The sequence below is a fragment of the Anabrus simplex genome, chromosome 1 (genome assembly GCF_040414725.1).
Source record: "Anabrus simplex isolate iqAnaSimp1 chromosome 1, ASM4041472v1, whole genome shotgun sequence".
Lineage (NCBI taxonomy): Eukaryota > Metazoa > Arthropoda > Insecta > Orthoptera > Tettigoniidae > Anabrus > Anabrus simplex.
Window position 1 is genome coordinate 544,918,521 of NC_090265.1, and position 288,358 is coordinate 545,206,878.

General features: G+C 39.6%; 4 protein-coding genes across 4 annotated transcripts in view; 2 read left to right on the forward strand and 2 right to left on the reverse strand.

Annotated features, from left to right (window-relative positions):
• Window positions 1–1,567: 1,567 nt before the first annotated feature.
• On the reverse strand, window positions 1,568–121,621 carry Arp1 (Actin-related protein 1). Its single transcript, XM_067135512.2, has 9 exons — window positions 121,496–121,621; window positions 117,575–117,639; window positions 92,597–92,798; window positions 90,325–90,449; window positions 89,897–90,040; window positions 77,015–77,180; window positions 62,333–62,506; window positions 32,188–32,250; window positions 1,568–9,142 (listed from the first exon to the last, which is right to left on the reverse strand). Exons 1-9 carry the CDS (start codon window positions 121,541–121,543, stop codon window positions 8,999–9,001), a joined length of 1,131 nt encoding a protein of 376 aa, XP_066991613.1. The 5' UTR covers window positions 121,544–121,621; the 3' UTR covers window positions 1,568–8,998.
• A 221-nt stretch (window positions 121,622–121,842) lies between these two features.
• On the forward strand, window positions 121,843–220,737 carry Su(fu) (suppressor of fused). Its single transcript, XM_067135513.2, has 9 exons — window positions 121,843–122,006; window positions 165,106–165,198; window positions 172,242–172,420; window positions 176,045–176,273; window positions 186,463–186,635; window positions 203,474–203,669; window positions 218,113–218,268; window positions 218,624–218,831; window positions 219,954–220,737. The coding sequence occupies exons 1-9, from the start codon at window positions 121,858–121,860 to the stop codon at window positions 220,026–220,028; spliced, it is 1,458 nt and encodes a 485-aa protein (XP_066991614.1). The 5' UTR covers window positions 121,843–121,857; the 3' UTR covers window positions 220,029–220,737.
• Window positions 220,738–252,070: 31,333 nt separating this feature from the next.
• Window positions 252,071–288,358, reverse strand: part of LOC136857112 (probable E3 ubiquitin-protein ligase HECTD2) — a 236,724-nt gene continuing 200,436 nt past the window's right edge. The window contains exons 17-18 of the mRNA XM_068225060.1: window positions 254,448–254,563; window positions 252,071–253,503 (exon numbers count right to left, since the gene is read on the reverse strand). Coding sequence (XP_068081161.1) covers window positions 253,239–253,503; window positions 254,448–254,563 — 381 coding nt within the window. The 3' untranslated portion in view covers window positions 252,071–253,238. The remainder of the gene's footprint in view (window positions 253,504–254,447; window positions 254,564–288,358) is intronic.
• Window positions 282,364–288,358, forward strand: part of LOC136857113 (heat shock 70 kDa protein 12A) — a 560,524-nt gene continuing 554,529 nt past the window's right edge. The window contains exon 1 of the mRNA XM_067135515.2: window positions 282,364–282,518. Within this exon, the coding sequence (XP_066991616.2) occupies window positions 282,413–282,518 (106 nt within the window). The 5' untranslated portion in view covers window positions 282,364–282,412. The remainder of the gene's footprint in view (window positions 282,519–288,358) is intronic.

The window sequence follows — 288,358 nt, forward strand, 5'->3', positions numbered from 1 at the left end:
TGTAGTTACCTCTGCGTTAGAGCTGATTCCAACAAATTAGTTTCGTAAACATTAGTAAGCGATAATGAACTGACTATAATATATTTACAGTCATTCATTGTAGTTTTAATGTGCTTGGGTGTGCTGGAGTTGACAATATTTCGGTCAGTACATTTACTTCCGCGTTATCACTGGCTTTAGTCACTGATTCCACCTGTATGGTGTCAATCTATCCCAGCTGTTTCGGTTACAATCTCCTCATAGCATGACGCCTCTACTGTAGATATATCTTCCAATATGGGAAATGAATCGTCAAATAAAATAGAACTCTAATGAAACGGATTTTCATCAGGCTCAAACTGATCTGTCACTGCAGCTATAATGTTAAGATTTCTTTTGTCAGGCTTTGAATCATCCCACTAACAGTTAGTGAACACCCAATCTGAAATTATGGAGTATTTACCATTAATATTTACATTTATACTAAATAATAGGAGCTGCCTGGCCGAGGCAGTAAAGGCGTGCTTGGTTTGCCCGGAAGGACACGTGGGTTCGAATCCCCGTCAGGAAGTCGTAAAATTTAAGAAACAAGATTTCCCCTTCCGGAGGTGCACATGGCCCTGAGGTTCACTCAGCCTACACCAACAATGAGTACCAGGTTAATTTCTGGGGGGCAAAGGCAGCCGGGCGTAGAGCTAACCACTCTACTCCATCATGTGCCGAGGTTACGGATAATGGAAGCCTTTTACCTTCCACCCCTCCAAGGGCCTTCATGGCCTGTACGGAAATGACTTTGCACTGCTTTGCTTTTTATTAAATAATATCTTAGGTACCGGTATGCATTTAATAAACGCCTGCTGAATAATAAATACCGATTTTTCATCGTTTTTTTAAATGTTAGTATATCTTTTAACCGGTGACGTGAGGCCTCGGACTCCCAATAAACATAAAACATCTGGACTTATTTAATTAAAAATCTTGCAGGGAGCTGTAGTTTATGTTCCCTTCTTATCTGTGGATTTCACATCAGCAGTTACGAGAGTATTTTTGTCAATGCATGTTGTGTGGTCAGTGTAAGTAAAACATCTCAACGGATTAGTCCGTTGCAGTTATTAAAAAATACAAATCTTCAGTTCGAGGAGTACATTAAGGAACTACTAATGAAAAATGTAGTAGTATGGCTATTTTCTTTTGGCCACTGGAGATTGCAGTTTGTAACGCTTTCGTGTTGTTCAGTTTGTACCATGCACGTTTTTAATTTATATTAGTATTATTTTTGTTTACGCTTGTGCTCTGGATCAGTGAAAAGTGATCTGTTTGGTAATTGCGGTGTATTTGTATAATTTTACTGACGACAACGATCAAGGTTAAATTTAAGACGATGTCTGCGTACTGTGAACAAGAAAGAAGGGGAAATATAACTAATTTTTGCATTATTAGATCAGATATATTCATATTATGAGAGATTATTACATGCTGAATCAGACTGATTGAAATGACTGTGTACATGTTTGCCAACCAGTTCTCATTATAGAAAACTTCTGCTAGGGAAATAACGTGACTTTACTCCCGACATGCTCCTGATTAGTACGAATTTCCCACGCTGTTTACGACGTTGCCAAGTGAAATTCTATGATGATGGATCAATGTTGATCCAGATCACGAGACCCGAGATCAACTTTATACAACACAACGAGCACCTTGGAAAGGATCATTTTCTGATCACGAATCAAAATTGATCTCGGATCAGCTATGTTTATACAACGGGCCCAAAGTCAACTATTCTTTTGACCTCAGTTTCACTTGGATTTCCTCACACTCTGGCATGGTACAAAGCTATTCTTGCACCATTTCTAGCTTTGACAGCAGTTTTTACATCATGCTGTTTCCTTGGATTTTCTTATTTAGCTCTATCATCCGCACACTCTCTTAGCTGTCTTAATGACTATAAAAATTTAAAACTATTTGCTTCATTCTCTGACTTTTAAGTTTTCTTCGCAGGATTAACATGTTTGACTAAGCTAGGTAGTATTTCTTTGAAGTCTATAAATAATAATAATAATAATAATAATAATAATAATAATAATAATAATAATAATAATAATAATAAGTCCCGTAGAGAAACAGGAGAAGTATTGGACACTCACTCACTCCCTCCCTCCTCAGCAGTTGAGTGGTTTAGCTATCTGTTGGGTGTACTATTGGATTAAACCTCACCCAATGATTGGGATTTTCAAAATACAAAGACCTAGGATAATAAGCAGAGGAAAAGAACTCATTGGTTATCCTACTTCTCAGAAATTTGTTCAGGTGATTCTGTATGCTCCTCTGTATTGTGGAATAACTTGCTGAAGTTGCGTGTATACTAACTAGACTTAATTTACAGTGTAGTATAAAGACTTAATAAGGAAGGCCTCATTGAAAAATGCAGTTCTCAAATGACACCTAAGAAGGAGTAACTTTTTAACTACCTTTCCATACAATATAATTCAACAATTACAACTCAGGGGAAATTTTGGCCTTACAAAATGTTAAAAGTCACCAATTTATATTTGAACCATTTTCAATGAAAAGGTACCAAAAAGACCTGTACAATTACTATACATAATTGGTACATGAACATTAACACAAAAAAGTTTTAATATCAGAGGAGGAACAAAGAAAACGTTCACTTAATTGAATCACTTATTTCAAACGGGTAACGTGCACATTTTGTCATATTGTGTTTCTTTCAGCCACCGTTTTTCATTGGAAAGGTAACATATGACGTCTCCTGCATGTACAAACTGAAACTCACATCCAGTCTTTTGGTTTAAAACAGTCACATGTGCATTATATGTTACCTTTTAAAACCAAACTCGGCTTCCACCTGCACGCAACATGGCAGCACATTCAATGCGCATGCGCTAAATGCTGTTGAAGTAACAGGTGATGTTAGGTCTCCAGTATGGAAACTGCTGTTGCTTTGAAGCTAGGTTAAGATTATGTTCGTATGATTTGTAAAAATGGTTAATTTTGCTGGGATTGCCATTGCATAATCTCAGTGTGAAATGGCATCGAGTATGTATATTAGGTATTCAGGAAGAGGCATACTAGGGAAATGAGGCGTGAGATAGTTTCCCCGTTGCTTTCCTCATCGAGCCAGAAGTTGCTATTACATATCAGTCTGCCAAGCCCACTGAAATGCATGCACCAGCTGACACTATAAGTGATATTTTCACACCATTCATAACAGGGACTGGCTGCATAAGGAATGGTATTACTAGCATCGATCATACCTTTGCCACTTTCATATTTTCAAAGCCAAGGAAGAGACTGAGACAGGTCAATGAAAGTAACAAATTTATTCTAGCCTATATCAGAAGACATAGTGCACTGTAAACACTACTTCTCACCAGGAAAGGTTGCTTGATGATGCTTGTTGTTTATAGAGGCCTAACATCAAGGTCATCGGCCCCACCAGCAAAGACATTGAGTAGTGAGAAGAAATGTGAAACTGTGCCGCAAAGGAGTTGTTAAGAAAGATGAATACAAGCACAATATTATTCGGCAAGCAAAAGTGAAAGGGTTTTCCCACAAAAACCATGTAGGCAGAGACGTTTCTCCAAGAGCCAGTGGAACGAATTACAGGTGAGTTAATGCTTAAGATTTTGATAATATAATAAAATTATTATTAATAATTAATATAGACCTTATCAGAAATATTAATTAAGATTCATTTTAGCTATTCCGGATCTAAAAAGAAGTGTTGCCAAGAGATTTCACCTGAAACAAAAGCAAATATCATTGATTTTGTTAATCAGTTTGCTAACAAGAATGAGCAAGACTTGTACCTTCAGGGTCTTATTGATTCAAAACCTGTAGAGTATAAGGAACCGCAAAGCACCTGACAATTCAAGCAAGCCAAAATAGTTTTCCTACGCATACTATATAAATGTTGATGGTGAAAAAAAGAAAGTGTGCAAGATAGTGTTCATGAGCTTACATGTAACACTAAGATGAATCCGCCGTTTGTCAAGACTGAAGTCAGAAGATAAACTACATGATTTACGAAGAACGAATGTCATCAGTGGCGAACTGTTGCAGAGAATACATGCGTTTATTGAATCGCTCCCAGTGAAAGTGGTGTACTACTACTCAAATAGCAGTTAGAGAAAGTATTTGCCTGCTTCTCTTAATATTAAAACATTACATAAGATGTTTCTATAGAGGAATCCAGATATCAGTTGTGAAACACTGAAATATAATTTTTTCTAGTGTTACTTTAAGAAAAATTTCACTTTTTCACATGGGAGGTCTGAGGATGATGTTGTTCTCAATGTAAATGGTTGAAAATATGAAATAGTGATCCTAACTTGAGTGAAAATGCAAAACGTGCTTCTATAGCTAAACTCATGGTGCATAAAAAGATAGCAAAGAAATACTTTTTAAAAACAAACGAAAGAACAAAAATGTGTCAAAAGGAGGAAAATGTACTTGCTATAACATTTGACTATGTGCAGAATCTGCCTCTGCCAGACATTCCTGTACAGGACATTTTCTATTGTCAGCGGTTATAGATTGATGAATTCTGTATCCATATGATGAATAATAAAGCTTTCTTCTATTCCTATCAAGAAGGAGAAGCTTTGAAAGAACCAAATGAAGTGTACGCCTTCTTAATAATAATGTTATTGGCTTTTGCATCCCACTAACTTCTGTTACGATTTTTGGAGGCGCCGAGGTGCCAGAATTTAGTCCCGCAGGAGTTCTTTTACGTGCCAGTAATCTACTGACACGAGGCTGACGTATTTGAGCACCTTCAAATACCACTGAACTGAGCCAGGTTCAAACCTGCCAAGTTGGGGTCAGAAGGCCAGCGCCTCAACCTTCTGAGCCACCCAGTCCGGCGCACCTTCTTAAAACACTTCACTGATACATATGTGCCTTTAACAATTATCAAATGTTCCCCTTCTCAAGATGGCTGCCCTGGACAAAACAAAAACCACACTGTTGTTCGGTTTCCTGTTGTCATTGGTATCCAGTGTATATTTCCAAAATGTCATTCACTAATTTCCTTTATGACGTCTTCCTTTGATGATTGTGACAGGGACTTCGGTACAGTGAAGCGACAATTTCACAGAGAAAATAGAATGTACACTCAAGATGACTATGTGCACCTAATAAAGGATTCTTCCAAAACTGGAAAATTCACAGTTCACAAAGTTCATGGTTAAGGACAATATTGACTTCAAAAAATGGTGGCCACAGTACTACAAGGAGCATGTCTTGTCAAACAGGAGCATTGGGAAGAAGGTACCAAAGGATGAGAAAGTAACATTCCAAGTGAGCACCTACAATGAATTCAGATGTACTGCAGAGTGTCCTTGTCAAATTACAACACTTATTGCCAAATGCTGTTTCTTTTCCTGTCTACTTTAACAAAATACCTATAATCATAAAAAGTTAGATGACCTCAGGAAACTGATAGACTACATACCAGAAGAGGCAAAAGAATATTCATCTGAAATCCTAAACTGGCCATCCACACAACAAGTTGAATCACCAGAAGAAGACTTTTAGCTATGATTACTGTTTAAAAGGGACACCAGGTGAACAAACCAAGTAAACAGCGTATTCTCATTTCTTCTTTGTCATATGTTTAACCTTTAAAGCTTACTTGTAAAAGAAATTTATCAGTTTAATTTGAAAACATAACATGTACAGTGTGTCAATACTGATTTTGTAAAAACATATAGATATATTATGCAGTGCAAAACCATCAGACCCCCTTCATTCACATCTCACACTTTCACATTATAAAAAGTCAAAAAATGAAGAGCGATGTATTTACTGGAATAAATAGCTTTATTTTAATGTCCTGCAAAATTTGTATTTATGCATACCTTTTCGAAATAAGTGATTCAATTTTTATCTTAAAAAATTAGAAAATTTGCCAATATACATTTTCTTTTAACGTCTGCTACCTTTATAGGGAAGTATGTCTCTTATTTTGTAGTGAGGATAAAAACTGGATGGTAAAAAAGTCAACACACTATAGTCAAGAAACAATAATTTACAGAGCTGCTCAAAAATGTTAACTAATTCATTATATGTAAAACATCACAGAAGTACATAACATTCTTAAAAAGTCTTAATAATAAATAATGTTAAACGTTCCAAAATATACATACAACCTTCTTTACTGGTATGAAACAGTATACCAACAGAAAATATGTATGACATACAATACATAAACTCAAATTTCATGATGAAATTTCTAGACAAAGAATGTCTTTTGGTCCAACTGCTACCTGTTCACAGCATATTCAATATTACAATCACAATTGAGGGAGAATTGATGAGGCACATTTTAACTGTACATTTAATTTAAGGTTTAAGAGGAATATACAAGCAAATTAATAGAGAAGAGAGGATCGACTTACCATAGCCGTTATATACGTATAAACATTAGAAGGACATACAGAAAGTTTTCGAATTGCTTCTTGTTTGTGTTGTTTATTTTTCTTTCTTTACAAAGATCACCAATATTCATTAGAAAATGTGTAGCGCAGACAAGATTACAGTTTACTAAAGTCCTAACTCAAACACTGGGGAAAAGAGAACAGTTAGAGGTAATGTGCGTGAAAAGTTCAATAAATATTTCTGATCAAAATTGTTTTACACAGATCAAAATTGTGAGTATGATGACGGCTAAGTCTGCTTATGATTATAACTTTGGAAGACACTGGTTATGGCCAAAACTATTGTCAAAGCAAACAGATGAAACCATACTTTTCATAACAATGACATCCTTTAAACAATCATGAATATCAGATCTTGGACGAGTCTCCACTGACAAAACACAGACAACCAAATAACTAATCAATCAGACCAGGGATGGGTAACATTTAAATTATTTTGGAATGGATGAAATCTCATCAGCTGAAGATGTAAACATTGTACAACCTAATCATAGAGCTCAGTATTTCATAGGCAGTGACATGCTGGTTGTAGTGGGATCATAATAGGGGCATAGGATATGCTGCTAACTACTTGTAAGTAGCAACTTTTACTAAAGAAAATAATACACTGCAGTTTTGAAAAGATTAGAAGCTATCAATCATCAAGAAGTTTACCAAACTTGAAAGGCTGTACAATTTCTGTGTCCTGTTAAATTACCTGATAGGTAACCTGAGAACTAGAAATTTCCCAACATATTGCAGTAGATTATTTGGATATCTAAACTGCAATATTCAAAGCATACTAACTTAATAATAACTACAAATTTTTGTAAAAGTATGTGAAGAAAAGAAACAAGAACAAGAAAAGAGCATTTGGATACTATCAATCTTGATTTGCATAAAACGTACTGACCGTGTACTTTATTTCCTTATAATTACTGTTTTTGCTGAGGCATTAATAAAACTTTCATTCAGTACTCCAGTAGCTGCAGTTGTTCAATTATTACAATGTCTCTTTAAATCACTCATATCATATTAATATATTTTGCCTTTGATGATCAATAATCATCTGTTGACATTCATTCAAATGAAACAAGTAGCAATTAACATAAGTCAGGTTTGCTAATTTATTTAGTCTCCAGTTATTCAACAGAAGCTAAGGAATAGGTTTCTTTTAAGTCATGCTCACAGAAACCATAAAGCTAAACCACTCAGTTACTGAGTCAGCATTTATGATGCATCATTATTATACAGTCTGTAACAATGTGCATCTTATAAGAGGATTCATCAACAAAAAAATGCTGATTTCCTCTAATTACTGGATTGTGTTTTCAATTAAAAAACATTATTTCTTCGAAGATAATATAGCAATCATTTCAAAATAAAATATTCACAACTAATATTTCTTTGATAAGAGATTCTCAAATCGATTAGTACTCCTAGTTCAATTCAAACTTGCAAAATTTCTAATACCAGAAAAGTATTCTACCTCTGACAACAGAGAATATCTTTAGATTGTTTGGCAACATTATTGGGAAAATTTTATGGTAAGAGAAATCTTTTCTTCAGAGGAAGCAAAAAAGACATGCTTAAAGAAACAGCCATAATAACCTGCAATCTTGGGGATAAACTTTCTAACCCACATGTTAGCACTGCAAGATCTATCCCCTTCAGCCGTTAGATTAGATGCCCACGATTCCAAATAAAATATCTCTATGATCTGCAGTTCAATATGACCCAAACAGCCTTTGTTCCTGAGAACATAAGAAAGAAGTAACACTAATTTAATTACATACATCCTGAAATAAGGCTTTCTGCATAATATGAGGAAACATAGAAGTGTTCTCACATTTAATCACCAAAGTGGTTGAATTATGATTTTCAAAAACACTCAAATAATTATATGTGTTCATATTATTTTCCCCCCAATAAATATGACCTTTAAAATCACTGGTCCTCTAATCCCTCTATTTCACCTGCAAGTTACTGAGCTCTGCTTTACGCTACTCAGTCTATTTCTCATTCACTGAAAAGTTGTTATATCAGAGTGAAAGAAAGGGAAATGTGTGAAATATGCAGTACTTCTGCACATTTTCAGAGTCAAAGCAAGGGAAATTTAAGTGAAATATTCTGCACATATGCAGTAAAAGAATCAGGAGATCTTATAATCTTTAATATTTAGTCCCTCAATCATAAATATTAAACAATTCACATTAAAAACAATAATACTGCACCGTAAGTCAGCATAGCACTGTTACAATCTATTATGAATGCTCTGTAATATGAAAAGTATTAATGTACCTAGTTTCTCTTGCTATGGTAAGTTGATATTGCAAACAAATATAAATTTCTATCATACTGATTTATTTAGTTGTGTTACCGAAGGAAGAAGTGCAATATACCACATATAAGGCCAAATGCTGTTTGTAGGTTTGTGCAGTCTTTCTTTTCCTTTTTCTTTTCTTTTTTACACAACAGGGAGGCCACTCATTCCGACCTATATTCACACTCACTAAACTCACAAAACGTGTGAGACAGTACTCCAACTGTGATCCTGTTGATATACAGAAACCACTTCAGAATGTCTTCCTATGGATTGCTCGCTTTCCTTCTTCATCATATTCTCTTTTCGATACCCACATTTTCTTAAATGTGTCCAGAGAAGCAAGGATTGATCCACCAATCCAGGTTGAATACAAGCGCTCCTGTGGAGCAGATATCTGAAAGAAGAAATAATGATATTAATCTTCCTAACTTTACTTACAGAATTAACAAGTAAATCATATAAAAAGATTAACAAAATTTTCTTCTTCAACAACACAAGACTAATTTTAATGACACAATTAACTCCATTTTTATTAGTCTGAAATACTGTGTTTACTCCCGTAACTTGTAATAAAAAAATTATCAGCAAAGAAAGAAAAATAATCATTAGAAAATACACACACTGATTGCCATCTGGAGTAAAATTATTGCATCAGTTTTCTTCTGAACAGTCAACAACATAAGCCTACATCCTAAGTTGAATATGCGAGTACTAGAAATATATTTTTCCTGTTGCCGGCTGATAATAGCACCTGAAGCAAAATAAATATGAGTTGGATGAAGTACCAATAACATCTGTATATAACAGCATACGGCAAGAGAAGAATATCCTTTCCTTTGTAATACAAGACGGCACGACAAATCCCAGGTGCCAGTTCACCATTGCCCTTTCTTTGACGCATTTTTTATTTTAGAGCTGGGTATAATCTCCCCCTTTATATATTTAATTCCCGGTTCGCTGTCAGTGAGCTGTTACAAAGTGCATGTAATAATACCCCCTTGACACTCCACATGATTTATCCAACTCGGCTGAACAAGAGAATGAGGTTAGGTAACAGCCAGGATCTTAGTAAGTACGGGTGATTTCCGCTTTGACATCAGTGTTATTACTATTTTAAATAATAATCAAGGCTGCATTATATAAGCAATAGAAGAAAAATTAATGTTAAGTACTAATGTCTGGGTGTCGAAGAAACCTCTCGTAAAGAAAGTACTACCATCATAGAGATAACTCAGATACATTTCTCACGCAAATGACACAAATAATATCCAGCAATGCTCCTTTACTATCAAAATAGAATCTCTTTTGCTATTAAACTGATTATTTTAACAGAGCTGTTATTGTAAAGTGAAATAGAATGTACTCGGGCAGAATTTATTTCCGTATGTTGACAGCATACGAAGCTCCTTGGCATGTACATGGAGATAAAAGGGACAATAAGGATGTCTTGTAAAGTATCGATTGTCCCTTGTATCATATGTTTTTAGATAGCAAGGTAGATAATGTTTGAGATTTAAGTTTTTATTCGTTTAACATGTCAGACTAATATATACAAAAGAATTGTACAATATGTGATGTTGACAATAATATTGACTTTGCTATTTCCATTTTACAATTTACAAGTTTCTTAGAACAGTATCAAAATATAAGTATGCAACAACTGGCTAGTTTCATAAATTTGTATACAGAGCGGCAAGTCTTATTTAGTTCGGTGTCCTGCTGTCTTTACATTTTGTGGTAATCTATTGTAGTGTATAAAACTATACCTAGGGCTATTACTTACTACAGATTCTTATTGTATTTTTTATTTTTCAGAAGGCTACACACCAGTGTGTTAACGATGTGGGTTCTAGAAACATTACCTGTCTCCTAGGTTTGAGAGCTGGCTCCTAGATTTAAAAACATTTGTCATGGCCTGTAATAAACTCACCATTGCTACTGCAGAGAGAACTGCTACTACCATTACCACTTGTATCTTTCCAAAGCAAATCATCTTCGCTTCTGTCCAATGTGTTCAGGATTTCTGTTTAGTATTAATGAACTTGGCAGTATTCGGTTCCTATTAGATCTGTACTGACTAGTAACATTCGTCAAACCTGTGAAACAGGGTTAAGGTAAGGTCCGCCTGTTAATACAATTAATATAAAATAGTACATGTTTATTTCTGGTATAGGGAGCCAAGAATAAATACAGAGAGGATTAGTCGTGCTGATCACATGACACCTCATAATCTGCAGGTCTTCAGGGTAAGTTACGGTCGCTTGGTAGGCCATGGCCTTTCGGGGATGTTGTGCCACGAGTGTTGGTATATTATTTATTTACCACAGGATGTGGAAAGAGCCTATCTATTTGAAGATAAGAGTGTAGGAAGATGTGAAGAATGTCCTTGTCCTTTATGCTGCTTCCACTTGTGTTAGGCTCCTCACGTTTATCTTTCCTGTTTGACCTCCCATTGTCAACTCCTCTTCTTTTCTGACCCTCATGGTTTTTGAGGCCTAGAGAGTGACTTACTTTTTAACAAATTTTTATTTATTCTTCCACCTAATCAATACATAGTTTATATCATCGAATAGTACTACTATAGTTATTCATTGCAGTCATCCTCAGCTATTCACCATAAATCATTAGGACACAGTAACATTAAAATCAAATGGGGTTGAATCCCATAAGTGAAAATCACACAATACAAAAAAATACAGTACAAAAACACATACATACACACATTTAAAAAGTTCAAACACTTAAACACTTGGAGTCTTATGGATTTGAGTTTCAATGAGACTATAGTTGATAAATAGATAGATAATGCCTTTATTGGTGGCGAAGTTAGGGCTCAAGGCCCTCTCTTACACTTAACCACTAGAAGAGTATACATGTATATAACTTACACAGTACTTACAAACACAAATAACACAAATAATATTAATAGCAAAAACAATAGTAAGAATATTAAAAATGTCAATAAAAGTATCCTTAATTTTAAAATACACAAAGTACGATACACTTAAGTGAAGTAACTGCAATAATCCGTTCATTCATCCCATTCATTCTTTCATTCACTCAATAATTATCCAGCAAGTCAGCAGGATCTACTCACTCGCGGCACGCCACTTTAAACTTGCGACGAGAGGGATTGTCCCTAATGTTCGCAGGTAGCAAATTCCATGCCCTGGACGCAGAGATTATGAAGGAGCGGTTGTAAGCAGCAGTGCGGTTTACAGGTATGGTAAGAGAGGAGCCAGATCTCGTATTGTGGTCATGATATGACGAGAGGTAAAAAAAGAAAAAAAAGTGAAGAGAGATAGTTGGGAGTATTAGTGGAAAGTAGTTTGTGCAGAAGTGATAACATGTGAAATTCACGGCGCTGGTGCACTCAAAGCCACAATAATTCCTTATAATAAGGTGATATATGAGCATCATATCGCAGATTAAATATAGATCTTACGCAGCTATTCAGGCTCCGGTCCAGTTTCTTGTTACTGTCGCAGGTAATTTCAGTCAACACAGTCTCATAATAGTCAAGTATAGGTAGTATAAGAGAGTGAGTTAGTTGTACTTTAAGTCAAACCGAGAATGCATTACAGAATCGCTTCAGAGTATATAAGCATTTGTGTACTTTATTACATGTCAGAGGTGCCAACCTCTGAAGTTGGTTATCAGTAATCCCCCCCCCATCCAACCCTCGAAATGTTTTGAGTCAAATCCAAAGCATACTCCTCGCTTTTTGATAGGGACACTTCCTTTGCCCTTCCTGACAGCAATCGAATCTAATTTAAAGTATGTCATATTACACAATGAAATGTGCACATTACAGTTCTGTGATAAAACATTCTTTGTAGGCTAGCTTGATTTGCACCCATCAGCTACTTTTCAGTGTACGTTTTCTTGAAGCATCCTTCCCCCTGTGATGGTATTTTTGTCTTCTGAACCATAAGCAATTTCTATGTAGCTGTGCTTAATGTAGCCCTGAATTGCCTGATATTTTCTATCAACACTGAAAACACTTCCTGTGGGAGCGTTACTATCAGGTAACGAATACAAAAATTACGTAAGGTTTTACAGTGTAGAAGAACAATGAATTTCACAACGCTCACGGGTAGCAAAAGTCTGATGATGATGCTTGTAGTAAAGCTGCCTAATATCCAGTAACTATTGAACAAGGAACGTTGCCAACTGACAAGCAGTGAAACGAGGAGGGTTGAGCAGTAATACTCGAAAGAATTGGACATATTTCCTTCTATTCTTTTTTCGTAGATTTTTTTATGATGTCGCTTTTCCGTAGTAATTTCACCTTTGACTTTAATGCCGTAATCATGAGGTGAAATCCGTAATAATTACGGACAATTCGTAATAGTTGGCACCTCTGACATGTGCTTATCACCTGTTGAGTCCAATTTAGGGTCTCCGTCATAATAATTCCTAAGTTAGTCACTGAAGTAGAGTAGTGCACCATTTCATTGCCCTGAACATTTCGAATCGAGGTGTTAAAATAGCGATATAGTGTCAGAAATCATGCGGCAGAAAATACGAATCCTAACATACAGACATGTGGAAGCATACAGGCTGTAAATCTGAAGTAAGAAAGTACAGACCAACGGAATCCAAGTGGCCGTGATTTAGACGAATGCAGTGACTTTTAATTGGAAAAACCAACAATAGGAACAAAAAACATCGCATGAAGTTACCAGAAAAAGATTTATGAGTAGATTCACATGCTAGAAAAACAGCAGATTTAAAAGGGATATTTCCTAAATTATTGTGAAAACAAATTGTATTATAAAGTTATAACGATACATTTCTCGTAATCGTAATAAAAATCCCGTGCGGAGTATCAAAGAAAAGGACGTAGTGAATAATTGAGCGCAGAGTGGGAGTGAACTAGAGTATATCAAAGATTTATTATTGGAGACGTTGAAAATTGATCAATTAATGTATCTAATCAAAAAACAAGGCAACATGTAAGAGATTTCTTATATCATTGAGATTACAAGATTGACATTTGTCACATCATAATCTACTTTGCTCAACATAAGCATAGTTCAAGGAAGGTCCATAAGTAGCATGATTATCAAACTAATGATGTTTTCAAATGTTTTTCATGCATGTCTTCAAGAGCTACATGATGGCCAACTAAAATGAAGATGGGATTGACATCTGATGGTAACCTACCAACCATTCCTACGGACCCGAGACTTGAGACCACAGCTCGGTCGTGATGCAGTGATAACCCGGAGATGAACGTCCTTTAGGAGAACCAGGAAGCAGCCATCCCAGTCCAGAAACGCAGGCACAATAAGTTACGTTTCACAAAGTTTCTCCTTTTAAAATTTTGTTATATGTATTTTATTTAATAAGAAGTTGTTAACGGTGTTGTATAAGAGCTAGGTCGATATATCTTCGAGAGGGGATCTCAATATCTAGTTTCAGCGCGAATGAAATAATAGTGACGTTTAACTGATGGATTTAGGTAATCTTCCAAAACTAATAAACACTCCCATGCGTAGGAAAGATAATACTCGCCAATGAAGTGCTTTGCTAGCACTGTTCAGCTTTCTTTCAAAGAATTATACCGTGCATAATGTGATCTGAGATATTTGAAATGAGAATATGTAGCATGTTGAATTGTAGGTTATCGAGATCGGATATGTCAACTTATTGCCAAATGTAAGTAGATATAGGCTTAATATGTTCGTACTTTGATAAGAGAAGTGTGCGTCGATATGAATGATTGTTGATTCATATACATAAATTGTGATAAGATACAGAATCTATTGAATTGAGCGATAATTTGAGTCAATGATGTTTATATTTGCGGTGAGGTCATATACGTCGGAAATATTGAGGTAAGAATGGTGAATGTTATAAACAGTATACCTGCATTGATATATTAGGTGTGGAATTATGACATATACGACGACGAATAAGGAAGGAATTCAACGTAAGGCTAATTGATGTCTGTTTTTAAGCAGTTTTCAATCAGGATATATTTGATGCTTATAGCAACATGTAATATGGCTTGTCATGTAATATGAGTTATTGACATTTGGTTAGTGAACTTGCAGGTTAATAATAAAGTTCGATCATCAAAAATAACTCCAGATAACCTATAGTAAAGAATAATGATGGCATTTTCGAAGAGAATTTTACATGTTACTCAATATTTAAACTGATTTAAGTTGGAACAGCAAATCATTGATGGTAGTGTCTTCATACTGTTATGTTATTGCTATTTGCAAGTGTAGAAGTTTCATCTATGGTATTCTTTGACTACTAGCAATCAGTTGATTGGATTTATAAAGCATTACGACCTTAATATAACCTTTTCACACATTTGTTGAGATTTTATTGAAGAATTCTTACATATTTCTTAGGGAATATTTTGAATATGTCCCAGTATGATCATATATATATATAATTAATGTTTATTGGTATATTAGCTTAGGTAGCAATGGAAAGCTATGCATGTGAAACATTGCTTACTCCGTCTACGTTATAAATGATAGGGTCATCAGCAGCATAAAACGTTAGACACTGAATAAGAAGAAGCATTCTTTAAATACTATATAATCCTTCATGATTAAACAAACCTTTCATGATTGTACAGTTTTGTAATGGACATAAATATTCTTAATGTTTGTCCATATTACCAATGTTTATACATTATTAACATGTATTCATATGAAACATAATATTATGTAAACATTTAAATATTTTGATAGAACTTAGCAAGAAGTTAGGATTTGATGTTTAATGAGAATTTGACAGTTCTTAGGTATTATTCCCAGAGAATTTCATTTTAGTTTATTTTTAATGTAACAGTTCTTTAATTTTGAGTTAGCCAGGAGGAATGATGGAATTATTTATGTTAGTTTAGAGGATTAAACATTTTAATTTTTGTTGTGTGTGTCCTCCACCACCTGCAAGCTCCGCAGCCCGCCCAGCATCGATGTTTCGAGAGACCACGAGGTGGACTGCAGTGCACTGACGTGTAATCGTCTGTGACGTTAGCCAGCGATATAAATGGAGCAACGTTTCCACCTCTCCAGGCACTCCCACAGTGTCCAGCGATCAGACTATACCGTATATCAGACACGGAGGTACCCTCTTAAATAAGTGTTCTGAACAGGTGGACTAATTCTGGTCAGGAGGTGTCACCTCAGGACATTGCCTCATGTATCCTGCCTCCCGTATCACCGTCTTGCATCCTGTCCTAGCATTCTGCTACTCATGAACTTTAACACAAGTTCCCTGCAAGTTCTCCGACTTCAATCCCAGCATTCTGCTATTCATGAACTTTACCGCAAGTTCCTTGTAAGTTCTACAACTCCTAACTAGCATTCTGCTACTATGGACTTTCTACAAGTTCTACTGGTCATTCTACCAACTACAGATAGTTGTCAACTATCACAGACATTCATTCATCCGAGTAGCCTATCTTATCAAGATAGAACTCAATGTACATAGAAATATTAATGTGTATTACTGTAAATAATTGTCAGACCCTCAGTCTACTAATTTATCTTATCACTGAACGTGTGCAGCACATTAAACATCAAGACAAGTTTCGTTCTTTTTGTGTACATGCTGTATGAAAATTTCCGAGTAATAAACTTTTATGCTGTGCCTTGTATATCAAGCTCCTTGTATACAACACAACAATATGGCGACGAGGTAAAGTGAGTACCACCATATCAACAATATGGCGATGAGGAAAAGTCCAAGTTAGTCCTGCCATATCAACAACATAGCAACGAGGAAAAGTTAGGCCCGCCATATCAACAATATAGAGATGAGAAAAAGTCAAAGTTGGTTACGCCATATCAACAATATTGGCGACGAGAAACAAGTTAGGCACGCCAACAATCTGGCAACAGGAACAGTTAGTATGCCATACAACAGACCTTCATTCTTCCTCAGCTCACTAGGACGATATTCTATCACCAACATTTCGTATTTGTGCAGTCTCTTTCTTCCCAGTGGTACGCCCCATTTGAACTGCGGACATAAGGCCAGCATTTCACGTCACGAACCAGCACCTGTTTCCCCAGGGCATACTCTCTCTGCGCTCGCTCCTTCTCTCTCAGTCCCAGGCGCTCGCTGAAGGTCACGCTCAGTGTTGCCAACTTGGCGGATTTTCCACTAAATTTGACGGAATTAGAACTGTCGGCAGAGAAATATATCATACAGCAGACAGCGGATTTTTTGGCGGAATTCTAGATTTATTATAGCGGAATTTAGTGTTTTATCCATTTTACGTTTTTTAATTTGTAGTCGGTCTGTCTCCGAGCTATTCCGTCTTTGTTATCAGGAGCTAGCAATCACATAAGGAAAACGTGTTATTTGGATTTGATGTTATGAGATCAGGGTATCATAAATTTGTAATGCGTGGGGAAAGGGTAGGTTACTTATCTCTTAGCTGACGAATGACAACAGATAATGAAACTGTGAGAGAGTAGCATTTATATATATGCTATGAAGGAAGACCGTTTAATGAGGTAGGGGATTCACCTAGTTTGCAACCAGCACTAAAACGCCTACAAGTTTCAGCTTGCTGGCTTGCAGGCAAGTGGGTTAATCCCAGTGAAACTCACAGATCGGGTGAGTGCAGGCATTTACTTTTATCATTATCGTTATTATTATTATTATTATTGCTCATTATTTGAAATCGGATTTCTTGGCGGAATTTTAGTAGTATTTAGCGGATCTTGAAAATATAAGTTGGCAACACTGGTCACGCTTCCAGCTGGTTCCACTACACCCTGTTTCAAACGTTGTGCTCACTGTATCATCTGTAAACATGGCTAGTACGGAACAATTAGCAGCTATATTGCAGGCTTTGCAGCAGCAACAACAGCAATTCATGCATCAGCAGCAGTCAGCATAGCTTACAGCCATTCAGGCTCTCTCTTCCTCAGCACAGAACACTACCGTTCCTGCCTTTTCTGCCTTTGACCCAGAGAAAGAAGACTGGTGAGGATATTTAGCTCGCCTTCAACAGCACTTCATCTGTCACTCCATTACGGACGAGAAGCAGCACCAACGAGCCCTTTTTCTCAGTTCTGTAGGAAATACAACCTGCGAATTACTGCAGAAATTATTATTATTTTTTTTTTGCTAGTTGTTTTACGTCGCACCGACACAGATAGGTCTTACGGCGACAATGGGACAGGAAAAGGCTAGGAGTTGGAAGGAAGCGGCCGTGGCCTTAATTAAGGTAGAGCCCCAGCATTTGCCTGGTGTGAAAATGGGAAACCGTGGAAAACCATTTTCAGGGCTGCTGACAGTGGGGTTCGAACCTACTATCTCCCGAATACTGGATACTGGCCTCACTTAAGCGACTGCAGCTATCGAGCTCGGTGCTGCAGAAATTAAGCCCCGAAGAACAGATCTCGGAAGTTCCTTTCGCACAGCTCCTAGCTCGCATAAATGAACATTATGCTAAGGATCCCCACATTGTAGCAGCTCGCTATAAATTTTTTCAATGTAGAATGAAGCTGCAACAGACTCGCACAGAACGGATTGCGGAATTACGTGGCCTCGCCAAGAGTTGCAAGTTTATCTGTTCTAAGGATGGTTGTAGCACGCCCTACACTGATTCACTCATTCGGGACATGGTTATTCTCCATACTCCCCAAGACAAAGTTCGTTTCGACGCTGTCAAGAATAGTAACCCTTCTTTAGAAGATGTACAGCGTATTGCCACAATCTATGAAATGACTACTAAGACTGTGGCTGAAATAGCTACCAAACATGAAGTCGCTCACGTATCTCATACGGCCAGCAAGCATTCTGCTCCTTCGAACCGCCAGGTCAGCTCGCTCACTTCGAAGCGTTCCTGACAGGTTCATTCTCGCTCTTCTATGAAGACACGCATTCCTAAGAAAACTCCTCAGCTCCTGCCTTCCTGCAGAGGATGTTTTAAGCATCACAAATGCCGTAACTGCCGCTTCGTCAAGTCCACCTGTGATCGCTGTCATAAAGTAGGGCACATCAAGACTGTCTGTCAAAGTACGTCCCACCCTGCCCATACTCATCCTGCGAAGAAATCTATTCAGAAGACACGATAGGACATGGAAGTTGATCAAATCAACCTCATTCTTCCTACAAGAAATTCTAGTAAGATCATCATTCCGATCGCTTTCCCAGATCACTCTACTGATTTTCAATTAGATACTGGATCGCCTGTCTCCATCATCAATCTTGCTACATATCACAGCTTAGGATCGTCATCTTTCTCTCCTGCTGATGCCCAACTTGTTACTTTTAACAAGAAGAAAATTGATATTAAAGGCAAAATCACTGTTCCAGCAAGATATACAGATATTCATAAGGTACCTTACTGGTTGTCAATAACTACACTGCATCCAATATTCTAGGCATGGATCTCTTCAATTTATTCGGATTTCAAGTACATAACAACGTCAATGTAGTCTCCGCCTTACAAGCTACCTCTGATGTCACTGATCTCCTAGAGCAATTTCCAGAAGTTTTCGACTCTACCTTAGGCACAGCCAAAGACTACACAGCTCATATCCAGCTTAAATCAGGATCAAGTTATGCAAGAATTCACAGAGATGGCTAGCTCCAGTCAATTCCAGTAAATGGGCTACTCTGCTTGTTGTATTTGAAAAAGCTAATGGCAATATCCGCATTTGTGGTGATTTTCGCTCTACAATCAACTCTCAAATTGAAACCGACGTTTTTCTGATTCCCCGTCCTGAAGACTTATTTCGCAGTTTAGCCGGTGGACAATTCTTCTCTAAAGTGGATCTCAAAGAAGCTTATTTACAGCTACTTTTAGACGAAGAATCCAAGCAGTGCCTCACACTCAATACCCTTCTTGGACTTCTACAGCTCCAGCACCTGCCTTTCGGTGTCTCTTCCTCCGCTGCGATTTTCCAGCAATATTTAACACAGCTTACTGCCTCCATTCCCGGTTGTGCTAATTACCGCGATGACATTCTTGTGACCGGCAAAGATCATCAAGAGCACCTGAATAATCCGCGCCTGCTCCTCACCAAATTGAAAGAAAATGGCCTACGTGCTCTCACTAAGTGCACATTCTTTCAACCTCAAGTTCAATACCGAGGTCATATCATTGATAAGAATGGCATTTGACCTAGCGAACAGAACGTCTCTGCCATTGTCAACATGCCCGCACCGCAGAACATCAAACAGCTACAATCCTTCATCGGAAAAGCAAACTACTACAACAAGTTCATTCCACGCTTTGCTTCAGTAACAGCTCCTCTGAACACCTTACGCAAGAAAGGTGCTAAATTTCATTGGTCTCAGCAATGTCAGCATACCTGGCAGACCATCAACAAGGCCCTTGTACACGCTGTCAAGCTTACTCATTTTCAGCCCGGTAAGCTACTCACTCTCACCACGGACGCATCTGATTATGGACTCGGCGCCGTTCTCTCCCAGAAGGATCGCCACGGACAAGAACGTCCTATCGCCTTCACTTCCAAGACACTCAACGAACACCAACATCACTACTCTCAGATCGAGAAAGAAGCCTTGGCTATTATTTTTGGCATTCGCCGATTCAATGAGTATCTCTATGGCAACCATTTCCTCATAATCACTGATCACAAGCCTCTTCTTCACTTATTCCATCCTGGTAATAAGATCCCTGAACATTCTCTACGGAAACTTCAGAGACGGTAAATATTTCTTTCTGACTACTCCTATCAGATTGCATATCGTAGCACATCCCAGCATTGTAATGCTGATGCTCTCTCTCGCTTACCTGCAGGTCCTGATACTACTTTCGACTCTCAAGAATCTGAATGTCTTCAGTTAGACAATGAACTTGAAGACACAGTCCCCAGTTTTCCTATTGAAGCTATTTGCATCGCCAAAGCGACTGATAAGGTTAGTATACTAGCTACAGTTCGTACTTCTATCCGCAATGGTTTGCCTCTTCAACACAAGCTTCCTACCAGCCTTGCACCTTATCATCATCTTCAACATCGTCTCACAGTTCGTGCCGGAGTAATCCTATTAGAAACAGGCACCCTATTCCGAGTGGTTATCCAACTTAGTCTGCGCAAACAAGTTCTCGACTTGTTACATGAAGGTCACTGGAGAATATCACGCACCAAGCAACTCGCCCGTCAACATTGTTATTGACCCGGTATTGACGCAGACATCGAGAAACTCATCCGCCACTGTGACCCGTGTCAGGTACATCAGAACACACCGTCGCCTGACCTCGCTCCATGGCCTCCTGCTACTTCTCCTTGGGAAAGAGTACACATAGACTTCGCTGGACCTTTTCTCAACTCTGTGGCTCATAGTGATAGATTCTCTATCCAACTTTCCTTACATCGTAGAAATGCATTCTACTACTACAGAAGCTACAATTCGTGCACTTCAGAAGATTTTCACTACTGAAGGTTTACCTCAAGTGCTCATTTCAGACAATGGACCTCAATTTACTGCCACTAACTTCCAGAACTTCTGTACTCATAATGGCATTCGGCATATTCTGGCACCGCCTTTTCACCCACAATCTAATGGTGAAGCTGAACGTTTTGTCCAGACTTTCAAGAAAAACATGAAGAAAGCTGTATCTTCAGGTTTAACAAAGGATCAGGCATTGTTACAACTCCTAGGAAGATCTAGGAAGATATAGGACTGCCTGGTACCGACAACCTCACTCCAGCTCACAAGCTCCATGGACGCCCTCATCGGACTTCGCTTTCTTTGTTGCATGTTGCAGCCTCTTCCTGCCCAGCCACAGAGCTCGCAACCAAAGTTCAACGCCACCGACAAAGTATATGTCCACACTTTCAAGTCCAATCCTCCGTGGATACCTGGTATCATCTGCTATACCTTGGGCCATCGTCTCTACGGCATCCAGAGCGCCAAGAAACGCATCTGCCGCCACCAGGACCAGATCCGCCTCCGCTATCGTCCATCTCCTTCTGTTGATTCCCTTGTCACACCTCAGAAATCCATTGCAGAACGAGCTCTGGACCATTTAATCAACATGGGTTCTTTTCAGGACGATTCTACACTCCTTCGCCCAAACCAGGCTCCGGACAACACAACAAACACGGCCGACTCTCCAGCCCAGCATCGCTGCCACTGCCAGCGCCGCTTCGCGCCGTACCGGCGTAATTAGGAGGGGAGGGTGTTGTGTGTGTCCATCCACCGCCTGCAAGCTCCGCAGCCCAGCATCGACGTTTCGAGAGACCACAAGGTGGACTGCAGTGCACTGACGTAATCGTCTGTGACGTCAGCCAGCGCTATAAATGGAGCGATGTTTCCGCCTCTCCAGGCACTCCCACAGTGTCCAGCGATCAGACTACACCGTATGTCAGACATGAAGGTACCCTCTTAAACAAGTGTTCTGAACAGGTGGACTAACTCTGGTCGGGAGGTGTCACCTCAGGACATTGCCTCATGTATCCTGCCTCCCGTATCGCTGTCGTGCATCCTGTCCTAGCATTCTGCTACTCATGAACTTTAAAACAAGTTCCCTGCAAGTTCTCCGACTTCAATCCCAGCATTCTGCTATTCATGAACTTTACCGCAAGTTCCTTGCAAGTTCTACAACTCCTAACCAGCATTCTGCTACTATGGACTTTCTACAAATTCTACTTGTCATTCTACCAACTACAGATAGTCGTCAACTATCACAGACATTCATTCATCCGAGCAGCCTGTCTTATCAAGATAGAACTCAATGTACATTGAAATATTACTGTGTATAACTGTAAATAATTGTGTCCAGACCCTCAGTCTACTAATTTATGTTATCATTAAACGTGTGCAGCACATTAAACATCAAGACAAGTTTCGTTCTTTTCGTGTACATACTGTATGAAAATTTCCGAGTAATACACTTTCATGTTGTGCCTTGTATATCAAGCTCCTTGTATACAACAATTTTCTTTTTATATGAGACTGAGGAGATGTAGAAGGTAATCCACGTCAGGTCAGGAGAGCTTCCAGAAATAATATAATTCAGCAGAAAAACTGAGGAAAGAAATTGTTTATGGGAGAAGATGAGACCGTGGATGTTGATAAAAAAAAATTGATAATGAAAAATTGAAACTAATGAGTAGCATGATAACTTCAAGACAATCAAATTTTCTTATTTTTAATGAGATACCTACATGTACGTATGAATCATTAGAATGTCAACTTATCCTACGTCCAAATATAATTTTGAATAAAGTTAGTATTTAAGAATTTAACTTATTAATACTGTATTATTATTTATAGGTTATAAGATTAATTTAAGGTAATTTCATTATGGGAATAAGTGAATTTAAGATCGGTCGTATTTCGATTTAATGACCTGATATTCATGCAGATGTGCTGAATATTAGAGGCGCATCTCTCAGTCGGATTCACGTAAAAAAAAAATTTAGTTTGATATAGAATAATCCCTGAGTTGTATAACATAGCTAGCTGGAGATTTTCTTGAACGCCGGCGTGTAGTTAAATGAAAGAGAGAATGACTCCCATACATGGGACAAGAAAATAAGAAAGACGCCGTGGGACTCGAAACGAACGGCACAAGAAAGATTGGTCGCCCTAATGCGGTTCAAGAAAGAGCGTCACCCAACAGTGGGGCTCGAAAAAGAGATAGAGGACACCCAATAACGAGGTCGGTTCAGTAGGGTATGATTTTATTATTTAAAATTATTGGAGAGATGTCCCGTTACTTGAGGGAATATAGGTTTTTATTGGTACCAATAATAATAACTCGAGTTTTATTCGGGTTTATTAGTAAACTGTTTTTATTTACATAGTCACTAAGATGTTCTAGGTCGGAATTTATTTCAGTAATTGCAGTATCAATATCACTCGGTTTTGAATGACAGTGAATTTGTACATCATCTGCGGATACTTGCACTTTGCTGAATTTAAGAGCTTTTGATATATCATTAATTTGGATGATAAATAACAGTGATCCCAGGACTGACCCCTGAGGGACACCAAGGGACTTACTTTGCCACCCCGAAGTCACATTTCCCACGGTCACACGTTGCCGGCGATTTTCATGGTAAGAGGAAAAGAACTGAAGCGACATACTATTCAAATTTAGTTCTCGAAGTTTGTGCAGCAGTAACTGAGGGTTGACAGTGTCAAAGGCACTACTGAGATCTAGTAAAGACAGTATAGTCACGTCCTGTTGGTCCATTGCACGTCTAATATCATCTGTCACTCGTAGTAAAGCTATTTCGGTGCTATGTCCTTTCCTGAAGCCGGATTGGAAGGGATTGAGGAGGGAATGCTTGGTAAGGTATTCAGTAACTTGTGTGTGAACTAGGTGTTCAAGTACCTGGGATAGGGGTGGTAGGATGGATACTGGACGGTAATCTGAAGGAGAATCTAATATGGAGCTCTTCGGGATGGGTCTAATTAGTGCATCTTTCCAAACATCTGGGAACACTCCGTTCGTCAGGCAGTAGTTAAATATATGAGTTAGCACTGGCAGAACAGCTCCCAAGACATCTTTAATCAGCGATATAGGAATGTCATCATTATCAGTGGCATTTGATGTAATAGAGTATATCACACCTTTAACTTCATTCGAAGTAATATTTATAAAAGAGAATTGCTCATGCACAGAATGCTGTTGAAACAAGGGTAGTGAACTTTTAGCTAAGGAGGTAGAGGCTATTCTTGGCCATGCGAAATAATCATTTAAAGCCTCTAGCGAAATGCTTGGTACATGTTGTTCTATGGTTTTACCTATACCTAACGTACGTAATTTTTGTCTCGGGCTGTTAGTGTTCATCAGTTCCCGAAAATATTTATATTTAGAATTCCTAATTAGCTGCTTGGCTCTGTTTCTCAGAATCCTGTACCGCTCAAAATCATCTTTGTCATGCGTCAGTTTGTATTGTCTGTACAGTTTGTCATGACTGGCCATAGCAGATCTTATCTCAGCCGTTAGCCACGCGGATGAATGGCAAGCGATTCTTACCAGTTTCTTTGGTGCGTGCTTGTCAAATATTTCCAGTACCAATGAATTGAATTTGTTTACTTTAGAATTTATGTTCTGAAAATTACGTATACTGTCTCAAGGCAAGTTATATGCATCGTGGCGCAGGTTATTCCGGTCCATACGTCGTAAGTCTCGTATTGTAATGTAGCGTGGTTTGTACTTGGGTTTTTGCGTAGAGTAACACATGTACAATAGGTCATGTGAACAGATGCCAGGAGCAGGGATCTGTCCGTGCTTAATTACTTTCTGAGGTTTATTTGTCACAAGAAGATCAATTAAGGTATGACTTGTGTGGTCAGAGTAATGAAGGTGATTAGTAGCATTGAGGGGTAAAATAGTCATGTTTGTGGCGAAAAATAAATTCAGTAGGTTATTCGCTTCACTAGTCTGCTTTAAACAGTCAGTGTTAAAATCACCCATGATTATAATGTCATCATATGCCGAGATAAGATTTGCTAATGCCTCTTCAAAATCATCAATCTGTCTTATTTTAGGTGGCTTGTATACAATCCTTATTAATATCTTTTTATGGCAGTCTAATTCAACAAACATAAATTATGGTCGCAGTGTAAGTCTTGGGTCAGAAGTGGAAATTATCTTACATTTCAGGTCATTTCTGTAATAAAGTAGAAGCCCACCACCTATTTTGTCAGTGCGGTCATGGCATAATATTGAGTATCTGTCAAGGTTAGCTGCCGATGACGGCATGTCTGTACGCACCCAGCTTTCACTGATTCCAATAATATGCACATTGTTCACTTCAAAAATAGCCTGTACCTCTTCCATATGAGCTAATAATGACTGGCCATTTAGGTGGCAACAATGTAACGATCGTAAGTGGCTACTGAGCTGCTCTTGAAGGTGGTAGGGACAAAAGAGAAGGGGTGGGTGAGGGCTGTGGAGAGGAATGCAGGTCAATGGTATTACCGTTGTACTGGTCAACAAACATTCAAAATTAAGCAGTAGGACATAAAATTAAGCAAGAAGCAAAATGAGCTTACCCGAGCAGCCTAGCGAGTAGATGCACTGACTTTCACAAGCGTGCGCGGGCGCACGCACGCACACAATAAAACTAATTAGTAAACACATCATTTCTTTCACTAAGTTCACATGTTGAACCTACTCCCTGCAATGTTTTTTAATTGAGCCATCGTGCATATTTGAATTTTACTTCCATCTTCCCGTAAAACACAAATGCGCCCATCTTGAGTCCAGCATTTCTGCATTCCCCAAAAATCCCTTGCCTGATTAAGGATATTTTTTCTCACACTTGTGAGGGACTCAGTAGTTTGAGTACACTGCCCTTCAAAGCTCGCTTTGCGCACCACACTCGATCACGATATCGAAGGAACTTGATAATGATCGGTCGATTTCCATGTGAGACCACCTCGGCAGACGTTCGATTACGGCGGCCCAGCCTGTGGCAGCGATCCACATCCAGAACTGAAAGTTCTATTGAGAGTTTATTTTTTAGTGTTTCCAGCATTTTGATGTAAACGTCCTCGGACGGCTGTTCTGGGACACCATGCCATAAAAGGCAGTTCTGGCGACTGTACTGTTCAGCCTCATCCAAAACGTCGTCTTGTTTCTGAAGCCGATTTTCCAGAGCCTTCAACTCCTGTTCAAGCTTAGAGATGTCTTCGTTGGCCTGTATCTTGAATGCCTGGAATTCGCTGCCAAGCGCTTGGAGCACGTTCGGTGGGTTGGCGGCACTGACTGCCGAGTCTACGCGATCTTGAAAGTCTTTCATGAAATCTTCTAAACTACTTCCTTCAGAGACATGGTGTTTACTTTTTAAGGAAGAAGGCACTTGAAAATATACCTTAGTCCACACGGATCAGCACTTCTTGCAACTTGGTCAAAGACTTCATGTAACTTGATATTTAAAGATAATTCTGTGTAGCTGCATTCAATTCGACACCCAATCAAATGAAAGCAACATAAAATGTTGTTGTCTGATAATCCCGCAAGAGAATCCTTATACAAGTACGGTATGTATATTAAAAGGACTATACCATTTTAAAAATGAAATTATCACAGCATTGGTACAGGTAAAATCTATTGACTGTTAAGGTACATGCTGACTACTGTATAAGAGATTCAATCTTCCTTAAGCCACAATTAATGAAAGATATCCCGATGTTTTAAAAAGCAAGTTGTATCCGTCCACAAGGGCGTTAATGGGGGATATCTAAAGGAAAGAAAAAAAAGAAATGTTAACACAAACTGATATAAAAGTTATGAGAATAGCAGTCGCACATAAAAGATATTCGGCAATGGGAGAGCATATGGTTGAAAAGAATCATAAATTTCGAGACATTTCTAATAACATGGAATTAATTAATACATTCAGCCAAAAAGGAAAAATTCATGAATGTTTTAGAAAGTTTAGAAATTTATCTTGCTCAAAAGAATGACTCTGAATCAACTTTAAATGAAAGAAGTACAGATGAGAACCCATTGTATAACTAGCGTTTAATCATATAAGGAAGAAAAAGAAAAAAAAGAAGAAAACTTGAAGATCTTAAATTTATTTATGTATTCTCATTCAAAGTCATCAAAATATTAAAAATTTATGTAATGATAATTTTCATATTATTTCACTAATGTTGTTTATTCATTGATATGGTAAATTAGGATATACAGTAATCCTCCTTTAAATTGTGGGCTAAACAAAATAGTGTTATATTGTTTTCGTTCTTTGATTTAACTTCACCAATGAAGGTAGTGCATATTGTTCCTGAAACATGTATGAATGAATAAAATAACTTTCAATTATTAAAAGTGTACTGACAAACTGGACCCAACACAAACTACTTTAAATAGTTTCCTTAATAGATTTTTGCAACACTTGTTCTAAAGTCATCCATAAATGTTGATTTATCACGGAGAAGTGCTGACGCAAATGGGTAATTGTTTTTCTTCTGCATTGCTATCACATGGCGATGAAAATTGATTATTTTTTTCGCTGAAATCGCTTGGCACTCTGACAGATATATGTTAGCCTTCGCAGACACAATCTCTTTCATGACATGAATCTACTGATCCAACCCCAGATCACATTCAGATCCAAACAGCTGATTCCTACTTCAATCGCTAGTTTGCGCACTTTGAAATGTAGCATCTCATGCGAGATACTGAAGCCATCATTTTGCAACTCTGTAATGTAATGAAGCAACTCGTCTTCCAGCTCAGGAAACCAGTTTTCGGCCCTCTGAATGCCTTACGTGTTCGGTTGGTGGTTTCTAGTGCAGATAACTGTTTACACCAGTAATGAACATTCAACTCAGGCACACTCAATTCTCGACCAGCAGCTCTCCTTTACCATGCTCTTCAGCATATTTAATCACTTTGAGTTAAAACCCAGCTCTATAACTCCCACATTTCTCCATAACAAAGATCAACCTACACAAGAAAACTTAGGCCTAACTGAGAAACAACAATGAAACGTGAAGACAGAATACTGGTACTTGTCCACAATACAATAGATGGACGATACCTAAAACCATGATCACTTGACTACCTGGACAGGGAAAAACTCCTAGTTAGCGTGATCAGCTCTGCCGAACGGGTAGCGATAAGCATATTGACTCGACAGAAGAGTGAGAGGGATGGCTGAGTGTGACTGACTGGCTAGGAATGCAGCCTTGGAGCGGGGTTTTGCGAGTTAAGTAATTTTGTTACAACAGCTAGCCTCAACCATTCTGCAGGTACAGTAGAAAGAAATGCAGTTTCTTCCTGTAATGTCACGTGCAAAGTACCGTAACAGCGATTGGTACAGTCCCAATATTTAATGTAGGCACGTCCACAGAATACCCAAACTTTATTTAGTGTACGTACCGTATGTCTTTATGACGACAGAAATTAATGCGAGTTATGTGTGGGGGTTTCTTTTCCTGCAATTTCAAATGTTAAAAATGTGGTGTGAGATATACGCGGTGGCCAGTTTCACGTGAGCAAATATGGTAAAACTAAGCAAACCCATTAATATACATATATTCTGAAAACACACAAAAAATGCTACAGAATTAACTACTTTTATTCAAAACAATCGGTATGTGCGACAACGTAGAAGTGAAGATGTTGAGGTCGCATGTCCAGCTGATGCGATTGATATTTTTGACATCTCAATATTGCAGTGCCATTTTTGACATGCTGTTGTCTTGAGCTTCTGTCACAGAGAATAATCCAATGGATTGAGGTCTGGACTTCTAGGCCAGTCAGCAGCAGCGATGAACTGTGGGATATCGGTTGCCAACTACTGCTACGTCATTTTTACTTTGTGTGCAGGAACGCAATTCTGCTGAAAAATTCACAATTTCCCTTCAAACAGCTTTGAATTGATATGCTGTCGTAGGTACGACATCGTAATTGGTGTAAAACCTTCAATTGGTATGTTTAATATATTTTAATTATAGTTTATTTAATGCTAAATTATCTTTTATTAAGGGGTGGTGTTAGCCTAATAGGGTGAATTTTTTTTTTTTTTAAATGCATGTTATGTGTCCATTATAACCTCACTTACGTGTCCAAAGCAAAATTTTACGTCTAACGACCCTCCTGGTTGTTTAAATGGACGTTTACTAAGCATGCTGCATTAGGTGCCAAACCCCCTTTTTCTTTCGCTCCACAGTTATATAATTCTGAAATGCTTCATGTTTTCGAGTTGAGACATTTTATTTTCGGTGTAATACACGTTGGCTACACTGTAAGTTATCTAGTAGACATGCGGACATCGCTATTTTTTTGTTCCTTGGTTTAACTGTGACAATTTTTTTGGCGGTATCGTTGTTTCATATTCTTACTTTTTCACATCGTGTGTTTCGTGTTTACTTCAAATGACAAAACCAAAGGATATTTTCAAGAAGAGGAAAGGTGTTGGAGGGAAAATAAAAGTTGTCTTGTGCAATAATAGAGGTCCACTTGAAAATGTGAGGTTAGAGCATACATCTGATCATGATATTAGAAACACAACTCCCAAATCCATTGGAAGTGCTTATAGACGTAAACTATTATCATTTGAGAACTCGTATGAAGATGAAGATGATTTACACAATGTATAACTTATATTGTTGTATCAATGGACTTGTTGAATAATGCAATCAGCTCTTGCTGATCCAAATTTGCTGAAAAAATGTTTACACGGCAAGACGTAAAACCCCAGCGAGTCTTTCAACAATGTTGTGTGGACTCGAATCCCTAAGAATGTGTTTATTGGCGTGGAAACCCTGTGCACAGGTGTATCTGTTGCTGTATTGACCTTTAATGATGGTAATTTTGGAAGGATATGTGTTTTGAAACATTTAAACGTTGAACCCAGTAAAAACACTGTGAGAGCGCTTAAAGATATTGATAGTTTTAGAGTTAAAAGAGCTGATAAGGATATCAAAGACTTTATTAAGGAAGCTAGGAAGCACAAGAGGCAATTTATAAAGAATGAGAATGAGGATGGTGATGATGACAATCTGGAATATGCTGCAGAGATGCACTGATATATGTTGAAACTTTAAGTTCATTTTTCTGAAAACTATTTTTTTTGTATAAATGACCCATTTTTTCAGAAACTTCTCATCATAGAAAAATGAATTTTTGCTAATACATAGTGATACTAATGATAAATCTACTGAGTTACTCCTAACTCCCATCTTGCAGTTGTACAAATTTTACAGATACATTGATGATGAAAAATGTACTAAAATTGCGTACTAGAGAAAAATATCCCTTAAAATTTCATATTCAGTAATTACTTCTTGAAACAAACTCAGTGTACATAAAAGGTATCACCATAACAGCATACCAAATTTGATATTTGTGGGGCTAACGGTTCCAGAGAAAACGGGTCACAAAGTATGGCAATTCAACATTGTTAGTATAGGGGCTAACACCTCCCCTTAAGTGTTAAATATGATTAATATATCATTTCCCTGTAAATATGCAGTATAAAATTGTATAACCTCAAATACGTATTGTTTAACCTCAAAATCTAGAGAGTCGAAAGCAGTAGAAAATTCCATAATGTTCGTATGTTAGACTTATTGTAGTATAATTGGGTATATATGAAGGGTTCTGGAAACTTACTGTAAGGTTTTATTATCCAGATACACGTAGAGACATTATGAATGTTGTAGATATTTCCATGTACATTTTTAAATATTGAAGGAAAGTTCGAGTACCCATTCGACTAGCTGGTCGTTTATGTTTCGAGTGTGTTTCATTAGAGTGTTGTAAGAACTCTTCCAGAAGTCGATCATTCTAGATGGTTGATCGAATAGTATAAATATCGAGCTGTCAAGTCAGTGAGACAGTCAGAGTTTTGGACTTGAGTGAGTGAGGCGGGGAATTCAAGAGAGTGCGCGCGTATCACAAATCATTCATTGATACCGTGAGGTTTCAGCGTAGAAAAAATTTCCTTAGCTTGCTTTCAGCAACCAAACACCAATACAGCAATATGATTCTCATACATTCCCCAGTCCATCTTTCACTGCTGCCTGCTGTTGGGACGCTGCAAGTCGGTTACTGGAGGAGTGGTTAAGGTGACCTTGTGGATGATGACATACAGTGTTGCCATGCTTCTTCATTCAAAATTACCATACTATAGCATGTTTAGATTTTATTGACAGAACTTATGGCAATGCTGTGTATAGACATGGGGCTATCGTATGCCTTTGTTACATCTATGAATGTCATGACCAGATCCATATTCCAGAAGGCACTAGAACTGAACCCACCACCTTGGAGTCAGAAAACCACTGAGCCACTCAGAGCTGCTGAGAAGTGTAAATGTCTCCGACAATTGTCTACCAAACTGTCTTCAAATTGTACCAGCCAGGACTACTATTGCAGGCATTCGTTCCTTGAGATGAAAGGTGAATTTCATTTTCCAGTCTTTAACTGCACTACATTATTCACTCCTCAGTACTATTTTTTGTCATTTTGAGAAAGAATTGATGATGACAACATTAGTTTGTTAAACCGAATTATTGATTTATCTGTTGTTGTTGTTTGAGTCATCAGTCCATAGATTGGTTTGATGCAACCCTCCATGCCACCCTATCCTGTGCTAACCTTTTCATTTCTACGTAACTATTGCATCCTACATCTGCTCTAATCTGTTTGTCATATTCATACCTTGGTCTACCCCTACCGTTCTTACCACCTACACTTCCTTCAAAAACCAACTGAACAAGTCCTGGGTGTCTTAAGATGTGTCCTATCATTCTATCTCTTCTTCTCGTCAAATTTAGCCAAATCGATCTCCTCTATTTATCTATCAACCAATATTGGAGACAATTTCAATATTTTGGCAATGGTGCAGTCCATTTTACCATTAACTTGTGCAAGTTACAGATTTTGGATCAAGTGCACCTACAAAGTATTACATAGATTTTGCAGATTTCCATTATATTCTTCCAAACTTTGGAGTCAATTTTAATATCTGTTGCTGGCAATTGTTAGTTTCTTACCTTAATTTTAATGTCTTTTGGTGCTAGCTTCCTAATTTCTGATAGCAGCCTATCTCCAAAGCCCTGGAACATACAAAATATAGTATTATTTTCATAAATTCAAAATTCTTCTGATATGTAAAATCTATTTTCAACAACTTAAAAGTACATAAGAAGAGTGTAACAACCTATACACTGTAACTTATAGAAGCAATCAGCTGTGCAATCACAAATTTCCTACACTGTCAAGAAAAAATAATTTACTACAGTATGTATTGCAACCTTTCACTATAAGAAACCAAACATGGCTAATGGTATATTGATATATTTAGGTAACACAAAGAGGAAAAGAGCAATATTGATCAAGTAATTGTTATATTAAGACCATAGCTTGCATCTTGCAGAGTTAACACTCAAGTACTGGTTAAAATTTAAGAAATTTGAACAGCGTATTTATTTATGTGATGGACAGAATAATGACATGTCACATATTTAAATATATGAATTTTAAGGACTTCAAAATGTTATAAGCATTATTTAAGAAGATAATTTCATGCATAAAGCTAGAAATTGATGCCTGTTGTACATACCAAGGCTGGAAGGAAATTTTACATGTTTACATACTAAGAAGAGGGACAAATGTATTTTCAAATTTTCTTGTGGAAGGATCCTATTGCTGTGGTGACACCACTATTATCATGGAGTTATTTGAATAATTGTGTACAGCATAAGTGAAGTGTGTGGCAAATTATACTGTTGTTTCTTTTCTACTGTGGAATATTGACCGAAATTGTATAAGTCCGAGCATTACGTAAATGCGTATGAGCAAGGTCGTTCGAGCAAATAAAGGTGAGTGTAAATTGATAACAGAACTATTGTGATGCGTAATATGTGTGAACTATCTCTAATTCAGTGTTTTAAGTTACATTCACACAATGGAAATGGAGGATGATATCAAACCTGAAATGAAATTTTATAACACGAAAGAATGAGGATTCTGACAGGGAAGATATGTAATTCCTACCCATCGGCTAACCTGTAAGAAGACAAAACTAACTCCAACAAACAATGAGTAGACTTACTTTCTCTTAATTATTTTTTAATTTGCATGTGTGTTCAACCTCATAATTCCTCTTTCTTTTCTTTACTTTGTTGATCACTTAACGTTTTACAGGTTAAACTATGACAGGTAGTGTTTATGATTACTGAATGTAGCTTGAAGGAAACTGATAAAGAGTATTCAGACTTTACCGATGAGACCGTGATGATTTGCTATATGGATCTCAAGTCTTCGCAATGGATAAAGAAATAATATAACCTGAAGCTATATTTTCTAATTTAACCAAGTACAAAGAATAATGACTAGCCCGATCAATTCTGTGCGAAATATGACAGTGATTTCTTACCATGTCAGAGGATGTCACATGTGTTATTACATTTGTTCATTGGTGTAACTGAGTGTGAGAGTCATCTAAATAAATGAAAGGAAGGAAATAACATAGGATAGGATGTTTCCATGATAATACCATTTTATAATGAGATCACTAGTTCAAAGCTAGATAAAAGCTATGTTTCTGGGACAATGATCTTTGAATACATATAATTCAAGAGTGGTATGATACTTTGGAATGCCATGACTATAAGATATAAGCTTATGTTCAGCATAGAGTAAGTAATGCCTTTGAGAATGAGTTCATGAATATATATAATCTAGGGAATCGAATCATATTTAATGGATACGGAATACATGCAAATAAGATGGTAATGAAATATAGAAATTTTGGGAAAGCGAAGACGAGTTAATTTTATGTTGTTTATTCGTATGGGCAGGTAGTACTGAATTGTCTCTCATAGTGTTTATGGATAGAAAGAAGGATTATCTATGTTATGCAAGTCTTTATTTTAACTAACCTACCCAGTTTTTATTATAATTTATTTGTTATGATGATAACATCCTCGTACAGCAGAATTCATCCGTGTAATTCATCTGTAGGCGATTATAATGTAAACATGTGTGAATGCTGACTGGATACGAATCATCCAGTAACAATCTGCTTACATCTATGAATGTGAGAGATGATCTATCTACTGTTATCTTTAATTCCACATATTTGATGATGATTATGATTGTTGTTTAAAGGGGCCTAACATGAGGTTACCGGCCCCTAATGGCACAAAATGAGACGAAATGAAATGACAACTTAAAATTCCAAATTCCTCCACTGACCAGAATTCAAAGCATGAGGACAAAGAATGAATGGATGGACGGATATGAATTAAAAACGATCAGTGGAGCCGACCCACAGTGCCTCACATGCACAGAAGCTGGCACAAAACAATAGTATTACTGACCAAGGGACTGCTTCTGTATCATGATGCGGAATCGATTATTTGTATAGTCGAAACGGGTCCAAAAATCCAGGTCATCAGCCCCTCATAATGGTATTTAATGCTAGGAAAGTAGAACCATGCTATGTACACTGTTGCGGTACTAATCAAAAGTAGCGGAGAATCGCAGTATTCCACACATTATGGTACTATTCACAGGTAATGTAATGCGCGCATATAACACAGACCTATATTGTTTCGCACACTGCGGCGCCACATACAGGCAACGCAAACCTAAGGCGTTCCTCACATAAGTGGACTATCGACAGGGACTCATACTATCCCGTGGAAATACTCAGATAGTGGGAACGGAGCATAGGTAAGGCAGAATCATGGTGTCGCTCATAAAGGGGTACGAATCACAGGTACTGTAGGGCCCTCCTCCTGATTCACACACTGTCGCTACTTATCACAAACCTATTGCGTACCTAACATAGTGGTACTACGCGCAAGTTAATGCGACCCAAGGTGCTCCCTCCGTGATGGTACTAATTACAAGTAGTCTTATGGTTCTAAATGGATCATTCCTTGGTCGCCCCTTTTAGTCACCTCTTACAACAGGCAGGGGACACCGTGGGTGTATTCTTCGTCTGCGTCCCCCAACCACAGGGGGTTGTATGTTTGGTCCGCGAGAGGTATTTTATTTCCCTCAAGTCTGCCAGCAAGCCAGTTAGGACTCCCCTAACCGCCACCTGGGACGCGCCACGTGGGAGCATCACCTCTCCCCCTGCTACGCCAGCGTAGTAGGTTCGTGGAATTCCACATATTTAAGGTGATTATGATATGTATAATTTAGCCCAACCAATCTTCAGTGTTGGAGCACAACAATGGAAAAGAAGGCATGCTAAATCTCATTGTAGTTCTCCAGATCCTACATTCATTATTATTTTCCTTATATTTTTGTTACCTCTTACAACAGTGGTAACACAAACAAGGCACAAACACAGATAAAAGGGGAAGGTAAGAGTACAATACACAATATAAGAAAACACTACACCCTTGGAAAAACAGTAACTAGCCTTTACGCGGATCTCCAACAAAACAAGTACGTAACTATCAGTACGGGGTTTCAACCTCAGCTGTACATACCTACTTTTGAACATACACGCATTTATTATTGACAACTGAAGATTGTAATCATTCAAGTGGTTGAACCTAATATAGAGCAGAATATTATGGAAGCACCCCATATGAACACAAACACGGACATTTCCTTTTATGTTGGATAATTAAGTAAACAAACAAACGCAAGATGTCAAATTCACTTCAAGAATGTGTTCCTATTCATCACACTGGACTTTAGCATGAAATATGCATTTTAATGTGTAATTTTAATATGTACTGTGAATATTTTAATGTGTTTATGTATCTACATCTTTTAAAATAAGTTGATCAACACGATTTTTAGGCCCTCAGACACACTTAATATTAAATGTATACACAGCCGGCTTTTACTTTGAAATATGACTAATTTTAACCCTTGTTACATCCCTCTTTTTACTTAGCAAGGCACAATACCAACTTTGACTAATGTAAAGGTAATGTACAGCTGAAGATGACTTTATAAAAAGAGTCGAAACCAGTACTGTAATATAAGAACTTACAATCTTGTATTGATTAGGTGGATCCTTTCTCTTCTATGATCTATCTATATATATAAAATAAGAGTTTTGTCTGTACACTGCTCAGAATTTGAAAAGAATGGTATTTCTGTTTCGATCATGTCCACAGTAACAAGAAAATGCAGTTTTTACTTTTCCGTAATTTCTGTATGTCTGTCTGTATGTATGTACACACATCACGAGGAAACGGCTGAAGAGAATTTAATAAAAATCGGCATGTAAAGTCGGGGGGTGAGCCGCCACAATCTAGGCTATAAATCATTTTATTCATGCAGAGTGAAATGGTAGTTTAGGGGAAGGTCTAAAATTCAATTCTCAAATATTTATATTATTAGTGGTCATATCGATAAATACTACATAACTAAAGTGATATAGAATTAAATTTCTGATCATTTACGTCTTATGCATTTTTACCGTACCGGCTATGATAACACAGGTATTCATGAATTTGGATTTTTGTTGCTAAGTCCATATCAACGCCGAGCCCCGACAAAATGTGTAAACAGAATTTAATGAAAATCAGTATATAGAGTCGGGGAATAAGAAACTACAGTTTAAGCTATAAACAATGTTATTCACCCTGGGTGAAATGGTAGTTTAGGGGAAGGCACCTAAAATTTAATTTTTAAATACCTATGTTCTTCGTCCTATGGAAAAGTACTAGGGCCTACATAACAAAAGTTATAGGGAATACGATTTCTGATCATTTATGTTTTATTCAGTTTTACCGTACAGACTATGATAAGAGTGGTATTTCAGAACCCGAAGACAATTAATAATGTGAAGGCCTACAATATCAAAAGCGCGTAACATTGATAAACAATAACATTACACTAGCCGTTGTTTGTTGTAATGTTCTTTGCCTCTTATTCTGACATTCAACTCCGATAGATGGGATTACTGCTGCGTACCGAGTATAAATAGCCTAACTGAATACTGGCGGGAAATAGCTGAGGAGTTAGATAACTTTCTTCGTTAGCATGCTATTCCTCTGATTCATACATTTTCTGATACTGCTGGTACGTAACACACTGGTTCATCATAGTACGCCAGCTATTCGATACCTACTCTGACGCGCTGTTTTGAATGAGCAGTGTGCGCACTTAAGTCAGAGGCTCAGTTAGTAGCCCCATGGCACTAAAGCCCTTGAAGAGCCTTGGCGTACCAAGCGACCGCTGCTCAGCCCGAAGGCCTGCAGATGACGAGGTGTCATGTGGCCAGCACAACGAATCCTCTCGACCGTTATTCTTGGCTTTCTTGATCGGGGCCGCTATCTCACTGTCAGATAGCTCCTCAGTTCTAATCACGTAGGCTGAGTGGACCTCAAACCAGCCCTCACGTCCAGGCAGAGGTGCCAACCTTTGAAGTGGGTTATCAGTAATCCAATTTTTAACTCGCGCACCCCCCCGGACAAAACGTTTACGTGTTAAATATAAAGCACCCCGTTTGCCCTTTCCTACAGCAATCTATTCTAAAGCATATTACACAATAAAATTTGCTCATTACCTGTTAGTTCTGCGATAAATTCTTTGTAGCTTGTTTCGCACCCAGCAGCTGCTTTTCGGTGTAGGTTTTCTTGAAACATACTTCCCCCCCGAGATGACATTTTCGTCTTCAGAACCATAAGCGATTCCAGTGTAGATGTACTTAACTTAGGCCTGAATTCTGTCTGATTTTTCCTAATAACACTAAAAACTCTTTATGTGGGAGAGTTACTATGAGGTACCCTTTACTGCAAATACAACATTACATAAGGTTTTGTACTTAATTTGTCCACTTTTGTTTTTAAGCTCTGCAATGCTGCCCCCAATTCACATCAATGTTAGGTCCATGTACAATGTATTCAGGGAAAGTATCACATTGGTAAGCTGCAAATTCCTCTTCAAGTTCATGTTCACTTTCCTTGACCAAAATTGAGAATCTTTCAACAAAATATTCAGAGATGAATAGGAAACCTTCAATCTGAGAGAGATGTCTACAAGTAGAAATTCATCATCCAGGGGAAATTTCCTGGTAATGTAACTGCAAGCTGCCACATAAAACTCTCAGACAGAATTATAAAACATCTCTTCATCACAGTCATTATCTTTCAAGTATGCCCTAGCTTTTGCTCCAATTACCAAGTCCTCATTGGCTTTCTGGTATTTCCTCCTCTTGAATTCAACACTCAAAAGGGAGGTAGATTCTGACTGAAGAGAATATGGCTGAACAAATCTGACCAATAGTTCAGTTAAAAGACCAGTAAGTTTCCTCCTAAGAAGATGTATGGCTGGAGCATCTTGTTGGAGAAATATATTCACAGATTAAAAACAGGAAGTGAACTCTGAAGAAAGTAGCAAAACAGTTTTGTGTGTGGTCTTGATGTTGTTAGTTGTTTTACGTCGCACCGACACAGATAGGTCTCATGTAATTAATCTCATAATAGAACCGTATTGAGGATAATATATTAAAATTATAAAATCCTTTTATTAACAACCACCTACTTAATACAATACAATACACTCATTGAATTATAAAATAATCATGAGGTGTCTTAAATAATGGAATATGTTTCGTTCGGCATAGTGAACATCATCAGCCGTTAATGTACAAAGACTAGGTCAGGACCCTGAGTTTAAATGATCAAAATTGTTAAAAGAATAACAATGTCGTAATAAAAAGTAATATGATAACATTAGTCTTAATTTGTAACAATATGTACAGATCAACAGCGAGAATTTGTGGTGAAATACATTGAACGATGGCAGTCTGTGAAGTTAAAAACAATCATGGGGTTGTTAAAGTAAAAAATAGATATTATGGACATTAAAATATACGTCAATGTGTGAAGCGTTGATTAATTATTGAAGATGGAGTTCTTTCAATTGTGCAAATACAAAAGTTGAAATAGAGTTCATTGTATAATACGAGTCAAATTGAACCAGTCAAAAGGCGCATGACGACGTAACTTAGGTTGATATGACGTGATTTCCGGTAGTTGCGAATTCTGTAGGAGACATAATCACAATCCCGGAAGGAAATACAAGTTGAACTAGTCCACATTCACGCGCTGCCAGTAAAATTAAAATCGTATACAACGTAGAACATCAATGATGGACTCGCTAAAGAGTAACTGCGATCTTGAATAAAGGGGGAGTTCTGGCAATCCGTAGATGAATGAAGCAGATTATGGCACAATTGGAGTTTGAAATCTGGAATGACAGAAAAAGGGAGGAAAATGAAGTTATGTTATAACGGAAAATGAAGAAGGAGAAAGAAAAAATTGAAAGAGGTGGCTTACCCTTGGGAGTAGTGTGAGGTGTCCGCTAGCGTTGGCTGCATGAAGCAAACTGGCGAGTAGCTTTATTGCTGTTTCTAGTGTTGTATACGTATGTATGTATACATAAAGGCGGGGAGTGAGTCATGTGAGGAGGAGGGGCGACTGATTCCTTGGGTGGGTCGGATGTTCGTGGAGGGGGTGTCGCATGAAAGGGCGGTAGAGCAGTAGCTGTTGTTACAGAGGAAATATTATTAGCGGTTGTATAATTAAGAATTCTCATAAAGTTATTATTATTTATATTGAAAAGAGAGAGAGTAGTTCTGGAATTTTTTCGATTATTGGACTTTTAATTTCTGAAGTATCATTTAAATTTTGATTTTCATTAAAATACTGGTTTAAGAATATGTAAATGTTCTCAAACTCTGCCATAAGTTTACTTTTATTGACGTATTTCAAGATTTGAAGGTCTTTTTCAATTGTCGTAAAACTGTGACCAGTTTCTTCCATATGGGTGCTCATGGCGGAATACTTTTTATGAACGACGATGGGACAGGAAAGGGCTAGGGGTGGGAAGGAAGCGGCCGTGGCCTTAATTAAGGTACAGACCCAGCATTTGCCTGGTGTGAAAATGGGAAACCATAAAAACATGAGTGCCAAAGCTTCCCACTGCTCAAGAACTCTTACCAATAGACTGAAGAAGCGAGAGCCAACGGGTACTAACATATTTCAAAATTTTGTGACCTTCTGTGCCACAAACAGCCTGATAAACTTTCAACGTGTTTTGCCTTTTAGAACTCTTATCAAGACAGTAATATAACTGAACCAAAAAGTTCTCTACATTGACTGGCAATTGGGCTGCTGCTTTTCGTGCATAGATGTGTATGAGATGACATGAACAATCCGGGACATAAACAGAAGAATGCCTGTCCTTCACAAATTTGGTAACACCTTTATTTGCCTCTATCACTGTGTATGCATTGTCAGATGAAAAAGAAATGTAATTTTCCCATGGAATGGCTAAAGAAGACAATTCAATATCAACAACAGAGAAAATTCCCTCACCTGTATTGTCGGTACTCTGTAACGATGAGAGTTGATATTTGGCCTCTCTGAGCATTAAAGAAAGATACAACTATAGGATAAAGTTTAACTGCATTTGAATCCGTACAACCATCAGTAGCCAAAGAAAAGGGCGTTATTTGAAAAAGTTAACTTATTTCTTTTTTTGCCTCAGATGCCGTGTATTGAACCAAAGCAGAGTTTTTTTGTTGTTGCTAAGGGCTTTACGTCGCACCGACACAGATAGGTCTTATGGCGACGATGGGATAGGAAAGGCCTGGGATTTGGAAGGAAGCGGCCGTGGCCTTAATTAAGGTACAGCCCCAGCATTTGCCTGGTGTGAAAATGGGAAACCACGGAAAACCATTTTCAGGGCTGCCGATAGTGGGATTCGAACCTACTATCTCCCGGATGCAAGCTCACAGCCGCGCGCCTCTACGCGCACGGCCAACTCGCCCGGTAGCAGAGGTTTTAGTTCTAGCACAACCATATTTCTGAGATATCTTAGAGTCGGGGAACATAGATCTAAACAAACTTCCAGCATGGTCTGAAACTGATAACGGAATATTACGCTCCAAAGAAATGATGTGAACAGCAATTCGGCATTCGTCACCGCAGTTTCATTACTTTTTACGAAGAACGATGAAACAGACTGGTTTCGTAATTTTGATTCACCGTATGTGTGATGTTTCTTGGACTCTATGTGTCTTCTGTAAACATCTCGTCCACCGTGAGCCACAGAGAAATCACACAAACACACACTGCAGAACACGTGGTTTTCACTAACACGTGAGGCAAGTAAGCACGGCCATTCCTTTGTGTAACCGTCTCGATATTTCTGTAAAGGTAATTGCCCACTACGCTGCGCAGTGCAGCCGAGAAGAAATTTCCATGGTCTGCTTCTTGTGAAATGAAATGGCTTAACGCCCACTACAGGGAGCCGCGCCGCGCGGAACAAGCTTGTGGAATTTCCGCGCCAGAAGCCTCCAGGTTTCTGAAACGGAACTTTTTCCTTTCGGCGCGCTTGTGTGGGCAAGGGTAGAAGGAAGGAATAACGGAAAGAGAGTGGTTTCGTACCGTTTCGGCAGTCCTCGTGAGTCCTCGACTAGTGCCAGCACGCTCGTACCTTCACGCGGTTAGTGGTATAGTGCACTGTACGCCTTTCTCGGCGAAAGGTCGTATTTTCTCGCTCTACACATGGCTTAACTTGGTTCAATAGTTCATAGAATTTTTCTTGGGACATACGAAAGTAGTGGGAAAATTTACTTCGGTCCTTTAGTAGATCCGAAAATAAATGGTGAAACTCTCCGTACGTTTCCCTTTTCTCATAAATGTTGTGGACCCAAACTTTTCTTTCGCGTTTTTCTTCTTCCTCATTTGCAAGTAGCGCAACCGCAAATAATAAGTCCTCCTTGAAAATGGAAACCATCTTTCTGTGTAAGCTGCACTTCCCCAAGTGGAGGGACGCGGTGCGGCGAGGTGTGCTGTATGGGCGAAGTCTCGGAAAATGGCCCGTGGAATGTTCCACAAGCTAGTTCCGCCCGGCGCGGCGCGGTACCTTGCAGTGGGCGATTACCTTTACACTGCTGCCTTTTTAGAAGAAGATGCGATTTGACAATTGCTCCGCTTCATTTCACAAAACCTATCACTACTTTTCGAATCAACGCCTAGGATAATTAGAATTGAAATGCGCTAAATATACCACTCGTTCTACGCACACAACAAACCGCGCACTCGAGAACAGCAGAGCAAGGAGTAGAGCCTACATCACGGCCGACTTGATACGTCATTCCCGCGACATTCTAGCTAAGAGAGCAGCGTATATGTAACTGGCCGTGATTTCACAACGCTCGCGGGACACAAAACGAAGTGACGACCAAATAACTGCCAAATATGTTTAGTTGCCAATTTACAAACATTAAAACGAGGAGCGTTGACCAGTAATGCTCTAAGGGATTGAACATTTTTTACTTCTTTCCTTTTCTTCGCAGAAATTAATTTTTTATCGTGACAATGTTGCTTTTCCGTCATAATTTCCCCTTCGACCGTAATGCCGTAATCACGAAGTGAAATCCGTAATCATTACGGACAATCCGTAATAGTTGGTACCTCTGTCCAGGTAAAGATCCCTGAGCTGGCCGGGAATCAAACCCGGGGCCTCCGGGCAAGAGGTAGGCACGCTACCCCTACACCACGGGTCGGCCAGTAGTAGTATGAACTGGTCTAGAATTGCAATTTAGGCCTATTCCAAATTATAGTACCACAATTCACTAAATAACTCCAAATTCAACCCTGAAATGAGCCGTTTCTTGAGAAAAGCTTCTTCCTCTTCACTTTTATTAAATCTACATTAATTTTGTTCCAAATTAGCAGCGAAGATGTGGTTTCATCTCTGTCTTGGAGGAAAAATTGCCTCCACGTCAGATAGTTCTTTCCCCCGCCAGTGTAGTGAATTGAGATTTTCTGACTCATCGCGTACTCCCTAGAAACAGATAAGTAAACGGGCATAGTTTTTGCCCTGGGACTATCCACTATTCGAATCCCCCCACCGAAAAAAAAGACTAAGATTGTTCACGGATCATGGATGTCTGCGTTTTGATCATTCCAGCTCTGTAGCTTTGGACTGTTAGTTCAGCAGCATAGTACTGTTCGTTAAAAGTAGAGCCCTATATCAAGCAAGAATACCGGGAGATCATCATGTAATAGAGGAGAAGCTGTCAGTTTACAGAGATAAAAAATTACATCTTAAACAGTTAGTTACAGCTGAAAAGTAGAAATCCAAGGAAGATCTGGCTACCAGAATAAAATAGGATGGGAATAAGAAACTGTTACACAGAATCGTTAAGAGTAGAAGAACTGGAACAGAATCTATCTAATCTGCAGAACTTCCTCATGGTGAGTTGACTAGGGATAAGAACAAAATATTACAGGAGTTCCAATGGCACTTTGAAACGTTACTAAACTGTGATGGAAATGTCACTCCTTTAGACAACGAAACTTATGATTTTCGCAGCACAAATACCAATAGTGTGACATGGTTGGAAGCGGAGACAGCAGTATCTAAACTGACAAAACAACAAGTCAACTGGATCAGATTAATTTGGTGTTGAGATGATCAAAGCACTCTGCGAGATTGGACAACAGTGGATGTACAGAGTACTGAACAAAATTTGGAAAGAGAATGCAATACCCAATGACTGGAAGCAGGGAGCCATCATACTACTGCTGAAAAAAAGGTGACAGAAAGAAATGCACCAACTACAGAGGTGTAACTGTACTGTCACATGGCCTTAAAATCTACAAATCCTTCCTTGAGAGCAGGATTAGAAAATATGTTGAACCTACAGTTGAGGAGGAACAGCATGGATTCAGACTTCATAGATCGTCTATAGACCTCATTTTTGCCACCAGAATGTTCTATGAGAAGTAGTATTGGGAGAAAGGTAAAACACTTGTAATTGTTTTGCTGAACATCGAGAAAGCTTACGATCACTTGTCTGTGCTTTTCTAGGTATAGAAGATAGCTATGGAAGAGAGAAGAAAAATAATCAGCTATGAGTAACAGGAAGTAAAGAATACAGAAATAGGAACTACAGTATACAAGAGCTATAGCAAAGTCTGGTAGAACAACCATGGCATTTTGACTGAGCAAGTGCCTGCAGTTTGGGTCATGCAGCAATCGCCTTGCATTTGGAGATAGTGGGTTCAAAACCAACTGTCGGCAGCTCTGAAAATGGTTTTCCCGTGGTTTCCCATTTGCACACCAAGCAAATGCTGGGGCTGTACCTTAAGGCCAAGGTTGCTTCCTTCCCACTTCTATCTCACTGTCGCCGTAAGACCTACATGTGTCGGTGAAACATCAAGCAAAAAAAAAAAAAAAGGGAAAGATAGCATTGTGACCACAAGGGGACAACTGATAGTGAGCACCATGAACTTCTCTCACAGAATATCTTCTTCCTGTAAACTTTCTGAACGTCTTATGCAATCTTCCCAAGAAGAAGTTGTAATGCTAATTGCGTCGATCGCGAGTCTGTCAGCAAGCGCTCTCGAGCACTTTTGACTGTAGAGCGGTGCAGTGTGGTGCCAATATCTCAAAAACGATTGGTTTTTGGGCCAAGAGGGACATACCGAAATCAGTTGTGTGCTAAGATTTAAAATGAGCCTCGACTCATCCTTGTATGACAAATTCAATTTTTGTCTATGGTAACCTATGCTATTGTGGCAAAGTCTAGGAGAGAAACTGAATTTTGAAACATCCTTTCTTAGTGCACCTTTAGCGAAAAAGATGAACTTATGTTCCTAATTTCAGCTTTCTAGGTCTTTTGGATTTGGAGATATAGTGATCAGTGAGTGGTATTTCACTTTTATATACATATAAATACAATAGTAAGTTTTATTGTTTAACACGTTCTCTTTCCTTGTCAATTTCAAGAACAATGGAAACAAATTTATAGGATGAAAGACAGGTTTTTAAGAAAAAGTCCAAATGGCTAGCAAAGGGTTTACATATTTCTGAAGAAGTGCATAAAGCTGCACTATCTTCTCTTCAAACAAATAGCTCAGCTCCATTCATCTTCAGAGTTGCAAGGCCTATAAAACTATTTGAAGATAGCGAATTGGAAACTAAACAGAGGTCAAATACTTTAATAATTCATAATTAATGACCAAGGTAGATGGCAAAATATGTAATGCTTTGGCAGGTGATGTTTTGCAGGTCTGCAGCATATTATGCAGAAGTACTCCAAAAACAACGAATGCCATTAATGTAGTGGACTGCAGTAGCATTGATGCTATGAATTATTCTTTTGAACTTTCTCCTTTGTATGCATGGATCCAATTGTTTGAGTGCATTTTACACATTGCATACAGCAGTGATATTCTAAAGTGGCAAGCAAGGAAAAGTGAAGAAAAAGCAACGGTTGGAGAGAAAAGACGCATAATTCAACAGAGATTTTGATCCAGAATTGGACTGGTAACTGATGAACCAAGAGCAGGAGGCAGCGGCGCTTCAAACGATGAAGATACAGCTTGCCTGTTGAGGCGAAAATACACGTATAGTGAAGAACTTATCAAACGTTTTTTCACAATATTACAGACCAGACCAAGTGGCTATGAAGTATAATCTGGAAACTGAAAAATTCTACATGGTACAAACTTAATACAGGCCGCTATCTTGTCGATTGGAGTGCTATCACAAGAAGAGGTAGAAGCAAAAAATAAGTGCAAACAAAGGTACAAGTTAGAGCCTTGCAAGAAAGTTCTCGCGAAAGTCTACTATACAAGATGTTTTTAATCTCACAGTAGTTAATTCTGACCCCATAATTTCATAGCAACTGACGTATCAAGGAGCAAGAAGAAGAGATTATTACCACTGAACGTCCATTGTTTGCTGAAGGAACGAAGAGTAACCTGTGCTGCATCTGAACAGGAAGGTGACATGCACAGTGATAGTGATAGTGATGATGATGATGATTAAGATGATGAAAGTGACCAGGACACTGTTGGGGAACATGGTCTTCTTACAAATGACTAGTGTAACATATCTACCACAGCTCCAAATAGGTAAGTTCGGTTGCGACTTGACATTTGTGCACTGCCTTTTGGCGGAGACTAAGGGAATTAATAAACAGCCAATCGTGCCATTAACTTGCGTTCAAGACTCCAGTTCCAGTTACAAATGTTGTTGATCTGTTGTTTATTGTAACCACATGCTATCAGCTATGTTTTTTTAACTTAAAAACTTCATGATTGTTCCGTATTGAATAGAGAAATATACAATATTAAATAGAAGAAAGGATCCACCCTTTCAATACTCTGTTATTAAGTTGAACCAAACAGAAGTTACAACCTGTTCATTTGGGACCGGTTTCAACACATTTGAAGTGTCATCAACAGCCAATTACCAAAGCAGAGCAAAAATTAAATCATAAAGTTCTTAAAACACATACCACAATGATCACAATCAAAAAGTGTATGTACAATAATTAACACTATTTCGTGTCGAAGCAATTCCAGTTCATGTTTATAACACAGGGATCACAGTCAAAAGAGTAAAAACCGAGCTCGATAGCTGCAGTCGCTAAAGTGCGGCCAGTATCCAGTATTCGGGAGATAGTGGGTTCGAACCCCACTGTCGGCAGCCCTGAAGATGGTTTTCCGTGGTTTCCTATTTTCACACCAGGCAAATGCTGTGGCTGTACCTTAATTAAGGCCACGGCCGCTTCCTTCCCACTCCTAGCCCTTCCCTGTCCCATCGTCGCCATAAGACCTATCTGTGTCGGTGCGATGTAAAGCAAAGAAAAAAAAAGTAAAAAGAACAACACTATTTCGTGCCGAAACAATTCCAATTGAAGTTCATAAGCAGGTCTTGCACAATCTTGAGCTGCATTCACATATGCAGACACATGAAGATGTATTAAAGGTCAATAACGAGTTAAAGGACTTGTTCTAAGATGAAAACTTGAAAGACAACTCGTTATGAAATTGAACTTGTTATATGCAGTTATGTATAGTTGTTGCTAGGTACGGTCTTGTAGGCATTTGTTTTTTTGGCCGAAGAGTGGAAAGTGATGTAATTGGAGTTTAAGGAATACAGTGTAGGATTTAATTTCAACAATTCAAAGCAGATGTATAAATCTTAAAAAGAATTTGAATCATTAAAAAAGAATAAAACCAAATTTAAAAGATTTAAAAAATAGGAAGAAATTTTAAAAGATTTACAATATGAGGCTCAACTCGAACAGCTTGCCATGGTGATTGATAAATGTATGGGAGACGATAAATAGGCAAAAGGGTGGGGAATAAGGAGCACTTATTAGAGGGTGGGAGGGAAAGGAAAAAAAGTGGGGAGGGGGGGATATCTAAGGAGGATCATGGGGGTATTGTGGAAGGGACAAGTAACATGAGATGTGTTGTGTAAACTGTGAAAGATTGATCGCTTATTCATTGACTTCAGGCAAGTGAAAATGGAGATGAGAAAATCAAAAAGGGCGTTAAGCTTCTCAGAAATATCATTCAGGTTAAGATTTGTATTGAAAAACTGGTCGAGGTGTATAAAACAGTTTTCCGTGATGTCTAGGAGAAGGTCTTTATTTAGAGTGCTAAGAATTTCAATATCGTGGTCTATTGTAGTGATAATATGTTTTGTGTCATGCATATGTTGCCCTACTGCCAAAAATCTCTTGTACTTTAATGCATCAATGTGTTCAAAGTATCTACTTTTGAAGTTACGACCAGTTTGACCTATGTAAGAAGAGTTGTAATTGTTGCATTTAAAACTGTATATGACTGACTTGGAAAAGATACTAGTTTTATTTAAGGAGTTGGAGTTATGTAATAATTCAAGGTTTCTATTATTAGTTCGAAAATAAATCATGGTGTATTTTTTGAAGACATTAGCAATACTGTAGGCATTTATGTTGAATGTGAAGTAAGCAGCTGGTTTAGGATTATCTTTTAAGAGTGTTGTTTTAGGATGGTGTTTAAATTTGTTAATAATTAGTTCAATGAAATATAACCATTAAATTTGGCGATGGAGCAGATGATATTTAGTTCTTTAGTTAAGTTATCCTTTCGTAGCGGAATTTTGAAAGCATGGTTAACCATACTGTTGTACGAGGTGTGTTTATGTGTCTGTGGATTAAAAGAGTCTTGTTTTATGGTATTAGCTGTATGTGTGGGTTTTCTATAAATCATATATGATAATGAGGAAAGTAATCTGCTTATTGTTATATCTAGAAAATGAATTGACTTGTTTGATTCTGTTTCACGAGTGAATTTAATATGCGGATCAATTTTATTGAGGTTATTTAGAGTAGATGAGGCATTAAAAACTCTTATCATCTAGGATTACAAATGTGTCGTCTACATACCTGGCCCAAAATAATACGTGTTTAAAGTCGTCGTTATCAATGAAATTGTGTTCTAAAAAATCTAGGTATATTTCTGCCCTGGTGAACCCATTGCCAAACCATCTTGTTGATAAATTATATTCCTGAAGATGAAGAAGTTGTTATTTACTAATTTTAAGATGGTCATGAAATCATTAATTTCTTGTTTGCTTAAGCAACTATATGTGTTTAAATTCTTCTCAATAACAGGAAATAAATTTTTGATATTAATGCTGGGGTACATGTTGACAATATCGAAAGAGTGTAGAGAATGGTGTGGTTGAATTTTAACACACTGGAGATGCCGCTCGTAGAAACTACGGGCGTGCTAATTCATTGCTGCTGACGAAGCTCGGAGAAACTACGGGCACGATTTCACTGTAGCTAAAAACTGTAGCTGCCGTTTCAGCGAGCTGTGACTTCACTAGGATACTGTTGAATGCTTCTATAACCATAAAATATACTAGTTATGAGCATAAGTCGAGAGCTCTTCTTTCAAGGCATTGATAACACAGCCACGTTCCTACATAACCTAAGGCTGAGTCATCGTTGACTCTCAGCTGTGAAATGGGCGGGAAAGTACGTATGGTACATGCGGACAGGAAGAGTGTGTGTTCGAAAGGCAGGCTTCTTTGTGTAATTCTGGTGAATATTTAGCATGTCTAATTCAAGTGTACGAAATTTCGACTACGAATCCATAATGTATGTGCTTATGGAAGACACAACTTCTGAAAATGAGGATGAGGATAACAATTACACACTAAGTAAACATGATGATTCTGGCGCTTCAGGGTAGTAAATGCAGAAAATGAGCTAATTTCAAATTGGTGTGAAGTGTAATGTAGTTTTATATCGCTTCCGTGAAGTGGGTTCTGTAATACTGTTTTATACTGCTTCCTAAAAATGTGGGTGTTTCCCGTGTGCTGCAGCAACTCGATGCAACCCCGTCGCCAAACAAAGAACAGTGGGAAGGCAAATTCCTGGTTATAAACAAGGATATCGATGCAAATTGACCAATTAGGTTGGAATCTGTATTAGTGTGTTTCAGTAGATGTGCCCACAAAGTCAAATTTCAAAATATTAACCGAATTGGCATCCATAGCTGCGTCAGATTTTTTTCTTGTTTATAAAACATATTATATTCATAAATTTATATTTACAAATTGCTGCACTACTATGAACATTAAAACTCATTTTTGTGTAGAGTAAAGTGTGATCATTCTATTCTATTCCAAAAGTTGTTATAATCATGGTTCACCCTAGCACTGAAAAATTTTCTAAAAACCATTAAAAAACCTGCGATTTCTGGAGGGTAGCACATTTAAATATGGCTGTCTCCCATGTGTTAAAGTTATTTAATATCTCAATTAGTTCTATAGTGTTTTGTACAGACTTATTCGATACAATTTTTTAATTATTCTTAAGAAATTTCTGAATGAACTGTGCTAATTTGTAAAGTGGGTTGGGTCCGTAATTAATAACTGGTCGAACAGGGACATCAGTCTTATGAATCTTAGGGAGAGATTTTGCGGTTGGCAGGCCTGGATTCATACTCAATAATCTTGTTTTTTCATGCTCAGTAAATAAGAATGAAGAGTTCTTTAGGGTTTGTTTAAGGAGACGAATCTGTTGAGTAGGATCCTTCTTTCTTCTTTTTGCATCTGAATTTGGCCAACTGTGGACCGCAAGAAACTTAATGCTTTCTGGCCGGTCTTCTTCTTTTCCCAGAACTTCTTCAATCGTTCACTCTTTATTTTTCTCTGCTCCTCAGATGTTACAAATTTGGGCCTGTTCTTCTGCTGTGTTCTGGTCTAAGAAAACTGGAGATTATAATATGGAAACAACCAGTGCCACATGCCAGAAATGGTTTGAGGAAAGGCTGCTGAGCAACTTGCTTGAGAAAAGAGCATAATAATAATAATAATAATGGACAATGTCCCCTACCACTGTCATTCTTGACAAGCACCAAGAATGGCAGCTAGAAAAATTGAATTGATTCAGTGGTTGAAGAAGCACATTTCGGTTTGCGACAACACGAGGAAGGGGGATCTCACGCATCCTGTAAAAAAGAAAACAAGCCACAGTTCACAGGTTACGTGGTGGATGAAATAACCAGGAGGCATGGGCATAAAGTAGTTCACCTTCCACTATACCATTGCCATTTTAATGCCATAGAACTGATTTGGGTCCAAGTGAAGGATTATGTAGATGCAAATAACCAACTCTTTCATAGTTTTGGAAACTGAAAGACTTTTTGGAAGCCGAAGAACTTGTAGGTGCAGAAGACTGGAATGAGGTTCTGATACAGAAAATCCATGATAAGTAAAGCTTAGAAGAAGAAAAGTATCGTAGAAGATTATATGGAAGATTTTATTATCTCGTTAGAGTCACGTGAGAGTGAAACTTCAACAGATGATGACAATGACGATAGTATCAGAATCGAGTGGTGTACTCTCTTTGTAGGATTTTTTTCTTCCTTTTGAGAAAATGAATTATCACCAACAAGAGTTCTTCTAAATGGTGAGTAGAAATGCCATTTTGTCACGTTTTTTCTGTTCGAGCACTGATCTATTTTTATCTTATAGCCTTATTCTAAATGTGTTGTGTGTTATTGTTCATCTTATGAGTTATGCATGCTGCTACAAAGAATAACTGATTCTGAACATAAATTTGAATACCAAATAATCCTGGGGACCACCCACACTTTTTTTTACATAAATATTGCTCCTTAAATTTGGGTGCAGGTCATATTTAAGCCTTACATATAGTGATCTCATAATTGAAGATGCATCAACATGGCAACAGCAGTTTCACGTCACGCGACTTGGCAATGGCTGAAATTTCACTCCGTCACTCACTTCTGCATTACAGGAACCACATGGTATGGCAGTTGATTAGTACTTTTGTGTTCTGAGTGAAGAAGCATCAGTGGTAGCAAGTGATGAATTCGAAAATGCATCAGCAGTCATTTACTGTGAATGAGAAACGTAAAAGTTGTAACAGAAGCTGAAAATATCAGAAGTCATGCCAATGGCAGAAAATACACTGAGTGGCCAAAAGTCACGGGAAGGGACGTCACATTAGAAAACATGCCATGTATGACCCCTGAGCATTGCAGCTAGCTGAGCAATCTGTCACAGACACCAGTGTCATGAAGATGGCAACAAGTCGTGAATTAATCGACTTTGAACGTGGGATGATCACCAGCGCATGAGTCATAGCAATGCAGAAATTACACACAAATTCAGGTTTCCAAGGTCAACAGTGTCAATGGTGGATCTTCAATATTGCAGAGAGAAAGTTACCTCCCGCGTAAACCGCCGCACGGTAAGACAACAGGTGTACAGACATAACGTCGCCTTCGCAGAACCATACTGGGCATTCGACGGGCTACTATGAGTCTGATCACCGCCCACTTGAATGTTGGGAGTCAGAAACCCATTTCTACAAGTACAGTAAGGAGGCAACTGCACTGCATAGGCTACACCAGCCGACGACCAACTAATCTGCCTTTGCTGACATCTTGACACAGAGCTCAATGATGTGCATGGGCCTGCGAACATTGGCAATGGAACAGTGGCGACATCTGATATGGTCCGATGAATCCCGATTCCAGTTGCGTAGCTGCCAACTTTTAGAAATTAAAAATAGGAAGATTTTTAATTCTTGGATTTCATCGCATATATTGCACCACGGCCTAAGTGAAAAAAGGACAGGATAAAAAGCATACATATCTACAGATACAATGTGAATTGACCATTAAATTTAAAATCTTAAACTAATAAAACATTTAAATGGTTACCGTACAAGAAAATGTACCTAATCACTCTCATTTATGACACACACATACGAATAATAATACAGTCGAACCTTGATATCTCTAACCTCCATTACTCGAATTTTCAGTATCTCGAACTAACTTAGATTTTCCGGCCTCCTATTCTTGACAGGTATTTGTTTCTCTATTCTCGAAATTCGATTATACGAATTTCTCTATTTCTTGAAGCGAACATTTCCTCCCTTGAAGCAAAAAATATTCTGTAACTCGAATTTTGTGCAACATTAACTGTGCAATATGGCATTCGCGGTTTGTGAGGAAAAGTTAACAAGTAAAGAAAGGGTTCTAGTGAAGCTGGAAACTAATATGACGGCAACAGAAAAGCTCGAACTTCGCCGTTTCTCGAGTGTCAATTAATAACCGGTCACATAAGAAAGCAAGCCCAGAGGTCGCAGATGACAAGCTCCATTTACGAAACTCGGCTGCGTGTATTGACAAGAAGTTTCAACGTGAAGGGAGGAAAGCTTAACCGCAGCAAACAGAAGAGACTAACGGATTTTTTTCCAAACGTGTTAATGGAGCTATGTTTCTTGTTTCACTACTGTAATGTACTGTGTCCTGTCTAAAAAGTTATTTATTTAGTGCATGATGCTTACAAGACAATAAGAATTACATTAAATTATATTGTTACATATATATACAATTTACAGCATTAGGACCACTTTTCAAATATGGACAAAAAGGTCTGCAATCCATCTAATTCCTTCTGGAGATGTTGAGTTGTGTTCATCCAAGGAACCGGGATATGCACGTAGAGGGTACTCCTGCACAATATGCTTGATAGTTTGTAATTCAAAACCGCAATCACATTGGGGAGAATTTATCCAACCCCGATGATATAGGGCTGCACCAGTTCGACCAGTACCACATTGAATCCTGTTTAATCTTGACCAGACTGTCCGAGGTAGATTAAAGCCAGCAAGTCTTGTAGTGGGATCACCGACTGAAAGTAGACCATGAGGTGTCGAGTTTAACCATTCATCTCTCCAGGCATTTCGGAGATTGAACCTGGTTGACGTAAGATCTACAGCCGTCTTGCAAGCTGGCTTTCTTGATTTCAATCTCGGTTTAGTAAGGCGTTTGACATCGTGATAAATTGGAAGAGCATGATTTTCCAAGATCCTACACCATAGGCGAACAAGAGCTTGCTGTCTCCTAAGATGGGGTGGAGCGATGTTACATAGTACAGGCAACCACTGGGAGGGAGTACAAAGCAGAGTACCAGAGATGATACGCATTGTTTGGCAAAGTTGAATATCAACTAGATGGCAGCGAGAGCTATTTAACCAAATGCCTGCACAATATTCAGCTGGGGAATATACAACAGCCAAAGCAGTAGTCCTGAGTGTACTGGTGTCAGCACCCCAAGGTTCCAGATAACCTACTATGTTATTACGACTTTTCAGCTTTGCAGCCGTTTTTCCAATATGATTTTGGTAGGTCAGTGTCCTGTCCAATGTCACACTTAAGTACTTAGGACAGCTATTGTACTTTAGGTATTGATTCCTAAACTTCACTCTAGGATGATAGTTTGCTTGTAGGTGACTAAGGTGAAATGTGGCAACCTCAGATTTCCAGGCACTTGGCTGGAACCACCAGTTTCTGAAGTACTCATCCATCTTCCCAAGATCTGCATTTAATATATCCTCAGCTTCATCAAAGGTGGTAGCTTGAACTGTAAGATTTATGATGCCATAAAACAGAGTTTGTACGAGGTCGGTTTGAAAAGTTCTCGGAATCACCCCTAGATGTCGATGCTAGAGCAACGAGGTTCCCGCGCAATTAATCACACATCCTTTGTGAGTGAACACGTGGCGCGTCAGTGCTCTGGCTGCAGGAGTGTGGTAGTGACGACTCTTTGTTGTTGTTCCCGCGTAGTGATTTGTGACAATGGAAAAACTGAGATTAGAGCAGTGATTAAATACTTTGTAAAGAAAGGTATGAAAGTAAAGGAAATTCATGCCGACTTTCAGAACACACTGGGGGATTCTGCTCCTTCATTTTCAACTGTTGCCAAGTGGACCAGCGAGTATAAATTTGGTCGGGAGAGCTTGGATGATGATCCGCGTAGTGGACGGACAAAAAGTGTTACGACCCCAGAATTTATCGCAAAAGTGCATAAAATGGTCATGGAGGATCGTCGACTGAAAGTGCGGGAGATTGCTGAAGCTGTAGGAATGTCTTCTGAATGGGTATATTATATTTTAACCGAAGAATTGGGTATGAAAAAATTATCCGCAAGATGGGTGCCGCAGCTCTTGACAAGGGACAATAAACGCACCAGATTGGAAATGTCCGAACAAAGTCTGGCCCGTTTTCAGTGCAACCAACAAGATTTTTTGCGCCGGTTTGTGACTACAGATGAAACTTGGGTCCACTACTATACCCCAGAGACAAAACAGCAGTCAAAGCAGTGGAAACATGCTGATTCACCAAAACCAAAGAAAGCAAAGGCAGTGCGTTCGGCCGGAAAGGTCATGGCCTAACTTTTCTGGGATGCAAAAGGCATTCTGCTGATAGATTATCTTCCTACTGGCCAAAAAATTACGGGGGAATACTACGCAAACCTCTAGACCAACTACAGGAAAAGATATGCGAAACAAGGCCTGGTTTGGCAAGGAAAAAGGTCATCTTTCAACAGGACAACGCTCCGCTGCACACAAGTGTTATTGCCATGGCAAAACTTCATGAACTGGGATACGAACTGTTGCCACATCCACCTTATTCACCTGATTTGGCACCATCAGACTTTCATCTATTCCCCAAGCTGAAAATTTTCCTCGGTGGACGGAGATTTTCTACAAGGGAAGAACTGACAGCCGAATTGGAGAGGTATTTTGCAGGCCTGGAGGAATCTCATTTTCGAGATGGGATCAAGGCATTGGAACATCGCTGGACCAAATGCATTAGTCTACAGGGAGAAAAAAAAAATAAAAGCAGTTCCACCGAGGTAAGATACTTAATTCTAGTACATTCCGAGAACTTTTCAAACCACCTACGTATATTTTTAAGTACCATTAAACATAATTCATTCAGTAAAAGCCCGTAGATACATATGATTCAATTATGTGCTATACATGCTCAAAAACGAAATTATCTATACCTCGAAATTTCGATAACTCGCAATAAAATTTATCTCCCGAGGTGATTCACATAATAGTTTCCTTTATTAGACAGTAAAATGAATGGAAATTTATAGATATCTCTGAAACCTTGAAGATAACGTTTGCTATGTTTTTTTGGGCAGAACGTGAAGAGAAAATACCAGAAACTGTCATCGACACAACTCCCTGAAATACATTCAACTCATTAAAATTATGAAGTAAGAATAAACAAAAATGCACTGAAATACGCAAAACTACCACATACGAAACAGATCGGTATGTGTCATACATTATTAACATATGACTTTGACACGGGGAAAAGCACAGAACCGCTAGAAAAAACACGTGGCATACAATTCCAAAGAAATTACGCACAGAAACGATGTTAATAATGCACAATCCACACAACATGAAACTGATTCCTTCATCCCGATTAACTGAGTTGCTAGCTTCTCTTTCTTGTAGGATGATTGCCGTCCCGAATCCCCAGCCATAAAGCACACATGCTGATGTAGCGAGCAGGAAACACGATACACGAAGGCGACGGACGATACACTCGTGAAATAAAGCATCAAATAAAAATGCTTGAAAATGAAGTTGGGTAAATTACATAAGCACATAAAAATTTTTCCTTTATCCCAGGGGAAGTGTACTGACTGTACTGGAGGTTATATTGGTAAAAAATAGAAAGAATTAAAATCGGAAGAAGAGTTAATGGTTCATGTTTGTGGGTTACTGTAGTCACGTCCTAGTTCATGAACCATGGGCAATGGCTGAGTGGCCTAGTAAGTGGTCCTGAGAGTCGGGATACCAGTTGCTATGGAATGGGAGTGGGCATCTCGGACATATTCTGAGTCCTGGCCCTCCTTGTGCTCAGGTGGCTAGGACTATACAATTCACCGGTGGTCCATAACCCGTTAGAGGAGAGATCCTCACTTGGACTATGTGCAAGTAGGGTAGCATCCTGCTTCATGAATTTACCGAGCTCAGAACATTTTAAGCAAGCCTCGGACCTATGGGAGTAACGGAGTCCCACTCCCATTTGACAGGCCAGGGACTCCTTGGAAACAACTTGGCGAACGAAATGGGATTCGATGGGGAGCTATCAATATTAATGGGGCTTATGGAAGAAAGAAAGTAGAACTGGCTGAATCAGCAAAGAGGATGCATCTGGATGTGCTAGGAGTAAGTGATGTTCGGGTAAGGGGAGATAACGAGGAAGAGATAGGAGATTATAAAGTGTACTTGGCGGGTGTTAGAAAGGGAAGGGCAGAGTCTGGGGTAGGGCTCTTTATCAGGAATACCATTGCACGCAACATAGTTTCTGTTAGGCACGTAAATGAGCAAATGATGTGGGTAGATTTGTCTGTTGGAGGAATTAGGACTAGAATTGTGTCCATGTATTCACCATGTGAGGGTGCAGATGAGGATGAAGTTGACAAGTTTTACGAAGCATTGAGTGACATCGTGGTCAGGGTCAACAGCAAGGATAGAATAGTGCTAATGGGCGATTTCAATGCAAGAGTTGGAAATAGAACTGAAGGATACGAAAGGGTGATTGGTAAATGTGGGGAAGATACGGAAGTTAATGGGATTGGGAAGCGTTTGCTGGACTTCTGTGCTAGTATGGGTTTAGCAGTTACCAATACATTCTTCAAGCATAAGGCTATTCACCGCTACACATGGGAGGCTAGGGGTACCAGATCCATAATAGACTTCGAATTCGCGAAATCTGTTAGGAATGTACGAGTGTTCTGGGGATTTTTTGATGATACAGACCACTGTCTGATCTGTAGTGAACTAAGTATCTCTAGGCCTAGGGTAGAGAAAGTTAAATCTGTCTGCAAACGAATAAGGGTAGAAAATCTCCAGGACGAGGAAATTAGACAGAAATACAAGGATATGATTAGTGAGAAGTTTCGAACAGTAGACAGTACGCAGGTTCAGGATATAGAAAGTGAATGGGTGGCATACACGGATGCTGTAGTAGAAACAGCAAGGGAATGCCTATGAACAACTGTGTGTAAAGATGGGAAAAGACGAACATCTTGGTGGAATGATGAAGTGAGAGCAGCTTGTAAACGTAAAAAAAGGCTTATCAGAAATGGCCCCAAACAAGGGCCGAGGCAGACAGGGATTTGTACGTAGATGAAAAAAACAGAGCGAAACAAATAGTTGTTGAATCCAAAAAGAAGTCGTGGGAAGATTTTGGTTATAACCTGGAAAGGCTAGGTCACGCAGCAGGAAAACCTTTCTGGACAGTAATAAAGAATCTTAGGAAGGGAGGGGAAAAAGGAAATGAACAGTCTTTTGAGCAATTCAGGTGAACTCATAATAGATCCCAGGGAATCACTGGAGAGGTGGAGGGAATATTTTGAACATCTTCTCAATGTAAAAGGAAATCATCCTGGTGGTGATGCGAACAGCCAAGCTCTCGGGGAGGAGGAAAATGATGTTGGTGAAATTATGCTTGAGGAAGTGAAAAGGGTGGTAAATAAACTCCACTGTCATAAAGCAGCAGGAATAGATGAAATTAGACCTGAAATGGTGAAGTATAGTGGGAAGGCTGGGATGAAATGGCTTTACAGAGTAGTAAAATTAGCATGGAGTGTTGGTAAGGTACCTTCAGATTGGGCAAAAGCAGTAATTGCACCTATCTATAAGCAAGGGAAAAGGAAGGATTGCAACAACTATCGAGGTATCTCATTGATTAGTATACCAGGCAAAGTATTCACTGGCATCTTGGAAGGGAGGGTGCGATCAGTCGTTGAGAGGAAGTTGGATGAAAACCAGTGTGGTTTCAGACCACAGAGAGGCTGTCAGGATCAGATTTTCAGTATGCGCCAGGTAATTGAAAAATGCTACGAGAGGAATAGGCAGTTGTGTTTATGTTTCGTAGATCTAGAGAAAGCATATGACAGGGTACTGAGGGAAAAGATGGTCGCCATACTGGGGGACTATGGAATTAAAGGTAGATTATTAAAATCAATCAAAGGCATTTATGTTGACAATTGGGCTTAAGTGAGAATTGATGGTAGAATGAGTTCTTGGTTCAGGGTACTTACAGGAGTTAGACAAGGCTGTAATCTTTCACCTTTGCTGTTCGTAGTTTACATGGATCATCTGCTGAAAGGTATAAAATGACAGGGAGGGATTCAGTTAGGTGGAAATGCAGTAAGCAGTTTGGGCTATGCTGACGACTTGGTCTTAATGGCAGACTGTGCCGAAAGCCTGCAGTCTAATATCTTGGAACTTGAAAATAGGTGCAATGAGTATGGTATGAAAATTAGCCTCTCGAAGACTAAATTGATGTCAGTAGGTAAGAAATTCAACAGAATTGAGTGTCAGATTGATGATACAAAGCTAGAACAGGCAGATAATTTCAAGTATTTAGGTTGTGTGTTCTCCCAGGATGGTAATATAGTAAGTGAGATCGAATCAAGGTGTCGTAAGGCTAATGCAGTGAGCTCACAGTTGTGATCAACAGTATTCTGTAAGAAGGAAGTCAGCTCCCAGACTAAACTATCTTTACATCGGTCTGTTTTCAGACCAACTTTGCTTTACGGGAGTGAAAGCTGGGTGGACTCAGGATATCTTATTCGTAAGTTAGAAGTAACAGACATGAAAGTAGCAAGAATGATTGCTGGTGCAAACAGGTGGGAACAATGGCAGGAGGGTACTCGGAATGAGGAGATAAAGGCTAATTTAGGAATGAACTCGATGAATAAAGCTGTACGCATAAACCAGCTTCGGTGGTGGGGTCATGTGAGGCGAATGGAGGAGGATAGGTTACCTAGGAGAATAATGGACTCTGCTATGGAGGGTAAGAGAAGTAGAGGTAGACCAAGACGACAATGATTAGACTCTGTTTATAAGGATTTAAAGATAAGAGGTATAGAACTAAATGAGGCCACAACACTAGTTGCAAATCGAGCAAATCGAGGATTGTGGCGATGTTTAGTAAATTCACAGAGGCTTGCAGACTGAATGCTGAAAAGCATAACAGTCTATAATGATAATGTATGTACGAGTTAAAAAACGGAAAGTTTCCGGGTAAATCGGAAGGGTTGGCTGGTATGCAGTTCTATCGAGCTGATGGGTGTGCGAGTGTGACGTATGCCCCATGAAGCTATGGATCCTGCATGTCAACAAGATTGTGTCCAGACAGGAGGTGGCTCAGTTCTGTCCTGGGCGGCATTCTCATGGTCGCAATTAGGCCCCACTGTCTGGCTGCAGAGAGCGCCAACAAGTGTACGTCACGTGGACATTCTTTCAGACCATCTGCATCCATTTCTGGCCCTAGAGTACCCTGATGGAGATGCCATGTTTCAACAGGACAATGCGCCATGTCGCTCTCTGTGGTAGCAAACAGATGGTTAGAGGGCCAGTCCACTTCACTGGAATGGCCCTCCAGATCCCCTGATCTTAATCCAATCAAGCATTTATGGGATGCTGTCAATGCTGGTGTACACTCCATAAACCCTGCACCAACTACACAAGACCAATTGTGGGTAGCAGTGGAAGATGTGTGGGGCCCATGTCTCTCCAGAATGATTCCAACTTGCAGAGTCGATGTCTCATCGTATTGCTGCCTTTTTGAGGGCTCGCGGAGAAGCAAATCGTTATTAACGTCATATTCAGTGTCTTCACATGACTTTTGGGTATTCAGTGTATGATATTGATGAATCATGTATTCACTATTGGAGAAAGAAGAAGGAAATAATATTAAAATGTAACGGTGACCATCGAGCTTTCTGAGGACAGAGTGCACAATTTTCCTGAAATTGAAGAACATCATTATAAATACATGACTGAAAGATGTGAACTAGGTTATGGTATAAGACTGAAATGCGTCAACGAAAATCATTAAGAGATCGCAAAGGAACTTCAAAAGAAGGGTTTTCCTGGATGTCGTGGGTGGAGAAAGAACTTTTATCGAAGAAATGGATTGCATATACAAAGACGTACATCTATTTCACGTCGTCTCCCTGTTGATGGGCTTTCATCACCACATTATTCATTTGCAGGAAGCAAAATTCCTATTTACTTTCTCAAATTGAGAATGCCGATCAGATGCCTGTTTATTTTGAAATATGACTATACAATACATTAAAGTCTCTAAAAGCGTTACTATCAGGACAGGTGGTAATGAAAAGCAATGCTGCATGATAATGTTATGCATGTTAGCTGACGGAATCGAACTTCCTCCGTATGTGGTTCGGAAAAAAACATCCATTCGCCACTCCTCCTGAAATCATATATTTCCTGTTTGAGTACACCTCAGGGGCTGAGCTGAATGGTTCTTTTAATGTAGTTCTATATATTTCCTGTCTCAGTGCATTTAATTCTGTTATTTTTCTTTTCATGTGGTACTTCGATATTGATGTGATACCCCATTCTCTTGCATATGGTTGCATATGGTGTGCTCTGCGGTCTTGCTTTTGAAGGGATTTCTTATTTGTTATAATATCAGCTTTGTGTTAATGTGTCAATCATTCATTTGAAGTTAAAGCTGCTTTGAGGTGTGAGGTTATGTTCTCAGTAACATAGTATGCCATATGAACTAGGGGTACCAGATCATTATTTACAACATAGTAAGTACTTGGAAATAAAAATATATGAATTACAATGTATTGGGCATGGAAGTAGTAGAACTGCATTATAATTGACACAGAGAGAGGGGGGGGGGAGGAAAGGAGGGGAGGGGAGCTGTAAGCATAACCGGATGTGCGTCACTGTGCCGGTGGAGGGGAGGGGGAGCTGAAAGCATAACTGGATGTGCGTCACTGCGGGGGGGGGGGGGGGGGGGCGAGGGGCAGGGGAAAGGAGGGGGGGAGCTGTAAGCATAACCGGATGTGCGTCACTGTGCCGGTGGAGGGGAGGGGGAGCTGTAAGCATAACTGGATGTGTGTCACTGCGCTGGATCATTGGATCATGACTGATTTGTACATTGAACTAGTTTTATTTCCCAATATGGTGTTCTTAATATTTTTATTGCTTGTAAAGGGTTTTAAATGAGAATGTTTTTGCCATTTGCAGAAATTAAAAAAAACTGGTTAGTTAAAATATGATTTATTTTTTCCTAATATTGTCATTACTTAGAACTTCAGGTATGTAGGTCTTATTCGGTGGTGGGTGGTATTTAGGATTATACGGTATATACATTTCTGTTTGTGTTGTTTGTCGTGAATCAGCTGTTTGTACTCGTAACAATTTGGCACCTCATAAAAATGGAACTACTGTATAACAATAATGTGTCTTTCTGGTTATGCCAATAACGAATCATACGCAACTGCACTTCATATTTATGACTCCCAGCTCTCACTTCATTTTCTGCAGCATGTTCTAACACTTTCAACTTGAAGGATGCCATAAAATTTGTTCCCTTGCTCATTTGCTCTCACGTTTGTGAACTGGATGCTTCAAACTACACATTACAGTACATGCAGCTGTGTAGGATGTGGATCTCTGAAGCTGGAGGGCAACGAGAAATCTACGGTGATGACAGAGGATAGCCAAGGTCTAGGCCAATCCACAAGTAAAAACTCCTACCAGATACTGGACAGAAGGCTGCAATGTAGGACAAGTCCGGGAAAGGAGGATGTCTGATCACCACTAAGTTGGTTATAACCTTTGCTGCCTTGGCAGTCATATTTGGTGTCCATTGGACTACTGCTGTGCGAATATTTTTTACTGCTCTCGGAGTAAGTTACTGCACTTGACAAATGATCACAGGTAACACTAACATTATATAACATGTTATCCGGCGTTTCGTAGGAAGCGTGGATTTTACTATTAACTTTAAAGATTTTTTGCATTATCCCTGCTCCCCCACCTCCAGATTCCTTTCTTCCAATATTTTTCTCCCAATGCAATGGAGAAAAATCAAGTCATAATTTAAAAATGCAGGAAAATGGAAGACAAAAGGAATGCAAGGAATATAAGGGAAGTCAGACCAAGATAAAGTTCTTCATTTTAAGGAAAGGGAAATGATGGCATGCACATACCTTAAATAACGTTGATCCTCCAGATAGTACAATGTTCTGGAACAATACTTTGCGAAGGTCCAAATCTGATTTCTGAATGGAGTATAGTAGTACTTCATGTAGTCCTTCATATTCCTCTCCAATGAGATCAGGTCGAAATAAAACTTCTGGAGCTCGGAATCTTGCTGGGCCAATCTGTTGCACAGTAATTTCAATTGAAGTCATGTGTATCCGAAATCTTGAACAGTTTTAATATTGAACTACCAGAATAATTGCTATCACTCAATAAAACCTCATTGATCTAGTAATATATACTGTATATATAAAATCATGAATGCTGCCATGCCCCTTTCTTTCAATTTTAACTGATAAGATACAATAAAGAAAAAATAGTACAACATTGATAACAAGAAAGAAGACATAAGCAGAATGCTCAGGTAGGTAAAGAAATGATGATCAAATAAACTCTTACAGTTTGGAGGATGGTTAATGGTAAAATGTTGATGCTGCTACTGAAAATAAGGAAATAATGATAGATAGTGGCCTGCAGCAGCAATAGTTGTTTGCCTTTTGAGAATATTTAAAAATTTTAATAAATTCATTACACCAAGAAAAACAAAGAAGTAGTATGGAACAGAATATCTTTCTTCTATTCAATGAAGGCAGTAATACATACTCAGAAGCTGTTAGAAAGACTAAACATGATTAGAATAACACCTAATGCAATTAGCTTCAAAACACTGTACTCTTTCGGTCTCTACAATCCTCACTCTTTCTGTCAACATCATACGTAACATACACAACTGGCAGAGTGAAAAAGAGAGAGAGAAAAAATTAATTTATCTGAACTTAAAATTGCCTGCTCAAACATTATAGTTATTTGCAACACGTCTCTTCTCAAAATGTTGTTGGTCTCTTACATTTTGAAATACTCAGCCTCACTAGCTAGTCTTCCTTTAACTCCACTCATTATGCAGCAGGGAGAATTACATACACAACAAACTCACCCATTATGCAATGCAGTACAGTGAAACCTCGATTCTCCGTTTTTGACGGGAAAACGGTAAATCCGGGAATGAATGAACCATGAACAATTTGGCTAAACATCACAAAAAGGAAATATGTATACAGTACTTAAAATCTTACAGACACTCCTAAACCAAACCAAACTACAGCCCCAATGGTCTTTCCACCTACCGAGCGACCGCTGCTCGGTCCAAACGCCTGCAGATTACGAGGTGACGGATGGTCAGTGTGACGAATCCTCTCGGCCGTTATTCCTGGCTCTCTAGACCGGGGTCGCCATCTCACCATTAAATAGTGCCTCAATTAAAGGTAATCGTAGAATGAGTGAACCTGGAACCAGCCCTCATATCGAGATAAAAATGCCTGACCTGGCCGGGAATCGAATCTGGGTCCTCCGGGTGAGAGGCAGGCAAGTTCGACCGCGGGGCCGACTTCAAACATTAATTACCGGTACGCGACTTAAAAGTCTTGATACTTTAATTCAGTTTTACCGGGGAAACTTTGCCGGTTTCCTCTGTAAACTTCTTTCAGTTCAGCAACTTTGATCGGTCAAACTGTTCGAAAAACCTCAAAACATCAAGCCAAACAATCGACCACAAGTATTTTTTAATTCCCTAATCTAATAAAATAAAGCACATTGGATACAAAAGCGCCCAACATGATAGCGAAATCCCTTTTTCTTTAAATCTTCCATTGTAATTTGGTCACCGGTATACTGTTTGTAGTCAGTTTGTGGAAATCTTGTACCGCGCAAATTAGGCCTACAGCCTAAATCGACTTATGAAGGTTATGTTGAACTCGAGAATATTGTTTCGAATGTAAGTATCGATTCTCAAGTTTTCGAATGCATTATATTCAATTATGTCCGTCACTAATCACGATTAAATTGGAAAGAGAAAAAGTATCATCAAAACTTCCGAATTTACGGTTATTCGCGACCTTGACCTCAGCTGGAAAATGCGCTCGCTGTCCAAGTCGGTACGAGTGCAAAATGATGCAAAGGTTTTTACATGTAACGTGCGCAAATAAAATGACTGCGGTTTTAACATTTTAACACAATAACGTGAAATTCCTAGTCTTACATTTAGGACCAAAACAGTAATAGGCAATCCCAAAACCTCCCATGGCTTTATGTATGTAAGAACATCTGTTCTGGTCTCGATAACGTAATCATATGCGATAATATTAAAATACTAAATTTGCGTTACTTAAGAAGGAGCTGTTTAGATTCCTGCCTGAAAGCTCAGTGACTATACAGTGCCCTGAGGGAAATGCCGAAAACCTGTTCGGCGATACACTCGGAGGGGTAAAAAAAAAAAAAAAATCTAACCCTGGACATAATGTAGACGCTTTGCAAGTACGAGCATTTGACGAAACTCGTTCCGTATTCAAGTAGGCCTAGAGCTGTCGAAATGCGCTCTGTCTCCTTCCAATTGTTGTGGACACTCTCTGCTTTGTGATTTCGATTCCCTAAACAATACCACCCGAATGCGATGCTAAAATGGTCCCTAATGCAAGTTCACCGCCGATCGCTTTTCCGCTTCCTCAAATTACCGCAATGACTGGACGTTAACACCAAGATCCGCAAGTATGCGTTGACGTCCTTTCGTGAGATACAGTTTCTTGAAAAACGCGTGATCGAGGATTTAGCGTTGATGGGACTGAAATTTCTGGATGGTTGATACGGGAAATCGTTTCTTCGAGGAACGGATAATGCGGAATTTTTACAACGTGATTTAATTAGGATGCTCGCGGGACCACGTAATTTGAACGGATAATACAGGAAAACGTAGCTTCCGGGAACGTATAATCGAGGTTCTACTGTACTCTATTACGGAGAAATCTATCGCTATCGGCAGTGAGATTCACATAAACAAACAACAATTTTTACTTTATTTAATTAATTCACATTGCATATTGGGTTGTTTCGATTCACTGTCTGAATAAACTCGTTTGAACAAACCACATTAATTAAGAAAGGACGAACAAAACATTTCATATCTGTGTAATCACAACTGCCAAAGCTTTTTTTTAAAAACAAAGAACACTTTTGCATATTTCTTGAGAATAACAAACAGAATGAGACATTTTGCTTCATCATAGGCTGTAGCTTTTAAAATTTTGCATAAGCAACATCATCATTATTATTATTATTATTATTATGATGATGAAAAGTGAAGACATAAAGGCCCTCGCAGAAGTGGAAAGTACACCACCTCTTTACACTTCCTACCATACCAGATTTCTCACACTCTGGTTGAATATTTCAAGTGATCTCCATGTCCAGTACTCCATCCCGCATCAGTTCACTTTCCAAGTACTTGAAGCTCTCTGAAAGTTTGAAGTTCTGTCCCTTTATTTTTTTATAATTCCTTTCCCTCCCCCCTCCTCTAGTCAACACTATTGTCTTACTCTTTTCCACCTTGATTTTCATTCCACAATTCTTCAATAATCCTGCTCAAAACGTCGAGTTGCCCTTGTACTTCCTCTCTGTTTGCTCCCTACACTAAAATATCATCTGTAAACAGCATTATGTAACAAGTTATATGATAGTAGGAAGGAAGAGGGTGAAACCCGGTGCCGAAACATAGCCTACTCCTGTCGAATAGCACCAAGGGGTCTGCTCAAGGCTTAACGCCTCCATCCGACAGACGAATCACCATCAATGACGGTCCTGCTGACATGGAGTCTATGACACTCATCCACTACTGCGGATGTTGTCATCTCAGGTTCACATGGTGAAATTATTTCGACCAACGGGACACGAACCAGCTAACCATGGTGTTACTGTTTAGACTTCAATGCCTTAACGATCATGGCCACCATTATTATTATAATCAAAATATAATTCACCTCTCATGATGAAAACCCTGGGCAAACCCACAACAAGCATTGTAACTGTACTTGTTATTGTACGGAATGGGTCAAAAATAATTCTTAATTATAAGATGTTAAAACACACAACACTGATAAATTTCCAAATTCTTTGGAATTATTTAACTCTAGAAGTGACAACTGTCGAATATTTGACACGTTGATCCCTGCTGTAGTGGCACTGTTGAATATTCAACATGCTTTTATTTCTTCACGTAATTTCCTTAATTCGTTAACAGATGTCATGACAGTCTTTTTGTCGTTCTTGATGTCCACAACTGTGAGTTCAGTTTCATCCATTCATGGGCACAATTTCACGGATATAAATGATTGCAGTTTTCTGTTCGCCTGTTTGAGCGTCATTGCCTGTAGTGTTTGGAAGCAAACATTCATGTGCTCTGCTTTGCTATTCTTTCATTTTATTTCATAGTTTTCTGTTCTGTGCAAGTTATTTACTTTTGTATAAACTATATATTGTTATTTCATTGATTATAATGTACCTTCCCCTGCCTTCCATTTTGCCTAGCTCAGCGGAGACGCTCCGTGGTATGTTCAGACACAAAAGTATGGGTCGAAACGTCTATCTACAATTAAGTTGAAAATCATAGGATTGGTTCTAGAATACATTATTCATAAATGAGAACTTGATGAAATAAATGGGTGGAAAGATTTATTAACAATAAGCATGAGCAAACAATGATAATCTTCTCAAATTAAAAAAAAATTAAATTACAAAAATATTACAATAACATTTGCCTTCACAATTTTGAGTAGAAACATGGGTCTCGAACCCAAATTAAATATATTATTATGGAATATGGTAGTATTATTGTGTTTTTGACGTAGGATTCAAATAAATTAAACTGCGCATGGCACATAGCCTCGACCTGAATCGTCTCTTTACACGAAATATAATTATCGATTCGCACATCTCAGCCTGATTAAACAAATCCAAACTTGTCGGTAAACAAACATAATAAACACTTGCTTGGGACTGGCATATACCCCCAAAAGGACACTGAATTTACAATCACGAGATCCGCCCGGAACAAATTGGAGAGGGAAAAGAACCTCACAACCTCAAAATCAGCACATGCTGTAAATCCCTTGATCAATGATGAATACAATAACAATGGTAAAAATACGCATCAGACAAACACACACAAGGTCAAAATAAACACATCCTGAAAAAGAAAACAGATATATACATTGGACGTCATCGCCTGGGGTCCTTGGTCTCGAACGCAAGACCTCTAGGATTCTGGATGTCAACTGCCATTTCTTACGCACGGCGGGTAATTGCCGGCTAACTTAGCAACCCCTGGTCAGCTGTGGAGAGAAAGTGAACAGCGAAATATTTTTACATGCAAACAGAACTAACCTGCCTTGGTCTAGATAACTGGTTTCTGCGTACACCCAATTAATTCATTGCGGCTCAGTCGGCCAACATCAAAAGTCTTTACCTGCGTTGGGGACAACAGACCTTTCTCCTCTCGGCTTTGAAAAGCATTCTCGTCTTCCAACACAATGTCAGAGAGGTGGGTCTCTGAGCTAAACTTTCATCTCATTTTGACACATCAAACTGTGCCCAAATATTATGCCGCAATCAGGCCTCACATCAGCCTGTACTCAAATACATCATTCGCATCTCTCATGAGGAAAGCCTGTTCTCATAACAGTTTTTCATGCCCCAAATCTAGAATACACTGGTTCGAATCTAGGCTCTTTCTTGGCCTACTCTTGCATCTAAGCCTCCTCGGGCTACTTTCACACGTATCTCCCTGCGGTATCACACACACATATCTCGGCTCTTTCTGGCCATGCATCTACCCTCTCTAGGTTCTCATCCCACACACAGGTACAGATTAGTCTGTTGCGGTATCATATAAAAGACCCTCTCTGAATCACAATTGTGTAAATATCTCTCTGGTGATAAGTAAAATAAAAATTCACCTTTTTAATACTAATATTAAACTAAACAAGTTATAACATTTACTTGGAACTAGTTTTGGCACTGGTGAGCATCATCTTCAGCCAAATACGAGAACAGACAATCGTAAATAAGCATATCATTATATCAATGCACATATAAACACTCTTAATATGTGACTTATGATGCCCCTAAAAGTATCTGGAGAAAACTTCAAATAATCACAATTTCAAAATCTTGAAGTCACGATTAGAACAACACTTTACACAACATTATTCTTTTCACTCAAGTTAGAACTTTAAAAGTACTGAGTTCGACTTAGAACCATAAGATTCTCAAATAAATAAGAAGTCTTGTCATAAATGAAATGTTATACAAAGGTCGAACCACATATAGAGTTTCTCTGTAAATATGACAGCTCCAATTAGACCGACACTTCAACATAACATAATTATTTAACTCAAGATGGAGTCTTGAAAGTCCTGAGCTCTACATAGAGTAGGAAGATTCACAATTTAAATAAAAGGTCTTGTCACAATTGATCAGAAGTAAAAAGGATGAAACATGTATAAAATTCCTTTATAAACATTAAAATTATTCTTGAAAAACAAACTGTGAACAGTCGCCTCTTTTAAATGTTGCAAATTGTTTCTATGGAAACTGTACTACAGCTGTGGATAGTTACTTTTAATAAAATATTGAAATCTAATTAAAAAAGTGGAAGTTGTAATATTAATAAGAATCTCAAGCAAATTTTTCTCAGTTCAATGCAGGCTCAAAGCAATAAAAAGAAGAACAAAGAAAAGTAAATAATGGAAAAAGAAACAAGGGGGAGTAAAAGTTGAAAATAAAATTAAATTGTCAGGTTGAAAAGGAAAGACATACCTGCCAACATTTAGAAACCAAAAATAGGAAGATTTTTAATTCTTGGATTTCATCACATAGGCCTATATTCCACCACAGTCTAGGTGAAAAACGTCAGGATAAAAGGCGTGTATATCTAGAGTTACAATGCAAATTGACGATTAAATTTAAAATTTTAAAATAAGAAAATATAAAAATGGTTACGTGAAAATGTACTTATCAGTCTCATTTACGACGCATACGAATAATAATATTTATATCACACCAACACGCGCAATAAAATGCACAATACCGTATTTTCTCATGTAATGAACGCATTTTTTTGACGAAAAATACAGGCAAAAACTTTGGATGCGTAAATTATTCAAGGAATTCAAATATTTACAAATTATTTACGTGGTTAAACTCATTTGCCGTTATCGTCATTTGACGTAAAATTCTGGTATGAGATTTTTTCTGAAAAGTCAAATAAGGCAAGTTGGACACGTGGGTTTGACGTACCGAAGCTGGGAAACATTCTTCCCGTTACGAGCTGACAATACGACCTGAAGTGAAATAAACATGAACTAATAAAAGTACAATTCATGTAATGTCATAACAATGACATACCGGCAAAAAAAGAGAACTGTCCAACACGAGAAGGGCCGGGCATCGAAAGAGGGACCCTGCTACATTACCCCAAACAGTTTGTATTCAATCTTGTACGAGTGACGTGTCTTTCCACCCTTTTTCTTGAATACAAACGTGCATCACTCGCGGAAATTTTGCTTTAGGCTTTATTTTTCGTTTTAGAGCAATGTAAGGTGCAAGCTTTCTGCCATCAGCTCTTACAGCAAGCACTGCAGTACATCGTTGATTTTTGCTTCGGGTAGAACATACGATAACACTCCATGTCCCTTTCTTATTGACTGTTCGACTTTGTGGCATATGGAAACTTATAGGCGTGTGACCTGAGGTTCCTTTAAGGGAGATCAAATATTCTTTCACTTCACGCCTCTCAATCACAAAGCAATGAAAATGGTTGAAATCATTCATTTTTTGACATAATAATGTTCTTCATCAAAGAGAAAGTACATTTTTCTTCATAAAATTAATCACGCCTCGGCTAACCTTCAAATCCAAGACACTGATTTCATGTGCAGCGGCTATTTCTCATTCTTTAAAATACAGCATTTCGTGAGAAACGGCTTATCCAACGTTGCATAACAAAATCATATATTTAAGCAGATCCTCCTCTGCTTGCGGAACCTTGCTGCTTTTTGGTCCGCGAAATGCTCTGCGAGACCAGTTGGCCGCTTGAAGTGCACTTCTGTTACCGCGGTAGCGCAAGTTGCATTCGGACACTGTATACTTGCGGCCCGCTGCTCTTTTCCCGTATGTTTCGGTGTAACTGATCACCGCGAGTTTGTATGATGCAGTATGTGGAATGACAAACAATTTTGAGATCACAGAATGTCCTGTACCCGAAACACTTGTAATACTAGTGCAGTGGGATTTCCTGCCGGCTAATAACAACACATTGCCATCTATTTGGAATGCTCGCTTTCACAATAGGAACCCTGGTACTTGAGTAGTTGACACCCGGAGCTGCGTGATGGATGTTCGAAGTTTTAGGTGCGACGTGTGTGTTTGCCTGGCATAAAAAGTTCAAGGAAGGACGAGAACGTGTGGAAAATCAGCAACATGATTGCAGTTCTTGGGCCAGCAATACAGACAAAATATTAATGCTGTTAAAGACATTATTGACAACGATCGACAGTAACAGAAATTGTAGAACAAGTCGGAATCAGTTAAGTGAGCTGTCAAGCAATCATCACAAACGACCTATAGTTCCGTAAAGTTTGTTCCAGATGGGTCCCTCGCCTTTTGACCGAAAATCTGAACTTGAGACTTTGGAGGTCTGTCAGAAGCTTACAGCAAGGTCTGATCATCCTCCTTACAGCCCGGACTTATCGCCCTGCGATTTCCATTTGTTCGGACCAGTTAAAGAAGCTCTAGGAGGGTAACGATTTGAAGATGAGAGTGTGGAAGACTTCGTCACAACTGGCTGGTGACAAGACCCTGTTCTTTTTACGATTAGGGCATCAAAAAGCTGCCCATACGCTGGGACAAATGCATTTCCAAAGCAGGAAACTATGTGTAAAAATAAATTGTAATTGCCTTGTGTTTTTGAATAAATGAATTTAAGTAAAAAATAAAATGCTGTTTATATTTGATCCCCCCTCGTATAATTAAGGGATGTGTAGAAATAACAGCTCCTCAGTTAGTCTTCATTTTCAACCTTTCAATAAAGATTTTTGCTTTCCTGAAAAGTGGAAGATATATAAAATCACACCAGTTCCAATGGCAGGCAGTTATGAAAATATATGTAACTACCGCCCCGTTTCAATTATTGATGCCATTGCAAAAGTATACGGGCATATACTGTATTGTATTTTAAGATCCATACACAAAAACCTTGTTTATCCAGATTAAGTGGGACTGAAACTGATCCGGATTACCGAAAATCTGATTAATAAAAAAAAACAAAAAACAAATACAGTACATGTTATATAATCTACTAACATAAGTTGTAGAGTACTTCACCCAAATCTAATCAAATTGATTGAACTTACTCTAACTAATACAATTTCTAAAATTAGGTTCAGAGGAGAACTTAATGAATCATTCTTGGTAACAACTGGTTTAAGACGGGTGATGGATTGTCACCTCTTTTTTCTAACTGTGCACTAGAGTACGTTATGAGGGAATGGTACAAGAACAGCTCTAAAAAAATAAAATTGGAACCCAGAAGGATAACATACATTTGAAGTGTCTAGGATTTGCTGATGATCTAGTTCTTCTGGCCAATGATATTCAAGAAACAAAACAACAAATAAAATCTTTACACAAAATAGCTCAAAATAATGGTTTGAAAATTTCATTTGAAAAAAAGAAAACAAAAAAAAACAACCGCTAACTCAACTTCCGCTTGCAAAAAAAAAATTAAGCTGGGAGACCAAGAAATAAAAACTGAAGAAAAATTTAAATATTTAGGTGAAATAATCACATATAATCTGAACGAGAACCCAGCGTGGCAAAATAGAATAGATAAACTGGTTACAGCACAGCATGTTACCAAGAATACATATAATAAAAAGTGTCTCGCAATAGCAACCAAATTGAAACACTACAAAACAGTTACCCAGCCACAAATTACATATGCAAGTAAAACATTATTTAAAACAACAAACATAGTTGCAATAGATAGAGTACTCCAGTTAGAAAGGAGAATAGTGAGGACCTGTTTAAATAAAAATTATCAAGTAAACAGAGTCTGGAGACTAGCTTCCAATGAGTCAGTTTATAAAGAAATAGAACCTGCGACTAGCACAACGAAAAAGAAACGAATCTCATTCTTAGGCCATCTAATACAGTCACCACAAAATAGAATCAGTAGAAAAATAATAGGAAAAAAATGGAAGAGTAAGAGTAAGAATAATATTACATGGATCACAGAACTCAAAGAAGATGTGAGAGAGTTGCATATTAGAAGATTTAAAATACAAAACCAATACACTCAAAATATTGAAAGATAAACACACTAGACTACAGACAAAAATCAACACACAGAGAATAACAAGAGTGATTCCAGAAGCAGAAAGAAAATTACGTTCAGAAAGAATGACACAGTAGACTATTGGGCTGACAAAAAGAAGAAAAACCTCCATAAATCTAAGTAGTCCTATGTTGGCTAAAAAATTAAAATAAATAAATAAATAAATAAATAAATAAATAAATAAATAAATAAATAAATAAATAAATAAATAAATAAATAAATACATACTTTTTTCCAATTGTACAGAAAAATATAAGAACACTTTTCTTACATTTATGACTCTGTTTTATGCATTAAAATAATGTGGGAGGGGAGTTTTTCTGTTTTACATTTTTATAGCGTTTGCGCGCAGCAGGATCACAAAGATGTTTACAGCCCAGATTAATCGGCATTATATATCTGATCTGGCGTTAAGTCATCGGAGCAAATAATGTCCTAAAATTCCTTTATGAAACTGTCAGCAGAGACTTTATCCCCTGAAAATCTTTAACCAGTCAATGAAACCTGGCGTATGCCATGACGAGCTTTCCACCTTTCCAACCAACCCTGGCTAGCTGTGAAGTTAGGATCTCCATTTTCCAGCTTGCTGTTTAAACCAAGCGGCTTTTCTTGTAAAATCGGTCCTGAAATCGGAGCACTATGTTCACATTTTTCACTAAACCACACGAATAATGCATCATTTAGAGATTCATTTCTAGTCTTCCTTACTGCGGCACGATTCTCTAAATCTTTCGTCATCATTTTAAAGCAGAAGTCCTCAATTTCTTTTTGGTTTTTATTCCAATCAGACACAGTTGGAAGTCCCTACGCCATAGTCTACAGCAATATTTTTCCAAAGTTCTCCTTTGTCCAACCTGTTTAATGCTTTTAATTTTTTGTCCATGGAAACAACTACTTTCTTCCGTTTTGAAGCCATTTCACGCTCACTCAAACAATACAACACTGCACAGAAAAATACTGTAGTGTACAACATGGTGTTAACCTTCAGCTACTGATATGGTCTCACATAGATTACTGGATATGTTGATTCATTCCTTTCCACTTTCATCATCTTAAGCAATCACACAGCAGGTCATTATTGAGCAACGATGTGAACCTGAGATAACAACATCCGCAGTGGTGAATGAGTGTCATAGACTCTATGTCAGCAGGACCGTCATTTAAAAAGTGACTGATGAAGTGACTATGTTCACCGAGCGGCGTGGCTCAGCGCGCTGAGGCACGTTACTAGTGTGTTGCATTCAGAAGAGTGTGGGTTCGAATCCCACCTCGGCCGTTCTGGGAATGGTTTCCCACAGTTTCCCATTCTCAATTCCAGGTGAATGCAGGGACAGTACCTTTGATAGACCATGGCCGAATTACTTCCAATTTCTGTCCTTAACAATCCTTGGTGGAAAAGACATTCAAGAAGACTCAACCCCATAAAAGAAATACTGTACAAGTAAAAATAAACTTTTATTATTTTTGATCCAGATAAACCGGAGATCCGGATTAATGAGGGCCGGATAAACGAGGTTCTTGTGTAATTACAATAAGGCAGATATTTCAGAATTTCAGCATGGATTTTTACCTCAGATTTTTTATTACAAATTGTATGGGATTTACTCAGACACTCTATGACGTATTGGATAACAATGGGTAACAATGGAAGAACCGATGCTGTCTATACAGACTTTGAAAAAGCATGTGACAAAGTAGATCATAAAGTTCCTATTTCAAAAAATGCACCAGTTTGGGTTCTTGAAACCATTACTCCAAATGTTATGCACATACCTGGAAGATCAATGCCAGTTTGTGTCTTTTAAAGGCGAAAATTCAGACCACTTCATTAGTTATTCCGGTGCCCCACAAGGATCCAAATTGGGTCCCCCTTCACTTTTTTTTTTTTTAAAAGGTTAAACAAAACTGTGAACAAATTTGATTCCATAGGACTGTTGAATTTTATCTCCTTTCATGTTCCACAACTTAGAGCTTGCAAGAACACAGTATTTCACGTTCAAAGTTCAAGAACATCTCATCACTTGAACTCACCATTTATTAAAATAGTACATTTTTACAACATATTTGCTACAGGAATAGATTTTCAGAATTACACACTGTCATTAATAAACATTTAAAGGCCTTTGTTTCTAATTTATAAATTCAAACTTGTTTTTTAAATAATCAGTGCTCCTTAAGGTATTTATTATTGTAGACATTTATCTGTTTGTTTAATTTATTTTCATAGTATAGAAATATCCTTGATGTATTTTAGATTGTTCATTTTCCTGTATATGTATTTTCTTCTTCCTTGTCTTTATTTTAATGATATTTTTGTATTTATTTTTACTTACATATGTACTGTAAGTATTATTGTGTTGGGCCTAATGCCTGTGCACTTTCAAATAAATAAATAAATAAATAAATAAATAAATAAATAAATAAATAAATAAATAAATTGCCTACTCTACCTGTGAAGTTTCTGGAGAGCACTTGCATAAAACTGACACCAAAACAACAATTACTTAAATAAATCTTCACACACACTTTCTTAACAAAACCACACTGGAAACTGGTGTGAGAAATTACAATCTGCAACATCTAATACACATGAATAGGCCAGCCATGCTGCAAAGGATGGAGTTCAAACACAACCTTATGGGTGACTCGTAACTACAGCTTTCTCCTATAGGTGGCTACAAGTGTGCTCCCATACTTTCTTCTCACTGAGCTGGTGTTCACAGTTCCACAAACAAAGTTGGTCCACTGTCTAAATAAGGATCCGTAAGTTCTACCAACAGCTATTGCATGGTAGCCCTGAGTCAGCAGTTGTACCATTGCCACAGAACACTTTTTTTAACATTATTATTATTTTTTTTGCTATTTGTTTTACGTTGCACCGACACAGATATATCTTATTGCGATGATGGGATAGAAAAGGTCTAGGAATTGGAAGGAAGTGGCCGTGGCCTTAATTAAGATACAGCCCCGGCATTTGCCTGGTGTGAAAATGGGAAACCACCGAAAACCATCTTCAGGGCTGCCGACAGTGAGGCTCGAACCCACTATGGATACTGGCCGCACTTAAGCGACTGCAGCTATCGAGCTCGGTACAGAACACTTTTGTGATGTATGTGTACACATCTGTACCACACAGTTTGAATACCTATACCCCATATCCATGTAGGGGATCACAGATTCGTCAATAACCAATGTTTCTTGTGGCTCATGTAGGAGCATATTGAGCTTCAGAACAAGAGGGGCGATTTTATACAACCTGTCTTGACCTTGGTTCTCTTCACTGTTGAAATACCAGAAATGCAAAATCTGTAAGAACTTGTCCCACTTCATTAAATGGCTCCAAACTTAGTTTTTATACAATCTATTCTTTCTTGACCAACTATCCAATTCCAATTCCTAAGAACTTTTTCATGTTAGCACAATTGATATTATCAATCCACTGACTGAATTTTGATAATATTGTCAGTTAACTATCGCATGATAGAAATGAACTGGTTGAGATTTAGCATCCAGAGAAATTTTACGCTGAAATTACCTGTGAATACAAAGCTTTTCTGCAAACCTGAGAATGTTCCCCAATAAATGTCACTGCCTAGTGAAATGGTTGAGTCATTATATCATGCAGCACCAAATTCTTGGCTAGTATCCTTACTGCACAAACTACTGTCTGACTGTGAAAAAGTGGCCTGACACTGCAAGTCTGCAAGTTCAACATCACTTGATTCAGCACTTGATACCTTTCCAAGTTCTTAAGGGTAATGCACGCTTTCTCAATTGCACTGCCAGCCTAATAACTGCATAACTGTACGTCAACCCAGTAGGGTAACACATGAATGGTAAATCTAAAGATAAACTATATCTTTGGTTAGCATCTCAGAATACAATTATGCACTTATGCACTTTCCTAGCCCATTACAACCTGAAATACGTGTAATGCATTTCTGCAGCTTTTCAGTACAAAGCAACCATACATCTCGATTTTACATACAATTCACTTCTAACGTGCTACTGATGCACATAGATCAAGGCTAAACAATGCTATAGTATAATAGGATGCACTGTTCGAGACAAAGTGGTCCCCACCTTATTTTAAATTTCCTTTGCTGAATTCTGAAAGAAAAAAAAAAGAAAATGTGTGCAGAATATTCACGTATATAGGGTATTTATCCCTCCCAACACCAATCCAGAGAAACTGTCCGATTTCACTTATTATATACATGACAACCTCTTGATTTTCAAACATTTACCACAAAATGTGATTGAAATTTCATATGCAGATCTCCTGTGCATTTCCTGAATGCAAGTATAAAGTAACTTAGAGAAAACCATGGGAAAATATTTAATGAAGTTCTCTCAATATGACAAAAATAAAAAAATAAATGCATGAACCCCTTTGCTGCGAATGACTTACTTCTAGTGTGCTGCCATCTGGAAGAACATACTGGTATTTTTCTGTCTCTACTGTCTCTTCTTTTTGAGGGTTGTTAGCCAGGTAGCAAGCTTTCTCTTTAATGGTTCGGACTATTTCAAACTCTGCAGTTGTGCGGAAATTAACACCTTCTTTACGAAGCAATAATCTGCAAAACATTATGATGTTTACAATTACACAATGAAACATATCTTCAGGCAACTTAACAGACCATCACAAACAAATATTTAAGACAAAACATGATACAGTTCACCTGCATGGACAATTTTTTGTATGAGATAATTTTAAGAGACCAATTTTTTCAATGTGATACGGTGATTATTATTATTATTCCATCTACACCAGCTTCTTTCAATCCTTCAATGCTGCTTTTATAACATTTTCACAGCCAATGGTTGGGATACCACAAAGTGGTATTGAGACATGGAAGCTGCTACTTATAATGTGAAGTCAGTAAAGAAATACTGATATTTTCCTCGAAACTTGTTGCAAAGAAAGCAGTTGTCACAAGTAACAATTGCTCAGTAGTACTCTTACAAAGTAACGTTTAAAACACTGATGGCTATGTACTCTTTCTAAGAAGGAATTTGATTACAATGTAAGATAAAAATACATACCTTTATAGGGAATCAGGATTTCGGATACACATTGATATAACAAGGATATATAAACAATGTAAAAGAACAAACACGGATAGACAAGTCATGTACTGAAAGACAAAAACGAGAAAAATAACACATAACAGGATAATAGGAGAATAAGGATATACAGTGGAACCTCGATCGATCATTCCCAGAACTAATGTTTTCCCATATACATCGTTCGTAATTTTCAGTCCTGAGAACACATCCAATCTGGGTTTAAAAAAAAAAAAAAACCCAACTTGATTTATCGTTCTTCAATGTATCGTTTTCCCCAGATCTCACCATCATCATCATTTCCCTTTATCCAGCTGTAGCCGGGTAGGGGCAAATATGGTTCCTCTCCACTTTCTTCGGTCTTTCCACCACTCCTCCTCCAACACTGTGTCCCAGTCCAGGTTTCTTTCTATAATGCTGCGTTGGATGGTATCCTTCCATCTTAATCGTGGTCGTCCACGGCCTCTCCTTCCTCGGATTTGCATTTCCATCACCTTTTTTGGCATTCTTTCGTCGCTCATTCGCTTTATGTGCCCAAACCATCTTAGTCGGCTCTTCTCTATTCTATCGTTCGTTAATTTCAGTCCCGACGAATTCTAAACCCCACTCTCTCTCTCTCTCACACACATACACACACCCACCCACACCCCCTATCTCACTCCCAGGCTACATGATGTAATTTCGAGGTGCGCTGTGACATCATCCGAGCCACGTCACATTGCATGACAAACTGCTGTGACATAGTCTGAGCCACTCCATTACTTTTACCAGAGTTTCGGGCTGCAATATTGAAGGCAATCGAGTCAGCCTACATTTTTACAATACAGTATTTCACTTTAATGGCATATTTGCCAATGTATAGTTGTTACTGAATAGTTGTATTTTGGGGATTTTTTGAGTAGTTAAAAATGACATGACATTTTAAGCAAGTCTGAACCTTAGAAGAAAGCCTTTGAATCATCGAAGAAGTTGAGAAAATTCCTTCCAAAAGAAGATCAACAACATTAAATTCCATTATGAGTAAGAAATTTTGAAATACATGACCAAAAAGAAAAACATGAAACTAACGCAAAGAAAAGTTAGATTTGGAGAGATTCTACATGCAGCGAGTTGGAGGTTGTACTCTCTGCCTGGGATCAATAAACCTGAGCATCAGGCATTCCTGTAAACGGCGTCTTATGAGAGGAAGCCCTCACAGTCGTGGAAAGGATGAACCTCACAAATTTCTCAGCTTCTAATGAATGGACCTGCTGCTTCAAAGAGTGGCAAGGGCTAGTGCATAAGAAGCTAGCTGGCGAAAATGCTGCTCTAGCTACATCAGGTATGGAACTGTGGTTGGAAAATCTGCCGGCACTGCTCAAGGGATACGAATCCTGAGACATTTACAACACAGATGGAACAGGCCTCTTTTACAAATGTCTTCCTGACTGTACACTAGCAGGCAGAGGAGAATCATGCCATGGTGGGAAAAGAGTGAACGACCGCATTTCTCTTCTTTTGTTCTGGAACAGTGATGGATTTGATAAGCATATGTCTATTGTTATAGGGCAGTTTCAGAAACCCAGGTGATTTTATTTGTTTCCAACATCAAGGCTTGGGTGACTACCAACATTTTTGTAGGATTTCTTTGTGTGCTGGACACTTCCATGGGCACACAGGGGAGGAAGATAATTCTGGTTATAGCTAACTGTGCTGCCCATCCAAAAGACCTTGCATTCCTTTGTAACAAAAATTGTGTTCCATGCCCCAAATACCACTACCATCCTGCAACCGTTAGATGCAGTCTTACAGAAAGCGGCTAGTGCAATGAGCCGTATGTCTCATGGACAATGGAAAGAGAGCAGAAACGCAAAATCAATATTGTGCAGGCAATTCATTTTGTAACGTTGGATTGGCACCAGATCTAGCCAGTCACAATTCATAACTGTTTCCAGAAGTGTGGCTACAATGAAAGCGTTGAATAAATGGGCAACATCATTGATGAGGGACCTATGTGTGATTATTGGGAAAAGCTGGACGTGAACGACGTGGAATTTTATAAGTATGTGTCAATAAACAGTGAACTCCTCACGTCTTCTGTTCTCAGTGTAGAGGAGTTGTGTGGCAATTTCACATTATCAACTAACGAATGTGGACTACAGGACAGCGAGAGTGAAGATGAGGTCAAACCAGCGCCCAAACCTTTCTAAAGCTCTGAGCTCATTTGAAATGCTTTGATCCTACATTTATGCTCATGATATCGATGGCAGCGAGCAGTAAACTATTTTGAATATTAAAGTGGATTGTTTCACATGAAACAAAATCAGGCAAAAAAAAAAACATCTATTAAGGACTTCTTCCATATCTATCAAAAGTTATCAACCTTAAGTGGAGCAAGCTCCGATTTACAAGTACGGTTGTTAGCCGCAGAGGATATTTATTCAGCCGCCACTAACATGTGAAACAGACGCTGTTGGGGTACCACCACTAACATGTGGAACTGTTGTGCCCTTTATTGCCTCGAGATGTTCATTTTCTGGCTGTAATTTTATGGCTTTAAGCCAATGATATTCGAGAAACAAAACAATAAATAAAATCTTTACAGGAAATAGCTCAAAATATTGGTTTGAAAATTTCATTTGAAAAAACAGAAATTATGCTAACCCAACTTCTGCTTGCAAACAAAATTAAGCTGGGACACCAAGAAATACAAACTGTAGAAAAATTTAAATATTTCGGTGAAACAATCACACATAACCTGAATGAGAAACCAGCATGACAAAATAGAATAGGCAAACTGGTTACAGCACACCATATTACCAAGAATATAATAAAAAGTGTCTGTCAATAGCAACCAGACTGAAAGACTACAAAACAGTCACCCAGCCACAAATTAAATATGCAAGTGAGACATTATTCAAAACAACAAACACAGTTTCAATAGATAGAGTACTCCAGTTAGAAAGGAGAATAGTGAGGACCTGTATAAATAAAAATTATCAAGTAAATGGAGTCTGGAGACTAGCTTCCAATGAGACAGTTTATAAAGAAATAGAACCTGTGACTAGCATAACGAAAAAGAAACAAATATCTAATTCGGTCACCAGAAAATAGAATCAGTAGAAAAATTATGGAAGAGCAAGAATAATATTATGGAGAAATGTGGGAGTTATACGGCTGGGTTTAAACTATGATAAAATATCTTGAAGAACATAGTAACAGAGCTGCCGGTCAAAAATTCAGTGTGACTGAGTTGAATGTTCGCTACTGGCATCAACAGAAACCTGCGCTAGGAACCACCTACCGAACATGTAAGGCATTCAGAGGGCCGGAAACCGGTAAGTTTTCTGAGCTGGAAGACGAGTTGCTTCATTACGTTACACACTTGCAAAATGATGGCTTTAGTATCTTGCACAAGATGATACAATTCAAAGCACGTGAACTAGCGATTAAAGGAGGAATCAGCTGTTCAGATCTAAAAGTGAACCGAGGTTGGATCCGTAGATTTATGACACCAAAATCGTAGATTTTCATCATCATGTGATAGCAATGCAGAAGAAAAACAATTACCTCTTATCTCAATTTGGCAATGCAGATCAAACCCCGATAAACTTTGACATGCCATGCAACACCACCACCAACAAGAAGGGAGAATCTATCATGCTTGTACGTACAACTGGGTGTGAAAAACAGCGTTGTACTGTCATGCTAGCAATAACCGCAGACAGAAGAAAATTGCCACTGTACGTTATTTTCAAAAGAAAAACAGTGCCTAAAGCAAAGTTTCCCAAAGGCATTCATGTATGGGTTCAAGAGAAAGGACGGATGGATACAGATCTTGTTCAGGACTGGGTCCGTATGGTGTGGGGAGCACGGCCAGGGGCACTGCTTTGACGCCCAGCAATGCTAGCGTGGTACAGTTTCCACGGATGGTGATGGTGGTGATTATTGTTTTAAGAGGAAGTACAACTAGGCAACCATCCTCTATGATTTCCACGGACACCTGGTGAAAGACACGAAGAAACGTCTTCAGGAAATGAAAACTGATCTAGTCGTAATTCCTGGTGGACTCTCACATTGTCTACAGCCCTTAGATGTTCCCGCCAACAAGCCCTTCAAGGACAACATACGTAAATTGTACACCAAATGGATTGCAGGAAGGGAGCATGAGCTGACACCAGCACGCAAAATAAAAGAGGCCATCAGTTGAATTCATGTGTGATTGGGTTATGTGGGCATGGGTTATGGTGTTGACAGACATTATTGTGAAGAGTTTCTTGAAGACGGGCATCATACGCGAGAATAGCTCGGAGACTGTAGGCAGTGACAATGAATAGGGTAAGTATACCAGTTGTCTTGTTTCAATAGCGTAATGCAAATTTTACGGGTTTTTTTTTTCCGGGAATATGATATTTTGCTCCTAAATCCCCGCATATATCACACAGCGAAAATGTTCACACTTATTTTTTGTCAAAAAAGTGTGAGTTATATGCAAGCAAATACGGTACTACAAATCTCAACATTTGAAGTCGATGTTCATTAAAAGTTGCTGCGTCTTTTCTTTCTGGAAACTCACTTTATAAGATTTTATAAAATGGCACCATTATTATAAAAATTAAGTCAAATGTGGAAATTTTATTAAAATCTATCGTCTTGATTGCTTGCAATTTTTAAAAAACTTGGAGCCCAGCTATGATGATAAAATAATCTTCTTCTACAAATTTTTTGCAATTTGTGTTTTAGAAATTAAAAAAAAAGTACTGTTCCTTTTTGTATGCTTCAGTAGACAACTTCATGCTATGACAAATTCTAACTCAATCTACATGCCTTCAGGGTTAGCAGCGGTCACTTAGTAGGCAAAGGCCCATTAGAGCTGTAGTTTGGTTTGGTTTAGGAGTGTTTGTAAGATTATAATTATATATACAGTAGAAGTCCGCTATAGTGAGGACGGCATATAACGAGAACCCCGTTATAATGACAGTTTTTGATTGTCCCTTCAAAATTCTCATATTAAACTGTGTATTATCCTTCGGTTACAGCAAGACCCCTATCACTGCACATCCGTTATTATGCGTGATTAAGCGTTATTAATATTTATGCACCCAGCGATTATGTTGCATGTGATCGATAATCTTCAGTATCGTTTCCTCGCTATGTCCACTAGCAAGTTCTCTCATCGACATTCAAAAGCGATGTTGGTGTTGATTAGTAATACCCATCAACTGCTGTCCTGTAAAGAAAATGAGAAATGAAAGAGAACATGTTTTCGTAATAAATATTTAAATAATGTGATCGATAGCAGTTGTTAACTTGTTAATAATGAAGGCTAAGTAAACAATCGCTTAATTTTACTACTCTACAGTGAACTTAACTAATAATGCGATACACCTGAAGATATGGCAAAGCGGATCATGATTTCAGAGGTTAGCTTATATTTTCTTGCGTCTGGTTAAATTTTGGTAAGGCTATTCCCATGTAAATTTATAGCGAGAATGTTATCATTTCTTTACTGGTGCTTGGAATATGTTTTCATGGTACATATACAGTTAGGTTAGGTGACATTGTTTGAATAGGAAAACTGAAACATTTGCCACAAAATGCAATCAATCATCTTTGGTACCGTATAATTTTCTCGCTATGTACACTTGCAAGCTCTCTTGTCGACACTCAAAGGCAATGTTGGAGTCTATTACTAATACTCGTCGACTGCTGCTCACTAAAAGAAAATGAAAGAGGATAACGTTTTCATAATAAATGTATAAATAATATGGCCGATAGCAGTTGTTAACTTGTTAGAAATAACGGCTGAAGTAAACTTTCACTTAATTTTAATATTATATACTGAAGTTAAGGAAGAATGTGATACACCTCTAGATATGGCAGAGTACGTCACTGATTTCATAGGATAGTTTATATTTTTTCGCTTCTAGTTAAATTATGGAAAAGCTATTCCCATGTAAATTTGGAACAAGGAGGTTATCATTTCTCTACGTGCGCTTGAAATATGTTTTCATGGTACATATAGGGAGCGTGCACGGTACTAGTAACAGAGCGCTCTGGCGGAGTTCTGAGAATGAATACGGTGAGAGTGCATTCCGCTGAAGTGAAGACTTGCGTCACAGTTACGGCAAAATATATCGTTGCATCTTGTCATCAAAATACGTAGTAGTGCTATGGAAGTTGTAATACAATATGGGTTTGAGAACATACACTTCCAAAATAGTCGCAAGTCAAGCTGAAGAAAGACGAACTGTTTCCAGTTGTACACTTACCGGCTTCGTCATAAGACAGACGAGTGTTAGCAGAAGCCCATATAAGGTTACAATTAGGTAATTACGTTAGCTCATTATTGTTAAACATACAGTATTATATTTTACATTTTAATTTTATGTGATTCAGTGAAGTCTGTAATTCTTAGAATTTCTATTACAGCTTGACAATCAACGAAACTGTGTTGAATTAAACTGTGACTGTGTGGCTGATGCCGGAGGGCACTGTAAACACATATGTGCCATTATACAGTACTGCAATTCTTATTCAGGATTTAATAAGACAAATTTGCCACAAGAATAGCAGAAACCAAATTTGAAAACAGTTGGTTATGTAATATTATCACTGTTAATTATGTAATAAATTAAAGTGCTCACAATATGATTAATACAATGTAGATTTTTATATCTTCTAGGGTCCGTAAAATATGCAAAAGGGAAGAAGGCTGAAGATCTATTTCCCAAGAAAAGGGCAAGAACTGACAAAGGTGCTGTTATTACCATCGATGAACTAGGAAAAACAGATATAGATAATTTACCTTGGACTGAAATGATTAGAGCGGAGCTGAAAACAGAGTCTGAATCGGTAGCTAAAAGTTTGTGTGCAGAGTTGTGCAACAATAGCGTCAGTATTGGCATAAGAACAAATTTTAATAAACTCATGAAAGAGTTGCTTCAACTTCAAGAAGATTCCACAGTGTTCACTTCTGGAGAGTTTGTTTTAAGTGACGATTTTTATACTTCTCATAGATGAATGGTTGAAGGTATAATTTAAATGTATAACATGACTTGTACGATGAATACGGTAACATCTCTCATCTATTCTTGCTGGAGTTTCTGATTTAATTTCTGTGCAAACTCGTGCGTCAGGATAAAATGTTTTAAAAGCCGAAGCAAAGTATTTTGCACGGATAGTTTGCTAGGCCAGAAAATAAAATTAGAAGTGCGTTTCTTCATTACTCCGAGAGCAGTAAAAAATATTCGCGCAGCAATAGTCCGATGGACACCAAATATGCCTGCTAAGGCAGCAAAGGTTATACCCAAATTCATTTTCATTAAAAAGAATAAACAACATCATTATTACTTATATTTATAGACGCTTTAGAAACAAATAAAGAAAGGAAGTACAAAATTGAATGTTTTAAATGAAACACTTGTTAAATCCTTCAACTGTGCTTCACTTTTTATGCTCTGGTATCCATGAAATCCTCTGCATATGTTCAGGGGAGTGTTGGGACCACAAATTTTATCCACCTTCTCCAAAATACTTGGAATTACTGTGCTTGAGTTGCACTGTCCGCCTACATCATCCCCACTAAAAACACAAGTCAATTCGAAAGTCGTTGCTTCAATCTGAAATGCTGCTTGCACCAACTTATAAGTTTTCACACTCATTTTTCACAATAAATGCACAAGTTTCCTGATTAGAAGACGTATGTGTATTTAAGCATTTCATTCATTTACTCGCTCTTTCAAACCAGGATACACCACATTCTCTTTTCGGTTTCTTCTTATAGCTCTCATGAAACACACATGGTATATATGATGGATGATTTTCAATATTACTTGACTTTCCTACAACAAATGTTCACTGCAAATGACAGAGCATTTGGTGGGTTCCCATGGCGTTCCATCTGCACTGAAATGCAGGAAAACGTTATTTATTATTATTATTATTATTATTATTATTATTATAAATATTCGGTGTAGTCAAGAGACGTGCACATGGAAGGACATGAATGTAAACATACGAACCTGCTGCAATGCATTCTTGAAACGAAATGTACTATTTCAAAGTGTACTTAAATGAACGTGTTCTTGACTTGACATACCTGGTATGTTTGAATTGTGTGATTTACGTCACAAATGAAATAAGGTACTGTACTTATACTTACTTTATTTCTTCCTACAGCCAAAATCCACTTTCTGCCTCTGTCCGATTCCCATGCACGACCAGGAAATGTGTGAAATGTAATGCCTTTTCCATGCGTGTTTCTTTGTGTGTTGTGGCAGTTCACTGCACAACAGTTACACAGCCTGGATTGACCGCTCAAGACAAGATCACCTAAACATTATGGCCTGTTTACACGCGGACAGTAATTTAGTGGTAACTAAATTTTTAACTTAATTTTAAGTGACTTGCAGCGTGTGAACTGTGAGATTACGTAACAATTTAGTCAAGTGGAATAGAATCCAGTCTATTTTTCCTTTCAAGAAGACTTCTCACCAGCTGCGCGTGCACCCATCAGAGTGGTGGGGGAGCACTGTACTTGCAACTTACCACGTGCGAACAGGCGCAATTTAGTCAAGTTCATAAGTTGTGGGTAAAGCTACGTAGCTGATCATCGTTGTGAGTTCTTTTTTTCTTTTGATCGTTCATTCTAATTGCTGAGAACAATGGCTAGATGGACAGAAGCTTTTAAGTCAATGCAGAATTGAAACAATACTAATTATTGTGATAGGTTTTTGATGTGTATTCACTGAAATTTAAAATCAATAAACCTTTGATAATAGTCGGTTTGCTAAACAATTGCTTATATATAATATTGTAAGCAATATGTATTTGTATTTTCCCTTACATGTATGAAATCTTTCAGAGCAGTATATATATATATATATATATATATAGCTTCATATACTTCCGGAATCATTAAAGATATACTGGCTTTGGAAACTCTGAAGAAATGATGAAGGCTTCGGACATTATTTCCCGTTGCGAGTATGTACAGCACGATATGCAGTTTCAGCTTTGCTGATAATGCACTACGCATGATATCTCTCTTCTGTATCATTGGTTCAACTTTATGCAGTAACTCATTAAATGTTACTTCTGACATTCGCAAGGATAACATATATTCCTGTCGATCCTCCTCGGATAATTCTTTAAAGAGAATTGTACTTGCCCCGAGATTATTCCTTCTGGTAATCCATTTTCGCTCCCATTCTCTTTTTCTACTAACGTTGGTCACCTCATCCTCAAGTTCCTCTAAAATATTATCTAACACGCAGCGAATAACGTCATTAACAAGTTTTACACGTTGTTGATGGCCGTCCATCTTATCTCTGATCTAGTTGGCACAGGAATGACTGAATCACGTGCCTTGAGTGACAAACTGCCATGTACCACTGTACTAAACGCTGTCTTACGTTTAAACAAGCCTACGTGAGTTAAGTAGTAACTTACCACTTACTACTGTACTAAACACTGTCCACGTGTAAACCAGCCATTACAGATTTCTTCCGCTAGAGGCGCTATACGGTTAGGTGACTCTGTTTGAAGAAGAAAACTGAAAAGTTTGCCACAGAGGCCTCTAGAATGATACTATCATTTTTTTAGAATGAAATTAAACATACACTTTTACGTAGTATCGGATTTCGAAAAAATAACAAACAAGTAAGCCGTAGTGTGGATATCATCCGTGAAAACGCAAGTTTTGAACAAACTGATTGCTGTTTCATACCAATTTTAATGTGTACGGGTTTTTTTCCTGACTTTTACGATAAATTGGATACAACGACAATTCGCTATAGAGAAGAAATTTTTCGCCCTTATGAATTCTTATTATAACGGACTTCTACTTCATTTTTGTGATGTTTAGCCCAATTGTTAATGGTTTTAATTTGTTCCCACATTTTCCCTTTTCCTGTGTTGTAGTTCTTTCCGGGGTCCCTCCAAAAGCACAGAATCAAGGTTCCACTGTATTATTAGCAGAGAAGAAAATTATTTGGGTGTTAGATAATTCTATAGCCATTCTAAGAAAGATAACCACATTAAAATAATATACTGTATTACACAATATTTTAACTACCTACTGGTATCCTTCTCGTGGTCAGTGGACGAGCAGAATTAATTACAAAGGCAGTGTGATGTCAACAGTTAATTTACACTGGACTTTTATTTGAGGTAAGTACTGTACTACAGTAGGAGTAAGATAAAAATACTCTATAAATGAATAATATGCATTTGTGTAACATTTACGTCTTTTTGCAGAGTGTTTTTACATTAAGCATTTCCCATGATTTACACTTCCTACCCCCGTTTACACCGGTATTCTTTGGGTCCCTTGAAAAGTGTAAAAGAGGGGTAATACTGCAGTTCGATAAGAACAACGGAAGGGATCAGAGAGATGAAATGAAGAAGTAGCCTCTTCCAGCATGTTGTTAAATGAAGATGGAGACAAGTCCACCACAGATGACTGTAGAATAAACCAAATCTAGAATAGACAAAATCCAGAAAAAACAACCCCTTTTAACATGGTCTGAAGTCGAAGCAGCACTAAAGAGCACGTGAAATGAAAGTCTTCAGATTTAAATTGTCTGTATAGTATGCTCTCAGAGATCTGGGAAGAAAACAAAATCCCAGAAGATTAGGGAAGATTCATCATCTCACTGTTTAAAACAGGGCAAAAGATGGAAATATGGAAACTATAGAGGCATAATGCTGTTGTCACACATCCTGAAGCTACTGGAAAAGATCACAGAGATGAGAGATTTGGGAAGATAGTGGAACCCTTAAGGAAGAACAACACAGTTTCAGGAAACACAAATCTCATATTTGCCATGAGAATGTTTACAGAAAAGTACTGGGAACATGGAAAGAATATTGTGATAACATTTTTGGACACTGAAAAGGCCTACGACAATGTCCATCAAAACAAGATCTGGGAATATCTGGAAGTCCTCAAGGTGGCAAAGTATCTGATTGACGAAATAAAGATACTATGCCAGAATTGTTACAGCTGTGTTCAGGTAGGCAGTGCACGATCAAAATGGTTTGAAACAAAGATAGATGTCCAACAAGGAAGTGCCCTATCACCACTCTTGTTCACAATAGTATGGACAGGATCATAAAGTCCATCAAGAAAACTGACAACAGAATAATGAATGCCCCAGTATTTGCTGATGATATGCTGTTATGGGGAGAAACAGAAGCTGAAATACAGAAAAAACTGGCTGAATGAAACAATATGTCAATAATTTTGAGCTGAGTAAACCAAAGACCATAGAAATGACCATAAACAGGGAAGGAACAAAATAAAATCTCTTTTTGGAAAGAACCAAATTAGAAAAAAAGTTTCTCACTTCAAGCACATCAGAATCACAATCTCAAAAGATAACGCTGTGAAGGAGGAAATATTTGGCAGGACACACAAAGCATAAAACTTTTACCCATCAAGTCAGAAACCTACTCTGGGACTGCTAAACACCACAGAAAGCAAACAAAACAACCATGTACCATACCTAATTTGTACCCATTCTCACATATGATTTATAGGCATGTATTCTACTAAACAATGACTACAGCCGAATGCAGGCGATGGAAATGAGATTCATTACAACTAAGCAAGCTACTCGAAAGGACAAAATCGGGAATAAAGTAAATAGGAAGATAGCTGGCAGTGTAATAAAGAAGCATAGACTTCAGTGGTATGGGCACATTATGAGAATGAGCAGCAAAAGATCTGCGAGAAAATACTTCGACTCTACTATCCAAGAAAAAGACCAAGGGGAAGGCGAAGGAAATGCTGGATGGAGACAGTAAAATCAGATTTAGAGTCTAGAGGTCCGAGATAGGAAGATGTCCTAGAACAGAAGATGTAAGGAGACAGGAGGAGATGGCAAGCACTTGTACACCATAACCATGAAAATGGAGTTGAAAAATGATGATGATTTCTGTAAACATACTGTCACAATTTGGGCAACATATCAACATTAAAACCACTCTGCAAATTCTGTACACAGAAAGTCAGATCCATGGGCATCAATAAAAGGGAAAAAAAAGGAAAAAAAATCTTTTAAAAAATAATACAAATCATAAAATCAGAGCAATACGCCATGAGTAGCAGTACAAGATTCGAAACAAATACAAGCAGATACAAATGCTGTTTTGCTGTCAAATTTCTCATCCAAACAATGTAAATACACCTTAGTCTGCATTTTCTTTGATTGCTTTTTCGAACTGCCTAGATCTGACTCACCTTAGATATCTCGTAACATCCCTTCCGGCAATGTCCACCCTCATTATACTGTGTGGCATGGCAAAACCTTCATAGATAGGAACAGCATGAGTAACACCATCTCCAGAGTCCAAAACAACACCTGTAGTCCTGCCTGTAGCATACCTGAATTACAAGTTTAAAAAAAGTACAGGTGTGCAATTAAGGAAGGAAATGATATTACATAGATCTATCTAACAGTAAAGTAATGCTTTATTAACTTAGAATTTCTTCATGTATCAATAGCTAAAATTTATATCACCACCTCATTTCAATCAAATACATGTATTAGTGAAAGCTTTCTTATGAGGAAGAACTCCAGCAAGGAAAGGGAATTATAAAATACGACTTCTTATGAACAATCTATTAAAACATGTCAACAGCAACAGCGAGTAATATTTAGAACTTACAAGCTAAGTACGGCCTGCATTGATACGAACAATGCTGGAACACTGAATGTTTCGAAGAAAATTTCTGCTGCTTTTTCCCTATTTCGTCGGGGGTTCAAGGGTGCTTCTGTCAGCAGAACAGGATGCTGAAAGAAAATTACCAGTCCAAAAGTTAGAAAAGATAGTATTTTGCAGTTATTGATAATGAACCTGTCTACTAGGGTCCATTTCATGTTAAGAAAAGAAAAATACTAATTGTACTTGAAATACAATTAATGGCATGTCTTATTTAGTGCTGGAGTACAAAATCCAAGAAGAAAAGAAAACGGTCTGAAGAGTTACTATGAGTAAACTAGGCACGAGACTGTGGCCGGTTTCTGGTACACCACAGTTACCTGTGAGTTACCTAAATGCGCTTGTAACTTTAACTGCGCTGTTAACTTTAATGAGTTTTTGGAAACTTAAATCCAGATTTATAATATAATAATATAGCAATAAACAGTACAGTTATCGTCATGTTCAGTATCTCACGTCCTCCAATAAATGTCTCTACACAAATGTTTTTAGGGTTATTTTGGTATTATCTAGTTACTTTTACTAGCAGGAGTTTTCTGCAATGAAAACTGGGTAGCAAATATGTATACAGTCATCTCAATCAATCTGAATCAGCATGTCATAATCTCTCATAATATGAATATATGTACGATCTAATAACACACAAAATAGATATATTTTCCCTTCTTTCTTATACACAATATGCGGACATCGTCTTAAATTTCACCTTGATCATAGTCGTCGGTAAAATTATAAAAATACACTGCAGTTACCAAACAGATCACTTTTCACTGATCCAGAACACAATCAAGCGTAAACAAAAATAATACCCCAAATGAAAACATGCAACACACTTTGGAACGTATCATTCCGGCACTGAAGTACTGCACTTATGGTGCGATATCCATTTGTTCTTGCTGCAACTGTTGCAAATTTAATTTGACATGTAATTTTACCTGATCAGATACCTGATTTCAAGAATTCCATTTTTTTCCGGGCTTTCATGGCACAATTTGAACAACACGAAAACATTACAAACTGCGATTGCCACTAGCCAAAAGAAAATAGCCATATCACTAAATTTGTCATTAGTAGTGCCCTAATGCACTCCTCGAACTGAGAATTTGTAGTTCTTAATAACTGAAACGGACTAGTAATTTGAGATGTTTTACTTACACTGACCACGCAACATGCATTGACAAAAATACTCTCGTAACTGCTGACATAAAGTCCACTTGAGAATTTCAATTGAACATAGCGAGCTAACCCCGACCTAAGGTGTGAAGTGTGTTGACACAGATAAGAAGGTAACATAAATTACAGCTCCCTGTAAGAATTTTAATTAAAGAAGTCCAGATGTTTTATGTTTATTGGGAGTCTATAAGACCTCACGTCACCGGTTAAAGGATATAATATTAAAAAATACAATGAAAAATTGGTATTTATTATTCAGCAGGCTTATATTAAATGCATACGACCTAAAATATTTATTATTTAGTACAAATATAAATATTAATGGTAAATACTCCATAATTTCAGATTGGGTGTTCACTAACTGTTGGTGGGACTCCTGAAGAGAGGGAACCAAACATTATAGCTGCACTGAAAGATCAATTTGAGCATGATGAAAATCCATTTGATTAGAGTTATATTTTATTTGACGACTCATTTGCCGTACTGGAAGATATATCTACAGTAAAGGCACCATGCTCTGAGGAGATTGTAACCGAAACAGCTGGGACAGATGACACCATACAAGTGGACTCAGTGATATAAGCCGGTGATAACGTGGAAGTAAACGTACTGACCGAAATATTGTCGATTCCAGCACACCCAGGCACATTAAAACTACAATGAATGACTGTAAATATATTATAACCAGTTCATTATCACGTATTAATGTTTACAAAACTAATATAAGACACTGTAGGAGTGGCGCCTCATATCGGTATTTGTTGGAATCAGTTCTAACATAGAGGTAACTACAGCATTAGCTGCAGCTACCAGTCGTTGCGCAGATACCTGTGAAGAAGCCGATAACTGTTATTTCGGAAACTCATTTTAAACATATCACCATGTTAAGTCGCTGATAACTACGCATCTACAGATACCTGTCATTCCAGAAACCGGCCATGAAACATGTAACTATGGCTTCCCAATCCTCTCGTGGCATGTGTCATAGTATGTTTGTCAATGAAAATGAATTTTTAATGTAAAGAATAAAAAAATTATACTGCACCTCTTCAGAGAAAGTCTGCAGCTGATCCTTGCTGTATATATACTGCCAAATTCGTTCCATATCATTCCAGTCTGTGACAATACCATGTTCCATAGGATACCTTATGCTGAGAAGTCCTCTGTGTTCTTCAGCCTTTGGTCCCACAAACAAGTCTCCTTCCAGAGCCCCAGCCATTACTCGAATGTGCTTTGGTCTTCCAATACTAGTGACATGAAGATAAAAGAAGTTCTTGAAATTAATTTCAAAAAGTAGCTTGAATATGCTAAAAACAAGTTCACCTGAAAATATTCTGTCCCTCTTAAGACTCGATTTATCACCTAGGCTAACAGTAAGGATCACCACACAAATATTTCATAAAGTTATAAGAAAGTTATAACAAGTCATAAGACGAAAGTTCACATATAAATTGGATGTAAAAATATATAGCATTGACTACATACATACATACATACATACATACATACATACATACATTATCATTATAGACTATTATGCCTTTCAGCGTTCAGTCTGCAAGCCTCTGAGAATTTACTAAACGTCGCCACAATACTCGATTTGCAACTAGTGTTGTGGCCTCATTTAGTTCTATACCTCTTATCTTTAAATCGCTAGAAACCGAGTCTAACCATCGTCATCTTGGTCTCCCTCTACTTCTCTTACCCTCCATAACAGAGTACATTATTCTCCTAGGTGACCTATTCTCCTCCATTCGCCTCACATGACCCCACCACCAAAGCTGGTTTATATGTACAGCTTCATCCATCGAGTTCATTCCTAAATTAGCCTTTATCTCCTCATTCCGAGTACCCTCCTGTCATTGTTCCCACCTGTTTGTACCAGCAATAATTCTTGCTACTTTCATGTCTGTTACTTCTAACTTCCTAGCTCACTTCCTTCTTACAGAATACTGTTGATCGCAACTGCGAGCTCACTGCATTAGCTTTACTACACCTTGATTCAATCTCACTTACTATATTACCATCCTGGGAGAACACACAACCTAAATACTTGAAATTATCGACCTGTTCTAGCTTTGTATCACCAATCAGACATTCAATTCTGTTGAATTTCTTACCTACCGACATCAATTTAGTCTTCGAGAGGCTAATTTTCATACCATACTCATTGCACCTATTTTCAAGTTCCAAGATATTAGACTGCAGGCTTTCGGCACAGTCTGCCATTAAGACCAAGTCGTCAGCATAGCCCAAACTGCTTACTGCATTTCCACCTAACTGAATCCCTCTCTGTCATTTTATACCTTTCAGCAGATGATCCATGTAAACTACGAACAGCAAAGGTGAAAGATTACAGCCTTGTCTAACTCCTGTAAGTACCCTGAACCAAGAACTCATTCTACCATCAATTCTCACTTAAGCCCAATTGTCAACATAAATGCCTTTGATTGATTTTAATAATCTACATTTAATTCCATAGTCCCCCAGTGTGGCGTACATCTTTTCCCTCGGTAACCTGTCATATGCTTTCTCTAGATCTACGAAACATAAACACAACTGCCTATTCCTCTCGCAGCATTTTTCAATTACCTGGCGCATACTGAAAATCTGATCCTGACAGCCTCTCTGTGGTCTGAAACCACACTGGTTTTCATCCAACTTCCTCTCAACGACTGATCGCACCCTCCCTTCTAAGATGCCAGTGAATACTTTGCCTGGTATACTAATCAATGAGATACCTCGATAGTTGTTGCAATCCTTCCTGTTCCCTTGCTTATAGATAGGTGCAATTACTGCTTTTGCCCAATCTGAAGGTACCTTACCAACACTCCACACTAATTTTACTACTCTATGAAGAAATTTCATCCCTGCCTTCCCACTATACTTCACCATTTCAGGTCTAATTTCATCTATTCCTGCTGTCTTATGACAATGGAGTTTATTTACCATCCTTTCCACTTCCTCAAGCATAATTTCACCAACATCATTTTCCTCCTCCCCATGAGCTTGGCTGTTTGCAACACCACTATGATGATTTCCTTTTACATTGAGAAGATGTTCAAAATATTCCCTCCACCTCTCCAGTGATTCCCTGGGATCTATTATGAGTTCGCCTGAATTGCTCAAAAGACTGTTCATTTCCTTTTTCCCCTCCCTTCCTAAGATTCTTTATTACTGTCCAGAAAGGTTTTCCTGCTGCGTGACCTAGCCTTTCCAGGTTATAACCAAAATCTTCCCACGACTTCTTTTTGGATTCAACAACAATTTGTTTCGCGCTGTTTTTTTCATCTACGTACAAATCCCTGTCTGCCTCGGCCCTTGTTTGGGGCCATTTCTGATAAGCCTTTTTTTACGTTTACAAGCTGCTCTCACTTCATCATTCCACCAAGATGTTCGCCTTTTCCCATCTTTACACACAGTTGTTCATAGGCATTCCCTTGCTGTTTCTACTACAGCATCCGTGTATGCCACCCATTCACTTTCTATATCCTGAACCTGCTTACTGTCTACTGTTCGAAACTTCTCACTAATCATATCCTTGTATTTCTGTCTCATTTCCTCGTCCTGGAGATTTTCTACCCTTATTCGTTTGCAGACAGATTTAACTTTCTCTACCCTAGGCCTAGAGATACTTAGTTCACTACAGATCAGATAGTGGTCTGTATCATAAAAAAATCTGTGTAAAACTCGTACATTCCTAACAGATTTCCTGAATTCAAAGTCTGTTAAGATATAGTCTATTATGGATCTGGTACCCCTAGCCTCCCATGCGTAGCGGTGAATAGCCTTATGCTTGAAGAATGTATTCGTAACAGCTTAACCCATACTAGCACAGAAGTCCAGCAAACGCTTCCCATTCCCATTAGCTTCCATATCTTCCCCACATTTACCAATCTCCCTTTCGTATCATTCAGTTCTATTCCCAACTCTCGCATTGAAATCGCCCATTAGCACTATTCTATCCTTGCTGTTGACCCTGACCACGATGTCACTCAATGCTTCATAAAACTTGTCAACTTCACCCGCATCTGCACCCTCACATGGTGAATACACGGACACAATTCTTGTCCTAATTCCTCCCACTGACAAATCTACCCACATCATTCGCTCATTTACGTACGTAACAGAAACTATGTTGCGTGCAATGGTATTCCTGATAAAGAACCCTACCCTAGACTATGCCCTTCCCTTTCTAACACCCGTCAAGTACACTTTATAATCTCCTATCTCTTCCTCATTATCTCCCCTTACCCGAATATCACTTACTCCTAGCACATCCAGATGCATCCTCTTTGCTGATTCAGCCAGTTCTACTTTCTTTCTTTCATAAGCCCCATTAATATATAGCTCCCCATCGATTTCCATTTCGTTCGCCAAGTTGTTTCCAAGTAGTCCCTCGCCTGTCAAATGGGAGTGGGACTCCCTTACTCCCATAGGTCCGAGGCTTGCTTAAAGTGTTCTGAGCTCGGTAAATTCATGAAGCAGGATGCTGCTCTACTTGCACATAGTCCAAGTGAGGATCTCTCCTCTAACGGGTTATGGATCACCGGTGAATTGTATAGTCCTAGCCGCCTGAGCACAAGGAGGGCCAGGACTCAGAATATGTCCAAGATGCCCACTCCCATTCCATAGCAACTGGTATCCCGACTCTCAGGACCACTTACTAGGCCACTCAGCCGTTGCCCATGGTTCACGAACTATTGACTATTAGGATTTAAACAGTTTTGTACAATTTTGTAAAAGAAATAATAGGGTACACCAGGGTAATTGTAAACAGGGGGTAAATGTAAACAAAAGCAATGGGAAATGTAAGGCTTTTGACAGAAAAACTTGGATTGTGGGAATATTAGGATGACCATGCTGGCTAACATCTCCGAGCATTTTGGTGCCAAATTTCAGCAACTGTTGGTTTGTGAACAGCTGCTTTGTGAATTTGCTTTGTCTTCTTTTGTTCTCAGTAAGTAGACATGTATCACACATTTAGAAAAGAAAATAGTTTCTATGAGTTATGTACTGTAGTTATGATATGTTTCTAAGTTTTAAGAGATTTGGCATATCCTCACTTCATAGGTTATGGTTTGTTTAAAATTGCCCCATACTTTTTGTTGATGGGGGTAATTATAAACATGAAAATAGGGTCACTGTAAACATGTTTTATGTGGCTCCAGTGTTACCTTTTGTACTTTTCAGTAGTCAAGATGCCAAGGAACTATATTAGAAAGAAACCCCCACCCAGTTATACAGTGGAGGATTTGCAGAATGCTGTCAGGAATGTCAAAAACCGTAACTGCAGTTATCGTGAAGCTGAGGAAAAGTATGCTGTTCCGATATCTGTCATATATCACAGGATTAAAGGTCGGAAAGTACCAACAACCAAAATTGGAGCTGGAAGAAGCACAGTTCTTTCTCCAGAGACACAAGAAAAAATTGCACAGCATCTGATAGCTCGTGCAAAAATGGATTATCTATGCCATAAAGAGGAACTGAAGAAGTTAGTAGCAGATTATGTTAGAGCTAATAATATTCGTACTCCTTTTAAAAATTGTATACCAGGCGTTGACTGGTACTGTGGTTTCATGACTCTGAATCCAAAGGTTTCCTTAAAAGAGCCTGAACATCTTCAGAAAGCGCGAATGGTGGCAAGAGATCCTCATGTTGTGTACTCTTTTTATGATGATTTAGATACCTTATATGAAAGTATCAGTATTAAAGGGGATCTCAGCAAGGCTGCATTTATTTTTAATGCAGACTAGCTGATGTACCTGTCCTTCGCTACGGAATTCTACATTGTATGTAGAATTGTAGGTTAGGTAGAGTACACGTGAGCAAGACTGTATTAAATTGCATAGTTCTTAACGTTACCCTGGAAACGCGATGGAGAACTCATCAAACATCTTTTCTCATATGAAGACTGCGTTAGGGAATTTTCATTGTAATGTCAGGCCCGCCTGCCTACCATCACTCACAATCAGGTTGGGGAATTGCATTATAATGGCAAACACTCATTCTCCACCTGCCTTCTTACATCCTCAGAAAGACAGTCTTAGTGGTTTTCCCAATTGAAATGAACAAAGTTCCTTACAATGACGTCAGTAGGAATGGCGCGAGTAAAAGCAATGATTTTACATGAAATACTCGATCAAATGAAAAACTAGATATTTTCTCACGTTTAACAAACAGTACTACGCTGCCGATTTAAGAGCTGGAATGAAGAGGCCGCAGGCAGAAAAAATCTATCTGACTTGGAGGCAATTTTTTCCTCCAAGCCAGAGGAGAAACCCCCTCTTCACTGCTAATTTTGAATAAAATGAATGTAGAATTTAATAAAAGTGAAGAGGAAGAGGCTTTTCTCAAAGAAACGGCTCTTTTCAGTGTTGAATTTTGAGTTATTTAGTGAATTGTGGTGCTATAATTTGGAATTTGCCTGAATTATAATTCTAGACCAGGTCATACTACTTACTTCTACTACTAAGCGAGCACACTTCTCATTCAAAACGACCGAGCAAGTTGGCCGTGCCGTTAGGAGCGCGCAGCTGTGAGCTCGCATCCGGGAGATAGTGGGTTCGAACCCCACCGTCGGCAGCCCTGAAGATGGTTTTCCGTGGTTTTCCATTTTCACACCAGGCAAATGCTGGGGCTGTACCTTAATGAAGGCCACGACCGCTCCCTTCCCACTCCTAGGCCTTTCCTGTCCCATCGTCGCCATAAGACCTATCTGTGTCGGTGCGACGTAAAGCGAACTGCATTCAAAACAGCGTGTGAGGGTAGGGATCGAATAGCCGGAATACTATAATGAACCAGTGAGTTACGTGCCAGCAGTACGGTATCAGATAATGTATGAACCAGAGGAATGACATGCTAAAGAACGCTTTCTAACTCCCCAGCTATTTTCCGCCAATATTCAGTCAGGCTGTTATACTCGGTACGAAGCAGTAATCCTATCTACCGGAGTTGAGTGGCAGCATAAGAGACAAAGAACATCACCACAAAACAGTGGTCAAAGTAATGTTATTGTTGATCAATGTTATGCGCTTTCAATATTGTAGGCCTTCACATTTCGTTTTCTTCCAACTCTGAAATACCACTCTTATCTTAGCCGGTACGGTAAAATTGAATAAAACATAAATGGTTGGAAATTGTATTCCCTATAACTTTTGTTATGTAGTACTTTTCGATAGGAACTATAACATAGGTATTTAAAAATTAAATTCTAGGCGCCTTCCTCTAAACTACAATTTCATACAGGGCGAATAAAATTGTTTATAACTTGGACTGTAGTTTCTTATTCCCCGGCTCTATATACCGATTTTCATTAAATTCTGTTAACCCATTTTCTCGTGGCTCGACGTTGATATGGACTTGGCAACAAAAATAAAAATTCATGAATATCTGCATCAAAGCCGATACGGTAACAATGTATGACATAAATGATCGGAAATTTAATTCTATATAACTTTAGTTATGTGGTATTTATCGATAGGACACCTAATAATATAAATATATGAGAATTCAATTTTAGGCCTTCCCCTAAACTACCATTTCACTCGGCGTGAGTAGATTTATAGCCTAGATTGTAGTGGCTCATCCTCTGACTTCACATACCCATTTTTATTAAATTCTCTTCAACCGTTTTCTCGTGATGCGTGTACATACAGACAGACAGACAGACAGACAGACAGACAGACAGACAGACAGACAGACAGACAGACAGACAGACAGACATTATGGAAAAGTAAAACTTGCATTTCCTTGTTACTATGTACATGACCGATACAGAAATACCATTCTTTTCAAATTCTGAGCAATGTACAGACAAAACTCTTATTTTATATATATAGATGAATCTGGCTTCGGAAGTGATTCAACAAAACTGAGGGAAACTGAGGAAAGCCTTTGAATCGAGTGTCAGGCGGTTCCAGGTGGGAGAGCAGTACAGTTTTGGCTTGTGTTTCTGCAGATGGCACAACTTTGCCACCGTTGATAGTTTTTAAGGGAGCAGCAGTTCAAGGACATTGGATACCTGAGGATGCATTTCCCGTTACTACGTACGGAACCTCAAGAAATGGGTGGATGGAAGACTCTGTGTTTTTTAATTGGTTTGTGGGTGTATTTATTCCACGTGTTCAACAGTTATGTGAACAGAAGAACCTGCCAGACCAGTAGTGTTGGCTACTGAATGCATGATTCGAAGCAGTGTATCGATTCATTCAAGTGTCCAAGTGAATCGATTCACAAGAACGGCGAGCTCACGGCACACGATTCAGTTTACTCCCAGCGGACAGTGCTGAGTGGCGCACTCACTGGATGCTGACGGGGAGCCAAGCTTCCGCTGCAGCGAGACAGTGAATCGTGGCATATCGAAAGAATTGTGAACGAGCGTGGCTCAGTGAGACACAAGATACACACGGCTCCGTGGACACTGGCGGAGAGCCGAGCTTCCGCTGCAGCGAGACATACAGTGAGCCATGGCACAGGGAAAGAATCGTGAACAAACACAGCTCAGTGAGACACAAGATACACACGGCTTCTTATCGGCTCACTGGACATTGGCGGAGAGCCGTGCTTCCGCTGCAGCGAGACATACAGTGAGACATGGTACACTGAAAGAATCATATGCTATAAAGGACTCTCAAGCTCAGCTCATTTGAAAATAATACCCATTTGCATTCACTGTCCTCTTCTTACAGGGAGGTTTAAATAATAGAAGGATTTATTTGCAGTGTTAAAAAGGTAGTCAAAACATAATTCTGAAGTAGCTAGTAAGTAGGTAGGCTATTAGGTTATACTATTTATTAGTTTAATGAATCTTAGCATTATAACTTGGTTGACATTTGACAATTAAACTCGAGTCTAGCCTGCCCTATGACTATGAGTCATGCTCATGACCACACAAAAGTACCCGTTTTATATTGGGAAGAACGGCTCATTATTCTCCCAGTTCATATGTCACATCGTTGCACAAGATTTCAATCATATGTGGACAGACGCAGTAACTTAACCAACAGTATGTTGAATCAGAAAACCAGCGGGCTACTGTACATCTCAGGTAGCCTACACGAAATATGAAGATTTAAAAACTCCTCAGCTAATAGAAAAATACATATTTTCAAAAATGAATGAGCGAGTTGTCGTGCGGTTAGTATCGTGCAGCTATGCGTTTGTATTCGGGGGATGGTGGGTTTGAATCCCACCGTCGGCAGCCGTTAAGATGGTTTTCCATAGTTTCCCCATTTTTACACCAAGTAATGCTGGGAGTGTACCTTAATCCAGGCCATGGCTGCTACCTTCCTAATCCTGACCTTTCCCACCCTGCGTCGCCGGAAACCTTCAATGTATTAGAGTGACTAGCATTTTTTCCTAAGAAAGGAGTTCATAGTATGAAGACCAGATGGCAGCTGCGAGCACTGAATGCTGTTGCTGCTGTCTTACCAGCACATACTACACAGATGCAGTAGGAGCGGTGACTAATGTGCCGTGAATCGGATCACTGTATTGATTCAGTAACGTGAACAGAATCAAATGAACAGATTCAGTAAAATGAATCAAATGTCACATCACTACAGACCAGGAAGCAGTGCTTATATTTGACGGACATGCCAGCCACATTAGCCTTCGTATAATTGAAGAAGCAGCTTCATCAAAAATTCATCTCATAAAGTTGCCCAATCACTTAACTGACCGCTTGCAACTTCTGGATAAATGTGTATTTGGACCTTTAAAAACTATGTGGGATAAAGAACTGGTGAAGTTTGGAAAGGAACAAATGGGTGTTGGACCTGGACAAGTGAGTAAGCAAAGGTTCTCAGAAATATTAGGCATAGTGTGGAGGCTGAAATGAAACAGGAAAATATAAAGAAAGGTTTTGAATCTACTGGTCTCTTTCCTCTAGACCCATACAAACTTGACAGAGAACTTTTCTCTCCACATGATTTAAGGCGATATGAACAAAGTAAAAATGCCCAAGCTCAAAGGTCTGCAAAGGAATGCAATTCATGTGTTTCTGATTTAGGCCTACATGAGGAATCTACTAATGTGACTACAGATGAGAACTTGCATCCATCTGACAGAATAATTACAGATCAGGCAGTAAACACAACAGTTCTAGACTTGAGAACCAGAGTAAGACAGGAATCTCCCATTAAACCTACGAAAATTATTGATATTTTTGCTAGTAAAATACGAGGAAAGTATTTAGGTTGGTGTGAAGTTGAGAGAAAAATTAGTGAAAAGAAAGCTCCCACACCACGATTAAAACAGGCAAAATATGGTGAAGTTCTCACTGTACAGAAGATAATGGAGAGACTAAATGAAGCTGAAGCTGCAAGATCTTCACTGAAAAAAAGAAAATCAAATGTGGAACAATATGTAAATGGTACATACGAGGGGATCAAAACATAGGCCTAATCATGAAAGGAAAAGTTGTAAAAGAAAGAAGAAACCTCAGAATCAGAAAATGAGGGGGGGGGGGGATGTTTTTGGCAGATGATAGAGAGAGTCCTATTGAATTGAGCGAAGAAGACTCAGATGCAGAAGAAGGATTTGCTCCAAAGTTAGAAGACAGGGTTCTAGTCAAATTCCAAAAGAAAAAAGAATACTGTTTTTACGCAGGTCAGGTTGTTGAACTGGGTGAAACAGATGTGGTCAATTTTCTTCGGAAAGGGACATCACACTTTTTCTTGCCATCAGTCCCAGATAAATTGTCAGTTGACCTTTCTGACATAAAGAAATTGTTACCACAACCAGAAGTTTGGAAGGGTCATTACAATTTCAAAATAAAATTTCCCAGTACAACTGAAATTTTGTAAAATCCTTTATAAGGCTTAAATCTACATATTTTTTTATATTTCATGAAGCAAATGAATTTTTTTTATTTTTATCGGCCCATGTCCTGATACAATTGATTTTTCTCTCACAGTGTTGAACAATCAAAGACTTAATGGTGCTTCTGTATTCCCCTCATACAGTTCCAATTTTGTTAGTGTTTCATATATATTCGTTTACGGCCATTAGAGACCACGTTAGATAACAATTACATGTTTCTGGAAGCCTTCCTCACAGCCCAGAACTTCAGCATCCTCTCTCTGGCAGCCTGTCTTCTTTCGTCCGTCCACCCATGGTTAAGTTTTGGTTCGTCATGGAATCCCTGAAATCTGTCGATCACTGACCTAAACTTTGTTCGGTTTGAGATGTCTTCCGAATTTAGTCCCACCTGTCTGAGATCCTTTCTCACCTCCCTGAACCATTTGTCCGACACTTTAGGTCTGCTGTCTAGTATTGTGAAAATCCTTTTCGTTAGTCTCTTCTCATCCATTCTAAATAAATGCCCATAGAATTTAAGTCTCCGTTTTCTCATGGACTCAGTTAGCCTTTCATTGTCTCGGTAAAGTACTTTCCTTCCTCGCAGCCTATACTGTCCATCCACAATCTTTGGACCCATTATTTTGCGAAGGATCTTTCTTAAGTAAAAGGTTAACCATATTCTTCAATTTTCTTTGTCTTCTTGTCCAACAAAAATGAACATGGGGTAATTGTAAACATGTATCATAATTAATGAAAAAAATAATTTAAATAACTATAGACCTGTAGTGTTTCATAATATATGTTTAATTTCTACAGCCCCTCTGAGTGGGGGTAAATGTAAACACCCAATTAAATTACAAAATAGTTAAGATGTGAACCATAAACTCCATTTATAAATAAAAGAAAGGTGTAGAAATAAGAGGATCTTTTACAATTGATGCTAATTAGTACTGGTGACTATGTGGAGTAAAATACACTGACTGACAGAGCAAATGCAACACCAAGAAGGAGTGGTTCGAAAGGGATGAAAGTTGGGGAAAAAACAGAGACGGCACGGATGAATAATTGATGTTTATTTCAAACCGATATGCAGGTTACACAATGCGCATGGCATCGACTCAGTAGGATGTAGGACCACCGCGAGTGGCGATGCACGCAGAAACACGTCGAGGTACAGAGTCAATAAGAGTGCGGATGGTGTCCTGAGGGATGGTTCTCCATTCTCTGTCAACCATTTGCCACAGTTGGTCGTCCGTACGAGGCTGGGGCAGAGTTTGCAAACGGCGTCCAATGAGATCCCACACGTGTTCGATTGGTGAGAGATCCGGAGAGTACGTTGGCCACGGAAGCATCTGTACACCTCGTAGAGCCTGTTGGGAGATGCGAGCAGTGTGTGGGCGGGCATTATCCTGCTGAAACAGAGCATTGGGCAGCCCCTGAAGGTACGGGAGTGCCACCGGCCGCAGCACATGCTGCACGTAGCGGTGGGCATTTAACGTGCCTTGAATACGCACTAGAGGTGACGTGGAATCATACGCAATAGCGCCCCAAACCATGATGCCGCATTGTCTAGCGGTAGGGCGCTCCACAGTTACTGCTGGATTTGACCTTTCTCCACGCCGACGCCACACTCGTCTGCGGTGACTATCACTGACAGAACAGAAGCGTGACTCATCGGAGAACACGACGTTCCGCCATTCCCTCATCCAAGTCGCTCTAGCCCGGCACCATGCCAGGCGTGCACGTCTATGCTGTGGAGTCAATGGTAGTCTTCTGAGCGGGCGCCGGGAGTGCAGGCCTCCTTCAACCAATCGACGGGAAATTGTTCTGGTTGATATTGGAACAGCCAGGGTGTCTTGCACATGCTGAAGAATGGCGGTTGACGTGGCGTGCGGGGCTGCCACCGCTTGGCGGCGGATGCGCCGATCCTCGCGTGCTGACGTCACTCGGGCCGCGCCTGGACCCCTCGCACGTGCCACATGTCCCTGCGCCAACCATCTTCGCCACAGGCGCTGCACCGTGGACACATCCCTATGGGTATCGGCTGCGATTTGACGAAGCGACCAACCTGCCCTTCTCAGCCCGATCACCATACCCCTCGTAAAGTCGTCTCTCTGCTGGAAATGCCTCCGTTGACGGCGGCCTGGCATTCTTAGCTATACACGTGTCCTGTGGCACACGACAACAAGTTCTACAATGACTGTCGGCTGAGAAATCACGGTACGAAGTGGGCCATTCGCCAACGCCGTGTCCCATTTATCGTTCGCTACGTGCGCAGCACAGCGGCGCATTTCACATCATGAGCATACCTCAGTGACGTCAGTCTACCCTGTAATTGGCATAAAGTTCTGACCACTCCTTGGTGTTGCATTTGCTCTGTCAGTCAGTGTATATCCAAGATAATTAGAAAGTGTTTACAATTACAATTTATCAAACTACTGTATTTATTTTTTGTAGATAAATTATATTCGTAAAATTTCTGTTCTTTTGTCCAAGGCTGATAATCCTGATGTTTTGACACTCGAAACAATAATCAAAACCATCAATCATTTGTCCATAAAAGAATAATTGAGAGAAATATTTATGAACTAACTTTTAAACATGGCATTACTATTACTACTATTACTTATTTCCTTTCATTTCAAGATGCAACAAAGGGTCTTGACAAAATTTCTCCAGCTTGTTCTATCTACCACCAATGCTTTCACATCTCTCCATGTCTTGTTAATTCCAGCTATCTCCCTGTCTATGATTCTCTTCCAGGTAATTCTTGGTCTACCTTGCCTGCAGCTACCTTGCAGATTCCAGCTCCATGTCTGCCTTGCGATTCTTTCTTGTGGTCTTCTCGGGGTGTGGCCAATCCACCTCCATTTTCTTCTCCTTACCTGATGATATAGATGTTGATTCCCATAGGGAACTTAAAATATTTGTCCTGAATGTCCAATGATGGACCAACTATATTGGTATTCTCCTTACCGGCTGTTGTACGGAACTTTGACTTGTTACATCTCGAGGGTTTTTGTCCACCATATTCTCATAATGTATCTCAAGCAACAATTTATTAAAGTCTGTAAACTTGTGGTAATGTCTCTGGTCACTTTCCAGGTCTCAGGCAGCTTCACTTTATGTTCTACACGACAAGTATATCCATCGTACACTGCCTGTGTAAGATGGACTATCTTTCGTGGGATTCCGAACTTTTCTTCTGGTTCACAGAATCAAAGGCCTTTTCAAAAATATATGGAAAGTATATATGAAGACATCTGATACTCAGCAAATTACACATGGCATGATACCAAAAATTTGCATGCTTTCAGTATATTATATTGATCAAATAGTAATTTTCTTCTCTAGTGTAGTAAATTACTGTGGTTACAAACACATTAAATCACCATGATTCCACTGAAACAGGTCAACTCTGCTTTGTGTATGTCAATATTGACACTTCTGTGGTGTAGGGACAGGATCTTTGTCCCTTACCTGGAGGCTTCTGTCCATAGATTCTAATCCTGGTCTGAGGCGTAGAAAAGGGTTTACTAAAGCCTTGTGTGATCAGGTGAAGAACTGTCTGATATGACAGGAAGCAAACTTGATCAATAGAGCAAAACAATACAGCTGATGAAGTCACACTTTCATACAGCACTCCTTATATCTGCAGGCCATCTCACTGGGTACCAGTTATCATTGGCAAGCCAAAACCTCTTGGCTATATGGGCCATAAGTTTAGTTTGGGATAGTAACTTTTTTTTTTTTTGCTAGGGGCTTTATGTCGCACCGACACAGATAGGTCTTATGGCGACGGTGGGATAGTAAAGGCCTAGGAGTTGGAAGGAAGCGGCCGTGGCCTTAATTAAGGTACAGCCCTAGCATTTGCCTGGTGTGAAAATGGGAAACCACGGAAAACCATCTTCAGGGCTGCCGATAGTGGGATTCGAACCTACTATCTCCCGGATGCAAGCTCACAGCCGCGCGCCTCTAAGCGAAGGCGGGATATTAACTAAAGGATATTTTCTGTTTTGATTGAATCATGTCTTACAAGTAGGCTTGTCTACTTCTCCAGTTTAGTCTGAAGATAATGCACATACAATGTTACTTCCTGAAGGAAAAATGGAGACAACAGATTGGTCAAGAGAATGTTAAAAACATCATAAACAAATAGAAAGAATGAATACTGGATATGCTGTAAGATGGTCTTTTAAAGTTTTATTTTAAACCCCACTTGGAGTGATCAAAAATACTTTTCTTCGTCATTATTCTAAAGATTAATCTGTTTAAGCTCTAAATTTATTATTACGCCCTCAACCTTTACAGAGCGCCTTTTAACAAAGTTCAAATCAACGCACAATTAACTGTGTTCTTATAGAACTTTATAATTATGGCTACTTACTATCAAGCATTTTTCCTCGCTCCTACAATGTAATTTAAGAAGGCAGTAGACTTATCACAAAAGATTAACAACAAACTTGCAACTTTAAAATTAATTTAATGTAAACTCCACTTGGAGTAATCCATAACACTTTTCTTCGTTATTATTCTAAAGATTAAATTGTTTAAGCTCCAACTTATTTCTTACAGTTCTTATAGAACTACTAATATGCAACTTGTTACCACATTTTTTGACAAGGACATTCAGAAAAGTATATAAATTAGGACTGTTTGTAAGGCTTTATAAAGGCTTTATAATAAGAATATTTTAACTACTGTCATCCCTCTCGCTCATTTCTTGATGCAAGTAGCAATCAGGATCCTGATTTATTATCTTTCAGGTTTGAGATTAAGGCTGAAGATGCCCTTAAAAAAAAAAAAAAAGTGAAACATGTCCTTGACTTACTTCATAAATTTTAATTCTTTTGACAGACTCACATTTAACAGAATAAGCAGTGCCATTTTACACTACATTCCCATGGATTAGACAGGCTTCAGACCAGATCGCAGCTGTTGTGATCAAGTTTTGGCACTTACAGCATTCATAGATATGGGGTTCCAAAGAAAATTGAAAACATCTGTTGCTTTTGTCGATCTCGATGATGATGCTTGTTGCTTAAAGGGGCCTAACATCGAGGTCATCGGCCCCGAATGGTATGAAATGAAATAACTAAAAGTTCAAATTCATCCACTGACCAAAATAAAATTTAAAAATGTCATGGAGAATGAATGGACAGACATGAACCCAACAAAAAAGCAACAAAAAACAACAACAAAAAACAAACAAAAACAGTGGATCAGACTCAAAAAAATATCGTAAATAACAGTGGATACTGACCAAGGGACCACTTTTAAAGCACAATGATGCTTGATGTCTAAAGGGGCGCAAAATCCACGTCTAAGGCCCCACAGAATGGTACATGTCGCGAGTAAAGTAGAACCATGGTATTTGTCATGTTGGGGTACTAATCAAAAGTAGCGAAGACTCACAGTGTTCACACAAGATGGTACTTCTCACAAGTATTGCACTTCGTACAGGTAACGCAGACCTATGGTGTTTCTCACACAATGGCGCCACTCATAGCCAACGCAAACCGATAAGGTTCCTCACCTAGGTGTACTAACCACACATCCCGTGGTGTTCCTCACATAGCGGGTACCAATCACAGGGAAGGCAGACCCACGGTGTCGCTCATATAGTGGTACAACTCACAGGCTACGCCCAGGCCCGCGGTGTTGCTCACATGGGTACAACGCACAAGTACTGGAAACCCGCAGGCCAGGCTCTTGACTGCTACTAATCACAAACCTATTTCGTACCAAATTTAGTGGTACTACTTGCAAGTACAGGCAACCCATGGTGTTCCCCGCATGATGGTACGAATCAAAAGTAGTGTCATGGTTCTAATTCAATCATCTCTTGGTCACCCCTTTTAGTCGCCTATCACGACAGGCAGGGGATACCGTGGGTGTAGTATTCATCTGCATCTCCCACCCACAGGGGGTAAAGAGAGAGGAAAAAGAAGAAAGAAGGGATCCATCACTTCGAAAAATGAAGTAACGGACGAAGAAATGCAAGGGCCACGAAGGGCGTGAAAATGAAAGACTCCCTAGGCCTCGAATGCTCTAATACCGTCGGGGTCGGAAAAGAACAAGAGTTGGCCAAGGGAGGTCGGATAGGATAAACGAAAGTGAGGAGACTGGCACAAGTAAGTGGAACCAATGCCAAGATTCAGCTAAGGGCCCCGTGGTCGCCAATCCACACTCCCAAGTTGAGAGCCCCTTGGGCCCCTTTTAGTCACCTCTTACGACAGGCAGGGGATACCGCGGGTGTATTCTACATGTGCGTCCCCCACCCGCAGGGGTTTTTGTCTATCTCACTGCTGCATTTGATACCATGTGGAGGGAAAGTATGGTCTATAAACTTCTCCGGGTCATACCATGCTGAAAGATAGCAAGACTTATTAACAATATGCTGAGCGATAGGAGGCTTCAGGTTATCATCGGGAACAATGTGAGCAAGAAGAGGAAGCTTAAAAATGGTTTGCCTCAAGGTTCAGTCCTATCACCTCTCTTGTTCAGCTTATATATATATCTGATCTTCCTGAAGTTACATCATGGAAATTCTGCTATGCTGATGATATAGCATTAGCTGTGCAACACAAAGAACTGGAGAAAACTGAAGAGATGTTAACAAGGGATTTGTCCATTTTGGAAACTTACGTCAGGGACTGGAGACTCAAGCCCAGCATCAAGAAAACGGAGGTGTCTTGTTTCTACGTAAACAATCACTTAGCGAATACTAAACTGAATGCGAGTTTCTGTGGCAGGATACTTCACCACAACTGGAACCCTAAATAACTTGAAGTAACCTTGGATCGAACACTAACCTACAAGCAACATCTGCTGAACACAGCACAGAAACTGAAAACACGTAACATCATCATTCATAAGCTTTGTGGAACTACCTGGGGTTCTTCGGCAAGCGTTTTACGGTCTTCATCTTTAGGCTTGGTGTATTCAAGTGCTGAGTACTGTACTGCAGTATGGATGAACAGTCATCACACAAGACTTATTGATACTGAATCGAATTCCACCATGCACATAATAACTGGCACAATTTGATCTACACCAACTCACTGGCTCCCGCTTTTATCTGGAATAATGCCATCTGATTTACGCAGATCCACCGCTCTCATCAAAGAATTTAATAAAATCTTAAGGAACCCCGATCTACCTGTACATGAAGATCTACGAACTATAAACCAAAACAGATTACGTTCACGCCATCCAACTTTACGTAACGCCTTACACATGGTTGCTAGAGGCTACAGCCCAACTACAGAGTGGAAAAGACGGTGGGAAGCAGCAACGGAGATCCACCTGCGCAGTATGTTCTCGAATGCCAAACTTCCAAATGGATTCCAGCTACCACGTAAAACATGGTCTGCTCTGAACAGAATAAGAACAGGTCATGGCAGATGCAGAGACATGTTGTTTAATTGGAACAAGTTGCCGAGACCCTTGTGTGACCACGGAGCTGCACAATAAACCATACACCATATTGTCAGAGAGTGTGAAACGCGGGCATACACACACAGCAAAGTGGATTTTCTGATGGCAACTCCAAAAGCAATACAGTGGATCAATGATCTTGACATTCAGTAATAAGGAGTCTTTTCTTGTTCATTGCTTTCTTGTATGTAAATATGTATATAATTTATTTCTGTACTCAACTTTATTGTATGGGCCATACGCTAAATAAATAATAATTCTTAATTAAAATTACTCTTTATGTATTGAATAGGTGGAAATTAATAAACATTAATATTTCTTTGACTTTAATGTACAATTCAATGCAGACCAAAATATGAGAATTATGAAGTGTAAAGCTTGCAAATAATACAAATATAAATGGTTCATTATTGAACATTATAAATTTTCCAGCTAACTCATCCTGGCTGCCAGCGTTTCGCCCCTGTGTGCTAGGCTGGGCTCATCAGTTGGTACCTAGCACACCTACCAAGACGCATGGCTAGTGCATACCGTGGAGGCCACTGCGTAGGCTGATTGGAGCTGATTGATTTATTTATAATGTCCAATAACGGACCATTTGTATTGGTATTATAAATTTACTGTTTTGGAACAAATATTTCAGATTCCCTATGGGAATCAACACCTATCTCAAGCTTGCAAATCTCGAAGCAGAAATGCACTGTCCAAATTTTGGCCCTCAATGAAGTTAGGAACACATAAGACTGAACACAGGGTCCTCTATTTCTCTGCTGGTGAAGATCCTGAACATCAATATGGAGTAGCTGTGCTCCTTTCTTCTAATCTAGTGAAGTCTGTCATTGATTTAATTCCCTTGGATATAGAGCCATTCTTCTTAAACTGCAAACATCACATCGTACCATGAACATTGTCCAAGTTTATACTCCAACAGGAGATAAAGACAAAGAATTGGTTGAGAAATTTTATTCCACTCTGGAGAAGGCAATGGCCCTTACAAAGAAAGAGGAGATAACAGTGGTCCTCAGTGACTTCAACACAAAGATAGGTCTTTGTGTGGAGGATGATGCTGGACAATTGGTGAGAGAAATACCAGAGGAGATTGTCTGGTAGAGTTTTGTTCAGAACAATAGCTATCTGTCATCAATACCTCCTTCAAACTACATCCCTGGCACTTGTATACATGGATGTCTCCTGCAGACTGTGAAGGTCATATTGTCAGGAGCCAGATAACCTTCATCCTCATTAAAAGTCATCTGGAAAGGTTTGTGAAATCGGCTAAAACCTACCCTGGTGCGGATGTTAAGTGACCAGAATTCGTCATAATGGATTTCAAACCCCATTGCTTTATCAAGATCAGATGCTCCGAAAAACCTAAGCGCATTGATATAAAGAAACTCGACAACCTCGAGGCACAGACTCAAACAATGTTGAAGCTTGAAGAATGGACAAGTACAGTTAACAACTTGGGAACAATCAATATTGAATCACAATGGAGTGTCCTAAAGAACGTGCTCATTGATAATCAAGAAACAGCCAGTGGATATTCAAGCAGCCCAGAGAAGCAGCCATGGATGATGGATGAAATATTACAACTTATGGAAGAAAGATGGTATATGAAGCACAGGGATAAAGATCAGTATGCAGAGTTGAACAGGGCAGTACAGAGAAAATGCAGGGAGGCAAAAGAACTTTGACTGGTGGAAATATGCAGAGAAATAGAATATCTCCAGGAGAAACATGACGTCTTCAATCTCCATAAGAAAATCAACGAACTTAATGGAAAATATCGCAAGCCATATAAAGCTATACTGAGGGATGCCAACAGCATTATCTTGGTGAGAGTTGAAAAACAGCTGAAGTGCTGGAGAGAGTCTGTTGAGAATCTGTTTAATTTTATTTTTATTTATTTGGCGTATGATGAATAATGACAACCCATAAACTATTTACACAACCAGTGAAAGATGAGTACAAAGTAAATACAAATTATCATATCTATACAGTCAAAGAAAGCAATTTACAAAGTTTGAAAGTACAAGAAGAAAACACAATATATTTACATCGCTATCCACCTATCAACTCTGACAGTTCATATATACACACTGAGTGCGAGTGATGTACATGTCACTAAATGTGAATGTCCAAACCCGCCACCCACTTCACTGCTTCGGGTGTTGCTGTGTTGAGGTCTTCCATGGTGCCAGTGAAAGCACGGAGTGGACATTCCTGCACTACATGTCTCATTGTTTGTCGAACCTCCCCACAATCACAGTATGGAGAAACTGACCAGCCCCAGGTGTGTAAAGTAGATGCTGTTCTACCTACTCCACATCTCATGCGGTTTAGTCTACTCCAGGTGCAACGTGGCAGATCAAAGCCTGCCAGCTTTGTGGATGGGTTATTAATATCCACTATTGCCCGAGCTGGGGATAAAGACCACTCTGTTAACCATTTAGAGGTGGGGTTGAATTCACTAGATGTTATCTTCACGGCTGTCTTCCAAGCAGGCTGGCGAGACTTCAGGCGTGTGCATTTCTGTCTGATATCCTCATGAACAGGTAGACGTTCATTCTTTAGCATTCTGGTCCATAGCTGAAAAAGGGCCTTCTGTCTCCTGATATGTGGAGGTAGTATATTGCTGAGAACCGGTAACCATTGGGTCGGTGTAGCACGAAGTGTACCAGTTATGATTCGCATGGTTTGACGAAGTTGTGAATCTACTAGCTGTGTGTGAGCACTGTTAAGCCAAACACCAGAGCAGTATTCTGCTGCAGAATAGACTAAGGCCAGAGATGTTGTCCTTAATGTGTTTCCATCCGCTCCCCAGGAGGTTCCAGCCAATCGTTGGAGAATGTTATTACGACTTTTTAGTTTGTTGGCGGTTTTCTGCAGATGATTTTTGTACGTAAGAGACCTGTCCAATGTTACTCCTAAGTAACTGGGATTGGCACAATATTGTAGTTCATGGCCCTTGAAGAATACCCTTGGATGGTGGTTTGCTTCTGCGTTGTTCAGATGGAATGTAGATGTCACTGTTTTCTGTGGATTGGGATGAAGGTACCATCTTTGAAAGTAGTCATCCAACAGTTCAAGGTCTCGGTTAAGAACTATTTCAGCTTCTGCGAAGTTGGGTCGTTGAATTGTAAGGCAAATATCGTCCGCATATATGAACTTTCGGGACACTGTTTCAGGCAGGTCGTGGATGTATAAGTTGAAGAGAGTAGGAGATAGAACCGACCCTTGAGGCAGACCATTGTTGACTTTGTGAAATTTGCTTCTGTTGTGTTCTGAGTGAACTTGAAATAGTCGGTTGCTTAACATTCTGTCAATTAGTGTAGTAATTTTTAAGCAAGGAACAGCTTTAATCAGTTTAAGCATAAGACCTTCCCTCCAGACTGTGTCATATGCAGCTGTAAGATCTAAGAAGACAGAGACGCTTTTCAATTTCTTCTCAAAACCAACCTCCAGATATGTGGTCAAGGACAGTACTTGGTCACTGCAGTCACGGCTGGGTCGAAATCCTGCTTGTTCAACTGGAAGGAATGCTTCGATAGCAGGTGCTATTCGGTTTAGTATCAGTCTTTCTAATAACTTGTAGGTGACGCAGAGTAGAGCTATAGGTCGATAGCTTTGTGGGAGAGTTGGATCCTTTCCTGGTTTCAGAAGGGCAATAATTTTTGACTTCTTGAAGATTGGGGGAAGTCTTCCTGACTGAAGTATGGAGCTGAAGAATGCAGCAAGCCATCTTCTTGTAGCTGGACCACAGTTTTTTAGTAGTTCTGGGTAGATTCCATCTAGTCCTGCAGCTTTGCCATTTCGGAGTGATTTTAATCCCTCATCGACCTCTTGTGATGTGAAAGGTTGTGAATAGGTTGCGTTCGGTTGTGTTTCTCGTTTTGCCCGTTTAAGCTCAGTTTTAACCCATTTCGTGGTCAGTTTATTCCTTGTTGTTTTAGAGGTGGAAACGAGGTGATTTGCTATTGCTTCTACCTTGATTGGGGAATGTTGCTTTGGTGGTATGGATGTGGAATCTAATTTCCGAATAAGTGACCATGCTTTTCTGCTGGAATGGGTGAAATTCATGTCTTTTACAGTCTTCACCCACTTCTCTTTTCTAGCAAGATCAAGTGATTGTAGTAAATCTGTTGCTTTCTCGTGACTGCTATTTTCTTCGAATTCCTTACTCAGTCTGCTGGACTCTTCACTCCATCCCGGTATATAGTCTTTACGGAATCCTCTAGGAATATAGGTTTTTGCTGCTGATTTTATTAAGCCAACAAACCTCATGTAGTTCTCTGGGACAGGTTTAATCCATCTGATGTTGGCATCAGTAGACTTGGCATAAGCAACCCATTCTGCTTTCTGAAAGTTCCAGCGAGGTCTGGGTGTAGATTGTATAACTGGGATCTGAATTCCTATTTGGTAGATTATGGGTCTGTGCTGGCTGTGCGGGAAGTTATTGAGCACTTGTCTCCTAACACGGCAAGATGGTAACATAAAACTGTGCGAGACAAAGCAAAGGTCTGGTGTGTAGTCACATTTCCAACGGCCAGAGTGAAACGTTCCCTTATCTTTGGGGTCATATATCAGTGCAAGGTTGTTTACTTCTGCCCATTCTGAGACCTTAGTTCCATTTTCATCATCTCGCTTATAGCCCCAAGATGTATGGTGGCTGTTGAAATCTCCAAGGATGATGTTATTATGAGAAGGTATTATGGGAATGGGATCAGGCCATATTTCATTGGGTGGCTTGTAAATATTCGTTACCATGATGTCTTCTATTTGTACTGAGGTGGAGAAATAGGTTGGATGATCGCTTACTGGTAGGGTACTGTAGTTGCAAATGTTATTTCTAATGTAAGTAGCAATTCCGTATTGAGCATGGTCGTGAGCTGCTATCATTTTAAATCCTGGTATCTTTCCCCTTGCCAATAACTGTTCAGTGTTCTCTGTATGTGTTTCCTGTAGTACAACAATGTCAACTGCGTGCTTCTGTAAAATGCTTGATAAATACTCACTCTTGGCTCTACTAATGCCTTCGATGTTAAACTGGCAGATGTTGATCTGTGGGCCGATCTTCCGTGTTTGAAATTCATAGTCCTTAGAAGGACTGTTCGACGAATATAGGTTATCATGACCGAGAGGTCGTTTATGACAGTTCGGTCTCATCTTGATCGTAGTTGCTCGCTTAGCACCACCCGGGGGACACGTGCAGGGTAATGGTAGGTAATACCTGCGGACGTGAGCAACAGTGTTTAATGATGTGCAGCCAGAAAAACCACCCTGTATTGAAAAATGCAGCAAAGCAAGCACTGACATAACAAAAGAGGAAGTTTTGTATCCAATCAAGCTTCAGAAAAAAGGTAAAGCTGTGGGTACAGACAAGATACATTCAGAAACTCTCAAACTCATTTCTCAAGGTGATGGTAGAGGCCTAAACCTGCTAACTGCACTATTCAACACATTATATAAGGTTGGGAGAATTCCATCTGACTGGTTAAGATCAACTTTTGTTACCATACCTAAAAAAGCTAGTGCATCACATTGTGATTATTATCTCATGATCATCCTAATGTTCCACGTCTTCAAAATATTCCTACATATCATCCACACTCGTTTCTACGCAAAATGCGAGTGCCAAATTGGTGCTGCTCAGGTTGGTTTTAGAAATGGACTGGGAACTCACAAGACTCTTTTCTGACAGACATGCCTGGGTATGAATGTCAAGATGTACACATGCTTCATCGACTACCGAATAGCGTTCGATTGCATATCTGATGCAAAACTTGCTGAGGGTTTTAAAACTACCGGTGTTGATGCTGGTGATCTATGTATCATCAAACGAAACAGCAGAGGTCAAAGTAAAGGGAGACACGACTGAGGACATAACTTTACATAGAGGCATGCGACATGGCTGTGTCTTGTCCCCTCAACTTTTTAATATCTATTTTGAGGCTGTGTTCAGACTGTAGTGACTGAGCATTGTTGCAATCCCAAGAATGAAATAATATCCAGGATTGGCAAAGCCAAAAAAATGTGTTAAATCATAATGAAGGAAAGAATGAAAAACAAGAGAGACATGACAGAATTAAAACAATTCAATATATACAAATTTCCATCATTAGGTGGAGTAATAATCAACTTGTTTGAGACATCTTCAGTGAAAAAAAGGTTAAAGTTTTTTACATAAATGATGCTAAAAAATGTGTTAAAACCTAATGAAGAAAAGAATGAAAACAAATGAGGCATGATGGAAACAAACAATAAGTGATTTGGCGAGGTTGTGGACCTCTTAGTCCAAAACTTGCAGTGCGTTACAATTTAAAAACAGGACAAAATCACTGCGTCAAAAATTCAAAATGACAGCTTGTCTCCGTTGAGTTACCATCACAAATAGTTAAGAGGAGAGCAAAAAACTAGAGAAACTAAGATTGAGAGGAAACACGTGCCGGGTAAACTGTATGTGACACATAGTGGAAAACCGCCAATGAAGTTAAAATTTTTTGAACAGTTGCACTCTCCATAGGCCTGGCCTTCTCAGTGAATGTGTCCAATGTTGGATAGGTGTGTTTGCCTTATTTTTAAATACGAGGTTTGTCCGGAAAATACGTATAAATCCATCGGGGTGACGTATCACGTATCGTGGAGGTGCCACCAGGTGGCACTGCTGTTGTCACCAATCTTCTAAACGCTCAGTTCGAGTCGGAGAGCTCTGCGTGTCAGTAGCAGTGTGCGGCTGCTTGTTGAAAGTTACCCGTTTTCACCTGCCGTTGGTATGGAGCTCTCTCTGATTGAGGAACAGTGCATCAACATCAAGTCTCAGAGCTCGTGTGGCCCCGAGTTCGACCGGATTTGGCACAAGGGGGCAGGTGGATCCTTCATCACGACAATGCGCCCGCTCACACGTCGCTCGTTGTGCGTGAGTTTTTGGCCTGAAGCTCAATCACCGTGACAGACCACCCGCCTTATTCACCCGATTTAGCCCCTTGTGACTTCTTCCTGTTCCCGAAATGCAAAATGGTGCTTCGGGGGCGGCACTTGGGTGATGTGGAAGCCATCAAGGGAGAAACAACACGGCAACTGAACAGCATCACAACTGAAGACTTTCAACAATGTTATCAACAGTGGAAACGGCGTTGGCAGAAGTGCATCTTGTCTCAGGGAGAGTACTTTGAAGGAGACCATATTGTAATACCTGAATAATTGTCAAATAAAGTTATTATTCAACTTTTATACGTATTTTCCGGACAAACCTCGTAGTCAGGAGGGCAGCAAAAAACTAAGAGGCCATGTAAGAGAAGATAACAGATGCCAGGTAAAATGTATGTGATATATACGTCAATGAAATTCAAATCTGTAATGGAAAAATGAGGTTGTATGAGAACCCTGGGCTAATAAGCAAAGAAACAAGTGTGAAGAAAACTTACTTAAACTTACTTATTAAGTAGTTGTCCACTCGATAACGGCCTGACCTCAAATTTAACAGTCCTGTTCTTACTGATCGTGTCTATTGTTGGCTCAGCTGTGTTTGCGAGTATGGGAGGAGTAAAGGGGTAAGGGGAAGGGGGTGCAGGGCTTGTGGGGGAGAGAGGGAAAGAGGGGAATGGTGGTGAGTTAGAGAGATGGAGGTGGGATTTGTTTTTATTATAGAAGTTCTGACAAATATATAGAATGAATGTTTCAAGCAGAATGTTCTTTCTTTCACTGATTTCATTTACATTATGAGAGGGGTTCATAAACTGATCTATATCTAATATCTTGTAATGGAATGTACTGAACTTACTAATTTGGAAACCTGCATTTTGGTATTTGATCTCCAGCAAATCCAGCCTTAATTATACCAGATCCCTGGAAGAAAGCAAACCATTGGTTTAATAACATTTAAAAAATATGCCAAGTGTAAATAACAAAATGAACACAACTGTTGCAGCAAGTTCTGTGGCTTAACAGGTTCTCTCTCTTTTTTTATTTTTTGGTTGGCTAAAAAAACCTGAAGTCCACACTTTATTTAATTCATCCCAGTAAAGTAAAGCAAAACACAAAGAATACTGCTGGAGCCCTTCTGAAGGACCTGTTGGCTTCCATAGAAACATACACTGAGGAGTTTTCATACAAAAATGTCTGGAAACATAAGTTACTAGTTACATTTGATGATCAGTCACTAATCTTGTTCGATACTGAATTATGCAGGACACCCATATTACAAGAGGATGGTTAACTAGTTGTACTTCCTCACCACCACAAATACACTGACTGAGCAAATGTCATGGGATAGTGGAGCACTGATGCGCAGGTGTGTTGTCTGCGCACCACACGCCCCCTGTGCCAGCGGCAGTTGTATAGGAGACCTTGTGAGCAGTGGCTGTGCATGTGACAGATGTAACATGGAACGTCGTCGTGAGCTGACACCGTTCGAACGGGGTATGGTGGTCGGTGCCTGACGGATGGGAACTGCGATTTCGGAAGTGGTGCAGGAATTCGGCTTCACACGATCAACCGTGTCCAGGGTGTATCGTGTATGGTTGAATGCGGGTGTCACCGTCAACAACAGACGAACAACCGGCCGTCCAGCCACCCTCGATGACCGTGACATCTGAGACGGATTGTCAATAGTGACAGACAGGCAACCGTGCAACAAATCAAGGCTCAATTCAACACAGGCCGTGCTAGACACATGTCCCAGTGGACAATCCGTAGGAACATGGGTTCTATGGGGTATGGGAGCCGGTGCCGCTGTTAACTCAACGTCATCGGGCACAACGACACATATTTGTCGCCAGTCACCAGGGATGGACACTGGAACAATGGAGTAACATGATATGGTCGGACAAATCACGATTTCAACTGCACCATGCCGATGGGAGGCACCGTGTATGGTACAGACCACATGAAGCGAAGGATCACGCCTGCCTCGAAGGTGTGGTCCAAGGCGCTGGTGTCTCTGTTATGGTCTGGGGTGCATTTTCCTGGTATGGAATGGGCCCCCTAGTTGTTCTGGAAGAGACTTTGAATGGTACGCGGTATGTTGAGCTGCTTGGAGACCATCTCCACCCATTTTTGACCTTCCAGCGCCCAGACAGTTCGGCGGTGTTTTAAGATGATAACGCGCCGCCACATTGCCCCCACGTCACCCGGGAATGGTTCGAGGAACATGCAGCAGAGGTCCAACGACTGCCATGGCCACCCAGGAGCCCCGATATGAACCCTATCGAGCATATCTGGGATGTCCTGGAACGCAGGCTCCGTGCCATGGATCCTGCACCCACGAACAGACCAGCATTGGCGGCTGCTCTGCAAACGATTTGGTGTCAGCTGCGTCCAGAGGACTACCAGGGACTTGTCGACTCACTTCCACAGCGTCTAACTGCAGTTCGCAGGGCCAGAGGAGGCCCCACACGCTATTAGTTGACTATCCCATGACATTTGCTATGTCAGTGTATTACAGTTCTTAAATGAGTTCACGTGTAGGGCTTAATGTGTAAAATATAGATTATCTGTCATGGGCTCATGTAAGAAGTTAAAGCAGACATTTCATGATTTAATGGGGATAAACATGCTACAAGTCACAGCCAGAGGTAACTTATTAAAGACACCAGTAGTTTCACCAAGTTTAACTTCACTTCACTTCACTTCAGAGTAACCACAAAAGAGGTCAAAATGAACAGGATGATATCCCACTTGACAAGTAGTCATTTTCTGGGTAATCAGTCCATAGACTGTTTTGATGCAACCCTCCATGCCAACCTAACCTGAGCTGTTTCATTTCTATGCAACTACTACATTCTACATATACTCTAATCTGTTTGCCACATTCATACCTTGGTCTACCACTGCTGTGATTACTCACTACACTTCCTTCAAAAACTAACTGAACAAGTCCTGGGTGTCTTAAAATGTGTCCTAACATTCTGTCTCTTCACCTGGTCAAATTTTGCCAAATCGTTCTCTCACCAATTCGATTCAGTATCTCTACATTTGTGATTCGATCCACCCAACTTGCCTTCAGCATTCTTCTGTAACACCACATTTCAAAAGCTTCTATTCTCTTTCTCTCTGAGCTACTTATCGTCCATGTTTCAGTGCCATGCTCCAGACAAAAGTCTTCAAAAATGCCTTTTTAATTCCTATATTAATGTTTGAAGTGAGAAAATTTCCTTTCTTGAGAAAGGCCTTTCTTGCTTGTGCTAGTCTGCATTATATGTCCTCCTCACTTCTGCCATCATTAGCAAATCTCAGAGCTTTGATTTCCTCTCCTTGGATTGTGATTCCTTTTCCAAATTCCTTGATTTTCTTTACCGCCTGTTCTAAATAACACTGAAATGGAGAGGGGACAAACTGCAGCCTTCCCTCACTCCTTTCTGGATTGTTGTTTCCTTTTCATAGCCTTACATTATTATATTGCAGACTGATTGTAGATAATTCTGCGTTTGTGGTATCTGATCTCGATCACCTTCAGAATCTGAAATAGCTTGGTCTAATCAACATTACTGAATGCCTTTTCTACATCTATGAATGCCATGTATGTAGGCTTCACATTCTTAATTCAATCCTCTAAGATCAGGCCTACCAAGCTCAATAGATGCGGTCACTTAAGTGCGGCCAGTATCAAGTAATCGGGAGATAGTGGGTTCGAACCCCACTGTCGGCAGCCCTGAAGAGGGTTTTCTGTGGTTTCCCATTTTCACACCAGGCAAATGCTGGGGCTGTACCTTAATTAAGGCCACGGCCGCTTCCTTCCCACTCCTAGGCCTTTCCTATGCCATTGCTGCCATAAGACCTATCTGTGTCGGTGCGAAATAAAGAAAAAAAAAATAACGAACTTGGTTCTACCTACAGTACTTCTGACTCATTTCAAGCCTTGGTTTTTCCGGTCATGAAAATCATAAGATACAGAGCTCTATAACTCTGCAAGAATGTGATTAGCCTAACTGAAGATCATGAAAGTTAAGGATGTATGCATTGAGGCAAGATGTAAATCAACCCAAAAATGGAATAAAACAATCAGAGCATCAGATAGAGGGGTATGAAAATGATCTGTCATAGAATTGGATATTAGGGACTTAATTGTGTCATTTCACAATCATCAGTTCCTTATTCGTTAACAATGCATATGCAATCTTCCCTAATGGATGCCCTACAAGGTGGTTGAACGTAAATAACTTTAACTTGTTCTTTCACCTCTCCTTCCTGTGGTACCATAACCTTAGAATATGTTCCTTCCTCTGGTACCATAACCTTAGAACCTATAAGTTGCCCAAGAACCTGATTATGAATACGACCTGGTATACGACGACGATATTCCCATCATTACAAATTCATTCAATATTCAGTTAAATCTGCCACAGCGAACAAAACTAGTACTCGTCAAGCTATCGGTAAGATTGTTTTTAGCAGGAATATTAAATGAAAGCAAGTCTATTTGGTCAGGTTATGGTGGAGTCCATAGTGACATATCAAGATTATGGCAAGCCGGTAAACATCACATACGAAATAATATAGAACGTTATTTGGGCTATTAAATAAATCTAGCAGCTAGTCTGGCATATACAGAGCAGTATTATGTTTAAACGAAGGAGTGTCAGTGGCTAACATGGCGATGCCATATGAGACAAAACTTTTTTTGACAGCTGAATATTATTACGGTACTAGCAAAAACAACAACGTGCACCTCGAGTCATATGGAATATCTCATTTAGATACTTACATTATCGATAACAACGGGCTGATTTACTATAACATCGTACGGTTCCATTTTTACTAAAATATTTACTTCACTAAAGTCCTCAAAATCCAAAGAGATCTAATACAGCCCCGGTTTGCCCATCCTTTATGACTCACTTGAATGATCAGGTAATACATTTGAGCGAATTAACTTCAATATTAACTTTATGAAACATATAAACAAATTATATTTTAAATATCTGCAACTTTATTTTATATTCTAGATCAAATTTTCATTATGTTCTTTTCTGCCTTGTGACTAGTGTAGTAGATCTTTAGTGCCATCTCACATCGAAAATATGAACTATGGCACAATCATGAATTACAATCACAAAAGAGAAAAAAATGAACGAAGAAGGAAGTGTGCGAACTCGGCCTCCAATGAATATATTTCCGCCAACTCCTTTAGGACTAGAAGCTCTATATTCACAATGCCGAAGAATATATCCCGATCAACCAAATCCTCTGCAAGTGACAGCGCTGGTGAAATATTGGTGAGTGTGTAAAACAATTGTAACAAAGTTGAAGACAGTTTTATTGTGATGCTACCATGTAACGTCAAATGGCAAACACTTGTTTCTATCTGTCAGTCCCCTTTCGTCGGTCTTCCAAATCTGAAATTGACTATAATCTTCCCATAGTTTTCCATATTTATTTTAAAATTAGTCATAACCTGATTTCATTTTTCTTTTGGGAATTCGTTACTTTACATGTTGTTTAATTTATGTGGATAGGACCTAGCTTTGTTCAGTCTGCTTGGATTCTGATGTAGGTATATTTTAGAACATCTTACTTTATTGGAAGGTAAATACGTATTGGTTGCCCGATTAGAAAATGTACCTGAAATTAGGTTTTACGCGACCAATCACTCTTAGGAGGCAATGCAGGGGATTCTTAATTTTTTTCTTTTGCTGTCTGAAATGTGAACTTATTCTGCTGCAGGCTATTGTTCATTTTTAGTATTTTTTAAATCTTATATTCGTTCGCAATTCCTGAATTTTCTTCGTATTGTTTTTAAACTACTACTTTTAGTTTGTAAAATCTGCTTTTGATGGCAGTGCATCTGATGATTTAAAGAATCTGTTATTTTACCAGTAGGTCTATTACGAGCACTCATGATTCGCATTTGAAGTGAAGAATTACTTCTGTAATATTTAGTCTTATTGTGTGATTCACTGTATCAGGAAATAGTTGTACCGGTAATTTTTTTCATACTCATTGTTCTGCCTTTATACTTCGTCACCAGTATATGACTACTATTTTCTGTTTTGGAGATGACAGCGACATAGATGATGATGATGATGATAGAAATCAATCTGTAATAACATTGGTACGGTATACAATATAAGTGAGCTCTTCGTTGCAAACTGTAGTATTCTGCCAGGAGATTACTTACGATATCAAACTTTGTCACCAGTATCTTGAATAAAGTTTTACTTGTTAGAGGAGAATGCTGCGTGGACAGACTGACGGATTAATAGTGCTATTCGTGTAAAGTTCCGTTTGCTTTAGCTTGCTGTGTTGTATATTAGAAGCCCGTGTTTTCGACATTGTATGTCTGTGACTTCCTGCTTGTTTGTCTCTCATTGTCGCATATGATTTGCTGTTGTTCGTCGCCTGCCTCTATTGAAACCGGTCCCGTAATTCTGGAGGCAGTGAGCATTAAAAAAAAAAAAAAAAAAAAAAAAAAAACATCTGAAGCACATATTATTTTGTGACCGAAAATTATTGCTATGAGTATTGTATTACTACTTTGTTCTTCCTGGCTTTTTTCCCATTTTCTTGGGGATCGACAATTCATGTGGATTTTGGCCCAGTTTTTTCGGCCGGATGAGTAACAGAAATACCTAGTCCCCGAGCCAAATTAATTAACCTTACGCAGCACTTTTGCATCTTTCTCTTGGCACAGACCAGAGGAAAATATAGTCCCAGTCCCATGTATGGCTGTGACAGCTGCTGAGGCAGGGTAGTGCTGAGTATTGAAATTCGAAGTACGACTACTGTGCCTGAATGTTATGAAAGGTGCTACTGGTTGTCTTGGAATAGCACTTTTTGGCCCATTGAGGAAGGCAATGACGAACTAACGCACTCATCTTGCTTAATATGCCTCATATTGGTGCCGCCATTGGTTTTTTGTGGTTTCCCTATAACAGCATTACCTCTGGTGGTGCTCTTCGAGGATCCAACCAGCCTCCGGGCTGATATACATAATCTCGGCCCGGTCGGGAATCGATCCTGGAGACCTGTGAACCGAACGCTGACCATTCAGCCAAGGAGCCAGACAACGTAGTATTAATACCGTATGTGGAAACTGTATTAGGACAGTCGTATCGAAGAAATACTGTATGTATCATAGACAACACTGTGCTCTATGGAGTGGTCCTCTACTGTAGTGGCTGCAAAAAAGGCATTAAGAGGCAGAGGGACACTAAAGATAATTTAGCGATTGTGGAGTGAGAGAGTCATGGTTTAGGTTAAGTTGTTGTGTTAATCATGAGTAGAAGATTTAAAATATATTTGGTTGTTCATGCGATTTGGCGGGTTGAACATGGAATAGGCGAAACGTCATTAAGAATTTATCATTTAGGTACTTGTTCAGAAATAAAATAACATTTTATTTAGCAGATTTTTCCGACTACAGTAATCAGGCTTACCGTTCCCATACAGTCGATTTCTATTCGAAATGGAACCCTTGTATCGCAACATATGTAGTGGTCTGTACTTGGCTGTCTGGCTATCCCGAAATAGCCCCCCCAGCGGGGCGATGTGGGTTGGGGTGATAGCGAGGCGAGACATGGGTGCGCTGGTTATCTTACTAGATCCGAATTTTGAAGCTGTTTGTTGCATCCTTTTATGCTTGGAACGAACGAAAATTATTTTCGATGCTCTTGATTGATAGAGAGGTGGTCTGGTGCAAATCGGGCATTAATTGACAGAAATTGTTAATATAGTCGATGACATTATACGATAGTACTATTAACTGAGTTTAATACTAAGCTTATCTCTCTATCGAAAGGTATTAAGTCTTCAGTTTGCATATTTACACAATAACAATGCCAATTGTTTCGAATTCATAGACTCGAGATTTTATGTAAATTCCAGACTATGTAGACCCAATGTAGGGCAGTCTATATATTTCACCTTTCCAAAGGTCACGCATTATTCCAGTGAGAAAAGCAACGGAAAACTACAGTACCTTATATCCCCTAGTATGCCTCTTCAGCGATGCTTAGGCTATCTCTGATAGCTGATGGTGGATCTTTTGAGGATCCAGCCAGCATTCGAGATGAGTACTGTACTAAATATTCCATGTGGAGCTGAATTTCCGAATTTCAGGATTGTATTTCTATGGAATACATTAACTCGGGCATGCTTGACATGAAGTATTTTACCATAATGTGATATTTTACCACTGTAATCATATATAAGCCACTTACTGTACGTTAGCGCGCACGCCGAGCAGTAGTTGGCGTAGCGGTACGAGCTCGGATTAGTAATTCGATGGGCGTGGGGAGATCTTTCGTTTTCTCAATATTTATATTATTCCTTTTTTAATTTGTTTTATTTATTTATATGCAAAAGGCATATAGGACGTCATTTTGTAATGAGGCATAATTGTAGAAAATGTGGAGTTGCGAACTTTCCCGGCGTGTTCAAACAGAAATTCTTTTCTTTTTCCTTTATTGGCTATCCCCCGTTCTTGGGGAATGTGCCATAAACGTGAATAGTCGTTTCACTGTAAGATTAGTTTTCACCTGAAGGTTGCTCCTGGCGGCTGTACACGAACAACAGATTCTTGGCGCAGGTAGAAAAAGGGTTTCCCTGACGCTTTTCTGTGCCTTTTCTATGCCTCTTGCGTATAAATAAATAAATAAAATGAATTATTCAACTCTGCTTAATTGGAAAATGAATAACATAAAAGTTGAGAGGAAAAAAGCCTCCACACGGGGAGTCGAACTCACGACCGTCGAATTACCAGTCGCTCTTACCGCTACGACAACTACTGCTCGGCGTCAGCACTACCGTAAGTGGCTTATACGGTGCGAGAGCCGCGTCAACATTTTTATTTTTATTTTCTATACGCTTGGCCATCTGGAGTTCCCACTTCGCGTCCTTTCATTTCTAGCTAGGCCCTGCATGTTCTATAAATTTGAGCGAAATCGGTGGTGACGAGTAGGGAATACCCCCTTGTAAGACTCATCTAAGGGAACCGTGGTCGCCAACCCACGCTCCTTAGTTGAGAACCCCTGGACCCCCTTTTAGTGGCCTCATGCGACAGGCAGGGGATACCATGGATGTATTCTATCGCCTTCACCACAGGGCGTGTTTACTGCCTTCCATCACGAAGGCAGTGGCGTGCTGCAACGTCAATACCGTTTCACGCCCACATGTTGAAGATCTGTGCAAGTATAGACGTAGCTGAAGTCCGATGATAATAGGTAGAGCCCTGCACGGATGCGGATATCCGCGGTTATCCTTGAAGTTAGTGTCTTGGCGAATACAAAATGTATGGCAGTGCGGATAGTTTTGCTGGTAATTTCTAAGTAATGATGTTTACTTATTTTCACTCAGGTATACTGTTGTTTTTGCTTGTGGTTAACGACCCTTGACATTGGTATGGAAGAATACTGATATATAAAGAGCGTTGAGACCGTAAAGCCGTAAATCTGACCTAAGCCTAACTGCCTCCTGTCCTCAATTAATGGAAGGAAGGAACAAAGGTCAATACGTCGGTAGTTGTCTCAAGAGAAAATTCCTCACAGGCTCACAACCTGTGACTGTAGGGGTTCTGGTGTCAGGTGCCAGGCCTATTGTATTATGTTAACAGATCTACCCGTTTCAATACTTTGGGTGTAATATACTATAGTTAAATATGTACAATATCCGCGGATAACCATTCGCGGATGCGGATATTATTTTGTATATCCGCGCAGGGCTCTAATAATAATGGCGTATGGCCTCCGAAGAGGCCTGGTGCAGGTCTTTTTCTAGTAGACGGCCTGTTAGGCGACCTGCATGTCTGTGAAGATGAGGGCCCTACCTAGGATGATTTCTAATGTTGAATACGCCACACACACCCAGCCCCCGAGCCATTGGAATTAACCAATTAAGGTTAAAATCCCCGACCCGGCCGGGAATCGAACTCGGGACCCTCTGAACCGAAGGCGAGTACGCTTCGAGTCGGACAGGGCTCTAATAATAAGCCGCTTAAGTTTGAAGTTCTGGCGGGTCTAAATAGGAATAATGTAGATTCTAAAAGAAAACATAGGCAATTTCTGGAATGTAAAGCATATAACAAAAATAGAAAGGTCAAGGAGCCTGCACACTTTCTGCCTGACGTTTTGTGTTAGTTTGATCCAGCCAGCCTGACTACATAGCTAGTTAGCTCCACTGCTTTGAGAACGGATGGAACCATAAAATGCATATGGCTGAATAAAATCTAAACAACCCTGAACATTAAACGCTGTGTAACTTAGGGTGTCACCCCCAGGGAGGGGGTTATGTTTAATACTTTCACCACCAGCAGAAGCAGACATCTGGAATCGTTGTTAGCAATGGTTTATTTATTCATTAGAATGTGTTCCAGCTACTGGAATGAGTGTGCAACGGCAACGTAATTGCATCAGAATTAAATAAAAGTTTTCAATTCTTAATCAGGAATAAAACGGCTTGTACTCTCCTTCACATTTCTATTTAGAGTCGGACATCGCTTATTTAATGTTTATGGCAGTTCAGTCTAGGACTTGAAGTATTATTAAAAACTTTGTTTAACCCAGTTCCACCTTAATTTCAGAATACTTACAAAACTAAGCTCTGATACAGATACTACGATCATTTCACAAGTGATAATCCCAGTAGTTTCTACCAGTGCTTCTTATGTTCGGCAAAAATCATTAATGGCACCGAGGCATAGTAAAGTTGGGCCAATGAGGGGTTCTAAACCCCTCCTCACAATTCGTTCGTACGACACTGAACAGCAATGTATACTTCTAACATTTTACACTCCTACTCCCAGAATATCCCTTTTCATTGTGTTGTCTCCTACCAGGTTTGCAAATGGATGGCTAAAACCTCTGGAATATTTGATATGGCATCTGAGATGAAGTTCCTGAGTGACAGAAATAAAAATAATTTAAAAAATAAAAGAATAACATAGTGAGAAAGGAAGCTGGGATTGAGAAATCCTTGTTAGATCGGGTCAGCATACCCAAATTGAGGTGGTGAGCAGAGCCCGAATTTTGAGGACATGTCATCTTTTAACTGTGCATTCTACGCATTGCTAACTTATTCATAAATTCCGATCGTGATCCTCTGATTGTATAAATGCATGTTTATTAAGCCATTTTTTTGGTCATGTTTTTGCCATTTTTAAAAAAATTAGGGATTTTTTTAAAATTTTGCCTAATTAGTTCATTTACAGTAATTCGTTACTTTTTGTTTTTAAGTATGTTCTCATCTTTCTGCAATTTTATTTAGCCTGTTTTATTTATTTTTGGACCGAGTAAGTAGCCGTGCGGTTAGGGTTGTGCAGCTGTGAGCTTGCATTCGAGAGATAGTGGGTTCGAACCCCACTATCGGTAGACCAGAAGATGGTTTTCGTGGTTTCCCTTTTTCACACCAGGCAAATGCTGGGGATGTACCTTAAGGACACGGCCGCTTCCTTCCCACTCCTAGCTCTTTCCTATTCCACCGTCGCCATAAAACCTGTGTCGGTGTGACGTAAAGCAAATTATAATTACTTTATTAACTTTGGTTAATCAACATACCTGAATAATCATCCGAGATTTCAATAAATAAACATACTCGGAACATCTAAAGGTTCAGTACTCACCTCGAAAAAACTGTCGAATAAAGAAACCTTCTACAACTCTTATCCGCACTCTTTGAAAATCCACATTCCTAGAATGCGATGAAACAGTGCTTCTGATCTGGATGGGCTTGCGATTCGAGGGGAGGTATTATCTTTGTAGTAGGTTGAAATGCACGTTTGTCTAGTTGTTGAAGTACTAGAGTAATTATCTATAAATGCGTGCTTGTTAGTTTTATTTTACACAGTTCCAATTTTATTATTCGTTTGTAATTCGGTTCAAGTGTTAAAATGCCAAAGATCAAAGCTGTCGATTGAAGAAAAAACACACATTTTTTCTGCATATGGTCAGATACTTTTCTGAGAAATATGCGAAGTGAAACTGGCAGTCGATGAAAGTTTTACCATTTAACAACTTGTACGTCTTGACAAACTAGTAGTATCCAGAATATAATATACTTATAATGGCGATATATATAGATGCTCACTTATTTGATGACGTTTATTAATTGTATACACTCTTTTACGAGTTAAAGGTAATGTGGACAATACTCATTGGGTAAATATGTTTTCCTTCATATGTTTGGGTAATTTTCGTGCTCATTTGCTATTTTTGGGGATTTTTAGGTCATTTTTCGACATTTATTAGGTCATCAGAATGCGGTCCTTGGTGATGAAAATGGAGCCAACAACGACAGCTTATGTTAATCTGCAGAGATATGTGGCAGGAAGACGGATGACGTGAAGACCAAAAACCCACGGGTTGGACGTTGTAAGGATGGACCTTGCAGCTATGGAAAGGGCACTATAGAGGACGTCTTGAACCACACAACGTAACTCAGTATGAGAGCGTGGAAGAATCTCGCCAACAGTACGCGGGAAACTGGAACTGTAAACTGATCGTCTTTTAGATAATCAGCTCAGAGACTGGTTGGATACTCAAACAGCGAATTGTTTGTCCCTCCGTCTATTCTGTGTCAGAGTTGAGAGGGCATATTCGCAATACCACGTTCAAGAAAATGGAGTCCCACAGGGATCGGTTCTTAGTGTCACTCTGTTCGCGATTGTCATAAATGGTATTGTCGCTGCTGCTGGTTAGCAGTAATACCGTCGCTATACTGTATGTGGATGATTTTGCTCTGCATTATAGCTCGCACAATATGGCAGTCGCAGAGCGGCAATGACAGCAAGCTATTAGGAAGTGGAACAGTGAAATTTAAAACATGGCTTTCGGTTTTTCAAACGCAAAGACCTCTGTTGTACACCTTTGCCGGAAGCACCATCTTTACTCGCATGCTGAGCTTTATTTAGGAAATGTCATCTTTCCGTAGTTAACACTCACCGATTTCTTGGGCTCCTTTTCGATAGCAAATTATCGTGGGAGCTACATGTGTGGCAGTTAAAAGTGCGATGCACTAAGAAGTTGTATATTTTGAAGTTTCTTAGCAGTACTAATAATGGGGAGTGACCGCATGGGGCTCCTACTATTTTACAGGGAACATATTTTATCCAGGTTAGACTACGGTAGTGCGGCATATGGATCAACAAGGTAAAGCGTCCTTCCGAAACTGAATAGCATCCACCACAGCGGGGTTAGGTTGGCGACGGGAGCTTTTCGTACAAGCCCCATTGCTAGCCTGCTCGCTGAATCTGGTGTACCGCCTTTACACCTGAGGCGCCAGCTGATGCTTCTGTCCTATGCTGCAAATTTGCGACAGATGCCACTTCACCCAAGCTATCCTTGCGTATTCCGCAATGGAAACCGTCGGCTGTACGCTGCTTGTCCTCGAGCAACGCGGCCGGTTGGAATACTCTTGGGTAGCAGTCACAGATTGTTTCACGTACCTTCGGTTCCTTCCCTCGTCAGACAACCAAGTGGGGTACCTCCGTGGGTAGTACGACGACCTGAAATAATCCTACATCTGCACACTGGGCCGAAGGAAAACACGGACCCTTCGATTTATCGGAGGCTCTTCCTGTCCGTTGTTGGCTGGTATCCAGGTTCAGTCGCAGTTTACACGGATGGTTCGAGGGCAGAAACGAAAGTGGGATGTGCGTTCGTTGTCGACAATGATAGGTTTCTTTCTGCTCTCCCGGAAACCTGTAGTGTGTACACAGCAGAGCTCTATACTATCTGAGAAGCTCTGCGGTACGCACTGTCCGATGAGCGCCGACACTTTCTGCTGTGTACTGACTCCTAAAGCTCGTTACAGTCTATTGATACCTGTTTTCCTCGGCACCCTCTGGTGCAGCGGATCCAGGACCTGCTGGCTAGGTGTTCGGATGGCGGCACCAGAATCGCGTTTATGTGGCTCCCAAGCTACATGGGTGTAGAGGGAAACGAGTTACCTGATAAGGCTCCCAAAGAGGCAGTTACATTGTCCCCGTTGCCTTACAAGGTTCCAGCAAGTAATATTCGCTCTCAGCTGAGACATTTGGCTATGTCCCATTGGGAGATGGAGTGGCAGGCCACTCAGCTTCCAAATAAGCTGAGAGCTATAAAAGGTACAACGAAAGTATGGAGGAATTCCCTTCGGGGTTCTCGGAGGGAACCTGTGGTATATCATCTTCGGATCGGCTGCGGTATACTAACGCACTCTCCTTTATTGAAAGGAAAACCCCCTCGGGTGTGTACTTGCGTCTATCATCTTACCGTGGTACACATCCTTACGGAGTGTGTGGAGCTGGTCGATCTGCGCCGAAGTCTAAAACTCCCGAGTACCATCTCCCTCATCCTGCGTGATGACGAGCAGTCAGCAGACTATGTTTTATTAATTTGACTCTGTTTTAGTTTGTGTTTGTATATTTTAATGTTTTAAATTTGTAATTTGCGTGATTTATTATTGAATAATAAGGCAATGTCTTATTGTACCATAACGTGACATCTTTCATTTTACCGAAAATTAGGCATTGCGAATTAGATCCACAGATTATTTTAAATTCACCATCGTTATTCATCTTCATTTGTTTTAAATTCCAGTCAGTCGATACATTTTAAAATTGTATTTATTATATATCGTATCGTCCATCTCGTACCATTACGGGACGATGGCCTTAGATGTTAAGCCCCTTTAAACGAGCATCATCATAACCATCCCAGCCTATACACCAGGTGCTCTCAAACGCCCAAAATCTTACAAGTGCAGATTGAGGCGCGGAGTTCCTGTGCACAGTGCATCGGTCCCATTCGGCTCGGCTCGGACCAACGCTTCGTCTCTGGGCTACTCGGTTCAACTTGGCTCGGATTTGGAGTGCTACAGAGCAAGTGATGAAGAGGGAGGCAGGCGGAGCAGCGAGACAGGCGTGGGAAAAGAGAGAGACAGCCCTATTGCTCCAAATCGAGGAGTGGGGGTCTGCACTCTAGTCAACCAAGCGAAGTCTTCTTTTGCACCGTGCACAGTGCATGCACCGGTGCATGCACTCTGAGAGGCCCTGCTATACACTACTTGCTTCTGGTCTGCGTGTGCGCTTCATGTCGTAAGGTACATGTTCTTCGTATCTGTGCCCGTTTTACGGGTTCATTCGAGGTACCCGTAATGAGGTACGTACCTTGGTGTTTCAGGTGAAGGTCTGCTGAGATCAGATCACTGTATCCGACTACCCACTATTTTACAAATCTCACTCCCAGTTTCCCACATTGAAATCTTCGATCACCCTCCAGTCAGTCTCTCTCCTACACAGTATCCCAGTGATAATACTTTCCGCTCTCTTGAAACTCCTCCCGCTCTGTTATGACCAGAACCCACACATCCTGCTCGACCTACGTTGTTGGTACCAACGTGTAAAATCTACCATCTTCTCCTGACCTACTTCCCTCAACATGTGCTGTTACGTAATTCCTGGATAACACTCTTACCACGGTTCCCTTTCTTCCAAACACTTCCCACATGCCTAACAATGGAGTCCCGCATGACCAGAGCCTCAACCCCACCCAGGTTTGTCTTCCTCCTCCCTTCTTTCTTTCTCGTGACCCTGTTCCACCTCCCTTTCCTTTCCTCTACTGTACATACGCTTTTCCTAGCTCTCCCTTTCGTTTTAATCTCTCACCGAGCTCGATAGCTGCAGTCGCTTAAGTGCGGTCAGTATCCAGTATTCGGGAGATAGTAGGTTCGAACCCCACTGTCGGCAGCCCTGAAAATGGTTTTCCGTGGTTTCCCATTTTCACACCAGGCAAATGCTGGGGCTGTACCTTAAGGCCACGGCCGCTTCCTTCCCACCCCTAGTCCTTTCCTGTCCCGTCGTCGCCATAAGACCTATCTGTATCGGTGCGACGTAAAGCAACTAGCAAAAAAAAAAAAAAAAAAAGTGTAATTTCCCCACTCCTCTGTAACATAGTGTCGTGCGATGTCCGCGTGTGAAGGATATCTGGTGACACATTTGGTGTTAACGTGACAAAATTAATTAGAACTCAGCAATAGGTCGCTTAACAGAGTTCAAGTTCGCTTGCAGTGTGGTAGAGTAAAACGGTACCTTGAAATTAACAGGTAGACCAAACGGCGCCAAATTAAAATGCCCGCTCACGGTCGCTGAAGCCATTTTATTATAATAATTAATATTATTAGTAGTAGCAGTAGTAGTATTATAGGGGCAGAGTTCACACAAAAATAATTTTGATATGTTTTATAAGTTTTATATTCTGGGTAACTTGCATTTAGCAGGGAGTTCCCCGCAGGTTGGCTTCATTACTCCACTTTGATTGGTCTGGCGTATTTTTCTATTTACTGATTTTTACAATGGTTTCTTCATGAATTTACCCATCCCAGTAATGTTCGTTGTACAAACTATGTTGTAGAACATTTTCGAATCGGGCTACGAGTAACTATGAAATCGCTTCGCAAAGTAAATCTTACGGTATCTTGCTGACGGACAGAAAATGATTTGTCGTTAAGTATAAAATTTTAAAACACGTTTGTAAGATCGGTGCCATAAAATTTATTTTTAAATTTTTTACACGTCCAGCCTGTCCCCAAGTTTCTTACGTATGTTGAGTATTCAGCCCAAAGGCTGGTCGGATCTTCAGCATCCCCAGCAGCTAGGTATTACTGAAGAGATAAAGAAGGTAAAGAAGAATATAAAATTTATTTCTTCTTCATGTGCATGTCCTCGCAGAACGTTGGCGATCAGTAGCATGATCTGTTGTTTGTTCATAGCTGTTCTGAGCAGAGTAAGCTTTGTCACCCCAAACCACTGGCTCAGGTTGCCGTGCCATGATGCCCCACTTCTCCCTGGACCACGTTTTCCATTAAGTTTCTCTTGGAGTATTACTTGCTGAAGGTGGTATTTACTGTTCCGCATCATATGACCAAAGAATTCTAGCTTCCTTCTCTTTATGGTATTGAGAATTTCTGGTTCTTTGTTCATACGGTGCAAAATTCTATATTGGTCATTTAAAATTTGACATATCAAAATTATTTTTGTGAGAAGTTCGTCCCTAATTATAATAATAATAATAATAATAATAATATAATAATAATAATAATAATAATATGGCTCCAGGGACCGTGAGCGGGCATTTTAATTTGACCTCACCGAACCAAAACTTGTTACTTAATTAGTCTGCGAAGCTTACTGTAACGCACGCAAATCGACTTTGAATGGTATTTTCACACCATTCATACCGGGGACTGGCTGCATTACTTGCATCGCTCATACCTCAGTCACTTTCATATTGTCAAAGTCAAGGATGAGACTGAGACAGGTCAGTGAAAGTAACCATTTTGTTCTACCCCATACCAGAAGACATAGTGCACTGTAAACACTAGGTCTCGCCAGCAGTAAAATACGATAATTGAAAGGAAGACGACACTACCGGAACATACCTATAGTAAAATAAAGTCGTTGAATATATCTGTGTATACGCAATGTTTACCTGGTAGTTCTAACCTGACATATCAACTAATGCTAACGTAGGCGTGGGTAACTGGCAGCTAAAATTCAGGGTCCGGGAAAAGAAAATCCAGGTAAGTCAACTTCCTTCAGAACTCAGAAAAACGAAATTTGAATCACAAAACGTTGCTAGATAAAGAGGAGTCTCCATGGCTCAGGCGGCAGCGCGCGGGCCTCTCACCAGTGGGTTTCCTGGTTCAAATGGTTCAAATCCCGGTCACTCCGTGTGAGATTTGTGCTGGACAAAGCGGAGGTGGGACAGGATTTTCTCTGGTTACTGCGGTTTTCCCTGTTTTCTTTCATTCCAGCAACACACTCCAGTATCATTTCATTTCGTCTGTCCGTCAAGAATCATTGCTCAGAGCGAGTGCGACAGACTTAGGCAGCCGGCACAATTCCTATCCTCGCCGCTAGATGGGGGCTTCATTCATCTCCTTCCTGACCCGGTCAGATGACTGGAGAATGGGTGTGGATTTTCATTCATTTTCACTAGATAAATAAAGTTACAAAATCATATGCTTTGAATAACTGACGTTCGAAATGTAGTAAACTGAATTAAGCTTGGCCCGATGCCCGGCATATCACCGCTAACTCGATTACGATAAAAAGTTGACTTACCTGCTTTTGTTTTCCGCTGATCCTTCAAATAGACAGTTGGGGCAAAGTTATATTTACTTCATGGTTTTACTAGCTGTATATTTGAAGGTGAACGCATTCGAACATTCCCGCACTCCTGTTAGGTAGTGCATGAGTCATGTGGCAGCGCTCTAAAAGCAGGAAGTAGCGTGTCCCGCTTCCTCAAAGGGGATAGTCAGAAGCGAAGCTCCGCCAGATGTTGATGACATCACATCACGATCCTACAGTCCCACGACGACCCCCAGCAGCGCGTGCGACATGTCAACTGCCGCACACATGTTACCACAAAAAGTGAACGCTATGCGGTAGAGCTAACCACATTCACTCGGCCTTTAAACTAATAGAAGGAAATTCAGGAAGCACCTCTTCTGAAAGTATAAAAATAAGCACACAATGTACGTTAACATGTTTAGAGTGATCCTACACTTCAAATTTCTACGAACCATACACAAAAGATTGCATAATCACATACGTTAATACTCGAGAACGTTTTACATGCAGCTCCAGCTCCGTTTGAGTGTAATTACTCCTGTGTGTAATTAGATTGTCGGTAGATTGCCGGTGAAAAATCGAAATCGAAAATACAAGCTTTTACGGGTCTTCGTGCATATAAGAAGTTAATTGACTGGTATAGCATTTTGATTTGACGCCATCTAGGCTGCTTGCGTGCCAATTTCGACGTGTTACTTTACCAGAAGGCAGAATATACCGAAATCATTGTGAGGATGTCATTACGTTGGAGTGGTGTTGGAGTACGGAATGGAGTTGTGTGTTGTACTGCTGTGGAGTACTGATTTCCGTGTGTCCCGACGTGGTCAGTGCGTGGAACAGTTGGTGTGAGTAGAATTGAAGTAGTGTTAATTTTCGTTGTGAAGAGTATTACAGTGCTCGTTAGCCACTGTTGAGTTGTTGCTTTTATGTGACTGCAGTTAAATTGTCAGTGTTGAGTAGTTGACTGTGTGGAGCAGTCACGTTGGCTGTGTTAATTGAGCTGACTGTGTTAATTCTGAGTTACCGGCCTCATCCCGAGTCGAGCCATGGAAAAGTCGTGCGTCGTAACTGCTGACATATTCTGTGCTCGAACCTGTGTGCGTGCATATGTTACGTGAAGCGACTGAGCGTTCGAAGCGAAGCGAGTCCTATCAAGTAAGATAATCGCCCGTCCACGTGTAATACTCGACTACTTGTCACGTAAGGCTATACACTAAAACGCAAATATCGCTGCCCTATTCTCTTTTCTTTCATGGCTTCTCACTGTTGCCAACTTGATACATATTGAATCACGAGACATAACCATCAACAAACTAACCTCATTGTATCAATAATGGAGGTTCCCTTGCCGAAGTAAATGATAATAAATGATCAGTCAAGATATTCATAATTAAGTCGGTTTTCAAGCTTAATGAGGAATTAAGGAAATTCTCTCTCTCTCTAACCCTCAGCCCCACTCAGTTTAATGTTGTATATTTCTGCCTTTATTTTGATGTATGCATTATTATAACCGTATTCTTGGGTGTTTGCCTTTTGTAAATAATTCAGCCCCGTTCTTGAAATTTCCTATTATTTGTCGGACTGAAGAGAAACCACGCTGTAATAATACATACAAGCACAGAGCTCGATAGCTGCAGTCGCTTAAATGTGGCCAGTATCCAGTTGTTCGGGAGAAAGTGGGTTCGAACCTCACTGTCGACAGCCCTGAAGATGGTTTTCCGTGGTTTTCAATTTTCACACCAGGGAAATGCTGGGGCTGTACCTTAAGGCCACGGCCACTTCCTTCCCACTCCTAGCCTTTTCCTGCCCTATCGTCGTCATAAGACCTCTCTGTGTCGATGCGACGTAAAGCAACTTGAAAAGCAAAATACAAGCAAATATATTACATGTAGATATGCCGTAAGTAAACACGCATACATTCTTTACATTTGAACTGAACCGATCTTTATAGAGTAGGTCATGTTGCTTTACTTTTCGGAGGAGTTCTTGCAGATTTTTCTTGCTTCTTAGACATCCTAATCGAATTCTATACGTAAGTATTGGACGAAATAAGACAGCAATTTTTAAAAAATGCTGCGTTCGTCATTTCACACAAACTACGTTATTAAATGCATTATTCGAACATGCAACAATTCTGCTTACCTTGTATTACCCAAACAGATTTGTAATCCCACAGAAAAATAAAATATGCTTTAAATATACCCGCGAATGTAACACTAGTGATTTTAACAATACGGCATTGGCAATACGTACTTATCGAAAACCACGAAATAAACCATGACTGTATAGTGTCAAATTGCCAGATTAACAGTAACTGGAAGACGTATTGGCAAGGAGGGTCCCTAAACTGTATTCTTAGTGACACTGAATCGAACCCAACAGTTAGAAAATAACAAAAAAATCACCACCTTCAGTATTAACAGGGGAGAAAGAGTAAGGTTTGAACTCAATCCCCCGCACATAAATGGAGGTAACAAAGGGTCGCAGAGGGACAATAAAAGTAGATCGTGATCGAAACTGACAGGAAACTTGGCTTCCGATACCAATAGACAAAGTATAGAGGAAGCAACACTAAAATTGATACATGTGTATTAAGACAGGGATGATCTTAAAGGGAGTTTATTCAAATGAAAAGGAAACGCACAATAAAAATTGCCTTACCCTCATAATAGAGAAGAAAAGAATACAAAGGGGTACGTTACTTACTATAACATACAGGATTTATGGTTTAGCCACGTCAGGCTCGCTCTCTCTCGCTTCTCTCATGCAGAAAAAGGCTATTACAACAGGGTATTAGAGTATTCACCTTTTATATTGGGTCAGTGAAGCGAATCGAATCAAAGTGTCTTCCTCCTTTTCACCACATTACCTCTTTTCCTTTTTGTGTCGACAGCAATTCCCAAAGAGAAAATCTATTATCTTTCAGGCACCTTCGAGCATACAAATAGATCGAGAGGACGCTGCCGGCAGAACACGACGCCAGGATAAAAATCAGCTGGTGTTGGGCACCTATGGTGAATATGCTCGGACTGTCGGCTAAAACGGGAAATTTCAAGCAATCATTATCGACATACGAGGCTTTTTCTATATAATTGTAATGTATTACAAACATATAAGAGCACATATTTTCGTAAATGTGATAGGTGAAGTACGCCAATTTGAACGAATATGAGAAAAATGGTCATTTCTTGCGTTGCTTACAATGCAGTCAGAGATTTGAAAAGGGGAGTAAGATATCTTTTCACAAGTAAAGATTAAAATCTGTACCTGAAAAGACACTGACATGATTACATACCGTATTTAGGCTGCCAGAGAAACAGAGTATGTCACAAAATGAATTGTAATCTTCTCCCTTACATAGATATTGACATGTTTACTTGTACCGTTAGGACGGAATGAAATATTGTACTTGTAGACTAATTCTGACTTATATTACTTAAGCCAAAGACCGAAATCCCTCCCAATACTCTCATCGTGGACTTATGTTACTTTGAACATTTTCTAAATATATTTCTGGACCTCACAGCATATTCATAAGTGGTGCACCATTACCGTGCGGCTGAGCCGCATGTTCTTAGATAGAAGGTTCGAATCCTTGTCCTGACAGTGACCATCCTATCTATTTGTATGCTCGAAGTCAGGCACAAAGAAAAAAATTATCAAAAAAGAAATAAGGTGAGGGTAGGTGGGCGAGGCAAGGAAGTATGCATAGATTGCATACATGGAGAAAACAACAAATACGAAATTTCCATTGTTACCTTCAAAATACACAAACGAAGTTAAAAGATGGCAGAGCCAAAAATAAAACTAGAGAATGGCTGGGGAAGCCAGAAACAAGAATGAAATAGCAAAAGATACCGGAAATTAGACGCCCAAGAAGCAATGTAGATCCAGATACGAAACTCATTCACACGAACATAGAGACCAACACATAGAAATGTAGGGCGGAGAGACAAGCCGGTAAAGCATGTCGTAATAGTACACAACAAATATCAAAACAACCAATTTGCTCGTGAATCTGGTCTAGTAAAACAAACACAGAACCAGGCCAATAGGAAAAACGCACCACACCAACAACAACGTATCACGCAGTCAAAACCCTCGTTATCAGTACCGGTACACATCCATACCACACACACCAAGAGTTGACATGCATAGTGCAGAGTGGACGAGCAAGAAAACACCAAAGAGTGTCTGAATCGAGCAAAATATAGAATGTCAATGCGTAGACAAAATAGGGAGCAAAATATAGAATGCCGATGCGAACGCAAAATAGGTCTCAGTGCATGTGTACGTACACACGAATCAATCAAACCTAGCAGAAAACATAACGGGATCTACACTGCATTGGGTTTCAGAACAGAACATAAAAATTGGCAAAATATTATATCAATGAGAAACAAATCTGCAATAAAATTAAAGTAGAACAAATACATACCTCAGAAAACACTTAAAAGCAACCATGGCAAGTCTAGGGAGAACCAAAAATAGCAAGATAATAAGTAAAGGAAAATAATTTACCTCATGGGTAATAAGAACAAGAAGTCTCTCGAAAGAACCGAGAGTTTCGCAATACCACATTTAAAACGGTTAAAGTATCTTCTATAGGATAGAAAAGCCGTGTCAGAAACCTCAATCGCCATTTTCTTTTTCAAAACTCAACAAGAATAAACAAGAGCCCAGATAAAATTGAGAAGACTAGGCAGAAATAATGACGAATCTGAGAGCGAGAATAGTCATCTGTCTACATAGAGATGAGTTGTTCGATAATATAATAGATCGCAAGGCGCGATACATGTCAAAGAAGGGAAATAGTACAATGAACAGTAAGGTGTGGTTGAGGTTGTACGGTTCGTGTGCAGGCTTAGGTGCCAGGGAGTGTAATACCAGCAAGACGAACTACCTGTGTGGAGAAGGTCAGAGACTGTGTAAATAGCCACTAACTAGGGAACTGTTGTTCATTTTCAGATATAATTGTGTTGTTCATTCTCAGATTTAATTGTTTGTATATATGCATGTGTTGTACTAATTGTGTTACCCTGAATTACATTAGATTGAAAAGACTGACAGTGTGTTATTCGTAACAATGCCATTTCGTGCTCTGAGGTCCAATAATACATGGGTTTGGGCATAAGTCTTTGCAGTTATTGTTTTCCTTATATTTACATGGTGCTGCCATAAAATTGCCGTATGTCCTGGAAAGCATTACACTTGTAGTGCATGGGCACATCACTAGATGGGTGTGCGTCGGACAGGTACCACGGACATGGCGATGGAACTGCAGTAGGGAGTCAGGCTCCGTGCAGAATGGTTGCTATGAGGCAAGAATAGCGTGGGTACGTCAAACTGGCCGTTCGCAATGCAGTATCAAAGAATGTCATAAGAGAGCTAGTGGGAGCTGTGGGGAATAATGGCCTTCCGTACCGAACCGTTGCGAGATAGGCAGCAGCATTTCAACACGGACGTGAAAATGAGCTGCGACGTACAATGGTCCGGAAGACCTGTTAATGTCCGCACTGTTGTCACGTGCAGTACATGGATGTAGGCAGAAGATGCACACTATTTTAGTCACTAGCCAATACGGGCATTGAAGAGCGAACTATCCACAGAAATTTACGGGAAGATCTTTATCTGTGTGAAATTGCATCGCGGTGGGTGCACTCACTGACGTGCAGAGGTGGACACGGTATACGATGTGCTCTGACTACTTGGTACACTACCTGCAGGAAGACGAGCAAATATTGGTGAAAATAGTGACCGTGGATGAATGTTGGGCCAGGGCGTATGAACCAGAGCTCAAACGCCAGTCTGCAGATTGGCGACATGCAGTATCATCACGAAGACAGAAGTTCTGGTGAAACCCTTTCCCCGTGAAGCTGATGGTCATTGTGGCTTACGACATCAGAGGCGTGATTGCGGATCACTTCTTTCCACATGATGTAACGGTGACAGCAACATACTACAGATTATTCCTGCAGATACAGTTACATCGTTATGTTAGAGACAAACGCCCGGATCTTCTCAACAGGGCCATTCTTCTCCATGACAACGCCAGACTGCATACAGTAGAGGCTGTACAGAGGAAATTTCAGCGTCGGGTGGGAAGTACTGGAACACCAGCCATACTCACCAGACCTGTCTCCTTGTGAGTTTGACCTCATCCCCAAAGTGAAAGAACCATTGCATGGGAAACCGTTTCGAATGCGGCAGTACATTGCCAACGCAGTGAAGCATGAGATTGCAAAATTCACACATTGTGAGGCGACTGGTATTAGATATCTACCGCATCATTGGCATCGTGTTATTGACAATCTAGGGGACTACTTTGAAGGTTTACCTTCAGAGTTACTCTACTCTCTCAAAATAAACCTCATGTAGCACAAGGATTTAATGGCTGATAGCTTCCTCTCGTTATATCCCACACCTGATAAACCTACTCGGCATTATTCATACATTCCACAGCACCTTGCTTTCCCGACTCCCATCTTCGAATTTCTACGTGTCTGGCAGATCCCACATTCGTGCGAAAAAGAAAAACAAACTTGTGACGCCCGAACTCTTGGTTCATGAATTCTCTTATGGAAAACTGACAGAAAACATGATATTTCATTTGTGGATAAGACCTTTGATTTATCAGCTCCATGTATGTTTTATATATCAAAACTGTCCAATAAGCTCTAGCCCATGATATCAGTAGTACTGGTACACAGCGACAGGGCTGAGTAGCTCAGACGGTTGGGGCGCTGACCTTTGACCCCAACTTGGCAGGTTCGATCCTGGCTCAGTCCGGTGGTATTTGAAGGTGCTCAAATACGTCAGCCTCGTGTCGGTAGATTTACTGGCACGTAAAAGAACTGCGGGACTAAATTCAGACATCTCGGCATCTCCGAAAACCATAAAAAGTAGTTAGTGGGACGTAAAGCAAATAACATTATTGGTACACAGCGCTTGAAAACTTGAAGTAAGGTACACTGTCATCGTGTTATATGCGCACCATCTTTGTTCACGCCCGACAGGTCTTTTGCAGCAACTAGTAGTGACAACGTCCGGCTCCCTAGTTGAATAGTCAGCATACTCTACTGGCCTTGCTAATGATTGCTGCACAGCGCTCGACTTTTTCGGGGGGCCTCCCGAAGTCCGCTTCCCTCTCGCCCCGCGTGGCAATCGACACTAATCTACATTGCCTGCGACATGCTATTAATTTCTAAGGAGAAAAGAGATGGCAGGGAGGAGTGGGAAGTGATACAAGGAGTATCTGCCTGTTTCCATGTAAAGCATGCTACCAAGGCGAGAGTTTGTTGGGTATTTGCTGTTGAGGCGTGGTATTATGGGTCAGGGAGAACCACATAGGCGGAAAAATAAGGCGCCTAGATGTAAAACCTGATGAATTTTATGCAAAGATGTGGTTTCTGGATAGGTCAATGTTTTTGTGTTGGTAGAGAAAAGGTATCATGAACAGCCATGATCCGTATTATCGCCAGTCCAGTTATCAAGGAATCAGTCCGTCTGGGCACTGCCGTGACTAGCGCGGGCCTTGCCGGTTGCGGAGCCATGCGTCGATAGCCACTAGGGCCCGCTGCAACGCTGCGCCTCCTTGGGGTCCCGCGTACCCAGTCTTCGATCCCGGAGAATGAGATCAAGCCCGCCAAGACGGGGACCTCCTGGATGGGGGTGGGACATGACGCCGGGCCTCCTTCCTCTCCTGATTGGCTCCTCGGTCGACTGCTATCCTGGGAGCAGTCCTGAGTTGCGGCTGGGCGGACCTTTCCTGATGGGCCGGGGAAGTCTTCTTTTTCCTTGTCCGGGGGTGGCATCTGCTTCCTGGCTGAGGCGGTCTTTTCTCGGCTAGGGAAGAGGCCTGGTCCTGGTGGCCCTCATCCCGGCCTGGTGACCCTTGGTTAGCAGATGGCCCCGCTGCAGCGCCGGCTTCTCCTTCGTCCTGGTTGGCGGTGGCGGCTTTGCCGGTCGTTGCTGACACCTTCCTGCGTTTCCTGTCCTGTGGGGCGCACATCGATGTCTGCATCGTGAACGAGGCACTAGCAGGCCGAGCCTGCGCAACAACCTCTGAACGCCCCGGGGTGTCCGTCTCCGTGCCGCCTTCCTGGTCTGCGTCCGGGTGGTGGGCCTTGCCTGAGTGGCCCAGGCAGGTGGTTGACGTTCCTGGTTGGCGGCCTTCTCGGTCTGCGTGTACTTCGTGAAGTTCAGCAATTCGACTTGGGTTGCGCCGTCGTCCTTGGTCCTCACCTCCGGGGGAGCCAAGAAGCGTGGGTCCGTGCCCACCTGCTTGTGCCTCTGCTTCTTGGCAGTCTGCGTCTCGACTGTAGACGTCTCCTGTAAAGTCTGGGTGGCTGCCTCCTGGCTGCCTGTGTCGTCCAGCTGTTCTCCGAGTCCTGGTAGTCGGACATCCTGGAAATGTTGAGACACCAGTCTCTCGTAGGCGTGGATGTGGCTTGGGTTCTTAGGCCGGATGATGATCACGCAACCAGCGACCACGTCGTGGATGAGCTCGGTGATCGTCTCCTCTCCGACGTGCTCCGCTGTCGCTGTAAGGAGATCGATCATAACAATCGTCTCCCTGTAGGTGTGCTTCCCCCCACCGGTTGTACACCATCGCCGGGAGGCTAAGGTCTGGGACGGGCTCCGAGTTCAGCCTCACTTGGAATTCCTCCACTGCAGCCTTGAAGTCGTAGTCGGCCGGTCTCGCTGGGATGAGTAGCGACTCCATCCTTCTCCTCCTGAAATTAAAACCCGAAAAAGTGCTGAAAAGTGCTTCCTGACAAAGCTCGTACTGCGTACTTAAAAGTACACACAGTAGACAATGCTATTTGGAAGATGTACTATCAAGTACAGTTGCCTGACTAGTACTTGTGAAGTATGGCGAGGAGATTGAGTCAGCGGGAAGTACGTACATTCTCTCGCGGTGACTGCCAACCTCGTCCTCCCACAGCGCTCGATTTTTTTCGTGGGGCGAGGGGACAAGTCCGCTCCCCCCGCTTGGCAGTCGATACTAATCTACATTGCCTACGACATGCTGTTAATTTCTAAGGAAAAAAAGAGATGGCAGGGAGGAGTGGGAAAGGTACTGCAGGAGTACCTGCCTGTTTGCACGTTAGACGTGTTACCAGGTAAGGTGGTGTTGAAGCATGGTTTTAAGGGTACCGGTAAGGGAAAACCGAATAGGCGGAGAAAGAAATAGCCTACATGTAAAGCCTAACATATTTTGATAGTACAGCGCTCGAGCATGATTAGTCTCTTCATATCCTTCGTAAATCATTGTGCTGCGCTATGTCTGATGTTCCTATCCGTACGTTGAACCGTCGTAAGATTAAATCTACGTTGAATTATCCGTATCAGACCAAAATTTATTTTACGGCGAAAAACAACGTAGCTGACAATCTGAGGCATTGCACTTCATCATCTGGTCATTTCATTATATACACCGGGTGAATACGTATTTCTAGCAGCCGTTCCTTCTGAGACATGCGTGTTGTTGTGGCTGCCTCCCTTGCCTTTCAGTAGGCTACTTGTACCTTCTGCCCCAGCCATGCCCCTGTGTTCTTAGTAGAAAGCAAATTCTTCGTACGTGCTGAAGTTGGAAGTTTTGTTCGCTTTATAAACCTTTATTTTTTTTCATGTTTTAAAAATGCCGCCTACCGCGCCTTCAAGTTGGTTACTGCCTAGTTATGCATTAACTGCCTGCTGTTGATCAGCTTCCTTGTGCACATGCTGTGTGCACTTTCTATATTGCTTTCCTTCTAAAAACGGATAATTCAGTTCCTACTTTACATCATGTGTTTGTTCTCAACTCATGAGCGTCTAACAGATTCTACATTGCTTCCACTTGCATCAGGCTCCTCACTTTCATCTTTCCTATTCAACCTCCCATGGTTAATGCGTATTATCTTCCTTCCTTAACGGTATTGTAATTGCGAGGTCTTGCCTTTAATTTTCACGCCCTTCATGGCCTGCCCGTATCTTTTACCGATATCTTTATTCTGTGAAGATCGGACATTTTCCTCTGCCTTACGATTTGAATTAAGAAGGGATGATTATTGCACTTTCCCTTAAAGCAATACTCATTACTACCACCTCCAATCCCACTTGAGATTAAGCTTCAAGGCTCGCAGCTCCTAACAATGTGTCTACAGAAAATTGTCGTCAGATCTCGACTAATATGTTCTTACCGAACGTAATGAAATAGACGTAAACTTATTTTGGGACATACTGAATTTGTGATGCATTTGCTATTACGTAATCACATTTTCAATTCGGGAGCGTAGTTTGACGACCATGGGGAACTCGTAGCTGAGTCAAGCATTGCTTCCGCTGAATTGTTCCATCAGGCGAGTTGGCCGCGCAGCTGTGAGGTTGCATCCGGGAGATAGTGGGTTCGAACCCCGCTGTCGGCAGCCCTAAAGTTGGTTTTATGTGGTTTCCCATTTCCACACCAGGCAGATGCTAGGACTGTATCTTAAGGCCACGGCCGCTTCCTTCCCACTCCTAGCCCTTTCCTATCCCATCGTCGCCATAAGACCTATCTGTGTCGGTGCGACGTAAAACAAATTGTAACAAAAAAGAGATTGTTTCTTGTTTTTCGCTGTTTTCATATCCGACCTCCCTTAGGCAACTCTTGTTCTCGCCCAACCCTGACGGTATTGTGTTTGCGAAGTCCTTTCACACTCTTCATGGTCCTTTTTTGCTGACACTTTCATTCCTCGAAATGTAGGATCTGTTCCTACTTTATTTCTGATTAGAATTAAGAGGGGATGCTTATCTAATTGTAGTTCCGCTTAAAACAGTAGTCTCCGCCATCACTTTGCATAATGATTCGATGTTTTAAAACATACTGTATCTCTGGTAATTAAAAATGTTAGAACAGTAAGGGATGGAATGAAAAAAAACTCCCTTCGTTTTAGTTGGTTAATAGGCAAATTGATGTACAGAAATAATTTTACAGATCTTGAATGTTCATTAAAGCCAGGAGGTGTGGCAGTCCTGTCGACGTTGACCTGTTCCTTGAGGTCTGTTCCTGGAGTAGTGAAAGTACCTTTTTGGTTTACTGTGCTGAAATAATGATAGAGGGTGTGTTGCACATCTGTGGAGGTGGAGTCCAGAAGTGTTCCTCCCCAGCTGGAGTGCAGGTGGCGAAATATCGAGGTCCCACTGGACGAACACCTGTGTTTTTTGTTTTATTCCATTAATGGAATAGTTGCAGCCAGTGGTACGTTGGATATTATTATAACATGCCGTTAAACAGAACTACGAGTCTAAAATTTCGCAGAACATAAATCAGTCTAAGAATCAATTATCATTGATCAGGGCTTATCGTCCAGGTGGCAGATTCCCTATAGATTGTTTACCTTGCCATTTCTTAAAAGTTTTCAAAGAACTCTGAAATTTATCGAACATTTCCCTTGATAAATTATTCCAATCGCTTACTCCTCGCCCTGTCAACGAATATTTGTCCCAATTTGTCCTCTTGAATTCCTACTTTATTTTCATATTAGGATATTTCCTCCTTTTAAAAACTCCCCTCAAGTTTATTCGTCAACTAATGTCATTCCACGCCATCTCTCCACTGACAGCTGACATACCGCATAGTCGAACAGCTCGTCGTCTCCTTACTGCCAAGTCTCCCCAAGCCCGAAGTTGGGAACATTTTAGTAACGCTACTCTTTTGTCGGAAATCACCCAGATCTGGATCACCTGGACGTTTTCCCCCCTTCCCGAATCAGGTAGTCGTGGTGAGTCCCACAGTGTACACTGGAACCGTACTTCAGTTGGATTCTTACCAGAGACTTGTACGCCCTCGCCTTTACGTCCTGACTACAACCCTAAATACCCTCGTAACCACGTGAACAACCTCGTGGTGCTGTTCAGTGAAAACTGGACCGATTGGGGAGGGTTAAGAGATGGCGGCACAGCCCTGCCAGAGTAAAATGTCACAAACCGCCGCTGGGTTCTTGGTTGCTACCAGAACCGATGGGAATGACTTTAACCTGGCGAAGACAATTTTGTTTAATAGACACACAGAATGTAGCATATCTACGGCGAACTGGAAGACCTTAAGAAATTGCGTAACATTAGTTCGTTGTTAAATGTGTGCACTGCCGTGCAAGCTGATCTGTTGCTCAATTGCGACCCTTTTGGATAAATCCCCGTCAAAGTGGAAGAGCACAAAACCTTGAATCTGGTTCGTGGAGTCGTCTTTCACCGCGACCTGATCTTGAACACTGACGATGAACTGATGGAAGATATGAAGAACTGTAACGCGACACGTCCGTTGCATTACGCCCAAAGTCAGTGGTGAATTGCTAGTGGCTTTACGTCGCACCGACACAGTTAGGTCTTATGGCGACGATGAGATAGGAAAGGGCTAGGAGGTGGAAAGAAGCGGCCGTTGCCTTAAGTAAGGTACATCCCTAGCATCTGCCTGGTATGAAAATGGGAAACAAAGGAAAACCATCTTCAGGGCTGCCGACAGTGGGATTCGAACCCACTATCTTCCGGATGCAAGCTCACAGCTGCGCGCTCCTGACCGCACGCCCAACTCGACCGGTAAGTCAGTGGTGAAGACGTTACAACCGGTGCTTTCATTGTCTTCAAGTTGTCACTGTCACCAAAGAAAATCGGGATAACTACATGTCGTTGGGATGTCAGGCCGTACATTCTGCCTCCCATGCGGTGCTGTTAATGCTAAAGGTTCGGACACATGCTATCTCGTTATTCGAATCATTATACGATGTGTGTGGTACATGTGGAAAAGCTCATGACGCGGAACAGTGCACACATTCCAACAAGTGCACTAACTGACCTGGTCTCCATTTTCCTGGTTATAGAAACTGTCCTGTCTATTTCATTGAGACGAAGATTGAGATAAAGGCACTGGATGGTCTTTTGTACTAGGAAGCTCGCTGTAAGTTTAATTCCGTGAATGCCCTTGCCCATATACTAAATTTCAGCGTTAGAGCACGTAGGTTACCAGGTTCGTCGTTCCTTGCAGCAGCACTTTCTGTCAAGATCGCTGCGCTCAAGGCAGTAGTTGCTCCTGTGAGCAGAGCCGCAGAGTAAAACCTCGAAGGCTGAGACTTCTCGACTTCGACCACAAATAAGCCTGTGCCGGCTGGGAAACCTAAGCCGTCACAGCAGAGGAAGACAAAGGTTTCCTTTCCCAAGAGGTCGGCGAAAGCCGTACCCAAGCCGGTGGAGGTGGCATCGTTGACCGGGGCTGGAAAATTCTCTTCCAGCCCGTCTAGAAATTAACGGAAGGTGGGAAGAATGAAGCCCATACCAGGTGCTCCCCCCATCCCTCCTGCAAAGGGGACACTGTCAGCGCCAGAAGATACATCTGTTGGAAAACCTGCGCATTGCCCTCATAGAGGAAATCCCGCACCCGAAAATAGTCAAGAAAGATCAAGGCGTACATCACCTCGCTGCCCTTGTGGATGGGAGACGCAGACGAAGAATACACCCACGGTATCCCCTGCCTGTCGTAAGAGGCGACTTAAAGGGGCGACCAAGGGATGATAAAATTAGAACCATGAGGCTACTTGTAATTAGTACCATCACGCAGGGAACACCATGGATCGCATTTACTTGCGCGTAGTACCACTATGTTAGGTACGCACTAGGTTTGTAATTAGTAGCGACAGTATTTGAATCAGGATAAGGGTCTTACAGTACCTGTGAAACGCACCCCTATATGAGCGACACCATGGTTCTGTCTTGCCTATGCTTAGTTCCCACTATGTGAGGAATACCACGGGATAGTTCGGGTCCCTGTAGTTAGTCCACTTATGTGAGGAACGCCATAGGTTTGCGTAGCCTGTAAATAGCGCTGCAATATGCGATTCACCGTAGGTCTGTGTTACATGTGCGCATTACACTACCTGTGCATAGTACCATAATGTGTGGAATGCAACGAGTCCACGCTACTTTTGATTAGTACCGCAACATGACAAATAGCATGGTTCTACTTTCCTAGCGATAAGTACCATTATGAGGGGCCGATGACCTGGATTTTTGACCCGTTTTGACTACAAGCATAATCGATTCAGCATCGTGCTATAGAAGCAGTCCCTTGGTCAGTAATATTATTTTGTGCCAGCTTCTGTGCATGTGAGACACTGTGGGTCGGTTCCACTGATCGTTTTCAATCAATCAATCAATCCATCCATCCATCGTCCTCACGCTTTGAATTTTGGTCAGTGGAGTATTTTGGACTTCTAATTTGTCATTTCATTTCGTCTCATTTCGTACCATTAGGGGCCAATGACCTCAATGACCTCGATGTTAGGCCCCTTTAAACAACCAGCATCATTATCATCAGTATCCCCCTGACAACGCAAGCCCCCGCACAGCCCAATGGCATAGGAAATACGGCAAGTTAGTCGATTTCAATCGCGTGCCCGGAAGTAACAAAGTAACTTTTTTTCTCGAAAATAAATATATTCTCTGCCAGTCCGATCGCACCTTCGTTTTTAACATAACACGAATAGCATCCCTGAATTTTTTTTTTTTTTTTGTCGGTGTAGTTCTGATAGAACCCATATCTTTCGCTTTAAGGTGACATTTAATTGTATTACATGCTAATCCAATTTTGAATCCTTTTATGAAGAAAATAAGGCATTGCAAATTACAGTGTTGCCAAAAAGTTTAGGGACACCCGTATATTTCATACTTGAACGGAATGTCCCTATACTTTTAAACTTATGATTTATTTTAAGTACAACATATAAAGTACTCTAATATCATGTTTGGTTGAAAATTTGAAGACTGTAACTCAACCCGAGCCTTGATACGCCCTCATCTCGATTGTGGAAGTGTTCGTTTAGACTCGGCTTCTGCTAGAGTACTAGATAATCTAGACAAATGTCAATATTAATATTAGCTCTTCGAACGTGTATTGGAGCGATGAACTCCGCCCTAACCAGCGCACTACAGGTTGAAACTTGGGAACCGCCACTGCACTTGCGTAGGCATTACCTGACGTCAGAATATCTGCTTGAACCGTATCAAGGTAGTAATGGCGTCCTAATAAAGAAAATTGTGCAAATCGCCAACGCTGTACAGACATCAAGATACTGGCAGAGAAAGCGTCCCGCAATCCTTGTTCAAGAATTACTGACGGCTAGTGGATTCAGGAAAGTCATATCTACTTCGTCAACCCAGCCAACTTTTAATACAATGTACGATAACACTGTCAAGCAACTTGATGTTCGACTGGATGTACCATTTCAACCAGAGATTCCTGTAAATACTATCGTATTACAACAGTACCTGTCACAGTAGAATGACATTTGCCAAATACGTACTGACGGTTCAAAATCTTCGTTGAGAGTGCATTCGTAGACTTATCATATGATAAAAGTGTAGAGTTTAAACTTACCATCATGGCTTCCATATATACTTAACTAGCCGCATTGCAAAAATTACAACATTCTCCTGTTCTTAAAAAATCCTCTCTTCTAGTCTACGAAATAATCGATACAGCTCGACGTCTTCAGCTTATAGGGAAGTGTGTGACACTGGTTTGGATAAAATCACATATTGGTATTCTTGGAAATGAGTGGGCTGATAGACTAGCCAAATCTGCTTCCAACAATGGGAGGCAGGATTAATACCACCGTCCCATCATCTGATTACGTACCTCTTCTGAAGGAAAAGCTGTTGACCTGTTAGAATGAAGAATGGGAGGTTACATCACAAAGGCGAGGGCGACATTTTCTAGTGCATCCCACAATTCCCTATGAACATTGGTACCAGAAGAATCCGTGTTCAGGAAAGTGTATTACAACAATTTCACGGCTTAAATTTAATCATGGACGATGCCCACATCATTTGCACCGAATATGGGTTGTTCATTCACCCATTTGCTTCTACTGCAATAACGCTGAAGGGGATATGAACCACATTATCTTGAACTGTAGTCACAATTTTGTGCAGTTTACGGCTCTGTTGCAGAAACTTGTATTCCTGGATCATGCGTTACCGACTGCTCTACCTACTCTGCTAAATGGATTTAGATATGCTACTTAAGACCTCCTGTATAACTTTTTGATTAGTGTACAAATTGCAGTTTGAGTGATCTATCACAATGCACAGCAAGCGATAGTGACAGTGTGAGTGACCTGTTATAATTTGCTTCTCAATCGTTCTTTTCTTACAGCCTTTTCTTTTAGGTATGGATGTAAACAAACGAAGTGACAGTGTGAGCGGACTATTATTATTAGCTTTTTTATTGTTGTAGTTCGCTTTTTTTCAGGTATGGACATAAACAAAGGAACTATGTGTGTGATTATTTAGGTTACCTCGTATGTTACATAAATCAAGCCGTGTACAACAATGTTCTTGGCTGAATGGGCAAGACCTCGGTAGTCATACTCTTTACTTTAAAAAGAGCCCCTTGTGTCCAGATAGAATATTCTGTTACCACCTGTCCATTTGAAACTTGAACTTGTTAAGCAATTCATCAAAGGCTTGGATAACAGTGAGGCTCTGATCTACATCAGATAAACGTTCCCCAATTTCTTTCAAGTAATGCTTGGGATGTTTTTAGAATGGTAGTGCAGTGGTCTTTGGGCAACAGTAGAAGTGAGAATTATAATATGCAACTGATAGAGAATTTGAAACATAGCTACCATGTTCTTTGATATAGAATGTCAGTGAAAATGCATTATTTGTTTTCTTATATTGATTTCTTTAGGCCAAATTTAGGAGCTGTAAGCGAGGAACACTGTGAACGCTTTCATCAAGACATTCACTGTATGGAAAGAAGGTAAAATATCAGGGACGATGGGGCTGTGCTATGAAGGTAGACAATGTATGGGGTATAGTACGTGCAGAGGGGTCAGAAGAACATAAGAGGAAAAGCCATTGTAATGTACATTTTTGAATAACACCATTGTATGAAGATCCAGTGTTATTAAGTATATTTGCTTATTCGTACCAATTCTTGACTACCGAGCGTGTTGGCCGTGCGGTTAGGGGTGCGCAGCTGTGAGCTTGCATTCGAGTGATAATGGGTTCGATTCCCACTATCGTCAGCTCTGAAGATGGTTTCCCGTGGCTTCCCATTTTCACATCAGGCAAATGGTGGGGCTGTACCATGAGACCACGGCCCTTCCTTCCCACTCCAGACCCTTCCCTATCCCAAAGTCGTCATAAGACTTATCTGTGCGACGTAAAGCCAGTTGTAAAAAGAAATAATAAATCTTGAAGTGCTGTATGTTAGATGTCTTCTGTAGGACTTAAGTTGTATTAAATAAGCATATAATATTAGTAGCTTTTAAAATCCACACATCCAAAATATTGACACTTTAGGAAAACTACTTCTGCATTCATAATCATTACTAAATTAAGCAATAAACACACACAAAAAAGATAGACAAAAAGCTTTCTCAAATTTTGTTACGTAGTGTAATATCATCTCGCAGTTGCTGGTCACCCGCGATATGGGGGGAGAAGAGTTATTCTATTCTATTCACTAAAGTCACATATTTTTCTCGTTTTTACACACACAATATATTCTTTCACACATTTTATTATAGGACGGTTTCCTTTTCAACTTTTATATATTTCGGCAGAGCCTCCGTGGCTCAGGTCTCTCACCGCTGGGTTCCGTGGTTCAAATTTCGGTCACCTCATGTGAGATTTTTCTGGACAAAGTGGAGGCGGGACAGGTTTTTCTCCGGGTACTCCGGTTTTGTCATCTTTCATTCCAGCAACACTGTCCAGTATCATTTCATTTCATCTGTCAGTCATTTGCCCCAGAGGAGTGCGACAGGCTTCGGCAGCCGGCACAATTCCTATCCTTGCCGCTAGATGAGGCCTTCATTCATTCCATTCCTGACCCAGTCAAATGACTGGCCACGAACCTACTGCGCTGGCGTGGCAGGGGGCGAGGTGATACTTCCACGTGGCGCGTCCCAGGTGGCGCATAGGGGGGTCCTAACCGGCTTGCCAGCGGACTTGAGGGAAATAAAATACCTCTCGCGGACCAAACACACAACCCCCTGTGGGTGGGGGACGCAGACGAAGAATACACCCACAGTATCCCCTGCCTGTCGTAAGAGGCGACTAAAAGGGGCGACCAAGGAATGATTGGATTAGAACCATGAAACTACTTGTGATTAGTACCACCACGCGGAGAACACCATGGGTCGCTATTACTTGCGCGTAGTACCACTATGTTAGGTACCAAATAGGTTTTTGATTAGTAGCAATCAGGAGCACCGTGCGGTCAGGCTTTTACGGTACCTGTGATTAGTAGCACTATATGAGCGATACCAGGGTTCTGGCTTTCCCATGATTAGTACCCACTATATAAGGAACACCACGGGACAGTACGAGTCCCTGTGGTTAGTACACTTATGTGATGAAAACCATAGGTTTGCGTTGCCTGTAAATGGCGCCGCTATGTGTGAAACACCATAGGTCTGTATTACATGTGCAAATTTCATTACCTGTGAGTAGTACCATAATGTGTGGAATACCGCGAGTCTACGATATTGATTAGTACCGCACCATGTCAAATACCATGGTTCTATTTTCCAAGCGATAAGTACCATTATGAGAGCCCGATAACCTGTGTTTTGGACCCCTTTAGCTTGCAAACATCATCGATTCAGTATTGAGCTACAGAAGCAGTCCCTTCATCAGTATTACTATTGTTTTCCGTCAGTTTCTGAGACTGAGGCATTGCGGGTCGTCTCCACTGATTGTTTTAACTTCATATCCATCCGTTCATTTTTCGTCCTCACGCTTTGAATTCTGGTCAGTGGAGGATTTTGGATTTCGTCTCATTTCGTACCACCAGGGGCCGATGACCTAGATGGTAGGCCCCTTAAAACAACAAGCATCATCATCAAATGACTGGAAACATGTTGTAGATTTTCATTTTTCATTTATTTCGGTAAACTTGAAGGGAGGTTGTGCATAAACATTTGTTGTAAATCACAAGATTTCGAATTGCAGGTCATTCAAAGCAGACGTGCAGACGGACTGAAAGTATGACAATTACAGGTGATTAAACTGAATAACTGGAAAGTTGTGTGCATTTGTATTTCTTGCTCCTTAAATGAGACATGTGACAGGATGTTGCGATGATATCATGTAGCAATATGTCCTTACTTCAATCCAGAAATATCTATAATGAAAGTATTGTTTATAAATCAATAGAGAGGCAAGAAAATAACGGGTTGGCTTTCCATCAGAATACATTTGTATGCAGAACCGACCTCACTGTTGGAATCAAGCTTGTTTGTTTGAAACAGTATACGTACAGTAGACAAATAAAATGAGATGCCTTATGTCTCGTGTCTAGGCAAATTAAGGTATTTTTTATTTCATTTTACGTTTGTTCCTTATGTTGTTTGAAAGTATAACCTTTATTAATTATATAAGACTGTGTCGGCAATATATTTCAACAAATGTATGTGAAACTTCACTTACAGTTAGGCTAATATCCTAGAAATAAATAGGCGAGCATTTTTATTTTTGTACGTGGAAATCTGAAAATCCATTGATCAGTTTTCATCCGTGGGCTAGGTAGTGAATATAGCACGTTCTTGCCGGGGAATAATTGAGTACAGAAATTATTGCTGCAAGATTTGTTTTTTACTGCAGCTGCGGTAGTTTATTTGTTCTCGACCATCTGGGCAAGGCAGTTTCCCACTTAGCGAGACAGTGCAACTGTCTGTATTTACACTTCCCTACATATTTTTTTCTCCTCCGTGCCCTTGAGGTGGTTTGTAACTCTACGTTCTTTATTTGTCGATTAATGTTTGCATCCAGTGAGGTTCCCATGCTGTTTTTGTTACTTAGCACAGGCTGGTTGGCATGTTTGTTGTTAAAGTGGATGGGATGAGATATTTTCTAGTTTCCGGAGATGTGCTGCACAAAATGCGGATCTTTTCTTTCCAATTTGCGATCCTAAATCTGATGAAATATAAGAACAATTTTTTTCGCAATAAGTGTACTTCAATGCGTGTTAGGAAAAAATATATATAGAAAGGTGAAAAGTGGTATCGAGAATATGCTCAAATGCATTTTACAGAGTCTGGAACATTTAAGTCAGAAATGGTATATTATTATTTCAGATTATAACTAAGCTGCTGCTGACCACGTTATAAACCTTTGCTTTAGCGTGTGAAAAATGAAAGCTGCAGATACTCCCATAAATATTCGGCCACTCTGATTTTTGACACACTTTTATTGGGTAATTATTCTTACAATATAACGATAATGTATAATACAACGAAACATGTAGGAAAACATAATACCACGTTCTAGAAACTTGGTGATGTAAGTCAAACTCTTCTGACAGTCATTAGTACGCCATCTGTCGTACATTAAGTAAAAGCAATAATTCCAGTGCCGCCTCAAAAATATTCGGCCACTACACAAAAAAGCAACATAAACTCGCATAATTCACACCCCTGTTACACATTTAGTACTTTGTAGGTCCACTTTGATGTTTTATGACCTCTTCCAGTCTATTCGGTATACTGGCGATAACTTTCTTGATACAATCAGGGTCTAATGCCTCCCATTCTTGTAGCTGTCTCCTCTTCAAGTCTGTGAGAGAACTTCGGCTGCAATTGCAGAGCTGCCTTTTTTGACTCCTTGATTCCACACATTCTCGATGGGGTTCAGGTCGGGTGATTGTGGTGGAGTCTCCAACCCCTACGGGCAGTTGTATAGCAGCCACTCCATGACAAGTTACGACTTGTGCTTGGGGTCGTTATATTGGTAGAACTTGAAAGTACGCTGTATACCAAGTTGTTCCGCAGATTGTCGCAATTGTTTTTGAGGATAGCCGAATAGCCCTATTTTCTCAAAATGTGTTCAGTGAAAGTCAGTGCACCAATCCCGTTCGATGCAACACATCCTCATACCACTGCACTTCCTCCACCATATTTTACAGTTACTTTTCTTCAGTTCCTTGTGACGTTCCCGCCACACCAATTGCTTTCCATCGGAGCCAAAGACGTTGAACTTTGATTCATCAACAAATAACACATCCTCTCACCAAGCACTGGGTTTGCTTACGTAGGTTTTTGCGAACTCTAGCTGCTTCTTTTTATTTACCGCTCTAATGAATGGTTTTCTCCTAGCCCTTCTCCCAAAGAACTCATTCCTTCGCAGTGCTCTTCGCACGGTTTCAATACCCACTTTCTTTCCACACTCCTCTAAAACAGCTGCTGGTAGTTTCGGAGCACTAATTTTCGGATTTCGTTTCACATTGCGAAGCACAAACCGGTCCTCTCGTTCTGTCAGTCTTCTTGGTGTGCCTGTCTGGGGAACTGAATTAATTCTGTCTTCATTTTTGAGTCGTCTGATTATATCTCCAACTATTATTCTGCTGTGTTAAGCATCTGCGATATCCTTCTATGCGTTTTACATCGAGCATGATGTAATATCACGAGCTGGTTTTCTTCATACGTGGTATTGTGTTGTCTTTTGTACCCCATTTGATACCAGTCCGCAACACTGCAGCAAATGACATCGGCACGACGTGTCTTGCGGCACCACACTACTGAACTGAACGTTTTGCAGCGCTATCTGCCCTGTTTCTGTCAATGAACACAACGGCAATCCCGGCCTTTCCGGGTGACCGAATATATTTGAGACGTATCATTTCATCCACGTGAGCAATGTCCTTTCTTTTACAGCATACTATAAATCAATGCTCCTTGATTCGTCTTCGGCATAAGCAACCACATGTAGTTCCATTACTTAGACACATTTCATTTCACATTCTGCTCATGGTTGCGTTATTGTCATAACTTATTCGCGGATTTTGTCAGTGGCCGAATATTTATGGGAGTGACTGTATATGCTGGCAGTGGAAGCCCTCGAGGGTCGGTGAAATAAGAATGAGACTTTTTGTTGTTGAATACTCACAATTTAGATTAGTGTACTGTATATCAGTTCAGATATATTTCTACATCCACTAATGTCTACACAGCTTTTCCATCGCACTGGCAGTTTTTGATTACTGTTGTGTAGCCAGTTGCACACGATGTCTTTTACCTCTCCATTTCTGGGAAACACTTTCACCTTTTTTTGTTTTTGCTTTTTGTTTTTTTAGGGTCCGAACAGGTGGTAGTCGCATTGGAACAAATCTGGACTATAGATGGTGTGACCCAGAGCTATCCAGTGTATTTCTTCCAGTTTGACTTCTGTTTGCAGGAGCATCTGCAGTGTAGGGCCCAGCGTTATAGTGAAGGAGCAGGACACTGCGGAGCGGAATTTTGCGTCTTTTGCACACTTAGGCCTCTCTATTCTTGCCCAAGAACTCACATTAGTATGAAGCATTGATAGTTCGCTGTTCAGGTAGAAAATCGACGCACAGACTATCTGTAATATCCTAGAAGATTGTCATGAGAACCTTGTCGGCATGCCACTCCATACTTGACTTCTTCGTTTGAGGGGTATCTTGGTGAAGCCATATTTCATCACAGGTCTTAATGCTCAAGAAAATGATTCTCTTTCGGCTTCAAAGAGATTTAAAAGCTTCTAAAACATTTCAGCTTAGTGATTAGCATTCATAGTTTTTGGCATCCATCTTGAGGTGTTTTTTGCATATACCCATCTCCTTAATAGTTGTGTGCACACTCCTCCCATTTATACCTCAAGCTCCACTACTTTCACGAACACTTGCTTGTGCGTCGTCGTGAAGAAAGTCTTGAACTCTCAAATTCTTCTGCGGCGAAATGCTGGTCCTTGGACGATGTGGGTTAAGGCTGTAGTTGAAAGAACTTTCCTCTGATTCGTAATCTGCGCTATCTATGCGACTTGGCCCAAACATCCTTGTGTTTTTGTTTTGTTTACCTGTCCCAAACACGTGCTCTTTCTTATGACAGCTGTAAAAAATTGTATAATTTTTCCTTTCTAAAACACCTTTATCCATCTAACTTCTTTATCGCAGTGGTATCCAGTCTGTAACTGTTAATCTGATCAAAATGCTTTCTTAAGGCTCCAGGCTGATAAAAAGATCTCTGATCAAATTCTGAAGTCCTTTGAACGTTTGCCATATCGTCCTAAATAAGCCAGTCTGACTAATTCTCTAGTGGATTTCGCAACGAGATGTTTTCCTAGTTGAATAGTCCCAACGCCAACCTCCAGTAATCCTGGAGGACCGGTGTTGTTCGTTTCCGTTAACTGGTGGGTCATCATTTTAAAGCGTTAGAATTTGATTTTCTGCCCATGCATGAATTAACCGTCTGTGTAGACATTGCCCAGGGGCCATGGTGTGGACATGTATGCATCGGACTTGGTAGGAAAATATTGTGTTTCTTGTGGTTTGATAGCACACTTCCACTAACAGCAATTGCACCCACAAGAGTCTATATACTACTCCTTTGACCCCCACCCCTTTCCACGGGTAGTTTTCACCTAGGTGAAAGATACGGCGATGCCGAGTTGTTTTTTTAGTGGAACTAATCCATTTCTGTCAAATGCACGTTTGACCGCCGACAGCCACATTCAGTGATGCAATTATTTCCAGAGTCATTTCGCACTGACGAAAAGGAGTTGTGAAGTGTGTTGGCACTGTGGGTCAGTAAGATAAGGGCAAGGTATGACTTATACCTCGTAGCGATGTCTCCGGGAAGGGTTGAACACACAAACAGTCTGGCGTATAACCCTCCCCATGTCTTCAACGTTTATAATGTTGACATCTGACGTGAAAGTCGCATGGCTCATTGAACTTCACACGCCTCCGAGAACATTTTAAGGTAACAGGTAGACATTTACATAGCATTCTCAACATGAGCTACATGGAGGTTAACATCTTTCTTTTGTGACGTGGTGAATGCATTGGAGTATGTTCGCATGGTTCATAATGATTGTTTTAGAGTATGTTCAAAGAGAGGACCACATGTTAGTACAACACGCCTCTGCATGCACCATCGTCTACAGGGTCTCTCATATAAACTCAGACCGAACGCACGGGGTTTGTACTCTGCGCTACGGCATGCGGCAGCTGCCTCAGCCGAACTTATGTCGCGCGCGGCCGCCCTGCTTTAAGCGTGTATACAGTCTTCTACGAAATCTTACGTTATAAAAGATGCTGAAAGTGTCGTCCTTCCTGGGTTGTACAGGCATTATATCTGGTAACCACAGTCTGGCTGACGTGAGTGAGTTCCACCATTGTAATGTTTCTGATTTCATTCGTAATGTTTTCTTTCAGTTCTTCCAATGTGTGAGGATTTGTTCGATACATTTCGTCTTTCAGTTCACCCCAAAAAATCACACACCGTTAGATCTGGAGAACGAGGGGGAAATAGACCAGCATTGATCACTCTGTCTGCAAACACTTCCGAGATTGTAAGAAGGGAATCTTCTGCTGCATGAGCGGGGGCTGAATCTTGCTGAAACCACCCACGCAATTTTTCGTCTTCCGTTAATTGATGGAAGAATGGCGTCAAAATGTTATCTTGGTACCTCTCTGTATTTACTGTCTCCAGAAAAATAGCCACAGTTATGCACAATTATGCACACCAAACACCAATCTTCCTATCATAATGAGAGACTTCATAAACATCATTAGGATTTTGTGCACACCAATAGTGAGAGTTAAGAGCTTATGACTGTTCACACGACCATTAAGATAAAACCAGAACTTTTGTATACGAAAATACGGTGTTGTCTATCTTGTGATGATAATGATTCTTGTTGTTTAAAGGGGCCTGTAAATGACTGTCTCACCAAGTTAACAGTTGATATTGACTGGCGACTCATGCTTGCCAGTGACGTGCTAGCTGCTTGCAAGGTCAAGAACTATGCACACCCCTCCCATACTGCAGCTGCCGTAGCTCAGATTATAAACACCGTGCTTTCGATCTGGGTTTATATGAGAAACCTTATACTCGCTTCTGTCAATGGCCGTGGAACTATCTCAGCACGGTCTTGCAGAACTGATTAATTAAAGGGTGTATACACTGTATATACTAAAAATGAGCGCATGGTATTGAATGTTCCTCGCATTTGATATTTTATCTGACTTAATTTTAATTATACAAATATTCACCTCCCAAGAATATAAAAACCCTGTGGATACCCACAACAAACATTATACCTATAGGTTCATTTGTTTCTGAGAAAAGTGAGCCGACTTTGCATTCGACTTCCAAGATATGAGGGGCGTGTTCACGCGTAAGACTGTAACTTCACTCTTCTCGGAGTCATCAACTGAGATATGAGGTCTTAATGACCTTCGGTTGCCAACTTCCACAGGCGACCTTTGTAAATGTACAGGCTAAGAATATTTATTGTCAGCTACGTCCAACCATCTTGGCGTCGTAGGGATAGGAATGGCTAGCTATCGGAACAACCTGAGAGAATTTAAGAAGGCAACTACCGTGTGGCGGTCCTCTTTCCGGCCTTCACGGAGAGAGGCCTAGTTTTGTGTAGGCTGAGGATAGGTCTGGAAGATATACGCACCCTTACCTCCTAAAAAGGGAAGGCCCTACATTGTTTTCTCTCGGTACCGACTTCACCTTGACCCATATCCTCAGAGTGCGCAGATTTCTCTGGCCTGAGACGGAGCTTCGGCCTGCAGGAGACACTCGAACTCATAGTAGCTGATGACGCGAATACCATTGATTCCGTAATTCGCTTTGTGTGAGAGTGGAGTGGTCAAGGGCATATAAATTTCAAGTGTTCTGTTACTCTGCCCTTTTGATGCCTTTAAGACATTTTCGGCTTAATGAAATAATATTTGTCTTTTTTTAATTCGTTTTCAAATTCCTGCGTTGGATAAATATTTTTTAAATTTTTTTTATCTCCATTGAATTTGTTCAGAGAGGATGATTACCTAGTTGTACTTCCTCTGAAAACAAATCACCACAACCAAATCGGAAAACGTGCACACTTTAACACCTTTACTCCAGGAGTGCTGCATGTCTGACTAGAATTAATTGCATTGCTGAATGTGGCTGACTACGACCAACTGTGTGACTGGAATGGATATAAATCCATTAAAAAAACTTGGTACTGCTGCCTCATTGCTTGTTAAAGCACGGGACATACATTGCACGTTCATTCGCGTGCCCCTTATTGTTATTCTCTTAAATAAAAACCATCTGTCATCTTCAACTAGTCAGAAGATATTTGAGGTAAAAACTTTAGTGGGCGCCTCTTCACATATTCCAGTGATGAGTTTCGTGGATATATGAATATCGGGTGACAAGCTGGGAAATGTTTCACGTCTTAGGCACGAAATGAATCACGCGTAGGAACGGGGTAGCTCGACTACTTTGTGCTGACATTGAACATAGCTCCAGCATGGTTCGAATTCTTTTACTACAGCACACTCTCTCATCGGCGTATTTTGGGAGGAGGCAGCGGAAACCAGGACTCTCGACGAATATAAACTTATGGGAACAGGGCAATGATAGCCGAGTGACTTTGTCTCTGGCTTTTCACCAAGACATGTGGGATTTTTGAATTGAAAAGTCACGTCCCTGTGTTTCGGAATCCACATAAAACTGAAGGTCCGTAGTCATGATCATGATGCAAAGTCACGTTGAACTCTATGCTTGCTTTGATTTTGGAAGTACACATGCGTCGCCTTAATACACTTGATTGGGATATATTTGTAGAATTAATTCGTTCCTATGTCAGAATGAGTCTTACTGTAACTATAGAACTACTACAGTTAATGATTGGTATTTCTCGGTACCGGTAATGTATACAGTGCTACAGTGTCTGACAGATGTTAAGGAACAAGGGTGGATGTTAAATCAATAAGGAAATTAGTGACTACACGTAAGAGAAACGGTCGATTATTTTATTGTGTTGTACAAATACGTAGATATATTTGTTATTGCCCATTTATTTTATTTTCCTTCTGCTGTCTCTGCAGCATTTGTAATGCCATTTTTCAACATTATCATTATTACTGAAATTATAATTTTCGACCCTTTGTTGTCTCGTTCTTCAGCCTTTGAATGGATATTTCGGACTTTCGGATGTGAAGACAATTGGGTGACGGGAGTTAAAAAAATGAATCCAATTGAGCACTACTGGGCCAGTTGAAGGCTGTTTCATGTTGATTGAAACTTAAACCTTCAGCAATGGTCGTCGGTGAACTCAGTAACTCCAGGTTTCTTGCCCAACCTAGTAGTTAAGTGCCGAGTAGAATACGGTTCTCTTGTCGCCTTGCGGATATCTGTCCTATTGTCATATTGACAATGAAATGTTTTAGATTGAAAATCTTTCCACAAACAAGAGACTATATGGCGAACAGCACTTCGCCTGAAGTAACGCAACCATGATAACGTACACGTTCCTCGGGAGGGTATCATGGCCTAATTAAAAAAGCTTCACTAAGGTAGTACAAGAGTTCTCCTTTGTGGATGGTTCAAACATTTTCTTTTGGTAATTTTTTCAGCATTTACTTGATAACATTGTTAGTTCTGCATCTTAGTGATATATGAAAGCAAATCATTGAAATAAGTTTTTCTTTGTCGTAATAAGTTCTTGACGAACCTGTCTTTGCAGCAGAGGCACTGAATGATGGTGGTGGTGGTAATAGCCCCCGCTCGTTTTCCAATATTATTTGTTAACACTTTCTTATGCATTTGAGTGTCAAAAAAATTGCATATCGCTTGAAGTTTATAAAGCAAGATTATCAACTATTTATAGGTATCAAATATGTGTGTGCTTTATTTTATTTAACTAAGAGGTTAATTTGATAAATTGAAAGGTTAAATAAAGGTTAGATGCTCTCCTTATTTATGGGAGTATATTACTGAAGAGTATTGTGTTACTTCAGATATACACTGCTCAAAAAGGGAATTTGGTCTTTGGGTGTTCCTAACTACATTGTACGAATGTATAGTGAGATGGGAACTGGACTCGTATGGAAATATGTCCTGTTTACATAACAGAGAGCTCCACTATCCAGATGTTGGAGAGCTGTTAATGTCAATTGAAAGGTATGAGTGCCTTAATTCAAAGTGTGTGTGAATTTTGGTTTGTGCGGAGTGTAGTGTTTAGAAGTCAGTACAGAACGAGATAGGCAATGGGAGAAGCAGTTGAAGTTGAATGATTCTACTTCCACTTCCACTTCCACTGCTTTAAGAAGGCTACTCACTAGGTACGTTGTCAGATTGCTTGAGTTTACTCAGAATAAGATTTGGTACCTGCTGAAACATTTCCAGCAGACAGAAAGTGTTGCTAGTTGCTCTTGGCATGGGCTGCCAAAGGAAAACAAATTCAGGGCAGGATCGTTTTGTGCATCTAAAAGCTCTCTGAAACTGCCAGGTTACAGCATGAGCACTACAGGTAGTCCTACAGCAAGCTTTTGGAGTATGAATTAATGAACAAATGGTCATGGGGAGCGATTTCATCAAACAGCTGTATAGTCTACTGTTGTGTATGGAGGTGGATATGTTATGGTGTAGGCAGGCATAAGTCTTGACATGTAAACCGATCTGATCATAACTGTTCGAGAGTACATCAAACAAGTCTGATACCAACTGGGAGCAATATATCTGAGCAAGAAATCCCCCCCCCCCAAACACTACAAGCCGTTGAAGACACCCTTTTGGTAGAATGGGGACGTTTGCCTCGACTTAACGTGTGGGCCTTGTCAGAAGCATGAGAATGTGTTGTGAAGCTGTTATCCACAAGAGGCTTTGAAAGGCCAATTTAAGATCCTGATGACCTGCTCAAGTATCTGGACTGGACAGGCAACATTGTGACAGGCGACTGCAGATTGCTAGAGATCATCTACACTAGCAGCTAAGACACTGGCATCCTGGATTGTTCTCCAATGAATCCCATTTCATGTTATATTGTTTGGATGGTCAATTATGAGTCTGGGAAAGACCTGGGAGTGATTTCATCCAAGAGCTGTACAATTTACTGTTTATGGCTGTGGATGTGTTGTGGTGTGGGTAGGCATAATTCTTGACATAGAAACCAATTTTATCATTCACAAGGGGATCTGTAAATTTATAATTATTTTAATCAGTATTGGACTATAACCATCTAGGTAGAACATAGTGGTCATCACTCCCTCTTTGTCCTCATTTGTGAATTTCATCAAGAGTGAAAAACAATGCATGGTGTAAAATCTTTTAATTTGTCACACTGAATTTTTCCGTATATAATTTTTTGTTCACATTTCTCACTTTGGATATTTTAAGATGACTTGTTTCCATGTATACTAGTTGAAGATGACCCATATGGGATTGAAAGTTTCACTAGTTTTTATGAGTACAGACCATTTAGTTTTATTGGTTTACATTAGAATTGTATTGAACAGGTGGACCAATATAAATATGTTCTTCTAAGAATTGGATTAAAATATTGATAATGCTGGAGTGCATGATGCAAACATCGTTTGGAAATTCCTGCAAGAGCATCACATGCAACTAATGGAGTGACCATCCAGAAGTTCCAACTTGAATCTGATCAAAAATATTAAGACAAACTTAGAGTTATCCAAGCTAGAAATCTACCATCCCAAATGCTACAAAGCCCTTGACGACGCTCTTTTGGTAGAGTGGGAACGTCTGCTTCAATTTAACGTGTGGTGCCTTGTCAGAAGCATAAGAAGGCATTGTGAAGTTGTTATCCATGAGAGGGGTGGTAATACTCCGTATTAAGACAATTACCATGTAATCATTTTGATGTGTGACCAGGGACTACTTCGTTTTTGACACACTGAGTGTCCAAAGAATGCTTTCCATTTCGGTTCTTAATGGTTACAAAGGAGGAGGTTTATTATCATTGTATGTATGTGTTTGTGCATGCATGTGTGTGTGAATGAATGAAAATCTACAGCCTGTTTCCAGTCATTCGACTGGGTGAGGAATGGAATGAATGAAGCCCCCATCTAGCGGCGAGGATAGGAAGTGTGCCGGCTGCTGAAACCTGTCGCACTCCTCTGGGGCAATGATTAATGACTGACAGATGAAATAAATGATATTGGAAAGTGTCACTGGAATGAAAGATGACAGGGAAAACCGGAGTATGCGGAGAAAAACCTGTCCCACCTCCGCTTTGTCCAGCACAAATCTCACTTGAGTGGCCGGGATTTGAACCACAGAACACAGCGGTGAGAGGCTGACGCCTGAGCCATGCAGGCTTCATGTGTGTGAATATACTTAAATGACAAATTTTATTTTCTGTGCATTGTATTTACAACAGTTATGATCTTGATTATTCTCTGTAATCTTTAAAATATACCACTTTAGGAACATTGTGGTTTTGCATTTAAGTTATTATCTTAAAATACTTTTGTTTGTTTTTAGGCTAGGTGGTCCAGATCCACTGGATTACATTAGCATGTATGCCAATCCTGGAATACCAGAACAGAACATTCCACCTCATTGGCATTATATCAGGTACGTAATACAAGTAAATTTATATTTCTTTGTTGTAATCTAGAACAGATGTAAATTTGTCATTTGGTGCTGAAGTTGAAAGGAATATGGTACTCTTTCTTCATTTTAATAGAAGATTTTTTGAGAAAAATAATATTTTGATTTTGCAGGCAAACATCTTGCATGCCGTATGATATAACAAGTTAGATGAAAATAAGTAGAACTCCCTTTTGTTTAACATTGGTGTCACACTGAAAAACTGGGTCTGACAAGTATACACAGTTGCTGATCTACCTAAAGCAGACATGCATTATGTCTGGAAAAAAATACACAACTCTCCCATCAACAGGTTAGATATATAAGAACTATAAAGGGAAAGTTGTATAGAGGAAGAAGCAGCAAAACTTAATGATACGTGTCCCAGTATAAATCGCACTATGTGGAAAAGTGAAGCTTATAAATCTTAACCTCGTTATCACTTCTGGGAGATTGTGTGTTCATTGCCAAGGCCAGTGACCCACCAACCTTCCCCCAAAAATATATTTATTTATATACCTAGTATTGTAAATCTTGCGACATTTTCCCCATCACTGGTGTTAATTGCCTGAAATTGGTTGAAATTTATACAATATGGCATCACTCCCCATTACAAACTATGGCACAGTAAAAACTGCTAAAAAAACCATTCATGATAAATTAATACACACATGCCTAAATGTTGATGGTTTGGCTCAAGGCAAGACACATGATAAAAAACTGTTAATCCAAATAGGTATCTTGTGTACATCTAGTTATTATCAATCACTTTTTCAGTACTACATGCCTGTTGACACCAGTGCATTCAGTTAAGTGTTGTAACTGTCTTGTTTTGACATTACTTTCAATTATGGATTATGAGCTTTGAAATTATTGTCTGTTAAATGTTTCATTTATGAGTATGTGAATTTGGGAGCTTTGCTTGAGTTCTATAATAGGGCAATGCTTCTCAAACTTCCTTCAGTTCACGGCACCTTTTAAATAGCACACTAAGTCAAAATACAGTTTCAGTTTATTAATTCACTTAGGTAAAGTTAAGATTGCGTGCCCAAGCCTAGATCAAATTCAAAACCTCTCCACAGTGCTCGTATGGTCAGTCCATCGGATGGGGATATTAAGCCTTGAACAGCCCCGTTGGCGCTATTCGACAGGAGTAGACTCTGTGCTGGCACCAGGTTTCACCCACTCCCTTTCTACTACCATATATCACGTCATTCATTTCATCTCGGTTAACTCCTCTGATGAGGTTGACGTCAGGGAGGGCATACGTTCATAACTCCCTTCCTATCCAATCTCGTAGAGAAACGGGACAAGGGTTATACATACGTAAAGTTAGATCAGTTGCACATGTAATGAGAGCTGTCAGAAAGAAACAAATCTCAATCTTTGGACATCCACTCAGGACACCATAAATCAGGATCATTAGGAGAATTATAGAAAATTTATGGCTCAGTATGAGCAACATTAGATGGATTACAGAAATCAAGAGACTACATGGTGTTTTAACCTCTTCAGGATTCACCCTTTTAAATTACATTTTATTCGGTGATCAGTTGTGTCAGACAACTATAAAGTTAGGGCAGGAAATAATAGAACAGGTGGATGCTTTCAAATACTTGGGAAGTGTAATAACAGAGGACATGAGATGCAGTCAAGAGGTGAAAACTCGTATTGCGATTGCGAAGGAAGCATTTAATAAGAAGAGCAGACTTTTTTGTGGGGGCATGGATAGAGACTTGAGGAAGCGATTCGTGAAATGCTTTGTATGGAGCGTGGCACTGTATGGAGCTGAGACTTGGACATTGAAAAAAGAAGACGAAAGAAGACTGGAAGCATTTGAGATGTGGATTTGGAGGAGAATGGAAAGTATACAATGGATAGAAAAAGTAAAGAATGAAGAAGTCTTGAGAAGAGTTGGGGAAGAGAGAAATACAGTGGAACCTCGGATTGCGAGTAACTTGCTCTAAGAGTGTTTTGCAAGACGAGCAAACATTTTAAATAAATTGTAACTTGATAAGCAAGTGAGGTTTCGCAATACGAGCGTCACGTGTACGTATGTTTCCACCTCCCCTGTGCCTTTGTTTTCCCCTCCCCCTGCCACTCTCTTTCCTGGGAAAGTGTGTGTAATCATTTCCCGCGCTGGACTTCAGTTGGCGTGCCTCGCTCGCATAGTCAACACCGTACGAGTGTACATGTTTTGTTTCTATCATTAGTGATATAACTGTTCTGCAACGATGGGCCCTGTGAACGAAAAAAAGGCTAAAAAGGAATTCGGTTGGATGAAGGAGATGATTACAATGGAATTTAAGAAGGAAATGATTGAAAAACACAAATGAGGTATGCGAGTGGCTGATATCACAAGATTTTATAACAAGTCTACGTCTACAAAAGGAGGAGGTTATGGAGATCTCGTCTGAGGATGAGGAGGAGGAGGAAAAGTCAATGGAATCTCTCACTTCAACTGAGATTCCCTCACACCAACAATGATTCTATTGTAAGGTAAAGTGCAGTTTAATTGTTTTACATTATATTTTGTTTTAGAAATGTTATGCGAATAAATGTTTTTGTGGACTTGTGTTGTGGACGAATCATCCGAGTTTCAATAGTTTCTTATGGGAAAATTTGCTTTGATATACGAGCGATTTGGATTATGAGCATGTTGCCGGAACGAATTATGCTCGCAATCCAAGGTTCCACTGTATATTAAAAGTAATCAAGAAGAGAAAGCACAATTGGATTGGTCATTGGATGAGGAGAGATGGCTTGCTTATAGATGCTCTAGAAGGAACGGTAAATGGAAAAAGACAAAGAGGACGGGGAAGATACCAGACGCTGGACAGTATCAGGATAAAATACAAGTATGAGGAAACGAAGAGGGTGGCAAGAGACAGGATTGCGTGGAGAGCTGCCATGTGAAGACCTGCCGTATGGCAGAACATTGATGATGATGATGATGATGATGATGATGATGATGATGATGATGATGATGAGTTTTGTCAACTTAATTTTCAATAGGAGAATTTCAAGATTTGAAATGTGAACATTGTATTGTCATTCACATTGTTAGTGTTTTATTCATTTTGTTTCATGATGTCGTTCAGTGCTGATAGCTGAAGAAGGTCCAGTAAAGGACCAAAACATGTACTAATAAATTGTTGTGTAATGTATTTAAAAGTGGATTTTATCATTATAATTTCTTATTTGAGGAAATTTATATTATGTTTTAATTGTAAGTCAATATGGAATGCAGTATGAAATTCATTACATGTAATTGTTAAGATACTAAGTAAGTATTGCTTGGTAGACATACCTACTTAATTAAAGAAGTAACCTTTTGTCGTTCAAATTCTTTTATTTTACAATGTAGCCATGAAAATAACTAACATGTTATGATGTTTAGTAGGGGATGGATTTTTATGTAAATAAATATTTTTTTAATGCAAATTCTTATTTTCAATAATTCTGCCATAAGTACATCATCCTCCTCCTTTCCCCTTATCCAGCTCTTACCAGTTACAGGTATTTATGGCACTTCTTCACCTTCCTTTCTCCTTCCACCATTCCTCTTCCATCATTTTCAAGGCCTTTGTGACCCTTTCCTTTCTTTTGCCGATAACTTCATTTTTCGAAGTGTCAGACTTTTCAATTTTACCTTTGGATTAGTATTAATAGAGAATGGTTGGCTAGTTGTACTTCCTCTTAAAACAATAATCACCACCACCATTACCACCTCAAATACTGTACATATTAATGAAAATACAATGTGAATGAATTTTGTTCTTAAATTGTATTGCATTGTGACCTTGACTGCACATGCTGGCTTGTTCACTTTCCCTTCGAAAGGGAATCCTCTATCTATGAAATGATGACTGACCAACCGTCTGTTCACCTTCTGGCAAAACAAAGAGGTTCGTACCACGTGGTTGACAGAAACCGAGAAAGATATTAAAGAGCTGGGAATAACAGATCTCCAAAACGGACAGTCTGTGAGATGCACCCTGAAGGAAGTCCGTGGATTTCAGGAACAACCCCAAAGGAAAGGTACCCCCTGGACAGAAGAGAGAAAGGTGTTACACCAGCAGAAGATGCGACAATATTGGGCAAAGATCAAAGCCCAACAGTTGAACAAGTGTAGTCCAAAGTAGGTCCATTCGAAAGAAGAAAAAAAAGAAATTATGCAGCGCATTCATCTTCACTGTTCTTCAACCCTTAGCATTGCCTCGATTAAGTCGTCAATTATATAATACTGGTACATAAGTGAAATTATTGGTGATATAATGCCAAAAGTGAAGTCAAGTGTTCATTCCCGTTTACAGCAATATGTTGTTGTATTTAGCAGAATTTTTTACGAGTGATATTTTGTCAAAAATATGGGAAATATGTAAATGTGGATCATCAATTTCAAGTTTGCAGCATTTAGCTGACAATAGATATAAAATGGCCACTTTACGTGCAACCTCTCTACAAGTTCTCTTAGGCGAAGCAACTTCCACTTCAGATTCCTTGTTTTCAGGAAGCTCTGAATATTATGCAGATTTATGCAAAGCTTTTCTTACATCTGATATTCCTTTATATACTGTAAATTGAAAAGTTCAAATCTTAGAAAGTTTCTTACAAAATACATGTTTCGAAGAAACACTAGTAAGGATCAGACTGGAATGTGAAAAAAAAAAGATAAAAATGGGTAACCGTGGATGAATCACTGGACTCTACCAGTAGAAAAGTAGGAAACATTGTGTTGATTTGCTAGAAAATATTTTCCTAGCAGTGCTTTCTATCAGCATGTAAAGTATTGTCAGCATAAAATCATGTAATGATGGCTTGCTTGTTCAGTGAATCTCTTCAGTTGTTATGGCCAAATGGGGTGGCATTTGATCATGTTTACCTCTTGCATATGCATACTACTCCATGCACAATGAAGGCAGTAGAGAGGCTTTCTGTAAGCTTCTCAAACATGATTTACATAACTTGTATAGTACATGGATTACACAGAGTATGTGGCAGGTATGTACCTTATATCCTGAAAAGGAAAAATGGCAAAAGGGTGTTTGTGAAAAGCCTAACAAAATTAGATTTGTTCAAAGCAAAATATCCAGATTGTAGTCTTCCACCAAGACACATTTGTTGGGAGACGTGGTTATAAGCAGTAGTGAACTATGTAAATAATTTTGAAAATTGAAAATCAGTGATAGATGAGCCAAATAAGGATGATGCTTCATTCGTTGAAATTCTTCAGAACTTATCTAAGGACACATGTTGTTCTGTAAAGAAATTAGAAACATCAACCAACTTGTTGACTGAGATGGTTACTGAGGTTCGTGGCACTGAGAAAAGAATTCATTCACTCAAAGGCTCCAAAGTAGATGTAATTAATTAGAAATTTAAAAGTGCATTTAAAAAATGTATGGTTTTCACACTATGTGTGAAATTGCCAAAGCTTTGGAAGAGCAAGAAAACGTTGTTGAAACTGTGAATTCATGCATCAGCGGCATTCATTCAATGAATTTGCCAAGCTAACTAGTGATGTTGAGTGTTTCTCCTCCCGTTATCATACAGTATTCTGAGGCAACTGACATCTGTTTGTGATGGAAAACTTTGAGAAAATATTAATTCACTACAACAGCAACCTATTTTAACCCACCACTGTCTCATTATGACTGGTGAGCGATTTTGTTTTTTTACAGTACATACTCAAAAAGTTTGTAATATTGAAACAAAATATTTTTGTAATTTTTATGCATATTTTTCACCCTTTTCTTAGTTGTCTTTCAATTTTATGTCTGCATAGGATCACTTTAGTCAGTCCATTATCCAAGTCTCTTTGAAGGGACTGTTCGGGCCTTGTGGTCCTCCCAGTACTCTTTCATGTGTCCCAATCTTCATGCCCTTTCTGGAGTTGAAAATATTCATGTTGTGAGTTTTTTCTTGCAAGTGTGGAGCAGATATTTTTATATTTTTTTTAGTACATAAAAGCCTTTTCCCTAGTGATTAGCTTGTAAGTGGCATTTTAATGTAACTAAGGCATACATTCTGGTGTCAAAACTTTCATACAGTACATACTGTGGCCTATCATCACTATTGACTTCTTCTGGTCATGTAAAATCAAAGTTGACATAAGTCATTGTATTACACTTCTTCACACTGTTGTCGCTGGTTGACAGTGTGGCTTCTTTATATTCACTCTCATGATGATTACCATTGTTCTGTAAATATCAGTCCATTTTTTTTTATAAACACCTCGAGAAGATTCACGTGTCTTGGTAACATACTTCATCTCGACGCTATTGAGCAGATACAATGTTCGATCATTAACTCCATGCTGCTTGAAATCGATGGGTATTGATATTAAATTACTTCGCACTGGGAATGTCCATCAGGCTTCTAGATCAATCCAGAAGCATAAATAATTGATGTAAAATGCTGTCTAATAATAATTTGTACTGTAAAGAGTTAGTAACTAACTGCATAATTGCCCAGCGATGTAGAGAACCTCGATATTGATATCTGCAAATTGTACTGCAGTGACAGAAGCAAATTTGTAAAATTCCCCTTTTAGTGATAGGACATTTGCACTTGTTGAGAGGATTTCATCATTTTATTTCGCTGCTTATCCAAACTGTTTTGTTTCCTAACACTTCTAGAAAAATTTTACCTTTTAAAAATTTCATTCCTTATGGGTAACATGGAATCGATTCACTGAACACTGTAAAAGAGTGGAAATAGACTTCTGGGGCAAACTTTTGTTACAGCTTTTATTCTTTATTCATGAATAAAAGAACATTCTCTCTCTTTCTCTTCATTTTATTTCCAGACATTATCCAAAATGATTGAATGATCTATTTCTATTTTTTAATGGTTTCTTTTTGCCATATGTTCTGTGAGGGAATTATTACCTGTTGACATTATAATTGAAGTTGCTAGTGTAGCTCCTCTATTGTTCTTCTACTAAGGTTCTCTTGTTTCTCACCTTTCATGTATTAACCTTCAAATTTACCATAAGTAATTCATTTGTTAATGTCTTTGAATAGCTTTGGGCTGTCTGATCTGCATGGAGATGGTAGAGTGCACGATGTCACTGGCCCACATACTCCTAGTGGGTTTGGATTTGAACTCACTTTCCGATTAAAGAGAGAACCTGAAGAGACTGCTCCTCCTACGTGGCCAGCAGCCTTAATGCAAGCATTAGCCAAATATGTGTTCCAGTCAGGTAAGTTCTTCTGTTATACTTTACTCACTTTATAGACATATTCTGGACTTGGAGTACTAATCCCTCAGCACTGTGCCTATGTTCACCACCAACAATGCTGTTAAATTGTGGAGTGTTTACTAAACTTCCTTGTAAAATAGCCAACTTCTGGTATATTTTAACGAAGTTTGCTGTAGAATACTTTGTACTTTTTTGAAGAGTTGTTAAGAGAATGTAATCAAAATAAAAATCAACTGGCTTAATTTTCTCATGTTTCCTTTATATTAATTTGTGAACCTATTCTGATATTTCAGGTGCCTCATGTTCTAAAAAGTGAGAGATTAACCATTATAGCTCTAAACTAGGACTTCACAGACTGCATTACACTGTGCAGTGCACTTTGTATAAGAAGACAAATACCAAGGCAACACCCCTTACACTCTGGTGCGCTACCGGTTTATCGTAATGTTTTATAAGAGTAGGTTACGTGTTTATACACGGGAGCTGTTGCGGGGTCCATTTGTTTCCGCCCTGGCAAATTAAATATCATTAATTAATTTCTCATTTCTCTTTGATGAATGGCTTACCAGCTTGTTCTAAACACAGGGCCACTTTGTAACTTGTTCTGAGGGCAATGATCCGTACGTTCTTAATTTTCAGCCTCAGTGGTAAAAGAGGAATCTTTTGGAAGACACGCCAGTTTTTCTTCTAATTTTACATTCCAGTCTCCGATAAGCACATCATAGCGATCCTTGTGAAAGGTATTGCAATGTCTTTCGATGGAAGACTTTCTTATGCGCTTAATTATTACTCCCATATAAATGGTCCGTTATTGGACATTATAAATTTTCGAGCTAACTCATTCCTGGTTGCCAGCGTTTTACCCCCGTGTGCTAGGTGGGCTCACCCACCAAGCGCTGGCTAATGCATACCGTGGAGGCCACTGCGTAGGCTACTTGGAGCCACCGGCAGTGCCAATACACTCTGAGAGACCGTCTCTTTACCAAAAAATTGATGCCTGTTTGGCCATCAGATGATATAGATGTTGATTCCCATAGGCAGCCTGAAATATTTGTCCCGAATGAGTAAATTTATAATACCAATTGGTATTTACTCATTCGGGACAAATATTTCAGGTTCTCTATGGGAATCAACATCTACATCATAATTATTACTGTGCAAAAGTACCAGAGTTCCCAATCAATTTTAAAGACATTGTCACGGGTTGTTGCTTTTTTTTTCTTAGTTAATGTTTTGGAAGGACAGTAAGACATTTGTAAAATTGAGAATTTGTGTCGTGGTGACACATGAAATATGCAAGATCATCTTCATGTGACATTGAATGGTCTCCATTTGTATGAGTGCAAGCATGTGAGTGTTCGAGAAAGTCCCATCGGGATGAAGTGGAGAAGTGAGAACATTGGCAGGGATGCGGATGGCAGCCCGTTTGTTTTTTGTTTTTTATCTGAAAATTTATCATTTATAAATATTGTCTCGTCAAACAAAAATTTCTGCTAAATTTTGTTCAGATAGAATATTTGATTTTCCCTTTGATCACAGTGAAAATGCATTAACATTGGTCCTTTATCGGCTGCCTGAATGATTTCTAGATCTCGGTTTAGAGAAGTCAATTTGTGGTTGACTTCTGTCGTGTGTTCCCCCTTTGCTGAGAACTATATTTACTGGCATGATTGGATTTACAGTGTTGAGTTAAACTTCTTTTGCATCTGCTGTACTACATTTGACAATTTGAACGTACGATGTTAATACCTTGAGCTGCTGATAGCCTATGTTCCATCTGGTGAAAGAATATTGTCAGCAGTTGTTAACTCACTATGTTCAGATATTCTTATTCCATTAGGGGCCAGTTAGCGAACTCCTCCACAGCATTGTGCAAGAGCTAATGATGCCAAACATAATAACAACGCTGAACACACACAAAAGTAGAGACTGGGATTCAAACCTCAACTTACAACTACGGTATCCATTTTACAGGCTGAGCTATTATGCCTCTCACTGGTCAGCCCATTGATGAATTAACATACTTCTACTAAATACAGCAATCCTCATTATCTATTCCTTCTGATTATTCTTAATGTAAGAAGGAACCAACATGTTTTATGCTTTAAATCATAAATTAATGTGTAAGTAGTAGGTAATAATTGTTTTGTAAACAATGCGCCTTCTGCCTGTACTTAACTTCTTACCTCCCAGGCTGAGTGGCTGAGACGGTTGAGACGCTGGCCTTCTGACCCCAACTTGGCAGGTTCGACCCTGGCTCAGTCCGGTTATATTTGAAGGTGCTCAAATACAACCGCCTCACGTCGTTTGATTTACTGGCACATAAAAGAACTCCTGCGGGACTAAATTCCAGCTCCTTGGCGGCTCCGAAAACTGTGAAGAGTTGTTAGTGGCATGTAAAGCAAATAACATTATCTTCTTAACAAGCCAAATACTCTCGCATGTACTGTTGTTGAGAGATATGAAGCAAAGTAAGGGAATTACGATAACTGTTTTCTGTTAATATTTTTAGTGTATTCCAAAAAGCAATTGTGCTTACAAGTTGTTCTAGTTAGCAATTTTAAAAAATGATAGCGAGCACTGGGTAGATTCGAACTACTGCAGTTCATACCCTTATTGCCCATATACAGCACCTCTACCAACTAAGTTACTACATCCCAATGCCGAAACATGTTGCATAACCTCCACTTAATGATGAGGTATGGTATTGAAGGATTTATCGGAAAGAACAGCTGCTCTATACCTTCGAGAAATAATTTTCTGTGCTACTTATTCTTTAAATGTTATGCTATGATGTAGAAATTAGATCTCAATGATGTCTACAAGCCACATACTATGTATACTTCCGTTTCATGGCTAGTACTGTACAGGTTTATCCTGTTTGGTGGTTCTCTGATGTGGTGGTTTCTTTGATTCCAGCTACCGTTTGAGTGTACAGTTGGAGGTCAGATCAGGTTCTGTTGCATAAGGTTACAAAATGCACCACTTAATGCCACTCACATAATTAAAGTGTTCATATGTTGTGCATATCATAGTGAGCATTTTTATGCTTACAAAGGAGGACTCGCATGTGTAATAGCTACTATAGGCAGCTAAAATGTATACGGTAAACTCTATTTACTGTTGAACTTTTTGTCTTGCTCAGTATTATAGCATTTTGTCAGTCACCACAAAATTTCCTTGTGAGTGAAGACCACCCTGGAGACACTGACTATATGTTTAATTAATTAATTAATTCATTCATTCATTCATTCATTCATTCATTCATTCATTCATTCATTCTGCTTTATTTTATCAAATTGCAGACAATAAAAATGGAAAATAGTAATTTGATCACCCTGAATGTACTGTAGATGTAAAGAGTGATAATTTTCTTTTCCACGTCATATTAACAGGCCAGTGAAATATTTGTGTCCTTAAGATAAATTATTTTGAAAACTTAAAGGAAATATCAAAGGGCTGTGTTGGATATCTTGCAATGGCGATCATAGATATTCTTGTTACTGCTCATCAAGTGTTATTGGTTTCTTTATTGACATTTCACTGTAAATTCTGGACGTTTCCTTACTCTTGATTACAACCTTGTGCTTAAGAGTTTCATTTATCAGACAATATTTGTTCCAGCTAACACATTATGTGCTGGAGACCATGTATCCTGGCACTGTGCTCTTGATAACAGTGAGTCTCGTATCCAGCACATGCTGATGACCGCAGACCCTCAACTTGGCTCTGTACAGACCCCGTTCGGTTCCGTCCACTTTGTGCAGATTGTTGGACTATGTACAGAGGAATTGCAGGCAGCTCAGCATTGGAATGGTATGGGGGTATTGGAGATTCTCAAAAGATTGCCAGGGTAAGTATAAAAAGGAGTTGGAAACTTTACAAGACTTGATTATCTACTTTGGCAGACATATATGTACATTTGGAGGTCAGATCATATTCTGTTCAATAAGGGAACGAGATGCACCACTTGCTATTTCTCACTATGGTGCTCCATGGTGCTCATAGCTTTGGGCATTTATGCTTCTAAAAAGACCTAGGCCTCATTTTCTAGTCTATTGGTTGATAGGTGATGGTTATGTTGTTCTTATTTGGCCCAGCATTACTTGTTTTATAAGTTGTTACTATTGGTATTTGCTTTAAGAAGTTTATTTCATTGATGATAATCACTTACCTGTGATTTCTCTCATTTTCCACCATGAGTATTGCCTACAGTTCCTCTTTCTGATCACTGAAGCACTAGAGATCCATAGTATGTTCCTGGGATTCATCCATGTGTCTGTCTGGGCATTGATTATTGACAGTACTAAAGTAAATATTGACGGACATGTAATTCTTTACTAAAATTGCTCTGTATCCTTAATATATCCATTTGTTTATCAATATAGTACAACCCCAATTATCTGAGGTAATGTGGACAGAGTGCACCTTGGGTAAGTGAAAACTTGGATAATACAGACGGCCATGCGCAAATGAAATTTTTGTCAGGTATATCGTACAGTAGTACTAAATTTCTCATATCTGAGTGAATTTGGTATAATTTAACAACAAAGAAAAATTAATTTGTGTTTAATTTGCAGTAAATAATTTAGGCCTTCTACAGTATCTACGTAATGTGAACTGTAGATATGAACGCTGTAATAATCATCATCATCATTGTATAGTTCTAGCCTCCCGGGTACTGCCAACAAGCTTCTTCCACTTCTTCCTGCCCGTATACAACTTGTCATGGAGAACATCATCCACTGTCTTTGCTCTGGTAACTAGACAAACCTTGGTCATGTCCATCCATCAGGTTTTATGTCTTCCTGCAGGTCTTTTCCTCTCCACCTGTCTTTCCAAATTTATTCTGGCTGTTCTTGTAGGCTCCATCCTCATCACATGCCCGTACCATCGTAGTCGGGATGTGCCGATTTGGTCTAATAGGGATGTCTTTATTCCGGTTTCTTTCCTCACCTCCTCATTTCTTAACTTGTCCATCTTGGTCTTCTGGATGGTGGATCTAGGAAATTTCACCTCTGATGCTTGCAGTCTTGATGAATCTCTTTTTGTGAGGTTACACGCTTCAATCCCATAGGCCAATATTGGTATGAAGTAGCTGTTAAACATCATCAGTTTGGCCTCTTTTGGAATCATATCATCCCATAAAAGTGTTCTTACTTGTTGGTAGAATTCTGATCCCTTTTGCACTCTGTTTTAATTTCCTTTTTGACCAAATTATCACTGGAGATTACACTTCCAAGGTAAGGAAGACTATCCACACACTCTAGCTGGTGGTCTCCTAGTTTTACACTTGCTGGATGCCCTTTTCTGTTGACTGCCATCACCAGTGTCTTAGTCTCGCTGATGTTGAGGTTATATTCCTGGAACTGGGATTTCCATACATTGAGTCTGGTCTGTACTTTCTCTTCTGTTTCACCCCAAATCATGATATCATCGTCAAAGGCCACTACATTCAGTTCACCTGACTTTTCCTTGATGTTCTTTATTATATTGTCCATAACAGTGATGAACAGTAATGGGGACAGTGCACTTCCTTGTTGAACTCCACTCTTGGTCTCAAACCATGATGATCGACCTTCCCCAATTTGTACACAACTAGTACAGTCTTTGTACATCATCTGAATTTTTCCTTACCAGTCCTTCAGGTACATTTCATTTCCTGAGGCACTCCCAGATCTTATCTCTTATCAATCACACTATTATACACCTTTTCTATATCCAGGAATACAATGACTAGGTTCTTGCTTTTCTCCCAATACTATTCCATCAGCATGTGGGTGCTAAAAATTACATCCATTGTTGATCCGTTACTTCTGGATCCATATTGCTCCTCCTCTGTGGTTCAGTGATGGTTCTCAATCTCCTTTCTGTGATCTTCTCTAGAATTTTTAGCCCATTAGACAGCAGTGTTATTCCTCTATAGTTGGTGAGTTTCCGTCTGCTGCCTTTTTTAAACAGGGGAATAATGCCCTTGCTCCACTCTGCAGGTATTTTGTTGTCTGGCCATATAGCATTTAGTACTCTGTGCAACCATTGTGTGCCCTGGATGCCTGCTGCCTTTATCATGTTTGCATTCACTTCTACTGCACCTGAAGATTTTCCTTCAGGCATAGATTTTAAGACTGTCTCAGTCTCTGTCCAGGTGATTGGGGGGGGGGTTCTCATTGTAGGCTTGGATTTTCGGTTCTGTATTTTGTTCTTGAACTCGTCTATTCAGTAGGTGGTTGAAATTGTTCTTCAGGACTTCTCATGTCACTTTCTGTCCTAACAGATTTCCATTTTCATCTTCAAGTGCTTTTATGGTATTCATTGGTTTCCTGTACCTTTGATAACACTCTATAGTAGTTTCTTATTGCCTCTGCTGTCTTCCACCTGTTTCTGAGTGAATATATTCCATGCCTTGGTCTTTTCATATGTAACTTTTCTTTTAATGTCCAGTTTCTTGTTTCGGTATAATTGTTCGAGGTTTCTGATCTTTGCCTCATCTCTGGTAAGATCTGGTTTATTTTTCTCCCTATCCCTTTCTTTCCACAAGAGATTTCTTTCCCTGTTTGCTGCTCTCACTCTTTCATTCCACCATGGTGTTTCCTTCTCACTTGTTTTCATACTTGTCTTTCCACAAACTTCAGTTGCTTCCTTAACCACTGTGTCCCATAGTCTGGTCCATTCTGCCTCTCCATTTTTCTTTTCATTTTTTGGTAACAGGGTTTTTATCCAGTTCTGATACTCAGTTTCTGTTGTCTGGAGTTCCCATACTTTGATTTTTGGCATTTTCCTGTTCTGTACTTTTGGCACATGGAAGTTTCTCAGGTCTGCTACTAATAGATGGTGGTCACTGTCAAGGCTCTCGCCGGCTATTAATCTGACATCTGTTACCATTCTGCTCCTTTCTTCATCTGAAATGACATGACAGTATTTTGTAGTCCATTCCAACTGTATCGTGTTATCTTATGGCTGTGTCTCTTCTTGAACAAACTATTTTTCACCACCAACTTATTCCTCATACAGAAGTCAAGGAGACATTCATCTTCTGTATTTCTTCCACCATATCCATGAGGTCCCATTAAGTTCTCATATCCTGTTCTATCTGTCCCAGTCTGTGCATTCAGTTCTCCTATAATGATTACTCTCTTTTTACTAATAACTTTTTCCAAATCGTCAAGGAATTAGTTCTTAACCCTCTTGACAACATCCAGTTTGAGGTGCATACACCTGTACCAAAGTTAGTTTTTCCTTCCCTAAATGCACAGTCACCTTTATTATTCTCTCTCTAACATACTGAATGTCAGCGACTCCTTCTAGATCTTCACTCATGATGAAACCAACACCATTTCTCATCTCTTTGTCATTTCCATGCCAATACAGTGTATACCGTTTTCTTAATTTCTTCATTCCTTTCCCCCTCCATTTAGTTTCACTCAGCGAGAGTACATTAATTTCCCCCTTTCCATGAGGTCCACTAGTTCTTCACATTTTCCTGCGAGACTAAGTTGTTGGTCCCAATCCGTGTTAGTCTCCTCCAGAATTTTTGCATCTTTGCAAGACCCTGTCTATCATTAGGCCATAAATATCATCCCTAACACGAGTTTGCTCATGCTGGTGTCTTAATTTAGTTGATAAATGTATTCCAAGGCTCTTATGTGTTTTGAAACCAACTACAAATAAGCTCTTTTACTGGCTTGCTAAGCCTAACGTAATTGAGGATTTTCTTTCGGGGTTTACTCCCTTAGCCTTTGAGGATCCCTCCTCATCCCACAAGGCAGTGGGTTCCATCTGTACTACCCCCAGAGGAATGGGTTGCCTCCTCCGCCAGCTTCACCGTACCGAATCATATTCTCCGCTTTTACTGCCCTTGAGGTCTTCACTTGTTACCTTGAGCTGCGACCCTTTACCAGATGTTATACACCGGGTCAGTGTGCTCTGGGACTCGCATGGGCAGGGGCGCCACTCCTTGGGCAGGGCTGCCTCTAAGAGGGTTCCTACCTATTACAAATGCTGTAATATAATTTGTAATACAGTATATTGTTATACAGTAGAAGTCCGTTACAGGGAGAATTCATAATGGTGAAAAACTTATTCTCTATAGGGGATTGCTGTTATACTTGATTTTTCATAAAAGTCGGGGAAAACCCCATACACATTAAAATCGGTATGAAATGGCAATCGGTTTGTTCAAAACTTGCGCTTTTGCAGATGGTATCCACACTATGATTTACTCGTGTATTTTTCAAAATCTGACACCACGTAAAAGTGTGTGGTTAATTTCATTGTGAAAAGGTTATAGTATCACTCCATGGGCCTCTGTGACAAACGTTTTAGTTTTCTTCTTCAAACAGCGCCACCTAACCTAACCGTATATGGATCATGAAAACATATTTCAAGCGCAAATAAAGAAATGATAACCTCCTTGCTATAAATTTACGTGGGAATAGCCTTTCCAAAATGTAACTAGAAGCAAGAAAATATAAATTAAACCTCTGAAATCAGTGATATTCTCTGCCATATCTTGGTGTATCATATTCTTATTTAATTCCAGTATATAAAATTAAAATTAAGTGATTGTTTACTTCAGCCTTTATTTCTAACGAGTTAACAACTGCTATCGGCGGATCAACCAAGTCATTTATGGTACGCATTTATTACAAAAACGTGTTATCCTCTTTCACTTTGAAATTTTTTAGAGAACAGGAATTGACAGGTATTACTAATCGACTTCTACATCGCCGTTGAATGTCAACGAGAGAGCTTGCCAGTGAACATACCGAGGAAACGATACTGATGATGATTGATCACATGTAATATAATGGCTGGGTGCATAAATATCGGTAACGGAAAAAATCGTGCACGCTTAATCACTTGTAATAACGGACGTGTCAGTGATAGGGCTCTCGCTGTAACTGAAGGATAGTACACAGTTTAATATAGGAATTTCGATTTTTTTTTTTTTTTTTTTTCCCTTTTTTCTTCTTTTTTAGTAGCATTGAAAACCTGACGTTATAACAGGGTTCTCATTATATGCCGTACTTGCTATAGCAGACTTCTACTGTATTTAATACTGTACGAATTGTTTCTGTTACAGTAGGCATAAGTACGTTGAAGATAAAATACAATCAAAGGATTCAGCGTAAAACTAATTCATTTGTAACATTTTACACTAATTTAAAACATGTCAAATTCTTTTGATTATTTTGTTTCAGAGTGATACATTTCTTCTTCACTGCAAAAATACAATGCACGACACACAGTTCTTGGCAAAACTTTAATGAATTACTGCATTAAAACTGTAATGTTTTACACTTGCTCTTTTTTTTTTTGTGGTTTAACATTGCACTAACATATCAAAGGTTTTTGGCTATCCAAGGATGGGAAATAGCTAGGATATGAAAGGTAGCAGCTGTGGCTCTAATTAAGGTTCAGTCCTACCATTTCCCTCATGTGAAAGTGAGAAACCATGGAAAACAATCAATCCCCGACTCGGGTGGGAATTGATCCGAAGTCCACTACACTGGCCATTCAGCTGTCCACCTCCGTAGCATAGCGCCGTTAGCTGTCATCCTTGGAGGCCTGGGTTTGATTCCAGGTACTGCCAGAAATTAAAGATTTCCAGGAGGACTGATAGGTGGTGAAAATGATACACACAGCTTATGAAAAATGATACAGCTCACCTCCTTTGGGTGTGTGCCTGAATAGAGCTGCACCACTTCGGGACAAGGATACAAATTTAATTCACAATTCAGTCAAGGAGCCGGACAATGAAGATAATGACATACTTAGTGTCTCTAAATACCAGAGGGATTCCATGTCCAACAATGCAAATTTTGACCTTATATTTTCAAAATTGATTGATTTTTAAAATTGTTCTGTTAATTTTGAATATACAAATCATTAAAATTAACAAAGAAACATCTGCTCAGGAATGCATGACACCACCAGATCAGATGCTTTTTTTCCGAAGATTGGAGAAAGAAGAGATTCAGTGTACGTGAGGAGGTACACGGTCTAGCGATAAATGGCAGTTCGCAGGGAATTGATATCATAGCCTTTAAAGACAACAGTTCTCAGGGATTCATTTTAGATATGACTGTTAGGTTTGAGCACCATAGTTTTCGGCCAGAGGAGGTCAATCTAGAAAAGATCAAAAAACACAATCCCACTATTCCTTACTACAAATCTAAATACCACCTTTGGGAAATCGAAACAATAGTGATAATGGCCAGGGCCCTGTTTCATAAAAATAATTATTAGTTAACCAAATTTTGTTTCATAAAGATTTCCACATTACTAACATTAGTTCATTAGTCATCTGATACAAATGGAGGTTAGAATCGGTCTGTTGCCTATGTTCTTGGTTTGCAAGTTATAAACTTGTGTTTGTTCCTAGCAGTAGGTTAGTGCTGGGCTGCAACTGGCTATTAATCCATATGTTCTATAGACTCACTTGATATTTTCGTTGTTGTGACATTGATACAAATGAGGATTGATAAAAGAAATGAAAATAATGCAAGAAAGTGATTGAGTTAAAGCGTCCACTATTCCGCAGTCTTTTGCACTCTATAACCCTTCTTGTTCTTTTTACTTTTTAATTTTTTTGTGCTCTTTAAAATCTCTGAGATGGACTAACAAACTCTTGGTTTACTACCCGCTGTGGATGGGGGCGGTAGAATAACACCCACGGTATCCCTGCCTGTTGTAAGAGACAACTAAAAGGGTCCATATGGGCGCTCAACTTGGGAGCGAGGGTCGGCGACCATGGGGCCCTAATCTGATTACTGTGCCTGGCTTCTCACTTTCATCTATCCTATCCGACCTCCCTTGTTCAACTCTTGTTCCTTCCAATCTTGATGATATTAGTTTGCGAAGCCTAGAGAGTCTTTCATTTTCACGCCTTTCGTGGCCCTTCTCTTTATTTGGGCGATACCTTCATTTTTCGAAGTATTGGATCCCTTCCATTTTTCTATCTAATTAGTGTTATAAAGAGGATGGTTGCCTAATTGTTCTTTCTCTTAAAACAACAATTATCATGACCACCACTGTCCTGGTTTACAGGTGGTATAAGCCAAGATTTTAAAGGGTAGGTGGAGTCTCCGAGCAGAACTGCGCTGGTGAAACACAATGATACCTTGTATTACTACCAACCCATTAAGTGCAATGTAAAGCTGCTGTTTTGAGGTTATGCTTCATTCCTTGCAGTGGAACGTTCTATTACCAATCCTATCAAGCAAATACTCAAAATGGGGCCGTGCAGTTAGGAGCGCGCAGCTGTGAGCTCGCATCCGGGAGATAATGGGTTCAAACCCCACTGTTGACAGCCCTGAAGATGGTTTTACGTGGTTTCCCATTTTCACACCAGGGTGTACCTTTATTAAGGCCACGGCCGCTTCCTTCCCAATCCTAGGCCTTTCCTGTCCCATCGTCGCCATAAGACCTATCTGTGTTGGTGCAACGTAAAGCAACTAGCAAAAAAAAAGAAATACTCAAAAGTTCTGTAATCTAAGCTAAACCTCTCATTGTTTTCATTATGTTTGTTTCATACCAGTATAGGCTGCTTTTGGCCTAACATTTATTGAACAGTGAATACCTATACTCATTTCTCATCACTGTTTGAATCAGAGTCAACCATTTCACTGATCTTCACGATTTTATGGCAAAATATTAAATTACTGCTCACTTTGATTTCACTAATAATTTGGATTGAGTCAAAATACACTTGTGGAAATAATCCCAATAATATGAGCAACTTTTATTAGCCATGTTGTCTGTTAAACAATTTTCTGAAATCATCCTTGATCTGCATACTAGCCAAAAACTGAACACGGACTCCTCCATTTATCGGAGACTCTTCCTTTCTGTAGTTAGCCAGTATCCAACTTCATTAGTTACGTACAAAGATGTTTTGAGGGCAGATGTGAAAGTAGGCTGTGCATTCATTGTCGATAATAAGAGGTTCTTTTTTCCTGTACCGGAGACCTGTAGCACGTACACAGCAGAGTTCTATGCTATCCTTGAAGCTCTGCGGTACTCACTGACCAGTGAACATTGGTACTTTCTGCTGTGTACTGACTCATTGAGTTCGTTACAGTCTGTAAATGCATGTTTCCCATGACACCCTCTGGTGCAGTGGATCTAGAATCTGCAGGCCAGGTGTTGGAGGGTTAGCACCAGAATCATGTTTCTGTGGTTCCCAAGCCACATAAGTGAAGCAGGAAATGAGTTAGCTGATGGGGCTGCTTTCACAGGTTATATGCAATTCTTCATTCCCTGAATGTTATTTCAGAAAGTGAAATTGTCCATTAACAGCAGATTTAAAGAACTGTCATCAGAAAATGTTACAAACAGGAATGACATGTTGTCCATTATCCTCCTGTGCATGGTGGCAGTAGAATAACACTCACGTTATCCCCTGCGTATCATAAGAGGTGACTAAAGGGGGCCCCAGGGGAGAGTGGTTTGGCAACCATGGGGTCCTCAGCTGAGTCCTAACATTGCTTCCACTTACTTGTGCCAGGCTCGTCACTTTCATCTAGCCTATCTGACCTCCCTTGGTCAACTGTTGTTGTTTTCCAACTTTGGTGGTATTACAGCATTCAAGGCCTAGAGGGAGTCTTTTATTTTCACGCCCTACGTGGTCCTTGTCTTTGGCAGATACCTTCATTTTTTGAAGTGTCTGGCTTCCTTCCATTTTCTCTCTGATTAGTATTAAGAGGATGGTTGTCCAGTTGTACTTCCTCTTAAAACAGTAATCACCACCACCACTACCACCACCATTACAGGCAATAGATAATTGTTGACAGAAAGAATTTAGAAACCTTGAAATCTTCAATTATAAAATATACATACTGTTCTTCCCATTTCCTTGTCTTTATCTAATGGATTGAGATTTTATACAATCCCTCTCTGTAACCACCTCATTGGTGAAAAAAATTCCACCCACCCCCACCCCACCAAATATTATGCATGGAGATTAAGTGCACGTAACTCTCTCACTGAGCGAGTAGCTTCATGGTTAAGGTCATGCAGTTGTGAGTTTGCATTGGACTGTGAAGGTTTTGAATCCCAACATTGGCAGCGCTGAAGATGGTTTTCTGTGGTTTGCCATTTTTCACACCAGGCAGATGTTTGGGCTTTACCTTAATCAAGGCTTTGGACATGACATTCCAATTCTAGCCCTTTCTCATTCTTGCATTGCCAAAAACCTTTGATGTGTTGGTGTAACATTATAATCATTAGCGAAAAAAAAATCGCAACTACTACCCCTTTCATTGTTCATGTAGGTAAATCTAAACTTTTTTTTGGGACATATTTGTGTTTCTTGAACATTTTTTGGTCCAATGGTAGGTATAAATCTCTGTTTAGAGGTGCTAGGATGAGCAGGTTTAACCTGTTGCACACTTGTTGATACTAACCTTTAATGTAATCATCTTCTGCTGCATTACCTGTTCTTTGTCTTATAACCATTTATCCATTTTTCAAGACAACTTTGCCATTTACGCATTTGTGAAAGTAGGAAATAACAAAGAACTGACAGACAAAATGGGAGGGAAGTTTGCTTGAAGCCTACGGTAGGAGAGTTGAGAAACCAGTCAAATGCTGTGGGATTTTGTAATTCCAATTAGAATTCCAAGATCTTCTAGTTGGCACAGCTGCTGTAAGATACACTTGTGTGAAAGGTCTGAAGTTTTTAAGTTTGAAGTTTGTAGTGTATATGATTTCAGGTTCTATTCATCCTACTTAACCCCACTTACTACATACCACCAAACATCTTGTTTTCTGCCACTGATGGTATGGGTACTATTGGTTGAATAACAGTGGTTTATTCAGCCCTTATCAAGATTAATATCATGCCAGTCCAAAAAAAAAAAAAAAAACCAGATATTTTTGCATGTGTTTATCAATCTGTCATATCTCCTTATTTTAGATAGGTACTCCATTAATTTCTACCTTAATTATACACTAGCAGTCATACTGTCTGTGTTATGTAGTATATAAATAAATACCATGATTCATTGTTCATTCATTAATTGAAAATTCATTGTGTTTAGTGCGGGTGGCCCATGGTTGATAACGGACATGCGTCGTGGGGAAAGCATGCTGGAACTAGACCTCGCAGCTCAGGAGGAGGTAGAGCAAGGCATCGAGAATGAAGGATCCAACCTAAGTGGCGTGAGTGCTCGCTGTTCTTGGTCTGACATCAATATGCAGCACCTGAGTGGAGGTACAATTTCTCTGCATTAATGGAGTGGTACTTAAAGTACAGCATGTGCTACAAATTTCTGATCTATAACATGGGGTGATTCAAGTGATTCTATGTTTAGTGACTTAGTGAATGGAAAGATTGTTTGTTTGCTCAGTGTTCACTGCAGCAGATTATCTGATGTTGCGTTTTATAGGAGTTCTGAGTTTGGCAGAACATTTTGAATCGTTTGATATAATTTGGGACACTCTGCATCATCATCATCATCATCATCATCATCATCATCATCATCATCATCATCAGTTTCCTTATCCAGTTCTTACTAGATTGGGATGTTTATGACACCTTTCCATCTTCCTCTGTCCAATCACCATTGTTCCTCCTTAACTGTGTTCCAATCTATGTTTCTTCTAATTTTACTATTCTTGACAGTTTTCAATCACCTTAGTCTGGGTCTCCCTCTTGCCCTCCTTCCTTCCATCTGGGTCTCCATCATCCATTTGGGTATCCTTTTTTCTTCCATCCTTGCAACATGTTCAAACAATATAAGTTTATTCTTCTCCATTCTGTCATAAAGTTTTTCTACCCCAATTTCCCTCCTGACATCTTCATTTCTTACTCTATCCTTTCTTTCTTTCCTATACTACTCTTAAACATTCAGTTTCACTGCTCAATATTTTATTCTCCTCTCTCTCTCTCTCTCTCTCTCTCTCTCTCTCTCTCTCTCTCTCTCTCTCTCTCTCTCTGTCAGTGTCCAGATCTCTGCTTCATATGTTAGTAATGAGCAGTGGTACAACTTAGACAGCACCTCTTTACACTTCATTGGTACTTTCTTCCTCCACACCAGATTTCTCACACTGCGGTGGAAAGAATTTCCCTGTTGAATCCTTCTACTGATTTCAATGTCCATCTGTGATAATGTATCAGTTCGCTTGCCAAGTAGGCTACTTGAAGCTCTCCGCAATTTTGAAGTTTTTGTTACCGAATTTTTATCATTCCTTTCCCTTTCTCCTCTAGTCACCATCATTGTCTTACTCCTTTCCGTGTTGATTTTCATTTCATAATTTTAAATAATCTCACTCAGCATGTTGAGTTGCTCGTGTACTTCCTCTCTGTTTCCTCCCCACACCACAGTATCATCTGCAGACAATATTACCTTCAGCTCTCTGCCCCTGTTCTGAAACATAATGAAACAAAATAAATTTCCTGTCCCATTATCTGTTCAAAGGTTATCAGTGTTGCCATGAAAGACTTTCAGCACACCAGAAAGGAAGAAAAGTCTTATCCGAGTTTTATTTCCATGGATTCAGTATCTTTCGCATAATGTTCACATTGTATTCATATGTTTGTGTACTGTATTTTTTTACCACATTGAACACTAATAAATAATCGCTTGCTGGAAATACATCCATGTCTCTTCCCGTAAACATGAATGACAGCAGTACAGTACTGCGTACTGCTGCTAGATAGGAGCATTGACATTTACTGGATAGAATACGAACGCTTGTTTTGAAGAGTAGAGAGAATGTCTCCTGCGCTCTTTGCTTTCCCGCTCATTGTTTTCCCACTCATTGCTACAATGGCATCACAATGTGTTGACTTGCTCAGTGATAGTGCTACAGAAACCCTAATAAACTGTAATTCAGGATCCAGACTGGATGACGGTGATGATGATGAAGGATCCGTCAGTTATTCAGGTAAAGACACATACACAATTATAACAGCGATAGCAAAATATAAACAGAAATCCACCAGTAGCATATATTCTGTACTTCAGCTAGCTTGTTACTGAATTCAGACTCACGGTTTCAATATATTTTGGTCTACAGTACTTATTTTTCAGGTAATGAATACGAGGTTCGGAATTTTGCTGAGCAGTTCATCAGGCCATTTCGCCCTCCGAGGCGACAGTCTCCACCTGCTTACAACTGGACAGAGAAAGAAAGCAAACAATCTCGTCCCAATTTTCAAGGACGTAGTGGTGTGAACGCTAATATAAATAGTGAGAGTTCTGTGTTTGCTTGCTTTTCTGTGTTTTTATTTGAACTGTGGTATTTTTTCGGCATAGCGATTCATGTGTGTTGTGAAATTGCCAAAACTAAGCGATTACTGGAGTAATCATCCCATAATCCAAACCTCATTCGCTAGGAAGTCACTGAGCAGGGATCAGTTTTTTCAAATTCTAAATATGCTGCACGTAAATAATAATGACACTTTTATACCCAGAAATAAGCCTGGTTATGATCCATTGCATGCAATGCGCCATTTTACAATGTTTTAGTTGCAAAATGACGTACTTCATTCTACCCAGAACATTACTTGACAATTGATGAAGGCCTGTGTCCATTTCGAGGCAGAATTTCATTTTGCGTGTATATGAAAAACAAACCACATAAACACAGGATCAAATTTTACATGGTTGCTGACGCCAAATCCGGTTATGTAGCAAACTTTAAAATGTACTCAGGAAGGGCTGGAACCTAGGATAATTCCATCACAACATTGGTTCGTGAACTTTGCGGCAACCTATTAGGGCAAGGTCATATCATTGATGAGCTATGGAAGGAAAAAACCCCCGTACTGAAAAATAGAAGGGGGCTTCCAAATGTCCTAATGAATTTCCCACTGAAGAAAGGAGAATTTTCATTCCGCAGAAGTAAGTGATCACTTATTTTGTTTGAAGTGGAGGGATAGAAGATAGGAAACTTAAAAGGGTCCACCTTTTCAATACAAATAAATGTTACAGTTTATTTACAACATATATTTACACTTGGAACTAGTTTCGACGCTGTTTGGCGTCATCTTCAGCCAAAATGTGGGAAATAGGCTAGCATGTAGACATTTATATTACACAAGGTGTTACATCAGTGTGAATAAATAAGGGAACATGATGTAACACTGATGTAACACCTTGTGTAATATAAATGTCTACATGCTAGCCTATTTCCCACATTTTGGCTGAAGATGACGCCAAACAGCGTCGAAACTAGTTCCAAGTGTAAATAAACTATAACATTTATTTGTATTGAAAAGGTGGACCCTTTTAAGTTTTCTATCTTCCATTCTCAGTTCAATACGGACAAAAATGAAATTCTTAGATTTAAATTAAGTGGAGGGATATGCGTGATGTGCACATGTTATCGACAGCAGTGTTTCGGTCTCAACAGTCAAGGTAAAATCTAGATTTGGTGCAACAGAAAAAGTGAAGCAGACGTTGTTTTACATTACAGTGAAAACAAACTTGATGTGGACCAAAATGACCAGCTACTAGCTTGCTATCCATTTGGTAGAAAAATTTTGAAGTGGTGGAAGAAAGTATTTTTTTCATTTCTTAACCTGGCAGTGGTCAGTTCCTTCATTCTGTACAAGAAATCGGGAGATAACAATAAGATTGTCATCTGGATGAGTACATGAAGGCTCTTTCAGCTGCATTTGTGGAGAAAGGAGGAGAGGAATTTCAGAAAGATCTGCCGTCGCTACTATCTTCTATTAACCGTCTCGCAGCTTGCCATTTACCAATGAAAATACCATCAACAGAAAATAAGGCAAGACCTACAAGAGTGTACAAAGTGTGCTAAGTGTGCTCAGAAAGATCACTAAAAGAGACTGGAAAACGATCTAGGAAAGAGATGCGATGGTATTGTGAAAGCTGCAATATGCCTCTCTGTTGACCTAAATGTTTTGAAGTTTATCACACAGTCAAAATTTTGTTAACTGGGATTTTTAAAAATGATTATATTGACAAATCACATCCTTTTTTCTCTCATATAAGCATAGTGAAAATGTTAGATGTAAAAATGAAAAAATATTACAAACCTGATTTGAAATTTTTTAAAAAAGTTTCAAAAACGTTACAAATATATTGGCCCCCTTTGAATATTCCAGTGAAAAAAAATCCAAAAACTAAATTAGATCAGTGTTGAGAGAGTTAATTATAGTTTTAGATACAAGAATAATCAATTTATCTCAAGTGTTGAAATTATAAAGTCTCAAATTATGGCTAAAATGCTCAGTATACAGCAGTTAACAGGTTACAAATATGCCAGTATTCAATGTGTTAATTCTCATTTTTGCCTATGAAAAGCAATGCTCTTGCTTAATAGTGTGTTCTGCAATTTCTTTCATAACAAGTAAGTGGGTTATTATGTTGTAGCTACAAGTTTGAACCTCTTGGTTCTTTTATACTCCATTCAGACAAACCATCCATCCATAATCACTTCTCGATATTGTTGTCCCCTTTCCTAACTTGAATTTCATTTTCATCTTCTGAATCACTCCTAGTACTTCCTAGCTCTTCATCATCCTCTTTAACTCCTACTCCAGTATCTGACAAATTCATACAGCTTGTGAGTTCCAAAAGACTATTGTGTATTGTATTTGCTGAATGTCTTAGTCAAACTGGCTGGAACACTAAAATGACTTTCTACAAGCTACCAAGAGATAACAAGCTGTTTGCTTTTTATCATAAAAAATACTATTAAGTATGTCTTTTGGACCCTGCCAGCAGTGGCGACGCGTGACGTTTTGAAAAGTGTTACCACACTCCTGAGTCTACCATTGTCATTCCAAGCCATCTCTCCACTGACAGCTCGGAACATACCACTTACTACAAGTTGTAAATTTCATTGTTATGATCCGTATTGAAAATTACTATATATGAGTGAGTCCTCCTCTGCGAACCATGTGACCTTGCCGCGGTGGGGAGGCTTGCGTGTCCCAATGATGCAGATAGCCGAGCCGCAGGTGCAACCATATTGGATGGGTAGCTGTTTAGAGACCAGACTAACGAATGGTTCATCGAAAGGGGGGTAGCAGCCTTTCGATAGTTGCAAGGGCGGCAGTCTAGATGATTGACTGATACGGCCTTGTAATAATACTCAACATGGCTTAGCTGTGTTGATACTGCAACACGGCTGAAAGCAACGGGAAACTACAGCCGTAACTAACTCCCGAGGACATGCAGCTCTCTCTGTATGAATGATGTACTGATGATGGCTTCCTCCCGGATAAAATATTCTGGAGGTAAACTAGTCCCCCATTCGGATCTCCGGGTGGGGACTACACGAGAGGGGGCGATCATCAGGAAGATGGATACTGACATTCTGTTGTGAGTCGGAGCGTGGAATGTTAGAAGTTTGAATCGTTGTGGTAGGTTAGAGAACCTGAAAAGGGAGATGGATAGGCTAAAGTTAGATGTAGTTGGTATAAGTGAAGTACGTTGGCAGGAAGAACAAGATTTTTGGTCAGGCGACTACCGAATTATCAACACAAAATCAAACAGGGGAAATGCAGGAGTTGGTTTAATAATGAATAAGAAAATAGGGCAGTGGGTAAGCTACTACGACCAGCATAGTGAAAGAATTATTGTCGTAAAGATAGACACCAAACCAATGCCCACCACAATAGTGCAGGTCTATATGCCTACTAGTTCAGCGGATGATGAAGAAATCGAAAGAATATATGAGGAGATAGAAGATTTAATACAATATGTAAAAGGTGATGAGAATCTAATTGTGATGGGAGATTGGAATGCAGTGGTAGGCCAAGGAAGAGAAGGTAATACAGTAGGAGAATTTGGATTGGGACAAAGGAACGAAAGAGGAAGTCGTCTGGTTGAATTCTGCACTGATCATAATTTAGTCCTTTCCAATACTTGGTTCAAACACCACAAACGACGGCTGTATACGTGGACGAGACCTGGAGACACCGGAAGGTATCAAATAGACTTCATTATGATTAGGCAGAGATTCAGAAACCAGGTGTTGGATTGCAAAACCTTCCCAGGAGCAGACGTGAACTCTGACCATAACTTGTTGGTCATGAAATGCCATCTGAAGTTGAAGAAATTGAAGAAAGGAAAGAATGCAAAAAGATGGGATCTAGAGAAGTTGAAAGAAAAGAGTGTGAGGGATTGTTTCAAGGAACATGTTGCACAAGGACTAAATGAAAAGGCTGAAGGAAACACTATAGAGGAAGAGTGGAGAGTCATGAAGAATGAAGTCAGTAGGGCTGCTGAAGAAATGTTAGGAAGGAAGAAAAGATCAACTAAGAATCAGTGGATAACTCAGGAGATACTAGACCTGATTGATGAACGACGAAACTACAAGAATGCTAGAAATGAAGAGGGCAGAAAAGAATACAGGCGATTAAAGAATGAAGTGGATAGAAAGTGCAAGGTAGCTAAGGAAGAATGGCTGAAGGAGAAGTGCAAGGATATCGAAGGCTGTATGGTCCTGGGTAAGGTAGATGCTGCATACAGGAAAATCAAGGAAACCTTTGGAGAAAGGAAATCTAGGTGTATGAATATTAAGAGCTCACATGGAAAGCCACTTCTAGGGAAAGAAGACAAAGCAGAAAGATGGCAGGAGCATATCCAACAGTTGTATCAAGGTAAAGATGTAAATAATTTGGTTCTGGAACATGAAGAGGCTGTTGATGCTGATGACATGGGAGACCCAATTTTGAGGTCAGAGTTTGACAGAGCTGTGAGTGACCTCAATAGGAACAAGGCACCTGGAATTGATGACATTCCCTCTGAATTACTGACTGCCTTAGGAGAAACCAGCATGGCAAGGTTATTTCATTTAGTGTGCAAGATGCATGAGACAGGATAAGTCCCATCCAATTTTTGGAAGAATGTTGTTATACCTATTCCCAAGAAAGCCAGTGCTGACAGGTGTGAAAACTACCGCACCATTAGTTTAGTATCTCATGCCTGCAAAATTTTAACACGTATTATTTACAGAAGAATGGAAAAACAAGTTGAAGCTGAGCTGGGAGAAGATCAATTTGGCTTCAGAAGAAATGTAGGCACACGTGAAGCAATACTGACTTTACGTCTGATCTTAGAGGATCGAATCAAGAAGAAAAGCCCACGTACATGGCATTCGTAGATCTAGAAAAGGCATTCGATAATGTTGATTGGACCAAGCTATTTATGATTCTGAAGATGATAGGGATCAGATACCGAGAACGAAGAATTATCTACAATCTGTATAAAAATCAGTCTGCAGTGATAAGAATCGAGGGCTTTGAAAAAGAAGCAGCAATCCAGAAAGGAGTGAGGCAAGGCTGCAGTTTGTCCCCTGTCCTTTTCAATGTTTACATAGAACAGGAAGTAAAGGAAATCAAAGAGAAATTTGGAAAGGTAATCACAGTCCAAGGAGAGGAAATCAAAACCTTGAGATTTGCCGATGATATTGGTATTTTATCTGAGACTGCAGAAGATCTCGAGAAGCTGCTGAATGGTAAGGATGAAGTCTTGGGTAAGGAGTACAAGATGAAAATAAATAAGTCCAAAACAAAAGTAATGGAGTGCAGTCGAACGAAGGCAGGTGATGTAGGAAATGTTAGATTAGGAAATGAAGTCTTAAAGGAAATAGATGAATATTGTTACTTGGGTAGTAAAATAACTAACGATGGCAGAAGTAAGGAGGACATAAAATGCAGACTAGCACAAGCAAGGAAGAGTTTTCTTAAGAAAAGAAATTTGCTCACTTCAAACATTGATATCGGAATTAGAAAGATGTTTTTGAAGACTTTCGTGTAGAGCGTGGCATTGTATGGAAGTGAAACGTGGACGATAATTAGCTCAGAAAGAAAGAGAATAGAAGCCTTTGAAATGTGGTGTTACAGAAGAATGCTGAAGGTGAGGTGGATAGATCGAATCACGAAAAGAAGAGATAGAATGATAGGACACATCTTAAGACACCCAGGACTTGTTCAGTTGGTTTTTGAAGGAAGTGTAGGTGGTAGGAACGGTAGGGGTAGACCAAGGTATGAATATGACAAGCAGATTAGAGCAGATGTAGGATGCAATAGTTACGTAGAAATGAAAAGGTTAGCGCAGGATAGAGTGGCATGGAGGGCTGCATCAAACCAGTCTATGGACTGATGACTCAAACAACAACACGAGTGAGTACAATTTGAGGGTCCACTTGTTTAATGCAGAAAATAATCCCTTGATTAATATCTCATTCTTTTATTCGTGGAACATGTTTCATCCAATATTTGGGCACCATCAGCTGCTACCTACTGACAAAGATTAAAATTGAAACTAAATTAAAACACAGGTTTTTAAGATGTACTCCGGATGCTTAAGGCATCTTGTCTTAAATACAATGATTACCGAGCTCGATAGCTGCAGTCGCTTAAGTGCGGCCGTATCCAGTATTTGGAAGATAGTAGGCTCGAACCCCACTGTTGGCAGCCCTGAAAATGGTTTTCCGTGGTTTCCCATTTTCACACCAGGCAAATGCTGATGCTGGGGCTGTACCTTAATTAAGGCCACGGCCGCTTCCTTCCCACTCCTAGCCCTTTCCTGTCCCATTGTCGCCATACGACCTATCTGTGTTGGTGCACGTAAAGCAACTAGCAAAAAAAAAAAAAAAAAAAAAAATACAATGATTGAAACATCTAAGTTGATAAAAACTAAAACTACAACTTCTTGCTTGAAACAGTTTTTATAAGAGTACACTTGTTTAAAACATATGTAAAAAGGAATCTTGACTAGATCGTGATTTGAAGAGATTCTAAATCTTGTGGAATTCTATGGATGGCTGGTTGTCAAGTATTCATAAAATGGGGCTTAAATATGATTGTGTCAAATTGGAGAGAAAGAAACGGCAAAGGAGATAAGTCGATTGATTTTTGTGAGAGAAATGGAATTATTGTGGGTAAGACTTGGTATAGAAAGAATAGTAGAAAGATCACTAGATATGGCTGGGGTGAAAGGAAGACAAAAACAGTAATGGATGCAACAGCACTACCAGGCGAGGTGTTTGATGGAGACCACAGAGTAGTGGTAGCAAAATTGAAAATAGGTAAAATTGTGAGAGTAAAAGAAATAAGACAGAAGAAAATAAAAGTATGGAAATTAAAAGATAAAAGAACTTAGGAGAAATTTCAGGAGGAATTAAAACAGCATATCCCTATATCAGAAATAGAAAATGTAGAAGAAAAATGGACCAAATTTAAACACACTTTTGTAAGCTGTGCAGACAAGATTTGTGGCAGAACTTCAGTGAGAGTGAAGGAAAAGGAGGTTGTTAAACAAAAGAAGAAAGCTTGTCAAGAATGGAATAGAGATAGGAAAGAAGAAAGTAAGATTAAGTAACAGGAAATTAAAATTAAGTTTTAAAAAGTGGTAAATGAGGAAAATAATAAATGTTGGGAGCAATTCACCCAAAAGTTGGAAAAAGATGTAAATGATGGAAAAAAAAAAGGATGTTTTATGGGTTGATAAAAAGTAAGAAAAAAAAGAAAAATCTACACAAAACAAGTGAAGAAAGAGAATGAAAATATAATAACAGACCCAGGAGAAATAAAGAATAGGTGGAAAGACTATTTTGATAAACTCCTGAATGTGAGAAATGATGCAGAAGAGAGTGGTGGTAAATGAGGATGATCCAGAAATGGAGAGTAATACTGCAATGGCAGGAGTGGAAATGGCTGTTCAACAAATGAAAACAGGAAAAGCAGCAGGGATGAATGAAATATGTGTGGAAACGACAAAGGCAGCAGGATCTATTGGTCTACATTGTTTATATAGGCTGCTAAGGTGTATGTGGAGGGAAAAGCAAGTACCTGATGATAGGTGTAAAGGTGTAATAATACCAGTATTTAAGAAAGGTGACAGGAAGGTATGTGACAGTTATCAAGAAATTACAATATTGTCACAAGTAGCCAAAATATTGGAGAGAATAATAGAAAGGAGGATGAGAGGAAAGGTGGAAAGAAATTTAGAAGAAGAGCAGTATGGATTTCAACAGGGTAGTTCAATGATAGACCCTATATTTACCATGAGATTACTGATGGAAAAACAGTGGGAATATGGAAAAGATCTAGTGATGCTATTCCTTGATCTAGAGAATACATATGATAGTGTTAATAGAGAAAAGGTGTGGGAAATCCTGGAAAGAAAAGAATGTGGAAGGCAATCAAGGGAACTAGGGAAAGCAATGTACTGTAGAAGAAATGTGTAAGTTGTGTCCAGACTCCAGTGGGGAGAATGGATTGGTTTAGAAACCAAACTGGACTAAGACAGGGAAGTGTATTGTCTCCTTTTATATTTTTGATGGTTGTTAATGAAATTCTAAAGGAAACAAAGGCAAGATATGGAGGGGATATGAAAATATTGTTGTTTGCAGATGACATAGTAATCTGGGGAGTCAACAGTACAGAAGTGCAAATCCAACTAGAGGCTTTAAATGACAATATTGAGAAATATAGTATGAAAATCAGTATGGAAAAGAGCAAAATATTGGTGATGACAAGAGGAGAAAAATGAAAAAGAATCGTTAGTATTAGGGGACAAGACCTTGATGTTGTTCAGTGGGTACTTATATTTGGGAAGTGAAATAATGCAGGATGCAAGGTTGGATAAGATCAGCAGAAAGTACATTTTCTACCAGAATGTAAGGAACCTGGTGTGAAGCAGAGAAGTTCCTGTGAAATGTTAAGAGATTATGTACAAGATGTACTGTAGCCCTATATTAATGTATGCATCAGAGACTTGGACTTTGACAGCAAGAAATGAGAGTAAAATTTTGACCAGTGAGATGAAGTTACTGAGGAGTATAGTAGGGAAGACAAGGAGAGATAGAGTAAGAAATGTTCACGTCAGAAAAGAGATAGGGACAGAAAAACTGATTGATGGGATGGAGAAGAATAAATTGAGATGGTTAGGACATGTTATGAGAATGGAGGAGAGAAGGATACCAAAACAATTGTTTGGAGGCTAAGATAGAAGGAAAGAGGGCAAGAGGGGGCACCCAGAGCAAGATGTATGGACTCTGTCAAGAACAGTATAAGAAAAAGAAGACTGGACTGGAATACAATATTATGGAAGAGGAGTGATGGAAGGAGGGACAATGGTGGAGAAGTGCCATCAACACCCTGCCTGGCAGCAGCTGGACAAGGGGAAATGAAAAATGATGAGGAAACTTCTCAAGCTGTTAATAAAACGGACGATGTATATTCTTCCGAACATATCTCTGTGGATATACGGTACATGTGAGTTTTATAAGATGTAGTGCTTTTAAGTCTGTAAAAAGAAAGAATATGTAAAAGAAAAAAGGATTTCGTGAGCAAAAGAACATTTGATATTGAAGTGAATTACACTTGCCCCCTATATTGTTTCCTCTCTGCAGCTGACTCAAGTGCCATCACCTGCCGTGTTGCCTGTCATCTTGTGCCTGGTGTAGTATCTATGTGTTTCTGTGGGCTGTGTTTGCTTGTGAGAGAAGAGGAAAGGAGGGGCCTGAAGGGGAAGGATGAGATGTGATGTGTGTGCTAGGGACTGGTTTACCCTTTCCTGGAAAGCTATCTTTATTAACTCCAAGCAGATCTAATAAATAGGAAATTTTTTCATACAGAAGATTTCTATTGTTCAAGATGTTCAGATTATTATTATTATTATTATTATTTATTTTTTTTGATTCGTTGTGCCCAGCTGTGGAGCGCGTTTGAACTTATTTTGCACAATGTTTCTTCTTCTTTTCTTCCCAATATCTCTTCATTTTTTCACTGTGTTCCTTTCTGCGTGTTTCTGTCCAGCCTGTATTTTTTCTTGTTGGTTTCTCTGCAAATTTATGTTTGTTTACTAAGCTTCTAAATTTCATTCTATCTTGAATGGTTTCGTCTTCAATACCCATTTCTTGTAGATCTTCATGAATTTCTGCTAACCAATTGTTGCGGATTTTCAATGTTAGAGCTAGATTTAGAATTTTCTTTGTCAGCCTGTTGTCATCCATTCTGTGTAGGTGTCCGTAGAATTTTAGTCGTCTCTTTCTGATGGTGTCTGTGATTTTTTCTGTGAATTGAAAAATTTCGTGTGGTTTCTTTTTCATCCAAATTCCATTTTCGAACTTTGGTCCTAGGATTTTTCTGAGAATTTTCCTCTCTTGTTTCTCAATGCTTTTCATTTGTGACCTGCCGCCAATAATCAGTGTTTCAGATGCATAAAGTGCCTCTGGTTTGATGACTGTATTGTAGTGTCGTAATTTTGCATTTTTTGATATACATCTTTTGTTGTATCTGTTCCATGTGATTTTGTAAGCCCTTTGCAGTTTAGCCGTTCTTTCTTTGTTAGCTTCCTGATTTAACCCTGCTGGCTGAATAATTTCACCTAGATACTTGAATTTGTCTACTTGGGAAATTATTCCACAATTGGTGATTAATGGTTGATTGTCGAATCTTGATTTAGTTCCTTCCATAAACTGCGTCTTTTCAAATGAAATTTGAAGTCCGGTTTTTGCGGCTATTTCATTCAATTTTTCTATGGATTGGATTGCTTCTTGTCTGTTGTTCGAAAGGATCGCAAGGTCATCTGCGAAAGCTAAGCAGTCAAGGTGAATTTTGTCTTTAAGAAGTCTGCCAATGTTTATACCTTTAGTTTCTTTTCTCCATTCACGAATCACTTTTTTATTATTATTATTATTATTATTATTATTATTATTATTATTATTATTATTATTATTATTATTTAAAAATTGATAAATAAAAATGAACATTTTTTCAGAGGCATTCATAATACTACCCTTATTAATTCTTTTAAGAATATCTAAGTCTTGCTCAATTGTAGTGTAGGAGTTCCCAGTATCATCCATATGTACGCTCATTGCAGAATATTTCCTATGTTTTTTGGCATTCACACGCTTCATATATCTGGTTGTGAAACTTCATCCTGTATGCTCGATGTATGTTGCTATGCACTGGTTACACTTAAGTCTATAAATACCTGAACCTGTAAACTGACCATTTACGGAGTTACTGTAACTCTATTGTGGTTAAAAAAAAAATTACGGTTAGTGTTATGAGTTGAAAAAGTGAATTGAAAATTCTTTCTTTTGAATAAATTTGTCATTTACATTATACTGGGATTATTATATGTAAAGACTGCAAATTTTGATTTTTTAAAATGTGTATCAGATATTAGTTTTGAAAGTTTCTTTCTCCTTATTTGGCCTATGATTTTGTTGACCATGTCAACACTGAAACCGTTGAACTTTGCCACCTTTCATATGTATTGTAATTCTTCCTGTGAAAAGGGAAGGTTAAGGTCTAGATATACCGAGCTCGATAGCTGCAGTCGCTTAAGTGTGGCCAGTATCCAGTATTCTGGAGATAGTGGGTTCGAACCTCACTGTCGGCAGCTCTGAAGATGGTTTTCCGTGGTTTTCCATTTTCACATCAGGTGAATGCTGGGGCTGTACCTTAAGTCAGTTCATGCACACTTCCTTCCCACTCCTAGCCCTTTCCCGTCCCATCGTTTCCATAAGACCTATCTGTGTCAGTGCGATGTAAAGCAAATTGTATTAAAAAAGAAAAAAAAAGAAGAAAAAAGTCCAGATATACTAGGCTGCTCTTTTTTTTTTTTTGGCTACACAAATGCAGTGAATTATAAGCCACAATGTTTTAAGGGCATTGGGAACTTTCTGTGCAAATACAAGACATCTAAAAGTACCTGGATAATGGACAAACTTTTTGATGAGTGGCTGGTGTGCCATGAATGCAAAATGGCATGGCAGGAAAAAATTAGATCTATTGTTAGATCAGTGTGCTGCACACAAATGTAATTCAATTTTAAAACATGCGTCTTCTTTTTCTGTCGGCCAACACTACGAGATACTTACAGCCCCTATATGAAGGGATCATTTCATCTCTGAAATGTGCCTACAGAAAGCGACAGGTTTGTTACATTCTCCGTGAAGTCGCTAGAAGTATCCTGGCCGGAGAAATATGTAAGTGGAACCTACAGAGTGTGACTGTTGCCTTCATCAGGTGTGGGTGTTGATCAGCTGTGATCATTCGCCCCCGACGAGATGCAGCTCCAATTGATGCCGAACAGGATGAAGACACAGCGCTGGCGACAACTTTCCCATCACAAAATGATGTACAGTGAAACCTCGGAATGCAAGTAACTTGGTCTACGAGTGTTTTGCAAGACGAGCAAACATTTTAAATAAATTGTAACTTGATAAGCAAGTGAGGTTCCACAAAACGAGCATCACGTGTGCCTACGTTTTCCCCTCCCTTGTTCACCTGTTGAATGGATGAAGGAGATCTTTGGTCCTGTAGTCAAGAAATACCTTTCAGAAAATAATCTGCCACTCAAAGCCTAGCTGGTTATGGAAAATGCTACTGCTCATCCTCCAGGCCTTGAGGCCTTGAGGACGACTTGCTGGAGGAATTCAAGTTCATTAAGGTTAAGTTCCTTCATCCCAACACTACTCCACTACTCCAGCCTATGGATCAGAAAGTCATTTTGAACTTCAAGAAGCTATACACCAAAGCACTATTTCACCGATGCGTCGAAGTGACCGAAGGAACAAATCTTACCCTCCAAGAGTTTGGGAGAAATAATTTCCCCATCGTGAACTGCCTGAAGATCATCGGTAAAGCCTGGGATGGTGTCACCAAGAGAACTCTCAATTCCGCTTGGAGAAAGTTGTGGCCTGACTGTTCTTGGTGACAATGAGCCACCGATTGTCGATGAAATTGTGTCCTTAGTGAAGACTATGGGCCTGGAGGTGAATGACGTGGACATTCAAGAGCTGATGGAAGAACATAGCCAGAAACTGACCACCAGGTGGACCTACAGCGCAAACAATATGAGGAGGTTATGGAGATCTCGTCCGGGGAAGAGAAGGAGGAAAAGTCAGTGGAATCTCTCACTTCAACTGAGATTCGGAAGAAGTGCAAAATGTGGGAAACTGTGCAAAATTTTGTAGAAAAACACCACCCGAATAAGGCTGTAGCAGTGCGAGCGATGAATCAGTTCAGTGACAATGCAATATCACATTTTCGTGAAATCGTCAAAAGAGGCAAAACCAACAGTCATTGGACAGGTTCCTCGTTAAAGTTGCATGAAAAGAAAACGATTCCAGTGAGCCAACAGATAGCAGTGATTCAGTTAGTGAAATTCGTGCCACACAGTAACTTCTTATGTCATCTTTTGTCTCCCTCACACCAACAGTGATTCTGTTGTAAGGAAACATGCACTTTAATTTGTTTTACGTTATATTTTGATTTAAAAATGGTATGCGAATAAATATTTTTGTATTGTGGACGAATCATCCGCCTTTCAATTGTTTCTTATGGGAAAACTTGTTTTCATATACGAGCACTTTGGATTAAAGCATGTTGCCGGAACTAATTATGCTCGCAATCCAAGGTTCCACTGTACTTGCCGTTCTGGGGTGGTGTTAGACTCTGATACTTGTAAGCGATCCTGCCAAGTGACAATTACGGCTATGGATCATATGGAGCAGTTCGTTGCTAAATTTACAAAAAAAAATTAAAAAAAAAAAAAAAAATGAAGCAACCTCTCATACATTAATTTTTTTAAAGGCAAGCCTAATGTGTGACCAGAAAAGACTACTGGACTATTAAACATTTGCGTGTCCTTTTAGGTACTGCACAAAGATATTTATTATTCTTGCCATTTATGTTAAATATATGTCTGGCTTTTTTAAGTTTGTTTTCTTGTTTGTTTTGTTGTGCCACGTGTTTCCAGTTGGACAGGCTGCAAATGCTTTATTGATTGCATTGCTGTACTTGTATTGTGTCATGCATAAAAATCTCCTCGTCTTTGAATCATGTTTTGTTTTTATTTTTTCTGGTGTGAGGTGAATAAATGCACATAAATGGATACATTTCGAAAATAGTTTTTTCCATAGCTTTTGAAAGGTTTAAACTGTGAATCGGGGTTATTGCATACATTAATGGCTCTTAAATATTTTGTGAAACTTCAAGGTTTGGCATTTCTGAATTACAATTTGGTGGCGCTTAATTCAGTCATGTGATTCTAAACCTGGTTTTTGCGTCCCAATAACTTTGGATTAACACGATTTTACTGTAATAACATTGTAAGGATCAGTGCAGCATTTGGTCTGTTCATGAATATTGGCAAGACTAAGCAGATTATATTTTCGAAAATGCTTATGCAGTTCTTCCTGCACATAAACAACACAATTGTTTAGCAAGCATCATCCTTGAAATATCATGGGACTATAGTGAGTGAGCATTGTAATCTCAAGAATGAAATAATCCAGGATTAAGCGAGCCAAAAATTTGTTCAACAGTATGAAGGCCCATACTCATCAGTAGAGATCTAAGTCTTCAGCTCAGAGTTCGGATATTGCGATTCTATGTTTTCTCTGTCCTTCTGTATGGTTTTGAAGGCTAGATGCTCAGCCCTTTGCTGGACAGGCAGATTGAAGCTTTGGGAACGTACAAAAGAATGCTTTGAATGTCCTGGGTAGAAAGAAAGACTAATGAGGATTCTTCAACTTGTTAAATAAGAAAAAAGCTTCTAACAACAGTCAGGGAGCGAAAGCTCTGGTACATCATGAGAGGTGAACGATACGAACTTCTCCAACTCATCATCAAGAAGAAAATTGAAGGACAATGATCTGTGGGGTGACGGATAAAGACTTACTTGCGCTGCTGGTATGGACAAACGTCTGTTGAAATCTTTCAAGTCCTATCTTTTTTACAAGTAATTTTAATAAATTCAGTTGTTAACTTTTGTAGAGAGACAGCATCCTCAAGGAAAGATGTTGAATGTCATAGTTCTATTTAAATTTAGTCCTTCAGACAGTTAATTTTCTTGATTATCTAGATGGCTTGTTTTGTGCCCCATATTCTCAGCAGTTTCCTTTCTGACTTAAAAATGTATAGCTCTAGGCTTCAGTCTCAAATGATGATGCCATGTGGAAATAACAGCTGTAAATCAGCAGGTGTATTCAAACTGGCAGTGCCCTACTTATTCCATAAAAATAAAAATGACATGGCTATTATATAAAAATAAGTTAAAAGTGTTATCAAGTGTATATTATTGCTCTGTTACCTCATAGGTGGGGATTCAGATGATGGAGGTGTGCTGCGAGAAGGACCAGAGATGCAGCCTGAACCTTCAGGGAGAATGCAGTCCATTGGGCCTCCATCAATATCAGAAAAGGAATCTCAACAAATCAAAGCAGCTCTGAGAAAGGGTTTGCTCAACACCAAACCTGTCCTACCACCCATTGGGCGTACTTTGGATTTGGATGAGTGAGTTACCAATTTGTGAAACTTGTTCCATCTGTTGTGCTTTTTAACTTCAACTGCCTGGTGTCCATGATCATTAAGATGTTAAAATCTATAAGGTCTGACACCGTGGTTAGCCAGTTCAGGTTTCGTTGGTCAAAAAAAATTCCCCATCAGAATGTTGGCTGGCAGTGTAGGGGAGGTGGTGGTATACAGTTTCTAATCACTAGATTGCATGCTAAAAGCCTGGATTAAATTCCAAACCTCTCTTCAGTGCTCATATGGAGTTACGGCATATGACGCTGTTGATGGTGATTCATTCATCGGATGAGGATATTAAGCCTTTAGCAGATCTCTTGGTGCTATTTGACAGGAGTAGGCGATGTGCTAGCACTGGGCTTCACCCTCTCCATTCCTATCGTCATGTATCACGTCATTCATTTCATCTCATTAACTCTTCTGTTGAAGAAATCGTCGAAAATGCTCCAACTACCGGGGAATAACACTCTTTTTTCATGGGCTTAAGATTATTGAGAAATCTTAGAGAGCAGATTGCGAGTCATCTTAGAGAAAGTTCTGATGCTGTACGAGAACTGTACCAGCTGTGTGCGATTGAGTGATGGACATTCATCCTGGTTCCAGATCGAAAGTGGAGTCCAGCAAGGTAGTGCACTATCCCCATTATTGTTTATCACTATCATGGATGACATAATGAAGAACATCAAGAAGACCTCTGGTGACCTAAATGCAAAGGCTTTCACTGATGTTATAATCTGGGGAGAAACTGAAGATGAAGTACAGTCAAGACTCAATGAATGGAAGGTTAAGTTCCAGGAGTTCAATTTCAAGATAAGCAAATCCAAAACAGTAGTGATGGCAATAAACAGAGGGACAACCAGCAAACATCATGCTAGGAAACCACCCACTAGAAATTGTGGAAAACTTTACATACTTTGGCAGTGTAATATCTCATGTTTAGCCACAAAGGAGGTGGCAAATAGAGTGCAGAAGAGCTCTCACTTTTACCAGCAAGTACGAACACTCCTCTGGGATCCCAGACTATCAACAAAATCAAATCTGGTGATGTTCAGTCAGTACTTCATACCAATCTTAACCTATGGTATTGAAAGAAAGACTCATCAAGGTTGCAGGCATCCGAGATGAAGTTCCTTAGGTCCACAATTCTGAAAACCAAACCAAACCAAACCAAAATGACGTGGTTAGAAAGGAACTGGGATTGAGTTGAGACATCCTTGTTAGATCAGGTCAGCATGTCCAGATTGAGGTGGTTTGGGCAAGTAATGAGGATGGAGCCAACAAGGACAGCGCCGATGACCTTTGATGTTAGGCCCCTTAAAAAAACAAGCATGATCATATGTTAACTTGGAGAGACATGTGGCAGGAAAACAGATGGTGGGAAGACCAAGAACCCACTGGATGGATATCATAAAGATGGACATTGCAGATCAGGGAAGGACATTGGAGGATGTCATAGTTACAGAAAGTATCCCATGAAGGCAGAATGGAAGAGGCTCGCCGTCAGTACCCGGGAAACTGGAACTGTAAAATGATGATGATGATGATGATGATGATGATGATGATGTTTGAGGTTGACATCAGGAAGGATGCCCGGTCTTAAAAATTCTCTATGAAGATTCATCTCATTTGATTCCCGACCCCATAGAGAAATGGGACAAGGGTTGGACATACATACATTAGAATTATTTTCCCAAAGTTTAATCAGAAGGGGATCTATCAGAATGAACATTAACCTAAAGTGCTATACTTAACCTAAAAGTAAATCATTTAAGAGTTTAAACAATATGGATATATAATGTATGTACCATACCTGCCAGCCATTCCGATTTACCCGGAAACTTTCCGTTTTTTAACTCGTCTTCCGATTTTCTGATTTATTTTTTACTTCTTCCTATTTTGACCAATATAACCTCTAGTTCGGCCAATACTCTTCCCCTAGGATGAACAATAAATTCTTATGTGCTTGTGTAATTTACGAAACCTTTTTTTGAGTGTATTTATTTGATACTGTATTTCGTGAGTGTTGCGTACGTCGCCTTCGTGTATTGTTTCCCACTCACCAGGCTGCAGTCGTCCTGCAAGCAAGAGAGCCTAGCGTGCGCTAGCGACTCAGTTAATCGGGACGAAAGAATGGGTTTGTTATTGTGTCGTTCGCGCTGTTAAAAACATTTCTGTGCGTAGTTTTGTCGGAGTTGTAGGCCACGTGTTTTTTTCTTCCATTTCTAGGCTTTCCCCTCTGTCAAATTCGTATGTTAATAATGTATGGGACATATTGAATTGTTTTGTATATCTTAGTTTTGCGTATTTAAGTGCATAATTTTAATGAGTTGAATGTTTTTAAGGGGGTTGTGTCGGTGACAGTTTCTGGTATTTTGTTTTCTCATTATGGCCAAAAATTATAACAAACGTTATCTCCAAGTGTTCAGAGATACCTATACATTTCCGTTCATTTTACTGTCTGATGAAGGAACTACCGTATTTTCTTGTGTAATTAACGCCCTTGCATAATTTACGCATCCCAATATTTTTGGGTCCAAAGTGGAGGAAAAGAAATATTCACGTATTTGACTCGCTCACAATTTCGAACATCCATCACGCAGCTCTGGATGGGTTTCGGAAAGATGCAACTACTCAAGTAGCAGGTTTCCTATTGCTAAAGCGGGCATTCCAAATACAGCGCAACGTGCTGTTATTAGCCGGCAGGAAATCCCACTGCACTAGTTTTACGAGTGTTTTGGGTTCGGAACATTCTGTGATCTCAAAATTGTTTGTCAGTCCACAGTATTCGAGTAATACTGCATCATACAAACTCGCGGTGATCAATTAGCCGAAACATATGGGAATAGGGTAGCGGTCAGCAAGTATTCAGTGTCCAAATGAAACGTGCTCTACCGCAGTAACAGAAGTGCACTTCAAGCAGCCAACAAGTCTCGCAAAGCATTTCGCGGACCAACAAGGGTGGTGAATCTTGTTCAGCGTGCTGTGTGTGTAGTGTGAGAAGAGTTGTGGACGAGTGAGTCAATTGAGCTGAGACAACTTTAAAGATCAACCTTATTCAATCGCTTAACATTAGGTGTCCTGGCCTTAGACAAAAACCTTTTGATGGTCTTGCCAACCTCACATAACATCGGACCCGGATTTGTGTCTCCATTGAACAACAACAGAAGAGTGGACAATTTTACTACATCGTTTTATTATCACATTCAGATTTTTATGTTCAATCATGACCAATTTTATTGCACAATACTCACCTATTTCATTAGACTATAACGCTTTTATGTGTCACATTATATCATATTTTACTCATTTTTCTTTTATCCTTTAAGGAGAAAAGCAGTCTATCATTTATAGTTTGCCATGTAAGAATTATTTATACAACTTTTGTGATATGTATTTTGCCCACTTATGATTTTTTAGCTGATGATGACGCAATAAGCGTCGAAACCAGTACTAATAATATAATAAATAATATGTTGTGAACACCCTGTACAACACATTTTGTATTGAAAAGGTTGAACCTTCCTTTAATTCTAATTGTGATTCTTGAGTCAGATCGTAACTGGAGACGAAACGTGGGTTTTGCATATCACGTCCGGATCGAAGCAACAGAGCATGGAATGGAGACACATACTCGCCTGTAAGGGTGAAGGCTAAACAGACTGTGTCCCTGCGCAAAATCATGGCGTCGGTGTTTTGGGATAGGCATGGTATTTTAATACTCAAATCATGCAGCGTTAAAAGAAGATTGAAGGTGACAGTTTATCAAAGGGAACTGTGACCACTGGTAATTTACGGTTCTGAAATGTGGACAGTGACCAGACCAGATGAAGAACTGTTAACAGATGTGAGAGAAGATGCTGAGAAATATTTTTAATCCATTGAATGAAAGGGAATTGTGTAGAATAAGGAAAAACACAGTATTGGAGAACTCTGAGACATCCAAATGTTGTACCTGAAATAAAAATCAACAGATTAAGGTGGTTGGGACATATAGAGAGAATGCCAGAAAATAGGCCTGTCAGAAAACTTTGCAAAGGAAATCCAGGTGGTAAAAGATAAAAAGGAAGACCTTGCCTGGGTGATGTTGAATATCATGAAGATTGGGCTACAATCGCTGGAGAGACCAAGGTCCCGCATGAGCGCAGAGGAGTAAGTACACGATTGCAAGGAGTAGAGCAAAGAGGTTGCAACCTGTGAGTACACTAAAGAGAAACCATAAATACTACTAGCGTACTTTTATAAAAATGAAAAGTATGTTATAATGTTATGTTATAATTCACATTACAGACTAATAATGAACACTGAATATTTGTGAGACATGTCATTTCTGGGGATATTCCAGGGACAAATTTCTTTTGGGGTCAAAAAGCAAAGTTTTGGTTCTGTCTCCAGAAACATCTGGCATCCTTACATTATACCTACTGCATTCTATTAATTTTACTAAGGATATTTTGTTCTTATTTCTTAGCCTGCCATTTGGAACAGAATCTGATATTTGTAAGTAAATCACCTATTTGCTGTCTTTGGGTTAAGATTGAAATTATTGAATTCATAAGCTTAATGTTGTTACTTTTCAGACAGATAATCATCATCATCATCTAAGTTCATAAAAGTTATACCAAATATACACGCGAATAATCCACGCCATTGAATATTTCATTCACCCTAATTTTAGGAGAGATTTAAAAAAAGAAATTGACTTTAATTTGTTTTATTTACAACATATCCTACATAATAATGTTCTCCATATCTGAATAAAATTTGTTTCAAGGAACACGTCATAATCTTCACATGCTGTTGGGTAGGCAAAAGTGTAATGCAGCTTGCATACCTTTCCCTGATATTTGTAATTGGCTAGTTATGCCTATGTGTTGTAATGAGTATACTGTCTGGTATTAGCTGTATAGGAATGTGTTGTGCAAAATGCTGGCAACTACTATTTGTTTTCTGAAGTCTCATATTGTTTTTTTACCAGTTGTGAGTACAATTTTCTCTGACATCCTTCCCGCTGCCTGGTTTCCAGTGTTCTCTGCATCTTCAATAACTCGACTAAACTTAGCCTTGAACAAGCAATTACGAAAACTTGTAGCCTGGGGTGGCCCATGAGGTCGTGCCGATGTGCCATGACACCACCAGTTTAATAAAGAATGAGTATGAAATTCTTTTGCTCTCAAGCACATGATGATGATGATTTTTTATTTTTATAAAAATGCTATTTGTTCGGGGCGTCGACCTACAGAGATCTTTTGCCCCTACTTGCACCATGTGATATGAACCTGCGTGTAATTGGAATGTAGGAAGCGTAGAGTGTTGAATGTGAGGAAAGGAAAGGAACGTTAAGGACAACACAAACACTCATCCCCAGGCCAGGGATATTAATCATTTACAATTAAAAACCCCTGACCCAGCCGGGAATTGAACCCGGGGCCTCCGGGTGACAGGCGGACGTATTGCCCCCTACACCGCGAGGCTGGACATGATGATGATGATGATGATGATGATGCTTGTTGTTTAAAGAGGCCTAACATCTACGGTCGTTGGTCCCCCTTTCAAGAAAAGTTCATCTTAGATTTAAAATTCAATAAAATTTATGCATATCATATTTTGCCTTCATTTGATAGTTTGGCTTAGGTTTTGTGTGTGTTGTTAGGGGCTGAGAGTGTGTCAGCGGTCGCTTGATACAACTCTTCAGTTTCATCTGCTAGAGTGTAGCACATACAACACCCAGCATTATCAGTATAGCAATTTTATCAGTGTATCTGTAAAAACTTGTATTAGTGACAGATATAAATTTTTCTCAGTTTGTAGTATAACAATCTGGGATTTTTGCAAAGAGTTATCTACCAGAACATTATTATTAATTTATTTGAAGGTTTTGGAACAACACTTTTGGTGAGTAGGCTGTATGTTTATTTTCATATTTTTTTTCCTAGACACTTTGTTAATTTGTTAAATAAATTTCTTTAATCTGGAATATTAAGAAAAATGCAAGTGGATTAAAATAAGTATTTATATTAGTTTCTCACTTATAAAATTTGTTTCAATTGATACTTCATGAAAAGAAATGTGTTGTACAATAGCACAGTTAAATGATGTGATTTCCCATAACTTTTAGCCTTGGTAAATATACCCTCTCTCTACTTGCAACTTTGAAAGATTTGTTTACAAATTTCGAATTTCACTACGTATAGAATAATCACCAGCCACCACTGCTGGTAGCCATACTTAATACATGGTTCACACTTCACTCCTAATGTGCTACTGATGCCACACAGACCAAGGCCGGACAGCGCTATAGTATAACGGGATTCATTGTTTGAGGTGAATTGTATCATTGTATCATTGTATTGTATTTATTTATGAACAAACAGGCTTTCCGCCCCATTACATGTTCACAAAGCAATAAGACACAATATTAATAATTATAATAAAAAAAAAATAATAAAAAATAATAATAAAATAATGATAATAATAATATAATAATAATAATAATAATAATAAAATAATGATAATAATAATATAATAATAATAATAATAATAATAATAATAATAATAATAACTAAATACATAATAATATAATAATGATAATAGAAATAATAGGAATAAATAATAACAAAAATGATAACAATTCTGTAGCAGTCCTCGGCTCGAGGATCCAGCAGACTCATCACTTGTCCTTATGCCTACAGCAACTTTCGTCACATTCAATTTCCCTGACATACTCCCGATCAATACCAAAACATCGACAGTCAGCACTTACATTCTAACCAGCCATAACACAAACAAAAGTCCTCCACGTTCACAACAATAAATAACACAATCCTAACCCAGCAGAAAATCATAATAACTTACAATCAAATTTCAACACTGGTCTCCCTCCACACTCACCTTAAATACCACTTTTATTTCAATGCATTACTACCTCTCATGTTGCAACTAGTCCATTATTTAGCCATGCTTGATCTCATTTTAAAACCCAAGCCATGCTCAGCATTACATTTGCTATCGCAACCACCACTCATTACGTGTCCTTGTGGATTCAGCACATACGTCATCTTCATTGTCCTCTAACTTACTCTCTGTCCATACCATAACAACCAACATTCCGCAATTGCCCTTCAATCCATCATACACTACATTTACCAACCCGCACTTAATACAATCATCTCTCCAACTCCAAAAGTTTCAACAATAAATTAAACCATCTCATTACCAAACCATCTTCGCCTATACCAACACTTCTCCCACACCACATTTTGTTTCAATCGATAAATCTAAAATAATTCAGCAATAAATAAACCATCTACATACAAACTCCCGGATTCAGATACCACCTCTTACCCACAATTTCCATTCCAGATCCACCTCATATACCTTCCATAATACACCACTTAATCTAAATTTACAACATCTCAGAATTACCAAATAACACCGCTTAACACCGCTTCTCACCATATTTCCACCATAGTCCTCAATAACTGTGACCATTTTATACCACCACTTCTCCAACACCTCATTTCAGCAATATGACACATCTTAACTTAATCGTATCTAGATACCAGGCCATCTTCACCTTAAAATACCAAACACTCATATACCATCTCTTCACCAACACCACATTCCAATCTCTACCATCCAAAACTCTTGCCCCTCTTAACACTCACTTAGTTAGCATTAAATAACCTCCTACCAAACCAAAAGCTAATACATCTACCCTTCAATACCAACACATCACTTCATATACCACCTCTCAATCTCATACCACACTATCATGCTATCCTCTCTCTTATATACATCAACAATAAATATACCACTTCCCCATTGCCACATTTCAGTCTTCACAAATAATTCACCTAATAAATTTACAGTGAATAACAATTACTGACATATCATAAAACTTACCAATCAGCGTCAACTCCAAATATCACAATAAATATATCACTTCACCCTTACCACGTCTCAGCCTTCACAAATTATTTACCCTATTTCAGTCTTCACAAATAGTTACCATCATAACCTAATAAAATTACAATGAATAACAATTACTGACATATCATAAAACAAACAGACCATGCCATCCTGTCCTCTTACCCAACTCCCCTAACTAAATACTCAGCCCCTATATACACTAAACCATTAAAATTTTAACCTACTATCTCCTTCCCTTATACAGATAACTATTCTACCCCCCTATTCCCCTGCCCACCCTCTAACTCACTCTCCTTCATTTTACTCTCGCAGGCCTTTTTTGTCGCACAAAAATACCTGTTCAATTCACCCCCTTTTTCCCATTGTTTAAGAATCCATCTCAGTATTGCGTTCTCATCCCCTCTCCCCAGTATTTCTCGATGCTCGGCACTCAATAATCCATGTCTTAACCCCCTCGTTCCCTCACAGTCTCTTAGCAAGTGAAACTCATCATTCACCTCTCCACAAAGTACACACCTTGTCTTATCCCTGCCCTGTAACCAGCCCTTATTCCTTGGCAGACCTAAAAGCCACCACATCATCCCATATCGATTTGACCTATCGACGTATCTAATATTCAACCCTGCTATCTCCTCTATTTTCGTCAAAACAATCAGCGAATTTCTTAGTCTGCTTTCCCCCAATAATTTCTGCCTATGGATATCCCTAATTCTCCTTTCCAGTATTTTCATCCCTCTCACTTCTGTCTTTGACCCTCCCCCCACAGGTGCCCTAATCCTATCCTCTCTAAATATCCTTTTATTTTTTCTAACCATCCACCCTTATACATGCTCTTAACTTGCTGTACATATGCAGCCTGTAAAACTCTCCCACCTTCCTGTCTTTTTAAATTCATCCAATATCTAACTATTCTTTTCACACCCTCTGATTCCAAATCCTCCCCACACATTAATTCCGCCCCTACATTTGCTGTACACCTCGGTAAGCCCATCACTAACGTAGCAAAACTACTAACAATCTTTCTTAGTTCCTCTCTTTTTTCATCCAGCCCCCAAACTTCTGCCCCGTATAATACCCTCCCCACTATTACCGACCTGAACACGAGTCTCAGTGTTTTGTAACTGATCCCCGGGAACTTGAGTATCAAATTTCTGACTGAGGCTAAGGCTGCCAAGCCTCTATATTTCATTCTTTTGATCTGGTCACTCCAAGTTCCTTTATCATTAAAAATAACTCCTAGATATTCCAGCTTCCTTACCTGTTCCAATCTTTCTCCCTGTATTACCCAATTCCCTTCCATCTTTCTTCTTTTGTTCACCTGTACTATCAATATTTTAGACTTATTTCCATTAATTTTCAATCCCCATTTCCTCGCAAATAGCATCACTGACTCTAAGGCCCTATTCATCGCCCCTGAAGTTAACGTCATCAATAACACATCATCCGCAAATATCAGTCCTGGCACTTCCAAACCATTAATTACCGGTACAGCCCAATTTCCTGCCCCAAACCCCTCTAAAATATCGTTTATAAATAAAATAAACAGTATGGGCGATAACTTGCAACCTTGTTTTAAACCCACCTTGGACTCTATTGGTCCACTCATTCTCCCTTCTCCCAATTTTACACAAAACCTGACGTCCCTGTATATTCCTTCCACTGCCCTCAACATCTTCTCCGAAATCCCTAGCCTACCTAATTTCTCTCGTAGGGCCTCTCTATTTACCTTATCAAAAGCTTTCTCAAAATCTATTGCTGCTACATAAACCGTATTTCTATTCATATTCTTATACTTTTCTAAAATAGTCTTTACTATCATTATATTATCCACTGTTCTTTTCTTTTTCCTAAATCCCCCTTGGTAATCTGTCAAAATTCCATTTTCTTCCGCCCACCCACTTATTCTGTTCGCCAGCACCCCAGTATATATTTTACTCAGAGAATCCAACAGAGATATACCCCTATAACTGTTCACATCGTTCCTACTACCCTTTCCCTTGTATATAGGGCATATGATTCCTGTTTCCCATTCCCTAGGGTAATTTCCTCCCTCGAATATCCTATTGAATAGTTTCACCATGCCCTCTATCATTATCTCATTTTTACTAATTTCCTTCCAAAACTTATTATTTATACCATTACACCCCCCGGCCGACTTCGCTCTGGCTCTGCTTATCACTCCCCGGATTTCCTCTCTTGTGATTTCTTTATCCAAGTCATAAATTGCCACTCCCCTATTACTCCAAATTACTTCTTCTCCCGAACCTCTCCATCTATCACCCCCCTTTTTTCCTAGTAATTCCTCGAAGTGCCTGACCCATTGCACTTCCTCAATACTCGTTCTCTCCATATTCCTTCCACCCTTAATAATTCTATTAATCTTATCCCAGACTCTCTCAAAATTGTTAGTCTTGCAGTCATTATTTATGGCTTCCATTTGTTCCTCTAACCACGTCTTTTTTGTCTCAGAAATTTTCTTTTTATACTCCTTCCTCAATCTACAGAAAAACTCCCTTTCTTGGCTTCCACCTTTCCTTCTATATTCTCCTAAAGCGTCCATCACCCTCCTCCGCAATCCTTCACACTCCCTATTAAACCATTCTTCTCCCTCTTTCTTATTTCCTTTTCTAGCTTTCACCTTCTGCGCTATCATCTTTATTGGATGTAGCAACAATTCCAAGGCTTTATCAGTATCATTCTCTTCTAACGCCCCTTCCCACCCATATTTCAGAAGATGTAACTCCTCCTTTACTACCCTATTCCAATCCCGGCCCACCTTCTCTGTCCATTTGTACTTATTATAACCCCTCCCTCGTTTATCCTTTGTCTCATTTTCCTTCATTGTACGCTTCTCTACCTCTCTTTTCAGCATAACCCTCACCGGGAAATGGTGTGACTCAATCCAATCTCCTATTTCCATACTTACAACTTCCTCAATCATCCCTTCCGAGCTCAGAACCATATCTATCACACTACCCCCTTTCTCCGTAACATATGTCAATTTCCCCGTCCTGTCACCCTCTATCCACCCATTCAGGATATACAAGTTTCCCACAGCACACATCTCTAGGAGCTTCTCTCCATAACTATTTGTAATTTTGTCCTCACTCCTTCTGCTTTCTAACAAACACATTCCATCCTCCCTACTATAAATTGGGCTCTGTTCTCCTATTCTCGCGTTCCAATCCCCAAATAACAACATATCCTCCTCCCCTGGATACATTCCCCTTATCCTACCAATATCCACCAATAACTCTTCAAAAAAATATTTATTTGCATATTCTGAATTACTAGGATGACAGTAAACAAAAGCTAGATTTATTTTCTTCCTCCGTCCCTCTCTCTCTCCCAAATTCAATCTCAGCCATATGGTTTCCATCATATCGGTCTCTATATCCTCTACTCTTTCACTAATTTCTTCCCTAATTAGAACTATCATCCCTCCTGGTGCTCGTCCCTTATTCCTCTCTTTTCTTCTATATTTATATTTTATCTCAAACCCCTTCCATGCAATCTCCCTCCCTGTTTCCAACCACGTCTCTAAGAGTGCCACAACATCGAAACTTTCAATTATTTCCCTAACTTTCTTGTTTCCTAATTTGCTCCTTACTCCTTCAATATTCACACATCCTATCTTCCAAAATTGTTATAACTTTCCCTCCCTCCCTTCTAGGTCTCCCACTCTATTCTTACTTCTAGTATTTATCGACCTCTCTCCCTCTGTATCCTCCATCCCTTTACGTACTTTTCCCCATATGTCTTTTAAGCTCTTACTCCTTACTTTACTCATAAGTTTTTTACCTTCTTGTCGTTCTGTCTCCTCTTGACCTTTCTTTTTCGCTACACCACTGCACCCTGCACTCACCTCTTCTTGCTGCTCACCCCCACTCTCCCCCTCACTATTTTGGACTTCTGAATCCATCTCCCTTTGTCCTTTCTTACTCACTGCACCACTACACTCTCCTCTCCCAGTTTCTTGCGGTCCACTCTCACCGTCCACTTCACTATCTTGGTCTTCTGTCTCCCGGCTGCACTGCCCATTCTCTTCCGAGATGCCCTGCTCTCCTGCCACGTCCCTCCTCCTCTTCTTTTCTTCTTTCTTCTTCCCATCTTGCCTTGACCTCTCACCACTCTCAGCCCTCTCGTTTTCGTCCATTTCCTTTAGCTTAGAAACTGAATGAACTCTGACCCATCGCCCGTTCGTCACCTCCAACCTCAGACCTCTTATTCGGGCCTTTAGCCCCTGGTTCCTCGCTCTCCAAAGGTGCCTATTCAAGATCTTCGCGTTTTCACTTCCTTCTCTTCCCATGTCTCCTTTCACCCCTATTTTCCGCCCTTGTAAATTCTTGCTGTTTCTTAACACAGAATCTGCCATTAGGGTTGAGAACAATGTAACCCTAATTGGCCTCCGACCTTTGATTCTACCAACTCTCTCTACATCATCAATGTCTACCTCACTAAAGTTTACCTTCATAACATCACGTATAGCTTCCACCACCTTAAATATCAGCTCAATCTTGCTCTCTCTCGCCCCTTCCTCAATTCCATATAAAAATATGGCTTTTTTCAATCTCTCCTGCCTGTACCCCTCCGCTTCTTTCTTCATCTTCATCACCTCGTCTTTCAGATGCTTCACTTCCCCTCTCAATAACTCGATTTCTTTCTCGTTATTGACCACTCTCCTGCTCGATTCCTCTGTCTTCGTTTCAAGCCATTTCTTCATGTTCCCTATCTCCCTTCTCTGCTCCTCCATCATGTCCTTTATTTCCTGCACCTTATCCCATTGACACTTTTCCTGCATCACTTCACTTACAACCACCCTGAGTGCGGCCAAATCCTCCGTGCTATATTTTCCACTGGTATTTGGGCCTGGGTTTACTTCCACCCCCCCAATAACCAGTAACACTGCTATCACTGTCACCACCAGCACCGCTTCACTCATTTTCAATCCGTCCGTCACCAATCCATTCCTGACCTCCTTCTTCTGCCTTGCCTGCCATTTCCCAATAGCGGCCCGGTACTGTTCAATGCCAACCATGTTTACAGCACGCACTTCGCTACGCAACCTCTCTCCTCGACTGCTCGAGCTAGACTGTGGTTTGAGGTGAATTGTTATGAACCGTATTTCAAATAATGTGCGCACCCAACCTTTTCTTTGTTAAATTCTGGTAAAAATATGCACTGAGTATTCACTTATGTATGGTATTTGTTGATATAGCATTTAACCCGATGAGTACTATGCCTGCTTATAGACGGGCTGACGCGACCAGTCCAGCACTGCTACGCCCGTCTATAGACGGTGCGCGAGAACTTTGTTTTGAGTTTTCCAGTTCACTCTTGAGTGCCGATTCGATCTCTGGCATGTTCTAACATCTGTTGGACATTATATAGAACTAATTGATCATGGCTGGTAGCTTTGGGAAGTAACTTAGAGCTTTTTGTAGATGTCTGTGGAGCTAATCTGTGATGTAAACAAGCATGGCGGAACAACAAGCTAGTTGCTCTTGCAGCGATGTGATTTTGGATCAAAGAATCTTTCAGTTATTAATCACAGTGGAAAGTGATGATACAGATGATGATTTCAATGAATTGTTAAACGATTTTGAAAGTGATAGTGATACAGTGTGTGCTGAAAATATTGTGAGAAAGAAAAAAGAGCCGCCTCCTAAACAAAGGAAGGAAAACACGATGAGTTCAAAAGCTGTTTCATCACTATTCTCATGGCAGACAGATGACTTTTCTCCACCGGACTTTTTAGCAAGTGTGACAGATTCTGGGAGCCAAGTAGTGTTTGATGACAACTCCAAAATCATTGATTTTTTTAAACTATTCTGCCGGTGGAGTTGGTGCAGCTGGTTGTTGATAAAACGAATCAGCATCACAAACAACTGGTGGAAAACATTGAGCTGTCACCACATTCCGTATTTAGGAAGTATTTTTAAATATCAACTTAACATACTTGTAAGGAGTTACAGAGGAAGTATTTTTAAATATCAACTTACATACTTGTAAGGAGTTACATGTATTAGTTGCCTACAGATTTGAGGAAAATTTTATTTTGGGCTCTTTATTTGGTATAAAGATGAGACTCCTCTCGCATCCTTTCCTCTAATCAAAGTTTCAACAACAAACAGTACTGTGCCCATTCTTGTACCTTTGTGAGTTCCTTGTAGCTGCAAAGCAGTTCAATAATTGATGGAATGCTTTTGGCATTCATGTAGAGTAAGAAATTAATGTGTTTAAAATTAATTTGTTTACATGTACGTTAGAGATTCATTTGTTTTATTGTGGGATTGACTTTGTCATTTACAACTGTGGGTTGTTTATTGTATTCTGTTCTTTTGTTTCTAAATATAAAAAGTATTACACTCTTAGGAACATGAACTGTAATTGCTGTAGAAACTTCCTTTGTAACCTGTGTGGTTTGGGTTTACTATATTTGTTTTCTGTAATAGTAAGAAAAGAACTGCATTATAAATGTTTTTCAATTTTGTTACAGCAATGATAATGTCTGCAAAAAGGAGAATTATGATGTTGCTTCTGCCAATGAGTTAGCAGTTCTAGAATCAACTGAACTTTTAAGAACAAAGAAACTCCATGGCTTACATCTAACATTCAATATGGAAGCTGGAAGCCTCCTTCCATTAGCAATAAAGTGAGTTATCTTGAAATATGAATGGATAGTGCATTGTCAAATACCCAATATACATAACTTATCACTCTTTCCTATACTAAACCCTCCTTATCAATTCATTCCTCTCGTTCATAGGGTGTAGATAGTCAGGATGTGAATTCTGCAAGTAAATTTTCAATTTTCAACTTTGCCTGTGAAATAATCTTGTATATTTTGTGCTCATCTGCTGTTAATCATGAGCTATACAGATTGAGAGTTTGAAATGTAGCATTTTGACTCCTGTAGAAATCTCATTCAGAATTGTTTAACATTATGAAATTTGTGAACATTCTGATGTAACTTTCTTTCTGTGTGTAATTTCATTGTATTGCTACAGGGGCAGAGTGAAGCACGGTCGTCACTTCACTTTCAAGTCTGTTCTTGGAGATACAGCAATCACGCTGGTGGCGCCCACAGTAACAGGTACATTTGTCGATGCTGAGCACCCGTATGTATCTCATGGTTCTTGGCTCCAGGTCCTCATTCCAGACCGCCTGTCTGATGAAATGGCAGATTCCTTGGAGGTACTCAGCAATCCAGACGAGGTAAGAATCTCATGAAAGCAAGTTATACATTCACTGAATTCTCTAAAATATTAGGTATTTGTAACAGAAAAATTGAAATAATACATCTAAGCTCTAAAGAAAAGGAAAGAGAAGTGTCCAGAATGGAATGCAGTTTCATTTGCAGTTTGGAGAATGATGTTTCAATAAACTGGGAAAAATGGAAAATATATATTTTACTACTTCTCGACTGCATTACTGGTAGCAGTTATCACCGAGGTCCGTGATGTGATCCTTGTCATTTCTAAGGATTGTAGTTCTGGTCTGAGATTTGGAACAGAATTTAGTCGATGTCATGTGATCTGAGGTTGTGTGATGTAGGAGGCACTCAATTGTCATGAAAGCAGGCATATATGGCTGGGGAGTTACTCTGATTATATTTTCATATGAACCTTTTATCTTCCTACGAGATAAATGGACTAAATGAAGAAAATTACACTTCAGACACTTACAGCAGGAATGTTACAAAAGCAGAATAATAATGATGTCCTTTTTACAAATGTAACAAACAGTGTTACGAGAAGTGAGATGTGCAGAGTATGAAATATATTTTATTTTCAAGTTATTCTCCAACAGTTATTTTCCAAACATATTCAGCAATCCCAGAGGAGTGCGACAGGCTTCGGCAGCCAGCAGAGTTCATATCCTCACCGCTAGATGGGGGCTTCATTCATTCCATTCCTGACCCGGTCGGATGACTGGAACAGGCTGTGGATTTTCATATTCAGCAGTATTGCCGAGATGTGCGAGATGAACAGTTAATAATAAAAATAATAATAATAATAATAATAATAATAATAATAATAATAACACATGCATTGTAATTAATGTGGATTTGTGTGGTTTTTATTTGGTTTAGTGATTTATTTTTATGTTAACATTGATGCCTTTCTGGCCCGTACTTGTAGACATGATATGGGCTTTTGGGCTTATGCCATGTCAAGAAATCAAGGTGAAAATCTTTGTTTCGCAGAAAACTTTGCTCCACGTTATCTGAAATTGAGTTTCACCTTGATTTCTTGACTCAGCATAAGTCCAAAAGCCCATTCATGTCTAGACATATTTTTATATAATTTATGTAATGTGTTTGCTTTCTATTTTCAGCTTGAACTTCCGAAGACTTTCCTTTGGCCTGATCATAATTTAGCCATCACAATTGTAGAAGATAGAACATACTAGACTGAAAAATGTACATTTGTCTTCCAGTACCCTGTCTTGGGCTCCTTGTGATGTCCATATATTGGCTGGTCCAATGTTATCACTTCTCGCCATGGGCCAGTATTTAAGTGTTATTGTACTTTTATACATGTTGGCTTTATTTATTTCTGTTAGGGTAAGAGAACAACTAAAATAGCTTAAATTTATTTATAGATCAGTCCTTGTCTGTTTACATATGTAGACAAGAAACCAGAAGGATGAACAGATACACTGTAAGGTAAATGTTCATACAGGGAGCAATGTAATGAGACACAAAGACAAAGTTAAAAGACTTAGGTCTTCTAGTACCCTTTCTTGTGGTCCTTTTAACATGGATATATTTTTGTGCTGGGGATCTGTCTGGAATTAGCATAATCTCTTTCCCAACACGATTGTAACCATGACAACCATTGTTTGTCTGTGTATACTAGGTCAGTATCTTCTCACTGTGTGCTTTCTTCACATAACAAAAAGCAGAACAGCCAGATGGCATAAAATCAAAATGCCTGGACATGGTATCATCCGATTTGATTTTATATTTCCAATCTGTCAATTTCGATGTTCCATTTTACTCTAGGCCTAAAAGATGATAGAGTGAACCAAATCTCTCTTGGGCATGTATGGGTGAGTTTTAATTAATTTTGTTGGATGAGCACCAAATATGTCACAATGTCATACAACATAGTGTGTTGTATGTCACAGTGTCATACAACATAGTGTGTTGGATGGACATTTTTCCACCCTTCAAAAATCAAACTACCTCTGCCAGGTTTCATTCTGCTGTATTGGAACTTGGAGGCTGACACTCTTTCACTGATCCACAGAGGCAGCTATCAAATCAGATGAAGTGACCACATGAACATAATAAAAAAATAATGCATGGTATTGCAGTTGCAGATAAGGATGAAACTTATCTTTGTATCGAACTTGAAAATGATGACAAAACCTATTTACTCAAATTATAGATCTGTTAGGTATTTGGTATTACATCTCTTTTGTTAGATTATCCTCCTAACTTAATATCCTTTTTCTTTCTGTGTACAATATCATTTTAAGTTAATTCTGTGAATTAATTATTTCTTGTAGAAGCTGTTGTGATTGTTACTCTGTGTAATGATGAAGGTCTTCTATTTTGTAAATAAATTTTGCATTCTGAAAACTGTTCTTTGTTTTTCCCCATTCTTTAATATCAGACCTGACCGGGCGAGTTGGCCGTGCAGTTAGGGGCGCGCGACTGAGCTTGCATCTGGGAGATAGTGGGTTTGAATCCCACTGTTTACAGCCTTAAAGTTGGTTTTCTGTGGTTTCCCATTCTCACACTAGGCAAATGCTGGGACTGTACCTTGATTAAGGCCACGGCCACTTCCTTCCAACTCCTAGGCCTTTCCTATCCCATCGTCGCCATAAGACCTATCTGTGTCAGTGCGACATAAAGCCACTAGCAAAAAAAATCAGACCTGCTATGATTGATTCCAGTATTCCTTCAACTACTCTGCAGATTCTGTTTGTATATGTATTCCCTTCTCCAACGTTTCCTTTCCATCATTTGAGTTAGAGGATGTGTTCTTTATTCAGAACAAGGGTGGCTTCTGTGTAAGAGGCACTGTGACCCAGCCCCACCAAATTGCCACCGTTATTCATTTTATCAATTGAATCTTGTGATAACTTCGCGATGTGCATATGACAGAGTACTAAAGGAAAATATATTAGCTGTACTGGGAGAGTATGGGATTAGGTAGTAGATTATTCTAGGAATGAACGGTATTTATGTTGACAATTTGAAAATTGAGCCACAGTGAGAATTGGTGTTAGAATGAGTTATTGGTTTCAAGTAGTTGCAGGGGTTAGACATTGATAGTATAGATGGATCATTTACTGAAAGGTATAAAATGGCAAAGAGGGGGTTCAGTTCAGTGGAAATGTAATAAGCAGTTTGGCTTATGCCAACAACTTTTCTCTGGATGGCAGTATACTAAAATTGAACCGAGGTGCAGCTAAGCTAATCTGTGAGCTTGTAGTTGTAATCAATAGACTGTAAGAAAGAATTGAGTTCTCAGATGAAACTATCTTTACATCGGTCTGTTTTCAGACTGATTTTCCTGTACAGAAGTGAAAGCTGGGTGAGCTCAGGATATCTTAATCATAAGTTAGATGTGATCAACCAAAAATTGGCAAGAATAATGGCTGGTACAAGGAGATGGGCTTGAGATATCATTCTTAGATCAGTTCAGCATGTCCAGATTGAGGTGGTTTGGGCATGTAATGAGAATGGAGCCAACAAGGACAGCTTATGTTAACTTGGACAACACGTGGCAGGAAAATGGATGGTGGGAAGACAAAGAACCCACTGGATGGACGTTATAAAGATAAGACATTGCAGATTGGGAAAGGATACTGGAGGACGTCATTAACAACAGAATGTATCTCAATACCAGAGAATGGAAGAGGTTCGCCAACAATACCCGGGAAACTGGAACTGTAAAAGTTAGGAATGAACTTGAGAGATGAAACTGAAACTGAATCTGAAACCTAGGTGACAGCCTTAAATGTAGATCACTGATAATTAATTTAAACCTGCTGGGGTCAGGCAAATGGAGGATAGGTTACCTATAAGAGTGTAACTGAATCGACTGTGGATGATAAGTAGAGGGAGACCATTATGATGATGGCTAGACTTGGTTTTTAATGATGAGAGTGTGGAAATACATGAAGCCACAGTTGTAGATGCAAATAGAGAGTTGTAGAGGTGCTTAATTAATTTGCCAGGTAGACTGAACACTGTAAGTATACCTACTGTATGTGATTATTAAGGTAGTATTCTATAAGAGCACTTGCCAGAAATAAATTTGCATTAGTTTTATGGTGTATTTTTGTTTGGCAGTGTATTCTGGGGCCATCCTGATGGACCATTGGAGGTAGAACTGTTTTCTGATCAAGGGCTTTGGTAACTAGTCTATGTTCTGTGTATATGGGCTACAGGACCTGCAATGCCTGGCCCTAATAATGAGCAGTACTTCTAGCCCCAAAGTGCTCAAGCACCTCTACTGCTCGATATAAACAGTCTATTTTATACATTCAAAGAAAACTGACACGTTATAATTTTTGTGTTACAATTTACAAAGATACAGTGTTTAAGCGAACAAACCACGATTTACAATTCCTTGGATGAAATGACAATATTTCCATTTAAAAAAGTAAATTCCTGTTATTAATTCAGCAATGTTTTTGCTTTATGTTGCACTGACACAGATAGGTCTTGTGGCATTGATGGGATAGGAAAGGCCTAGGAGTGGGAAGTTACAGCCCCAGCATTTGCCTGGTGTGAAAATAGGAAATCACAGAAAACCATCTTCAGGGCTGCTGATAGTGGGGTTCGAACCCACTATCTTCCGGATGCAAGCTCACAGCTGCGCGCCGCTAACCACATGGCCAGCTCGCTATTCATTCAGCAAATTGGTATATATTTACAATAATTCAACAAGTTTACTGCTTGACTTTGCGCAGTGTTGTAGTGTTGTGTGACTTTTGTCATTCATTGAATTTCTGAAAATAGTATTCAAAACTTATCAGTAGTGTGATGATAATAGCTAGCCTCTAAATGGCGAAGGAGTTTCATCATGAGTGAGGATGTAGGTATTTACTATCCAAGATTAATGTACAACAATGTAAATTCATCTACCAAATAGATATACAGTATGTCTTCAAGTTAATAACCTAACTGATGTTATTCCCTGTAAGCATGATTGGATTGTTGGTGAGTTTATCACATAATTTAAATCCAAGCAACCACAAGCCACAGCTTATCTACCTTAATTCTGTGTTATATTAGAAGTGTTTCTAAAGGACATCTTAAAATGTAATAATGAAAATTGTAGTTCATTACATACAGTACAAACATATTTGAGGTTGTAAGCCTAACACTTTATTGTATCCAGTCAAAATATATAAACTGCAATGAACAGAAATAACTTATCTCTTACAACGTAAATTGAAAATGAGGTGGATTTCTGTCCTCTTTCGTTCATATTTTCTGCCTCCATTTCAAACTCTGGTATCGCTGCAGTGATCGAGAGTGACTGGGAGAACTTCGCTCAACCTTCATGGCCTTTGACATAACCATGTCGTCACTCTCGCTGAATAGCATTCGTTCATCACCTGCCTGCCCGCCTGTTTACAATGTTGTGCACCTACGGGATGAAATACCCAGCATGATCACCTCTGTTCTAGCCACCCCATCTCAGTTTGTGATTGGATGAAAGTGAATATCGCTGCCAGCAGCCATGGTTTCCCATTTTTACTCCAGGCAACTGCTGGGGCTGTACCTTTAAGTCCAATGGCTGCTTCCTTCACACTCCTAGCCCTTTCCTTCCTATAAGACCTATCTTTGTCAGTGCAACAGAGAGCATATTGTAAGAAAATAAAATAAGAAAAAGGAAAGCAAATGGTATGGCACAAAGTAATGAACATTGTATGATAGGTCGTTGTGGTTGATTAACAGCCACCTTTGGAAAAAAATTGTTTGTCTATGTATCTTGTCATATTATTGTGAACCTAATGCAGGATAGATGTGAAGAAATCTGTAATACTCCATTCACAATAGTCAATTCAACTAAGTCTACACTTCACAAGCAACATGTCCCGTAAGTGCATTTCCAAACCTTTATCATCTGTGTATTCCATAATGTTGAGAAAATATGTCGACTCTTTCTTGTTCACGAAAACAACACCTGTAACCATTTTGAGTGTTGGAGAGTTGACACCACCTACTACTGCTGAAGCAAAATAATGCTTCCGCACTCTAAATCGAATCAAGATCTTAAATAATGGAATCTTTTCTTCAGGAAGGACTGCTTGTACTATCTGTGCGTAAGGGGTACCTCACAGGAATGCCAGGCCTAAATTTTCCTGCGAGAAGAATAAAACAAGCTATTATTATTATTATTATTATTATTATTATTGTACCGGGCGGTACACCTCCACGCCGCTAATTCAAAATGTGCGCCAGTTGAAACCCCTCTGCTGGAGGAAGTCTGAACTTTATCTACGGTATTTATTTTCTACTTTCTCAGAAGATGTCACTACCTGGAAATTTTGGAGTTTTTGAACTGTGTCATTTTCGACGTATTTTTGTTTTGCTTGTAAGAAGTGTGAACTTTCTCTTCTAGAGGACACTACTGAAGATCAACAATAGTGCACCCTAGTGCGGAGTGAAAGAACTGTTTTTTTTGGAGAAAATTTAATTTCAAAAGTTTGTCATCATCATCATCATCATCTGTTTACCCTCCAGGTTCGGCTTTTCCCTCGGACTCAGCGAGGGATCCCACCTCTACCGCCTCAAGGGCAGTGTCCTGGAGCTTCAGACTCTTGGTCGGGGGATACAACTGGGGAGTATGACCAGTACTTCGCCCAGGCGGCCTCACCTGCTATGGTGAACAGGGGCCTTGTAGGGGGGATGGGAAGACTGGAAGGGATAGGCAAGGATGAGGGAAGGAAGCGGCCGTGGCCTTAAGTTAGGTACCATCCCGGCATTCGCCTGGAGGTGAAGTGGGAAACCACGGAAAACCACTTCGAGGATGGCTGAGGTGGGAATCGAACCCACCTCTACTCAGTTGACCTCCCGAGGCTGAGTGGACCCCGTTCCAGCCCTCGTACCACTTTTCAAATTTCGTGGCAGAGCCGGGAATCGAACCCGGACCTCCGGGGGTGGCAGCTAATCACGCTAACCACTACACCACAGAGGCGGACTTTCAAAAGTTTGTTCTTTGCTAAATTTCTTTCAGTCATTATTTAAGTTGGCAATATTAACCCTTTCTTTCCCCTTGTTTTGTATCTAGCCAATCCCGTATTTCTTTAATTAATTTTCCACCAATAATGTGTTTCTTCTTCATATTGTGTAGGGGTTTTCGTTATCCACCAATAAAATGATTGTGGGCGGGTGTTTTCCTTCCTGAAACGCTTCGAACTTTCCGCGAGAGTATATAAACTGCTGATTTTTGGGTCTCTGCGCCACTTCTGTTCCATCTTTCAGTGTGTAAAGTACATAGCAGGGGGCGGGAAGCGCCTCTTTCTTCGGCAGCGGTTAACAACAAGGTAATGGCCGATTAATAACTTCTTTCTTTGCTAGCTCAGCAGTTTAACTCTCGGGGCGGGTCCGAAGTTTTTCCATAATGTAACCTTCCTTAAAATGTATCTATTCTATCTTTAAACTGCATATCGGGATAGAGAGTGCTTAACCCTCTCGAGCTCCCAATCATATTGTTTTGAGGTGAACTTATTTTTCTCAACCTATTCTTCGTTAACGTAAAGCAAATTGTTCTTTTCTAAAGTCACCTCTGTAGTATGGGATTAGCCCTTGCATTAGTGGCCTAGAGCCAGATTAGGTTTTAAAACAAATGCATTAGGAGTGCAGATCGCCTCCTCTCAAATTGTTATTTTAGTGGTCATGTAATTAACCTTCTTTTCATTTAATAGACCTCAGTAGGTTGGGTATTTTACCCCTGTGTATATGTCCTTAGAGGACAGCTTGAAAGTGGAATTAGGTGTGGCCTTTGACAGGCCTGAATTTTGAGAGCAAGTTGCTCTTTTCCCGAAAATTTTGTTTTCTGCGCACCTCAAGGAGGCCTTACTGTGTATTTTGGAGCAAGTGCTCCTAGGCATGAATGGGGTTTTCTGCCCCCCTGTTGAAACTTGTGTTTGGGGTAAAACTGGGCTAACTGCTCAAGAATTGTGAGGCTGGGGCTCGAAGCCCAACTCCTGTAAATATTGTAATTGTATTTTTATTGCCTTGCTACTCTGTACCTGCCATGATTGTTATTTCTTTATTTTGAAAAGAAAATATAACCTTGTTAATTTTACATGCACTATAATTTCGTAGCTTGAGACCCGTTCACACCCGCACCTTCTTTCACGCCTAACTACCGCAAAAACTCGGTAACAATTATTATTATTATTATTATTATTATTAATTACTATTGAGGAAATCCTTCGAGTCTGTATATTACACTCACACTATGGTCCCACCTGCTTTAAAAGTTTTCAGAATTTAGGTAGGTAGTAATTGAAATGAGCTATGTCACTTTGGTTGGGATTAGAAACTGGCTGCACTGCTCTTGTAAATTGGCTCAGAATGCTTGTTGGAACTCTCATGATGGGAAAACTGGGACTAAATAGAGAACTTTGTTGTTGATGGGACTTGCTACTACAATTGGGATGTAATTTCACTTTCTGATGTGTCTTCCCATTTGATAGGTGGTGTTATAAACTCTGAATATATCTGGAATAGTTTGTACTTGGCTGCAACAGATTTCTTTGGCTGATCAAGATGGTGGTGGCAGCAGTGTACATTAACTAACTCTGATATAGAGCAGGTTAATAGAGGGGTGATAAAACCCCCTTGACAAAATCTACATTATATTAACTAACACCAGGGCTGCAACTAGCTGCCCATATTGAAATGTCAGATTCTTCAGATCATCATGGATAAGCAGCATCACTTCAGAATTGAGGTAGGTAGTAATTGAAATGAGCTACGTCACTTTGGTTGGGATTAGAAACTTGCTGCACTGCTCTTGTAAATTGGCTCAGAATGCTTGTTAGAACTCTCATGACGGGAAAACTGGGACTAAATAGAGTGTTGTTGATGGGACTTGCTACTACAATTGGGACACAACCCTGAATCATTTCCTCAAAACAAACAGTAGCCAAAAGTGGGAATTTAAATTGATTATATTCTCATAATATTTCAGGCTTATAATTTGTTTTATAACATTATGCTCCATCCATGTCCCAGGCTAGATTTAAACCAGCAGTCTACAGTGTCTTAACAAAGCAGTACAGCCTTGTTCCTTGCTGGTCTAGAACCAGCCAGTTCAATTACTTTTCCTCTGAAGTCTTATGTAGAAAGATAGAAAGATGAAAGAGATCCATCAAGATGATTCCCACTCTTATGATTAGGGCTCGGAAGTTCATGCATTTGCATGTTTTTATTTTAGGGGTTAAAATGTATGCTTATACATTATGTGCATGAATTATGGAATTTTCAGTCATTTGAACATCCTTTTATGGTGCATATAACTGCATATTTTTGTGATTTTGATAAATGCATCATATTTTAATATTTTAGCGCCTATGTGGCATATTTTAATCACTTTAATGGTTTTTACAGTATTTTTAATCAGCTTTCTTCATGTGGTTGATGTTGGCAGTAATGTTGTGCATGATGATGCAACTTGTCATGTGGTGAGGAGTTATGTCACGCAGTGAATCCCGTTTCATTATCGACCCTCACATTTTGTGCTCAGCTGTCGACTGGCTGTCCATTGAGTCGTGTAACGGTGTTGTGAACTGGCTGTGACCAAACTATGTTTTGCGTATAAAGTGTCCGTTAAAAAAGTTCTTTAAATGCCGAAAATAAGAGCAACTTTGAGTTGTAGTTAACTAATTTACAGAAGTAGTTTTCAGGTGACTTAATATCTACAGATAATAGGGTACTGTTCTGTGGAGCATCTGAGAAAACTATACAGAGTGAGAAAAAATTTCAAATAGTTCAACACATAAACACAGCAGAACTTAAGGATAATTTAACTCGCAAATAAAGAGCCTGTTCAAAAACAACTATTAGTGTTTAGGAAGTAGGATTAGTGAATTTTCTTACGACTTGTGCCAAGCATTTTTAGCTGCTGATATTCCCTTGTATAAAGTTAATAACCCTATATTAAAACATTTTCTTGCCAAATACACTCGACAACATGTGCCTGAAGTAAGTACATTGCGTAAGATTTACGTAGGACGTTGTTACAATAACGTATTGTCAAATTTACCGATTGAATTAGCGGATCAGTTTGTGTGGTTGTCTATTGATAAAACCACTGATTCTAAGGGCCGATTTATTGCTAATGTAATTGTGGGCACCTTAAATAAGGAACAAAGATGATACTATATCTTCTTAATGTGTGTGAATTGCCGGCCACTAACTCTGAAACTGTAACAAAGTGTGTGATGTACTCGTTGAAATTATTATGGCCATCTGGAATAAAATACGACCGGCTACTTTTATTTGTTACCGATGCAGGTACTTACAGTATATGGCAAAATCAGGACAAACACTGTAAGTCATTTTTCGTAACTTAATTCATATAACTTGTTTGGCGCACGCCCTTAATAACATTGCTGAGACAATACGCAATTCTTTCCCATTGGTAGATCGATTTGTGGTCTGTTCAAATCAAATTTTTGTTAAATCTCCTTCAAGAGTCAAGTTGTTTAGATCAACAGCGCCCAATATCCCACTTCCTCCTGCGCTAGTGTTAACATGATGGGGAACATGGCTGGTTGCAGCTTTGTATTATGCTCAGCACATAGAAATATTCGAAGAGGTTGTTAATTCATTGGACTCGAATGAAGCTGCATCAATACACACAGTGCAAAATGTTCTGTCAGGCATTGAGTTAGAAGAGAATCTTGTTTTTATAAATGCCCATTTTTCTTTTTTTGCCAATCACCATAACGTCACTGAAAGCTGTAGGATCTTTAAAGGAAATGCTTACTGTTTACAAAAAAAAAAAAACTATATCCAATCTAAATTCTGTTCCTGGTTGTATAGGACAAAAAGTGAAAGAAAAAATAAATAATGTAACTTCAAAAACATTCTCGAAGGAAAACAGTCTGTCACACCAAGTGACTTGCCTCTTTCTGTGGAGCAGTTATCATCACTTAATATGCCCCAATAACATCTTGTGATGCCGAGATAAGTTTCACGTTACAAAAGTGTTTTGCGAGACAACAGACAATGTTTTTAGTTGAAAATTTGTGCAAAATGATGGTTGTGAACTGCAATTCATCACTCAGCTTTGACAGTGGGACCATTTCTGCTTCAACCTCCAAGGAATACAGGTAAGTTTATTATTATCAATACTAACCTGACTTGTCTACTGCCACTTTTTCATTTTAATAGTGCATATTCATTGGCATATTTTCAAGTTTTTAAGAGCATATTTGCATGCATATTTCTTAGTTTTTTTAGGGCATGAATTTCTGAGCCTTACTTATGATGAAGCCAGTAAGCAAAACAATGCAGAACTGGGATGAGGAGAGAACCCATTTATTTAAAGATGGCATTGCATATGAAGCATATGAAAATCCCCAGCCTGTTTCCAGTCATTCAACCGGGTCAGGAATGGAATGAATGAAGCCCCATCTAGCGGCAAGGATAGGAAATGTACTGGCTGCTGAAGCCTGTCACACTCCTCTGGGGCAATGATAAATGACTGACAGATGAAATGAAATGTTAATGGAGAGTGTTGCTGGAATGAAAGATGACAGGGAAAACCGGAATACCCGGAGAAAAACCTGTCCCGCCTCCGCTTTGTAAGATGGCATTGTCACTCCTTTAAAGTATGTAGGGAATTTCAAAGGTTCCAAAATTACAGGCTTAAGTCATTAAGAATGCTTTGATAAATAAAGATTTTTCTTAAATGCATAAAAATGATTTCATTTCAATTTGAATAAATACTGTACTCTGTACATTTCAGAAAATCAAACACTTAGATTTTTCTTAGTATCTAAGTATCTTCCTTTCTATATAAGACTTCAGATAAAAAGTAATTGAGCTGGCCAGTTTTAGACCAGCAAGGAACAAGGCTGTACTGCTTAATTGTCCAGTTGGTTTGTCATTGACAGTTTGTCAATAACCTAACTCAATTTTGATATCTGGAGAAGTGGTGAGGATCACATGGGTAGCAACATTGAAATAATAAAATACATATTTTTATAAAAATGAAGCCTTTTTAATATGGAAACAATAAACCATTGTACTTGTACATACAGTATATTTTATACAGTTTTGTGTTTGCTTTAATACAATGTAGTTGAAAACCTTTTTACATCAGCACACATTGTGAATAGATTGCTAACTATGAATACATTTAGTGTCAATATATACATTAGATGGATCATCATATTAATATAGTATGGTGGGTACATAAAAAGACTCGTGTTCAAACGCTTAGTTTTACTAGATTTCTGACAAGGAGCATATACACAAGGTGGGATAAAATGTTCCTTCCCTAAACATTATTCACAGTTTTTATCGAACTGTAGTTTGAGAAAATCTATTCAGGTTATCAGTTATCTTCCACCATCTGTAAATCAGTGTCTGAAGATGTGAATTGTATGTTAACAAACAGGCTCACCATTTTGAACAAACTTTGTAAAGAAATGAACAATCTAATGTTCTATTTTCTGGGGAAAGCATCTTTTATCCTACCTTGTGTATATATAAAAAATAAAATATTATTTTAGCATTGTGGTAAAATAATCAAATACAAATGTAAAGATGGACCGAATAAGTAATTTACAAGGCCTGTTATTTGAAATTCAAATAAATGCTACTTAGTGGTGCAGGATATCTCTTGTTTCTCATTCCCATTAATCCAGTACCATTTTTCCAGTTCTCATCAATCATCAGCATAGCCTACGTAGAGAATAAAGACATGTGTACGGTCAATACTGTAAGTTTTAGTAATACCATCTCTTAGAGTGTTTTATGTACCAGACAATAGGATCAGGAGGACTCAGGGAAAAATGCTTCATAGATTTCCCCTTATCCAGATTGAGTTAGTTCTGAGCACTGTAGAGTTAAAGAGAAAATAAAATTTTAATTCATTTCTTGAATCTGAAATTATTTCCATAAAGCTATGAGGTACAGTATTTGACAGTATACCTTTAAGATTTACAGTGTGAAGTATTATCCGCACACTTTATCTTGGTGCATTTACACCCTAGTGCTGAATCGGTCGACCTCGGCGATCTTCGAGATTCGTAGTGGCAACCTTTGAAACACAAACTATGAATCGCATAAGCATCGTTGTGCGATATCTGGCGTACACTTTACGTACTAGTACTGTTGTTGTTTACACAACAAAGCCATCGCATCGAGAAATGTTTTATAATGTTATATAATGTGTATGTGACATAGTTGTTGGCTTAAGATGAAAATGAAATGGCGTATGGCTTTTAGTGCCGGGAGTGTCCGAGGACATGTTCGGCTCGCCAGATGCAGGTCTTTTGATTTGACACCCGTAGGTGACCTGCGCGTCGTGATGAGGATGAAATGATGATGAAGACGACACATACACCCAGCCCCCGTGCCAGCGAAATTAACCAATTAAGGTTAAAATTCCCGACCCTATCGGGAATCGAACCCGGAACCCCTGTGACCAAAGGCCAGCACGCTAACCATTTAGCCATGGAGCCGGACGGCTTAAGATGATAACGGTTTAGAAATTTCATATCGATCGATCATATTCTCGATTCAATTCAGACTTAATTTTCATTCAGTTGGCAGCACCAGGCAGCACTATCGATACCGGGACAGCTCCCTCCTTACTCCTCACCCCCATACACAAATGCACCAAGATAAAGTGTGCGGATAATACTTATTTTTCTACCAACAGACCACGATAAATCTTTCTGTACCCATTATGAAGGTAAATATTTTGCGACTGGTTTTGGACTTATTATCCAAACATTCTGTAGTTTAGAATGAGGGAGGGAAGGTTGGATTTTGTGGGATTCTTTCTGAAAAGTACTGAAGTAGGGTTGCCATATGTCACAGATTTCATGGATAATCTGCAGTTTTGTGGTGTATAAAAAGATTGGGCTGAAAAGACAAAAGTCTACATTTTTTACAAATTGTGGAGTAATCTTCAGATTCTTCAAAATTTCGATGCCTTCAACACCAGCTAGAACATTCTGTTGACATATCATGTGAAATGTTGAAGGGGTCCACCTTCTGCCTGAAAATAGACCTCTGCTTGTCTTTGCATTGAGTTCCAAACACACTCAAACATTTTTTGCTGTTGTGCGTACTGTCTGACAGGCAGTCATAATTTGAGCTTGGAGAGTTTGCTGCATCATCCATAGCAGTTGAACACTCCACTTAAGTACCTCAGAGGAAAACGTGCAGTGGGTTTAAATCACGAGTGAGGTGGGAGTGTGGGGCAGCAAGCAACTGGTCTATCTCTACCTACCCAGTGCATATAACATCATGCATTAAGGTGCCTGCAGATTATTGTGTGTGGGAATGCTTGAAAACTTTAAACAAACTTAAAAGTTATGATTGGGACTGTAGGAAATAATTTGTTCATCTTACAGATGTATTCATCAATTTATCTGTAACATGGTTACATCTGTAACAAGTGTAAGAAGTAACTTGGATTTAACTCCATCTGTTAAAATGGGCAACTTGGCAATAATGCATTTTAGAACTCGTACATTCCCCCCCCGGCTTCTCTCCATATGTGGAATTCATTCCTGAAGTTTTTGCTTGGGGGTTTTGTTACACTCCATATACTGTACAATATGCAGTAAGAAAAATTTTAATTTTGAAAAAAATATTTTATTAGCTGTAGTAATAACTGTAATAATTTATTACAGTAATTATATACTGTTACTTAGTTGATACTTTAAGCCTTATGGCTATTATCATTAAGGCATCAATTCTTTATAGTCTGCACCATGGTTAGTTGGTTTTGAGTCTTACTGGTGGAAAACTGTTCACCATCAGAATGTTGGCCAGTAGGGTAGGAAAAGTGGTGGTGTACGGTATCATTGCATGCAAAAACCTTGGATTTCCAAACCTCTCCACAGCGTTCATATGGAGTGAGGGCATATGATGCTGTTGATGGTGATTCATCTGTCGGATAGGGATGTGTGTGCCAGGCTGAGTGGCTCAGGTGGTTGAGGCGCTGGCCTTCTGACCCCAACTTGGCAGGTTCGATCCTGGCTCAGTCCGGTGGTATTTGAAGTTGCTCTAATACATCAGCCTGGTGTAGGTAGATTTACTGGCACGTAAAAGAACTCCTGCGGGACTAAATTCTAAATTCTGTCTCAAAAAGCCCGTAAAAGTCGTTAGTGGGACGTAGAGCAAATTATTATTATTATTATTATTATTATTATTATTATTATTATTATTATTATTATTATTATTATTGTTATTATTATTATTAGGATAGGGATGTAAAGCTTTGAGCAGACCCCTTGGTGCTATTGAACAGGAGTAGGCTATGTGCCGGCACTGAGTTTCACCTTCTCCCTTCCTACACTCGTATATCACATCATTCATCTCATCTCAGTAACTCCTCCGATGAGGTTGACGTCAGGAAGGGCAACCTGAAGGGTTGGATCCACACAGTCAGTTGGTACTTTATATTGGCAAAATCATGGCTAAATGGTTAGCGTGCTGGCCTTTGGTCCAGAGGGTCCTGGGTTCAATTCCCGGCCGGGTCAGGATCTTTAACCTTAAATGGTTACTTCCCTTGGCTTGGGGACTGGGTATTTGTGCTGTCCCTAACATCCCTGCAACTCGCACACCACACATAACACTATCCTCCTCCACAATAATACACAGTTACCCACACATGATAAATGCCGCCCACCCTCATCGGAGGGTCTGCCTTACAAGGGCTGCACCCGGCTAGAAATAGCCACACGAAATTATATTATTATTGGCAAAATGTCCGCCTCCATAGTGTAATGGTTGTCGTCCTTGGGGGCCCGGGTTCGATTCCCGGTACTGCCAGTAATTTAAAGCTGGCAGGAGGGCTGGTATGTGGTTAATATAGTACATGCAGCTCATCTCCATTGGGGGTGTGCCTGAAAAGAGCTGCATCACCTCGGAATGAGGACACGAGTTTACCTTATTGGCAAAATAATAGAAATGATTAGCATACCACAAAATATATTAATCAATTTAAAAGTATACAACTTATTTACTCTTATTTGGAAATGGGTAAAATGTTCTTTATTTAATCATGTAAACATATTTTGATCCATCTCTGTATTTAGCCTCTTAAATTTGCTTCCAAGACGAACCTAGAAAATTGTATAGAAATATAGGGTCGATGCATAAGTTTGTGTAGTATTCTTTTGGGTTGGCAACAATGCAGCATGAAGGGATTGCTTATCGTTATTCCTTTGTTTTAGCTGAGTTTGGAGTTTGTGTGTTGTGAAACACAGGTTTTCTTGATTGTGAATGCATTATTTGTATATATTTCAGACAAACGGATATGGAATGTCGAGAAATGTGAGCATTTCTGACATATTTTACTCCTTGAGTTTAACCGAGGATCCAGTGCAGCAGGAGCTGCGAGAATAATTTGTGAAGTGAACGGGAATGAAGCAATTGCTGAAAGAACAGCACAAACATGGTTTTCCCACTTACGAGCAGGATGGTTTGACTTGTCTGATGATCCATGTTCTGGAAGACCTTCAGATTTTGACAAAAATTGCCTGAATGAGTTGCTTCATGAGAATTCTCCTCAAACAATGCAGGAAATGGTGCAAGTTTTTTAATGTGATCAGTCAACTATTGTATGCCATTTGCATTCGATGGGTACAGAAATTGGGTATATGGGTACACATGTGCTAAGTGACAGTAACAAAAATCAACGAGTAAACATCTGTTCGTCATTGCTTGCCCGGCTCCGGTTGGCTTGTGATAGGCACGAAGCATTCCTTTCGAACATTGTCACTGATGACGAGAAATGGTGCCTGTATGTCAACGTGAAGAAGAGGAAAGAGTGGCTCAGCCCATCAAGAAAAGCAACTCTCTGTGCCAAGGATAGTGCCCATCCACAGAAAATCATGTTGTGTGTTTGGTGGAACAAAAATGGCATTCTTCACCATGAACTTATTCCAAAAAACATAACGATTACCTCTGCTGTGTATAGTGACCAGCTAAGATAGTTTTCTGTTGCTATTGACAACAAAAGACAAAGACAACAACCAGTCTTATTGCTCCATGATAATGCTCGTCCACATACAGCACAATTGACCAAAGGTGTGATTGCTGAACTTGGCTGGGAACCTCTTCCTCATCCTCCATATTACCCTGACCTTGCCCTCTCAGATTTCCATCTTTTCTGCTCTCTTTCTAACCACATTCAGGGGCAAGTTTTTCCTGATGAAGCTTCTCTTGACCAATGGTTAACAGATTTCTTCCAATCAAAACCAAAACAGTTCTACAGGCAAGGCATTCAATTGCTACCTGAACATTAGCAGAAGGTCATAGAGAGTGGAGGTGAATACATCACCGAATGATTGTGATTGTGAGTTACAGTGCATGACAGTGACAGTAAAATAAAATGCAAGAATTGCACAAACTTATGCATCGACCCAATATATTATTCATATTTACGATTGGCACCCTTCTTCCCCTTTTCGTTCATCATATTTGTCCTACAATATATTTGCCTGGGATAGTCGGTTATATTGATCTATGGTTTATGTAGCTTGGGATGTATAACTCATCTAGTCCCTCAGTGCTGTTTGCTTTCAGTTGAAGCTAGAGTGCTCACTTTAAAGCCATGCTAACTAATAGTCATAATGCTGTGTGTTTTACATTCCTTTAATTATTATGGTCCTGAGGGATGCTGGAGAGCTTGAATTTCATCCTGAAAAGAGTTCCTGATGTGGTTATAAAATTGCTGAATGCTAATATTTAGTACCACAACCTTGTACAAGTGATGGAGAGCTTTTGTAGTACTAGACGCAAGCTGCATTAATAATAATTGAAGAGCTAATTTCCAAAACTCACTCAGTTTTTGACGAAATTGAGAAATCCATTGGATCTTGTTCGTAATATGCAGAAATATCTATGTTACTAATATTTTATTCCAGAACTCACTATGTCACTGTAAATTGTGGGGTAGGATATTGTATTTTTTCCAAAACTGTACTAAGTCAGGCTGTGATGAAGTGCATAGAAAGCCATTATGGAAGGGCAAAGAGTGTACAAGTTTACATGGACCCAAGAATATCCGTCAAGAAGATTTGGCGAATGTGGAGAGAAGCTATGGTAGCTGCTTCAAAACATGAATGAACATTTTATTTCATCACCGTAATCATTACATGTGTTTTAATTGTCTTGCCATTTTTGTTTATTTTTTTTGCTGAAGATGTTCCATAATCAGAATGAAACATGTTCTATCTATTTAATATACACCTAGAGATTAAGCTAGATTATGTTATGTAAACAATAAAACTGTTATGAGAAATTGACAAGTATTGGAAGGTGGGAATCTCTTTATATCTTAACCTTAGTTGCGTTGAGCCAATATGGGACAAAATATGAGATTTATAAACCATGTGGTTTGGGTCGCATAATTGTGAGCTTGCATTCTGGAGAGGGTTGGTTCAAATCTCACTGTTGGTAGCCCTGAAGATGTTTTCCGTTGTTTCCCATTTTCACAAGAGGCAAATGTACCCTAATTAAGGCCATGGTTGCTACCACCTAAATCCTATCACTTTGCCAGCCTTTTGTCACCGAAAAACCTTTGATGTGTTAATGTGACGTTAAACCATTAGCTCGCTGTGCTATGCACTAGTCTGTATGATAGATATTGCCAATGGCAGTACTATTTTGAAAAACTGGTATCTATGAGACTCTAGAGCAGGGCCTCTCAGGGTGCATGCACTCTGCACGGTGCAAAAGATGACTTTGCTTGGTTGACCAGAGTGCAGACCCCCACTCCTCGATTTGGAGCAATAGTGCTGTCTCTCTCTTTCCCCACGCCTGTCTTGCTCACTCCCCCTGTCTCCCTCTTCCCCACTTACTCCGTAGTGCTCCAAATCTGAGCTGAGTTGAGCCGAGCTTAGCCGAGTAGACCAGAGACGAAGCGTTGGTCCGAGCCGAGTGAGACTGATGCACTCTGAACAGGAACTCTGCACCACTGTTTGCACGCGTGAGATTTTGGGCGTTTGAGAGGCCCTGCTCTAGAGTTAAGAAACATTGGACATGGTCTGCATTTGGATTGGTAAATCATATGCTGTTAGCAGGAGTAGCAGAAAGGAGCTAGCTGAACACTATGATGAAATTCCATTTCATTGAACTTGATCAATGGTCTGCTAGCTTACCTGGGAGGACTGAATACGTTGCAAACATACAGAGTTTAGATATCAGATAAGGTACTATGCCTTATGCTAATCTTTAGATGCACGATAAATATTAATTACCTGATAATTAAGATAGTCGTGCATAACAAGTGGGCAACTTCAGAAAACGTAGTGATAGAGGGAATAACTATTGAAAATGTTGGTGAATACATTTACCTTGGCCAACAAATCAATATGAAAGGAGATATAAGTCATGACATTTTCTGAAGAATCAAATTAGGATGGTAGGCATTTGGACGATATTCAACCGTCTTCAAATCCAACATGTCAGTAAACCTAAAGAAGCAAGTTCATGAACAATGCATTCTCCCTGTCATGACCTATGCCTCTAAGACCTGGACAATGAATGAGTTCACTAAACGGAAACTAAGAACTGCCCAGAGAGGAATTGAGAGATCTATGCTTGGGTTTACCAGAAGAGATAGAAAGAGAGCCCATGACATAAGAGCAGCCACAAATGTCGTTGACATCATAACAAGAATATCAACCTTGAATTGGCAATGGGCAGGACATGTGGCCTGAAGAAGGGATGACAGATGGACCAAGGTTGTTCTTAACTGGAGCCCAAGAGATAAACTGAGACCACGAGGAAGGCCACCGGATCGCTGGGACAAAGACATCTGCAAAATCGCTGGAGTTAATTGGCAAAACATCGCTCAAGATCGCTGGAAGTTGAGGCAACTTCTAAATACTTACCTAAGTTTCAGACTTCAAGAGGCCACATCAATTATTGATAGAACTGACTGATTGTGATTGTGATTGTGATTGTGAATTAAGATAGTTCATGTCTCGAGATCAGTAGTATATAGCTTTGGCCTTCTCTTTTAATGAAAAGATTAAGAAAAATAATTACACTTATAGTTATGTGCAATAACTTGAATGATAGACTTTTCACTATCATTTTCGCTGTATACAGCTCTACACTCCCCTTATCATTGTATAATCTACTCTTAATATTGTCATTTCTTCCCACAATATATTCATGTACATTGTTGAAGTATGCACATTGATAAGGAAGTACCTTGAAGATATCTGCCTTGGATTTTTCCACCAATACAGAACATATAGGTAGATGTTGCCTAAGCTGTGAATGTGTTAAAGAAGATAAGAATGTTACAAAAAAGCAAACAAAGTCTTATATCATATTTATAAAACATATGTAAATATGGCTCGCCTGGTGGCCATGATCGTTAAAGCGCTGAAGTCTAAATGGTCTGACACCGAGGTTAGCCGGTTCGAGCCCCGTTGGTCGAAAAAATTTTCACCATCAGAATGTTGGCCGGCAGTGTGCCAAAAGCCTGGATTAAATTCCAAACCTCTCTGCAGTGCTCATATGGAGTGAGGACATATGACACTGTTGACTGTTGATGGTGATTCATCCATCGGATGGAGACGTTAAGGCTTGAGCAAACCCCTTGGTGCTATTCGACAGGAGTGCCGGCACCGGGTTTCACCCTCTCCCTACTATCATATATCACATCATTCATTTCATCTCATTAACTCCTCTGATGAGGTTGACGTCAGGAAGGGCATCCGGTCATATAAACCCGCCACGACAGATTCATCTCACCTCTTACCCGACCCCATAGGGAAACGGGAAAAGGGTTGGACAAACAAACATAAAACATGGGTAAATTTGCATGTTCTGCTCCCGGGATATTCAAAGCCAAATTTGTTAGAACAGTTGATCTACGAGTATGACAATAGATATGCTGTAGTTCTCTGAAATTAATGTGGCCGTATGTCCTGCTTTAAGCAGAACAGTCCACCTTTTCTGATTTGTGCCCTGCTGTTGAAAATATTATTGGTGGGATGCATGTATGTCCCACTTTGAACTTGTAAACTGTCAGTATATCAAAAAATCAGTGGTTGTCAATGGTTATACCAGGTGAGCAGAATAAAGTGGAACCACTCCATCCTGTACGCGGGAATTCGTGAGTGAGTCACCTTGTGACTAAATACAGTGCCGGATGTTCTCAAGGCTGCACTACCGCGCCAGGTTTCAGTCTTTGTTGAACATTTGCAAACATGGCTCGTGTTTCATTGGTGACATTAGTACAGTGTGTGAATTCACTGAAATGACTGAGGTGGTTCAAATCGGGTATTGGTATTCTGTTCCCTAAAGTGTATTAATTTACGATTCATATGTCTGTACAAAAAGTGTGAGAGCTGCAAGGAGATGAAGAGAAGTTTCCTGGTGTTCAAGTTCCAGGTCGGACTTCAATTCATAGATTAGTAAATAAATTACGTAAGTTGGGAAGTCTTCTTGATAAGAAATGCAATATTTTATTTTTTGTGTTGTTTTGTGTTGTTTGTTTGTTTATTTGTTTGAAATAGCTTATGCAACAATGTATTTACTGCGGACTTCCTTTCACTCACGTACCTCTCGTGTGCAGGCTGCGAGGCCGGACTGCAGGACTGGTTTCGCTTTATGTTGCTCACCCTGTATAATTTATTTTGAGTCAAAACTGATACGACTGTCATCTTGCATCACACAAAGCCAATTAGGTTCAGTTTAAACTGTTTTTCTCGATTGTGTATTTCATACAATGTTGATATGCAGCATTATGTAAGCATGGTATTCTGTGATGTTATGTGAGGCTTGTAGCAATATTTTATAGCTTAAATATTGCTCGGATGGATTATTAACATTTTTTTTTACAATCTGTTTTTTGTCACATTGACACATATAGGTCTTATGGTGACGATGGAATAGAAAAGGACTAAGAGTGGGAAGGAAGCGATCGTAACCTTAATTACGGTACAGCCGCAGCATTTGCCTGGTGTGAAAATGGGAAACCATTGAAAACCATCTTCAGGGCTGCTGACAGTGGGTTTTGAACCCACTATCTCCCGAATGCAAGCTGATGGCTATGTGACCCAAACCGCACAGTCACTTGCTTGGTTGCTCATGTGGATACTTGAAGTCAGATACTACTTAGGATTTTCATTGTGTGCAACAACTGATTGTGACAATTATGCTAACTTACAGGCTGGATTGAACAACATCACAACCACAGTGTGCTAGTTTTACCTCTTGTTTGTTTTGCCTACAATGTCTAAATGAACTTGTAAATTAAATTAGCAATTAAGAAGGCAAGACCAGACAATGGCCTGTATGTTCAATGTGACACAAGTAGATCAGAATTTTCTGTTCCCCTCTGTGGTAGATCAGATATTATAAAGCATCTGAAATCAGTTTGCCATAAGGTAGCTGTGTCTGTGATAGCATCTGCCCAACCTGTGACATACTACTTTCAGTCAGCAACATTTGGGAACACGGAAGCCAAGTTAGCAGCTGCTGAAGGTAACTTCACTTTCCATGCTGTATTTTATAATCAGTTTTCACTCCAAGAATTGCACCAATAAGTTGGTACAGAAATTGTTTGAGCCAAAGTTTACTAGTGCATGCACAAAATGTGATTCTGTACAATTGGGGCCCCTTCAGATTCGACTTGACAGTTCACTGGAAGTTGGAGCGATGGCGCCAAGTTGTTAATGAGAATGATCAGCTGATACACAACACAATGCGAGAAGAGAACCGCACTGAGCCATTCTAGTGTTCAGAACAAAATGAATGTAATAAATCTTAAATAATACTTATTGCGAAAAATAACGCACTTCGGATGAGAATGTGAGGTGATATAGAGGTTGATTCCCATAGGGAACACGAAATATTTGTCCTGAATGAGTAAATTTATAATACCAACATAATGGTCCGTTATTGGATATTATAAATTTTCCAGCTAACTCATTCTTGGTTGCCTGCGTTTCGCCCTCATGTGCTAAGTTGGGCTCATGCACGGTATGCACTAGCCTTGCGTCTTGGTAGGTGTGCTAAGTACCAACCGAGAGCCTGACCGAGAGACTTAGCACATGAGGGCGAAACGCAGACAACCAAGAATGAGTTAGCTGGAAAATTTATAATGTCCAATAACGGACCATTATATTGGTATTATAAATTTACTCATTCAGGAAAAATATTTCATGTTCCCTATGGGAATCAACATCTATGTCATCTGATGGCCAGGCAGGCATCAATTTTTGGAAGTGAGACATAGTCTCCCATAATGCATTGGCACTGCTGGTGGCTTCAAGTAGCCTATGCAGTGGCCTCCATGGTCTTGGTAGGTGTACTAAGTGCCAACTGATGAGCCCAACTTAGCACATGAGGGCAAAATGCAGGCAACCAAGAATGAGTTAGTTGGAAAATTTATAATGTCCAATAACGGACCATTATATTGGTATTATAAATTTACTCATTCAGGACAAATATTTCATGTTCCCTATGGGAATCAACATCTATATCATCTGATGGCCAGGCAGGCATCAACTTTTGGAAGTGAGACATAGTCTCTCATAGTGCATTGGCACTGCTGGTGGCTTCAAGTAGCCTATGCAGTGGCCTCCATGGTATGCACTAGCCATGCGTCTTGGTAGGTGTGCTAAGTACCAACTGATGAGCCCAACTTAGTACATGAGGGCGAAACGCAGGCAACCAAGAATGAGTTAGCTGGAGAATTTATAATGTCCAATAATGGACCATTATATTGGTATTATAAATTTACTCATTCAGGACAAATATTTCATGTTCCCCATGGGAATCAACATCTATATCATCTGATGGCCAGGCAGGCATCAATTTTTGGAAGTAAGACATAGTCTCCCATAGTGCATTGGCACTGCTGGTGGCTTCAAGTAGCCTATGCAGTGGTCTCCACGGTATGCACTAGCCTTGTGTCTTGGTAGGTGTGCTAAGTGCCAACTGATGAGCCCAACTTAGCACATGAGGGCAAAATGCAGGCAACCAAGAATGAGTTAGTTGGAAAATTTATAATGTCCAATAACGGACTATTATATTGGTATTATAAATTTACTCATTCAGGACAAATATTTCATGTTCCCTATGGGAATCAACATCTATATCATCTGATGGCCAGGCAGGCATCAACTTTTGGAAGTGAGACATAGTCTCTCATAGTGCATTGGCACTGCTGGTGGCTTCAAGTAGCCTATGCAGTGGCCTCCACGGTATGCACTAGCCATGCGTCTTGGTAGGTGTGCTAAGTACCAACTGATGAGCTCAACTTAGTACATGAGGGCGAAACTCAGGCAACCAAGAATGAGTTAGCTGGAAAATTTATAATGTCCAATAACGGACCATTATATTGGTATTGAGAATGTGAGATAAAACAAACACACACTTATTAAGAAGTGAAATATCTAAACTGGAATAATCCAACTGTTGATTATAATTACACACTTAGGAAAAAATAACAACGTATGATATAAAAAAAGCACTCACCAGTTAATGGAAAGGTGAATTCTAATTTGAATAATATTGCACTTCAGATAACCATGTGAGATATACTGTAAATAAACACTCAAGTAAAGGAAATATCAGTTAAATTTTACATCAATGGAAGTGACTGTTGTTATCAAGTTTATGGAATAATTTCTCCAACATAGGTTCTTTTCTTCTGCGGTAATATGAATAAATATGCCAATGGATAGCCTCTTGTTGAAAGGAATCCAATGGTATAACCATCTTAGACCTAGTTTTATTCTTCCCAGGAGTTTCAAGTCTGAATAATCCCGCTGCTCATTTATTAGCAATGTAGTTTTGTTTCCCGGTCGGTGGATGCAGTAGGTTTCAGCCTACAAGTGGGCACGGTTGGTCCTTGGTCCAACAGCTCTGCACTGTGACTGACCAACCGAGCAGAGGAGGGGTGGCCACGGCTCTACCATGGCTCTACACCTCTGTATTTGGTCCCCACCATCGGCTGTCCTGAAAATGGTTTCCTGTGGTTTTCCATTCTCCTGCACTAAGGCGAAAGCCGGGACATTTCTTAATATAGGCCCTGGCCACCAACCCCCTCACCTTCTCTGAGCATCTTGTTCACCATAGCAAATCTCCTGGCCTGAGAGAAGGTGTCACTGTCTAAGAGATCTGCCTTCCCCTTCAGGGGAGAAATGAAAACAAGTAGTAGTAGTTGTTTCCCTATGTTAAGTAAGGTACTCCTGTTGACTTTTGTGGCTTCAGCTGTTCTCTGAACCTCTTTCACAACTGGTAAGAAGGGCACCCCGTTATCTTATTCCCTTTAAAGTTAAAAACTTCATTATTGTTCCGTATTGAATAGAGAAATAAGATGTACAATATTATAGGTTAGGATCCACCTTTCAATACTCCGTAATAAGATGGTAAAAAGTAGTTACAACCTGTTTAATGGGACCGGTTTCAACACATTTTAAGTGTCATCATCAGCCAATTTGCGAAGATCTTAAAACAATTAGCATATTGAATACAGGCAAAAAATTAACATTGTATCATAACGTAGCAATTCAGTAAATGTTCAAAACACAATAATCACAGTCAAGAGTAGAGGTGAGTCGGTACTGCTGTACCGGTACGCGTCACCTATTCTCCGAATGGAGCAGTGACAACCTGCTCCAGGAGCCTCTTCTCTACCGGTCCACTGCTACTGTGACAGTCTTGCGCTGCGACTCGCAGTTGGCTGCTACCGGTCCACTGCTACTGTGACAGTCTTGCGCTGCGACTCGCAGTTGGCTGCTACCGGTCCACTGCTACTGTGACAGTCTTGCGCTGCGACTCGCAGTTGGCTGCTACCGGTCCACTGCTACTGTGACAGTCTTGCGCTGCGACTCGCAGTTTGCTGCTACCGGTCCACTGCTGTCTGCTACTGTGACCAAACTGTGACGGTCTTGCGCTGCGACTCACAGCGTCCTGTACCGGTCCACTGCTGTGACAGTGTTGCTACTACTATCCGCAAACGGTCCAGCGACACAGCCGTCGTCGTCCCGTACCGTTAGGGAGGATGTGACAAGAACAGGACGGAGACATACCGGTACGGTGTTCATTATTTAATGTGAACGAAAGAAATCCACAGTAATCTACTTCATCACTAAAACATTTCTACAAATAATAATAATAATAATAATAATAATAATAATAATAATAATAATAATAATAATAATAATAATAATAATAATAATAATAATAAACCAAACCAAACTCCATGGCACTACAGCCCTCGAAGGGCCTTGGCCTACCAAGTGACTGCTGCTCAGCCCGAAGGCATGCAGATTACGAGGTGTCGTGTGGTCAGCACGACGATTCCCCTCGGCCGTTATTCTTGGCTTTCTAGACCGGGCCGCTATCTCACCGTCATATAGCTCCTCAATTCTAATCACGTAGGCTGAGTGGACCTCGAATCAGCCCTCAGGTTCAGGTAAAAATCCTGACCTGGCCGGGAATCGAACCCGGGGCCTCCGGGTAAGAGGCAGACACGCTAACCCTACATCACGGGGCCAGCAATAATAATAATAATAATAATAATAATAATAATAATAATAATAATATCATTCTGGTGGATTTTAATTTATCATTTGGTAAATTATGTGAGTCAAGTAAATACTAGCACAGAGCTTCGCGTAATCGTGTGGGTGCGTGATGCCATGTATACTTTAATTTATCATTTGGTAAATTAGGTGAGTCAAGTAAATACTAGCACAGCGCTTCGCGTAATCGTGTGGGTGCGTGATGCCATGTATACATTTCCTAAGTAATAGCATTTGAGTGCATGACTCATTCACACGTGCGGAGCATGAATTCATATCTTTGGAAGGGTTATCGGAGACGCACACGCGTCCTGTAAACCTGTCAGGGAATAGAGATTGGTAATTTTAATTTAATTTCCCTATGATGTTATCGATGGACAACATTTGGATGTTCCCACCAGGATGGCATCAACTTAAAGAACCTTTAAATATTTTGTTCGAAATCTTACAGTAATGAATAATTCATTTGCTTACATAAATTGACAATGTATTGCATTACACCTTCCTGTTGTGATTTCATTTGCAAGTTGCTTTACGTCGCACCGACACAGATAGGTCTTACGGCGACGATGGGACAGGAAAGGGCTAGGAGTGGGAAGGAAGCGGCCGTGGTCTTAATTAATTAAATTTGCCTGGTGTGAAAATGGGAAACCACGGAAGACCATCTTCAGGGCTGCCGACAGTGGGGTTCGAACCCACTATCTCCCGAATACTGGATACTGGCCGCACTTAAGCAACTGCAGCTATCAAGCTCGGTGATTTAATTTGCAGTAGTTATTCATAGGTTTGCTTTCGCTTGGTAGGTCATGACCCTTCGGCGCTGTTGCGCAATGGAGTTTGGTTTTATTAATATATTTTACATTTTATTTGACAGGGTCCGAGTTGTAATTTTTTCAGGCGGGCCCGTATAACACAATGAGAGCAGCTCTGGCCCACAACCTTAGCCAGAATTGGTTGCAATCGTTACTGTGCTCTTGATGAGAGGAGACGGGTAGTGTCGTGTTTGATATCGTGTTTCTTTTGACGTCAGGTTATGTTTGGTATGTCAATATGTCAAAAGAAAAGGTTAAATGTACAGTCAGATATTTCGTAAAAAGTGGTTAAAGAATTAAACTTTAAAAGACTAGTTGGTTAAGCATCCTAGTAATCCCAAACACGGACGGTGCACCTATTGGTAGTGCAATATAAATGCGAAAGTGTTAGACATTATTTTTTTTCCGTACTTATCAAAACCAATGAAAACAGTAATGAAAGTGAAAGTAACTTTCGAAACAGATTTGAGAATTTCCGGATGTGCTTTGCACTTTGAACTGCCAGCATATATTTTGAAAGAGAGTAGTACCATGTGGCTTCATATGCAACCACAGGACGTCAGATCTGCAGATCTGTTTCAGAGCATATAGTGCGGTGAGTGTTGAGTTAATCCCCTCTATTAACACAGTTGATATATGCTCTTTTATTTCAGTTCGAAATTTAGCAGATTTTGAACTAAAAATTGGTGGAGAAAATATTTATGGGCTGGCAACAGTGTTCCTCAGCTCCATTTGTGCTTGTACCGGTTGTCACTGGACCGGTAGCGTGTCACCGCGGAGCCATGCTCCTCAGCTCCATCTGTTGCTGGACCGGTTTGTCACTGGACCGGCAGCGTGTCACCGTGCTCTGCATGCTATCCCATGCTCCTCAGCTCCATCTGTGGTTGGACCGGTTTGTCACTGGACCGGCAACGTGTCACTGCTCCAGTCGTGTCACTGGAGCAGTTGGAGCAGTGACACATTTTCTCTGGACCGTCACACCTCTAGTCAAGAGAGTAAACAGAACATCACTATCTTGCGCCGAAAACAAATATAGCTGAAGTTCATAAGCAGGTCAAATATTCGCTTATGTAAAGTCGTTGCTAGGCAGGTCTTGTAGGCATTTGTTTCTCCGGCCGAAGAGCAAAAGGTGACGTGAATGAAGTCCTAGGAAAACAGTGTAGGATTTAATTTCGTCAAATTTCAAAGTGGATATATAGGTTTTTTAAAATAATTTAAAACGTTAAAAAAGAATAAAGCCAAATAAAAAATATATTTAAAAAAATAGGTTTGCGAGGGCTAGGGAGTCTTTCATTTTCACGCCCTTCGTGGCCCTTGTCTTCCTTTAACCGATATCTTCATTTTTCGAAGTGTCGGTTCTTTTTTCTTTTTTTTTCTTTTTTCTTCGAATTAGTATTATATTAAGGATTGTTGCCCAATTGTATTTCCTCTAATAACAATAACCACCACCACCACCACCACCACCATCACCACCCTCTAATTAACGTCCCCCTTTCTCTATTTATCATTTCTTTATCAATTACTACGGCAAGTTGTTTCGAGTTGAACCTCGTATTTCTTTCATTATTTCTTCCTATTTTTTTAAATATATTTTTTATTTGGCTTTATTCTTTTTTAACGTTTTAAATTATTTTAAAAAACCTATATATCCACTTTGAAATTAGACGAAATTAAATCCTACACTGTTTTCCTAGGACTTCATTCACGTCACCTTTTGCTCTTCGGCCGGAGAAACAAATGCCTACAAGACCTGCCTAGCAACGACTTTACATAAGCGAATATTTGACCTGCTTATGAACTTCAGCTATATTTGTTTTCGGCGCAAGATAGTGATGTTCTGTTTACTCTCTTGACTGTGATTATTGTGTTTTGAACATTTACTGAATTGCTACGTTATGATACAATGTTAATTTTTTGCCTGTATTCAATATGCTAATTGTTTTAAGATCTTCGCAAATTGGCTGATGATGACACTTAAAATGTGTTGAAACCGGTCCCATTAAACAGGTTGTAACTACTTTTTACCATCTTATTACGGAGTATTGAAAGGTGGATCCTAACCTATAATATTGTACATCTTATCTTATTCCCTCTCAAAATATGCCCTCACATTGCACAACATTTCACGAGATTGGCTCCTGAGAGGAATCCCGCAATTGAAAGCCTTCTTTTTCTTGGGAACTACACATTTTTTGACATGATAAAATAATTGCACATGAAGGGCCCTGAAGATAACCTAAAGACAATGAAATAAATACTAATCCAAAGTTATGTATTACATATTTAAATTGAGTCCCAATATATATGTAATTCTACACTAAAATGCACTGCATACTCTATATTATTCCTAAATGATAATAAAAAGACTGTGAAATAAAATCGTAAACACTGCCAAAAGAACAGAGGACAATAAACACAGCTAGTAGCACGTAGTGATTGCAAACAACACCTGACAACAGTCAGGCAATACTGGGTAGACAACTTCCTCTGCAAGTGCGAATGGCTGTCTGCAATTTGCCAATTGTTAATTCACATTTTCTCCACCAGCCTGCAGCATTCAAACATCAAGTTGAAACATAAAATGCACAAACTGTAATAACTAACATTTCTTTTCCATTTGTCACTGATCAATTTCAGAAAAGTTGGAAGGTTACCAAATTCATGACAATATTCTCAGACGCTTCAAGTCTCAAGGAAGCCAAGGTGTTCCAACTTCTAGCAAGATGTTTTGTGCCATAATCGGTTATTTTTTTCCTTTTTTCAAGGGAATTTGAATATTATATGTAGTCAGTAGAGAATGATGTCCAACTCATTGGCTGAATGGTCAGCGTATTGGCCTTCAGTTCAGAGGGTCCCGGGTTCGATTCCTGGCCGGGTTGGGGATTTTAACCTTCATTGGTTAATTCCAATGGCCCGGGGGCTGGGTGTTTGTGCTATCTCCAACATCCCTGCAACTCTCACACCACACATAGCACTATCCTCCACCACAAAAACACACAGTTATCTACACATGGCAGATGCCGGCCACCCTCATCGAAAGGTCTGCCTTACAAGAGCTGCACTTGGCTAGAAATAGCCACACGATATTATTATTTAGTAGAAAACAATAAGAATATGAAATTCATAAACCATCATCAGGTGTCGAGGTCAAGTTACTAGATCTGCAGTCACCCCCTGGAGAAACATCACACACCATTTGTTAATTTATAAATAATGTGTTGGACAGAATAATCTGATTACCGAAACTGTGGGATTCTGTGCTGACAACATGAACACAAAGCAGGGTTTGGCTGCACAGCCCATGTTATTATTATTATTATTATTATTAGAAAAGCGCACAAATGTGCATTACAAAGATTATTGACCGTTTTAGTCTTTGCTATAATCGCATAGAGATTTGTTGTTGTTTTTACATCTTGTGATGTGATATATGTCACAGAACTGATCACACAGCGAACACTCACATTTTTCATTTGGGTTGTGTTAAGACATATTTTTACATATTTTATGGTGGTACCCGTGTACTGCTAGTTTTATTATCACATGTCTTAGCTTCTGGTTGGCGTTCGTCCAATTTCGATCCAACATGGCATCTGTGCTGTAGAACTCTAGCGGAATTTCTTCTCTCTTCTTCCGCCTCTCTGCTAGGTGTGCTTCTACATTCGTTGTGGATGGCAGTGGTAGTTTTATCCTCAGTTCTTCAATAAGGAAGGATTCTCATGCTAGTTCGTATGTTAGGCGGGAATGTGTGTATTTTGAGATGCCCATTATGGTCTTTAGGAATTTTGCCTTTACTCCTTCTATGGTGGCCAGGTCTCTCTTTGTTAGTCTTTCCCATATCAAGTGGATTCCATAGGTGAGTATTGGTAGGATCGTTGTGTCAAATAAGCGCATGGCTGTTTTTAAGGATAACTGCTGTAGATTGTTGATGTTGTGCATGGCTTTCATGGCTGCAATTGGTTTGTCTCTTATGTGCAGTCTGAACGTCCCAGTAGTCTGCAAGGTTATTCCCAGGTATTTGAATGAGTTTACTATTTCCATGTTATCCATAACACAAACCAAACAGCAGCTGATTGTTTTCTTGTTGATGTTAAAACAATTGTAGTGAAAATATATTCTTACTTTTACATGTGTACCATTTGTGTTGAGGAATTTTGCGACTTTGCAATGATTGGGTACTAACACATTCTGGGATGTGGGAAAACAAGATGGCACAAGATGGCTTTCACTTATGCTAGCAGTGGAGAGAGTTCTGAAGCTCTTTCCTTCATTGAAATTCTATTTTTTGTTACAGCAGAAATGCCTTACAGTATTGGAAACTTTCTTCACAATTCCATGTGGCTTCTTTTTGTCCTTTCTACCAATTTTCATGCAATTGTGCTTAAATATGAGGAACAGAACATTTCAGCCTTTGAAGTGTCATCTGAAATTGACAATATAAATAGATGCAACTTTGTTCAAAACAAGGTGAAGATCCATATTCACTATCTAGAACATGAGGGTCTTATCAGAAAGACTAATTTGATGAATATTAATACGAACTTCTATGGCAGTTGTACTGACTATAGGAAATAGTTCATCAATTTGAGAATTTGGCTGGGTTCAGTCGGTTAGCATTGAAGTAACCCATATTATGGGAAATTATAGAATCTAGTGTCTGCCTCTTTGGATCAAAGCTCCCAAACTCAAAATCAATGACAACGATCTGTTTGATGAAGTGAACAATTTGTGTAGGTTTGTATCAGCTGACAAAATTTCAGATTGAAACATGCAGAAAGCAAAAGTTGACATATAATGAGTGGAAGTGTTTTCCCATTTCCAAACTAATTGTGTTCCATGTGCCAAAATGCAAGAAGTAGTTAAATTCATTCTCTGTCTCCCTGGGACTAATGGATACACTGAGAGAATCTTTTTGCACATGAACACTGTATGGGCAAGTGAGAAACCACAGCTTAGCAGTCAAACATTGAAAGCCATGCTTATTGTGAAATGTAAGTTTCAGGACGGCAGCACTGGGAACCCATACAAAAGACTTCATGACATGCTCATACAGATCTCAGTTTTACTGCGGAAGATACATTCATTTCAGAAGTATTCCTGGTCAACTGGGCTTCCAGAAGAGGAAGCTCCAAGCACATCAGCATCTGCTACGCAACAGTTGGAAGAGGCTTAAAGGCCAGTGATGAATGCAGAGCAGATTTGGTGAGCTGAGTTAGAGATATTTAAATACCAAAACTGGGCAATATGAATAGTGTCACACTTTGGCTTGCTGAAAATATGGCCATATTATCTGAAATGAATGGGAAGAATGATGTCACCATGAAACGTAAACATTCATCATAACATTGAAAGTGCCCAATTTTTTTTTTTTAAATGTATGATCCTTTTTTTGGAAGGAATAAGTTCTCTCCCTACCTTGTGTACTGTTCTTACAAGTGTGTTATATAAACCACTCAAACTTACTACATTAGGTACTGAAATTATCTCCCATTCTGATTCTCTTCTTAATCATAAATATAACCATGAAAGTTTACTATTCAAATTAATGGTTATATTATAATGAAATGAAACAGTTTACTTGTATGTACACCAGCTGAACTGTTGCAGTCAGTTGCATTATTTCCATTTGATGATATCGTTGCCATCAGTATTGTTTGTGAAAGGAGAACTGAATCTATTCTAACAAGGTCTTTAATTGAGGAATATTTCATTTTGAACCAGTCCACATTTGACTTGGATAGAAAAAAACATTAATTGAATGTTGATATTTATTCAAATTGAATAGCATGATTTTCCAGAATAATTGAATCATCAGTTGGTGAAACCAAGTACTGGTAAGTCAATTTTGTACATTTTTCTGAAGAAAGAGAGAACTGATTATCTTCATTGTTGTATTGTTAATATTACGTTGAATTTCTTTTAGTTCAAGGAAAACTTTATTTTGCATAAATAAAAGCAAAAATGTTGGATAGCATTTCAATTTAAACAGTACCAGTATTTAATATTTCTGACTTAATTTGGTTTCAACAATTAAATTATTATAAGGAAAACTTTTGTCAGCTTTACATTTTCATATAAAACAGCCTTTTTCTGAAAGATGTTATCAATAATTATCAAAATTGAGTGTTTCATGACCATAAGTAAGTTTAACATTTACATTCCTTCTGCTGTTAACCATTAGTTCCTACATTGAAAAATGGTGAAAAATTCAGTCATTCAACACCAAACAAGAAAATACCATCCTGAGTTAATATCATACAGGGAACTGTGACTTGTTTTATTTCAACCCTGGACAATTGGCTAAAGACTCTAGAACAAAATTACATAAGAGTACTCTTAGTTGGCTTTGCGATTTTGGTCTTATGGTTGTGAGCTTGTATTTGGGGGACAGTGAATTTGAATCCCACTGTCAGCAGCCCTGAAGATGGTTTTCCATGGTTTCCCTTCTTCACACCAGGCAAAAGTACCTTAATTAAAACAATGGTCACTTCCTTCCCACTCCTAGCCTATCCCATCATCACCATAAGACCTGTCTGTATTGGTGCAACTTCAAACACATAGCAAAATAGAATTCATGAAAATCATTGACTTAATTGGCTTCATCAATTGATGTTTTAATTGGAAATTAATATTAAAAACTCATTAATATACTCTTATCAACATGAGACTGCATATTATATCTTAAATTGTAATAAAAGACCATAAAGACCCTGTGATTTGTCTTCTGCATTTAATTCTGTAGATTAAACTAGCTGACCTGGTCTTTCTTTTAAACTTAGAGTTCTTTTTCTCACTAGTTACTTTTCTCAGGCAATTATGGTAGATTTAGTTTTACTTTTAGTACAGACTATACTGTAATGTGTAATTTAATCCTATGGTATTAATGTTTCTTTCATAGACCTCACAGAAATGATCTCAGATTTAGTCATTTATCTGGTGTATGACTGAAGCAGAACATTATTCCCACAATATCCACAAATCATTGATAACAATTGCACAGATCTTCACAACAGAAATAAAGCAGTGTTTTTTTCACCAACACAAAATGTTTCATTGTATATCCCACGTTTCACTCGAGACCAAATCCTTCAGCATTAGAAATGGCAATGATGAGTTTCTGTCTTAACAGGTCCTGTGTTTCATATGCTGGTAATACAAGTTGATTGAAACAAGTGTGAGCTTCAGGTAAGTTTTCTGGCTTATTTGATACCTTTGTAATTTTGAAAGTCATTTCACCCATTCCACCAACAGGAACTCTATCACTTCCAGTCGCAAATAGGAGAAACTTTTTCTTAAGTTCATCAGACAAGGAGTGGAGAACTTCCCAGAAGTCGCTGTAAAGAAGAGAATTTTTCAGTGCAAGTTATTAATCATAGCAACGCCATCAAAAACAGAAATATGAAATCAATATTCCATTCTAATGAAGCAATCACAAAAGCATTTGTATTGTGCCCAATTCTGGGATTTTTGATACAAAGTGGCCTACCTTTACCTTTAAATGTCCCCCTGTAGGTGCGTGTGGTAGAATCATGGCCAATATCCCCTGCCTGTTGTAAGATGCAGCTAAAAGTGGGACCTCAGGGGCTCTCAGTTTGGGAGTATGGGTTGGTGCCCATGAGGTCGCTGTCTGAGTTTGGTATTGCTTCCACTTAACCTCCTCACTTCTTTCTTTCCTATCTGAGCTTCCTTGGTCAACTCTTGTTTGCATCTGACCCAGACAGTATTAGGTATGTGTGGCCTAGGGAGTGTTTCATTTTCACACCCTTTGTGTCCCTTCCCTTTCTTTTGCCAATCCCTTCATTCTTCAAAAGATTGAATGTCTTCCTTTCACCTCAAGTTGTTCTTTTTGCAAGATTAAAAATTATATCTCACCCTCAAAGTTAAAACAATGTATGTTACAAAGGAAATGTGGATCGGTACTGGTATGTGTAATTTCCTAGGAAATAGTTATAGGAGGACAATGTCTGAGAATTTTATGGAAATTTGTCCTGACTATGATTCCTTTTCACAAGAACGCCAATTGTAATAGAGTGTGGATTCTAATAGCTCAACAGCTAGCGCTTACTAGACATAGAATCTTATGTTCTACTTGATTCTAACAGTCTGTGTCAGACCTCCGACCACACAAGATTAAAAGATCTCCCAACTGTTGTGGAGGAAGAATAACTGAACTCCATTCTTTGCGTAGAAGTAGACAACTACACCGATGATCTGAAATAAACTGGCAGCTACATTTGGGAATTAAAATCAGTTGATTTGTTTCCAAAAATATACGTACGTTACGACAGGGTCGTCTGCTTTGTAACCATCATATTCGGTGACTTTCCGCAGCTCATTTAGGTCCAGAGTTGGAGAACCACATACCAACATCTCCACTTCCTCTGGTCGTAACATCTGAAAACAGAAAATTCAAAATTAATAATAAATATAGCCTTGTCTCACATCTCGTAAGTTAGGCATCGGAAAGTTTGTTCAGCTGGGTGATCCCCAACGCCATTTCCTGTGATAGGGGTAACCTTATTAGTCCTTGCAGTCACAATATTAAAATGGCCATAAGGATTGAATATAAGCCCCTCCCCTCTCTATTTAGTGACTTAATACACTGATTTTGACTCTGGATGTAAGGATACAGAAGGAGCATCTTCAGGAGATTACAAAACCAGCAGAAATGAACTTCTCAACCTCCAGATATCTTTTTCACATCTTTCTTCTATGGTACCGTATATGGGCTGGCATGGTACTAGGAATATTTTTTGTGTGTAAAATTATGTAATCTTCTTGCTGTGTTGTGATCAGTAGAATATAAACTTAGTTTATTCCGTGTGTTCATGAGGTGAACATAATATAATCGATTGTGTAGATGTAAAGATGTAAAGATTGTTGGTTACAAGGATAATGTTGAGATAGAGGAAGAGACTAAGGCCAAAGAAGTAATAAAATTTACATATGATAACAATGACATTTACAATAAGATACAAAAGTTGAAAACTAGAAAAGCGGCTGGAATTGATCAGATTTCTGGGGATATACTAAATACAATGGGTTGGGATATAGTACCATATCTGAAGTACTTATTTGATTATTGTTTGGCCGAAGGAGCTATACCAGATGAATGGAGAGTTGCTATAGTAGCCCCTGTGTATAAAGGAAAGGGTGATAGACATAAAGCTGAAAATTACAGGCCAGTAAGTTTGACATGCATTGTATGTAAGCTTTGGGAAGGCATTCTTTCTGATTATATTAGACATGTTTGTGAAATTAATAACTGGTTCGATAGAAGGCAATTCGGTTTTAGGAAAGGTTATTCCACTGAAGCTCAACTTGTAGGATTCCAGCAAGATATAGCAGATATCTTGGATTCTGGAGGTCAAATGGACTGTATCGCGATTGACATGTCTAAAGCATTTGATAGGGTGGATCATGGGAGACTACTGGCAAAAATGAGTGCAATTGGACTAGACAAAAGAGTGACTGAATGGGTTGCTATATTTCTAGAAAATAGATCTCAGAGAGTTAGAGTAGGTGAAGCTTTGTCTGACCCTGTAATAGTTGAGAGGGGAGTTCCTCAGGGCAGTGTTATCGGACCTTTATGTTTTCTTATATATATAAATGATATGAGTAAAGGAGTGGAATCGGATGTAAGGCTTTTTGCGGATGATGTTATTCTCTATAGAGTGATAAATAAGTTACAAGATTGTGAGCAACTGCAACGTGACCTCGAAAATATTGTGAGATGGACAGCAGACAATGGTATGTTGATAAACGGGGCTAAAAGTCAGGTTGTGAGTTTCACAAATAGGAAAAGTCCTCTCAGTTTTAATTACTGCGTTGATGGGGTGAAAGTTCCTTTCGGGGATCATTGTAAGTATCTAGGTGTTAATATAAGGAAAGATCTTCACTGGGGTAATCACATAAATGGGATTGTAAATAAAGGGTACCGATCTCTGCACATGGTTATGAGGGTGTTTAGGGGTTGTAGTAAGGATGTAAAGGAGAGTGCATATAAGTCTCTGGTAAGACCCCAACTAGAGTATGGTTCCAGTGTATGGGACCCTCACCAGGATTACCTGATTCAAGAACTGGAAAAAATCCAAAGAAAAGCCGCTCGATTTGTTCTGGGTGATTTCCGACAAAAGAGTAGCGTTACAAAAATGTTGCAATGTTTGGGTTGGGAAGAATTGAGAGAAAGAAGACGAGCTGCTCGACTAAGTGGTATGTTACATGTAATTAATCTCATAATAGAACCGTATTGAGGACAATATATTAAAATTATAAAATCCTTTTAATCACAACCACCTACTCAATACATTATATTACTCATTGAATTATAAAATAATCATGAGGTGTCTTAAATAAAGGAACATGTTTCGTTCGACATAGCGAACATCATCAGCCTTAATTTACAAGGATTAGGTCAGGGCCCTGAGCTGAATGATAAAAATTGTTAAAAGAGTGACAATACCATAATAAAAAGTAAAATGATAACATTAAACATGAAATTATAACAATATGTACAGATTAACAGCAAGTATGCAGAGGAATACTTTGAATGATGGTAGTCTATAAAGTTAAAACAAACATGAGGTTGTAAAAGTAAAAAGATATAGATATAGTAGATCTTAAATTATATGTCAATGCGTGAAGCGTGGATTAATTGTTGACTATGGAGTTCTTAATTGAGCAAAACAAAAGTTAAAATAGAGTTTATTGAATAGTGCGAGTCAAGCTGAGTCAGTTAAAAGGCGCAAAGCGACGAAGCTAAGGTTGAAATGACGTAAACTTCAGTAGTTAGGAATTCTGTAGGAGAGCCAACACAATGCCAGAAGGAAATACAGGTTGAACTAGTCCGTATTTACACGCTAGCCGTAGAATTAAACTTATACAACGTAGGACACCAATGTGGACTCGTTAAGTAACTATAACTTGAAAGTAGGGAGAGTTCCAGCAAACCAGAATGGATGGAGCAGATTATGGCACAATTGGAGTTAGAAATCTGAAAAGAAAGAAAAGGGAGGAGAAATAAAATTATGTTATAATGAAAAAAAAAAAGGTTAGTAAAAGTTAGAAGGAGGCTTACCCTTGGGACTAGTGTGAGGTGTTCGCTAACGTTGGCTGCGCGAATCAAACTGGCGAGTAACCTTATTGCTGCTTCTAGTATTGTATGTATGTATACGTAGAGGCGGGGAGTGAGTCATGTGAGGAGGAGGGGTGACCGATTCCTTAGGCGGGTCGGGTAATTGTGGAGGGGGTGTCGCATGAGAGGGCAGTAGGGTAGTAGTTGTTGTATTATTAACAGTTGTATAATTAAAGATTCTCGTAAAGTTATTATTATTTATATTGAAAAGAGAGAGTAGTTCTGGAATTTTCTCGATTATTGGACTTTTAATTTCTGAAGTATCATTTAAATTTTGATGCCCGTTGAAATGCTGGTCTAGGAATATGTAAATGTTCTCAAACTCTGTCATAAGTTTACTTTTATTGACGTATTTCAAGATTTGAAGGTCTTTTTCAATTGTAGTAAAACTGTGGCCAGTCTCTTCCATATGGGCACTCATGGCGGAATACTTTTTATGTTTCGAAGCGTTGTAATGTTCAAGGTATCTGGTCAAAAAGCTACGTCCAGTCTGTCCGATGTAGGAGAATCCACAATGGGTGCATTTAAGCCTATAGATACCAGAGTTCGAGAATTTATTGTGATTAATGTTAACTATATTTGAATTGAAGAATATATTACGGTTCGTATATCGGGTTCTATAAGCGATATTAATATCGTATTTCTTTAGAGGGTTAGTAACTTGAAATAGGCCTGGATTTGTGTAGGTGAAGGGAGCATATTTCGTTTTTTTAGGCTTGTCTGGAATCAATTTTGTTGCAGTTTTTAATTTTATCTTGTTAATGATTTTATTAATCATCAAGGGGTTATAGCCGTTAATTCTGGCTAAATCCTTAATATAGTTTAGTTCTTTTTTGCGATTTTCAGTTGTCAGCGGGATTTTTAATGCTCTATAGACAAGACTAAAAAATGCAGCCTGTTTATGAGATTGCGGATGTAAGGAATCGTTTCTTATAGTGATGGGGGCACAAGAAGGCTATCGTTTTTCTGTGTATCTATAATGGCAAAAGTGTCATCAACATACCTTAACCATAATTGAAGACCATTAATATTATTGATTATTTTGTTATTTTCCAAATCATCCATAAAGATATTAGCTAGAATGCCCGAGATCGGGTCACCCATTGCTAGGCCCTTTTGATGATATATTCTATTATTGAAGGTGAAATAGTTGTTATTAAGTACAATTTGTACTTATTCTCTCTTGAAATGTTTAAATCTAAAACGTTTAGAGAACCATTGATCTCATCTTCCTTAGTGAATTTGACATCATTGTCAAGCTCATTAATATATTATATGATTATATGATATATGATATATTCTATTATTGAAGGTGACCCGATCTCGGGCATTCTAGCTAATATCTTTATGGATGATTTGGAAAATAACAAAATAATCAATAATATTAATGGTCTTCAATTATGGTTAAGGTATGTTGATGACACTTTTGCCATTATAGATACACAGAAAAACGATAGTCATAGTGTGCTAACATCCCTTAATGAGCTTGACAATGATGTCAAATTCACTAAGGAAGATGAGATCAATGGTTCTCTAAACTTTTTAGATTTAAACATTTCAAGAGAGAATAATAAGTTCATTTTTCAAATATTTAGAAAGCCTTCTTGTGCCCCCATCACTATAAGAAACGATTCCTTACATCCGCAATATCATAAACAGGCTGCATTTTTTAGTCTTGTCTATAGAGCATTAAAAATCCCGCTGACAACTGAAAATCGCAAAAAAGAACTAAACTATATTAAGGATTTAGCCAGAATTAACGGCTATAACCCCTTAATGATTAATAAAATCATTAACAAGATAAAATTAAAAACTGCAACAAAATTGATTCCAGACAAGCCTAAAAAAACGAAATATGCTCCCTTCACCTACACAAATCCAGGCCTATTTCAAGTTACTAACCCTCTAAAGAAATACGATATTAATATCGCTTATAGAACCCGATATACGAACCGTAATATATTCTTCAATTCAAATATAGTTAACATTAATCACAATAAATTCTCGAACTCTGGTATCTATAGGCTTAAATGCACCCATTGTGGATTCTCCTACATCGGACAGACTGGACGTAGCTTTTTGACCAGATACCTTGAACATTACAACGCTTCGAAACATAAAAAGTATTCCGCCATGAGTGCCCATATGGAAGAGACTGGCCACAGTTTTACTACAATTGAAAAAGACCTTCAAATCTTGAAATACGTCAATAAAAGTAAACTTATGACAGAGTTTGAGAACATTTACATATTCCTAGACCAGCATTTCAACGGGCATCAAAATTTAAATGATACTTCAGAAATTAAAAGTCCAATAATCGAGAAAATTCCAGAACTACTCTCTCTTTTCAATATAAATAATAATAACTTTACGAGAATCTTTAATTATACAACTGTTAATAATACAACAACTACTACCCTACTGCCCTCTCATGCGACACCCCCTCCACGATTACCCGACCCGCCTAAGGAATCGGTCACCCCTCCTCCTCACATGACTCACTCCCCGCCTCTACGTATACATACATACAATACTAGAAGCAGCAATAAGGTTACTCGCCAGTTTGATTCGCGCAGCCAACGTTAGCGAACACCTCACACTAGTCCCAAGGGTAAGCCTCCTTCTAACTTTTACTAACCTTTTTTTTTTTCATTATAACATAATTTTATTTCTCCTCCCTTTTCTTTCTTTTCAGATTTCTAACTCCAATTGTGCCATAATCTGCTCCATCCATTCTGGTTTGCTGGAACTCTCCCTACTTTCAAGTTATAGTTACTTAACGAGTCCACATTGGTGTCCTACGTTGTATAAGTTTAATTCTACGGCTAGCGTGTAAATACGGACTAGTTCAACCTGTATTTCCTTCTGGCATTGTGTTGGCTCTCCTACAGAATTCCTAACTACTGAAGTTTACGTCATTTCAACCTTAGCTTCGTCGCTTTGCGCCTTTTAACTGACTCAGCTTGACTCGCACTATTCAATAAACTCTATTTTAACTTTTGTTTTGCTCAATTAAGAACTCCATAGTCAACAATTAATCCACGCTTCACGCATTGACATATAATTTAAGATCTACTATATCTATATCTTTTTACTTTTACAACCTCATGTTTGTTTTAACTTTATAGACTACCATCATTCAAAGTATTCCTCTGCATACTTGCTGTTAATCTGTACATATTGTTATAATTTCATGTTTAATGTTATCATTTTACTTTTTATTATGGTATTGTCACTCTTTTAACAATTTTTATCATTCAGCTCAGGGCCCTGACCTAATCCTTGTAAATTAAGGCTGATGATGTTCGCTATGTCGAACGAAACATGTTCCTTTATTTAAGACACCTCATGATTATTTTATAATTCAATGAGTAATATAATGTATTGAGTAGGTGGTTGTGATTAAAAGGATTTTATAATTTTAATAAGTGGTATGTTCCGAGCTGTCAGCGGAGAGATGGCGTGGAATGACATTAGTAGACGAATAGGTTTGAATGGCGTCTATAAAAGTAGGAAAGATCACAATATGAAGATAAAGTTGGAATTCAAGAGGACAAACTGGGGCAAATATTCATTTATAGGAAGGGGAGTTATGGATTGGAATAACTTACCAAGGGAGATGTTCAATAAATTTCCAATTTCTTTGAAATCATTTCGGAAAAGGCTAGGAAAGCAACAGATAGGGAATCTGCCACCTGGGCGACTGCCCTAAATGCAGATCAGTATTGATTGTATTGATTGTATTGATTGTATTGTATAGTAAAGGAGATGGCGTATAAGTCTTTGGCAAGATTCCAGTTATAGTACAGTTTCAATGTATGGGACCCTCACCAGGATTACTTGATGCGAGAACTTGAAAAGGTCCAACGGAAAGCAACATGATTTGTTCTGAATGATTTCTGACAAAAGAGTGGTGTTAGAAAATGGTGCAAACTTTGGGCTGGGAAGTCTTAGGAGAAAGTAGATGAGCTGCTAGTGGAGAGATGGCGTGAAATGAAGTTAGTAGACAAAGAAACTGCAGTGGAGTTTTTAAAAGTATGGAAGATCATAATATGAAGATAAAGTTGGATTTCAAGAAAACAAATTAGGGCCCAACATTAATTTATGTGAAGAGGAATGAGGGAGATATTCGATAAATTTCCAACTTCTTTGAAATCACTTTATGAAAAGACAAGGCAAATAATTGATAGATAACCTGCCACCTGGGCAACAGACCTAAGTGCAGATTGGTGGTGACTGTTTATATTTTAATATATTTTTAATATATTATACTCCTATAACAGCAGCCCTGCAGTGTCTTCCTACAAGGATGTAGAACAATAATTGAAATATTAAGGATGTAGAAGTAAACGGGAGTGAAATACCAGGACTCAGTTATCTATATAATTAAGTATGAGGTGAGGAAGTACGATGACTAACGCATCGTTGTTCATTAGCAGTGGTGATCTGATGGAGCGAAGCCTAGCACAACCATCCCCCTCGGTCATCGCACCGATAAAAGATTCAGCAGCAAGCGGCGCTAGGTGAGGTGAGGCGAGAGGAGAGGAACGCTGTGCTTGGTCTGCAATATCAGTTTCCAATGCCTTGCTCTCAGAAATATGGCCAGTGTTTTTCTTTTTTGGTATTGTTTTCAAGTTTTGTAATAGGAACACTGTGTCAGATGCTTACACTACAATGTGCTCTAGATCTCCACATTTTAGGTTTGGGCTTCACCAATAGGCTTGATAGCCCTCAGTGCACCCCTCTAGCTCAATAGTATTTTCCCAAACCAAAAAATAGTGATTGCGTACACTACTTCCGCTTCTTTGCTGGCCTTTATCCTAGTTGTTTGGGGTCGTCACTAATATAGATTAACGCTAGTGTTACGGCCGGGTGCCCTTCCAGACGCCAAACCTATGTGGAGGGATGTATTCTCTATTGCGTGTTTCAGTGGTAGTAAGTAGTGTGATATGTTTTATGTAAATGAAGAAATTCATTGAGTTGATCACAAATACCTAGTCCCCAAACTACAGAAATGAAGGTAAAATCTCCGTCCCAGCTGAAAATCAAACCCGGCGCTCTCTGAACCGAAAAAAATCACTGCTGCTTTCTGTACAGTTGTGGGTCTGTCAGAGATTTCTCCGGACCTCCCGGTGATCAGTGTTGCCAACATAGCGGATTTTCCGCTAAATTTGGCGGAATTAGAAGACTGTCGTCGGAGAAATATACCATTTAGCGGACAGCGGATTTTTTGGCGGAATTCTAGATTTATTATAGTGGAATTTAGCGTTTTATCCATTTTACTTTTTTTAGCGTTTGAACTTATTTTGCACAATGTTTCTTCTTCTTTTCTTCTCAATATCTCTTCATTTTTTCACTGTGTTCCTTTCTGCGTGTTTCTGTCCAGCCTGTATTTTTTCTTGTTGGTTTCTCTGCAAATTTATGTTTGTTTACTAAGCTTCTAAATTTCATTCTATCTTGAATGGTTTCGTCCTCAATACCCATTTCTTGTAGATCTTCATGGATTTCTGCTAACCAATTGTTGCGGATTTTCAGGGTTAGAGCTAGATTTAGAAATTCTTCTTCTTATTATTATTATTCTTATGTGCGTATGGACCCAATGGATCACGCAAAGCTCTAACGATTCTATTTTCTGAGTTGCCAAACAGCTCTCATCCTTTCTCCGAGGATCCTTTTTCGTTCTTCTGTCCACTTTACTCCAGTCTTCTTTATCACTTCGTTCTCTGGTTGCACTTTCCATCCATTAATTTTTTTCCTATAGAGGTTTCTGTCCGCGGTATCATTTGAGTTCATCTGGGCTTTTTCGAGATTCTTCTTTACTTCCAGTACCCATGGAATATTTTATAGATGTTCTATGTAGGTGAGAATCGTGTGTGTCAGTCTACTTGCCGGCAGTCTGCGGACGTGCCCATAAAATTTCAGACGTCTTTTGCGGATGTCTGCTGCAATGTTGGAAAGCTCTTCTGTCACTTTGCGTGACCTCAGTCTATATCCATCTTCTGTTTTTCGGGAGCCGAGAATTTTCCTCACATTATTATTATTATTATTATTATTATTATTATTATTATTATTATTATTATTATTATTATTATTATTATTGTCTGTCTGTTAGGTCATCAGCCCAGAGGCTGGTTGGATCCTCAAATAGCACCACCAAAGGCTATGCGGTTATAAGGAAACCGCAAAAACCAATGGCAGCACCAAAATGAGGCGTACTAGGCAAGACAAGGAGTGAGGTAGTTTGCCATTGCTTTCCTCACTGGGTCAGAAAGTGCTATTGCAGCACGACTGATCCTATGAGCAACACCTTTCATAACACTCAGATGCACTAGTCGTGCTCTGAATGTCAATACTCAGCACCACCCATACCCCAGCAGCTTCCATATTGTCACAGCCATGGATGAGACTGGGACTTCGGTGGAAGTTACACTTTACTCTGGCCTGTGCCAAGGGATGGATACAAAAGTACTGTATCCATCAAGAAATGGCAGCAGGCAAATTATTATTATTATTGCCCATTATTTGAGATCGGATTTCTTGGGGGAATTTTAGCGGATTTTTTAGTAGTATTTAGTGGATTTTGAAAATATAACTTGGCAACACTGCCGGTGATTTAGGAAATTCAAACTTTGCATACGCATTGTTAAAAAATCGTAAAGCTTCCGGAAGTTTGACATATATTCCTTAAATATAAAAACAAAGTCTGCATATATCGCTGTCTTTCTGTTCTCACCCACAATATCTCGCTTGCATACAATTGCTTCACCCAAAGATGTTAATACTATTATCTCATTGCCCTTCCTAACAGGCGACCCCGACTTTAACTGAAGCTTTAACTGGACTTGTTGACGTCAATTAAATTCACGACTGAATCTTTTTTTTTTTTTTTTTTTTTTTTTTTTTTTTTTTTTTTTCAGATTGAAGGTTGGCATTTTGTGGTATTTATTCTCTAAGAGGTTGTATTTGAGCAGTCAGCCCGAAGGCTGGTCGGACACTCAACAGCTCTGCCGTCAGCTGTCATGGATGGCAGTCGGTAAAGAGGCGTATGGGCCTACAACGGAATTGAGGAGTAGGGTAGTTAACCGTTGCTTTCCTCACCGATCCGAAAGTTGCTATTACATATCGGTCTGCTAAGTCCACTCAAATATTCGCACCAATTGACCCTGTGAGTGATATTTTCACAACATTTAAAACAGAGACTGGCTGCATATGGAATGGCATTATTAGCATCGTTCATACCTCAGTCACTTTACACTGTCAAAGCCAAGGGTTAGACTGAGACATGTCCATGAAAATAACAAATGTGTTCTAGCTCATACCTACTAGAAGACACAGTACACTGTAAATACTAGGTCTTGCCAGAAAAGGCATATTGAAGAGGATATTGTTACCTAAATTGAGTTCTTATGCAGTATTTCGTAGCTCTAATTACGTACTTAGCCTAATATGTACAGCATTGAAGGTGGTTGTTATCCAGTTTTCATTTTCTAGGATGCATTCTCTTGCAGAGGATATTAACTCACAAGTTGAGTTCCTAGCTGCATTCTTACCTTTTAGTGTTCTGATTGTATCTATACCTAAATTGAGTTCTTGTACAGTAGGTACCGGTACTTCATAGTTCTGATTACGTACTTAGCCTAATACGTACAGCATTGAAGGTTGGTGTTGTGTCGTTTTCATTTTCTAGGATGCGTTCTCATGAAAAGCGACGGTTAAAGAAGCTAGCCCCCACATTCTGTATCCCATCACTGAACGTCGGGACTAAAGTCTGGTCGAATTTGCGAATTAGCCACAGCAATTGAGAGAAGGCATCTGTGTGATACAAGAAACAAGATGGAGCGGAGAAAAGTTGTGTGACATTAGGTGTAGATACAAACTGATATAGCCTACAATGGAACCCGAAGAATAACTACAGTAATGGTGTTGGAATTGTTATACAGTAGCGGTGATTAGGGGGGGGGGGACGAGGGGGGCAGTGGCCCCCCTACTTTCTGGAGAAGGCCGATGACCTTATATGTTAGGCACCTTTAAACAATCATCATCATCATCATAATAAACTTCTTGGAGAAAATATTATATTTGTATTGCATTTTAGCCGGCTGAAACTAAGAGTTATTAACAAAAGCCATTAGTACAAGCGCTGTTATCTTATCAACTAATTCTTTTCTTTATTTTCTTTAATCATAACAAAATGATTAGCGGAAATACGCACAAAATGTCCTTCGTCCCGGCTAACCGATTTGTGTAGCGCCACAGCAAATAGTGGAGACTTTGCCTGTGCCATAAGGAAGGGTGCCAGGGCAATATATTTTTTCTAAGGTCATAGACACTAAGGTACGATTCACCACCTTGCCGCGTGCATTCGTCTTTCTGGCGGTCTCTTTAGTGTCTGTCACGTTGTTAGTGTATAGTCAAGTACTAAATGGTTTTAATTGTATAATCACGCCGTATTTCTTTTTAATTTAATAAATGTGTAATATTATTCCTTTGGCGAAAGTTTTATTGTATAGTATTGAATCAAAATCTCAAACTATTATTACCGCATTTAAGTTGGTAAACTGTCAATCTTTACCTCTCTGTCGAAATTCGCTGACAGAGTATAAAAATCTTTTTTTTTCAAGTTTTGATTAATATACACCCCTCCCCCCATCCTCCGCTATATCCCGCAAACCCGGATACTGTTTGTTGTCTGTAAATCCTTTGCCCCCGCAATTTTTATTCCCAATCGCCGCTACTGTGGTTATATAAGCCAAGTTTGATCGTTATATCTCTGAGGTGCAATGGTACGGCGATCGCTTGATGAAAATGACCTATGTTGCGGATAGGAGGGAAATCCATGTTTTCATTGCCTACGCTCCACCAACCGGCCTGAGTACGGAAACCAAGGGTGCCTTCTGGGCCTTGTTTGACGAGAAGACCGCTAAAGTGCCATCAGAAGACCACCTTATTGTTGCCGGTGATCCGAATGGACACGTCGGACAGAAGAAGGAAGACCACACAGTCCATTGCGGACATGGATATGGAGATAAGAACGAGGACGGCCAACGAATTCTCGATTATGCAGAAACTCATGATCTGATCACCACGAACACCTAGTTCAAAAAAGCGTGACACTCATCTAATCATGTACTACCGTGGCTCCAATACAACTCAGATTGACTACATCCTTGTGAGACGACGGAACTTAAACACAAAAGTTGTTCCATACGAATTCGTGGCGATAGAACATCGACTAGTCATCTGTAAGCTGCAGATTAAATCGCCGAGAGCCGAATGCTTAAACTGAAAGACGCCGCTCATGAATCCGCACAACCTGTTATTGGAACAACTAAACCAAGACGACGAAGGATTGAAAAAGACACGTGACTTTAGAATGATGATGTTAAGGATGCAGTACGCAAGAAGAAATAGCTGTATCATGAGTTTCTTTCAGATAAAACACCATCTCGTTGAACTGTTTATAAAGCAGCCAGTAGTGAAGTGAAGAAGGTCATTGCGACATCTAAAGCAAACCGGTATGCAGACCTATACGCGAAACTTGACGTGCTCGAAGGCAAGCGGGACATTTAACAGGTGGTAAAATCGAGGCATTGTAAAACTGAAGACATTCAGCGTTTTTACGACATCAGTGACGAAACAGGTGAGCTGCTGGTCGACTGGAAGAAAGCAAGGGAACGCTGGCGGAGCTACTTTAAGAAAATTTCAACCGAAGAATTTCCCCAGCTACCTCTGACGTTGGAAGTCCAATGAAGCAAATTAACGTCGCCAAATTCCAGGCTGTTCTGAAGGAGATGAAACCAGGTGAAGTCACCTGCCCCGATGACCTTCCGGCAAAGTTTTGACGCTCTCAACGGTGTGATCCACCAGGATGGCTAATACATCTTTTCAACTAGATCAAAGAGGGTCAAATACCAACAGACTGGAGACGGAGCATCACCGTACCAATCTTCGAGAAGAAGGGAAGCCCTGCCGATTATTCTAATTACTGCCTGATCAGACTTCCGAGCCACGCGATGAAGGTCTTCGAACGTATACTTGACAAAAGTATTCGCGAGATAGTCAAACTTACAAAGAACCGAGATAGATTTGTGAAAAATTGTGGCACAACAAATGCAATCCACGCTGCACGGCTGTTGGTTGAGAAACGCCATGAAAACAATTAACCACTTCATCTCGCTAACCTGGACCTTGAGAAGGACATCGATCGGGTACCACATGACCTAATCCGATTAGCGCTACGAGGACATGCCATTCCAAAGCTCTTTGTTCACTGGGTACAGTTGCTTTCCGTAGAACCAACGAGTCATGTTCAAGCTGCCGCAGGAGCGTCCAATGACTTCCGCATCACTACAGGAGTTGACCAAGGCTCTGCCTTATCACCACTTGTGAGGGACACCTGCACAAGCCAGTACCATGGACACTTCTCTATGCTGATGATGTCATGTTGGCTTTGGAGAATAAGCTTGACCTCCAGCACCATACAGAAAAGTGGAACAACCGACTACTGCAATACGACCTACGTCTCAACAAAAATAAGACATAATACATGATATTAGATCCTCGAGAAGTTGGAACCATCCACGCTGACGATTAAGATATACTACGAGTAGAGACATTTAAGTATCTTGGCTCCACAATCTCTGATGATAGCCGATTTACTGACGAGGTCGCCATAAGGATATAGGCCTACGCAGCCTGGCTGAAGTGATGAATGAAAACAGGCGTCTCCTGAGACCGTCGGATGAAGGACCATTTGAAATCTAAGATCTACAGGATTGTAATCCATCCTGTCGCTTTCTACGAGGATGATTGCTTAGTTGTACTTCCTCTTAAAACAATAATCACCTCCACTACCACCACTGTCGCTCGCTACGCCACTGAGTGTTGGTCAGCAGGAAAGGAGGTAGAACGCTGACAAAGCGTCATAGAGACGAAGATTGCTTAGTTGGACAGCTGGCATCACTAGACTGGATCAGATGATGTTATTAGGAAACGTTTCGGCGTTGCATAAATCCAGAAGAAAGTGCAGGAAAGCCGTCTACACTGATTTGGCCATATGCTCTGTGCAGAGGACAATGCATTGGCAAAGTCAGCGTATACATTGGAACTCGCTGGAAAGAGGTCCAAGGGATGACCAAGACAGCGATGGGCCGATACTGTGCACGATGACCGGAAGGCTGCATTTAATCTTCATCCAGACATGGCCCCCAACACCGAACTAAATGGAGACAACGAATGCACACAGCGGAGCCTGCCATGAGGCAAGATCAACTCCAATCCTCAGACTTTAATGCTACTCTCGATCGTTCAAAGATGGCAAATCGAGTAGCCGGAATTGTTGGAAATCTGGGTTTGTTTTGGTTTGTTGTTATCGTATGTAGTCTGTGTAATTTTTATGAAAGTTGACGATAAATATTAGTTTCTTTGTAGAACATAAGTGTGCGAGTGTATTTATATGAGTCAGTGGACACATAGGATCTGTAATATTATACTCAGTAATGTGAGAATATGCTTGTTTTAATCGTGTTTCTACCCATTAAAGAACATGAGTGCGCTAGGTGAACCGGGTTTTAGTCTTAACTACCGGCAATGCCTCTCATACAACTATTCTTTAGTTTTCTACGGATTAGAACATTAAGATAGAAATGGATTAGGAATATACATCGTGATTGTTTTGAAGTCCATGACAAAACTGTAGCGTGCATACATCATTTTGAGAATAAGTCTGAGGGTAGGGAAACCATTTCTCTACTTCCAAACTATTCATGTTCCTCGAAAAATATTAATTTAGATAGAATATAATTGATATTGTGTTATTCCATCAGTGTCTATGTGCTTCAAAGTGGCGAGTGATTTAGATGCAAGTTTATTTTACAATAATCTGTGCTTTGCCTGTGGAAATGTTTGGCTGGATCTTGGAGTAGAACAAAACTTATAAGTGTAATGGTGGTGGTGGTGATTATTGTTTTAAGAGGAAGTATAACTAGGCAACCATCCTCTATATAACACTAATCAGAGAGAAAAAATGGAAGGGGTCCGACACTTCGAAAAATGAATGTATCGGCCAAAGGAAGACAAGGGTCGCGAAGGGCATGAAAATGAAAGACTCCCTAGCCCTCGCAAACCTAATAACGTCGGAGTCGGAAAAGAACAAGAGTTGACCAAGGGAGGTCGGATAGGATAGATGAAAGTGAGGTGCCTGGCACAAATAAGTGGAAGCAATGCCAGGACTCAGCTGAGGACCCCGTGGTAGCCAACCCACGCTACAAATTTCAGAGCCCCCAGCGCCCCATTTAGTCGCCTCTTACGACAGGCAGGGGATACTGTGGGTGTTATTATAACGCCCCCACCCACAGGAGGGTTATAAGTGTTACAGTTGGAGCAATCTGTATACTGTTACACAGATGATATAGTGACCTGAGGGATTAGCTGGGTTTGTAGCGTAGGGTTTTACACTACCAACACCTTCCGATTCATCCTGTGGTTATCTGTTATCAAGCAGACTGCGCCGAACTGAAGCTCGTCCGTTTGGTTAAATATCAATTCTTAGTCAATGTTCTTTAATGGGTAAAAACCTATTATATCTTTAGTGTCTGAAAGTTTCATTACTAAAGTTACTATCATTGTGTGAAGTGCTGCTATGCCATATGTCAACATTATGTTAGCATTACCAGGGCCGTTCATTGGGTTAACAAAATTATTTCGGGTGTAGTTGGGCTGAGTGGTCAGACGGTTACGGCCTTGGCCTTCTGACCCTAAGTTGGCAGATTCGATCCTGGCTTAGTCCGGTGGTATTTGAAGGTGCTCAAATACGTCAGCCTCGTGTCGGTAGATTTACCGACATGTAAAAGAACTACTGCAGGACTAAGTTTCGGCACTTAGATGTCGCCGAAAACCGTAACATATGTAGTTAGTGGGACGTAAAGCCAATAACATTATTATTTCGGGTGTACTTCCTATTCGTTGGGTGCTACATTTAAGAAATTGTTCACCACTTCAAAACTAAGGCAACAAATTGTGTTTCACAGTTCTCATGAGGGCGAATAAATCGAGGTATTTCGTACCTTAATTTATTTTGAAACATTAAAAATGATGTTAGTAGTATCATTTTAACAGTTTTATCATGTATTTTCATCTATCCAGTGAAGTGAAATCTGAGAAAAAGCGTCACTCCAGGTAGAACAACAGAGGGAAGATGAGGGACAGGGAGCTGTTGCTGAGATGCGTGGAAGTAGGAGGAAGGGAAAAGGTAGGAAAGGGAAATGTAGAGTAGAGGATAGGAAAAGACAGGTGGAACAGGGTCATGGGAAGGAGAAAAGGGAGGAGGAAGTAGCTTCTGCAGCTATCAGGAAAGATAGGGCTGACCAGGAGGGGAGGGGATCAAATGAGGTGGGTAGGGTTGAGGCTCTGGTCATGGGGGATTCCATCGTTAGACACGTGGGGAAAGTGTGTGGAGGAAAGGGGACCAGGGTAGAATGTTATCCAGGAATTAGGTTGAGGCAGATGTTGAGGAAAGTAGAAGAGAGGGAGGAGGGGAAGGAGAAGGTGGTAGTGTTTCACGTTGGTACCAACAACGTAAGGCAAGCTGATATAAGTACCAACATAGTTGGAGATGTGTGGGATCTGGTAAATGCAGCACGGGTGAAGTTTAAGAAAGCGGAGATTGTTATTAGTGGAATACTGTGTAGGAGGGATACTGACTGGAGGATGATTGGCGATTTAAATGAGACTATGGAGTGGGTATGTGGGAAACTGGGAGTGAAATTTCTAGATCCTAATGGGTGGGTCGGAGATAGGGATCTGCGCTCGGATGGCCTTCATTTAAACCGCAGTGGTACGTATAAGTTAGGAAATTTGTTTGGAATGGTAATAGGGAGGTACATTCAGGGAAACGGGATGGCCTAGGGAGCGGTGATAAGGGAACAGGGAACTGGAAATCAAGTAGGGATGACATAAAATTGTTAGTGTTGAACTGTAGAAGTATTGTAAAGAAAGGAATATAATTAAGTAATTTAATATATATATTTACCAGATATTGTAATAGGAGTTGAATCATGGCTGAGAAATGATATAATGGATGCAGAAATTTTCTCACGGCACTGGAGTGTGTATCGTAGAGATAGGATAGGAAAGGTGGGAGGGGGAGTTTTCATTCTGGTGAAAGAAGAATTTGTAAGCTACGAAAAAGTTAAAGATGAGACACATGAAATTCTAGGTGTAAGGCTCATTTCTAAAGATAATAGGCAACTTGATATATTTGGAGTGTATAGATCGGGAAAGGGTAGCACTGACGCGGATTCGGAATTACTTGATAGGATAGTCAGCTATGTGGGAAATGACATGGAAAGAAATGTGATTGTAGCGGGAGATCTGAATTTGCCAGATGTCAATTGGGAAGGAAATGCGAACGACAGGAAGCATGGCCAACAAATGGCAAATAAGTTAATATGGGAAGGACAGCTGATTCAGAAAGTGATGGAACCAACCAGAGGGAAAAATATTTTGGATGTGGTGCTGATAAAACCAGATGAGCTCTATAGGGAAACTGAAATAATAGATGGTATTAGTGATCATGAAGCTGTTTTTGTCGTAGTTAAAAATAAATGTGATAGAAAGGAAGATCTTAAAAGTAGGACTGTTAGGCAGTACCATATGGCTGATAAAGCAGGTATGAGGCAGTTTCTAAAAAGTAACTATGATCGGTGGAAAACGGTAAATAAAAATGTAAACAGACTCTGGGATGGGTTTAAAGATATTGTTGAGGAATGCGAAAACAGGTTTGTACCTTTAAGGGTGGTAAGGAATGGTAAAGACCCACCTTATTATAATAGAGAAATAAAGAGACTAAGAAGGAGGTGCAGACTGGAAAGAAATAGAGTTAGAAATGGCTGTGGAAGTAAGGAGAAATTGAAGGAACTTACTAGAAAATTGAATCTAGCAAAGAAGGCAGCTAAGGATAACATGATGGCAGGCATAATTGGCAGTCATACAAATTTTAGTGAAAAATGGAAGGGTATTGTAAGAAGTTCCTGACTGTCTGAGTAAATTTACAAATATTATTAAAACTGGATTAAATTGAAAAATCTGAATATCTGCATTTAAAATGGAAATTATGAAAATTAACATTCATTAAATAAAATACACACTCGTCGAACCTTGTACTCACACTTACTTGTTACCTGCTTACTTACACATACGTTATTTGAAGGGCGCCAGCTGTCACTCAGTACAGCAATAATAGAATGAGAATCTTGACTATCTCTAGGGTGTGGGGTAATAAGCTTACTTTTGACAACATACCATATAAGTTCTGGGAAAAGGAGATTGGCGTTCGGTTTCCCCATTAATTTTGAGGTTAAGATATTTTACTGTCAATGAAATGAAACTATGAATTCGTTTGATAGAACAATATATATTCTTTAAATAATATATCAAAAAATAGTGAGTCTTGTAGCAATAAAACAGATGAGAATATGAAATTATGACATTGCAACTGAAAGAAACTAGGCATGAATTTGAATTCTTCTTGACCGGACATTTAACAATTTATACGAAATATTTCCATCACTTATTCACTTGACTGTACCTTCAACACTTTTAGTGTAATTACGACGTATTCCTTTGCTATGGTGTTTACTGTAGATGTGTCACGCCTAACGTGGTGATACATCCTTGCGACTGCTTCTTCTCCATATCATCTGACTTCTTTGTAAGTCAATATGGTATGACCTCTTGGCAGGTCCAGGGTTGCCCTCTCTGACTCCTTGGTAAGCCTTGCGTCCGCGTCTTCCACTAAGTGACGGACCAACCATTTGGTCTCACTCTCTCAATGACCAATAATGGCTCACTGAGTCTTCACCATCTCTCGTTCACACTGGTTGACTGACCAACTAAAGCCTCTTGATCTAGTAGACTACTTCACTGTACTGCATCCGTATAAGTAATGACTGACGCTACAATGTGCATCCACCTTATATAGACGTTGGTTGACACAGCTACGTAATCTCCAAAAATAACAATGACATACTCCCACCTACGCGACAGATATTACAGACAGTGGTGAAATAGCCCCGCGGCGACTGAGTCCGTGCGCGCATTGCTAAATAAATACGATGACGTAGCCATGGCGCGGCGATGACTTGGCAGAATCGCCACTAATCTTGCACAATGTCCCAACGTCACACTCAATCTCTGATATATACAACAATTCTCACTGTACAGGTATTGAGTGTTATACTACACATACGTATATATGCATACATCTAAGTGCAATCTTGCAAGCAACAGGCAATTGCAAAATTGAATAAAACGGATAATTACAATAATAGTAACAATATCACAGATAACATAATAATAATACTGACATAATAATAATAATAATAATAATAATAATAATAATAATAATAATAATAATAATAATAATAATAATAATAATAATAATAATACAGATAAAATAATAAAATAATAAAAATACAGATATCATCTTGTAACGGGATTTGAACCGTTACAGTATGTATAGGTATTTTAAGGCAGAAACAGGTTCCAAGAAGGACATTCCAGGAATAATTAATGAACAAGGGGGGTGTGTATGTGAGGATCTTCAAAAGGCAGAAGTATTCAGTCAGCAGTATGTAAAGATTGTTGGTTACAAGGATAATGTCGAGATAGAGGAAGAGACTAAGGCCAAAGAAGTAATAAAATTTACATATGATAACAATGACATTTACAATAAGATACAAAAGTTGAAAACTAGAAAAGCGGCTGGAATTGATCAGATTTCTGGGGGTATACTAAAGACAATGGGTTGGGATATAGTACCATATCTGAAGTACTTATTTGATTATTGTTTGGTCGGAGGAGCTATACCAGATGAATGGAGAGTTGCTATAGTAGCCCCTGTGTATAAAGGAAAGGGTGATAGACATAAAGCTGAAAATTACAGGCCAGTAAGTTTGACATGCATTGTATGTAAGCTTTGGGAAGGCATTCTTTCTGATTATATTAGACATGTTTGTGAAATTAATAACTGGTTCGATAGAAGGCAATTCGGTTTTAGGAAAGGTTATTCCACTGAAGCTCAACTTGTAGGATTACAGCAAGATATAGCAGATATCTTGGATTCTGGAGGTCAAATGGACTGTATCGCGATTGACATGTCTAAAGCATTTGATAGGGTGGATCATGGGAGACTACTGGCAAAAATGAGTGCAATTGGACTAGACAAAAGAGTGACTGAATGGGTTGCTATATTTCTAGAAAATAGATCTCAGAGAGTTAGAGTAGGTGAAGCTTTGTCTGACCCTGTAATAGTTGAGAGGGGAGTTCCTCAGGGCAGTGTTATCGGACCTTTATGTTTTCTTATATATATAAACGATATGAGTAAAGGAGTGGAATCGGAGGTAAGGCTTTTTGCGGATGATGTTATTCTCTATAGAGTGATAAATAAGTTACAAGATTGTCAGCAACTGCAACGTGACCTCGAAAATATTGTGAGATGGACAGCAGACAATGGTATGTTGATAAACGGGGCTAAAAGTCAGGTTGTGAGTTTCACAAATAGGAAAAGTCCTCTCAGTTTTAATTACTGCGTTGATGGGGTGAAAGTTCCCATCGGGGATCATTGTAAGTATCTAGGTGTTAATATAAGGAAAGATCTTCACTGGGGTAATCACATAAATGGGATTGTAAATAAAGGGTACCGATCTCTGCACATGGTTATGAGGGTGTTTAGGGGTTGTAGTAAGGATGTAAAGGAGAGTGCATATAAGTCTCTGGTAAGACCCCAACTAGAGTATGGTTCCAGTGTATGGGACCCTCACCAGGATTACCTGATTCAAGAACTGGAAAAAATCCAAAGAAAAGCAGCTCGATTTGTTCTGGGTGATTTCCGACAAAAGAGTAGCGTTACAAAAATGTTGCAATGTTTGGGTTGGGAAGAATTGAAAGAAGAAGAGCTGCTCGACTAAGTGGTATGTTCCGAGCTATCAGTGGAGAGATGGCGTGGAATGACATTAGTAGACGAATAGGTTTGAATAGCGTCTATAAAAGTAGGAAAGATCACAATATGAAGATAAAGTTGGAATTCAAGAGGACAAACTGGGGCAAATATTCATTTATAGGAAGGGGAGTTAGGGATTGGAATAACTTACCAAGGGAGATGTTCAATAAATTTCCAATTTCTTTGAAATCATTTCGGAAAAGGCTAGGAAAGCAACAGATAGGGAATCTGCCACCTGGGCGACTGCCCTAAATGCAGATCAGTATTGATTGATTGATTGATTGTTATTTGACGAATTGAAATTTCTAAATAATCAGCTTGTTGATCTCTTTTCTAGTAGAATATATGTGATTCTTGTTTGCGAAGCGTTTTCATACGTGTAAAAGTGATTTTCCGTATGATGTTACATTTATCATGTTCATTTACCACCGTTTATATAATATGTAAGTGATATTTTCGTGTTAGCCAATACCAGCAATCCGGCTACTTCGGCCGCCATGTTTTTTAAATATGGTCTGAGGATTGGAGTCGGTCTTGCATGAGGCGAGACAAACGCTGAAGAATAAGAAAAAGAATAAGTAGTTCATTTAAAGATGATTGACTCATAAGTTGAGCCGTTGGCTACATTCTCATCTTTTAGTGTTCGGATTGTATCTATTTTGTTACTGATTAATACTGCTATCTCGCAGTCCAAGAGAAAGGGCTTATTTGTTTACTGAAATTGGTGGTACTGTAAATTGCTTGATATACTAATGAGAGTGGACTACTCATGCTGCGGTCACATTAACAAATTAGCTATGCATACAGACTTCAGACCGCAAAATTTGTACCCCGGTTCAATCAATCAATCAATCAATCAATCAATCAATCAATCAATCAATCAATCAATCAATCAATCAATCAATCAATCAATCAATCAATCAATCAATCAATCAATCAATCAATCAATCAATCAATCAATCAATCAATCAATCAATCAATCAATCAATCAATCAATCAATCAATCAATCAATCAATCAATCAATCAATCAATCAATCAATCAATCAATCAATCAATCAATCAATCAATCAATCAATCAATCACCACTGATCTGCATGTAGGGCATTTTCGCCCAGGTGGCAGATTCCCTATCTGTTGTTTACCTAGCCTTTTCTTAAGTTATTGTAAAGAATTAGGAAATTTATTGAACATCTCCCTTAGTAAATTATTCCAATCCCTAATTCTTCTTATAACCGAATATTTTCCACAATTTTGGCCTCTTGAATTCCAACTTTTATTTCTTTCCTACTTTTGAAACCACCACTCAAACTTATGGACCGCACATTCAAATCCCCCTGAGGGTGGGGGCGGTAGAATAACACCCTCGGTATCCCCTGCCTGTCGTAAGAGGTGACTAAAAGGGGCCCCAGGGGTTCTGAACTTTGGAGCGTGGGTTGGCGACCACGGGGCCCTTAGCCGAGTCCTGGCATTGCTTCCACTTACTTGTGCCAGGCTCCTCACTTTCATCTATCCTATCCGACCTCTCTTGGTCAACTCTTGTTCTTTTCCGACTCCGACGCTATTAGGTTTGCGAGGGCTAGGGAGTCTTTCATTTTCACGCCCTTCGTGGCCCGCACATTCAAATTCTTAGCTTGAATCCACTCAACTAAATAACATTACGCATTGGATATGTTCATACATTGAAGGTCATGCCATTCATGTTTACACTATGACAGCTTAGTTCCGAGAAGAATTTCACTACAACTACGCTTATGTCTGACAGTTCTGAGCTCAACTTTATTTACTGTTATTTATTAAGTAGTCCAGCAACAGTTTAATTTAATTGACTGCAGAGTTTTCACAATTTTACCTCTGCGACATTATTAACACACAACAGAAATCTGCTTTTTGAGAATTATAATTATTTTGAAACAAGAATTTCTATACGATATGTTTTTCTGAGAAATACAATAATTTTAGGAAACGCAAAACATAATGATTTTAAACTACCGGTACTCTAGAGAAAGATATCAGGTTAGGAAACGCGAACAAAGGACGCTGATACCCACAACAGAGAGATAGCCTATTTGATTGACTAGAAAAGAGTATGAAACAGAAGTTATCTGGAGCCCGCAGCTAAAGCGATGTCGTAATCAAATCTTTCAAAAAGGTATTTTGCTTAGTAGAGGTGAAAAGGTATTCACTCAGAATATCGTTGTCAAAGGAATGAGTCTTATTTTTATTATTCTTCATTTTCCTAGCCTTTCCCAAAATTTCTCTTGGGGGTCGGCAATGTGTGGTTTTACGACCGGATGCCCTACCTGACTCCAGCGCTATGTGGAGGGATATGATCCTGTGGTGGTTGATAGTGTAGTGTGGTGTGTGTAAATGTAGCGGTAGATGAGTGTATTCAGTTGAACACAAACACCCAGTTCCAGAGTTAGATGAATTAACCGTACGAAGTTAACATTGTCGACCCGACCGGCAATCGAACCCGAAGCCCTCTGAACCAAAGGCCACTATGTTGACCATTCGGCCAAGAAGCCGTACAAAGGAGTTATACAGTAAATAATAATAATAATAATAATAATAATAATAATAATAATAATAATAATAATAATAATAATAATAATAATAATAATAATAATCCCGCCTGGTGACCATGGTCGTTACTTACACCGTTGTTAGCCGGTCTGCGGCCGGTTGTTGGAAAGATATTCGCCATCAGAAAGTTGACCGGTATGGTGGGAGAGCTGGTGGTATACAATTTATAATCACTAGATTGCGAGCAAGAGTTTGGGTTCAATTCCAAACCCCTCTGCATCAGTCATTGTTTGGAGCCATTTCTGAGACGCCTCCTTTTTAATGAATGTCTTGGTGGAATGATTGAAGCGAGAGCAGCTTCCAAAAGTAAAAAGAGGGCGACGATGGGATAGGAAAGGAGTAGGCCTAGGGCTTGGAAAGAAGCGACCGTGGCCTCAATTAAGGTACAGCCCCAGCATTTGCCTGGTGTGAAAATTGGGAAACCACGGAAAACTGACAGAGGGGTGCTAGCTCACACCTGCGTGCCCCTAACTACGGCCAACTCACCCGGTCTCGCTCATTTTCCCTCTGATCAGTGTTCATAGAGAATGGTTGCTCAGGGTAATTAGTTGCCACTCAGCCTTGGGAGGTCAAGTGAGTAGATGTGGGTTCGATTCCCCTTCCTCGAAGTGGTTTTCCGTGGTTTCCCGTGGTTTCTCACTTCTCCTCCAGAAAAATGCCGGGATGGTACCTAACTTAAGGCCACGACCGCTTCCTTCCCTCTTCCTTGTCTATCCCTTCTAATCTTCCCATCCCCAACACAAATCCCCTATTCAGCATAGCAGGCCGCCTGGGCGAGGTACTGGTCCGCTTTCCCAGTTGTATCCCTCGACCCAAAGTCTCACGCTCCACGACACTGCCCTTGAGACGTTAGAGGTGGGATCCCTCGCTGAGTCCGACGGAAAAACTGACCCTGGAGGGTAAACAGATTAAGAAAGAAAGAAAGAAACAGAGAAAGGAATAAAGTTGTATTTCCTCATCGCCGTCATTTAAATATTTTTTACAAAATTACAATGACACTGAAGTATCTTCTTATTTCAAGTTGCAGGGTGCGAAGGACTTATGATCCGAGGCCATATAGTTGTTAGCTCACGGCACTTACAATACACTTATCAACCATAATCTCCTAAAATCCGAAGCCTTCCGAGTTAAAATTTCCAATGATGGTCTTCTTCTTCTTCTTCTTCTCCTTTTACTGCTTTTTCCATACCTATGGAGTCGCGGGTGCGAACTGTGATTTGCTGACGCCAACCCTATGTGGAGGGCTGTAATCACTGTTGAGTGTTTCTGTGGTGGTCGGAAGTGTGGTGTGTTGTCTGAATATGAAGAGAAAAGTGTTGGGACGAACATTAACACCCACTCCCGCGATTAAAAACCCTGACCCGACCGGTAATCGAATCCGGGACCCTCTGAACCGAAGGCCTCATGGCTGACCATTCAGTCAAGGAGTCGGACAACATTTCCAATGAAAGTTTTAATAAAGTATTTTTAATTTCCTTTCACTTTCCATTGCTTTTAAGGGACATGTGTCAATATTTAGATTTAATGATGTACTCTTAACGTGTTGGAAAACAAATGTTCGTTTCATGAAAACATTCCCAAATACTAACGAGGAGAACCCGCCAAGTGTAACAACCCGATTTGCCAAAAACTTCGCTCCGCGAAAGAGGGGTCGAATTAGGCGAACACATGTTTTGGCTTGTCCGCAGACACTCGACCGTTTCCGAGTAAATTACGGTCGAAGTTTCCGACGTGCTTTAGATGCCTATTACCGGGTAGCAAGTTCAAGCGTCGCGGTGGCGCAATGGCTTTCGCCGCGAACTCGCGCTTTTGCGTCTGTGTTCAAAACCCGATGAATCTTTTTTTGGTTTCATTTATTTACTTTTGTCCATTGACTATTACTAACGAATGTTTTTGTTCAGTGTATTTTGAAATGTCCGCCTCTGTGGTGTAGTGGTTAGTGTGATTAGCTGCCACCCCCGGAGGTCCGGGTTCGATTCCCGGCTCTGCTGCGAAATTTGAAAAGTGGTACGAGGGCTGGGACGGGGTCCACTCAGCCTCGGGAGGTCAACTGAGTAGAGGTGGGTTCGATTCCCACCTCAGCCATCCTGGAAGTGGTTTTCCGTATTTTCCCACTTCTCCTTCACGCAAATGCCGGGATGGTACCTAACTTAAGGCCACGGGCGCTTCCTTCCCTCTTCCTTGCCTGTCCCACACAATCTTCCCATCCCTCCACAAGGCCCCTGTTCAGCATAGCAGGTGAGGCCGCCTGGACGAGGTACTGGTCATTCTCCCCAGTTGTATCCCCGACCCAAAGTCTGAATCTCCAGGACACTGCCCTTGAGGCGGTAGAGGTGGGATCCCTCGCTGAGTCCGAGGGAAAAACCGACCCTGGAGGGAAAACAGATTAAGAACGAACGTATTTTGAAATATCGTTGTCCTTTTTTCGTCCATTAATGTTCTGTCTGGCAAATGAATTTTAAAACATCAATTGTTCTATACTCATTGCACAGCAAAGGGATATCACGGCTAGACGCGCTGCAATAAAAATACATACAAATACAAAAGTCCGCCTCTGTGGTGTAGTGGTTAGCGTGATTAGCTTGATTAGCTACCACCCCCAGAGGTCCGGGTTCGATTCCCACCTCAGCCATCCTGGAAGTGGTTTTCCATGGTTTCCCACTTCTCCCCCAGGCAAATGCCGCGATGGTACCTAACTTAAGGCCACGGCCGCTTCCTTCCCTCTTCCTTGACTATCCCTTCCAATCTTTTCATTCCCTCCACAAGGCCCCTGTACAGCATAGCAGGTGAGGCCGCCTGGGCGAGGTACCGGTCATCCTCCCCAGTTGTATCCCCGACCGAGAGTCTGAAGCTCCAGGACACTGCCCTTTAGGCGGTAGAGGTGGGATCCCTCGTGAGTCCGAGGGAAAAACCGACCCTGGAGAGAAAACAGTTTACGAAGAAGACAAATACAAAAATTCATAATCAATTGCAAGCACCAGTGTTTGGAAAAATGATCCGTTATGCGTGACGTGTCGCCAAATTATTGCCAACACGTGAAATCTTCAGTTAAGTTAATGTCGTTTGTTTCCCGAGTGACATTCTCACCCAGAAATGTAACTGTTGCAAACCTACCTTCGCGCGATGCTCGTGGTGTTTCTATGCTTCGAATGTGTCTACGATCGGTATCACCCAAGAGAATGCACCGTATCTCCCTGAAGGGTTAAGATAAAACATTGCAATCTTCTTCTTAATCTGTTTACCCTCCAGGGTTGGTTTTTCCCTCGGACTCAGCGTGGGATCTCACCTCTACCGCCTGAAGGGCAGTGTTCTGCAGCGTGAGACATTGGGTAGGGGGATACAACTGGGGAGGAGGCCCAGTACCTCGTCCAGGTGGCCACACTTGCTATGCTGAACAGGGGTCTTGGTGGGGGATGGGAAGATTGGAAGGGATAGACAAGGAAGAGGGAAGGAAGCGGCCGTGGCCTTATGTTAGGTACCATCCCGGCATTTGCATGGAGGAGAAGTGGGAAACCACGGAAAACCACTTCCAGGATGGCTGAGGTGGGAACCGAACCCACCTCTACTCAGTTGACCTCCTGAGGCTGATTGCACCCGTTCCAGCCCTCGTACCACTTTTCAAATTTCGTGGCAGAGCCGGGAATCGAACTCGGGCCTCCGGGGGTTGCAGCTAATCACACTAACCACTACACTACAGAGGGGCCAAAACATCTTAATCCCTGAAAACTATTATATATATATATTAAATACATAACCCGTATTGTGAAACCCAGTTGTAATTTTACAATGAACATAACTCCTTTGTATCCACTAACTTGTTAAGATACATTCGTGTAGTAATCGTCAGTGGACATAAGTAGATAAATGAAAATAAAAAAAGAGCAATTCATCGGAATTTGCACACGGGGCTTAAAAGTGAAAAGCTTAGGCGATAGCCGCTGCGTTACCACTTCAGTTAACCTTGTTACGCACTAGAAGGCACGCAAAGCACGTCGGAAACTTCGACCGTCATTTTCTCGGAAATGGTCGAGTGTCTACGGATAAGCCGAAACATGCGTTCGCTTATTTCGGACCCTCTTTCGCTGAGCGATTTCTGGCAAATCGGGTTGTTACACTTGGCGGGTTCCCCTCGTAAGTTCCAGCGAAATCGAACCTGCTGTCATGGGAACTGAAGACCAGGTATGAACCGAATGCGTCACAGAGATCGTCGGCATCAATGGGATACTCGCATATTATTATTTGTTCATTTGTAATGCAGTAGTATGCTAAAATTCTTTAAGTTGACCGAAATCTGAGAAACACGACGTTACTTTAAATAGTGGAGAAGCCTCACTTGGACTGTAGGCAACTACAAGAATACGGCATTGGACGATATGTGCTGTGTAGTGCGTCCTGTGTTGACGTACTGCATGCTGTAGAATCACGAGTTCCGGGCTGACCATCATGAGGAGCGCACGAAGGGGCTGGTTGTGCTTCATTGTTCTAACCTCCGTCCGCCTGCTACTTTCTTATTCTGAATCAAATTCCATGGCATTTTTCAGGATATTTATTAACTGTGTGTTGTTATTAGTGTTTATTAATGTTTGTGTTGAGCACAAGAGTTTTGAAAGAGTCGTCTATGATCACCATCGGGGTAAGTAAGAAGAATTTTATACTAGCTGTTTTTACTTAACGATTACAATTTCTCGTTGAAATTACCTTAAACTGTATGTTTTGACTGAGTAGGTAAATGATGATTGCAGTGTGATTGTTCTAATGGGTCATTAGTTATTACAAGGGGGAGGGTAGTTAATGTTTTAATGAACATACAATTGTTGAAGTTCAAAATACAGATGGAAACATATCCCTAATTTAGTCTCGTCGTTCTAAGAAGATTGGGAGGGAAGGCGAGAAGAGGGTAGAGGTTGATTATTATTATTATTATTATTATTATTATTATTATTATTATTATTATTATTATTATTATTATTATGCAAAACTTTTCTATAAACGTGGACACATTCAAAGTACTATTGATGAAGGATGTTATTTTAAAGAATCATACCTAAATAGGGCGCTAGGAAAAGTGTTGTGTCACACCTCAACGCGATGGACCAATTCACCCTCTTTGAGGATACTTTCCTAATGCAAAATCTAGGGCGATATTTCGACGACCACCATGCTTGACGTACAGAAAATAAGTGTTGCCAATGTACAGATACTTTGAAACTATACCAGATGTTTAATTTTCTTCACAATTCACGTGGGGTATTTTTCAGTTGTGGTGTTTACTTCGTTGGTATTATGTCGTGAAGTATGTTAAGACGCGCGTTTTTAGTCATTGGGATATCCATCGGATATTTATAGCGTTGAATACGTACCGGTGCGACGCCACAAATTATGATTTTTCTGATAATTGCTGAATAGAGGAACACTTTGATTTCCTGCTTAGATTTCTAGTCTACAACATGATATGGGGTAGGTTACGTAGACAATTACTTATAACTAGGTACTTATTTTTATTACAAACCTCAACTGTGAACCTTAATAGCCTGAAACGTTGCTTGAAGTTCCGCAAAAACGCACTCCATTTCTAATAATATGGGCTGTACATTGCTTGTTATTACTACAAAATGCCGGTATTGTTTACCGCAGACGAGGACAGGAAGCAGCGATGCGACGTCGCCTCACTTCGCTGGATCCCTTCTCAGTAGACTTGTTCGGCGAGTGTGAAATGTTTACAACATGTGATAGAGGGGAACAGCTTGTGAGCAGAGGAGTGAAATAATATGATGACTAGAAGTTAATGATGAAATATATTTTCAGGATATTCTCCCTCTTAACTATTTTGATTAATAAAATTGGTTTATAGATTAGAAATAATACTTGTTTAATTGTGAGAAAATTGAGGTATAAGAAATCATTCTATAGAAATTAAACGTAGCTTTTGTCCATGTAATTATTTAATTTTGTTTGGCAATAATTAAATAGTCCGCATCTGTGGTGTAGTGGTTAGTGTGATTAGCTGCCACCCCTGGAGGCCCGGGTTCGATTCCCGGCTCTGCCACGAAATTTGAAAAGTGGTACGAGGGCTGGAACGAGTCCACTCAGTCTCGGGAGGTCAAGTGAGTAGAGGTGGGTTCGATTCTCACCTTAGCCATCCTCGAAGTGGTTTTCCGTGGTTTCCCACTTCTCCTCCAGGCAAATGCCGGAATGGTACCTAACTTAAGGCCACGGCCGCTTCCTTCCCTCTTCCTTGCCTGTCCTTTCCAAGGCCCCTGTTCAGCACAGCGAGGTACTGGTCATCCTCCCCAGTTGTACCCCACGACCCAAAGTCTGAAGCTCCAGGACACTGCCCTTGAGGCGGTAGAGGTGGGATCTCCCGCTGAGACCGAGGGAAAATCTGACCCTGGAGGGTAAACAGATTAATAATAATAATAAGAATAAGAAGAAGAATTAAATCATTATGCATATTTATCTACATATCTACCTAGTGCATACAAATTTGGGAATCTGGTTTTGTAAAAAGCACCCAAGTTTTCGTTATGATGACAGTATTTTTATCCTTCAACAAATCGTCACATTGTAAATTTAACAGTTTTTCGCAATTTATACCACAGACATCCTTGACTCAACTTACACCGCCATTCCGTGTGCTCTTACCTGACATCACACGAAATAAAGGGCTTGACTTCCCTCACAAAAGTCACAACTCATTCAATTGCCCTGTGTTGGCTTACCATCTCGCTCGACATTAAATGCAATATGTAACCCAAAATCTATCAGCTGATCGGAATAATCGTACAAGAAACCCGACGAATCCGACGACTAGCGATGGATTCTTTCAAAGGTCCATCGAAGCATTTAAGGACAGATTGTTTACTTTCCGTCCGCCTCTGTGGTGTAGTGGTTAGTGTGATTTGCTGCCACCTCCCAGAGGCCCGGGTTCGATTCCCGGCTCTGCCACGAAATTTGAAAAGTGCTACGAGGTCTGGAACGGGCTCCATTCAGCCTCGGGAGGTCAACTGAGTAGAGGTGGGCTCGATTCCCACCTCAGCCATCCTGGAAGTGGTTTTCCGTGGTTTCCCACTTCTCCAGGAAAATGCCGGTATGGTACCTAACTTAAGGCTACGGCCGCTTTCGTCCCTCTTCCTTGTATATCCCTTCCAATCTTCCCATCCCCCACCAATGCCCCTGTTCAGCATAGCAGGTGAGCTCGCCTGGGCGATGTACTGGTCACCCTCCCCAGTTGTATCCCCCAACCCAGGACACTGCCCTTGAGGCGGTAGAGGTGGGATCCCTCGCTGAGTCCGAGGGAAAAACCAACCCTGGAGGGTAAGCAGATTAAGAAAGAAAGAAAGAAAGAAAGAAAGAAAGAAAGAAAGAAAGAAAGAAAGATGTTTACTTTCTGATTAAAGTTTTGCTTACTCTTCGAATGCTTTCTTGAACGTGCACTTTAGGGATGGGCTTGAGCGCAGCTCGAGCTGATGACGTCACAGCTCGATATAGGTCGAGCATTACTCGAGCAGGATTATGGCCCATCATCTATGAGTGATTTCCTTGCACTAAATCAGTTGCGTGGTCTTTGATGTCAAATACCGCATGTTCGTGGTAATAAAATAAGTTTGTATCGAAATACTGTATACCGAATTATTAATGACTAGCTGATGTACCCGTGCTTCGCTACGGGATTGGATTCTTAGAGACTGACCTTGTGGTTTTCCTAACTGAAGTCAACATAGGTCATTAGGTCATTACACAAACGTCAGTAGGAAAGTAGCGATTAAAAGCAATATCATATAAAATACTCGATCAAATGAAAAACCGCACTTTTCTCACTTTTAACGAACAGTGCTACGGTGCCGATCTAACAGCCCAAAGTTCCAGAGCTGGAATGACCAAGCCGCAGACAGTCGCGAACACTCCTCTGACATTATTTATTTATTTATTTATTTATTTATTTATTTAGTGATGAACTTAACAGGGTTTTTGACCGATTACAATGTTCACAATATACAGTATAATTAATAGTTATTCCGTTAAATATGCACTCTGCTCATTCCAATCAGTTTCTCAGAGTAGGGCTTGAATAGCTCGAGTGCTATGATGAATGTATCAGTGTGTTACGTACCAGTAGTAGCAGAAAGTTTATGGACTAGTGGAATGGCATGCTAAAGAAGGTATCGAACTCTCCAGCTACTTCCCACCAATATTCAGGCAGGCTGTTATACTCGGTACGACCGGGCGAGCTGGCCGTGCGGTTAGGGGCGCGCAGCTATGAGCTTACATCCGGGAGATAATGGATTCGAACCCCACTGTTGGCAGCCCTGAAGATGGTATTCCGTGGTTTCCCATTTTCACACCAGGGAAATAGTGGGGCTGTATCCTAACTAAGCCCAAGGCCACTTACCTTCACACTCCTAGCCCTATCCTATTCCATCGTCAACATAAGATCTATCTGTGTCGGTGCGACGTAAGGCAAATTAAAAAAAAATACTCGGTACGCAGCAGTAATCCTGTCTATCGTAAATGAGTGGCAACAGTAGACACAAAGCACATCACAAACAATGGTCAATGTAATGCTGTTGTTGATCAATTTTATGAGCTTCCTATATTGTAGGTCTTCACATTTAGTTTTCTTTCGACTCTGTGATATCAGGTCGTCTTATAAAATTATTTATAGCGTAGACTGTAGGTCCTTATTCTCCGACTTCACATACCGATTTTCATTAAATTCTGTTTACCATTTTCTCGTGACTCGGCGCTGATTTGCACTTAGTAACAAAAATCCATATTCATGAATATCTCTGTGATCATAGCCGGTACGGTAACAATGTATAAGACATAAATGATCGGAAATTTAAAACTATATAACTGTAGTTATGTAATCGATACGAACACTAATAACATAAATATTTGAGAATTAAATTTTAGGCCTTCCCCTAAACTACCATGTATCTCAGCGTGAATAAAATTATTTATGGCCTAGATTATAGCGATTTATTCCCCGACCTTGCATACCGATTTTTATTAAGATAAGACCACTAATATGAACATTTGAGAATGAAATTTTAGGCCTCCCCCTAAACTACCATTTCACTCAGCGTGAATAAAATTATTTATAGCCTAGGTTGTAGCGACTTATTTCCCGACTATGCATACCGATTTTCATTAAATTCTCTTTAGCCGTTTTCTCGTGATGCGTGTACAGACAGGCAGACAGACAGACATAAATTACGGAAAAGTAAAAATTGCATTTCCATGTTACTATGGACATGGCCGATACAGAAATACCATTCTCTTCAAATTCTGAGCAATGTACAGACAAAACTCTTATTTTATATATATATAGACTAGTCCTATGTGTCCAGTAATGCATTTTCGCAATATATACGGATTGTGAGATGTAATTTAAAACATCCTGAAAGTTCCCTTATATCCTATCGGACTCGGGACTTCAGTTGTTCAAATTTTCTTCTTCTTATTATTATTATTGTTCTCCCTCCTTTCCCTTTTCCTAATTAGCATATATAATTATAAATTGAATGGATACAAAGCACATATCGAAGGTCCCGTCATACCAATGGTGTATTCTATATAAACAGGTCTTCGTGCATTAGAAATAGTACCGTAGCACTATAATAAAACTGAAAAATATGTTATTCAAATGATTCATCTAATAATCAGAAGAACCAGAAATGTAAGTAGCGACCAAATAACGACAGGAAAACCACAAAAATATTATCACTGTGCAGAGCTCATCTTCATGTCCAGTAGTCAGTTAAATTTGATAACAAAAATTTATTCCGGGCATATATGGGTTTAATAAACTGATCCGTCCACTACGACTTGTGGTACGTCTGTACTTCTGTGGAATGGCCGCAAATTACTCTACTACGACGTAATACCGGAATGTGAAGACCAAAGAGAACGAGTGAAGACGGAAGTGTGACTCGAGTCACAACGCACACGTTCTGCTTTGAGCGCATTCAAGCCTACGTCACGAGGGAATTCTGTGCTGCTCGATCTTGCTCGACCAAGCTCGACACACGAGTTCGTGACGTCAGCACTCGAGCCTGCTCGAGCAGGCGATCGAGAGGCCCGTCCCTACTGCAATTTAATCAATGTGTTCGTCGATGACCTCGGAAACGCGCCTCAGATACGTTTTTAAAACCGTGGCAGTGAGTTAGTGTGGCCGATGTGAGGTGACAGTGGTGGTTTTTCTGTAGATTATTGTGGTCAAATGTTTAACTTCCTTTAGCCAGTAGATTCCTGTGAAATTATGGGTATCAGAATAGGAGCTAATCTGTGAGGTCGGTGGATGCAGAGTGGGTTCGGCCCTTGGGTTTCGTCCCTTAAGAGGCCACGGCTTGCCCGTGGTCCAACAGCTCTGTACTCTGACCGGCCAACCGAGCAGAGGAAAGTTGGCCACGGCTCTGGATTCGGGAGACGGGCCTGGGGCACAATGCCGGACTTCATGCCTGGCCCCACCCG

Bases quoted from the DNA above. Each gene is read 5' to 3' on its own strand.
- Arp1 (XM_067135512.2), bottom strand. From the start codon at position 121,543: ATGGAACCGTACGATGTTATAGTAAATCAGCCCGTTGTTATCGATAAT. The intron at 90,450-92,596 runs GTGCAGTATAAT...ATTTTCTTTCAG, and splicing joins TGCAGACTTTCTCTGAAGAG to CATCCTGTTCTGCTGACAGA. The intron at 90,041-90,324 runs GTAAGTTCTAAA...CTTGTAATTCAG, and splicing joins ATGCAGGCCGTACTTAGCTT to GTATGCTACAGGCAGGACTA.